Source organism: Parasteatoda tepidariorum, chromosome 3 (assembly GCF_982258835.1).
Source record: "Parasteatoda tepidariorum strain Cologne lab strain chromosome 3, Ptep-v5.0, whole genome shotgun sequence".
In the NCBI taxonomy this organism is placed as follows: Eukaryota; Metazoa; Arthropoda; class Arachnida; order Araneae; family Theridiidae; genus Parasteatoda; species Parasteatoda tepidariorum.
The window spans coordinates 93,025,002-93,313,359 of record NC_141757.1 but is presented as its reverse complement, the minus strand read 5'-3'; the positions used below and the strand labels follow the sequence as shown (position 1 = coordinate 93,313,359).

Genomic DNA, 288,358 nt, shown 5'->3' with positions numbered 1-288,358 from the left:
TAAAAAGTCCAAAATATTATTACTTTATTTAAACACAGAAAGAAACGGTTTTTCTCAAAAAAGCATTTTTTTACTTCAAATTTTCTTTATATTGTGATAAACCAAACTCGTGTAAACATTGCACTAATCAAATTCGAAAGCACAGCTGAATTTTAATTGGTGCAATTTTTACTCCAACGGCTTGAGCGAATACAACAAGAATGCACATTCGCAAAGTCTCTTATAAATGATTAGTGTCAACAAGAACTAGAAGCTTATTCTTAACAAAATATGTAAAGCTGTAGATGGAGGGATACAATCTTTAAAATAATTGAGCTAATCAGTGACTTTTCGCAAAAATCACTGATTTTAATTGTTTGTGGTCACCAAACTATTTTTATTTTCACATTGTTTTGCTGTTTTATATTTTGCTTTAATATTTAGATGCGTAAACTTTATCTTAGAAAAATATTCTATTGTCTGCTTTCAAAAATTTTTAGAATGTTTCTCTTGAATCATGCAGTTCAATAGATTCTTTTTATTGTTAGGACTACTCTTCAGAAATTTAATTTCAAAATATTTTGTTAGGGACCCGGAAAATTTCGTGGGCCTTGGGCCTGAATTTGTCGTGATCGGTACCTGTACATAATATAAGATTCTAACTATTCATTTTGGCTACCTCGCTTAAAAGAAAACTATTCTTTACTCACGAATCTTACCTAAGTTTCGAAACAGTGGACTCTTCAATGCAATCAGATTATTATTCAAACTATAATGCTTTACATATTTAAACTTTGTTAATTTTCAGTGCATGTAATTCAAACACACGAATCTTTTCGCAAGATCCGTTTTTAATCGTGAAAGCTAATTACATGCAAGATTTCGCGATACCTTTCTCCCTTTATCTTACCTGGTGGCCGCCCCATGAAAAGCGGACATCGAAAACAATGCTCGCGAAAAGCTTTTCTAACAATTTTCGCTTTTATTAACCCTCAAACAAACAACCACTTCCTTTGATGTTTGTCTTGATTGCTTCCGGTCAAAATCAGATCATCAACAGCAAAGTATCAGGGCTTCTTCAAGTGTATCTTTTATTGCTGGTTGAAGATAGATAAGAAGATTGAAACTAATTCTTAACACAGCCTAATTGCTTCTCTTTTTCTTTCCACTCAAAAAGAAAAAAGGATTAATCATTTGAATATGAAATTGAAGTTAAGATATAATTCTAGCTAAGCTATGACAATATAGTTTTTTGTAGTGAATATATGGAGAATGCTGGATATATATATATATTATATATATTATATTATTACTTTGCAATACCAGTATGATTGCCTTGTGAGACTTGGAGGTGTTTCTAATAATCACCCATCCAACTTCTGCTTCTTCCAGCAATCAAACAGATTTTGATGCTTTTGTTCCCGCATTCCTTATTAAATCCTAATTAATCCCAGGTTTAAAAGGCATTTTTGTTAGTTATTGATTTCATCTGCATTCTTGCTGAATTATCATTTGCGACCATAAAAGTGCATGTTTTTATTTTATTTTTGACATAAATTATAAGAAAATATATATTTAAGGCCGTCAAAACAGGACACTTTGAACATTGTTTTATTAAAAGTTTTTTGTTTTAAGCATTATTGTCCAAAGCATCTTTGCTTCTTCCAGTTAATGATTTAAGCCACATTTCGCCACTTTTTTTTACTTTATCAAGAAATTAAAAAACTTTGAAAACATGGCTCATCATTGAATAGTTCCAAAACAACATAAATTTTTCAATAAAAAAACTTCATTTGCTCAAAATTATTTTACTTCTTATTTTTAATGACAAGATTCAAAGACAGCTACAACAATAATTAGAAGAAAAAAAATAGAGAACAAACAGCTAGGAAAAAAACATCAAGATAAGCAACTGTAGAAATATAGTCTATGAATCCAAAAAAAAAAACCTGGCCTCCCAGTAACGGTTCACAAGAAAATGTTTGATGAAAGCTCCACTAAGGATGAGATGGACACCACCCATGACACGTCCCTAATTACAGAGACGGCAGTTAGTATTTAAAACTAAGCGAAAATGGTGAAAGTGTTACTGGAGAAAGTTATGGCCAGCAGCGAACACCACACACAGTCACCATTTTTTAAAGTCTGGGCAATTTTGAGAATTGAGATAACATTGCTGAAAAGTTATTCAATGTGGAAAAGTTGACATGTTTTGAGCATTCAAAAAAGGAACTCATTCTCAAGAGCATTGAAAGTCTGGTGAATCTTAAGAATGAGAGCGAAATCTGTGGATTTTTTCCATTTTATATAATTTTGAAACCAATGAATTTTTTCTATTGACAAATATAATCTAAAATATAAAAAATGCTTATAAGTACGAGGTTATGAAAAAATATTTTTTAGTCATTGGGATAAGCAGACCGCAAAGCAGTTAAATACTGTCCCATTATTCCATATTTTAAGTCAAATTTTGTTTTGTTTTAAGTCAAATTATATTTTGTTGAAAGTTAAATTTTATTTTCATCAAGTTAGATTTTGTTAGCGTTTAAATTATGCTTAATAATCTACGTACGGTACATTAATCTACGGAGATTTTACCGTACATTACTGTACATTACATACTGTACATTACTACTGTACATTATGTACGTACATTAATGTACGGTACATTAACCTACGGATACATTAATCGATGGCGACCGTTAGACAGCAGAGACTCTTAGTTAATCACTATTTCCCAACAACGATTTCATATTTATAAAAGTATTTTAACAGTATTCTTAACATTAAACTCTGGGTGATATTTATTTGACAAAAAATTAATTTGAAGGTAAAGTTCTAATCCGTTGTTTTAATGTACATACATTCTCAGTTCTGAATTACATTTTAGGAAATGACATCTAACATCGTCTTTTGTCATGTCTTTCAAACAATTATTTTTCACAATTACGACACCTGCTTCCTACTGCTTTAAACAATTGTTTTTGAATATGGTGATAAGCATTTTTCGAAATCATTGAAATATGAATGTGCCTAATCCCTAAAGCTAAACAGACACTTTAAATAGCACGTTCATGGACACAATCCTCATTTATTCATAAATGTTGTGCTTTTTGAAATTCATTTTGCTATTTATTTGGTATAAAAAAACGTTTTCTTCAAAAAATATTTTGTTACATGTTAGAAAACCTAAATAATATTTAAAATTTATAAGTACATTTATTGTCGATTTAAATTGCAGGAAATTAAAATATCATATATTTTTGATAGTATGTTAAGTAATACAGAGCTAAACAGCAATCCAACAGCATTATCGATATTGCACCCAAGATGTTGTAAATGGTACTTAAATATACATTATTTTAGCTAACTCCAAGAACTAAATATAGTTACAAGAGTATTTAATCTGACAACTGAATATGACATTTGTTAAAGATGAATTAGTTATTAAAAACGAACCACACTCGTTACGAAACTATGCAATTTAATAATCTTGCAATTGCAATCATAATTATGTCATAAACTTGAAAATGTTGTTTACTCTAAAATTAAGAAAATAATAAATAAACAAAATATACATTTAACTTTACGGTGTTTACTGTCAATAAATAGCAAAAATTTAAAACTGTTTCACCCCAAAAATGAGGTGGCTTTTTTTTTTTTTTTTTTTTTTTGTAACATTGAATTGTGATTGAATTTAGTATACTCCCAGTAAGCGTTCAAAGAAGATTCCACTTATTAATTATTTAATTGTGTGTGAACTATAAGCTAGAATTTGTCTCGTTTTATTTTAAAAGAAAACGATGTGGATTTCAATACACAAAAGTTGTGATTACATTTGTAATTCATATGACAAATAAATATGAAAGTACGATATCAGGAGCTACGACACGAACTACTATAAATGTTAGAATAGCTATAAAAGAATACAATAAACTAATCATTCTCTCTATTTTTAAAATTTAACATTTACCTTACTATTCTAAAAAAAGAACAAAGATATTTAACTCTTTGTTTGTTGCGATAAAGAAATAAAATATCAATCAACTGTAATTATTGAACTGTTTAAGATTTTATACAAAATTACATCGATCAACCATGTATTTTTGCTATTAATAGTTAATAGTAATTTTAACCAGTTCAAATAAATAAATAAACAGAAGGTATGAACCACGCCTACGCCGACGCATTTTACCTTTTTTACTAACTTAGCAGTACCAGGAAGATATCGGTGACATTTGAAACAATGACATAGGTTAAAGACAGTGATTGTTCGGTATTGCATGATTGGATGCAGATTTGACAACGTCATTTATATTTATGATGACATACATGATAATGAACTGAAACACGATATGACATCCACCTGTTTATTCTATTTTTACATCACAGTTGTTGTAAAACATAATCAATCGACCTTATGTCAACAGTTTTGACCCGTCTTATGTCTTTAAATATCCAATTCTTTTTTTATCGAGTTGATTTTATATCCTATTCTGAGTTATTTTATATATTTGAGTATTAACCGATTTATGATCGATATAAAAATATTTTAAACCATTTGCATTTACGATTTACCCGCCATTACTTATTTCAAATTTTATTGCCCTTTTGGTTCAATTTTCAGTCTTTTCAGCTATAACAGACATCGATAACTGACTTTTATACGGAAATGTGTTTGAAATATAAACTAAACTGATGATAAAATTCGAGATTAGATGATTTTTACCATTATTAAAACATTTTTTTTTAACAACTCTAGAATCAGCCAAGCTCTGGAGTTTATTATATCATCTTAATTATCTAGAACAGCAGTATATTTAACAAATTCATTATTGTGAAACAAGGCCGGTTCAAATGTGTTACAGGTTTTGACGTAACCTATGAAATTTAGTAATATACATACAGGCAGATGTCTAAAAAGCGCAAACCTAAGTTTGATATTTTTCCAGTATCCTTTATCTGAACCACTTATCACATTCTGTAATCTTTAATGTTCACAGATTGCTTTGGCATACAAGATATAAATTATTCCTTAAAATATATCTTAGGAAACTGGAGAATCCAGCTCTTTGCAAACTCTGTAACGTTACTCTGTAATGGGCCTACAGGGCTAACATCAATAAGCCTAACAAATGACGTTGGCAATTTGCAAAGAGTCGGATCTTCCAATTCTTCTACGACATATACACCATTTTTTAAGCTTAGATTATTTTATTAATTATGAAATTACATAGAAGTTATCTTAGTTATCTTTTGATACATTAAATTAAGTATTGCTGTAACGGATCGAATATAGACTTACACGTTGCCCGTAAGAGATATCACGCTTTTATTTCTCAATATTTGTGATCAATATTTTATTTTATTTTTCAATGTTTGCACTCGGTACACCTCATTAGGAGGCGTACGCTCTATTCCTTGAGCCACACTGGCTCTTTTATTTCCCGTTCGTACTGAAAGAACCAGTCAGAGATGATCAGGAAAAATTCTGTACTCTCTCTCTCAAATAAAAAACCTGGAAATCAACCATAGACAGGATCTACAGTTTTCCCTAAGCCGTTGGATAAAAATTAAGGCTTAAGGGTTCCTATAATAAAGCCCAACTAATTCGTATTCAACAACCAACAACTTTAAATTACAAACTTTCTCTTGCCATAATAACAACCATAGAGTCATCCTATGCTTCTAAAAAAAAAAATTCTTCCAAATCCAAATACAATGAATTTAATGATGGAATCTCATGGTTAATTCACATAACACTTTCATCAAAATCATTTGTAGTAGTAGTATTCTAAATGAAGAAGTGGCAAGTTGTGCATAGAATGTCTAATGGGTGTACGGTTCACCGAACATATCCGATTTCCGTCTTGTCTGAAGATTCATCCATGCGATCCAAAAGCAAGGTTATCTCCACAGAGAATCACTCTAGATTTAGAGAACTCTTTTTTAACACTCCTTTTGTTACTCATCTTTGGATTCATTAAAACCGTATTACAAATCTGAAATCTGCGGCACGGGTCATAAATTTGTTTTTAACTATATTTTGATCTACACATCAAACACGCCGTCCTGACCACTCAAGATTTTAGAATGGTTTTAATGGAGTGGTTATTCCGTGTGGATTGTTTGTTGTATTTACCTGTGAGAGTTTATATTTATATCTTTCGAGCAAGAGAAAGCTAAAAATCACTTTCCAATACCTTTCCTTATTAAGATTATATTTTATTCGAATTGCAAAACTATTACTATTTTCTTTTTTATACAAACACATTTCTTTATACAAACACATTTCTCATTTACCAAGTAATAACTGGTTGTGATTTTCCAACTTTACATTTTCTTTAATAGAGGGCGGTAAAATAATAAATCTCTCTATGTTTAACGAAAAGAAAAAAAACAAAAACAAAAAAATTTAACTCTGCCGCATTTGTAAAATAGAAATCTTAAATTTTTTCTTATCTTGATCATAATTACTTTTTGTTGTCCATAGAAAAATGTAATCGTAAAGAAAAAAAAAATTTTTTTTTTGTTTAAATAACAGGTTGAACTTATACTTTTTATCTTCACGAACTAAGGAGAAAAGAAGACACGAAGTTTATAAAAATTTCAATAACAAAACTAATTTCTTACAAAAAGAATTTTTTTTTACCTTATTAAAATATTGACTTTAACAAATGCAAGTATAATAAATAAAAACTGTACTTAACTTGCTTATATAAACTTATTAAAAACACGCATTTCAATTACTAATTTTTTGCAAACATTGTTGAATTGCAAAACTCTGGTGGCATATGTCAGTTTTAAAATTATATTTTCCTTGTTGAGAAACGTTCATACAAAGAAAAAGAAAGAAAAAAAATTAGCTACGCGTCAAAAAAATGTCAAAAATCAAAACGTCAAAATATTCTGCTTACGTTTGACTAGAAAATTTCTTTTGTGTTAGTAAATTAAATTACAATCAACGTACAAAGAACGCTCAGTTATCAGAATCTAAAAACAGCTAACCAGCAGTTAACAGGCTAGGTTTAGATTTTTATTATTATTATTATTATTGAGAACTAAATGTAAAAACGGAGATTAACTTTTTTGGAAATTTTAACAATAAAATTTATATTTAACAATAACGATGTTTACATTTTTAAAATATTGTGTTCAACGAATGCCAATATATGCAAGTAAAATACATGAAAATTGCATTTTTTTACTCATGTAGATTCTTTAAACAGTATACATTTCTATTTCTGATTTCTTGGAAATTTCGTTGAATTCAAAAATGTTGTTCACCTTTGACAACTATAAAATTCGGCAATGTTCTTGTGCAAAAAATTAATAAATACAATAAAAAATTAGCTGCACATGAATAAACATGAAGAAGGCTTCAACAGTTTTATAAAAGAACAATTTCTAAGGCTGATCGAATGATTCATTTCATAACTTATTTGAAAGACTAATTCCCAATAGAAAAATTCGATGCGATCAAAATATCCAATCAAAATAATTAATTTTGGTGCTCGTTTAGCAGTATGTATCAATCTTATTGTGATAAAAATCGGTTTCAGAAAAGCTTAATAATTAATTTTGGTGCTCGTTTAGCAGTATGTATCAATCTTATTGTGATAAAAATCGGTTTCAGAAAAGCTTAATAATTAATTTTGGTGCTCGTTTAGCAGTATGTATCAATCTTATTGTGATAAAAATTGGTTTCAGAAAAGCTTAATAATTAATTTTGGTGCTCGTTTAGCAGTATGTATCAATCTTATTGTGATAAAAATCGGTTTCAGAAAAACTTTTTTTTTAAAACTAACTGCAGATATTGGAACATTATCACAGTTACTTATGCAATTCAAGAAAGAAAAAATAAGAAAAATGAAATTAATTTTTAAAAAATATACTGAAGTTACAATGCTTGATTTTTTAGCATATAATGCTCGATAAGTAAATTTTTAATTTTACACGCGATACTTTAAAAAATATATAATATTTTATCTATTTTCTCCAAAATAATATTTAATTTCTAATGCCTATTATTTTCACAGCTCAAACTTAAATATTTTAAATTTATTTCTTTTAAAATTCACTTTCAATAATAGACTTTTATATCCACATTAAAATTTTTATAAATTGAGATATGACATATGTATTTATGATTGAATTATAAACCACGCAAACAAAATTCTAAGAAATCGTGTCATTATATGCATCATTGTTTTACTAATTGAAATTAAAAAGCAGTCAAAATGACTTCCTTGTGCAATCTAGTGCTAAAAATGCATAGTGCTAAAAATGCATTTTACAATGCATGCAAATGCATTGTTAATAATAATGGAGCTTGATAAAAAAAAAAATATGCCTAGTTTCAATTAGTTAACATTTCAAAAAAGCACTTCAATTGCAATCAATGTCAATAAGTACTAATTATCAATAAAGAGTAATTGGAAGAGGCTGCGTTAATTGTTTCCAACTGTTTAGAATTCCGAATGGCTTTTTCATTAACAATGTTTTTTTAAGTCCGCTTACATTATTCTTTACATCCTCAATCCAATTTTACATCCTTTTCTCTATCCCGTTTCGGAGAAGAATACTATATGAAGCTTTCTTGAAATTACTATTTGCAAAGAAAGTAAATTTACAATTTTAAATTCTACGCAAAGTATCAAAATCCGCATATCTTTTTTGTCGTATATTTTGTGTTACAACATTTATTATTACTTATATCTGTTTTACGTTATTTTTTAACCGACAATGGTGGCATTCTAAGAATGTCGGATGTCGGGGGTTTTTCGGCAAAATTTAGAATGTTATTTGTATTACACCTGAAAATAGCCATTCGCCCCGTGGCGAGTCAACTACAGAAAGTGGCGACTTAAATTAACTAAACAATTTGTCACTTTCCCCACTTTTCTATATATTTTTTTGAAAATCGTTTCATGATAAAAGTACATCAATGTAGAAAGACTCTTGTAAACAGAATTTTCATTAAAATGTCTAATGTCTCCACTCGAAATTTTGAGCTTTTAGAACTCATCAATTGATGTGGAAGATGAGTAACAATTCACATAGATCAAAGTTGTAATGTATACATTAAATTATTTTGCCTCCGCAAATATATTTAAATAGAGTTTTTTAAAGTCGGTATGATTAACTGAATTCTGTCATACATTTATATTATTTTTATTGTTGAATTACATTTTTGTAGCCGTAAATTATTTCTGATATGATTTTCTTTTTTTTAAATAATGTAATATAATTTAATCCAAGCAAAAAAAGGGTTTGCAAAAAGTGGCTACTAGAGGAAAATGATCTAGCGATGTCGTCGATATCGATAGATCCTTATCGATCCATACATATCGATCAATATCGACTCATAAAGTTTGGGGAAAAAGTGGCTAATAAGTTAAAGAGTCTACCGACCACTGGCTACCAACTGAAAATTTAAATTTTCAGGTCTAATGAGTATTATTATATACTTTGCCTATTCATTAAATAGAATCCCTAGGAATTATGTAAAATTCCTAAGAATTCTGTAGAATAACAAATGTTCTTTATAAAGTAAAGTATAGAATACTATGAAAATTATTACATACTCTGCATATTCATTCTATAGAATACCTAGGAATTCGCTCGAATAACAAATTTTCTCTATAAGGTAAAATATAAAATTCTATTAAAATTATTATATATTTTGCCTATTCCTTCTATAAAACGCGAAAAATTCTATCTGATAACAATTGCTCTTTAGGTAAGGTATGAAATACTGTGAGAATTATATACTTTGCCTTTTCATTCTATAGAATGCCTATGTATTCTAGTGAATAACAAATGTTCTTTAGGTAAAGTATGAGAGATTTGTAAAATAATTATATACTTGCCCATTCATTCTTTAGAATGCCTGAGAATTCAATTGAATAACAAATGCTCTTTAGCTAAAACATGAAATACTATGAGAATTATTATATACTGTGCCTATTCATTTTATAGAATTTCTAGGAATTCTATTGAGTAACAAATGCTCTTTAGGTAAAGTATGGAATATGAGAATTATTTAAGAAGTAGGGGAATATGGTTCAAATTATCAGTTGTGTAAAAGTTGCAGCAAATATGAATGATATCAAATCTTTTTAAATTTCTGACATAGTACGCTGAAATTCGTAACATTCATAGATTTCACTGGTCTCAGAAGATGAGAAACGTGTCTTCTCGATTTCCAATCTAATGAACAAACGAAATTAAGTGGCATAAAAGGGTCTTATCAACCCATTGTTTCTAGATTTTCATTACACCTTCAATTACATATGGTTTATTCTGCTGGGAGGTACTCTCTGATTTACAAATAATTCTTGACTTTCCACCTGAAAAGTCACCTGAAGTTTTCACAGTTCAGGGTGAAGAAGACGAAACGCTTGTCCAGGTAGCTTTCACTAGAACCTTTACCGCCCACCTTCTACCTGGAAATAAACAATCAATCGTTCAGGTGCTAAGCTTACCTGCTTCGCAGTAAATAAATCTGCAAATCAAATTTTGAAAAAGGAACAGCTGGACTCATGTGGTACTTTCAGATCCCCACAAAGGTTTTCTTCGAGATGAAAAGAAAAATAAGAAGGAAAAAAAAAGAACTTGCTTTTTCTTTCCCCCCCAACCCAACAAGTGCCCTTTAATCCGAGGGGTCGTGCAGGAAAGTTGCTTGTAAACAACCTGCCAATTTCAGGGCTACACTTGAGAAGATATGAGCGGTAAATAAGATTGAAGGGGATGAGAGATTTATTTTAAGGGAGAGGACTTTTTCTTGGAAACACGGTTACAGTTTTTGTAGAAAATGTTGAGAAGACAATAACTATTTTACTGTCATGCTTCAGACAGGAATTATCTGAGGAAATAAAGCCTATTTACGAGCGTGAAGCTTGGCTTGAAAGGTCTTTTATACCTTAATATCTTTAATGCTTGTAATTTCGTCTATCTTTAGTTTTATTATTTTTGTAGTATGATTGATTTCGCTGGAAATCGAGATATTATTTTTGTTTTTAGTCATCATTATCTTTTCACATGGTCGTATAAACAAGAGAAGACGGTATTAAATTTTGCTTTTAAAGTTATCTACTATTCTATAGTTCAGAACAGATGGAATTTGTCAAAGTCAGAAGGTTAGAAAATGTCGTTAGATGACCTACTCAATCTAATGCATGGTTACAAATTATAAGAACTAATCAATCTAATTTGAGCCACATTAGCTCAGTTATTAAGACACTGAGTTGTCATCGTGAAAGCCTGGGGTTCGATTCTCAGTGGCGGCGGGAAGCTCACTCAGCTTCAAATCGATGGGTACCGGCATATCTAGGAAATAGACAACCTGTGCACAATGTTGACCATTTTGTCACAATAACGCTTCTGGTCATGAAAGTGTGAAGTCTTACCACCATGGGGTACAACGGGCAGCACTCACGGAAATGCTCACGGTTTCGGCACCGCTTGGCGCGGTCGAGAATAAGCTCTCTGAAAACCGCAAAATTGAGAATATGGTAACCCAACCGATCTATGCGTCACATCTTGCTACAGCGTGCAACCCTATTACGTTGATTGAGTAGGAAAATGATGGTTCTATTCTAGTTAAAAATTTCTTTCTTATTCACTTCTATCTTCACACCGCTCTTGTATTTTTTATAAGCGGTTTTCGTCTTGAATGAAAAATTCATACTTAATTTAATGTTTATGTCTCAGAATTTTATTTAAAAATAGATTCTTGTAAATATTTTACTTTTCAACTCCTTTTTTTTTATTATTGTTCTTGAAAGTGTAAAATCTATTGTTTTTTTTGTTGTTTTTTTTAATTTTATTTTACTTGCTAAGACAGTTTACCATTCTTTACTATGCTATATATATATAAAGACTTGTGTGCTCACTATATACTAAGGCATATTGCATTCAGTTTCCAATTCAAATGTAAGAAAATTTTATATAAGGTATTTTTATTGCAGTACATTGCAAAAATTACCTTTATCGCTAAATTCAGCATTTCAGATGCGTAATTAGTAAAAAAAATTAATTCTTTTATTCCAAATGCATAATAAAAATTCTTCACAATGAAATACATATTGTTACACTAATAATGAACTACAATAGATTTGAGAAATGAGTTAAAGAAGAAATTTATACGGTTAAAAAAAAATTGCCTCACTTGTTTGCTTTATCAGATGGAGGAGATTTTATTAAATCGTTTTTCCTCAAATGAAACATTTAATCAGAAAAAGGTGATAATTTTCAATTGGAAATATATATAAGAAATTTTTCACAAAGGAATCGATACTTTTACGCAAATAATAAATTAAGATAGATCTGAAAAAATAGACCTGAGAAAGCAATTAATACATTTAAAGTGCTTTAATTTAACCTTATCATTTTAGTCATTTGTTTGCAGTTTCAAAAGTAATAAAAGTTTTAAAAAAAATGTTTATTTCATTATCATACGCAGCACTTTACTTTAACCTTATTATTTTATTCATTTTCAATAAGATGAAGATTTTAATGACACTACTTCAATATTTTGAAAGTTTCAAAAATTATAAAAATTCAGAAAAAAAAGTTTTATTTAATTTTAATCCGATCAAATTTACTTTAACATTATTTTATTCAAATGCAATTTCAAAAGTTATGAAATACAAGAACCAAGTTTTATTTTATAATTATACGACTAAAAATTTTGCCATTTCTTATACCATTGCTAGTGTCATTTCTTATAACATTACTAAATAAGATATTATATAATAGTATAAGAAAAAAAATTAATGGTAGATTCAAAATAAATAATAAGAAATACTTCACAGAAAAATCGATATTTTTACACAAATAATAATTAATTGGGGAATATCTTAGGAAATGGATCTACAAAAGCAAATTATACAATTAAAATAATTTATCCTTAGAATGCAACAGTGAACTATTTTGTTAATATGAAATATATTTCAGATTTTTTGTATATGGTTCTAAAAACTTAAATAAACATGTATAATAAAATTAGTTACAGTTCCTTGACATAAGAGTTTCTCTGTTTCTTCAGTTTGATTAGACCAATCTGAACTTAAGTATATATAAAAGTAAAATATAATTTATATTTTAGGGCTCTAAGAGAACTTTTGCTTTTATTTGTTCTTTAGCATTTATGCTATTTTTAACCTAATTGATTTGTTTTAACCACCGTGATTGCTTGCATCTTAAAAAATATCTATAGTTGATTTATAGAGAAAATTACATTGCCAACTTTCATCGTAATTAACAACACTTTAACTCGAAAAAAAGTTGTAAAGTAAAACACTGTTGAAAAAGTAAAACACTAGTTTCCATTGCGCGCATTTCAATTATAAATTTGGAGTTTAATTCAAAAAAAACTATAACTTTAAACGCGATAAAATGATTTTATTAAAATTTAAATAAAATCAGTAAAAATAATATTTCATTTATCTATTCAATTATTTTTTTTTTTTTTAACTAAGAAATTGAAAATAAAAAATACTTCTGAGAAAACTCCAAACAAGTCAATACAATCAATGTATCAGAATACGTCATCAGGTCAACACAATCATAAAATTTTAAAATTAAATTCCAGTTTAGAAGTTCAGATTAAAACTAAATTTGAAAGATTCAATTAAAATTATTACTAAATATTGCAAAGAGAATTTTGTGTTTTAATATTTCAGTTACATGATCTTATGAAAACACAAAAACAATGAAAAAAATTGTAATAAAATAGTGAAAACAATTCTATCCCTTGTTTATAAACGCTACGCAAAAGCAATTTGGCGACAAAGCAGGTTTGACTTAAAAGTTTCCGCCAAGAATGCCAAGCGGTGCCGAAACCGTGAGCATTTCCGTGAGTGCCAACGGGCAGTTGCCGAAATGCTTTACTTTAATCAATCTAATGTATGATAAATTCTATTATGATTTTTTTTAATGAAAAATTGCGTTCAATTTCCAGCTACTGTTGAATGGCTTATTATATAGTGAAGGCTTAACTCTGTTCTTGTTTCATATGCTGCCTCATTCGTAAAGAGCGTCCTTAATAACCAGTCAAATTAAAACCTGTTTGATTCCCGGTTGAAATTTGAGAATGTTTTTAATATTCCTTTTTGAAGTCTCCCTCCATGTTTTCTTCTGCAATCACGGTTTTTTAATGTTTTATACACCACCCACCTTTTTCAATATGATTTGTCAGATTTCGCTAGCGTTTTTCGTTTTTGTTCGCTTAAATAGTAATTAGTCAAGGATTATAAAAATATAAATCACGGGTGGTCCTTACGAAACACCCTCTATATCTTGCTGTGATCCACGTTAGTTGAGTCAAGATTTTAAAATGGCTTATTTTAGAAAATTGGACTACTTTTCTTAATTTAGTGAACTATTTTATTCATTATCCTCTGGTCTTTTAAATTTCTCTTTCCCCGGCGAATAACAACTGAAAATTACAGTTTTAAGAATATTAAAGAAAAGATAGTCAGTCATTAATAAAAATATTATAATTAATTAATCATTAATTAAAAATAACGAAAGCGCACTTATAAACCCGTTTGTCAATGAAATAAACTGAAAACTAATTAATTAATGTAGCTATATTTATTTTAATTCTTACTTAAGTACATGCTTTTCTAGAAAACGTAAACACGACAAAAACAAAAGAAAAGAGTGGATATTAATGTTATAATTAGTTTCTACTGCAATTATTGTATAATGCATGTTTTTATTTATTTTAATATTGCATTTTTATTTACGCTCTTTTTTTGTAAAATCACAATTTTCCATATAATCATTAAAATTCCACAACTTTAAAGTTACCAAATCATGCAATGAAATAGAAAATAAAGACAACCTGATTTCAATATGCAATATCCACATCCCACACTTTCAGTACGAGTCTTGTAAATGTCATCCCCCAATCGCAACTAATTCAACAAAGATTATTCCAAAGATGTTTTATTTATTTTTCCCCTTAAGTAAATGACCCCCGCAAAAATGTTGAACCCTGTAAAAAAAAAATGTCTAGCACATAAAAAGCAGTTTTATCAAAATACAATTATAAATTCAAAAATAGATCTATCAAGGTGATATTTGTTGATATTCATTTCTACGTTGTTTCTACATCATTCTGATGATAAATTATAACTCAACGACTCTATTTTTATGTCTTTAAAGTTCGTGTAATTTTTTTTTTCTTTTAAGAAACATTTAAGAGCCTTTGAAATAAAATATAAATTTGAAATTAGCACTCGAAATTCCGAGGATAATATTTTGTTTTATAGCCGACCGGCCTGTGTAGGGGTTAAGGAACTGCCCTTGTACCAGAAAGGTTCTGGGTTCGAATCCCTGGCAAGGCATGGATGTTCTGTCCTTACTGTGGGAGCAACGTTGGCCCACCTAATATGGTACCCCTGAAAGTGTGGCCAACAAATCTACCCTTAGATGCCCAGGTGGGTCATTCTAAAAGGTGGGCATTAGGAAAAAAATTATTTTGTTTCATTAAAAGATTTTTATGCCATTTCTAGGTGGCAATTAACGATACTTAAATGCACAATGTATATAAAAATCTTTTTCAAAATTCGCAAATAATCAGAATAATTCACTCAAATTTACTACACAGGGATTCTTTTTAGATCTTAGAAAATATTTTCTTTAACTTACGACTTTTGCAGATTCCACCTTTTAACCCAGAAAAAGAAGAAAAAAAACCTTTTATACGTGAAGGTTTTGATTGATCTAAGTCAACTAAACGAGTTAAAAATGACTACCTAGCTCTCTAACAGTGACATTTTCCATTCGCGAATGGTTTCAAAACCCATTTCATTCATTCACAAAAGTGATAAGAGTCAACAAATTCCACACTACACGTTAACCTCAAATCGAATACAATCATAACCGCTTTCAGTAGTAGGCAAATATTTACCGAATCAAAAGTTTACTGATTCCATTGACAAGTTTAAAATGAATCAAAATGCTTCCCCTTGACCTGTCTACAAAAATCAGGAAGAGTAACATGGTTTCTGGGTCTGCTTTGCCTTCGCGTTTGAATTAAATAATAAACAAAATAACAAAATGGCGCACACGCCCTACAGAACGAGATAAGTGTGCAATGAGGGTCAAGATATAGAATGAAATATAAGGCATTTTCCTACGCATGAAATCTGTTCTGATTACACTTGAAAAGGTGTTGACTGGGTATGCATTAAGCCAATGACAACATTCCATCGAATTGAAAAGATCTCGAAAGATGGAATAAAAGAATCATTGAGATGCAATCTAAATTTTGTTTCTAATGAAAACACATAAGATATCTTAGAATCTAAAGATAGCTATTTATGTACAAGTGAAGTGAAGCGACACTGAGACTGAACATCGGTTAATGTCACTGATGGAATCTTTTGACATTTCTTCTTTAGAATAACAGCTGCGCCCCTTTTGTGTTTATTTTTCGTTCGAATTTGAATATCGGATTATTATAGGGCGTGACGACATAACTGTTTCTTTCACTTAAAAAAAAAGTATCAAAAGGTGTATCAACTTGATTTAGGTAGGTCATTCTAAACGACGAAAAAATAAACATATTTAAAGATTTTTTTCCCTTTCTGAAAAGACAATCTGATACCTGCAAACTACGTCACTCGTGGGTAAATCATGGCAATTGTTTATGTCACGATTTAGAAGTTAATCAGGTTCAATACACAGGCTTGACTTCGCTTGCTGGTATCTAATTAAATCTGATCCGAAAATAGATTCAGTGTGATAATGAACAAAGCCTGGCGGTACCGTTAACACGCCATGCACAACTACGTGATTAAGAACAACCATGTTATTTCAGTGGTATTCTTCTCGAGTTGCAAGTAACCAATAATGAATTAATAAATATTCTAATATTGAATAAACAAATATTCTAAAAATAAAAAAATAAGGTCCCAGCTCAGCCTTTATACTATACTTCGAATATAAACTGTAAATGCAGCATTTTGTTAAACTTTTAAATTTTTTTAAATCATCGGCTTTTCTTAAACGATTATGACATGAGTGCTGGCGAAACCACTTCAAGCAACCTTCGATTAATAACTGCAACCATATTTGTTATTTTGAAAATGATGTTATTATTGTGAATGATATTATTGTGAAAAATGAGATTATTGTGTGTTGGAAATGATATTATTGTGAAAATGATGCTCCTCGTACAGCAAGAATAAGTAAATATGTTGATAAATTAGTTTAAAAATTATTTAGAAAAAAAAAGAAAGAAAAAAAAAACTCTAGTGTAAATATTTTACATTTTTAAATGTTTTTCAAAAGAGCCATTTTTTAAAAACTTTTTTAATGACAGTTTGTAATCAAGATATTTCGGGTCAACGTTTGCAACTTCAAGTTTATAAGAGTAGTTCCTAAATTTTTTTTCAGTGGAGCACAAGTTATTTTCGTTTTAATGCAGCCTAGCTCATTTGAACATGATTTAAATTACTTTACAAGAAAATTTGATTTATATAATTTCTCAAAAACATTAATCCAAAAGTTCATAAGCATAAAAGATATTTTTCTTTTTGTAACTTTTCTACCATTTTATTATCGCAATACTTATGTGTGTCATTATTATTAGTTTTATTGATTTTATTCATTAATTTTTTACCTGCATATTTATTATCATCATTTATTTTTATATACTTATTTGAAAATTATATTTTACTTCTTTATTGTAAACTGTTCAGTAATCTAATGTTGCTGAAACAATTTTGAGAATATTTGGCATACCATAATAATAATAAGAATTAATTTTTGAAAATAATGATAATATAATAATAATGATAATAATAAAATAATGATAATTCGTAAAATTACGAATTATCATTATTTTCTTTAATAAAACTTAGAAATAAAATTTTAGAAATAAAACTTCGCTAATAACAAATATACTGATAGAAATTTTTGATAAATATTTGTATTTGTATGATAAATAACACGGCGATTGTGTCATTAGTGCTCACGGTAGCTACTGTTCTAAAAACAAGCCATAAATTTATCGTCAAAGAAAAGAAAATTTTCAATTTTATTTTATTAATTTATTAATTCACTATTTATTTTTATTTTTTGCATTTTATTTGAGTGATTTCGCATAATAGCAAACAAAACCATCCGTGTTGAAATTCCCAGATTATTTATAAATTTATTAGTAGGTGTTTCGCGAATCTTTTAACTATAATTATAAGAAAAGCCTTTTTTCTTAGAATTCTAAATTATTTAATTTTATTTTTTACTTATTTATTTTCGTAACATTTTGCATTGAGTTCTAAAATTTTATGGATTTTTAACTCATTCAAATAAAGCGAAAAATTTTCCAGGGAGGAATTTATTTAAGGAATTTTCCAATTGATTTCACTATATTATACGAAACTATAACTATTATACGAAATGACTAAATATTATTGAAAAATTTCGTTTTAGGTATCAATCTGTTTTTCATTCCCAAAAACAACATGGTAATGCTAATTTTCGTTCAGAAAACGCTCAATTCGCGTTTTATCTAAGCATTTAATAGCTTAGATCTTAATAATCTTGTAACAACTTAAGACCAATTATCGGCCTATATAGTTTAAGTCCAAGTCCATGATTTATTTGCGCCTAAAACGCTTTAATTCTATTAACGAAATGAGAATTTCCTTTTTATAAAATTTCCTGAGAAGTTATAAAAGTTAAAATTAAGTTAATATTAAAATATTTAAAAATGATTTAGTTTCAAAAAATAAAACTTTTTATTTTCAAACATTATTATTATTATTTATCTTATTCTATATTCTATAAGTTATCAATTAGACGTTAAAGTTTTTTAAAAATCTATCCCCCCACGAAAAATAATTGCTTTTGATATCTATTTGCCATCTTACATGTTTATAAAATGTCCCACGTTGAAATTTTATATTATTTTAATTAGAAACTAAAAATAATAAAACATGTAATTAAAACTGAACTTGTTATCTTCTTCAACTAAATTGCGAACCTTTTGGCAAACATTAAAATTCCAACAATAGAAATCGATCTGCAATAAAAATATCGTAAAGAATTTATCGGGCTTAAATATAAGAATTTTAAGTGGGCAGTCAGCTATTCCATCTGCATTTACGTCAAGAAACACTTCATTATTTGAGAGTATATAAATAGATATAAATTATGCCCTTGATATGGAATCAGGCGACCACCGAATCTTGTAACGTTGCCAAATATATTGAAAATTGTTCTTTGGGAGCGATATTGATTGTTTTAGTTGGCAATTAAAGAGTCAAAGTAGATATAAAAAGTGCCAATCTTTAGATTAAATTCTTGATTACTTCAAATAATTCTTTTGACCTTTTAGCTGTTCTAGAAAATGGATAAAATTAACGATGAAAAAAACAATAGAAAATATTCATATGATAGATATAAATGAATTCATCTTGAAAAATTAGAATATGAATGAATTTATTTTGGAAATAAGATTAATTTAAACTTATAAGAGTTTTCATGGTTAAGTTAGTATATTAGAGAATTTATCATTGTATTTATATTATGTTAGATTACAGAAATGCCAAATAAAAAAGAATCAATGGTCCTCGCTCGGAGAACTATTGTTTTGCTCACATTTTTTTTCTTTTGTGTTCGATTCTATACTTCTTTTTAAATAATTTTTCGAACATATTTAATTACGAAATTATTGTCTGCCTAAAAATTTGTTAAGAAGTATGTTTTATAATTTCATCATTGAACACAAAACTAAATTTCTTTACGTGAATTTTCATATCGCTGTCAAAAAACAATTTCATTTTCCGGAATGAAACACATAGTTTTAGTATTATGTTTTTTTTTTTTTTTCTTCTTCTAAACTTTAAAAATGTAATTTGAAAAAGAAAACGCCGGAAATAAAATATGGTACGCATAAAAGTGATTCAACTTTTTGTTCCTGTAACTGGCTACAAGACTGCAGCAGACGATTATTTTGGTTGTTTTTTCGATTCGAAGCAGCTGCTTCTCGTTGTAGTTCACACTAGACTAGGGGATATCAAGAATATGAATAATATGGGGGTTGATACAGGAAGCTTTGAGGGGAAAGGGGGCTGAAGACAGGGGGCATAGTCAGAAGGTAAGGGGGGTAATCGTGGGAACTGGGTTTTCCAGAGCACAAGAACAGTGGTAAGCAACGACGAAAAGCGCCACTATATCGTTTGTCACTGTTAGATTTTTTTTTATTTATTTGATTTCTTGCGTGGGATTTGCTCTTACCCTCTGCCTGACGCTGGTAGATTTAAGGGGTGACCTTTTCTTTCTGGAAGTTTTGGATTCGATTTCACCTTCGTGGTTACGTCTTTAATGGTAATTGGTGCAGAATCATGAAATAAGAGATTGGGCTCAAATTTTGTTTTTTTTAGTAATTAGGGGCAGGAATTGCAACTAGAACCTTATGTACATGACATGCCGAAAATTAGCGGTAGGAATGCTTGAAATTTTGAACTTTGACATTAAATATGAATTTTGCCGGGGAATCATTACCTCAAAGCATATTACCTAGTAGCTATTTTACAGCATTTAAATGCTTTAAAAAATTTATTGGCTTAGCACTTTTACATTTTATTGTGCCATTTTATCCACTTTTAGTGGCGAAGTATTCCCATTTTCTGTTTATGCGATCGAGTACAAGGTTAATTAAAACCATCTTTGCAAATTTGACGTGCAATAACTAATGAAATAAATAATATAGCTAAATTATTCTGCTAATGCATGTTTCGTTAGCAAATAATATATATTTTGGAGCATTTTTATGTTATGTTAGGGTGTATAAAATATCCAAGCGATAAATGTTTCATTATCATGCATTTATTTTGCAAAGACTAGACAGTTTTGTCTATTTACAAAAAATTAAATAATATAAATACTCATACACATTAGAATTTAAAGTCAAAGTTCTGTTTTTTTTTCTTTTTAAGGAAAGCTAAAGTAGAATAGAAGGAAAACTTAGTGTAAGCATATCAGTACATTTGTTCGGTTAGGCCACTTTTTATGGCTAAACATTAATGGGTTAAGAGAATAAATAAACAGATAAATAAAAACTTGGAAAGGAACAATTTACTTTTAATTGCAATTAATACATTCATCTATAGCTAAACAGTCCTTGATGGACCCCTGCTTTCTCAAGATTGATTACATTAACTAACAATATATAATTGTAAAAGTGTTTTTTTTTTTTTTTTTTTTTTTTTTTTCCTTAATGCTGTCCTGCCTTTTTCACCTTTGGTTACTTCCCTGCGGGCCGTTATACCCAGATTTATTTTTCGGTTACTGATTCCATAATAATAATACAACATTTATTAACTTTACCAAAATGTTTTTTTTTTTTTTTTAATGCTTTCGCTTTTTCCTAATTTAAAGAAAAATGTGATGTAAATTTATAATAAAAAGGTGATTCTACAAAAACTTAACGATATCGTGTCCAAGTAAGAAATATTACAAGTTATTATTTCTTATACTTTTAAGATGCAATTTTTCTCATGTATTTCCTTGTTTAAAATTCTTACTCTAAAATTTTCATAATTAAAGAAGTATTAGTAAGCTATAAATAATTGAAGGTGTAAAATAATATTTTTTGAATCCGTTTATTTATTTATTCATCAGCTGAAAGCTTGTTCCAAGGTTTTAATGTCACTATCCTAGTCCAGGGAATCCTATTATTTCAGGATGAAACAGAGAATTTTCACTCTAGCTCCAGCAACACTGATTTTTTCCCCCTCACTTTTCTGTTGGATTGATTAAATGCCTTAAAGATCTGATTAATCTGATGTTCTTAACATAGCTTTGAAGAAAAAGATTTTTTTTTAAAAATAATCTATATGTCTAGCGTGGCACCATAAACGCATGTATTTTTGTCACTCTCCTAGCAGCACTATCTATAATATTATACGTTAAGTATTTATTTAAATTCATTTTGTTAGGTTGTCTGAAATAATAATTCAAATAGTGTTGTTGAATAATTAGTTATGTGTTTAGTATTTATTTAGATCTATTTTTGATCCTCTTCTAGAATGAATAAAGAAATTTTAAGCATAAGCGTTGCTATGCCGCATATTGTCATACCAGTCATTGGTGATGTATCCTGCCTTTTTCGAGCAATTTCATTACTCAAGTTAGGGTCGAGAGGTACGTAAGGAAGTAGTACAACACGTAATGGAACATTGGGATGAGCTTTCTATCTAATCTCACGGCAGAGATGGAAATAATTTTAATACTTCTGCTGATACTGAGAAATCCTGAACTCATACTTAGGGTGTGTGATTGATTTAATGGCTGCCAGACAAATTTTATATTATTAATCTTTAATACATAAAGAACTCTGACAATGTCGCGGACATCTCTTGAAAATATTTAAAATTGAAACCTTGGTACTTTTCGTGGGTAACAGCTAGACGGAGATAAAATTTGGATAATATATTGTTTAAAACTTATTAAGGTGTTAAAATTGGAGAAGGGATTGAAGAATTAGAATATTTAAATGCAGTTGTTCTGTGCATTCTTGGTTACCATTAAATTTTAAATGTTGCTCAAGGTAATTTTGAGAGGTGCCCAAGTGGGTCACCATAGGCTACTAGCAGATATTATAATGTATAATAATGGGATGATTCTAATAAAAGAGCTTTCATAAGCGTGCATTTTCCTTTAGAGTTTAGTAGCAATCCTTTGATAATTAAATTTAAAAAACTTATTTTTCTGGTACGCAAAAGTGTCACTCTCCTTGGTGAGTTCCCTTTATTTTTCTCTTTTAGTTTTTTTTAAAGCAGTTTTAGTTTGTAAGAATTTGTGATTTGAAAATTTTACATTTTTGGAGAATCACCCAAATACATTTATTTCATCGTACTATATCTGGAAGTCTTTGAAAATTTAGTGTTAATTTCCTCATCCTACCTCATCTGTACCTCATCATAAAACTATTTATTGTTTATTCATTAAAACTTTATTGAAGAAGAAAAAAATTTTGTATGACGCATTTTTTCTTATCTCTTTATTGACCATCAATTTCGCATTTTTGTCAGTCTATAACACGAAATGATAAAAACGCGTTGAAAGATGCTAGTTTTCTGTCATCTTTTGCAACCAATGTAAATTCCTATCTGATATTTCAGATAATATTTACTTTCAGTTTCATCCGTGAAATCTGAGTATTTTATTTGTCTATTAAGCCAATGAAGATAAGTTTTAAGGACATATAAAGTGAAATTTGTTTATAGAATAAATAGTTTTTAAATGCTGATATTGCGGTCGCTGCTGAAATCAAAATATTTATTCAACTTACGACGAACTTTGTTTATTTTGCCGTATTTCCCACTCAGTGTTTACAAAAAGCGATTAGTGATATATTCCGCGATACATTAATTTATAATAAAAATATTATATTTTTTTTATATCGATTGTATACATTCTGATTTTCTTTTTCTTGCATTAAAAATGTTAAAACAATAGTACTCGATAAAAAGTACATAATAGTTTAGTAAGTTCAATACCTAGAGAAAGAAGTATTAACAAGCGAAAGAGGACAGTACAAAAAAATCCTAACCCTGATTAAGAACAAATACGTAAAGCAGTGTATTAGTAACTCTGTTTTATCTATTAAAAACCTAATTAACACTAAAAAAAAAAATAAAGGGATAAAACAATGCGCTATTGTAAAATAGTAACTGAAATGAAGCATTTTTTTAATTAAAATTACTCATATTTTAAAATAACTAATATTTTAAATGTAAAAATTTAGTGCTTGAAAATCCTGGGCTTTAGGTTTTAAATAATATCTACTTTAATTTTAAAAAATGCTAACTTCTGTCTTAGTTTAATTTTATTTATTTATTTTGGAAATAGTGGAATTTTTCTTAAAGAAACTTCATGCTTAGTACAAGCAGATCGATCTAAACATAACTCCATAGAAGTAATTTGAGATTTTCACCTAAAACATCATGTTCAGATCAGATTAACTGTTTAATTAAAAATAAAATGTTTTTTCCTTTTCTCTTAAGTACCTTTTTTTAAAGTTTTTTATCAGGTATTTGGTCATATGCATCAATTAAAAAGAAGAAATTAAAGAAAATATTGGAAAACAAAGATAATTATTAAAATTATTACTTACAATACATAAAAGAAACCAATTTTAATCACATTTTTTTTAATGTATGCATTTCAAATTTCAATTATAGTTTAAAATATTAGTATTTAATTTCAAAGAAAGCCTTTTGTTCTTTCCTTTATTGTTTTTACCAAGTACCTACTGATTTTATCCGTACTTTTTTTTCCGAATACTGTTTCATTTTACTTTCTTTTTGAATTCTTCTTTCAAGCAGTACTACTTTTTCAGGTAATATTTTTCAAACACTTTTTCCAGGGATATTTTACATGGTGTTTTTTTCCCCCTCTTATGCCTTTTGAAATAATTCGAAAACTTCTGAAAGATTCGCAACGTTATTTAAAAAGTTAACATTCTACTATGCTCTAATATTCTTTATGCCACCTACATTTTTTTCCTCCTTTACTGTTCTTCCCGTGTAATGATTTTATCCGTACTGTTAATTTCGAATACTTTTTCATTCTACTTTCTTTTTCAATTCTCATTTCAAGTAGTACTTCGCTTTCAAGTACTGTTTTTCCGAACAAATTTTTTATTGTTTTTAATTGTTTTTTTTTTCTCTCTTTGTCATTTTAAATAATTTCTATGTTTTTAAACAATTTGCAACATTATTTAAAAGTTGACATTTCGCAATGTCCTGATATCCTAAATGTCACCTACATTATTTTTCCTCCTTTTCTGCTTTTTCTAAGTACATATTTTATCTGTACAATTCATTCCAAATATTACTTTCGAATCTTCTTTCAATTCTTTCTACTTTCTTTTTCAATTCATATTTAAAATAAGTTTTTTCAGGTACTCTTTTTTTTTTTTTCAAACACATTTTTCTGGGCCATTTTATATGATGTTTTTTCTCTATAAAATAATGATTAGATTTCGGAATGATTTGCAACATTATTTGAAAGTTTGTATTTTATAATGCACTAATGTTCTAAGTGTTACCCCAATTTTTTTTAATTTTTTATTTTTGGTCTAACCTCATTTTCCCAAGCCATTCACCTAACACTGAATTGCACTGAATAATTGCAATTTGCTTTCTCCTCGGAGATTCTCTCCTATTTTTAAGTTTAGTGAAGGGGAGAAGAGAGTTTCAGTGAGCTTTGTAAAACATTACACCAACAGTTGTAAGTGGTTTCGAATTACTTTTACCTTTCTGGTTATCTTTTGAAAATAGAATGTTTTTACTTGGAACACAGCAGTAAACACACCTGGCATGACAGTCTGGAAGACTCTTTTCTTAGACTACCCCTCTTGGGTTTTGGGTTTCTTCTCCATCCATGTACAGAGAGTAAACGCCGAGGGAAGTGTATGAAAACAAGCAAATTTTAATTTAAACATTTTGTTTTTATTTTGTTAAAGTTAGTGTAGCAGAATCGTTTGAAAATGAAACTTTTTTAGATTGCACAATCGCAAAGCTTCCCTCAACAAAAAAGATAATATTCACTATTTTTTACATTTAAAATTTATGAAAAATAGTTTAAAATCTGTAGTACAGTCAAACCCCGTTATAATGAACCTCGAATTTAGTGAACAGTTCGGCTATAGTGAACTTTTTCAGTGGCCCTTTCTGAACTTCCATCAGGGACCGATCAAGACAAATTCGGGCACAAGGCCCACCAAATTTTCCGGGCCCCTTACAAGATATTTTGAAATTAAATTACTGAAAAGTAGTCCTAACAATGAAAAAGAATCTATTGAACTGCATGATTCAAGACTAACATTCTAAGAAATTTTGAAAGCAGACAATTGAAGATTATTTTTCTAAGATAAAGTTTACGCATCTATAAATGAAAGCAAAATATAAAACAACAAAGCAATGTTATGAATATAGTTTGGTGGCCACAAACAATTGAAATCAGTGATTTTTGCTAAAAGTCACCGATTTTTATTTAATACTGTTTGTTGTAACAGTTTTTCATTTAATACTTAAACCAACACAAAGCTAGCCCACCTTTCGTTAGACTTTTTAATACTTTTTGAGGCCCCTCAAAAATTGTGGGCCCTTGGCTCATGCCTATTGGGCCTAGGCGATAATCAGGACCTGACTTCCATTTAACTTACGTTAATCGCTACGCTTATAGTGGTAGTTCATATATACTGAACTCTACCCTAGCAACAATTTCACCTTGGCTCCACAAAATTGGCTAAATATGGGTTATAAGAACATCCACATGTCTAGATTTTTTCAATATTGATCCTAGAACGGCTTTCAATATTGGAACAAGATTCATTTCTATCTAGGGCCAATATTAAAAGATACAGACACCCCAATATTGTAGATCTATAAGGGGCCTAGATAGAAATGAATAGTGATCCATTGTTAAAAGTCATTCTAGAACTAATCTAAAAAAATCTGGACCATCCAATATTTACCTAACATTAAAATTCTGTAAGGGAGCTAGATAGAAATTAATTGTGGTCCCCCCCCCTATTGAAAGCTTTTCAAGACCAATATTAATTAATTATAACGTCATTTCATCAATTTGTTTTTTTATTTCTTTAACTTAATTTTTGTAGGAGTTGAGGTTTCAAATGACGGCATTCCTTTACTTTGTGTCAAAAAATGTATCTTGATTTCGCACTTCGGTTATAAACTAGAATGGACAAGTTTTTTAGCAGTACATCTCTATTCTTACCATCTCCTTCTAAGTTGAAGAAGAAAAAACTTAGGTAACTTTCATCTCGGACGTGAAATCGGCATGAAATATATTTATATTTTTTTCCTTGCAGAAATTACTCTTCAGAAAACATTGGATTCTTTACTAATTTTTGATACGAAAATTGGTGATCTCTGCTTAAAATCGAAGCGTAATCAATCGAAAATCACTAATTTCTCCCATAGAATGTAAAATTAGCTAAATATTTTTTTTAAATATTTACTTTCGATTTAAGCAGTTAATAATTTATTAACAAACTATTTATATCTAACATATTTTTATCATTCTTAAAAAATAATTTCTCAAAGAAATTGGATATAGTGAACCGTTGTTTATAGCTGACATACTGCTGAACAGCTCACTATAACGGGGTTCGACTGTAGCAATGTAGTAACAAAATATTTTTTTATTGTGTTTGGTAGAGAAAAATATCTACTTAATTGCAGCTACTTACTTTCGATATTTATTATTGTATCTCTAAAATTTGGAAATTAAAAAAAATGAATTGTTCACTAAAAGCAAGCTATTTTTAATTTTATCTTTAATATGTAACTTACGTATTTTAATATTAAAAAAAAACTTTTCATTTAAATAAATTTAACTTATACTTTAGTGGTTTTTAGAAAAAAAACGAAGCAATTTGCATTTATGCATTTTTAAGCTATGCATTATTAATGCATTTTTAAGCTCGCAATAAAATCAAATTTAAAATTTCATTTTTTTTATGTCGCGATATTTTTTTTTTCTAATGTCTTAACGGTCTTAAGTAATATAATCAGTATTCCTCCTCTTGACTGGTTGGTTTTTCAGATCCCCATTAACACACAAAGTATCCATGGATCAAAATAATATCTAAATGACATAAATGAACTATCTCAATATCTGTCAGATATCATTAAGATATTGACCTGATATCTTTATGATATCTGACAGATTTAATGCACTTATGATTTGCACGATATGCTTTTTTTTTCCCTGTCAAATTAATAAATTTTTTTTACAAACAAGAAATAAAAAGATATGAAAAGATTATCTTTCGGAATTATTTATTCATTTATTTTCTAAAGTTGAAATAATGTATTCCTTTCTAAACTTTAATACGAACCTTACTGCTATTCTCGTGGCCAAGGCATAATATTATTAGAGAGTTTATAAACAATATATATATACCCTAAATTCGTGACAAATGTGCATCTTCGACTAGTTAAATTTCATAAATCAATTTTTAAGTAACTAAAAAATTTAAGAAATATGTTTAAAAGATACATTTCATAAAAAGAAATATATGCGATCCATTACATTAAAATAGAAAACTTTACAAAAAAAAGTGTATTTCTTCTCAGAAAAAAATATCTGAGCAGGGGAAACAGACGGGGGAGTTCTAGATTCTTTTAACTTTAAATGTTTGATACTGTTAATGGAAAATATCTGAAAGCTTTCAAGACACGAACGATTCTTTCGAGTAACGAACAAGATTTCTTGAAATTGGTTCCCCATATTTTACTTTATTTTAGAAGCAGTTTTGTCATACTTTTTAATAGTAGGAAACTCGTTCCACAGATGACGCCATAAAACTTACATGTAAGTTTTTTTTTCTGTTTATATTTATATAGAAGAGCGTGATAAAACAGGAAAATTTCTGTAAACTTAGAAACAAAAATTTATAGTCATCTATTTGGAAAAAAAAAAATCCCTTTAGTGTTCGTTTGATTTATTTCAAAATCTTCAGATTTCTTTTTAATAATAATAAAGTTTAAAAATTATGATATAGCAATTTTATAGAAAAATGGCGCCATCTCTTGATAGTTTTAAAAACTGGTTTGAATGCGAAGAAATGAGTATAATTAATCATCATACCTTGTTGTCAGGAATAAAATAATTACGTTAATATTTTCGTTAATTTACACTTAGCATAAAAACTTACGTTTTTGTATGAAAATTATATTAGAAATTTAATAAACATTAATATCGATGAGAAAATTAAAAAAATTGTTACATTCAATCAGGGTGGCCTAGCATTCAGTATGCGTAAAAAGTTGAGATGGTGGCGTCATCTATATAACGTAACATGATACCAAAGATTTCTATAACAATTGCATTTTTTTATTTCCTTTATAGACATATTTAATTTAAATTAGGAATTAAATTGTCTCTCGATATTAAAAAATGGAAAAGGATGCCAATGCAATTTTTGGTCTTCATCTTAACGTTACTTTTTGATTTCTTACGAAAAATTATAAGATTTAAAACCTTGAAATAACTAAGGTGCATAGAAAAATGTACAGAGATTACGATGGAATAAAGAAAAAATTGCATTCGATGATTGTTTGTTCAAAAGTTATTGCAATTTTAATTACTTTTTTTTGTGAATCCTTTTTTTTTTTTTAGGAGAGAGAGAGTTTATAAAATTTTTATTTTATGAACTCCAGAGCCGGATTATAGCTTTCGTAGGCCCTAGGCACAGCCGTTTATGGGCCCTTCCCTCCTTCGCCCACTCCTCCCCTCTTTTCAAAATATATGCTAAAATTTTCTTCGTATGGAAACGTATTACGCATTTTAGATGTATTCATTTCAGAAATGACTAAAAGGCATAAAGCTTACAGTGATTTGTACGATAATTTCGGTTTTCTTGTTCACAAAAATTTGTCAGAATCTGAGATTAAACTAAAAGCGCAAAATTTGATGAAAATTTACTCATCCGATTTAGAAGAAAACTTTGTAGATGAATTTTTACTATTTTCAAATTTGTATGAGCATAAATCTGCACAAGAAATGTTGAAGGCTCAAATTAAAGATAAACTTGTGAATACTTTTCCTAACGTTCACATTGCATTAAGAATATATTTGTCGATTCTTGGATCAAATGCAGAAGGAGAAAGATCTTTCTCCAGATTAAAATTGATAAAAAATTATTTGCTTTCAACAATGAATCAAGATTGTTTGGCATCGCTCGCACTTATGTCTATCCAATCAGACATTTTGCGTAGTTTGGAATTCGACAGCATAATACAAGATTTCGTTGAATCCAAAAATCGCAAAAAAGTAGTATATTATATCATAAGATTCTGCAAAATAATTTATTACCGTAAAATATTATATTTTTATTTGTATCTTCATAATTTTGTGCAAAATACACTTTTGTTTTTAAAGCTAAACTATTTTTGACAACAAATTTTTTTCTCCCAAGTTTTTCGTAGGCCCCTGAATTTCGTAGGCCCTAGGCACGTGCCTAGTGTGCCTACAGGTTAATCCGGCCCTGATGAACTCGCACAAGACTTGATGTCATAAGTTTCCAAAAATATGAAGAAATAAAAAATTCGGGAAAGATAGATTAGATGCTACTAGATATAAATCTTTATATTTATATGGAAATTTTTAAAAATACTAAGACTGGCAAATGATAAAAACTGTTTCCAATGTGAACTGTTATGTGATATGGTCAACTAAACAATAACAACCAAAATTACTTCGCATTTATTTTGTTACCCATTGTGTATTTCTTCAGCTTATTTACCTATTTTTTTGTTGTTTTTGAATTTCGTTGCTTTACAATTGATTATTTTTCAAATCCAGGTAATCATTCATTTCGATGAGTCGAACATATTAAAATGTGCTTACATAAAGTTATAATAATTACATATTTCTTATAAAAAATGATCTTTATTTCTCGACTCCTAAGAAGAAGAAAAAATGCTGAATGAGAAGCAGTCACGGGGTTGGTGAACGGAAACCTACCTAGCGGAACTACCTAATTAATTTTAATTTTTAATAATAAAATTTAAAATAATAAACTGTCTCAAGATTCGATATGCTAAACTTTCAATTTATTTATTATTTTTCTCTTACAAATTATTGATGAAAAGAGCTCTTATAGAATAACACTTATTTTGAAGCGTATAAAAGGGTCATATCTAACCAGAATGTAAGAAATTAAACACAGCATTTAATATGTTTCTAGAATAATTTTTACCCTTAATTTAAATAAAAATGTTGTTAATTCATCTTGTTTTCCATTTTTATTTATCTATTAAATGTAAATTTGGAAATCATTTGTTCTGTGATAGCAACTACGAGTACTGTTTTTTTGAGTAAGGACCGTTTGAAAATAAAAACCACACGAAAGAAAATTTTCATGAAGCAAATTTATTTTTTTGGTTCTACATAAGTTTTTTTTTATATAGTTGCCAAGTTACCAAGTTAAACACTTATCATTGGCGATCAAAATGGGCTGCAGGTGGCGTAGAGCAGAACTCTTTTCCTATGGCAACACTTCACATGCTTTCCCCATTAGCGTGGGGAAAGTCATAGAGGAAGGAAGTACGTTAGTTTCTCTCTTGATTTTCATATAGATTAAAATCTTTCAACTTGAAACACTATATGAAACTGAAAACTGCATTAAAGATAGTTCTAAAGAGAAGTATCACGGAAATTTTAAAAAATATTTTGATTAAATAAAAAGGAAAAATATTAAGAAAAGGGAAAATATCGTAGTACATTCCTATACAACTGAAAAAAGGAGGAGAGGGAAGGGAGAAGGGCTGAAGGCATGAAACCGGTCTCTCCCCAGATGGCGTATTCGAGTGTTGCGATCGCGAATACCTTACAACTAGATTTAGAATACACTTTCCATAGTAACTTGCCGCCTGCTCCGATAACCAAGAAGGCACTACTGTTTTTACGTCATCGTTGTACTGGTTGCCGCCAAAATGATGTTTGAAACATCGGAAAAGATGAAAATCACTTAGACAAACTTCCCAGCCAGAATAAAACCCGGGACTGAGCTGTGGAGAGAGTCAATGTCATAGAGTAGCCAATCCCATCAGTCAGCATAGCATGGAATTTCGCCACTTCACAAATCTGCCAGTGTATGTATGCAGCAGACAGGTTTTTTCTATTGCCGACTATAAACGTATCATAGTTCGTATCTCTTGCGTGGCGGACGATTTGTTAAATTTGAACATTTTAAAGACACAGAACTGATCGTATAGTTTGCCTACACGGCTGCAACTGAGCACAGTTATTCCCAAAGAATGCTGGGACACGACAAAAGCAATCGTTGCGATGCACGAGTCTCCTACTAGTGTACAAAGCAAAACGGCCCTCGTAGTTCAAATCTTAGGTTGTTGTTTTTTTAAATTTCAACACATGTAACTAGAGTATTTGTTCCAAAGAATTTTTTGAATATTTTTTTTATTTGGAAATTATTTGTACTGTGATATTACAGATCAAATAACTTAAATACTATCTTTGTTTTTTAATTTCAACACACATACAAACAGAGTATTTGTTCTAAAGTGCTTGTTGTTTTTATGGGTTAAATTACTTACTTATTCGAATAAATAGCAAACTTTAAGTAAGCCATGCTCGGAATAAAGATAGAATAAAGGTTTCTGTAAAATACATAATATTACAAGCTGATTATTCCACACTTTCTTGGATAAAGCAATTTCTAAATGTTTGTTACTTTCTTGACAGTTTAAGATAAACTCTTTTCTTGAGTTCTTTGGAATTAGAAATGAAGTCATACTTTGGACAGTATCAGGAATCTTAACAACGGTGAGAATAATAGCGACAGTTGATACCACATTAGTTAATATAATCTTGATCGATTCCCCCATAAAGAATGTCGTTCTTTGGCAAGAGAGCAAACTTGCAATCAAAACTAAGATATGTAAGAAGTTCATCAGCTCCAATATCTAGTAAAGCTGGTCTACTAAATGTTTCTTGGTTTAGTTCCATTATGTTTAAAATAGAAAATTTGTGATTAACGAACTGCTTGTGTGAATTATTAATTTCTTCAAAGAAAATAGCTAATTTATGAAAGAAACCCATTAACCGGAAAAGATTTCCTAAAGAGATTTTTTTTTTTTAATGAGACGACTGGGTTAAAATGCTTACTTATTAATTTGAATAATTAACAAACTATAAGTAAGTAATGCACCGAGTAGAGATAGAATAAAGGTTTTTCTAAAAACCACAATATTGCAAGCTGATAATTCCACAATTTCTTTAGATAAAGCGATTTCTAAGTATTTGTTGCTGTCTTGATAGTTTAGGATAAACTCTTCTAGCATTTTTTGGAAATGATGTCTGATAGTTTGAACACTTTCAGGAATCTTCGCAGCAGTGAGAATAATAGCGACAGTTGATACCACACTAGTTAAAATAATCGTGATCGATTCACCCAATGTAGCTGAAGAATATTGTTCTTTAGCAATGGAGAACAAACTTGCAATCAAAACAAACATGTGCAAAAAATTCATCAGAACCAATATAAATATCGGTGTAGAAAATGTATCCTGGTGTAGCTCTATTATGTTTAAAACAGAGAAATAGTGTTTAACCAATTCTTTATGTGAATTATTTACTTCTTCAAGAGAAATGTCAGTTAATTTACGAGATAAGCAAATCAAGAACTTGTTCAGGCGGTGACACAATGTGCAATAAATACACGTAACTAAGCCAGGAAAAACAGTCTGCAAAGAAGTATATAAACTCACGTTTACGAACATTAGAAATTTTCCATAGGGGTGTAGACAATCCAAACTATAGCCGTAAGTCCAGAAAACATCATCTTCAGATAGTTGAACGCAAATAAACGCAAAAAGTGTCGGCATAGCAGAATAAGTAATCAAAGCTGCAATAACAATTATTTTTTCAAAATGGCTGCCACTACACTCAGAGTCGTTTATTTCAAATTCTTGAATTGTTGAAATTAGAATAATAAGGCGACTCTTATTAACCCAGATAGAGTACCACACTGATATAGATAGGATATTGAAGGAGACACAAGCTAAGAAGACTTTAATATTCCTTGGATTATGGTACAAGTCTGTCATTAGCAAAGATAGACTCAGAATAAAAGAGACGTGGATTATAGAGGGAAACATGAATTTAAAAATAAACCTTTGGGTAACATTAGAATCTTTAAATACGGAGATTCCTGTAGCATTTAAATAAGTCCAAATAAACGTTTTTTCACTACCGCGATTAAGTGAGAGCTTATTCATTTTATATCTTATTTACACTGATATTTGCAATATTTATATGATTATTTTCCGCTCGAGTTTCTTTTTTTGCGATATTTTGTTGGTAAAATCACCATGCAACTTGATTTGAAAAATGTATTTTCCTTATGCTCTTACGAGGATACATTGGAAATAAATGTGTAGAATACAACTATAAAATTGCTGATTTCCGATAAAAAGCTATTGTAACGTTGCATTCTTTTTAGATAGCTTTGTTATTTCTTTCAATAACTTTCTGTCATCCCTAAAAAGAGAACGTTTTGTGTTAGAATTCAGATAAAAGCACCAAAATGTGTATAATATTGATTATATTTTATTTCCGTCATTATTTGATATCGTGAATAAAAGTAACACGTACCTAAGCTTTAATTATTTTTGGAATCTGGAAGTAAAACGTATCGATTTCCATTAAGTTTATTTTAATGTAGAAACAGGGTTTCTATCTTATTAAGCTTAGAAGCTTTTATTTTTCTTCTCAGCTTATAATTAGCAGCCTTTACTAGCTTTTATTTTTCTTCTCAGCCTATAATTACTTCAATAGAGGACATTTGGGCAAACCTTCCGTCAGAGGAATGTTTATGACGGAGAGTAACGCTTAATATGATTTTAGAAAATAACCTTCATTAAATTTTAACATGTAAACTAATAAGATACATATTTATTCTATTTTGTAACAGAAACATAAGATATCATCCGAAAGGGGTCTATAGGGGCCCAAACATAATTATAGTTTGCCAATATGCCAGAAGCTAATATAGTTTTTAAGACCCCGTAACTATTATTTATTTATCAGAAATTATAGATGGTTTGTTTATAGTTTAACAAAATCATTTCGTGTTATACAAGCAAAAATGCAAGTGCCTATCATTTTATACCATATAGGTTCCCAAACTTTTTTAGATCGTCGCCCATTTTCAAAAAACTTTCAATGCCCCCATACAGAAGTTTTTAAAGGAAAGTTTATTAAACAACTTATAGAAACTTTTTTTTAAAAATACTTCAACATTGTTGTTATGATTTACTTTTAATCAAAACGTTATTTCTTTGACAATCCTTGATGAGTGAATTTATGTTTCAACTTTTATTCAGCCAATTTTTATAGCTTTACATGTTAAATTAAAAAAGAAATGCATATAGGTTAAATGTTTTCCACGCTTGCGCAGTATCAAAGAACTACTTTAATGAATTTTCTTTTACGAACTATAAAATGATAATTTTGTTTTTAGTTAAAAATTGCTAAAAAAATTTTGCTTGATTTTATTGAATCCTTTTAACTGTAAAGCAGGAAAAAAAAATGTTAAGCCGAATTAGTGTTGTATAAAGATGTCCATATCTACATAAATGCTTAAGCTAGACTTACTAAATTTTATGCAAGTTTTTCATATAATAACTAAAGAAATCGATACGATAACTAAAGAAATCAAAGAAAGAAAATTTGCATTGCAAAGAAAATTTTCATTTTAAGTACTCACTTTAATTTCGACTTTTTACATTGCTTACTACTTTTTATTGTTTAAGCTTGAAAATTGTTCGGATACACATTAAATTTTTGTTCATCAGTTTTAATATCAAAATCTTAAGACTTTGTTTTATTATCAAATATTTGTAATTATAAATAATAAAAAAATATTGGATAAACATTTTCCTTTATATTTATAGTCAAAGAACAAGGAAAATGTCTCTCTAGCTTCACAGCTGACAAACTAAAAATAAATAAATATGAATAAACTTTTACTACAGAAACTTTACAGTTGTTAACAGGAGTGTCGCAGGTGTCCAATTTTTGAGGGGGACTAAATCAAATTAATACACGTCCAGCAGTGGACTAATCGTTAAGACATGGTTCCCAGCAGATCACCGAAGTCAAGTATCACTGGCTGCGGTCAGTGTGCGGGTGGGTGACCACTTGGATCAGTCTGCAAAGAGACCGAGGGCGTGCGGTATTAGTCCTCGTTAAACTGTTCTACCGTAAAGTTCTCGACATCACGTACAGGTCGTCGGGCTACCGAAGAAGAGGTGCTCTACAGAGGATCAAAATTGTGATGGCATGTCTTCGGATCATCTTCAGGAATGTTTCCCAGGTCGTTGCCAATAACCCATTGTACAGCTCTAGTACGACGTAAATGAACTACAACAAAATAAGACACAGTCGTAATAGTTCTTTAACTTTCTCACATATAAAAAAAAAATTCTTATATTTGATAAATATTTTAAATATATAAAAATTTCAAATATCTGCAGAAAGGTTAATTTTTTTAAATTTGTTTTTAAATTGATGGTAGATCATGAAAATTCTGTTTATTGGTGTGAAATAATGAGGAATTTAGAAATTGAGGGACCACCAGCCAACACGCCTGCCGCCGCAGATAACTATCAGTTTATATTAATCCAATAGTGAGTAACAATATCCAGCATGAAATTTCCCCACTATTTCTAACAGAATTAACACGATTAAAAAACGAAAAATCTGACAAAAAAATTCTTTTCATTTAATGATTGGAAATAAATATTAAAATAAATTTTGTATGACATTTGTGATTTTTCAATAATTAGTTTTATTGATGAATAAAGTTCAGTGCATCAACTATTAATATGTAATTGTATGGTTATAACTATTGATAAAGAATTATTAATAACTTAGCAGCTTAATTTTTCGTGATATTATTATTTATTTATTATTATAAAAAATATTTCTAACCCTTTATACCTTTGTGATTCAGCATAAAAGTTTTGATGCGTCCCACGGGATGCGTAAATTGTGTCCCCTGAGACGTTTAAAAAATATACCTCCTATAAGACGCTTATGAAGAAAAAAAAGAAGTTATGCACCCAGTAGGACACAGATTATGCATCCCCTAGGACACTTATAAGTTATGACGTATCCCACGGAACGAATAATTTTCATCCCTCGGGACGCTTATTAAAAAATAATTACGTGTCCCGTAGGACGCATATTATGCATCCTCCGTGATGCGTGATATAATGGACATTAAATTTTATTTTCAAAAATCTAGCAAATAAAAAAAAAATTTATATAAGTTAAAAGGAACACAATTTCTTTTTAAACAGAAACAGAAGATAAAATGAAAACAATTCTGAGCATTAAGTGGCATGTAGCATTGCAACGTTCCTTCTTTATTGTGACTAATTAAATTTAAAAAAGAAAAATGCTTGATATTCTTTCTTATGCAAACGAAAACAAAATGGTATCTCTTTTTATTAGAGAAGGAATATCCAAAACACATCGGAAAAATATTTGTACATTAACAGAAAAAAATATGCATATTCTTATAAGAGTTAAAACCTAATGCCCGAGAAATAGTTTTACTAAATTTAATGATATAACATGAAAGGCCCATTTAAACTTTACATTCTATAGTTTTAAGAATCATATTACTTCAAAAATTAAAATGAACAAAAAGTATACATAAGCCTCATAATTTTATGAAATTTAATTTTGTAAACAAAGTTTTTTGACAACAATTTTTATCAAAAAATTTCAAGTTTCAATAAAAATCATTATTTAGAAACTAAGAAACGTAAAATAAAGAATGCTGACGAAACAAAAACAAATGAACAATTCTTTTTTGTCGCCATTTTTAGTGCTACAAAAATTCGTCTTTGGGATTTGCCAAAAACAAAACAAGATGCAATTGTATTTTTTTAGGAGGGAAATATTTTACCGAAAAAACGAAAATGTACCAATTCCCACAACATAAAACTTTATCTTGGTAAACGTTCGTTTTAGAAATGTTATTTCATTTGGAATCCTATTTATCAGAGTTCATATGGCGATATGATTGTTTTGAATCTTTGCTAAACTCTATATCGGCTCATTTTCCACCGAAATCCGATTGACTATTTTGATTTTAAATAAAGTGTTTTATTTTATGAATTGTCGCAAAAATTTTAAGTGTAGATTAGCGGCACTTAAAAACCGCCAAATCAGTAGCGGCGGTGGCGTTAATAAGTAAGTACCGAATTTTTATTCCATACTTTTCTGAATCATATTACTTCAAACATTGGAATATACAAGAAGTATACATAAACACATAATGTTATACCATTTAATTTTTCAAAAAAAGTATTTTGAGAACAATTTTTATCAAAAAATTATAAACTAAAAAACGGAAAATAAAGAATTCTTAGGATAAAAAAACGATTTCAAGAATTCTTTACATTGAAATAAAAACTTTCATATTGTTTCTTTTTTTATTATTCTTATAGTTCTTAATCAGACGTAAAAAACCATTCTGTAGAGAACCATCATCAAATGAAAAAAAAATATTTACAGTCAAATTTTTTATTGTAAAAATCATTGCACTTACCTGATTTATAATTCCCGGAGAATTCCAAAATGATAAGTTCCTTGTTTGAAAACTTTATTCTCAAATAATAGATGCATAGTTTATCCCTTCATTACTTTTAGATAACATACTATACAGCAAAATTTTATAATAGATATGAAATTGAATATGTAGCTAAAAACAGAATAGCTGAATTCTAGTTGAACTTATTCTTTCAACACTAAAAAATACTTACCAAGAAAGCGATTAAAATTAATTAAGAATCAGCACAAATGGCACTATTTCAAGTAACTTGGATAATTTTTTATTGTTGTTTTCCGAATTATATGAATACAGAAATATATACTATTCTATAACGAAGAAGAATATGTTATAATATAACTATTACAATTCTGTATGTTCTGAATTCATATTTATTCACTGGAATGACGAAAGCAATGTTGACTTCACTTTAATTCGTAATGAATTGAAGACAGAAGAAATGCATTTTACCTTAATACACACATCTGTAACAGTATCCGAAATCGGAAGTCATCAGTTGCAAGTTTGTTGATAATAGAAATAAAAAATTATTGCGGAATTTTTCTTCAAATGTTTGGCGTGTTCTGTTCCTGAAAGATTTACTAATATTCTGGAGATTTTTTTCAAGTTCTTCGGCCTTTTCCTTAGGGAAATTTTGTTTCTTATTTGCTGCTAAAAAATGGCGTCTGATTCAGTCAATGATTTCGATGGAACTAAATGAAAACGTGATAAATTAATGTCCGATATTTACAGGCTCCCGCTAGACGGCGTACTCGAGCGTTGCGATCGCGAATAGTTATAAAAGCACATATAGAAATAGAGAATTTATCGTCTGTTTAATATCGCTGATAATTTTTTATTTATTCATTTTTTAATTTTGGAGATTTGTTCTGTCACATTTCTCAGCGTTTGATAAATTTTAAAACATCGTTTGAGGTGTTAATTGCGGTGCTTAGAATTTTGTAATTTTAAAGATTTTGTATACAATGCCGAAAATTACATGAGTGGCAGAGAACTCATTTCTCAAATTGCCAAGGCATTGCATACAAATGCCTAATGGCGATCCGGCAAAGAATGAAGTATTTAAATATTATGAGAGAGAAGTATATACTATGAATTTCTTACTTTTTCCAATTAGTATTGGTTGAAAGTAGTTTCATGGTAGAACAAGTATAAATTCATAAGTAATTTTATTTATTTTTTAAATACAAAATGCGTAAATGTTTGGCATCGTACATTTGTTATTAATAATACCCAGCTTAATCATAGTTTGTTAATAATAATAATTACAAGAAGTGTTGCTTCTCCTGATCGGATAATGAGCTAGTGAAAGCATAATTTGTGTTTATAAAAAAATTTACTAATTGAGTGAAGTAAATATCAATACTTTTCTTTGTCCAATATTTTATAAACTACTCAACCAAAAAAAAATTCGCGATCGCAACGCTCGAGTACGCCGTCTAGCGGGAGCCTGTAAATATCGGACATTAATTTATCACGTTTTCATTTAGTTCCATCAAAGTCATTGACTGAATCAGACGCCATTTTTTAGCAGCAAATAGGAAACAAAATTTCCCTAAGGAATAGGCCGAAGAACTTGAAAAAAATCTCCAGAATATTAGTAAATCTTTCAGGAACAGAACACGCCAAACATTTGAAGAAAAATTCTTCAATAATTTTTAATTTCTATTATCAACAAACTTGCAACTGATGACTTCCGATTTCGGATACTGTTACAGATGTGTGTATTAAGGTAAAATGCATTTCTTCTGTCTTCAATTCATTACGAATTAAAGTGAAGTCAACATTGCTTTCGTCATTCCAGTGAATAAATATGAATTCAGAACATACAGAATTGTAATAGTTATAGAATAGTATATATTTCTGTATCCATATAATTCGGAAAACAACAATAAAAAATTATCCAAGTTACTTGAAATAGTGCCATTTCTGCTGATTCTTAATTAATTTAAATCGTTTTCTTGGTAAGTTTTTTTCAATTTTGAAAGAATAAGTTTAACTAGAATTCAGCTATTCTGTTTTTAGCTACATATTCAAATTCATATCAATTATAAAATTTTGCTGTGTAGTATGTTATCTAAAAGTAATGAAGGTATAAACTATGTATCTATTATTTGAGAATAAAGTTTTCAAACAAGGAACTTATCATTTTGAAATTCTCCGGGAATCATAAATCAGGTAAGTGCAATGATTTTTACAATAAAAAATTTGCTTGTAAATATTTTTTTTTCATTTGATGATGGTTCTCTACACTACAGAATGGGTTTTTACGTCTGATTAAGAACTATAAGAATAATAAAAAAAGAAACAATATGAAAGTTTTTATTTCAATGTAAAGAATTCTTAAAATCGTTTTTTTATCCTAAGAATTCTTTATTTTCCGTTTTTTAGTTTATAATTTTTTGATAAAAATTGTTCTCAAAATACTTTTTTTGAAAAATTAAATGGTATAACATTATGTGTTTATGTATACTTCTTGTATATTCCAATGTTTGAAGTAATATGATTCAGAAAAGTATGGAATAAAAATTCGGTACTAACGTATTAACGCCACCGCCGCTACAGATTTGGCGGTTTTTAAGAGCCGCTAATCTACACTTAACATTTTTGCGACAATTCATAAAATAAAACACTTTATTTAAAATCAAAATAGTTAATCGGATTTCGGTGGAAAATGAGCCGATATAGAGTTTAGCATAGATTCAAAACAATCATATCGCCATATGAACTCTGATGAATAAGATTCCAAATGAAATAACATTTCCAAAACGTACGTTTACCAAGATAAAGTTTTATGTTGTGGGAATTGGTACATTTTCGTTTTTTCGGTAAAATATTTCCCTCATAAAATTGCATCTTGTTTTGTTTTTGGCAAATCCCAAAGACGAATATTCGTAGCACTAAAAATGGCGACAAAAAAGAATTGTCTTTTTTTTTTTTTTGTTTCGTCAGCATTCTTTATTTTACGTTTCTTAGTTTCTAAATAATGATTTTTATTGAAACTTGAAATTTTTTGATAAAAATTGTTGTCAAAAAACGTTGTTTACAAAATTAAATTTCATAAAATTATGAGGCTTATGTATACTTTTTGTTCATTTTAATTTTTGAACTAATATGATTCTTAAAACTATAGAATGTAAAGTTTAAATGGGCCTTTCATGTTATATCATTAAATTTAGTAATACTATTTCTCGGGCATTAGGTTTTAACTCTTATAAGAATATACATATTTTTTTCTGTTAATGTACAAATATTTTTCCGATGTGTTTTGGATGTTCCTTCTCTAATAAAAAGAGATACCATTTTGTTTTCGGTTATATAAGAAAGAAGATCAAGCATTTTTCTTTTTTAAATTTAATAAGCCACATTAAAGAAGGAACGTTGCAATGCTACACGCTACATTAACGACGTCTCCAGAGTAACTGAATGACGGTTCATATAGAAATCGCAGGTAAGCGTCTCATACAACAACGCCCCCTATAGTTCGTTGCGATCGCGAATTGTTTTGGGTGTTCAACCGAACATTACATTTTGTTTTGCTGCGTAAAAACATATCTTAGAAACTTACTAAGGTTGCGTAGAATGTACAGAGATTACGATGAAATAAAAAAATTTAAGATTCGAAAATTATTAACTGGTATATATATATAAATATCATACTGTAATATATATATCATACTGGCGGCAGGAATCAATTTACACAGTTGAAATCTGGCATGCTGATAAGGCCACTTTTGTGTTTTCACAATTGGGTATACTATAGCCTACGTCACAGGTTGTGTTATTCCTACTAAATTTAACCCATGAACGGCATTTTCTGCGAGCCTAACTTCAAGCCACAAATAAACAAACGAAGTGTTTGATCGTTTAAATAGCTGCTCGCCAGATTTAATTGCATTATAAAAAAAAGTAATTGATATTCGATTTTTGATTAATAATTGATTTATATGGACAGTGGCATTTATGTGGATAGTGGCATAGAATTTAGCATTGCGTCATGGTCAATGTTATTCCTACTAAGTGAAAGTAGTTGTGTTTTTTTTTATATTATACCCAATTTCTATTTAACTAAAAATTACTGATTTTTTTCACTTTTTTTTATAACTTTACGTTACATTTTGTTAGAATATGTCTAGTTAATGTTAAGCATTATCTAGACATATCTTAACATTCATAGTGACATTCTTGAAGAAGAAAAAACTTAATTACGATTAAGAAAAAAATATAACCGTTTCCAAGTTGAACTGTTACAAGTCTCATTTATTTCTTCTTATTAAATCTCACAAACTGTATTCCTTAGGTTAAATATTTTTCCAAGTACAGATGATTATTTTTTAAATCCAGGTTATTGCCTGTTTCGTTAAGATAACGAAATGTTCTAACATAAAGCTACAACAATTATGTACTTTGAAACCAAAATGTTGCGTTTTTGTGGAAAATAGTGACGTTTAAGATAAACAATAATGAATGAGAATCAATTGCAGGTGTTGGAGAGCGGAATCTACTAAGGAAATAAAAAATTTTAATCATTAAAAATTTGGCTCAAGAAAATTTTTTTATGAAGATTAAATTGTGATTTTCAAAAACATTTTTAATGAATTTTTGGATTGTAAAAATTTCAATTTTCTTTACATTTAGGAATTACATTGGAAATAATTACATTTACATTGGAAATAATGAATTTTTGACATAGAATAATATTTACTCACATTAACAAAATAATTTTAAAATTAAGGATTGAAATTTATATATACATACATATATATATCCTTGTCAAAACGTTTTCTTTTAATTGATTTACCTTTCTTTTTTATTCCCTCCATGAGGGCATCTAAGCGAGGAGAAAAGGACGCCACTGCTCTATTTAGATATCATTGTCAAGGTAATGAATGTTTTAATAATTGTCTAGGTTTTGAAACTTTTAATATTGCGAACTGGAAAAATCATGCTGACTGAAATGCTATTTTCTACTAAGAGATACAATAACAGCTTTTTTTATGGTCAACAATGGTTCAAAATTTTTTCTTTATTCCCTCCAGCGATCCACGGGCAAATAAGCGAGGATATAGGAACTCCACAGCTAATTTTAGATACTATGTTTAAAGTTAAGATTTCTTTAATAATTGTTTTGATTTTGAAACATTTAATATCGCGAATGAAATGCTGTTTTCTTCCAACACTTCACTTGTAATAGGTTTTTAAATGAAGGGCGATTCCACGAAAAGTGGTCCTGAGTGACTAAATTTTCAAAATTATCGTAAAATCAAAAATGACACAATTTCGGAATCTAGAAGATGTACATTTTTTAATAGTTAAGATAGTTTTTTGAATTACAAAAAATATTTATGTGAATTCTAACAAAAGGTGGAACACTATGAATTTTAACAGGAGTTCTCTTCTTTGTTATGTTATATTCCAATGGAGTTCTTAAAATATTAAAGAGCAATAAAATAGTTTTTAGTAATAAATATAACTATTTTACTCTTTTATCATTGTTTAATGTATTTTTTTAATTTGGCCTAAATTTTTTTGCTTGTTTGAAAGTCGATTAATCAAGATAGTCTAATTTCCCAGTAACACACGTAACATAATTTTGCATTTTTTTCCGTAAAAACGTTAGTAAAAAAGAAAATTTAAAAATTTTTTGTTTTATAAATTAAGAAGGCAAGATATGCAACGGAAAAAATTCTCGAATTAAAACTGCCAATAGTTAAAATTTTATAATTAATTTTATTCAAGGTAACACACGTAACGAAAAGTTACGCGCGTTACTGTTATGTGTGTTAGAGGTACTTATACACTTTAATTATTTATTTATTTTCAATAAAAGATTTAAATCATGTTCGGACATTTTTTATAACCGCCGCGCAACTTCAATGCCAAAAATACGGAATTGTAAGATTGTGGTTTTTTGTAAAATCAGGTCGGTATAAGCATTAATAAAAAAACAGCATAATAAGACGATAATTTTGAAACTTTTGGAAATTGTTTTCCCAAACTTCTATTTGTTATACGTTTATGTTTAAGTAGAATATTTCGACTGCATTTGCTAGATTATTATAAAATGGATAAGCTTAAAATAGTGTCCTTATCTGGATTTAAGAGAATAAGAAGATGAAGAAAAAAAGAAAAGAGCATAAGCTTCTGCACTTCAAAGGAAAGAAAATAAGGAAATAATGAAAGTTAGACTTGAACTTTCAAAACAGATTGATAATGATGTAAAAGGTTCACCAATAAGTATTTCAGATGAACTTAATTATTAATAAATGGATTTTCTTCAAAAGTTAGATTGTTTATACTATGCTTGTATTGAAACAAGAGCTGGTTCTCTGGATTATTACGGGGAAAAACGGGCAATAAAACGAAAAAACTATCTAACAATGTTTCTAAGAGAGGCTTATACTGATTTTTGTCAGTTGCATCCTAAACATTGTTTAATTTTCCATATTTAGTGCTTTATGACTAAAAAATTTATTGCTACTGTAAAACTTAGAATCGAAACAAATATCATGAAATTTTTATTCTTTAATTGGAAGGCTAAAATTAAGTTTATGACAATACATGGTGATGGTAGAAGTATTTATGTATATAAAGTAAAAGAAATTTTGGATCTAATTGTTGGAAGGGTGCTTCTGATACTGACAAAAATTTCTCATTGCTTGTTATAGGTTTCTAACCATCATTTATTGTAGTTTGGTAACGATGAGAAAAAGATGACAATAGCTCACAATAAAAAATATATAATGGCAAATGTGCAAGAAGAATGTTTTGAAATAACTCTTGAAAATTGGACTAACTTTCAATAATATATAAGAGTTAAAAGAATCCGAGGTGATACTTTCCAAACAAACATATCTAGCATTAAAACCAGGGAAATTCAAGTTGACTTTGCAGAGACATATTCTTTTGAATATCAAAATGAATTTCAATCAGCATTATGCTATCCAGCCACAGTTCCGTTATTCACAGCAGCTGTTTCCTTAGACGATACTCTCCTAAAGAGTTTAAAATAGAGTCCTTTACAATATTTTCCTAAGGCAAAGACAAAGGTGAAACAATGTCTACACTTTTATTTTAAGACTGTTTAAAAACGATTCTACTTCAGAAGATGAGCTAACAGAAACCTTCTATAGTAATAAGTCAAGTTAAGAATTTAAAAATAAATATATGGTTGAATTATTTCATATTTTGTCAATCAAAATATAAAAAAGGAAATTAATTTGGAAATATTTTACGATATCACATGCAGAAGTTCCTTCTATGGGATAGGTGAGTAGTACAAAATCTTGGAAGCGAAGCAAAAAGCAAAGTTATTTATATCATTGTGTTGTTATACAAAAAAATTTATTTGCTATCCAGTGTTGTTTGCAAAGCTAACCAATCAACTCATGCCTAATACAACAGTATTATATATTAGCCAAAAGGAAATGAAGATCTTAATTGATAAGATCAATACATGGCAACGGTAATACAAAGCATAAAATCTATGCATAAGTATCGTTAGATACTTGAATAAGATGCATAGATGCACATTGTGGCACACAAATAGTCAGTAAGTCAATTTCTGTTCCCTCCTGATCAGAAGTGCGCCTATAACTGAAATTAAAACGACATATGCTCTATCTCGGGAACATTATTGACGCAAATGCATATGCTTGTAAACTTAAAATGCAATATTTGCATAAAATAATTGGAAAATATGCATATTTTTGTTTCCAAACAGAAATGATTTTGAAGGAATAGATGTGCCTAAGATTTGCTGTGTTTTACTCTCTAAACCAGTATAAAGAAGGGCTACAACCATCTTTCCAGACCATTAACTATTTTATTTGCTAAAATAAATTGTTTTTCTTCTGCTAAATTAAAATAAATAAATGTTTTAGTGCAGCATTTATGACTTCTCAGTTGAAATATTCACAGAGGGTAACACACGTAACGTTCAGTTAACACACATAACGCACCAATTTCACCAAAATAAAGAAGTTTTTACTGTTGCAAGAAATTTTTAAAAATCACTAAACACAGCTTCGATATTGTATCTCTCTATAAAAGAAAATATCTTAATTTTTTGCCTTTATACTTCACAGAATTAAATGAATATATTCAAAGTTTCAAATATCTAGCATTATAAAGGGTAACACACGTAACAAAATTTCAGAAATTTTTTTTTTCAACATCAAATTAATTTGCGCCTTCAATCTTCGTTTTGTAAACTTACAACACATATAGATTTAACAACAAATTAAGAAAAACATAAAAAATATCTAACAAGTTTATTATAATAAGTGTTAAAGTTGAAATATGTCGTGTAAAAGTAACACACGTAACGAAAGAATCGCCCTGAACAGCAATGTTAAATTTACACTAAAATTGCTATTTTTGGAGCAAGTAAAGGACAATTTTGTGAAAAATTTGGCTAAATGTTCTAAAAAATGTTCTTATATAGCACAGCTAGGGAGGGATGAATTGGAGAATTATAGTTATTTATGAAGCGTAATTTCATAAAATGATCATTTTATTGAAGTCAAGGTAGATCAGAGCAGTAAAAAATAACATACAAAATATATGCCCTAATGACCACTTAATACGCATATTTTTAGAATTTCATCAAAAATGAAAATAAAAAATATGCACATAAAGCACAAATTAATATTTAACCCATGGCAAATACCGTTTTCCTTACTAAATCTGAAGAATTAGTAAGGAAAACAGTATTTGCCAGACAGACAGGAGTAATTCTAACAATCAACTTTTGTTTTCTCAAACAATCAATCTCATTTTCCTCAATAGGGATCCATAAAATAAAAACATTTTCTCCTCGCTTATATTAAATTGTGACCTTACTATGTTATCATTTTAAATTTAATTTTTATAAGTATAGGATGGGCAGTCATTATGGAACATTTAAAATAATACAATAAATAATAAAAATAGGCAAACAACAACATTAATTCAACAACAATTTTTATTTCTTTATGTAACTGCAACATCATCAAATGAAGAAAGCCAATTGATTACCAATAGAATTTTTTTTAAAAACAATTCAATAACTTTTTAGATGAAATTTTATGTACAAAAACGGGGGAATAAATTTATGCTACACCACTCAACTCATAACAAGCCAAATTTGTAATAAAAAGGACAAGAAAAAGAACCAAAAAAACTGAAATGTTTCGAACTTTTTGAGTAGGGATAGAATACATACTATTATAAGTACTTAATTAAATTAAAAGCCATTTAAGCAGGAAAGATTCACTCAGTTCACATATACAATCAACTGTTGCCATCATTGCATTGCTAATATCACTCAACCAGCAGATTTAAAACTGAAATACCATCTTCCCCATAACAACATAACATTGCCATGAATTACATTTTGCAGTGATTGTGAATGACCTCGTAATTCTGCCACAAGTTCAAAATCCTGATCGACTGCATAAATGCTTACTAAACGTTAAAAATGCTAGTCTGGCATGTATGCTTGCAACATCCGTATAAAACATTAATCTTTTGAACTTGCAACAGTATTTTAAATGGAATCAACGTTAAAAAAAGTTATAATACAATATACATATGCACATAAAAACATGTAAAAATCACATTTTGTGATGAAATGGACAAATAATGTTTATATTTACAAATACAATGTCGATGCGATGGACACTCGTGATTTTTTTTCTTCTTTATATGGATATTTTGTTCCGAATAAGCAAAGTGATTTTTCACATTAGACCTATTCTTTCAATTATGATAAAAATTAACATGATTGTGCTAAAAAATAATTTTTTTTATGGTAAACATGATTTCAAAATAAATTAATTTAATTTTTCCATGTTAGGTAAATCTATGTTACGTTATAATTTTTGCGAAAACTTATATTTGTTTGAAACATAAATATTAAGTATTATGGTATTAAGTATCGTTTTGAAAAAAAATTTTGATTTCAAATTCAGTAGAACCTTAATTACTTAAGCACCAAATATACGAACCAATGTCGATTCCTTCCAGCTATCTATTAAACTTTTTCAACAGATAGCGGCAAATACTTAACTCACTAACTAGTTACAAAATTGAAAATAAAAATGCAAAAATTAAAATTGCATGAATGTAAAAAAATACTTTTTATGAAATTTTAATTTTTTACACCTTTACTCAAAAAATATGTATCTTCATGTGCAAAGTCACATGGCTTTTTATATTTTATTAATTTCTTTAATCAGATAAACCAAGGATCACTTATGGCCTAAGTATTTGAAATAATTACGAATTTTTGAAGGATTTCTAAATATGATCTAAGTATTACAGTACCCAATATTCATTAAAATGACTTTGTTCGCAATGTAATTTTAAGGGGGGGGGGAAAGCCTGTTTCCCAAACTAAGAACTCAACATTTTAAGTCATCTAAAATTTAAATAAATATTGAATTTCTTTTACCCTAATTTAGTCCTTTTCAAAAAAAAAAAGAAGTCAAGTTTAAAATTAGATTCGTCTTAGGTTTTAAAAAGCGGCAATAAGTTTAAATCTCTGATTACTACAAATTTGTCAAAATAAACTTCAGACTTTAGTGAAGTCATAACTACCTTAATTCTTGAAACATCTTCGAAAATTGTAAGTTTATTACCTTAAATTTTATTACGTTTTAATGATCTAATTCGATATTTTATCTATATTAAAAAAAATTTACAAATATTTCGCCTTTAACTACATTAGTTTTATTTAAATAAAGAAAAGAGGGATTTTTTCTAAAACTAGTTTTAATATTGCAATAAGTAAAATTTTAATAAAATTAATGTTTTATCGATCTAATTAAAAAATTTCAATATTAATAAAAATTGACAAATATTTTGCCTTAAACTGCATTAGTTTTATTGAAATAAAGAAAACAGCAATTTTTTCAAACTAGTTTTAATATTGCAAGCAGATGATTTCATAATCCTGAGATTTTTTTACTAGTTTCGGCTACTGTAATACATAATTGTAGAAAATTTAAAATCATGTTTCACATAATACTTAATGAGAATTTGTGTGTAATCTAAGATATGTGACAGTTATAATTTGTAGGGAAAAATATATATATATATATATTTTTTTTTTTGCATTATTAGCCAAAAGAATTATTATGAGAAAAAATGAGAAGAAAAAAATCAGTTGAAACCAAAATTAATTAATATCACAAACAGGCACCATATTCATGTACCATAGACATTAAAAACCCAGAACAGTCTAATAATAGCATACATAGACAAAATAGCTTCATGCCAAACTAAATTATTCGCCTTGATATATACAAACCAGCACCTTCACTGTCGTTTCCCTTCAAAATGGCTTTTGCTATATATATAAAAATAGGGTTTCTACATGGCGAAATACATCCAAATTTTGTACATTTATAAGCAATATTTACACTGTACAAAATAATTCAGAATGCGTATGCACAGAACTACAATTAATATTTTTTTTCGTAAATTTTTTTTTTATGTTTTTTTTTCCAACTATAATATTTTCAAGATTTTTTTTTCTTATTTATTACCTACATAAGCTTTAAGCGTGCTGATAGATTTAATTTGAAAATCAACTACACGAGTACAAATGAAATACTTCATTTTTTTTAAATCATCAGTGGTTCTTTAATAGCTGACAAAATGAAGTTTTGCACATTTTATAGTTTCATTAAGATTGTTATGCAAGTGAAAAATTTTGAAAACATGGCTTGAAGTGATAATAAAGAAAAACAAATTTATAGGATGATAAAATATTATTTGAACACTGCATTTCATATTAGTACCTAAATGTTTGTTAGGAAATGAAAGAATTAAATGAAATGTTGAAAATATTTTTGAATGATAAATAAAAGGTTTTAAATGTTAAATCAATTTTATGCATTAATTATTTTCATTACATTAGAGAAAAGCATATATTTTCTTTAGATTCCAAAACCTTATTTCCTTTTTAAATTATAGCAATTTCATAAAATAAACTTTTTTTTCCAAATTTTAAAATAAGAAAATATTGAATACATGTTAAGAATTTTTAATTTATTGTAATAGTATTTAAATTTAATTTTATACATTTGAATTTCTCCATGAATGCTAAGGCATGAAGGACACATATAAAATAAATCTTAAATATAAGCGATCTGAAAACAACAATCAAAGTTATAATTGAACTAAACAAATAAGCGTTGGCTAAAAAACGAAGATTTGAACAACACATTGATTTTTAAATATTTTCTACGATAAACAACTCTTTTAGCAAAGATTTTTCTTATTTTTTATTTTAGTTTACATAAAAGTTTAACATTTATTCATCACAAATCAAATATTTGTATTAAAGTAGGTATTAAGTATTCTAATTGGCTTTTAATTTGGTGAACGCAGTACAGTTTCTACATATTGAAAACCATTATAGATTAGATGAGTATCTAAAAAAAATTCAACAGATAAAATAAAAATTTTGCAGCCGTTAATGATAAGTTATAAATGTTGTCCAAGTTGCTTTTTATCATCCTGTAAACTTGTCACAGTGAAGTAAAAGTTTGAAATCAGGTCAGCTCCATTGGATTACCTATGGAAATGACTTGTTTTCAATATCACCCATTTAATTATGACTCACTGTAATTTTTAGCCTGTTTATGTAAGCAAACATTTAAAATTTTCAATCGAACATCAATGAATTGCACATCATGAAGACAGCCACAAAAATTCTGAAGTGCAAAACGTTATTCAAATGCAATATCACAGAGAACCACTGATATACATAAACTGGGTAAAAACATCAAATGGAAAACGCCAAAACATAAAAGTCGAGACGATTTTAAAATATGACTAAATTTTTTTTTATAACAAATAAAAACAAGATTGTACAACAACAAATGAAACATTACTGCTGGCAAATAGTAATTAAGCAGGTACTATTTGTCACATAACAATTAAATACTGTGTACACACTACACAACTGCGGTAGAGTTCAACACAATGAGTTCACTAAATATGAGCACAATGTAACAATTGAATTTCATGGTGTACTTTCATCCCTGTATGTTAAAAGGTTTAAAGCACTTTGACTAACTACACATGCAGATTGCACAGATCGCCAAGGAAGTCAAGAGAGTAAAAAACAGACACTTATGGCACAAACTCTCTAAAATTCATACAAATTTTAGAGTCTAAAATTCGTTTTTTAAGTTACATTTTAAAATTTAGTCATTAACAGTTAAGTAGTGAAAGAGAACAATTTCCCGCAGTTATGATTATTGTGAGATATCTCTAGTATGGCACTTATGTTTTAGCGTGAAAAGCAAGTTTTTTTTTCTTCATTAACCACAATTAAAATATTTGGCAACAGGAAGAGCAACAGAAGTGAGAAAATGGCACATTTAACTGCACTAAGCTGAATTTTTGAAGAAGTGGGAAGAAAAATTCAAAGCAACTAAACAAAAATTACAAGGATTTTAGAACAGTAGGAACAACAATGTAATACCGTTAGTTTTAACATTAAGGAGGCAAAAGACTAGATTTCAAACTTCAAAAGCCAAATTTTTTGATACAAAAAAAAAAAAAAAAAAAAAGACCGCACTCAATAAAGTGCGAATAAACTAGTTTGCAAGAGGATAAAGTAAATCACAGCGAAAAAGAAATATCTGATTCAGTCAAGATAAAAAAATACATTCGTTTTTTGGACACACATGGATAAATTTATGTGCGCTCAATCGTTGGTCCACTTATCAGATAAAATAGGGTGACTCTCCTTGTTTACTTAGAAAATAAAACTGCACTTAGTAACACATGAACTACAAATGAAAAGGCTTTAGTGAAAAAGAAGTACACTTCATATTAACTATCTGATAAAATATCTCATAATATGACTGAATATAGCTTATCCGATAATACGACTAAATGTGTTTAATGAGATATGAGTAAATATCTAATATGATGATGATATACATATGTGATAGTACATTTTCTTAACGTTATACAATATATGATATGAATTTATCATAAGAAATGTGCATAGTTTTGTGGAAGGCTAAGACATTGACAGACAAAGTGGCTGCATTTGTTAACTTTATAGTAGAAACCCAACAAATTTTGTATTCAATGCCCGTCAATGCGATACAAGTTTGTTTACTGTTTACAACTAAGTCGTATTGAACAAGTAAAATATACGGCAATTCTTATTGTACTATGGGTATTTAATAGTTTAAATTTGCTCAGCCGACAAGATGATAGCAAATGTAAAAACATTAAAAATTTGCTAGACATTATCAAACAGGGATAAATGGTTCTATAAAACATGAAAAAGACCCTAAATGGATCCAACAGACACAGCAATCCCGAGAAAATGCTAATATTTATTGCTAATGGGGAAAAACTAAAAACAATGTAGGGATAAAAGTACACCATTCTTTTCTTAAACTGGAAAATGATGTTGACTTAAAATTAAATATAAAGCTACAGTGAAACAGCTCTATTAAAATTATTTAATTTTATAACAAGAAGAGTAGTAATATCCCACTTTTTCTTAGGTGACAAATATGTTGTTAAAATTGCATAAGCACTGATGCATAATAACTTTTATTAACAATAAATTTGCTACATTTTTCTGTCGTTAATTGTATAGGATACACACCAACTTAAAACAACACTCCTGAGGAAGATTACACATTGTACCAGAATACTGAGATAAATAAGTTGTCTTTTAAGAACTATTGAAGACAAATATCTACTAAAACCATTTATTTTCATTACAATATCGTTATTGTGAAAGCACAATGTGATTTGTTTTTAAAAATTTATATTAAGGTTCTTTTAATTATAATTTCAAACATTATGAGCGATATTTCATTCAGTATGCAGGCGAATTTTTTAATGTTCGTGTGCTGAATAATTTCTATATTTTGCATTTCTCAAACATAAAAGTATAAAGTAAGGCACTGCCTTTTTTCAAAGAGCTTTTAATATAAGTTCGAAAATAATCCAAATAGTATACAGGCTATAAAACAAATCTTTTAAAAATAAATTCTTTGTATCACTTTTATTTTTATATTTTCACTTGGAAAAACATTTTAAAGAGGAAAATCAATACTGATGGGACCCTTTACAGAACCACCAAGCATATTTGTCACCTTTCAAATGCTTTGCAAAATATGATACAAAATATTTCCCCCTTTTTAAAAAGAGTAGAGAGGGAAATATTTTTTTCTCACATATAACAGCATTAATTTATCAATGTGTAATATACAACGAGCAATCAAGTTAAGCACTCTATGAGTCAGATTTAATTTCAGATAAAGTAAAGCTGACTCAAACATTGTCGGTTTTGCGAAGGAGCAAAAAATTTTAAGGGGCTCCCCAAGAACGTAATCCAGCAGCAACAGCTATGAAATGAATTCTATTAAGAGTAAGCAGTGTCCACTTTGTACATATTGCTGCATCCACTTTGTGGCATATTGTTCTATGATACTGTTGTGCTACGTGCATATGCGGCTACGAAAAAGTATAAACTTTGATAACTCCAGTGCTGAAAATAAGGGAAGCAAAATCTCAGGTACTTTATAAAAGCAATATCTAATGCACTCTCAACTTCAGAGAATTGGGAAGCCCCATGTTCACAACAATAGCAATATAACTGCCAAATCAAAGTTGAAAGATAACAACAATAAAATAACTACTATCGTGCAGTGGAAATGTACAATGCATGTAAGACATTGCACAGGAGCAACAACTAACAAATGAAAAGTGATTAAAGCATAAGCGTTTAAAAAGTTCATCAGAGAAAGCTCACGGTTCCAGTGTCGTACCGGATGGTACACCGGGCTCAAGTAGTAGAGTTCCCAGGAATGGATCGTAGGTTCCAGCTAGGAAGTAAGTATCGTTGTTGTCAAATAACGAGTTTTCAGGATGCTTCTTGTCTTGATATTCACTCCACGAGAGAACTTCACATTTGTGCGATATTGTTTGGACATCATTTTCATCAAAATGAGGGGATTGGAACAGCGCTCCCTGTTAGAAATTTATAAATTATTAGTATCATTTAAGTTTAAAATTTAAATGCACTGCATGCAGTTTAACAGAAACATATAACTGAAAGACTTTTGTAAGTGTTTATTTAAAGATAAAACCCGCCATTCTTATTTCATACAGAAATTTATACATCTGATCAAAGCTAACAGCATAAATACAATACTGGGTGCAATTTTCAAAAGAACTTTAAAACTCTTACGCTGACTCGTAGGCTCCCCGCCTTCACATATTTGTACCTGTGTTTTGGAATGTTTGAAAACGTTTTTAGCACTAGATGGAATTTTATGTTCATAGAATTTTAGAAAAATGTAGATTTTAGCATAAACATTTATTTAAACAAGACACACACACAAACTTAAAATATATACAGCATATACTTTACTGTACATTTTTAGAGAATGTGTTCATATTTTAGTGATATCAAGGCTTAACAGCAAAAAATAATTCTCTTGCTTATTATATACAACAACAACATGCTGATTTTAAAGAATTGTCTAAAGCATGTGATATGGAAACATTTCTTCCCCTTCATGTTTATTAATCAAAAACTACATGTCAGTCATATAGTAGAAAGACAAATCTACATTTATCTTAAATCCTAAGGGAATACAATGCCACCTTGTGCCAAAAATTATAGTTTTTAAAACCTTCCACAACAGTGGTGCAAAAATGTGACGACCAGGAGGGAATCACTTTGTCAAGGAATCACTCTGACACGCTGGCATGTCAAATAAGTGATGAGAGCATTTCATGTTGGCAGAAAGGGTAAAAAAAGTTGTTAAATTAATAAATCTAGAAAAAACAGATACATTTGAGGAGTAGGTTAGTGGAAAACGGTGCAGCATATGGTGATAAATCCTATCGAATGAATTTGTTCCATACCTGACCGTAAGCGCTATTTTAGTAGCGTCCTCATGTGGCGAGTATTGTAAGAGTTCAGTGTTTCATTATAAAATGTGACGATTAGGACTGGGCTATAAATCGATATATCGCGACATATCGATTTAACGCCTATATCGGCAAACCGATACAGCAACTTTCATTTCAAGCGATGCATCAGAAATCTGATTTAAGCCGTCGAGTGAAGAAGACGATATAACGATATAGCGATACACGCAAGGACTTTCTCTTACGTTCCGATGCCAACTCGCGCTGTGGAAGACGATATTGTTTCGTTTTGTTGAGACGGCCTTGACTGATGAGCAGTAGAATCAGAATCACTTTTGAGACCTTATATCGTTATATCACATGTTCGTTTTCGCACCTTCGCGATTTGAAATCGTTTCTTGTAGATTATTTTCAATGGGATTAACTTCGTGATCGCCGTCGTAACCTTGTTCTGAACGCAATCTATTATTGAAAAGAATTTTTAAAGAAAAGTTTCTTCATTAATTAGGTAAGTTTCTTATTTATTTTCTGACAAAACTTTTTTTATATTTTTAAATGTGAAAATTATCGGAAATCTAATTTAAGGCACCCATAAGGAATTAAATTACAAAGTAAATAAATTTGTTAGGTTATTTTTTTACTTTCTTTTAATTTATTAAAAACCTTTCGGATAAAACTTCTAATAATTTAATGGGCTTCTATTACTGATTTTAAATTTATAAATCTTGAGTTGTTTTTATTTTTAGAAATAAAGTTAAAACAAAACTTATTTTTTGGACATAAGTCAATAAACTTTATTTGTTCAAAAGAATTTGAAAAGTTTGCGAATTTTATTCATTTCTTTTTTTTTTTTTTTTATCAATTACTACTTCGTTTTATTAGAGAGTAAAATCATTATTTTTTTTCAATTTTCGTTTTATATTATTAGTTAATTAGCTAAATATATTACCGAATATCACAATTCTTTTGTTTTTATTTTTAAGAATTTAATTAAGAAACTTTGCCTTACTTTGTTTTTCGTTCATAATTCGGTCATTATTTAATTTAATTATTTATATGAAATAATAATAAAAATAGTGTTTAAGAAGCATTTTTTTCTCAAATTTATTTAGCTCTTTGTTTTAAGCATACAAATAATTTTTTAACGAACTTATTTTTTAAATTTTGTTTCTATGTTGTTAGGTAAATATATTGATAAATTTCACTTTTATTTATTTTTTTATTTTTAAACTAAGAAATCTTTTGTTATTTTCGTGATCATTTTTAGAAAATATAACAAAACTTGTGTTACTTCTTCATTCAGAATTTGAACATTACGATCGAACTTAATAATTCTGTAATTATTTACGCATAATAGTGCAAGCAAATATTGATTTGTTAAAAAAAGTTTCTTTTTTTAAAAAAAAAAAAAATATTTTTAACACTTTGTTTTAAATGTATAATGAATTTCTTAACAAACTTTTTTTTTAATTTTTTAAATTTTCTTTCAATAATTTCAGCTAGATATCTTTATAAAATACCCTTTTTATTTTTAAACTGAGAAATCTTTCAGAGAACGAAAATTTTAAGAAATTATTACAAATCTTATGTTTACGTTTTAGTTTAAAATTCGAACATTTTTAATTTTAAACTTCGGCTTTTAGTCAATCTAACTTTTATTTTAATTAAAATATGTTTTGAAATTTTAAAATCAGCTTTTGTTTAATAACAATATTTTTTTTCATTAAGGGTGTTTTAGGGGTTAGCTTAAATTAAGACTGCTTATACCTTATAAACGATAAAGAAGTGCAAATATTTCATTCTGTATCTACACACATTTTTTTCAATAAATATTTTAAGTAAGATTTGTACATCTTAGTCAATTTATTTAATATCTTTCTTTAGCAAAACATATATATTTTCAAATTTATAAATTGATTTAAATCAATATGCGTATGAAGTCTTGATAGAAATCTGACTTTCTGTGCCTTAAAGTAAATGAAATTCGAAAATACTATATCGCGATACATCGCTATATCGCGATGCAAAACTGACGATATATCACGATATATAATTTCTAATATCGCCCAGTCCTAGTGACGATAGATCGCATTGTGTGAGAAGAGAATATTGAGTAAGCATGAGAATTAAAAATAAAAGTTAATACAGTCTGCTGATTTGTGTAAACTTCATTTATTGAGGAAGAACAGAATTAAAGTTAAATTTGAAATGAATAGATTGATTGACCTAGCAATTTTTTGAGTAAATAAATGCTATAAAATATTCTAAATACAATTATTATGAAAAATATTATGATTTTCCTTTGTAACATAACACAATTTTAAAAGTTTTTGAAGTTTAACTGTATTACGTAAAACCATGTGCTTTGCCTCCCCTCCCTTTACTGTGCTTACCATTTTTCAGTCTCTTATTCGTGACATAAGATTAAAACACAATGCCATTAGAATCTAAAATGTTTTAACTTATTTGCTAAATTTTCGCCTTTTTCAATAAAATAATTATGTGTGCAATAGCTGTCAATTTCAAGCAAAAATTCCCAGCTGTACTTTTTTCAAATGACTTACTTTAAGGTGACTTAATTTCTTCCCACTCTTTGTTTCTTCAGGATGATAGAACCATTTCACTTTCACATCCATTTTACCTCCCCATGATTCCCACATGGTTTCAATTCTGCCTATATATGGTAGATGTGGTCGGCCAGTAGATAAGAAAACAGCACAATCTCCCACCTAATAATAGGTTAAAAAATAAAATAAATATATGTCATTATAAAACATGCATCAACTAAAATTTGAATGTTAAATTTTTGGTCTTTACAGGATACACACTTTTTTAAGGAGTTTTTGTAAGGAATCGATCATTCCAGCGGAAAATATGCAACCTACCAAATTATGTAATTTACACAGTTGTACAATGTGAACAATTACCAAATATATAATTTAAAAGTAGCATATTTGTTAGTTATATGATATAGATTTTAGGTGAATAATATAAATTAATTACATCAAAATATTGTAAAATATGTTTAATAAATTGCTCTAGAATAGGAAATACTACTAAACATTAATAGTTAAAAAATTTCTAGAATAAGTAATATAGTTTCTAGCTATTTATGTAATATGTTTTAATATATAATTTTAAAAACAATTGGAAAATGCTATGGAATTAAGATGAATCCGTTGAGCTATTAGACTAAATTGGGTGGATAATGAAGACTATGTGAAAATAGAAATGATATTTGGTTACAAAAAAGGAGAATAGAATTAAGAAAATTTGATAAATCAAAAATCAGCTGCAGGAGTCTTAATACAGAACTAATTCTGCTCTAGTAGTTATATCTGTTGTTCATGGAAAACTCTTTTAGAGATAAAATTGAAGAACTTTTCAAAAATGTAACATTACTAAAGAAATAATGAAAGATTTATCTGCAATTTATTTTGTAAAAATAAATGGAAACAATAATTTTAAACACCAATAATTTTTTATGAATTAGTCATACAATTAATTTAAAGATATATCTTTACCTACATACTATATCATTTATAAAAACATTACATACAAAAACATTTAACTATAAGTAGATATTTCCAATAATACCATAATCATAAATTTAAGTTTGAGTATTTATAATTACAAAATTAACGTTATTAAATTTAACCATTTATTAGTTTAAAGATATACCTTCATAAATATAAAATACAACACAAAGATTTAATTAATAAGTTCCACAAACACCACTATAGTTAACAATAAAATTATTAAACTTAAAAAGAAAAATAATTTAATGAACCATTTACCCTTATAGTTTCTTTACCACGTTGTATAGCCTTATAAAATTCCTTTTTAGCTTTTCCTTTAGCCCCGGGACGCCGGAAGCTTTTTCCCGACCATCTCCACAGTTGACGAACGGGCAAAAAGGCTGAAGAAAAGGTTTCCATAATAAATAATAAAATCAATTTCAAGAACTTCGGAAAAATCCTAGTTTTTTTTAAATTTCTGGCAAACATTGAAACAATATTTAATTTATCTTCATCTTCCAGATATATTTGGCAGAAAAACAGAGCAAAACTATGCATGCGAAAAGGTGCAGAATAGAAAGAATTTGCCAGAGCATCTAGTAGAAGGCTTTGTTAGAATGTGAACAATTATTATAATTAAATTATTCAACTTTTAAAGAGTGCGAGACAAAGGCTATGCCATAGACAAAAGTACTTCTAGCTAGTAGAGCAGTTTGAAAAGGAAAATTGGTTATTTATTGTAGTATAATTAAAAGTTAGATATCTCTAATTTTCACTAAAATGTTCTACTATATAATAAAGCCCAACAAATCTTTGCATGGGCAATCAAAGTATACAATAGTGGTGTATATTTATATAAATATAAGAAATTTATAGTAAGCTCAGATATTAAGAATTGATATTTTTAGTTAACCCTTTGATGCAGATGGGACAATAGCATCCCTTTCATATATACTGGCGTTCTATTTACAAGCCAACATATATTTTGGTTTTTCTTAATTTTAAAAAATCTGTTAAGATTATCGGAATTATATTTCTACCAAAGTATAAATCCAAAAGAAGTAGTTAGAAATCTTTTTTTAATTCATATTTAAAAAAAATTATTAATAGTTTTATAATTAATGAAATTTCAATGATGAATAACTGTTTCTCGTATATCTAAATAAGTGCAAATTAGATAAATCGTTCAGAAGTGAGTCATGTTTGGAAGATTTTATTTTAAACGCAGAAAAAGACACCAGTGTTTCATTATGTAATTTTTAACAATAAATTATTAAAATGTTAAATATAATATTTTTGATTTATTTTGAACTAAGTTAATATGAAATAATGAAAAAGTATGAAAAATATGTTTTAATAAAAATTCTGCGTCAAAGGGTTATATAAGTAATAAATATATTACATATGCTACAATCAAATAATTCCATCAGTTTCACTAGAATATTATGGTTCTAGAGTTTAGCATAGCAATTCAAATTTACTTCTCATTTATTTTAAAACATACACATATATATATACAATAAAATCTCAAATTCACAAATTTTTTGATATCACAAAAATTAATTCCCTGAGCTTTTGCTATTCCCATAATATAAAAATACATTTTTCATTAACCTTTGATTTAATTAAGCAATTTTACTGATAAAGACATATTTATTTATATTTTTGATTATGCCTGGAAATTATAAAACTTCAATTTCATATTATCTCCAATAATTTAACTTTTATTTCATCACATTGACATTATTACAATAGCAATACTCTAGTGTTCTTGATGTTGTGTATTAAAAGTCAAGGAGTCCTATGCTACATACACGAGTGAAGGAGGTTCTTTGCAGAATAATGTCAATGAACAAAGCCTTAACTTTTCTTTGAGAAAACAAGAAAGAGGCAGTGTTGAAAAAGTCAGCAATAATTGCAGTGTAATAATTTATAGAGTCCTGTCAGTAAATATTTTAAAATTATGTTAAATCTAGATAACTATTTCAAATGTATATAAATTACTACCTAATAATAATTTAACATATTTTTCTATTTTTGTAGTAAATACATGATGAGTATGAAAAATGGATAGAGGTTTGAGTACCGATAGCATATTTGACTGCAAATAGCACATACAAAAGAACGCAACAGTAAAACTCACATTTCCCCCTTAATTGGGAATATGGAAGAGTGTAAACTGCTATGCTAAAAAACATTTAGTTAAGAATAATGATCAAAGAGTAGAATGTGAACTTTGAAAAGTAAATGTTGAAATCAAATCTCAGAAGCATTACATTGAAACAATGCATATAAGTAAACACAATTTTTTTTTTTTTTTTAACTACGATTACTATTATCAAACAATATGTATAAAAAAATTATTTACAAAAAGTTTCAATATATTTTCGAAATTTTATTTCAACTTCTGTCTTATTGTTAATAAATTTTTTATTGTAAGTCTCCAAAATCTGTTCCTAATATTAAAAAAATTAACTTAATTATCGATTAAAAAGTAATTATCATGTATTAACTCATTATCATGTAAAAGTATTAACTCATACATTATCATGAAAAACATTTTATTAAAAACTATGAAATAAGACTAAAAGGCAGTTACTTACCAGCTATTTTACTTTTTTCAACAGATGGAACACGCTCTTTCCTTTTAGCAGGTTTAGTAGGAGAAGTTTGAAGCTGAAACAAAGAGGGTTTATATGTTAACAAGCATTAAAAACATCTATTAAATTCAGGAATTAAAAAATATTGGTTCACCCACTATATTTGATAATTTTTTTACAAATTGTATTCGTATATAGTTTGTAACATGTAGACTTCCATTGATGTTTGAAAGCAGTCAGGTAGTGCAATTAAAAGATTGTCACTCATACTGCAGGTGAATAGGTAGGGTGATGAGCCTAGTAGCAAAACAGTGATCACTGCAGATTATTTTTCATCTTTTCCTTTCATTTTTAAAAAACAAGCAAGTAAACAGGGAAAAATTGCTGAGACAACCTTTTAAAGCATTTCTAAACTTGTTTGAAATGAAATTTCAAAGGAAATGTACAGGGATTTATTTCATCATTTTTCTAAAATCCTAACCCAATTTCATCAGGTAATAAACTGGATTTAATTTTCTTTTCAATTAAATCACTAGCTGGGAAAGTGGGAACTGATAACCTTTTTGATTGTTGGAAGAAACTGGAGTGATTATTAGAAACAGAACCAAATTTCATCAGGTTTATCCCAATATAAATATATGGCATGCTTATAAAATAACTAATGGCTTACCTTTGATTTCTTAAGTTTCTTTTTAGCAGGTTCCAAACTATCGTCATCAGAAGAACAAGACGACGATTTCGCCTTGTTAGCTATCGCTGAGTTCTCCTCCTGATTAGTGTGAGGAGATGGTGATTTCTTAATTTTCATAGTCAGTAATTCAGTCGTTGAGTTTTCCAAAATGAAAGTATTGTTCGAGTCATAATCTCTGGGAGATGAGTTACAAGAGTCATCACTGGTTGAGTTTGGTGATATCACAGTTCCATCTTGACCATGCTTATGCTTTTTGTGATGATGATGCTTATGATGATGTTTATGGTGGTGCTTATGGTGATCCTCCTTATGTTTTTTATGTTTCTTTGGTTTGTGATCTGGTGGTGTGGATTTGTCAACATTCTCTAGCTTTTCCTCAGAAGGCTTAGAGAGTGAATCAGTTTTATTCTTTTTAGAATCTTCACAGTCTTTTTTTGCCACACTCGTTTGGTTTTTGTTATCACTACGACTCGCACTTGAAGACTTAGAAGAACTCCTGGATCTTACAGCAGAAGGGGATTTGCTTTTAGTTTTCTCCTTATTCTTAATATCAGATGCTAGAGCGGAAGAAAAAAACATTTAATTCATTAAACAAGCAACTGATTTATATAATTATTATGCATTTGATAAAAAACAAAATTTTAACTTCACTATTCAAATTATAGAATTAAAATGCAGAAAATTGACTGTTATGTCTTGCCCTTAATATATAACTTGATTAAGTGGGTTTATAGGTAGGAAAGCAACCATGTTGTATCCAAATAAAATAGGATATACTTCATGCTACTTGTGAATAAATCACTAATAAAGGTTCAAAAATGGACATACTATAGCTTTAGTTCTCTAAACAAGAACCTTCCTCAGTATTGAAACACGACTTTTTCTCATTTTGTGTTTCGACACCAAGAAAGATTTCTGTTTATAACTGAAACAATAATACCTACTTCTGCATCTTTATTTGGGCCTTATTCAGGTTCTTTCGCTTTCTTCAACCAGTTTGCATCCAAGATCAAGTCCAAAGTTATGTTGATATTTAGATGCAAAAATGCATAGCAACAGTTTTTCTTAAATTACACACTTTTTTATACATTTAACATTGACGAAAACGAACTTGAATGAAATAAAAGTATACAAACTATCCTGAATTGAATTAGGAGTAGTCAACAGAGTATAAAAGAATTTAAGCATAAAAACTGATGTATTCTGACGTCTCCACCTGATACTGTTACTTTTATCATCTCAAAATTTAAGAAATCAATATTTAAAGTGATATTAGCAAACTATTAATCCACAAAATGAAAAACTAAATTTAAAAAACAATATACTTCCTAAGATTCTAATTACAGTAGGGAATGGATTATCCGGAACGATCGGGACCATCGCTATTCCGGATTACTGAATTTTCCGGTTTTCTGAATTGCTACAAAAAGCCGTTTTTTTATTGTTAAACCCAACTGAAAAAAAAAATTTGAAAATAATCTTAAAAAGAAGAAAAAAAGATGAAGTAATACCTTAATGATTATTTACAAAATGATGGTAAGGTAAACATCTTTCAAAAAAGAAAGAAAAATCCTAAAATCTTATGAGGGAAAAAAAATTTATTTTTTTGAAAATGGCGGGAAAATGTATAGAATTTTGTTCCGGTTTTTTGGTTTTCCGAATTCCGGATAACGCGTTCTGTACTGTATATTCCATTCATATAATATTATTTATAACTTAGTTTTATGCTATAATCATTATTAACCAGAAGGAAACACCAACTCTGACCGTGTCAAAAAAAAAAAAAAAAAAAAAATAATAAATAAATAAAAAAAATTTCACAGAAAAAACTTAATTTTCTTTCACGTCCAGTCACAGTATTATTGCACTTGAAATTTCAGATCCATTTTCATAATCATTAATATAAGGTCATTTAAAAAATAAACTTTATGGATGTATATTTAGAAGTATACGAACTTTCAGAAAGAATATCTCAATCTGGCAAAGAAAGAAGAGAAGGCTAAGAATACTTAATTCATTCAAGGAAAGCATTTAGGAAATGACCAAAAAATAATAATAATGGTAATTTTATTGTTTTTGTAACTTATCTGATTCATTTATTCAATTTTATTTTAACACATAGTTGCAAAAAATGAAAATCAATTTGATGTCTTAGAATATATCCAAAATGATGAAGTACCACTTACATTTTTTGTTCGATTTGTCACTGGTTTTCATCTTTTTATGCTCATTCTTTTCCTTATCATTGATTTGAGAACTGGAATCATTCCCATTCTTTCCATCATTAGGACCAGAACTATTTTGACTTTGGGCACGAGATCTGCGTTTTCCCAGAATCATGAATGGATTAGGTTCCATCGCTACAAAAAAAGGGAAATCATTAACACTTATAAAACAAAAGCTATTGAAAAAAAAGTTGGTTACTTGATATTTGATTGAAAAACAATGTTAAATAACGGTTATTCCTATCATACAATAATTATTTTAAGGATATGATTAGCATATAATTTAATACCAAATTAGTAGAATCCTGAGAGAAAACACGAGGACATTATTTGAATAGAGGTCCAACAACACTTTCACTACATTTCTACTTTATTTTAAAACTAGTACACTTTCAGAGAATTTCTGCTGTCAAACAAAGAGCAACAAATGGAAAATATTAAATAAGTTAAAATTTAAATTATGCAGACAGTAAAAGTGGTTGAATAAAATCTTTGAAAACAATTTTTGTTCATATTTCAATTTTGTCCAGGAATTAATTCTGCATTTTTTTTCAATTTTAAAATTAGCTCAAAAGAGATGCCAAATTTGCATTGTATTAGAATGTATAGAAAAAGCATTATTTACGAAATTGGCAAATTAAACTCCGAAATAATATGGGTAACAAGAATTACTGCAATACAGATTGTGGTGATCACTAAAAAATAAGATTGGCAATAACAATGAGCACAAACTTAACAAGACGCTCGTGCAATATTTCAGTTGGAATGGTTTGACAAGCAGAAGAAAATATGTTTTTTTTTACAGTCAGCAGCTCTATCTTTTGGCATACTTTGTAATTAATCATGAGGAAATTTTTTTTAAATTTCATTAGGCTGAAAGCAGTAAACCAAACTTTTGAACTTCTTTTTTTCGTTTTAAAATTGATGTTACAACTTATTAGTCATGTTTGGAACACCTAGTATTAATTAAATTAAAATGTTAGGCAATTCTATTGACCAAAATACTTACAGACGATTGGGAAGTCAGATGGAAGCATTCTAATATCATTTAAGGGAATACGACCTCTGTCACCATCATCAAACTCTACATATAACATATCTGGATCAGGCATAGGACTAGTTGCTAAAAGGGGATGAAAAAACAGATGAATATCAAAAATAACGTTTGAAAGATAAAACAATAGTACATTGGCAATAATACAATGCAAACCACCAAAAATAAAGAATTAGTTTACCTTTGGTTACAGTACCGGGATATAAACATCTATACTGCTGACTCCAGAAAGCACATATTCTAGACCCTTCTGGTAACTGCTGTTTATTAATGGGCTTTACTTCTAACACCTAGGCACATATAATATTACATTATCAAACAATATGCACATGGGGAGTTAAAGATAATTAGAATGAAAGAAATGTATATTTTTTATAGATATAGTCCAATTTTAAACTGAGTATGAAATTTTTTTTCAATTAATATCTTTAAAACATAGGTTTACTACTTTTTCTAGAATATAGTCATCATTTCATACTAAGCAATTTATTTATTCTAGTTGTATAACAATAATGTCTTTTAACAAAGAGATGTAAGGTAATGTACAGATGAATGCTGAACTTGTTAAAGAAAAGAACAATGTTAAAGAACAGAACAGTAAAATAAGCACTAAACATCCCAAGTTTTTTTTCCTACAGAAAATGTGGAATTGTACAAAAAATGTACTAATTGGTGATAAGAAATTGATGAATTCTGCTTAACTAAATTGTATATAATCAAATATCACTAATTTCTTCCAAAGAATGTAAAATTAAATTCGACTTTTAATTTAGTATTTTTCATTTTAATTTTTGATTTATTATCAATTTAATGAGTTAAAAATTCATAAACAAACTACGCAATAGCACAATCGCTATTTCCTAAACTGTCAATATGCTAAAAAATATTTTGTCAAGGCATTTGGATATAGTGAACCATTGTTTATACTGTATGGGTCTGTAGACAGTTCACGACAACACAGTTCAACTATACATTGAAAAGAGACTGGGATAAAAGCAAAGTTTTGAACTTAAGTTATTATATACTATAACAAAATGGAACTTACAGCAGCATTAAGAATTTCCTCTTTAGAGAACATATGAGGTCGTGCAGCTCTATCACCATCAATTAAAATTCCATACCTAAAAACATTTTTTTTAAATTATAACACAAATGACAAAATAATGCATTTTTTAGAAATTTTCAAGATGTAGGATAATGATTATTAATCTATCGATACTAATAACATAATTTAGAACATTAATTATATTTTTCTTTTTAATTCTCAAAGTTTATAAAGTAATTACAGTCGGACCCCGATTTAACGAATTTCGCGATTTAACGAATTTTTTTTCAACCCCAGCAAAAACAGAGTCAAAAACCCCTAATTAACGAATAATTAACCTCGAATTAACAAATTATTTCAGCATCCGGAAAAAATATTTTTCATTAATTTTGATCAGAAAAATATTGTATTTTTTTGTAATTGGCAGATTCTAAAGGGAAAAAAATCTTTTCTGGGAGGAATAAAATAGAAAAAGTGCATATTCGTCTCAAATAAAAGAAAAGCCCGCAACAGGGAAAAACAAAATTCGTCATGGGTAGGTGGGTAGAGTCAATAAGACATATTACACTTGCAAGGTCATTTTCCGGGGGTTTGTCGTGTGGACTATGAGTCACACAGGAAATTCCTTTCTTATCTTAGATAGTCGTTTATAACTAGTAATTTTTAATAATACATATGCACAAAAAACAATTTTTTTTAACCCCAATTTTACGAATGACCCCGATTTAACGAATAAAATTTCCGGTCCCGATGAATTCGTTAAATCGGGGTCCGACTGTATTATCAATAGGGCTTCATACGTATGAATTTAATTAAATGATTAAGGAAAATAAAATTTAAAAAAAACTTAATTAAATGATTAAGGAAAACAAAATTTAAAAAAAACTTTTCTCCCATTAAAATTCAGTCAAAAAAATATTTTGACGGGAAATATTATATTTGCTAATAAAAACAAATGTTTTTGAAAATGAAGTATTACTAGTCAGCAATTATTTTCTAAAAATTTAGGTTTTTCTCAGATGAAAAATAAAATTTTTTTTCAATCCTTGTTTTAAAAAAAATGAGACATTTTTTTACCATGGAGATCAACTTACATATCAGAATCTTCACTCTTAGTAACATGTCCAGCATAAAAGAGACCTTCATCCAAGACAAGCAGACGGACATTTTCTTGCAGCTCTTCTGGCGTTAGAATGCAAGATTTAAGTTCAGGAAGTTGATTTTTAGGTGAGATTAAATCACTTAATGGAATGTCTTCACTTTGACCAGAACTGAAATCACTGTATTCACTGTCTGTTGATAATCTCTTTGGTCTTTCAGCTGTTGCAGCTAAAAGTTGACAAAGTATAACAAATATAACAATATATTTTAATAAATAATACAAAGTGACAGTCTTTATTCTCTGTACTTTGAAATGATATTATTAATATCATATAAATATAAAAAGCAAAACTCAATATTACCTTTTACAGAAGATTGTTCAACAAATTTACTAAGAGGTACATTTTCGCTCATGCTTGATGCTCCATCACTGCAATCACTATCGGAAGAGGAATCCTCATCACTACTGCTAGTGGTGTCAACAAACTCACTTGATAAAGGTTTTTTGACCTATGAAAAATACATCATTAATATACATACATAAACTACATTCTCTTAACTAAAAGGAACCTAGTAGCAACTTCTAAAAATTCATTAACAAAAACTAGAAGTACAAAATTATAAACAAAATTCACGAAGCAATAAATCTATGGTGAATACGCACAAATCTTTTGAAAACTTTTCTGTCTTGTAACATTTGAAAAAAATTAGAACGAAATGAATCTGCGGTTATTTTAATAAAAGACTTTTAAAAAAACTAATAAATCTTTCAAAATCTTCTAAGCATAAAAGCAACTATCGCATTTAGCTTTAGTAATGTTTAATTTATCGAAATGTATTTGCCAAACTTAAGATTCTAACTGCTCAATTTCAAGAAAGTTAGTTGCTCTTATACAGCCCATTAAAACAGACAGCTTTAAAACAATTTTTATAAGAAATTACTGAGTCAATTTTTATAACAGAAAAACTAAAGAATTTATCGAAAATTGACTGCCATCATCAAAAATTCTACCACCAAAGATCTAAAATGATTTTATGTTGAAATTTGAACTATAACAGAGAAACAGTAAAAAAATTAAAAGTTTGTAAAGATCAGAGTGAAAAAGATTCAAGAAAAAGTTTTAACATCTTCTTACAGAAAATAAACTCATACTTACAGATCTGACAATAACTTTTGATTTCACTCTTTTACCATCATCATCATGAGATTTTGCAGTTTTTGAAGACTTTGTACCCTGCAAGAAAAAATAATAGTAATAAGAATAACTTAAAGTGTTCAAATGCATCAACTCTACAGTTATATATATATATATATATATATATATATATATATATATTCAATTTAATTTAGTTGTAGTCAGTTATTATGTACTAAAAAGATGGGCAAAATTTTAGGAAGTGATAGTACACACCCAAGCAAACAATTTTTATCAAAGAATGCATGGTCGAAAGCAAAACCTCTAGAGGGCGTTTAAGTTTATGTTCTTATATGAGGCAAAAACACCTAAAGAATGATGAAGTTAAGTTATAAAAGAAAATTTAATGGCAATAAGTGTTCAAAACAGTGGCCGGCAGCAGCTATGCACGCAGTACAACGGCGAAGAAAAGATAGACAAACATTCTGAAACAGACCAGGCATATCACGAGCTTTCCCTGCAGCGACCGAAAGCTTGGCGACCATGGAGCTAGGAGTAAGTCGCAACAGGAATGGAGCTTTCACCTTTGCATCAAACAACTTTCCAAATGCGCCAGCACCTTTGCGTTTTGTTTTCGACCATGCATTCTTTGAAAAAATTTTTTTGCTTGGGTGTATCACGTCCTAAAATTTTTCCCATATTTTTAGAATCACCCTGTATGTATATATATATATTCAATTGTAGTCTATTATGTTATTTTCATGTTGCTAACTAATTTAGTAAGTGATACTGTTACACAACTACTTGGTATATTAGTTTTTAATAGTTTAGTAAGCTTTTAATAATTAATCAATCTTCTAACCCATTATCTTATTAAACAATCAACACAATTTTACTGAAGTTTAAACAACTGAATAGTTCATAATAAAAATTAGAACCAACTTCGTAGCTGAAATGATGCTAAAACAAATCTTTTTTTTTTTTAAATATTCAGTGGAATGGAAAAAATTTACAAATGCTATTGGAAATACTGCCATGTTTAAATGTAATCTTTTGTAGTAATAAAATTTTCATAAATAATTACCTCTTTCTTTTCTTTTTGATTTTCAGTAGATAACCTATGAGAGGAATGTGTAATACTTTTTTTGCCACTTTTTTCGGTTGTAGGCTGATTGCTAGATTGTTGAGTTGCTGTTGATCGGGCGTCACTGAGAAATATACGCTCACTTCGGCGAACAAACCAAGCTTGTTCATCAAAAAATGGTGTTTTTGACTTGTCATTCTATGGAAATGAAAAAGAAATTTATACAATGGTTTAATGAATGTTTCTCTTAATATTGACACAAACAAAATATTTCAAAAATAGAAAATGTAGTATCTAGAGTTAAAAAATAATGGACGTTGAAAGGCAAGCAAATACATTGTGATCTAACCTTATCATAATCTTGATCCTGAGAAGTACTCTCATCCTTGCTAATGTTTCCTGAGCATTCAGAACTGTTTTCATCAGTATCTTTTTTGCCAATATTAGATCCACCTATGGAATTATAAATTTTATTTCATATAGCAGCATAATATAACCAAATATATCAAAATTATATATAATAGAAGTAAAATACATTTAAAGAACAAATACAATTTTTGACAATTTTAAAATATAATAGATCAAAAATCTTTTAACTGTTGAAAGTCAAGAACTCCCAATATTTGCATTGTAGTCATGTGAAAATGAGAATAGAATTTTCTTTGATAAAAGAAATTTAAATGTAAGTGGTGAAACAAGCATTAATTTGCAGTATTAAAAAGAAACAAAGTCACATTTTAGAAGCGACCTTAGATAAAATTTATGTAACTATTGTTGTTTGAATATTTAACTAGTTATAATTTTAGTTTTCAATTTTGTCACTGTTGTAACTCACTGGCGGTTCTGAACCATGTAGAGAGTTGTAATTTTTATTTGTATCTTCTCAAATGGTTGTGCACGCATGCGAAAAACCTCATTCCAATTTCTACCTACAAATGGTTCTATAGTAGGTATGAACAACCTGCGGCCCATGAGAGCTTCTAAACACATGGGGGGGGGGGGGGGGAATTGAAAAATACAAAATTTCGAATCGGACATTTGAGTAATCACTTTTCGATGCGCTCAATTTGTATAGTTTCAATTATAAGTTTAAGTTGTCTATCTATCATTTTTTCAACGGTTCTCGGTATAAAAGTTTGTATGATATTAATAATCCTAATATTTTAATACATTTCGATATGCAAATTTTGAATTTGAGTAATCACTTTCTGGCTTGCTTTATTTTTGCCTATTTTATCACAAATCCAAGGGATGATTTGAGAATTTTTTTTTTCATTTATAAACCCTATTTCCATGTGGTTTTAAAGATCCGGATGCATTTATTACGATTTGTAAATCGCACATTTAATTGATAATTTTTTAACAGGCTTTATTGGTGCCGATTTCATCGGAAATCTAAATTATTTTTTGGACTCGGGGTTAAAATACAACTTTTTACATGTGGAATCGTCTGTGGGTTAAATAAGATTATATTACATAAAAATAATAGTATTTTATATGAAATTGTAAAAGATCATCAAGTATGACAATTAATGATCATCATCGCCTGCATCTGATCTCAATTTTTAACAGTTGATAATGCTATTTTTGAATATTTTGAAAAATTAATAACCTCACAAAAATGACCTCTTCCCTAAAAATTGCAAGTACTAAACCTCAATCTTTTTCAAATGATAGACTTCATTTTTTTTCCTCTTATCTATAAATTTTGAAAAATGAAGGAAAAGAAACTCCTGTCATTGTAGTTACTTTTTTGGCATTCTTGAACACATATCAAAAAATTGACGAACCAAAAAAAGGTCTGGAATTCTATAAGAATTTCATGCTTGATAAATTGTAATGTTAAGCATAATAACAATAAATAGCTACGTAATTGAATAATTTAAGTATAAAAATATCACAACTAATTCCCAAAACTTTAAATTATATTTTAAAAGTTACGTTTTAAAAGTTTTAGTTTAATAACAGTTCACCCTTGGTAACATATTCAAACAATAATAGGTCTATAAAATAGTTATAAGATTTATAATTAATAAATGCAAATACAGAATGTTAGTTATTAATTTTTGATTATAGTTATTTTTAATGATTCTTAATGAATAAATTTAAATTATATTAGTATCATATTTTTAATACAATAGAAACATACTTGAATAGTCAGAATGTGAAGATCCATTTGATTCTCCAGATAATGATGAGAGTGAATCTTGATTTCCATTGCCGTTAGTTTCGCCATCTAAAATGAGTGATACAATCAAAATGAGAAATTCTACTCATAAAAACAAAAATTACAATCTTATAGTTATCTAAAGCAGTTTCAACACAAAAAATAATAATTCAGATGATTTATCTTTTTCATTTTCAAGTAAAAGCACGTAAAATACCCACTAGACATTAATAAATATTTAATAACAAAATATTTAAGAAATATTTTTAACCTTATTAAAAACCATTTTTCAAAAAAAAAAACTTTTAATATAAATTTATAATCTTAAATTTTGAGAATACTTTCATCAAATAAATTTTTTTAAAAGGAAATATATATGTTTTTGCAACAAATATCGCACATTATAGATGCAGATATTTCCAGAAGAGATATTTTCTAAGAAAAATAAATAATTTCTTCACTGATCGTTAAATAAAAATAAAAAGTACATTTAAAAATTATAACAATTTTTTCTGTTTCAGGAATAAAATAATTGTTTTTATCTTTAAATTATTTTCCCTTCAGAGACATCTGCAATTGCCATTGCACTTGATATTTTTTAGAAATTCTATGGAATTTTCCTCAAAACATTAAAGCAATAAAAATATGTGATTCGTGGTTTTGAACCAATAATTTAAAACTACAGATTTTTTTTAAAATTTAATTTTATAATAGTTTAAACTGATGAAAAGCAATTTGGATGATGCTAAAAAAATTTAAGATGAGAATTGCATAAAAATAAAGATATTTCTCAAAACTCTAAAAACAGACCAATGTATACATATTATTATTTAACTATCTTTCAGAAACTGCTGATTGCATAACTGTATTGAAAAATTTTTGTCAGAAAAAATTAAAAGAGTATCTAAAATACTACACTTTCTATCTCAAATTCTGATAGTGTATTTAATATGTATCGAAAGACACTGTTGAACATAGTAAAAATCCGACGTTTGTGAAAATTAAATAAAGAGGATTAAAAGCATATTTAGAATTTTCCCACCCCGTCTCTACCCCTAATTTTGACAATTGAGTTCAATTGAAAGGAGAAAACCTCTTAAAGTAAAGAATTAAAAAAAATTATCAATATGGTGTTTATAAAATTTTGACAACATATAACTCAAACAAAAATAACAGATTTCACAAATTGAATAAATTAATTTAAAAAAGATACGTACTTTCAATACAATTTCCTTTCACTTGACCCTATAATAATAATAAATTGTATTAAATAAAATTAAAATAATAATAAATAAAGATAAAAGAAGAAAAAAAACATTTAATTTTACATACCATACTGTGCCTTGATTCTGATTTCATATCAATTTTCAACTTCTTTGAAAGTGATTTACTCAACACTGTAGTGTCAGCTGACCTTTTATTTTTTTGCCAAGACTTAGTCGTATTGTTCTTAGAACCATGGTTATTCTCACCACACACAGATGCCTGTTTTGCACTGAAGTTAGGTTTCTTACCATTCATACTTTCAGTTGGCATTTTCTCACAGTCAGAGGAATTAACAGAGTAATCTAATTCATCATCACTACTTCTGAAATAGAAAGAAGGTGCTTAAAAATTTAAATCTGAATATGTTCAAGTCATAAAATTATTTTAAACCATAAATGAATTTTTTATTGATTTAGCATTGTGATCGTAATAAACTAAAAAAAGGAAGAAAAAAAAAAAGCAGACTTTTGTACAATTTATAAATCTTATTAAATTACCAAATAATTTTTGAGATTTGTCCAGATTTGAAACATTCATAGATATGAAACAAAGATTGCAAGTTCTTTAAATTTTATACTTTATGTTTATGCTCTAAATAAATTTAGAAAGCGAAGGAAGAATCAACAAGAGATTGTTCAGTTGTCATATACTTTGTATTTAAGAGAAATAGTAAAAAACTTTTACATTCATTTTCCATCACCTAAGTTGACTTTCAACGATTTGATAAACTATACATTTACAAGCATACTCTTAAATAACATGTAGCATCATGTAGCTTTTAACAAAAATATATTCAATTATACATTCAATAATGCAATGTACAATATATATTGACTTATGTACTTACTCTTTTTCTTTTTTATTCCTCAATATTTCTAATTCCTTTTGCTTCTGTCTATATTTCTTTTGCAATTCCGCAAGTCGCACTCTCATATCCATTTCAGTTGCTTCACTATGATCAGGTGATGAAGAACAAGAAGAAAATGGTGATGCATAAGAATTATTTTGGTCTTTGGTGAATGAATCTTCCATTTTACACTCTTTTTCTTCTTTAAATGCATAACAGTCCACTGTTTCTCTTACAGACCCACTGGATTTATTCTCGTCAAGATTTAACGCTTCCTCGAAAAACCTCTGCTCAGCCAGAGCACATAACAGACCCAATCCATCAGTACAAGTTGTATCAATCGTCTTGAAGTTGGATGAATAAGATTTTTCAGGAAGAATTGAATTCATTTCTTTTTTGGGAGCAACAGGAAGTATGCACTCAGAATGCTCAAGCACATTATTAGAGGAAGATATTCCATCTTTATGTGCATTTTGCTCTGCATCAGCATCGTTTTGACTTTGCTCCCTAGAAGCAAACTCTTCAATACTATCCACCAACAGATTGAGTCCGTGATGATCAATGAAATCCATAACAGGTTTACTTTCAACAGGAAGAGAAGGAGCTAGTTCAGTTTCTGATGTGACAATTTCCAGACTTGGGTCAATGTCATCCTTGACGTCAGCGTTTTTTGTTTCAAGAGATTCTTCAGTGGTGTCATGCACTGGAGTGATCCTCATGGCTTCAGATGGTTCACTTTTTGGAGAGTTAAGAGAAAGACTTGATTCCTGCTCAGCTTGTTCCATGGAAACATCTTCCAGTTCAGTAACTGATTTTGGACTTCCTGAGGGCACTGATTCAGTCTGATTAGCTGAATCAGACATTTCAACTCTTGTTTCCACTAGTTTCTCTAACTCAACCTTCTTTTCCTCATCTTCTTCTTCTTCTGAGTTTGTCTGACAATCCATGTCAACCTGAATTGCAGTTGTCACAGACTGGCTTTGGCAGGATGTTTGCAGTTCTGTTGATTCACAGCAAGCAACGCTATCACACTCATTATCACTTTCTTCATCTTCAGTGACTGAGGCCTGGACTGCACAGGTGTTAGGTGGAGGAGAAGGAGTTGCACAATGGAGTGGCGAAGTCCCTTGGGATCGACGTCCTGATTCAGTTTGAATCGAAGCAGCTGTTTGAGTATGGGCAAGATGCATCACAGTTGAAGATTGTAAAACATATGAGAAGCTAGAAGGATCACATTGAGTAGGAAAAGTGGCGAAAGCGTACGTCTGCCCAGTTGCCAGAGGTACACTTGGCACTTGCCCACTAATTTCTTCAACTTTGTCTTCTGTTTTTGTTTGTGTATTTACAGAAATATCGCAAGAGGTAATATTGCAACTGCTGTCAATTGCTTCACTAGTTTTCAGAGTTTCAGTCTGTAAAAAAATAGTAATAATAAAAATAAATGAAATTTATTTGGCTTAAAGCACAAGTTGCAAGTCAGCAATCTTTAACCCTATGAGTATCCGACTTAAAGCATTTTCATTGCGTAACAGATGTTTTTAGAAATGTGACAATTTTCAAGTTTTCAATCAATATGAACATAGAGTAAATATTTCTACCAATTTGTTTAAGTTATTTCATGCTCAGAGGGTTAAGAAGGAAAACTTATTTCATAAATTTACATAAAATTTATGAGGTAAATAAGACCTAGGAAATTAAAAATGACAATACATACATGGGGTAGCATCTGCTCAAACTGTGTATGTTGTTGTTGGGTTACAAGTTGCTGTATAGGAAGATTTCCGGCAGCAGTGTTAAATGTAGGCCAAACAGAAGGTCGATCCATCAACTCTGAAATAAAATAAAAGGGAAACTTTAAAAGATATATCTAGAAAAAGCGTAGCAATAATTCTAAACAACATTAAAATACATAAAATATAGAGAAATCTATTAACTTTATGTATTAATAATAATTACAAGTACCAATATTTGCAGTAGGTATTAGCAGCAAGTGACCAGTGATTGAATCACGAGCAAGTTGATAACCACCTGGTGGCAAAGAAATCGGTGAAGATTCAAGAGAGTTCATTGCAACACTTGGTACAGTATTAGAAGGTGGCGCTGCAGTATAAGCTCCTTGTCCAAGCCAAACAGCTGGTGCAACAATAGATCCATGGGCGACCCATGGAGAAGGTAATGCTGCTCGTGTTAAAGCTTCAGATTCCCATTGCCTTGAAACAATTGTTGGTCCTGAAACATAAGTGTAACAATTATTGGTAACAGAAAAAAGGAAACAATTGGCTGTTTAATTAAGTTATTAATAAGAATTTCTATCAACTTCTATTTATCTTCAGTCAACTTAAAATTTTTTAGTACTATATTATTTTCAAAATCAATAAACATATTCATAAATAAAAATAATAAATTTCTATTAATAAATTGAACGATATTTTTTAATAAGACGAAAATGAAAATTATTGTAAACCATATTTTACAATCAATAAATTCTTATCATGAGTACAATTCAAACAATTAATAAAGTAATCAAGATTAAATAACTGGTCAAATATAAACTAGTTTAAATATCTTAATAAACTAGTTAAACAGACAATTTAACTAGATAATTTTTTTTATGGTCCATCAATAAAAATATGTTTTTGCTGGCATGAAAATTTCTTTCGTTTTTTTTTTTTTTTTTTTTTTTTTTTTTGCAACCAATGAACCATGTAAGCCTCCAACATTTAGCTTCAAAGATATATTGGCACAGGTATCTCACAACACAGAAAATAATCGATTTGTTAACAGATAATTTCAAACATTTAGCTCTCACTTTAGATCACTTCAAGATATACTTCCTTCTGAAACCATAAGCATAGCGTTAGGGGGGCACACTTTCTGTTTTTAGGAAACTGTTCTATTATTTTTAAGTTTTATATAAGCATTTTTATACAAATATACATGCATACAAAAATAAATATGCATATATACATAGAACTTAAAATAAAGTTTTCTAAAAACAAAAATTTTTGCCCTCTCCCTTATGCTAGGTCCATGTTTTAATCTACCATATTTTTTGGTATTAATGAATATGCTAAAGCAGAACTATTATGAAGTTTTGCTATAGTCTTTACTACCATTTTTTAAATTTTTTTAAGGCCATATGATAGAGCTTATAGTTCGTGACCACTAACAAAAAAAAAGCTGTGCATTTCTGCCACTGATACTTAAAATGTTTACCTATTTTTTTCAATGGTAAAGGCAATTAATTCAGATAAATGTTCAAAATGTTAGTGACATTATACATTAAACTCAATAACAAAAAATGAAATTATGAAATAAGGTAGAACTCAAAATTATTTAAATTATCAAAGTACTTGATGGAGAAACACTATTAAATATTAGCAGAGATTTCATTAAAAAACATCATTGCACAAAATCATTTAATACGTTAATTAAAATTTATTTTAATGGGTAAAAATGAAATGCGTAAAATGAGTGTAAAAATAAAATGCAACTAAACAGAAAAGAAAAAGTGTTATTAGTAGTAAAAAAAATTTCTACCTTGAGTGACTAGTACATTGGTATCCATTGGTGTAGGATTATTGGAGCATGATAATTCTTGGCTTTTCTGATCCCTAAAGCAAAATTAAAAAAATTTAAAAATGGTAATTGTTAAGAAACACACTTTAAAAAAATACTTTCTTACAAGAACTTCAAAATATTTTTTTTACTGACAGTATACTTAAAATTTTAAATCATCAATATATATGGAATCCAGCATTTTTAAAGATGACTGAAAACAACCTGCAGAGTTTGGAAAGATTAATATTTCATACATTGCTTAGACATTCTATATAATAACTCGCCAAAAAAAAACATGTCATATTTTATACTTTGCCTAAAGTGCACAATGCATTCTATACAAAAAAAAAAAAAAAAAAAAAAAAATTATATAAATTTTCACACTGCTTAGGCACTCTTGAAGAATGCTGGCACTTTACTCATTGATGGTGAATATACTGCCGGGTGCAGAATGGAATTCGAACCCGATTCATCTCATTAGGAGACGAGCGCTCTATCCCCAAAGCCACCCTGGCACTGTCTAATTTTATTTTATTTATAACAGTCGTTAAACAGCTGACTCAATTTTGAATTTATGACTACTAATGTTTAACTCCATAGCCTTGTCATTTTGAACTCAATCCAGAAGACAAGGAAACTCCTGAATCAAATATTGGGAGAAATTCGCCTTTATGGAGGACTTTTTGATGGAACTAACCCGCATTTGCGTTAGATGGAGAGGAAAACCTCGAAAATCTCCTACGGTTAGCCTGATGGCAAGGAGACTCTAACCCATGTTTTATTTTACCCCACCCTACCACTAAGTATATTTTATGCCAGCATTGTGGTCAGTGTAAGCCAGGTGCAGAATTCGAATTGATCGGCCATAGCTAGGATTCAAACCCGGTCCACCACATTGGAAGGCGAACGCTCTACCCCCTGAGCCAATATGGCTCCTATCTGGTAAATTAGAAAATACAGGGGTCTTTTTCAATTAGACTGGCTCTTAGCAAATTGGTGGTTATGGCTTGCAAAGAGTCAGGTAACTCTTGGCAACATACATTTAAAGAAGAGAAGAAAAAAAAGTATAAACAATTTCATTGAAATTTAATTTCATCATACCCTAAAATCTCTTGGGCTTGTATATCTGCTGCAACTCTGTTATTCACCAGCTGTGAGTTTTGTGCCACAACATTTGGTGTGTTAGCAGGGATAGATGATTGAGGCTTACCTGTAATGTGCCATACAAAAAATAAATAACAATATTACACAAATCAAACATAAGCATAGTTAATATTTGCTAAAAAAAAAGGGTTGATTATTTATTTCTTTAGTTTCGATATCATATGCACGGGTCAAATAAATCAGTACTATAACAAAAAGATGGTTTTGCATAGTTGATCTTTAAAGAAATCATAACTATATGAAGTACCCTTAATATAGATTCAAACTTCTGAATTTGTACTTGGACATAGCAGAGAAATGTTGATTGAAACATCAAATTGAGTAGACAAGCAATTGAAGCTGAATATGAAAAACTTGTGCAAGAGATAATTACGAGGATAACAAGCTTATATATTGTTTTCGTTTCGAGTTGAACAGCTTGTAAAATCATAAATAATCACATATAACAACTTATTCGCTATCTTTCTGAAAATAAAATGTAAGTACCTTGATTCATAATTCAAATCACATGAAAAACTGATATTGACAGCAGGCATAAAAAGGAAATGAGAACGTTTTTCATGTTATATTAAAGAATCTTGTTTCTCATCATACAACTTGTATGATTTGCTGATTGAAAGATGTAATCATAGTGAAGAGAAGATAGTTGCTGCCTTTTAATATACTATGCTATTCTATAACAATAGGATGAAGATTAGAGAGGTTCCCATGCATGGTTTAGTGACTGAAGCATAATTTATTGGAAAAAAAGGCAGATTAAAATTACTTTGTAATCAAGAAGTTGATTAAAGCTAAGTCTTCACTATAGCTAAGAATATCAGGAAAGGTAATAAGTCTGAAAGTAGCTATCATATAGTTATTATACGACAGAAAAAAAAAAGAAATTAACAAAGATTAAAGGTTTCATTACAAGCATTTTAAAAATAAACCATTCTTAGAAATCTTGTTTCAATTAATATTCATGTTTAAGGGTGTTCTTTAAAGCTCTTTCGTCATGGAAAAGAATTGTTTAATAACCTAAATATTTATGAAATTATTCTACTTTAAAAAATGCCTAGTTGGCAAGATTTTTTACCTAGATAATGAATAATTCGAACACCAACGAATGAAGTTTTGCATAGTTTTATAAGCACAAACAATATGCAGTTGGAGTAACTGTTCGAATATTAATAAAAAATTTGAATAAAAAGAAGCACTTTATCATTTCACAAAATTCTGGCTTTCATTTATGATGCCATTTTCTATTATTTTCAGATTTGAAATAGAGAGCACTGACGAAAAATGGATAGAACGTAATGTTACATTTATGAATAACTGTTACAAAATCACAACAGTTATAAAAATAGCATATTGCTTGTTAGAAAGCATATTTTAGATAAGAGCCTTCAAAGAACAGCCTTAATTTAAATTGATAATAATTTAATCATTCAAATTTAAAAAATTTGAATAATTAATGTGAGGCACATTTGATGGTAATCTTTTATCAGAAATTATGTAAGTTTCTGTAAAAATTTAAGAAAAGGAAAGAAATTTAATAAAATATAAGAAAATATTACCAACAAGTTGGTATAAAAATGTTGCATTAAAATTCACAGCTACTATAATTTTTTCTCCATATTGCACCCACAGAACAACGTTAACACATTTCAAAATATTTTAATTCTTAGTCGAATACAAAATTAACACCAGAAAAGTGCTAAATGTAATATTTGTCACTAGATGTGCGAATGCATTATTAATAATTGGATGGTAAAAGACTATATCGCATGATCAGATTTTGTACATTAAATAATTTAATTAAAAAATTAAATAAAAAATTAAATAAAAAAATTAAATTAAAAATTTTAAGAATAAAACGAAGAGGAATTGAGTTGTGTTAATTCTGTGAAAGCAATATAGTGAATAAAATATTTCTGGAGCAATAAAAGTTAATAAACATTCAGACAATAATTACCTATATGGATATTGATAAAAAGTAATAATTAATACAAAATTATTGGGATCTTCAAAAGTTAGATAACTGATAAAAAAAACACTTCTTCAAGTAGAAATATCTGTATAGTAAATTTAACCCTTGAACACAATTTTTATATTTTTTTTTCTACTAAAGAAATCAAGTTTTACTTTCCTTACATTAAATTTGTTCACTTGGATTTATAAATATCAAGATCAAATATTATATCCATTTTTAAGACACTTTGTCTTGTCTTGTAAAAGAATACCAGCTATGAAATAAAAGCAGAATACATAAAACAATCTTGCCAATATTGCTATCATAAAATGAAAAGCTTTGTGTTCCAGAGTTAAATTAAAATTTCAATTCTTGATTTAAAGCTAAAATGTTAATCTTAATGCTAAAAATTTAAAGTATAAGCTTATATTAAAATTCAGTTTAGTTTTAAAATGTCACTTCTATTTATGCTACGAGTAATAATATTAAAATATAATAAATGTTAAAAACTATTAATTAGACTAACCACCTTTTCTCTAGTTTTCATTGTTGTTCAAGCTTATATTAAAATTTAGTTTAGTTTCAAAATGTCATTTCTATTTATACTACGAGTAATAATATTAAAATGTAATAAATATTAAAAACTATTAATTAGACTAACCACATTTTCTCTATTTTTCATTGATGTTCAAGCTTATATTAAAATTTAGTTTAGTTTTCAAAGGTCATTTCTATTTATGCTAAGAGTAATAATATTAAAATGTAATAAATATTAAAAACTATTAATTAGGCTAATCACCTTTTCTCTAGTTTTCATTGTTGTTTTCAACTATCTTATAAATATCTCAATAAAATATAACGTCAAAAGAACATTATATAATAGAAGTTTTATAAGACAAAATGTATGAAATATAAAATGGTGAACACAAATTTTTGAAAATAATCAAAAATTTAATGTATTGAACAACAAGAACTGAATATTTTATAGGTTATAGTAGAAGTTGTATACAGGGTAAAGCTTGCATTATTTATAGGGATAAGATACAATTTAGTATTAATAAGGATTACTAAGTTTGTCACTTATGAATTATTTAAAAGTTAATTAATGGGTGTTATTTAATGTATGGGAAGTATTTAATGGGTAACGCTAATTATATGCATGCGTAGTGTCAGGCAAAGACATAGTAACTGTCTGGAAAATTACTTGTACTGGATAAATTAAATAGATTTTCTTTAAATATTAATAACTGCAGATTAATTTTGGCTTATTTTATTAAATGCTAAGCAATTGTTCACTTTTGATGAAAAGAATTAGCCGATAAACAGGGAGCTAGTGATCATTTTAACAAATGATTCCAGATATTTTTTTAAACATTATCAATACCAACACAGATAGTTTTAAGCATTTTAAAAACAGTAATACCGAAACTGTTTCGTTATTTAATAATTTTGAAGCATGAAAAATATACTTAACTTTTCAGAGATATTAAAAAAAAAAAAAGCCTGATATAACTTCAAATAAATAACAGGCTGTAAAACCAAAATAAACCACAAACCTTTTATGCCGATGAAAATGTATAATTTTGAAACAAGATTTTGAACGTTATAATCTTAATGACCGAACCACCCCGAAGAATTTAGAAACCATGTTAAAAACGTATTATAAGAGGAGTGCACAGCTCCCGAGTCAGGTATCACGTATAGTTTTGAATTTAGGTTAGACGGAGGTATTCTAGGCTGAATACCATTGAATCCAAATCCCTGTAGTTTTACTGAAAAAGAAAGGAAAAAGTAAGAGCTAAAAATTGTTATTGTCCAAGTACAGATTAAAGAGTTCAATGAATATTAAAAAGATACATGCATCACCAAGTACAAAATGTCCGATTACGTTAAGAATCTGCTATACAACTTATGATTTAAAACTCAAGATCAATAAAAAAAGGTATTAACAGTGATATGAAAAGTGCTTTAAGATAAAATAAATATTTAAGGGGGTCAAATTAAAATACATTTTGCTAAATATACTAAACTCTAAAAAGAACATTATTGTTAGCAATTTTAGAAAATGCGAGATATTCTAATTTGAAAGAAAATTTTTGAAAAAATGGGGTATCTTAAAATTGCAGCTATAACATCACACAAAATTGAAGAATAAAAGTATTATGCTCGCATGAGCAAAATTTATGAAAACTTATCACAAGTAGCACAAAAAATTATCTTTTACTATTTGATTTGAAGAATTTTTAAATTAAAATATTAAATAGCTTCTTCACAAACAATTTTTATTTTTTTATTATTTTTATTAAAAATATAAATCATAAGATAGTAAAAAGTTAATCAATGTTATGCAAATGCTTCATTCTTATTTTAGATCCAAAGTCTGAATTTATAAAAAGAGTTAAGAAAAAAAGGTTCTAAGTGCCTTTTTTTTTTAATAAAAAAGAAAAAAAAGCAAATTAGGTTTATAGTGAAAAGATCTTAAATTTTATTTAACTTGACAACCTTGATTTATTTTGCGAAGTCCTTAAATTTCCCACAACTCACTGGATGAAAATATTATGTGATAATCCTTTCATGTTTTTCAAGTGGCCGCAACAGTGGGAACGCTATGATGCAAATAGTTTAAATTAATGTTAGGGTTTCTGAATTCACCAATTGGAAGCTTGCAGGAAAAAAAAGAGAAGGCAAACTCTTTACTTTTTACTGTTATCTTCTGGCTGTAAGCGAATAAACTTTGAAAACTAATTTACTAATAAATTATTTAGAACCTTTATTCCCAAAACTCTGCATGTGTATTACTGACATATAGGTCTAGCCAATAAAATTTTATTTCATTCACAAGTCTGATTTCCCTCAAAACTTTGATTATTATTTAAAAATTATTAACTAATTAATTTAGTTTTATTATTACATACTACATTTTCTTTGCTAATGACTAAGGACCCCCCCCCCCTAAAAAAAAGAGTCCATTTTATTAAGTGCTAAGCAATTGTTCAGTTTTGATGAAAAGAATTAGCCGATAAACAGGGAGCTAGTGAACATTTTAACAAATGATTCCAGATATTTTTTTTAAACATTATCAATACCAACACAGATAGTTTTGAGCATTTTAAAAACAGTAATACCAAAACTGTTTTGTTATTTAATAATTTTGAAGCATGAAAAATATATTTTTAAACCTTTAAATAAAATATACATAATGTGCGTGAAACAAGGCAATGCTTCAGATATTAAAAATTAATAGATTATAAAAGCTGCTTGATTAAATGAGGCAATCAACTCCATTAATAAATTCAAAAATTTATACTTAACAGTTCATACAAAATTACTTTATCTCTACAAAATCACACCATGTTAATACTTTATTTTCACCAATCAAGCTTTTAAATCTCAAAAGTTATTTAGCAAATTCATAACGTTTGTCAGTCATCCTGCATGTTTCATTATGAATATGTTTTATTTGCTTTACCAGCAAAGATGGGTAGAGATGGCATTATAACATTTTCTTCTTCTTCTTTTTTTTTTTTTTTTTTTTGAAGTATTTTTATCTACAGATAAAAGGGGGGGAAAAGCTCTTCTCTTATATTTTGCTATTGGCAGGCTAATTAAATTGCTTTTTAAGACAGTTTTTGATAAGTTTATATCTGCTTTTCTTCTGAGGAATAGATATCCACTTTTTGTGATGAAACTTATTACAATTACATTGTAACAATATTTTTTTGCACGAATGTCTGAATACATTATAATGTGTGAGAAACAATTATAAAAAACAAGAAAGAAAAAAAAAATGTGTGGCTGTTGCACGACAAATATGCAAATTTGTAAGGAATTATGAAGAAAAAGAAAAAAACATGTGGCTGTTGCGTGATAAATATGCATATTTGTAAGGGATTATGAAGGGGGAAAAAACATGTGGCTATTGCGCGATAAATATGCAAATTTGTAAGGAATTATGCACAAACAAAGATGTAATAGTGTTCAACAACACTGTAAAGACAGTTTTCGGCTTTTTCACTATCTCATGCCAAAAAACAAATAAAAGGAGAGAAATCGGAGAAAAAATTGAAGGATAAAAATAAGCAAGGATAAGGAGATGATAAAACAGGAAATGGTAAATTGAAGTAACAAAATGGAAAAGTCTATTTGAATGTAATATTCCACTAAATACGACAATTTATTAAATAAATGAATACTAAGTATGAAAATAGGTAACAATAAAGGAGATGATTTTTTTAAGGGAAAAACTGAAAAAGGACCACGAAGCTAACATGAAATGCATCCAGATTTCTACTAACTCCTAGAAAAGAAACTGTTATACATAAACTTAAATGATAAAATTGCACACATAAAATATCGTTATTAATTTAAATAATATTCAAAAAATTTAGCCAAACATTAAATAATCTAGTTTTAAATTACCCTTTGTGATTGGCATTAATAAAGAAAACTTATTTATGATTTTTTATACATATTTCAATATCTATATTCACAGATATTTCATATTATTTTTAACAACCATATTTCAATGTAGAATATATTTTATTTATAATTTTAAATACATATATTTCAAGATTAATTAAAAAAAATATTTTAATTTTAAATGTATCTAGGGCTAAATATTTTGTGCATTTCTTATATTTTTTCTAGATAAAATGCCCAAATCCCAAAGGGTTCGTAATATTAAAAAATTAACTACGAAATAAGAAACGAATGGTTACTCAAGTTATTTAATTGTAATACTAGCAAAAGTTACATTTAAATTTAATCTAAATGTTTATATACTAACATATCTGAAAAAATGCATACACTAAAGTAACTATTAACCTTATATTAAGTAAAAATAAAAATCTATTACTTATACTCATAGAACAATAATAAAATTCTATACAGCCTTACAATGCAATCTTAATTAATATGTATTTTCTACTTTACATATTAATCATACAAATGTAACAAAAATGATCTTAAGATTATGTGCTACTTTTTTAAAACTAATAATAAATCATGAATATACAATTTAAAAAAAATTAAAATAAAAAACTGTACCCATAGTAGCAGAAGCAGATGAATCTTGTCTTTGCTGAGCAATCGCTATTCCAACAGGAATACATGGATTTACTACATAAAAAAGGGAATTAAAAAAGTTTGTAAAAGAAAACTATTGCATGGAAATATATGTTTTATCATATTAAACATTTTTTTGATCTAGTAGAAGTAAAAAAGGTGAAAAACATACTACATTGATTAAACAATTCTTCTGTTACAAATAAGAATATCAACAAAATTACTACTCATTAAAATATAAATTTACGAAAAATGAGAAGAAGCCATTTTTTCAGCAAACAATCTTTTAAATGTTTGCCATTTTGGAAATACTTTAAACACTGCAAATTTTATACTTTTGTGTATGCCTCAATAGTTTTTAGAATTCTAGCCAAAGCTATTATGGAATTTTTTTTCGCTCTAAGTTTTCTCTAACAAATCTGCCTAAAAAAAGTCATTGTTGCACGTGAATGAGAACTTAGATAAAAAAAGAAAGAAAAAAAAGTGATAAGGGAGGAATAAATGCCTCGTTCACGAAGATTTTGCAAAACAAAAAATAAATTTTAGATTAGCTGAGCTCTGGAGAAAATTTGGTTGTAATATAAATTATTGATTCCCGGAATTCAGCGAATTAGCAGAAGAATCACATTCCTGCTTATGTTAAAAAGACTTCTTTAATTTTACAACTGAAAAATTCACGAAAGTATATGTGGAATTAAATTTTTTTTTCGTCACAAGATTCAAATATTATTATATGCTGCCATATACTTGATTGACAAAATTGATGCAACTTTCTTTACATGGATCGGTAAGAACATAAATGCTGTTCCTGCAATCAGTAGATGTTTCTAATGTTTTGCATTAAAGGTAAATATTTTGATTTGATGTTTACAAATATAATACTCAGGGGAAAGGCATTAATATTTTTCAATAATTTTGAACAAGATCTCAAGACACAGAAAATAAGATGACCTAGGCCATTATATAAGTCCAGAGGATTCAATTAACATTCATATTATGATATACAAATTTTAAATAATATGATCAATTCCATTTTTTTTTTTTTTTTTTTTTTTTTTTGTCAATAAAACCATTTTAAATAGAACTGTTTAGAATCAACTGTTTTTTCTATTGTATTAAAACTATTGATTAAATTTTTCTGAATTTAGAATTAAATTTTTCTGAATTTAGAATAAATTTTTTTCAACTTAGCTCAAAATCTCAGTGGTGCTACACTAAAGCACTGTGTGATTTCTGCTAATTTCTTTTATTTCCTTATTGTTGTTGTTGTTTTCGATTTATCTTTTATAAGTAATGAACTAAATTTTCAAAATAATTAACATAAAATGAATGAAATAACAAACACTTAACAGCAGAGAGGAATGATGTTAAGATTAAGTTTCTAAAACAAGGTAACATGAATACCTGTAGCAGGGAAAACTATTGATGTTGAAGACACTGATGAGGATGCTGACAGAGTATGAGATGTCTGAACATCCTTTCCAAAGCCAACAGTTTTTGACAACTTGGGAGCAAGTGTAGCTAATGTTGCTCTACCACCATGACCCAGCTTATCAACATCACTTAATTTTCCCCTTTTGCTCGTTAGTCGCTCAGCTTTTAAAGATCTATGAATGCTTGCATTTGCTGTAACATGAGATATAGTACTTTTCAATGGTACCGGAGGAGTTGCATTTCTGTTAACAATTGGAAAAGAGCTTTTCGAAGATCTATGCAAAATGTGCACTTCGGTTGCCTGTTCAGATGGTTGATTAACAACTGATATGGAAGAGAAATTGCTAATAGAACTTACAGCTGGAGTACCTTTCACTTTATTAATTGCCATAGGATTTGGATTAGGGTGGCATACACCAATTATGCCACTGGTTGTGATTGCACTTTCAGTAGAAGCTTTAAGAGGAGAATGGCTTAAATCCTGACTCAGTGATACAGAGGCATCACCAGGTTCAGGTTTCACAGGTTTTTTGCATACAGTTAAATTGATTGCTTGATCATCATGAGTATTACTGTTGTTCTGCCAATTAAAAGGCATTACAGTAGCTTTAGACCAACTAGCAGACTTTTGAGAAAATTCACAATCTAACCGTGTACTCAGTACCTCAGTTTTCATAATGGGTGTGCTTTCTTTCATTGGATTGGCTTTGCCATTATTTTCAGATGTCAAATAGTTAGTTCTATTAGATTTGCATGGACTTTTCATCGAGCAATTCAGTTCTGAGGCAACAGTCAAAGGAGAGGTATGACAAGAAGAATTTGGCAATACTTTGTTTAGTTTATTGTCAATAAACTTTTGTGGGCTCGGATCTATCAACTTCTCTCCAAGTAATGGTTTAGTTGGACATATATTTAGAGTGGTTTCTTTTACATTACAGACAGGGGATATTCTATTAACAGTTTTATCAGACAGATCATTATTCATCACAGAATTTGGCAATGGTTGTGATTGCACAGTTGTAGTAATTTCCGATTGAGATGGAAATCCCTCTAATTTGACATCTGGTGTACTTGAACAAACTTCTGCAGTTTTATTAACAATAGTCTCACCATATGCAGGTTTTGTATTTGAATTGTCCTGGATAGGGATCAAGCGATTCGTATCCAAATGTAAAGGTTTGCAAAGATTTTGTTTTGGTGCTGTTGGAATTACAGCGGCTGCTACATATTTTACAGGTGTAACAGGATTTGGTGCAGTTTTCATTATAGATTCTGAGATATCTTTTGAATGGGATGACTGGTCAGATGTTTTCAAGTTGGAATTAGCATTTATCACAGACGATGAAGAATCTGTACAACAGAAATCAAATATAGTTTTAAAATTGATGCATAGTCTGAAGTATTCACAAACTATTTTAAAACAAACATTTTCAAACTAATACATTCACTAAATATAATTTAATGGTTATTTGGCAATAGTTGGTTTTTAAATTAAATAACTAAGTATAATAAAAGACATTTCTCATTTTGCTGTTTTGTAATTCCAATATCTACATAACTTGGTAGTAAGGTTGGCAGTGCAATTCACTTGATTTAAATCATAATTCATTACGGATTTTTGCATTAAAAAAATCCCTGCGTCAGGTCAAAAAACAAACAAAAAATCGTTATGTAGGATAATTTTTGAATTTATTCTTTAAGATTGTGATTTTTTAAAGTCTGATCTCAAAGACATTGAGGATTTTATTCAGAGATATAATGAGAGAGTATTGTATATAAACTGCTGTTTGTAGAAAATGCAACACCATGAAAGAATCATCAGAATCAAATGAAATTTAATGCAGAAACGACTTGTACTGATACAAATAAATGATGAAATTTTCAAAACAAAAGAAACAAATTAAGCGTCCGAAATCAGTATTTGGTGCAGCCACCACGCGCTGCAATAAGTGCTGCTATACGACGTGGCATGGAGTCAAACAGATGTTGAATATCTGCTTGAGGAAGAGAATTCCATATCGCTTGTATGCGCAACCAAAGTTCGTCTTTGGAAACTGCAGGACGCGGATCACGAGTGAGACGCCGACCAACCATATCCCACACGTGCTCAATAGGCGACATATCCGGCGAATAAGCAGGCCAAGGAAGAAGTTGCATGCGTTGTGCTGAACAGAAGTCTCTAACAGTCCGCGCAACATGTGGGCGTGCATTATCCTGCTGAAAGATAGCTCCAGGGATGCCTTGAAGGAAAGGAACGACTTCGGGCTGTAGCACTTCACGGACGTATCTGTTGCTATTGAGATTACCCTCAATTCGTATCAAATTGGATCGTCCATGATACGAAATCGCACCCCAGACCATAACTCCGGGTGTTCGACCACTATGTCGTTCAATAATACACTCAGGAAGGCAGCGTTGACCGGCATAACGTCTAACACGAACACGGCCATCATGGGTCCACAAATTGAAGCGTGATTCATCTGAAAAGACAACTTGGTGCCAATCAGCTCGCCAGTCTCTGTGCTCAAGAGCCCACTGCCGACGCAGCCGTCGATGATCCGCCGTGAGGGGAATCCTGTATAATGGCACCCTTGCACGCAATCCACGGCGCAGCAGACGACGACGAATTGACGAAGCCGACAATTGTACACCTGTAGCAGTAGACCAATGTGCTGCCAGCTGCCTGGAGGAAGCTGTGCGATCATTCACCGCCATGCGGAGCAGGTGTCGATCATCGCGCTCTGACGTCACCTTCTGTCGTCCAGTGCCTGTTTTTCGAGTTGTTCGGTGCTCGTCGGTCCACTGCTTCCAAACTCGCATCACTGTGGAACTGTTCCGCTGCATACGAGCTGCTATTGCGCGATAGGAAAATCCTCCTTCTCGAAGGCCGATTATCCTCCCTCGCTCAAACTCCGTAAGTTGCTTGAATTTCTTATTCTTCCGTCGTGGAGGCATACTCAGGTCTCACTAAACGTTTGCCACTAACAAATAATCATAGACTATTTTCAACGTCCCGCTACAGCACTTTATTTATACGCTTTCAGCATCAATTCAGAGGGCGCTGCGCGCGCCACGCACGCGCGATGGCTCTGAAACTTTATTAATTTGCATAATATCCTATAATTGACATTTGCTGCGAATTTCATTTGATTCTGATGATTCCTTCATGGTGTTGCATTTTCTACAAACAGCAGTTTAAATATTATTTGATATTCAAAATAAATAAAAAATAATAATAAAACAAAATAATGACTAAATGTGGATTAAAGTGATGTGAAACTTTTATAACCCTCCATTTGCTGTATTTAAAACAATTTACTAATTAATAAACCTATTTCCACTATAAAAATTTAGTCCTTTATTTTACGTGTAATATTGAATTTATTCAGTGGATTTAACTTAACTTAAAAGTTGCATTTTAAAATTTTATGTATTATTAGTATGTGTTATGTATTTAAAATTTTATGTATTATGTATTGCAATTTATTTTATGTATGTGTGTGTGTTTATTCCATTGTTAATTGAAAAAATTTGAAGTGTGACGTAAATGAAGTATTACTACTTCTTGAAGAATTAAAATGAAGTATAATTTTAAAATTTTCCTTTTATAAAAACGTTTAAATATTTTTAAAAATGAAAATTTTGTTTGAAATTTGTTGATTTAGAGATAATAAATAAATTATTGAAATAGTTTCTTAAAATTTCAAAAATTAAAGAAACAAATTTGAAATATTTTGAGGAATGCTTTTTTCTCTGGTTAAATTGCCCCCCGCCTCACCTCCTCCTACAGATAAAATGTTTGCAGGCTAGACGAAATAAAATAAATTCATAAGTGCAAAAAAAAAAAAATTATAAGTACTTTCTTAATTTGTATTTCTTTTTTTTGGTTTATTTTTACTAATAACATGTATAAAAGTATGAATTGTTTGGAAAAAAATTTCATAATGGTTTGATCGTAGACAGAGGAAAGGAAATTGTATAAGATTTTGAATTAAAAGTTCTTAGTGAAATAATTTTAGGGAAATTTTTAATAATTTTCTCAAAAAATGTCTCCATTATTATTATTTTTTCACTTCTAAAATGCTTCATTTAATTTTTTTAGAACGGATGCAAATATTTTTATGCCCTTTTATTTCTTTATTTTAATTCCTAATGACTTTTTCCTCCACCCAACTACTTAAAAATAAACAGAATTATTTTTCAACTATAACATTTCTATTTCAATAAAGTAAAAAACAAAAGTACATATGTTTAAGATGAAGAAGTTAGAGCAAAATAAGTAGTTTAATAAAATGAAAAAATATTCATAAAAAGGAAGACCTGAGGAGGAATTCTAAAAAGGAAAACTGGGGAGTTTTATTGAGCCAAAATTCCGACATCATCAGTAGAGAGGGGAAAACTACTGCATTTAAGAAAGCATAGTTGATTGAGCAATTTTAAATATTAATTACAAAATAACTTGTAAACCAGCAGAACTGAAATTTGGTCCATCTTCATAAAATGGCATGAAGTTTAATTAAAAATAAAAAACACAGGTTCCTCATTGGTATTTTTCTTTTCAAATTCATAAGCTTGAGTATTGAGCTTTATTTTTCCCTAATCAGTTAGTAATAATGTGATAGTAATTAAGTTAAGTGATACTTAAGTTATAATATTGTTTTTAAATAATATTATTAATATATTTTATTCGAGCTTTGATTGGTATCAGAAAAAAATAATAAGAGTCTGATTTAAATGTAAAGAAAATCTTTTTTTTATTTAAAATAAATCACAATTATTATGAAGCAGTCGTTAATGCCATAGGTATAGGATATTGATTCTTTATGACAAAAATGAGACAATTTTTTTATAACACGAAATGATTTGATCATTGATGCAATTAGTAGGAAAATTTAGTTGAATTTTGAGTATTGTGACATAAGATTCAGAATTAGATATATTCTAGGTAAGATAAACAAAAAGGATGTAAGACAAATCAGCAGCAGCAAAAATAAATAAAATAAAATATTGGATCTCCTTGGGTATATGAGACCCGTTTTTGTATAAATAAGGTGAATATTATGAGGGGCTATTAGTGAGTGAGAGGGAGGGTAAACAGTAAAAAAAAAAAATTGGGATCTAGGAATTTAATACAGTGAAAAGGAAGCTGTGATAGTTTTGGATCTCCCATCTTAAATTGTATTGATTAAACCACAAAATTAATTGATAAACTATAAATTAAATCTGTAGTAATTACGAAATAATTCAAATAATAAACATCCTTCGTTCCTACATTAAAAAATTATATGCCATTCAAATTCTTTTTATTGGAACGTTATGTATAGGAAACAAATCTAAAATTTTCGAACATAAGATTCTGAGGGTTCAGGCTAAAATAAGACAATGATCTAAAATAAAAATAAAAAGTAAACATTTAAAAACAAAATAACTTACTCAATGAATTTTGAATATTTTGATGATATTCATGTGGTACACACATATTTTTTGCACTGATAGTATTGACAGGAGTGAAAGCAATATCACTTTTTGTTGATGTTACCTTTGCCACAGGAATTGATTGGGCAAATGTGTTTGAAGTAGTTACTGGCTCTGAAGACACAACATTAGAGATGTTCTCACTGGAATTTAATTTAACAGCATTATTGATGCTACCAGCACACTGACAACATCGATTTTCAGGACTCAATGAAGGAGAAGTTGATGAAGTAACTGGCTCTGGTGGAAAAGGCGAGACAGCTTTCTTTGCACTTCGGCAAGGTGAAGCCATCTCAGATTTGGGAGAGTCTATAGGTGGGGATAACAGGTCATGTTTCAATGTCGGTGAGTGACTCACTTCTATTTTACAAGGCTGTACTTTGTTATATAGTTGGTGACTATGGTTTTTTCCATCATGTTTGGAAGAGTTCCTGCTGTTGTCATGAGGTTTTTTAGTATCACGGGGAATGCAAGAAGGTGAGATTTTACAACAATCATCTGAAGCTTTCTCACAACAATTTTTAGAGTCATGTTTTGATTTCAACCGGTCTTGGCGAGATGAGGGAATGTCATGTTTCATCAAACAATCGATGTGGTTTTTTAGGAGTCTGGCATCGTCTGTATCAGGCTGAATATCTTCAAGCTCCTTGCTGCCCAAAGTCATGTGACCCATGAAACCTGGGTGTCGTTCTAAAGAAGGAATAAGATGAGGAAAGGGTGAAGGTGAGGTCACATGACTATTCGGGGTCAAAGGGGAACTTAAACCAATTCCATGAGAAAAGAAACTGTGTTCTGTAGAAGAAAAATAAAGACTTCTTTCATTTAAGGCCAATAATTTGTAAATAACTCCAAGAAATAAAATAAATAAACGTAAAAATATTAGCAAGAAATAGAAGAATTCAGATTGTAAGGATAAGCCTCACAATTTTTTTTTATTTATAAATTTAAAGCTTTTTTACAATATTCTTTTTCCTACAATTCAATAACAGATTAAATAATTATTTGTTTTTATATATTTAGATTAAAAATAATTAAAGGAAATATTTGCCATATTACAGAAATAATTTAAAACCAAAATATAATTAAAACAGGTTTATTAATTTTGAAAATATTTTATAAACTAATTCTAATGATTAAAATAATAAGGAAGGGGACAGCTGCTTTTAAATTTATAGTCGCTATTAAAACACGTTGCACATTTAAATTATTCATATTTGTGATTACTTTAAAGAATTGCAAATAAATTAAGTAGCTAATTTATTACATATAAAAGACGAGAATTAGACAAACTACATAGATTGAGTGCACAATTTTTTAATTAGCTTATTAATGAAAGATGATTTTAAGGTAAATTCAGATTTGCTTATTTTTTTTTTCTACTGTATCCTACCTGAATGTATTAACACTTATTTAAATTTTTCTTTTTAAGGACAGTAAAAACAAATATATTAAAGCTGCATTATTTTTTAGAATCATAAGACAAAATCTCTTACGAATATATATATATATATATATATACACACGCGCGTTTAGATTTGTTTTGATAGAAAAAAAAACTTTTTTTTTACAACACAGAACATATTATGATTTAAAACTTTTAAAATTTTTTAATGATTTCAGCATGATCACTAAGCTAATGAACTTATAAAATCACTGTAGCACTATTAATTTAGTTTTGAGACTATATTATTAATTATATTATTAATTTGATTATGTTTAAGTTCCGGTTATTCATCACTGAAGCAATACTGAATTCTTAAATTTCTTATTTAATCTTGGTGGTGAAACCAAAAATAAAATAAATAAAATTAAATTGAAGATTAGTTGCAATTCAACAGCTTCCCCTGTGACCATATACAAATTTCAATCAGAACAAACAAATATGTAGAGTAATAAAATGCAATAATTAAATGAGAGTACACAACTATACCTTTATGATCAATAACAGGTGATAAATGTGTTGTTGAACCCATGCGAGAGACTAGTCCTTGAGTTAGGAATGCTCCAGCATCCGGAGACTGAGATCCAAACAAGGGGAATAAACTGGTGTTCATGTTATAACGACCATATGCTGAAATAACAATAATAACAGCACATTTTAAAATATTAAGCAAATTGTTTTAAACAAAAATTAAAAAATTATATTTTTGAAGGTAGTTTTTACAAAAAAAAATCATTTTTACAGAACTCCACAAAAAAAAAAAATCATTTGGAAATGTTTCATTACATTTTCAGTCCAAAGGTGGCCTCATACTGAATGCGACGGCGACGAGAAACACGATTTCGCTTCCTTGTTGCAGTGTGTCTGTTGCAAGTGATTGCAAATACCTTCACACTGCATGTGACAACAAACTTGTTTCCTGGCCAATGTATGCACATAAGAGCATACACACTATTCTTCTGTACCTAGTTTTCGTTTCATAGCTCATTTTATTGTATTTATCTGTTTTTAAATATTTATATTAGTATTTTTTTATAATATTATTATTTGATTCGATTACACAATCCTTTGTAAATTGCTGAAATAAGCTTTGCGTCATATTTTTACAAAATATTGTATCAATAATTTATGAAAAATTTATTATTTATTTTATTCTATAAATTTCTCTATTCAGTTATAATACTTAATTATTAATTTTTTTTAGAAAGAAAATGCATTTTTTTACATATATTTTTTTCGGACATTACATGCATTTTTATTTTATTAAAATAATTTAATGAATGGAATATTAAATAATACAAATAAAAAAAGTTACTTTACATTTTGTATAGAAGTGGAAGTGATAAAAAGAATTTTATTTCCATACACGAATACCTCCATATAGTTTTTCTTCTTACATTTGAAAGTTGATAGGAATTTATGTGATAAATATTTCACACTACAGAAATTTCTGAGTACTACTGCACAACCTTCACTTTGAATTTTAAAATGAGTACCTTCTATTATTTTGTGATCCTTTAATCCATGACCATGAAATAATACTTTATGAGCGGCATAGGAATGTGTGGATGGTTTTCTTTTTTCATTTATGCCTTACTTTTGTCAAAAATTGCATAAAATTTATTTGTTTCTGTTCTTAAATCTGATCCATTAACTTAATATACGAAAAATTCCAAAAAGATTCCTCATCTTCCTTGCTTTTTTGAACTCCTGAAAGTTCCACAGTGTAGGTAAGTCATAATATTAATTTGTTGCTATAAAAAATATTTCAGAAGCAAAAAGGAATTTTTTTTACTCAATTCAATAAATAACCAGTTTTATTCGAACAGGATTTTTGCATACTTCTATAGAATAACAAATTTACACAAAAAAAAAAAAAATATTTTTTACATAAATTTTTTTTATCACTTTAAAAATTACTATTTTGTAATTTAACCCACTGGTGGTTTAGCGAATGGGCAAAATTGAAAGATTGTTTTGCCCAAATTCACTATTTCTCTATCCAATAATTTTGCTATGCAGAGGAAACTGCAAGTTAAAATTAGACTCTTTACGTGCAGAACCGTTAGTGAGTTAAGTTTGTGATCTGATATTATGGCGTTTTTTTTAAAAATAAATTAGTGTGATTTTAATTGTAATTTAAAAATTTACAAGCATAATCATTTCGAATTTACCTAAATGCAGAAAATTAATTTCATTTATTGTTATAATAATACGATAAATATTTCATGACATTAGAAAAATCTATTATAAGTTCCATATAGATATGAATAGATTTTAAAAAATTTTATTATTATTTTTTGTTCTAAAAAATTTAACGCCTCATAAGTAGTACATTGAATTGACACACACTAGAGCTTAAATAGTATGAAAATAATTGTTTATTCTCCAAAAACCTTTTTCTGAGGATTGAAGGTTTTCCAAAGGTATTTTTAAATACCTTGAGAATTCTAGGTTTTCCTGTTTCTTGAAAGAGTGTCTGCAACCAGTCCAGGCACAGTGCTTTTTGCAATAAAATAATACAAAAGAAGAAAAAAGCTTACTGTCAGGAGGAGGTGTTGGAGGCCAAAACCTCATATTATTCAGCTGAGATGTGCTTGGAGTTCGAAATGGACTCGTTGGAGGCGCAGCCAAACTGCCCGTGAACATGCCACCCAAAAATGGAAAGGGAGAACCTATAAACATACGAAATATATAAACATTTATTTGAACCGATATTCATATTTAATAAAACAGTATGATCCAAAATTATTTGCTTCATTTAATTTAATAAAGTAAATTGTAAAAAATGTCCTCAAAGTTCTCAATTTTTTCCAGCTATGAAACCATAAATGATTAATCATTTTTTAATAGAACATCGTGATTTCATAAATTTATAAATAAATTAAAATACTTCATAATTGAAATTTTATTAGGCATTTCAAAAATATTTAATGAATGAATAAAAATGAAATTTTTTCATCTTATCGTTTTATTAATACTATTATGTTAGACAAATAAATTTAAAGTCTGTAAATTCTAGTCTTTTAATTTCATTTTAGTGTCTAATGCAAATACTAACGCAATTTTTCATTAAAAAAAAAATTTTTAATTTTGATTTTTCTATCTTCACACAAGCATTTGAATTAAATAATTTCATAACATAGACGAAAATATTAAATAAAACAATTCGGATATATATTTAATGACAAGTTTCAAAAATCCCAACTGGTAAAAGTCAACTCTAGGAACCCTTGTGACCTTTCCACCGAACCTTAAGGTTCCGCTGCTCTAGACAAATAAAATAAGTAGTCACAAGGATTTTAAGTTAGATCTGATTAATCTCTCTTCCAAAAAGGGTATACTTATGCCTCACACTAAAAAAGGTCTGCTTCGCACTTCCATGAATAAACAAACTAAAATTATAAATTTTCAATTAAGTTATTAAATGTCAAAGCTCACTTCAAGAAAGTTATTTGTGAAGTAAGCGTATTTTAACACAATAGTAACTTATATCGTTAAGAGATGGCGCTAGTAGCTCATAAGATGCAACATTATACTCCAGAATAATCGCAAAGCATTTTTAACTGTCTCGTCGGATCAAATAAGCTGTCTTAAAAATATTTTGACAGATAAAATATAAAATAATATTAACTACATTTAGGTATCATGACAAGGTTATTATTCATGTTTGTGAAAGTCCTTTTTCTCTTTTAAATTATTTTTCAACATTTTTTTTTCTTCCAGTAGCATATATTTTTTAAACAAATCTTGCATTCTTTCGTATCTCTGATTTCAAATTTGCAGTCGATTTTTCTCTCCATGCTACAGTTTTTTTTCTTCTTTTTTTTTAAATGACATTTTCAGTCTTTATTTTTGTCGAAATGTACACTAGTTTAAAAACGTTATATATAAAACGAAGTCGTACAAATGTACTGACCAACTCCTAGAGAAGTTGAGACGCATCATCAGGATTAAAAATGCAAAGGAACCTATGCTCGAAAATGTTATTGTTCGCCGCTAAGGGAGCTTCCAAATTATAAAATAAACTCTTTTCGCGTGCTTCTGAGCAGCTCCAAATAGGGAAAGCGCCCCTAGCCTAATTTAATCCTGATAATGTGCCCAAGTTCCTTTAGATGTTTATCAGAAAATTTATATAACTCCCCGTTACATACAATGTTTTTAAACTTGTACATTTCGACAAAAAATAGACTAAAAAGTCATTTAAAAATAAAATATTCATTCATAAAAATCATAGTCATTTAAAAATAAAAAAAACCTGCAGATTTAGGCCCAAAACAGATTCCAGATTTGAAATCCCCACAAGATCAACTATTCGTACAAATGCTTAAAAAAAAAAAAATGTTCCTTAGTGCAATATGAGGTGCAATCGTGCTGCCCATGTCTTAAAAAATTATTTTTCAAATTCTAAGAGATTCAAAATGTGTAAATGACGATTTACATTTAAGTTATTCTTCAAATAACATTTCAAACGGCGTAAAAAAAAAATTTTTTTTTTCTTCTTCTTTTAAACGTTCTGCCTTCACAATAACTATTGAACAGACACTAACAAGCTATATTTATATTAAAAGTACAGTACATATAACAGCCTGGATAACATCAAAATTTGGTCATATAAATACGAAAGTACTTTATTGTGTTCAATATAAAAAGGAAGAAAAAACCGTTGACTAAGTAATAGTCTCTAGAAGATTCAATAATTTCTTTCAAGAGTAAAGATAGATAAAATAAAGGAGTACGGCAGAAAGGGTAAAAACGCCTCACAAACACGGAGTCTCAAAGCACTTAATTCAATTAAGATCCACCATAAAAAAAGACCCTCCGCAAAGTGTGATACACGATCGCAAAGACTGCCACTTCATTTAGGCATGCCCTCCAGAAGTGAGAGCAAGTCAAACGAGATTGCTCAATTTTACGACACAAATCGTTAATAAAACACTATAAAAAGGGTCAAGTGAATGATTCTGTTGGCAGAACAATGGAACACGCCTTCCGTATGTCTCCTCCCCGAAACTGACCCACCTCAACGCTGGATTTAATTGACCGAGGAGAAAAATCGAAGCGTTTTCTTTGAACAGAACACATTAAATCACATGAAGATAACGCTTTGTTTCGTGGTTTCACTTTTTATTTTTCTTAACCATTAGGTTTTTATTCGATTAGCTAAATGGAATAATGCTTTAAACAGAACAGCATTTTACTTATTTAATAAATAAATGCGACAATACATTCATTATTTTCTTTTGACAATACATTTCACATTTAAAAAATTTTTTTAACTGTTAAGACGTGTTAAGAAAAATAATAATTTCTATAGCAGTAGTCTGAAATACCCATTTTCGTCTTTATTTTTTACAAAAAATATTTAATTAATATTTTATTTTATTTTTTTCGTTTTAAGAGACAGACATATATGTCACGCAACACACCGTCAATAAGCCATGCAATTAAGTATTTAAAAAAAAAAAGTGGAGAGGACGAAACGGGTAATTTATGAATTCACAGTCTGAGTTTTTAAAAACCGGTTTCAAAGAAAATTATCAGCTTAAAAAATAAAAATACTTTCTAAAACTACTAATGATATGGGAGAAGATTAGACGCGCTGATTGCATAACCAATTAATAAATTCAGTTTTATGCCAAGTTTTACATATTTCCCTTTCATCGGTATTCTCGATTTCATCTGAGAAATTAACTTATTTTCATTATTTTAATTCAAATGTTAAGATGAAAGACCCTTACAACAGTTCGAGGTGATTAGAGAACACCTTGTTTCAACTAAATTTAAATGACTTAACATTTGGGTGTGTTGATGATCACTAAAATCAGATCAATAAAATGTTCTTTATAAATTAAAGAGAAATAGAAGTTTTAATCCAACGTAATTTATGTGTTTAAGGCATTGAGCTGTCATTGTTATACATTGTGGTCCTACTACGAGTGGTGACTTTAAGCCCACCCAGCTGCTTACCAATGAGTGCGTACCAGCTTCTCTAAGTTATAACAGTCGGTGCGCAATGCTGAACACATTCTCTCCAACTCCACAACTTTTTGCCTTCGTCCATGAAATTGTGGTGCTTAAATCTACAAGACCCCCTAGAACACAACAGACTATTCCCCGAATATTGGCTGATACTTTTTTAAAGCTTGCTTTCACCAGCTTAATATGACGAAATTCCACTATTACAGAGAATTGTCGCGAATTGGAGAAGCTTGCTAACTCCTGGCAGAAGAGCATCATTGACCATAAAGCCTACCTTAAAATTCAATCGAACAGTCTCAATCGCTGAAAAGTAATCGATACAGTCCAAACATGATGTGCAAAGAATAATACATATATAATAAGATGTGCAAATTTGCTTCAACATAAAAAGTTCTATTAAATGGAACTACCATTCAAGATGAACCATAGTATTGAGTAACAAAGCTAAAGAAGAACAATAATATGGTTCAACTTAAAACCATCTTAAGGTTGCAGCAAATTTGAATTTTATTATAGTTAAATCCTTTAACGCATATTGAACACTGGTGTCCCTTTTATATATTTTTTCCGAATCTCTAATAACAAGCAGAAATATATTTTGGATTTTTTAGTTGTTAAAAAAAAAAAAAAAAAAAAAAAAAAGTCTAAAGTTGCAAATTATATTTTGTGCTAAAATATAAAATTCAAAAAAAGTAGCTTGAAAAAAAAATTTTTTTTTTTCCTTTCATATTGTGGCGTAACTACCTGGCATTTGTAAACATCAATTCACTAGTATATAAGACATGCTAACTTGATTCAATCTTGATGTACCTTTTGATAGATGAAGGTTGGCATTGTCTAATGGTCTTTCCCCACAATATTCAAAAATTTATCAATAATAGTTGATTCAGTAAATTAAAGAAATTTTAATAATGAATAAATAACTGTTTTTTTTTAGATCTAAATTACAGCAAATGTGAAAAAATTATTGTTTGGAAATGAGCCGTTCAAAAGATTTCACCTTAAAAGCAACAAAAAAAAAAAAAAAAACCGATGTTTCATACTGTATTTTATACCATAAATTATTAAAATGTTAGATATAATATTTCGACATTAAATTAATACAAAAATAAAGGAAAAAGTATGAAAAAAATTTTTAATAAAAATTCTGCGTTAAAGACTCGCTACAAAATTTCTAACCACGCACAAGCACATCACCAAAATGATGTGTTGGTTTCAGCTCAACCCAAACATCAGTATTTAAAAAAAGCAATTTTATAAAAATGGAGAAGAGAAAAATCTTTAGTTGGAAAAAATATATATATACACAAAGAAACATTTAAAGTATCCAGCACTTCTTTTGTTAGTATAAAAGGTGGGTGGGCGGAAACGAGACAGTAACTTTTAAAGCTTTTCTTCATTTAAATGAGCTAGCAGAAGAACACTGACCGAAAAGATAGTGCATATGTTTTTTGAACTTGGACCCATTATCCCTTCTGTAGCATCGCCTTTTGTTAACTCTTAAGTACAAAAGCTGCCATTGTAACAAATCTGTTTCTTTGTGGCGCACTGAACTCACAGTGATAGACAGACAATTTGTTCAGGAACGTGGGTTTCACTAATTAACAGTATCCCTTTTAGACATTCTATAGGCTGCAGATATTCCGGCGGAAGTTTTTTTTTTTTTTTTTTCCTCTCAAAATGGATTTTACGAATGATGACGCTTTTTTTCTCTTTTTTTTGGCATCGTTACCAGATGATGATACGGATTACACTTAAGTTTATCTTTCAAGAAATTCTTATATGTAGAAAAATGGTCAACGATTATTACAAAACGGGAGTTCCTGGAATAGACACTAACCTGGGTCCGAAAGTCTTGAAATGTGGAACACCAAAATTTTTGAATAATAAAAACTTGAACATTAATTATTTTTTCTAATAATTAACCTTATTTATATAAAACTGAAGTAAAAAAAATGTAGCTTTAAGCTAATATATAGACCATATATAATATTATTTACTTGGTTTTACTTAACCCCTTATTCTGTCGGATTTTTTTTCCTTCGAATTTCCGATCCAAAAAAAGCGTTTTTATATTGCTGAAAATTAATATATGTTCTATCCTAAATTAATATGTGTTCCATCCTATTTTCGTCAGCAAGCAGTTTTTTACTTGACCTATAGGTGGTGAAATATGTGATGCCCGTTCACTGATTTCCAGTTTTTCGTGAAACGCACTAAGTTTTATCTTAAAAAAAAAAACACTGCGATAACATATTTATTAACTCCATTGCTTAAAGGTGTTAAAGATAAATATCTGTATGAAATAATTAATACTAATAATTAATTAATGAAAATTAATTTCAATACAATGAATAGTTTCATATTTCTACTTCAAAACAAATCTTTAAGTCAGGAAGTCTATCTAGCTATAGATTTTGGGTACCAGTAAAATAAAGTTGGAGATTCTTGTTCAGGCGATTCACCTTTCATTGTACAAAAGTTGATAAAGTCATTTAATTATTTAGTTATTTAATTTACTCAGTCATTTCCATTTCTTTTCCGAAAAACTGTCTTTTATTTCTCCAATAATTGAATTTTTGAGAAACAAAGAAAACAATAATAATAATAATTTAACGTTTTTAAAATTGTTAGTAGAAAAAGGATATCAAAATTTTCCCGTATTTAATCAGTTGCGAGATAAAAACGTAAACACAAATGCCACTCAATCAGTATTTAATGTTTGAAATTTCACTGACATAAATTTTTAAAACTTAAGTTCAGAAGAAAACAAAATATTTCTACTGTACTTTCAGGTATTAATTATCTTATACACTTTCCACTACATTTTTCTTTTTTCAAATTTTTTTTCTTCCGCCTTATTTTTACTTTAAAAATTAATTTGCTTAAGGAAGGGGTATATTCGAAGTATATGTAACAGCAGTATGCATTAAAATGGACGTTTTAACCTAAAATAAAAAGTTGTTACCGATTTAGTATTGGTTTCTGAATGTTAAAATACATAATAACTAGCTGTATGCTTTACGCTACAATAGCTGCCAACATTTTAAAATAAAAATTAGGGAGATTCTTAAGTTAAAAAAAATATTTAAAATAATATGGGAATATTTTTTTTCTTCAAAACACATTTTAGTAAGTTGTCTGTTTATATCTGTAAGGTTTTTCGCATCAATCCCTTTTAATGTAAAAAAAAATATTTTCCAAAACATACTTTATTTTTAAAGTTAATGCGTACATATAATTCTCTGACTGATACACCTTTCAAACATAAATTAGGATTAATAATTAAAGTAACATTTCAGTAAGTTTAAGAAGATAAACTTTAGAATATCAATCATATTGTTTGTTAGATTGCACTTCCTAACATGCTTTAAACTCGAAAATTTAAGTGCTTTCAAAATGACACAAAGGAAATAGTCTTCATATACACATTTGAACTATCATTTGGCAAATTTTGAACATTAAAAGATTACAATTTAATCACATCGCCTTAATCCTTTTTAACGAATCAAATTCATGCAATATTTATTTCATTCAATATGCATTTCATTTATTCATAAAATATTTTTTTACTACTATATTTATTTCATTTCATTTTCATTAATAATTTTTAACATGCAATGGTGACAAAAGCGTGTCTATATTATTTTTATATTTTCATTGGTTACTTTTAAAAATATTCTCTCTGCTTTTCGTAAAAATTAAATTAAGTTCAAAACATGAATTAAAATTTTAGTTTAAATTATCCTAACTTGTACTTTCCATCCATTTTGAACAGGTTTTGAACACATAGACAAATTAGGTAGTTCAAAATCAACGGAGAATGATATCCGTATTTGGACAAAACTGACGTTATCACAATAGTAATAAATCCAGTTGAATTGAAATCTCTCAAAAAACGCAATAAATGAAAGAGATAGGAAAGAAAATTTAAATCATTTTAATTATTTTAACCTCTTGCACTAATGTCTATTTTGAACAGTGTCTTTGCAAACAGTTAGTTACACATTAGGTAGTTCAAGATTAATGGAAAATGATATCCATATTTTTACAAAACTGTCGTCGCAATACTTGTAATAAATCCGGTTAATTTGAAATCTATCAAAACATATAATAAATGAAAGAGAGCGTGAAGAAAATTTAAATCATTTTAATAATTTTAACCCATTGCATTTTACGTCTATTATGAACTTTCTTTGCATACATAGATACATTAGGTTGTTCAGAATCAGTGGGAAATGATAACCGTATTTTTCGTTGTCGTAATATTTGTAATAAATCCAGTTGAATTGAAATCTCTGTCAAAACATACAATAAATGAAGAAGAATGGGTGAAAAAACTGCACCCAACCGGACTTTCACCAGACAAACAAAATATGAAAGCACTCCCCGGCACAATAAAGCAACACCATGAGAGCCTCTCTCTCTTGTTCAAAAAGGCTCGTTTTTCGTGTTCAACCATGAAAGACTAGAAATATTGCGATCAATACACCCACACGTGCCTGCAAGTTCCGCAAAAAGATATAGAGGGGAGATGATGATGAGGGTAAAATGGGGAGGCTATTTAGAGAAAGAGGAGAGTGATTACCAATAAAATTGGATGTGGAGCTGCTTCATCATTAGAAAGGTTCGTAAAGTCACTTCGAGACGGTTTGTTACTGAAGTATGCGGGTATAAAAGGTTGGGAATGTTAAACCTGTAGTGATCATCAAAGCAATCGCGTTTCCCAGCAGGCACGTTTAACTATCAATTAGGCGGTCGAAGGGTTGTTTTCCAACTCGGCTTTATTAAAATCGAGATAACTTCGCTTCGTGAAATAAAGGGAGGCTTGATTTCTATCTTTTATTTAAAAATGAGAAAATTCTGTACAACTTTTTAAATTATTTTTTATTTTATAACTTTCTTTGGTAAGTTGCAAATGGTGCTCGGCGTTATCGGAATTTTAAGATTGCGGTATATCGTCAGGAATTATCAATATTATATGATATATTGCAAAAAATTTCACCGAACTATAATTTTAAAATTTGTCAATACCTCAATTTTCCAAATGAAGTTGTTTATCATTTAGATAACGAAATTATATATTAAATTAATGTAAAGATATCCATAGATGTTTTTTGAAACATCAATTCATGGCAACAATCACAACCATGTCGTTTTCAATAATTATGGCTATTGATGATACCTGCGACATAACAATATTCGGTATTAATAGTGGTTGATAACAACACCAAACCTATGAAAGAAATGCATGTAACGTTTTACTATTAATTAAAATCGTAACAAATCCTCTATTGCTATATACAACTGACTAATGTCCATAACTACGTGTACTTAGGATACAAAATTTAAAATATATGTTTTATACATTGCACGAATATTATTACAAAGTAATTCACGTGATTAATCCTCATAAATTAATTTATCCTATGTTATGTTATAAATGTTTTTCAATTAAATGAAAAACACAAAAAAAATTCGTAAATTTAAGTACAGAATGTGAACAGTTTGATTAAAAACAATACAGTAAATTCTTTATAATTGTTTGTTGTTAATAAGTCGACTAAATAACTTAAATGTATGTAACATTTTACTATTAATTATAATTGGAAAAATCGTTACAAATCCTCTATTGCTATAAACAGCTGACTAATGTCTACAACTCCGTTTATTTAGGATACAAAGTAAAAATAACGTTTTAAGTATTGTATGAACATTATTACAATGTAACTCACGCGATGAATTCGATTAATTCACACAAAAGAAATAAATCAAACATTTCACTAGCCATTAAAATTGGAAAAATTATAATAAATCTTCTATAGGACAGATGTCCAAAACGCCGCTAACTTTGAAGACAAAGCAGGGATCTGTTTAGAAGAAATTTGGGTCCGTTAACGGACCCTTCACAAAATATCTTTTTATAAAAACGGACCCTTCACAAAATATTTTCAATTAAAAAACGGACCCTTCACAAAATGATTTTTCTTTTAATTGGACCCTTCACAAATTTGTTTACCTTCATTATTATTTTGTTAATCGAATAAACCCTTTCCAGAGCAGAAAATAAGAAAGATGGATGTAAACGAATTAAATTTTGTCTTCGGCAGACGATTCTTCCATTATTCGTCCGAAATTAATATTCTGCGTTCAGCAATATAGGTTAAATACCAAATATTTGTATGTTACATCTCCAATTAAGAAGGAGCAATTGTTGGTTATTTTTTAAAATTTAATTTTTTTAATTTTAATTTTACAGTATTGAGCATAATCTTGTATGTCTTTACAATTTAAAAACTCCTTGAAAAAGTTTTTCTTTTTGCAATAACGGACCCTATTTGCACAAATTCATAAAAGCGGACCCTGTTTGAAAGAATGTGAGTAATTTTTTCACAATTTCACGAAATACGGACCCTTCACAAAATGTCTGGACAGACCCCTGGCTATATAAAACAGATGTCCAAAACGCCGCTAACTTTGAAGACAAAGTAAAAACATGTGTCTTATAGATTGCATAAACATTACTACAACGTAACTCACGCGATGAATTTTTTACTGCAACTAACTTATTTACGACATACATGGCTGAAATAGTTACACGAGGCACCGTATGAAACATTAATGATTAAGAGGGGATTTTTAATGAGGAATGAGTTCATGGAACTTTTTTGTAGCAACAATAGGAAGAGTGATAATATGGAGTCTCATCACTTCTAGTTGTTATGAAGGCGGAAACAACGTTCATAAAATAGTGAAGATGCATATTAGATTCTTGTCTTTATATAAGCTGCCAGACAAGCAGACAGAAAGGCAGTGGAAATTCATTTCTACTTAAATTGGGCGTCGACTTGCCCCACTAAAGAAACATCTATGAGCGGTCATTGACTGTGAGCTTTTTAACCTCGTTGAAAGAGAGAAGAGTGCCTCAGCTGTTTGTAATAATTTAAGAACAATTGAATAATATTTTAATTTTTGTTTTTTATTTATAAGAGGTTAAAGAAGTTAATCGTGAGAGTGTAATAAAGTTCGCGGAAGGAATAATACGTTTTACGATTATTAATATTTCGCTTTATGAGGATTTTAAGTTTCAGAGAAGCGTATCATAAAATTTAATTTGACATAATTAACAAAGAAGCATATTATAAAAATTAATCCGGCGTAAAAATCACATTTTCCTGTAGCTCACCCTAAAAAAAAGTTACACCTCTAAATAAATGAGGCAAAAAAAAAAAAGATCATCATAAAAAAAAAATTACATTTACATTTAAAAAAACTTTTTGATTAGCACTTTTAAATATGTATCCAGTCGTCAGCATTTACAGATACTGCATAGGCTATTCAGATATTAAACGAGTCAAATTTGATAACCTAACAGCTTTAAATCTAATCCAAATAACAGGAAGCTAACAAGCTAAACAATAAGTTTAACTCAAATAAAAATTTAAAAAAAAGACTCAAGATCCGCACAATAGCAAGATGCTTCTTTTCAACTTAGAACTTAACCAACGAAGGACGAGTTTTTTAAATCACTTATATTAAATTTTCAGAAATAAACTGACAATTACAATTTTCTTTACTCAGTTCGTACAGAAACTTCTCAGCTTCTTTACTCAGTTCGAACATTTCAATTTGTATATTTTTGAAGCGAATAAAGTTTTTAATCAAGTAAAAACTTACCGCTTCAATTTCTAGGGATTATTTATTTACAATATGATATTATTTAAACTCTTCACTCAGCTATTTACAAATGTACTTCATTAAAACAATTATGAATAACACATTAACAGAGTATGCTCATCATAGCACATATAACGTTCACGCTAACGAAATGGACAATTCAAAACCTTAACTATAAACAGACATAGCAAGATATTAACAATTGTAATTTATTCAAACAATTATGGATATCATACTAAAAAAGAATTCATAGATTATATGAACGGAATAAATTATAATAAAAGCATTAACTACAATAAAAGCTAAGCACTTTCTAATGCTAATACTCTAAACATTGTTAGGCTATTAACAATTGTATTGAATTCAAAATAATTATTAATACTATTCAAAAAGAACACATTAATAAAGTTAATTGAATAAAAGATAAGGACTGGTAATTATTATCAAAGTTAAATATCATCTTATGATAAAACTATTTTCGACTATCCTTAAAATAGCAACTCATTATTCTAAACATCAAATAAATCATCATTTTACATTGTTCATTTCACGTAAGTTTAGCAATTGCATTACAGACTTAGTTTAGCAAAGCCCTAAGTTCTAAAAAGAAAATAGCTCATAAATTAAACTAATTTCAGCAAATTAACCAACATATATTTTCAAATTTAAGTGTTACAAATGAATCTTATAGTTATAAGAAATAATTTAATTTGTTAACGCAATATTAATGCACGATTATGTTGAATCAATTACTGCCTCAAGATTAATTAATTCATTCTTTATGTATTCGCGGCATGTAATTTGAATTATGAAGACTTCAACGCTTTTTATTATATTTTAAACAAACATTAATAAACGATAATAAAAACAGTTATATTTCTGAGATAAAAGAAAATAATGCTCATTTCATTTATTTATTTAAAAAAAAGTAGAGGCATTGATTTTTGCAACTTCAAACAGTGCACATTCTTTATCCTAAAAAGTCTTTTTACACTTAAAATTTTATTGTTCTTATTTTGACGAAATTTAAAATAGTACGTTTTGTCAAGCTGAGAAGGAAGAAAAATCAGCTTAAAATTTAAACTGTTACACACAAAATTGTATGCTTCCAAATTCCAAATCATTGAAAAATTAAAAAAAATTAGGTCTTAATTGTAATTCTCATAATTTCTGGTGAGATTCTGTGTATACCATCTCATAATGAAAAGTCATAAAAATGTATGTATATTTGAATTTTGCAGAATTTTGAAAAATTAAACTATGTTTCCGCCATTTTACTGTAAAAACCCGAAGTCTGGTAAATCCTAAGTTTTACCAAAGTAGCTTGGTCCGAAGCACACTTTGATATGTTTCTATTTCGAACATTTAATTTACCGAGCCTTTGCGGTAAAACCTAGGAGTTACCAGCACCTTCCGGTAAAAGCTCGAAACGAGGGATTACTCAGGATAGGATTTTCCATTCGCAGATATATTATATTGAGTACTGTTTCGTTAAAGGGGACTACAAAAAGATAGCCAAATCAAGGTGAATGAATTCGTGACCACAATGGCAAACCTTCACTTCAACGGTCAGTATTAGGAATACCGGGAGCAATGGCACCTAACATTAAAAAAATGAGTGTTGAGCTGTTGGGTATACTGGACAGTGGCACTTAACTTTACCTGCCAGTGGCACTTAACTTTAAAAAAAATTAAAATTTTAAAAAAGGCAGGCAAATGTACACCGGGTAGTGGCATTCAACCTTTAAAAGGAAGAAGGAAAAAAAACATTAGTGTAGGGCAGTGTTTCCCAAAGTGTGGTAAGCGTACCCCCAGTGGTACGGGAACAGTTTAGCTGGGGTACACGTTCTTATTCGAAATATCTTGCAACTAACGAAAATTTCGAAAATTTTTATTTAAAAACTAAGCTAGCCATGAAAATTTACGATAACGTATTTTTCTATTAGCTATTTTTTGCAGAGTTAACAGTTAATAATTAGTGGTGTCAAAAGCCAGTTATGACTTTTAACTTTAGTGCAATTTTTTTATAGTAAAAAATACATTAATTTTTTTATTAGTGGCACACAGCGTTATGATAAATTTAGAAAGGGTACACAAAAGTCATAAGTTTGAGAAACACTGGTGTAGAGTATGGGGTATTCGGGCAGAAACACTTAATTTTAAAAAAGTATCAGTATAGAGTATACTGGGCTGTGGTACTTAATCTTATAAAAAACATGAGCGTAGGGTATACCGGGCAGTAAAACTTAACTGTAAGAAAACATTAGAGTAGGATAAACCGGGCAACGACACTCACATCCTTTGATTAATCAGATTATACGAAATAATAAACCGCGATTATAATATTTTGATGATTATGTTAGGTGTTTGATTTGGCGAAAAAATTTAATCGCGGCTTACTGTCCCCCAGAAGAGTACCATTTATTGTATACAGTTTGTTTTAAAAAGGTTAAAACAAAATTTAATTTTTTTAATTGAAAATATAAATAGTAGATGTGGTCAAAATAAGGTAAGGCCTCGTTTCGGGATTTTAACGGAATGCGTTGATAACTCTTATAGGTTTTAACGCAAATGCTTGGTATTTAGTCCGAAATGTAATCATATTAAAGCATACTTCTGACTTTTATTAAGCCACTTCGGTAAATCTCAAGTTTCACCGGCAAAAGCAAGATTTACCAGACTTAAGACTTTTACAGCAACATATCCAAGGATATGTGAATCCGAAGTCTCACAGAGAGGGACTTGTTCTTAGGATAATTTGTAGTTATTATTCGCAGGGCAAACAATAGCATGATTGACAAGGCAGAAACCATGATTTTTTTAAACAGGATTTTTATATAATTAAATCAAATTTTCTTTTTATTTAAATTAGATGTTTGATGTTTACATAAACTTATCAAAGCTGAGATAAAATATATTAATAATGCTTAATACTATTTAAAAACAAAATTGTAACTAAAGTAATTCATGTTTCTAAATGTAAAGCACTCCATGTTTAAAATAATTTCTCACAGGCGTTGATCAAAATAATGGAAACACGTCTATACTAACTTAACGTAAACAATTTTTCTTTAATCACCAAATGTTTTTAAAGATTTAATCATGGCAAAACTGTTGATCATGGCAAAGTGTAATTATTTTTCTTTTGTATTTTTTAATTTAAGTGTCATTTGCTAAAAAAATAACTAATTATAACAAAAGTGTAACACATAAGTAGTTAACACTTTCTCACTGTGTTGAAAATACAGGGGTCTGTTTAGAAGTCACGAAATATATTTTCATAAAAACGGACCCTTCACAAAATATTTTTACTTAAAAACGGACCCTTCACAAAATGATTTTTCTTTAAATCGGACCCTTCACAAATTTGTTTATCTTCATTATAGTTTTGTTAATTGAATAAACCCTTTATAGGGCAGAAAATAAGAAAGATGGATATAAACGAATAAGGTTTTGTCTTCGGCAGACGATTCTTCCATTATTCGTCCGAAATGAATATTTTGCGTATAGGCTAAATACCAAATATTTGTATGCTGCATCTCTAAATTAGAAGCAGCAATTGCTGTTTATTTCTGAAAATTTAATTTTTTTTAATTATAATTTTACAGTGCTGAGCATAATCTTGTATCTATTTCCAATTTAAAAACTCCTTGAAAAAGTTTTTTGCAATAACCGGACCCTATTTGCACAAATTCATAAAAGCAGGGCCCAGTAATGTGAGTAATTTTTTCACAATTTCACAAAAACCGGACCTTTCACAAAATGCCTGGACAGACCCCTGAAACAGAGTTCTCAAAGAATAATACACATAAGTTAAATAAATATTCGAAATTTTCTTATTTTGGGATTTTTTTAATTTCCTTTTACTTATTTTTTTATGTAGTAATCTTTGACATTGTCTAAAGGCTATTATACTTTGACATTGTCTGCATGATAGTTTTATAGATATTTTTTTCAATAAGAATTAATAAAATAAAAAATCTGGGACCTTCATTTGAATTTAATACAGAAAATTGAATCTCTAGTTCTAATGTATGAAAATCGCATACTATGTAACATTAATAAGCCAAAGCTTTCGCAACACCTCGTAACTTTTCTAAACAACAACAAAAAAAAGTAATAACACAGGAGAGCAATTGAATAAACAAACGATTAATAAGAAAAACTTTCTAGCGCAGGCGAACGATTAATCGTTAGAATGCATGATTGGCGTGAAGCATGCATAAATTCAAAATCTCTGACATGCTGCAATCGAGGAGAGTAGTTCCTCGGGGCATCCTTACCTTCCCACGCCGTTATCCACTTTCGACTGACCTAATTCATGGATTTTATTTCTTTCGTTATTTGGTGTTTATTTTCCTTATGGTCTCACTATGAAATGCCCCTCCCCCAACCGCAGGAAATAATACTCGTTTCAATTCCCCCCCTCCCTAATACAACACTTGTCCCGCCCAGTTAACACAGTCTAGGGGCCCATAAAGGTAGCATCCGTATTGTGTAATTGTGAGTGTGTGAATGGAACAAGAAGAAGAAAAAAAAGCATAAGTAGTACTACTGAAATAATTATGGACGGTTGAGATAATGGTTTTTCGGGTTGCAATGAAATAAAGAAAAAGTATATAAATAAGTAAAGGTGTTATTAGTAACCCTTTTATTTCAAGCGAAAACCTTGAAAAAGTCAGGGAATCTTTGACTTTTTTTTTCTTTATTAAACCGACGACAATGGGTCTCGAAACGCGATTTATCCAACACAATCGTTCTAAAAACAAGTACTGGCTTACTAAAATAATAATAAAAATAATTAAATAAAAACTAAGAATAAAATATCTGAGTTGAACGCCCTCCACGCGCCACGCGTGTTCCAATTCCTCACCTGAAATCTGAACTATCAGTTTACAGGGTAGTAGAAACCAACCAGCACGGCAGCGTGCGCTGCAGATTATCACAGTATTTTCAGATTAATTTCGACGCTCGGAATGATAACTTCAATATTACTATCATCAATCAATTATTTCATTCATATTTATCTATTATTATTTGAACATTATCATCTACAAGCTCAGCAAATTTAGGTTTTTGTTTTACGAAGAAAGCTGCAGATTGATTGGGTAAATCCAAGCAGCTTGGGAACAGTTTGATATCCAACCCACACCTAAATTATAGGGTGAAAATGTACATTCATAAATCTAAAAAATAAAGAGAAGACTCTTAAAAGAACTCCTGTCTTAAACAATAAACTATCGAAGAATAACTCGTAAAATATTTTATTTAAGCAAAAAAATAGGGTTGAATAACTTTAAATACCGTATATCTCGGTGTATAAGTCGTTTCGTTTTTATAAATCGACCCCCTATATTTGAAATCGAGATGAAGCCGATTTTCTCAGCATATCCATTGCAGAGTGGGATCCGTATGACAATGCTGCTATAACGTTAATGAATCCGGCTAAAATGATCTGAACACGTTAAATTTGTATCTTTATGGTACGTTTTAAAAAATTTTCATTGTGTTACAGTTTTTAAAATACTCTAGAATAAATTATCATAATTTTTTTTAAATCTTAATTTTTTTCCTTAATGTAATTTAAATTATTGTTTCTAAAATAAATACTTTTTTGTAAAAGAATTATGAGAGAAAATGCAAAATTGCATAAAACATAATAAAAATATTTTTTGGAAAGGGTAATTTGTAAAGGTAAATTGATACATAGTCTCTCATTGCCATATCTATCTCATAGTTTTATGATAACATCGATATTTCACGATCAACGAATGTCCGACTTTATTACCGATATATTAATCGACCCGCTGTGTTTCGTAAAATTTTGGGGGTTTGAACAGTCAACTTATACACCGGTATATACTGTAATTCATTTTCTATTAAAGAATTTCTATCAATTAGAACAAAATATCAAATCGTGGGAATGGCTCAGCAAATGAAATAAACAAGGTGACATATTTAAAACACTCTAATATCTCCTCACAATACTGACTTCAACTTTCAGTTTAATCCTTTCCAATATTTATCAGCGTTTTTGATAAAAGTACAAGGACCGAAAAAGATAAGCACTGTCGTGAATATGATAATTTTGACACGAAGCTATCGAAAAGAGAAATTTTTTTTTAACTTACCTGCTGATAGAGGCATCGAAGCTAAATACCGACTGTGATAAGCAGCTGATAATGTTGAAGCATCCGATCCAGGAGGTCGGCATATATCACCATAAGGTGGCCTCAGTTGTTGAGAATTCGGATGACCAGAGGCCGAGCCATCCAGGGAAGCATAACCACTGGAGAGTAATCTTGCGTGGTCTACCGACAGATCATGCCTGCCGTCCATTCTTCCAACTGGATAAAAAGTTTTGTAGAAAACCAGTAAAAGGTTTACAATTTGCAGGTGGTTATATCCTGTTGGTAAAGTGGAAGCTTGGCGGACCTAGATTTAGGGACCCATCACCATCTTAGGGTGGGCCCTCGCCCTGAGTAAATGCGTCTGGGTGAAATGGAATCATTCTTGGTATTTCATATATGAGTTATTGCAATAGGTCCGTAGTCAATATGTGAGAGGATCAGTTGTTGAGTTTTTCACATTAAAATCTATTTTAACCGATTCTTCGAACAGGTTTTAATATTCTGGATTCCACAATCGTTCAGGCAATCATAACAGGATGACTCTGCAAAGGAAGAAAAATATATTTGTAAAAATTAAAAAAAATCCACGGAAAATACAGCAGTGAACTTAAAACCAGAGATAAAGCTTGTTAATTGAGACGAATTTATAACACATATAATACTCTTATAACATATTAACTACGCACATTTAACACACTAGAATTAATGATTGAATATTAAAACAAAAAAAAAACCACAATTATACAACTTAATACCTCATTTTCATTTTTCTGCGCAATTTTTAAATTTGATAGGTTTCAACAATCATTTATTAATAAACTAAATTAAATTTAATTTTTTATACATTTTTTTTTTCTTTCACGATTTTAGAACGAGGGAAGAACGCGAGCTATCGATTTTCAAAGCGATTATCTTTAATAACGAGTATAACAAAAATTTACGAAAAATACCCCTCGTAACTACAGAGTACCCACTGTTGGCTTAGTAGTTAAGAGGACGCATCATGGCGGGAGAAAATTTTGGCCGCAAATTCAGTATCCACTGTTGGCTTAGTGGTTAAAAGGACGCATCACCGCGGGAGAAAATTTCGGCCGCAAATTCTCTTTCACCTCCATAACTAATTTAAAATTTAAAGTAAAGAAAAAGTGAGTTCAAACAAACGTAGAGTAATCCATGAAGTTTCAATTGCTGATAACAAAAATATCAAAAGGCGAACACATAATTGGAAGAGAACTTCTCCATTGTGTAATCCTAAGTTATCTTCTCATATTTTATTATCATTTCGATATTTTAAAAATTTCTTTTCAGTAATTGAAACTTCATGGATTACTCTACGTTTGTCTGAACTCACTTTTTCTACACTTTAAATTAGTTATGGAGGTGAAAGAGAATTGCGACAAAACGTTTCTCCCGTGGTATAGCGTCCTCTTAAGGCACTGAACTGCCAGAACGAAGAGCTGGGGTTCTATCAGCAGTGGCCATTGCATCATATCGATGGGTACCAGTTTACATGAGAAATAACGGCTGCTCACAATCATGCTGTTGGCGAGCAATTGTAGAGCCTTAACCTCCCGGGCCTAAAACGGGCTGCATAGCTTGAATACTTTACTTTTTTATTATTTTTACTCTCAGTAAAATTTTAAGGAGCGAAACTCAAATCCGATGAGCCAAATGCTAGTCTAGATACGTATTGGCTAATTCTGCGTGGGATAATAATATTACACAGAATAACTTACGATTTTAGAATATTACTAACGATCATCATTCGTTCGTAATCTTTAGCTTCAGTCTCGAATCACAAACATAGTTGTGTAATATTCGACTGGCGCTTAGTTATAATAGTCAGCACAGAGAAGTTGTTAACCTATACATATGTTACCGGCAAAGTATGAAACGCCGGTATTCTATATAATGCTTTGGCATTGTTTAAAATGCCAGACGTTTTTTAGGCAAAGTATGAAATATGAGAATTATTGCATACTTTCCTTAGGCACTGTATTTAATATCTAGACATCCTATAGAATGGCAAATACTATTTTGGCAAAGATAGAAAAAAGGTCCTGATGAGGTCAAATATGTCCAAATATGTGACACTGATGTCCAAATATCTGACACCTCAGAACGAATTGCTAAGTGCAACGGACAATTTCTGAACCTAAGGCGCAAATGTAAGACACGATATTCGATAAAAATCGTAAATGTATTTCATACTTTGTCGGTATCTCATTTGGCATTCTATAGAATGCGTAAGAAATGTGTCAAATAAGATTAGTTTCATACATTGCCGACTAGTTTTAGGCTTAATGTACAATGTTGGTAGCATATATAGAACTTTGCTGGTAGCATATATAGAAAGCACATATATCTTTGATTAAAGTAATGGGTAGGTATTTAATATGCTTCATAAAAAATATAATTATCTAAACTAGATTTAAGAATTTAATAAAATTAATGAGCTAAGCCCGTTAAAGTTCCAAATAACATTCCGAAAAAGCGTCAATTTGCAGGTTTAAAACATGTACATCTTCAATCTTCTTTCTGCCAGGTCGTTAAATAAGACAATTTATAATCGGAAAATGCGTTTCGGAAATAGCTTGCGGTAGCTATGTTTTCTAAAGTTGACGGTAATAAATTAAATATCATTCATAAACCTCCTTCAAATATGCCCGAAAATATTTTTTTTTTAGTTACAAGAAGAAGAAAAATTAACTTGCAAGCAATTAGATTTAAATTCCAACTTTCGAATTCGAAATAAAAGCAGCAAATGACTTAGCAAATTTTCCGGATAAATGAAAGATATGCGTTTTATAACAACAGATGATGTAATTTTAAAAATTGTACAGTCACCGTTCCCTCCGGCTTTGTAATAAAGCAAATTTTATCAGCCAATGATAAATGTACGTGACTCAATTTCTAAGGGACCTGCCAACGTCTTTTAATGTATCACGCAATAAAAAGCCCATCACGGACGATCTGATATTAAACAAGATGTTTTGCGTGTATCATTGAGTAGGTCATCTATTCAAAGGGAAAGAGCGACAAAAAAATTTAATTAGTTGATTAAAAACTTTTGATTTCATAAAAAAATTACTAAAGTACGTTTATTGCATGGTTAAATAAAAAATAAAAGGAATAAATCCATGTTCAAGACATTTCAGAATAAATTGAAAATCAAGTCTTTTTTAGAATCAAGGCATTTTCGGAATGATTAGGCAAAATATCATTTTCATCGAAAGAAATAGTAATGAAAAAAATGATTAAAATAGAAGTGCTTTTAAAACGTCTCCTGATATTTAAGTAGATTAGTCCTCTAAGTTAGCGTACTCTACAAACTAATGACATTTCAAGCAACTGGTGCCATAAGCAGCGGAGTTATGGAATCAATTTTAAACTTTTAAAAGAATAAGAAATTCAACAAATATTTAGTGTAACGCAGTATTTTAAAATAGTTCAAAAGCTGTGCATAACTTAGCTATCTAACTTTAATCGAAAATATTAATGCAGAATTTTCTTTTATTTTAAAAACGAGCAAATGTCTATTAAAATGTCCATGTCCGAGCAAATGTCCATTTTTTTTTAAAAAATCAATTACTAATTTTAAACTTAAATTTTTTTTTAAACTACCAACTTACATACATTTTTCTAGTGGCAAATTATCCTATTATAGCTCTTAAGGCTACAGTGGAGTCCAAAAATTGTTTTCTGTAATTATTAACCGATTGTAATGAAATTTTAAACTTAGGTAACTTACTTAATTATAATGCGTTTTACAAATTTTCATTATAATATCTTAATAAATTTTCAAGTTATTTAATTTTTAAATTTTAAAATTTCATAAATTTTAAAATGTTCCAGGCGCTTCAATTTTTGAAATTTTTTGCTGAATTTTTTTTAAATTTACACATTGTAAATACAAAAAAACTTGTATGACTTAAAAATTCATTGTTTTTAGTTTCTTGAGAAGTAGTAAAATAATTTTCATCATAATAGCATTTTTTTAAAAAAAAATTTTACTTTTTTTTTCTAAAATCACCCTAACTTATTTAATTTACCACAAAGATGCTAAAACTGATCATAGAATTATTAAATATGCTATTATTAAAAGTTTGGTGAAGTTTTAGCACTCTACCTAAAAATCATATTCGCCTGGAACATTTTGAATTTACAGAAACGTGAAAAAAATCAATTTTGAGAAAACAGCAATTTTTGTCAAGAACTCATAATATTTGAAAATTTATAGTATAAATCATCCCAATACTCTGAGAGTAAGATACATAACTATATTGAGATAAAAATATGGAGATAAAATATAGTTTTCTGTTCACATAATGTAAAGAATGTGATATAATTACAGAATTCAAAATACGAAAAAGTCTGTTTAATATGGTTAAAGGCTTGCTACTGTAATATGAATAAGTTTACTCAATTTATAAACAAAGTTGATGTCTATTTCATTAGTATGATGTTAATTGTAGTTATTTTTATTGATATAAAATATTTTAATTTACCTTTTTAAATTTTGAAATGTATAAAAAAATTATCTAAACAGTGATAGCCAATGAAAATTCAAGACAAGAGTTAAAATATTATATTTCATACCAACAATCAAAATATTATTATGAATTTTGGAAAATGACACTAATAATCTGAGAATTACAAAATTCTGACAAGCATTCTAATAAACATAACAAATGCAATGAAAAATAAAAACATATTTTTAAATAATGAAAGTATTTTCGAAAATGTTTTTGTCATAAGGTACAAAAAAAAAATAAACAAAATCTAAAAAGCACCAGCAGCATATGCTGCTTTATCATTCTTTGCTGCTCGTTTTTTTGGGATACAGCGATTTTTTTGAGCTTTCCTTCTGCGATCTTTTCGCTGAGCGATCGTTAAAGAAAAACTGTTTTCGAGTAGTGCTGCTTCATCTGTCGAAATTTGTAATGATCTTACATGGCCTAAATTATATTCTTCTACTGCCTCAAACACAGCAATTTCAAGTCTTTTTTTTGAGACAAATACCTCTTTAGGGCACTTCCTCCATATACAGCTATGGAGGCTTTCGTTACGGTTCTGGGTCTTGCCAGCAACACAACGTTTTAAAATTTCCTCAGATGCCAGCCGTTGATACACTGGCATTATTTTTTCTACCACTGCTTGCGAGAGAAACATTTTCATTTGAGAATGCTTAGCAATGGGTCTCCCTTCAGCAATGGCTCTCTGAAAAAAACACCAGGATGAAGCACCTTCAGGGCAATGGCTGTGGCTCGGCTTTGCGTCGGTTGATGAACAGTGTTTCAAACTTGCATAAATTGCGCTTTTCATTTTTGAAATATCAGGTACATTCTGTCTTATTGCTTTGCGATAATAATTCTGAAGTTTCAGAATGTTTGCCTCCGTCAAATTTCCTTTTTTTCTGCCGCCTAAGGTAACTTTTTTAATTCGCCATTCTTTCACCTTGTTGCGAAGCGCTGTTCCAAGTCGCTTCGCAACATGGTTCAAGCATTCCTCCTTTGATACTGTAATATCACCATAAACTTTGTTCTCCAATAAAAACTGATAAGTTTTTGAGTCGCCGTCACTCAGAATAGAAGTATAACGCATGCCACACTCCTTTACGGAACGGCTCCACATTACATATGCTGCATGCATTTCCATAGAGCCCGAACTTCCTTCAAAATTTTTTTCACACTCATCCTGATGAGCACTTTGCCAGATACTGAATTCAGCACTGGCTGCGCCAAGATCACTTGCTGTGACAGTGCAATCCTGACAGTACTTGGAAAGGATTTCATAGTCTAATACAAGACCTGTCAGGACATCAATTATTATTCCCATTCCAAGATTAGATGTGTGGCCTCTTTTTTGCCACGTGCCATCATAAGATACACTTATGTCTAGAATGTCTGTAGTGTTTACAGAATCTACACTCATGTGAGATTCTCTCACAATTTGGCGAGATATTTCGAGCATTTTCACTTTTAGTTCTTTGTTTTTCACCGATAAATTATGCAGACATTTGGAGAAGGTTTTTTTATCCATAGAGGGCATGTTTAATACAGCGGAAAAAGTCTCTAATGCAGCATGTCCTCTACCAATGGCCAAAAATGCGCTGACTAACTTATTATTTATCTCAAAAGACGAGTTTGTGTCTTCTCGACAACTCGAGAAAGTTGTGCCAAAAGACTCTCCGCATGAGCCACAGAGAAGTTCCAATTTTAAAGAATAGCCGAGAGAATGGTGTTGCACCAATTGCAAACCACACTGACTACAAAATTTGCAAGGCACTTGCAACAGTAAATCTCTCCACATCTCTGTGCCCATAAGTATATAACTTGCTTCAGGAGTAGCATAATTGTGGCTGAATGAACAACTCGGACCTTCAGTTGCAGATATTGCAGAACAACTTGCCTGAATATCAGAGGAAGATGCTTCTGCAATTGAATCATTCCCTTTCTGAGAATGATATCTTCTTGAAATTTCAGCAAGCATCCTACGTCTTTTAGTCTGACGACCTTTCGGTTTTCGATATCTGGATGACAATAAATCCATATTCGACGTTCACCCAAATGAAATCAGTAAAGTTTAAAAAACTCAATTTTGAAAAAATAAAGTTAAAAAATGCTCAAAAATATGTAAAAAGTATAATAAAACAAAAACAAATTAGCTTTGGAAATAAAATTAATAAAATATAAAATTTTCAGTTAGGAAAAAGTATAAGCAAAACATGTAAAAAAAAAAAACAACTTTAAATTTACTTACGAAAAAAAAACTATTTAGAAAAATAAGCAATAAGGATTTAAGGGCTAAAATATGTAAGAAAAATAAAATAAAAGTGAAATTTAGTTCTGAAAAGAACTGTTTTGTTTAGTAAAAAGACAAATTAAATCGATACAACAAAGATCAAAACAAAGATGTGCAAACAATCAATCAATCTGGCTTCTGTTGCCAGATTTTTGAAAACAAGACATAATAATAATCAAAAAAAGAGGCACTACTAGTAGAATATATTATAATAAAAGTTACTTTCGAACTGAAATAATAAGTTCTAACACTGCAAAAGAGGAACCATTTGAGAGGTCGGGGGCGTGGCACAATGTAAACAAAGGGGCGTGGCACATCCAAAAATGCTTATAACTCGAAGAAAAATCATCAAATTTGAAAAATTCTTTTTGCATATAATAAAGTACCTCCAAAAGTATCAAAAACAGTTAAAAACGAAAAATCGATTTTTTCACAGCTTTTCATTGATTTTGGTATCCACTGTAGCCTTAATATGCGAAACTTAAAAATTAATTTTATCGTAATTCATATTGAAAATATAAATGCAATGTTCAGCTTTACTTATAATAATAATAACAGCCTTAGGCACTCGGAGCTTTTTTTTCTATCAACAAGAAAGTTAGTTAACAAGTCTTACTGGGTAACATTGATGTCTTTCTATTTAAAATAAATAAATAAAACCTTCACAGTAAAACAATAACATATGGGATCAAAGTTTTCATTTGTCGCTTTTGGTATGAAGATATTTGCTGTAAAACGTTACTTCCTTTTGATTAAAAACTTATTTTTTTCATTATGGCAAATAACTTATCACAAAATTTATTAGAATATAATCAATAAATTGGCGAAACTTTAGTGTTAAATTTAAAGTAATGCTTAAGTGAAAACATACGATTCTTTAACTAGAACGAAATAAAAAAAAAAATAATAATTACAACATTGTAAACAATTTTCATGAATCAAATTTCATCGTAGTTCACAAATGATATTTGCGTTACCTCGTCAGATTCAAATTTATTATATTTGTGATTTATAATTACCAAAAAAATTATAAATCACGAAACAAAATAAATTCGAACAAAAAGACTTCGATTTCGCAATTTTTCAACTTTTGATATTAAGATCAAAAAGAGTAAGTTTAAGCTATTAAATGTTTAAACAATCACTTTCCTAAAATTTAGACTTTTTAATTAAGTTGAACTAATTAATAAATGTCATAAATGTTATTTTAAATAACTCATATTAACACTTTGTTTAATTATCACCAATATAGCAAATGCTATTTATGCGAGAATATTGTGTTAGGGAAATGCCTTTCATTTTCAAAACTAGAATTTTGATTACTTTTATAATATTAATTATTACCTTATTAATCACTTTTAAATTCACCATAACTCATTAAAAAAAAATAAAGACAAAACTTAAAATCTTGCATGCATACAAAAACTATGGCTGTTTTACAACTTTTGACAGATAAAACATTTGATTACCTTTCAGTCATCAAATTATATTTAGAACAACATGGTTAACATATGTGCACAGTTAAATCAAAGCAGACGTTACACATTATCTGGGACTGTTGACCGAAGTGGCAACGACCTATTCAACGCTTTTATTCGTGAATTTACACAAAAAAGTATAACGATAAAAGTTGTTGCAATATTTCTAACGGAACAAAAGATGTTATTGCTCAAATAACAACGGTTTCTAAAATAAACAGAAGGTATTTTAGAGAATTATAGGTTGTGGTGGCAATCACGGAAGTAAATGAAATGAATGAAAACTAAACAATGCACTAATGCGAAACAATATATGTTGTTTTGATAAATAGGCATGCTGATGTGAGCTTACAAATAACCCCCGTGGCAGAATTTTTTCGGGCTTTCAGCGACATACCTCTCTTAATACTAATAACAAATATGCAAACTTCAAAATATATATAACTAAAACTTCAAAAAAAAAATTACATTAAATAAAAAAAAAAGAATTTGGATCAAATAAAATAATTTTTTTAAATTGAATGTGATTTTTTTTCCCTAATATTATGGGCGATATTCTCGCATTTTGTAGAAAGATAACACAGTAATTATTTCTTTTTTTGCATTTTATAATTCATCATCACATTAAAAAAATAAAATCGTAAAATCTGTAGCAACAACTGCCAAATAAAAGATAGACGACGAAATCATGCGAATCGGACTCTTCAAAAAGGAGTTACTAAATGAGTGTTTCCATTTTGAGATTTAGTTGCTGTGATAAATAATATCGGATTGTAAAAGCTATGTGGAAATCAGTAGTAATAACTGCATGAAAAATTAGAATGAAAATTTCCACAGAAAAGGAAACCAACTTTTTTACTTCATTATTCTTTATTTTTCATTATTCTCCAATGAGAATAGAACAATTATAAGCATTTCTTTTTTCCCACTCCGATGCGCGAAAGGCATCCTTTGAATATAATTATAAAGAAAAGATGAAATCTTTCGAAAATTTCTGTAGAAAAGAAAAGCAAAAAAAAAAATTTTTCCAAAAAGAAAAAATCCATCTGCAAGAAAGTAACGTTCAGCAACAATGTCGCCGCGTCGCCATGGAGCAAATTACAAAAACGATAAACGTAAGACCAAGTACTGTAGCAAATTAAAATATAAATTGGACCTTTCACAAATTATTTCATCAGAAAAACTTTTGAAAAATGGATTCAATGGATCTTTAATTCAGAATTTTAAAACTAAACTCTTTAAATGACAAGATTTTTTTTTCTCAACAACAAGATTTTTAGTGCGGGAATGAATATTTAAAAAAAAATTAATAGATTTTTCAAAATTTCCCAAAAAGTCTGAACAGAACCATTCTATTTTCACAAAATTTTGATTCACAATAACCGAATCTTCTACAGAAAATCTGGAATAACCCCTGAATATATAACCATAGCAATTAAAGTTTAACTGAAGATCAAAATCTAAATCTAACTCTAACTAATGGCTAAAATCTAATCACACAATCAGAAAAATCAAGATATAATCAGAACATACCTGGCTCACAAATGATAACCAAGATATTAAAATATAATTAGAAGTTAAAACCATTGTATTCAACACAGGGATAATCAGTAAACAACACATAAGTAAGCAAACGGTGCATAATTTGAGTTAGAAATTAAGATATGATCATATTCAAAATATAACTGGTGATTAAATCTAACCACGCGATTTGAATACGATGGGGGGGGGGACTATATAGCTTATTATTATTATTTATAATAATGTAATACAGACTCTTAAAGAAAGTTATAAGTCTACAGGGTAATATTCTATATTTTATATAAAAATAACGCGGAAATCGATCAAAATATGAATAGCAGAGATAATAATTAAATTTAATAAAAATAAACACCAAACTTTGGGACATTATTTATTTTCGATTCTTTTCACCGATTCTGAGAGTTAAAAGGTTTTATTCTGTGACAATGAAGTTTAAAATTATCATTTAGAACACTGATTTCAAGTTGACTATAAACAAGTAAGAGTCAAAGTTAATAAAATAGAAAGCCAAAATATGTATCATTAATTTCCAAAATTAAAATCTTCAAATGAAGACCAATATACTTTTTCATAAAAAAAGGTACATTTTTAAGCAAGTAACTAAGCAATAATTTAAATAATGTAAGCCCTGTAAATGAATTTTGAGATAACACAAATAGATTGTCAATTATTAGTAAAGTTTTAATTTACAATAAAAAAAACTAATCTTTCTTTAAAAAAATAAAGGTGACATAAGATGACTTTTCAAATAAAAGTAAAAATGGGGCGAATAACAAAACTTATCGGAGAAATACATTATCAATAAATAATTGATTTTTTTCGCGATTAATTAAGTTTTCATTAATTATTTTTTCACCGGTTTCGAAGTTTTATTCCGTGGGAGCAAGGGTTGAAAACGCAATTTAGAGCACTGACTACAATTAGACTTTCCGAATATAAGTGAAAGTGGACCAAATAAAGAAACAAAATATCTATCATTAACTTCCAAAATTAAATGCTACAAATTTAATGCCAAGGATCGTTCCTATAAATCGGTGAGTTAGTAAGTTAACCATAATTTTAACAATACACAATAGATTTTCATAAATTGTAATTCAGTTATTTTGTTAAACAAATTTCAATTAACAGTATAAGTAATTGTCTGTTTCAATACACAATCAAACTGAAGAAATTAGTAAATCGAAGGTAAAAATTGATCGAATACAAAATCACACTAGCTTAATACACGTAAAATCGATTGCTACATAACTAATAGTTAAGGTCAAGGTGACTCAGGAGATAGAGCGTTCGCCTTACAATGAGGTGAAACAGGTTCGAATCCCGGCGAAGGATGGTTGGTACGAATTCAGCTTCCGACTCGTGATATTTTAAGTGATAGAATATCTTCAGTATCGGAAGTTTTTCGTGGTTTTTCTCTCCATTTAACACAAACGAGGGTTAGTTCAATCAAAAAATTCTCCACGAAGGCTAGTTTGTCCCAATGCTTGATCCAGAAGTTTCCTTGTCTTCTGGGTTTAGGTTTAAAATTACAAGGCCACGGGGGTGAATTTTAAAAGTTGTCAACTCAGAATTGAGTTGGCTGTTCAACGCCGGTTATAATATATAAAAAATCCTCCACGAAGGTTAATTTGACCCAATGCTTGATATAGAAGTTTGCTTGTCTTCTGGGTTTAGGTTTAAAATTATAAGGCCACGGAGGTGAATTTAAAAAGTCGTAAACTCAGAATTGGGTTTGCCGTTCAACGCCAGTTATAATATGCATAATATTTTTTTAAAAAAAAGTATATCTACTATTTTAAACCGTTCACAATTAAAAATCGCTTAATTTCGAAGCTAATATATTTTCATTAACTTTAAAATTACACGCAATAAAACAATAAGTGATATCACGGATTTTTTTTTAATTGAATTTCAATTAAATTTTTTTTTTAAATTGAATTTCAATTGAAAGTGAAAACGATAATTTCCCTATAAATACAACCTAACTGTTGGTGGAGGGGGGTAATTATTAAGTGCCAAAATGGCACAGAACTTTTTGACTACGCTTGTGTGAGCAGGAACAAAAACGAAGTTAATGGATATCACCCAGGATAGCTTCCTGTGCGGAAAAAAAAATCAAGGTAAACTACAATTTCGGAGGTCAATTCAATGCAGAACAAAATAGCGGCAGGTAATAATCCCAGCCAAACAAAGGATCCGACAACTTCATTTTCTCTCTTTCATGAGTATCGACGTGATTTCATGTCGGCAGCGGAAACTTCAGCTAAAGTAAAGATTATATGTGTAACCAAGAGCCAAAACGGAAAAGACTATAATTAGGTAAACGTAATTTTTGTAGGAACGAAATAAATGTGAAATTCATCAGTTTTGGAAATTAAATACAAAATATAGTTATTTCGATGAAAGGGATGAGGTATATAACTAAACGGTTGCTTTTATCATGCTTTATCACTAATCCCATTCCTAGACCATGGTCTGTTTAGAAGAAATTTGGGTCCGTTAACGGACCCTTCACAAAATATCTTTTCATAAAAACGGACCCTTCACAAAATATCTTTTCATAAAAACGGACCCTTCACAAAATATTTTAACTTAAAAACGGACCCTTCACTAAATGATTTTTCTTTTAATCGAACCCTTCACAAATTTGTTTATCTTCATTATTATTTTGTTAATCGAATAAACCCTTTCAAGGGCAGAAAACAAGAAAAATGGATGTAAACGAATTAAGTTTTGTCTTCGGCAGACGATTTTTCCATTATTCGTCCGAAATGAATATTCTGCGTTCAGCAGTATAGGCTAAATACCAAATATTTGTATGTTGCATCTCTAATTTAGAAGCAGCAATTGTTGTTTATTTTTTAAAATTTAATTTTTTTAATTATAATTTTACAGTGTTGAGCGTAATCTTGTATGTCTTTACAATTTAAAAAATCCATGAAAAAGTTTTTTTTTTTTGCAATAACGGACCCTATTTGCACAAATTCATAAAAGCGGACCCTGGTTGAAGGAATGTGAGTAATTTTTTTCACAATTTCACGAAAAACGGACCTTTCACAAAATGTCTGGACAGACCCCTGTAGACTGATTTGAAACCAGACTTTTTTTATTTATTTGAATGATGGGATGTATTATAACGACAGCTTTTATCATCCGTTATTACTAGTAAAAATTCTCGGCTAATTTAAAGGCAGAATTTTATGTACTGATACACTTTTTCTTTTTTTACCCCGTAATTTCGTCTACATCGACTGCGGTGGCTCAGGGCCCAGGTTCGAATCCCAGCGAATTCTGCTCCCAGCTCGCACCGAAAAGTGTTGATTATGCCCTCCGTGGTAGAAGGATCATCCCCTTTCTGTTGGGCTAACCGTAGGTGGTTTTCCTCTCCATGTAACGCAAATACTGTTTAGTTCCATCAAAAGGTCCTCCCCGAAAGTCAGTTTGTCGCAATGTTTAACCCAGGTGTTTGTTCTCTTTTTTTAATAATGAATTTGCTCTTTGAATAATAAATTTGCGACTTGTTTTATTTTGATGACTTGTAACTGTTTTAATGTTACTTTAAAAAATTTCATAGCTTAAACGACAGTTTTTTTTTAATATCTTACAACAACACCGACATTATTTTAGAATTTTCAAACTTTTTGAAACGCATCATTATTGTTTCAGACGATACGTCACTAGTTCTTGGTCTTTCGACAATATAACTTCCAAACAGGTTGGTTACAGAGCAGCATAGGTACACTCTTCTTTCCAAAAATAAGAGTTCTTTTTAAAGAAAATACTTTTTTTAAAAAAAGATAAAAATGACACTATCATTAAAAAGATTAGTCACTTTAGTTCTAGATCCAGAAGAACTCAAAAGTATAGATATTCTAAATCTATGACTTAAATGAAATAAATCAAAGTTAAAAAAAAAAAAAACTTCGTATAATTATAAAATCAGATAATAGGTGCTCTTACATATCACCTGTTTTTTTCCCCTCATTCTGCTTATAACTTTTATTTAATGTATTTTTATAATGAAATATGTATTATACATCTACACTTAAAGGTTTAGTGAATGAAGTAGACTTTAGACACATGTTAATTTAAGTTTCAAGACTTATTTTTTAATGATAGTTGGTAAATAATTAAAAGTTCTAGTTGAAATGATTTCTCGTTAAATGTATAACACAAAGCATTAAAAAAATTTTAAAAAATAATAGAATAAACTGAAAATGTTTGGACGTTATAGTCAAGCAAAGACAAAAAACTTAATATGAAATTAAAAATTTTATATATTGATTGGGTCACTAGTTCACAAAAACGGATAAACTTTTCAAACTATTTCTTTCTCTTTTTACCTACAAAATCATACACTTCTTTGACACATTGTCACAGAATACATTTTTAAAAAAAATCTTCTTTTAAGTTAAGTTTAGTTTAGCAAAAGCAAAGTCGACAAAACAATAGAAATTAATACAATGAAAAAAATACCAATAATAATAAATTAGTTTCTTACAAAAGCAAATTTACAGAATTATGATAGATTTTTGCATGTTAAAAATAAAACAACACTCTAAATCTAATTCCAAGCTATCTGTTCAAATGGCAAAGAAAAAGCAACATAACTATTCGAATAAAAACTAAATAATAAATCATCTAACTAGTAAAATCATTTTTTTTAAAGCTGCCAGGACTGGTATTTTAGTTAGTCCGCAACAGTTAAGTGATTTGCTTCTTTTTGATAAAATTTCATTAAATAATTCATTATAATATTGTGTTGTACCCTTAATTTCTTTAAACATTATTTATACAAATAAATTTTACCTTAAAAACAATAAAAAATTCAAGAGTACATCAAAGAAATTTAATGTTTGGAATTACGCATTTCAAAACTGAAAGTATTTTAACACTGAAGACTCGGTCATTTTTATCATACAAAATTGAAGCAAATCCTGTTTTAAAAAAATTTGGACAACCAATTAAAACTTACAATAAAAAAAGCAACTCAAATGGTTACTTCAAATCTGATGATTGGTTTATCAATTTTAGAAAAAAAGATTATCGGAAAAGATTAACAGGTCGAGAAATGCTGTCATTGCGATTTGATAACACACGATCATCATTCGATAATCAATTAAGTGAAACAGTTTTAAACATAAATATCACACTTTGATTACAAAAAATAATAAAACTAATACAAACTTCGAGGGAAAAAGAAATAATGAATCGATTGATTTTTAAAATTAAAGACTTAGTCCACAAAACTCTTCCAACATTTAAATTTAAAATACATGTTACTACAGTAATAAGTTTACAAATATGAGAGATTACCTGCAGTTGAGTTTCAAAAATAGATAGAAATTATTTTCTGTTTTGCTGTAGTTACCTATAAATTTGTTCTTTATTACGCACCGAGAGAAAAAAATATCGTCTAAACTACCGAATATGGTAAAATTTACCGTGCTTTTGGGTCTACGAGAACATCAAAAAGCTGCATAATTTTTACCGAAGTGCTTTGGTAATGATCTTGGTAAAATTAACAATAAAATATGGTTGTATAATATGTGATAAAATTTTTTGAGAATTAGTAATTTTAAGATGTAACGAATAGTGATTTTTTTCCAATAGCCGAATACCGAATATTCAGCCAAAAAAATCAGTCGAATAGCAGCATTTATTAAATATATATATATATATATATAAACTGGAAGTTGTTAAGTTGTGAAAAGGGAAAAAATAGAAGTCCTCTTAATTCTTAAAACAAAACTTAAATGCTAAAAATTATATTTTTAGGAAAAAAAAGTAACAATAAAAAAGTTGAAAGAAATAGTCTATAGAAACACCGCGCTATCATAGAAACAAAAGAGTAAATACAAAAGCGAAACAGAAAAAGAAAAATCAATCTTCATCCTCGAAAGAAAATTTTAAAACTGAACATCTCAGAGCTCTAATTACTGCATTTTTAAGAAAAAATGAAGAAAAAGAATTAAGTCTAATAGAAACTTGCCGCATTATAATAAAAACGTCGGTGAAAACAAGTTTTTTAAAAAAGAAAAAAACTAGGTAGAAACGAAAACTAAAATCGATCTTTACTTTCACATAGCGGTATTTTAAGAAAAAGTTACGATAAAAGAATAACATTCATTAGAAATGCTTCTAACGCTCATTAAAAAATGTGTCATAATAAAAACGCAGATAAAAAGTTAATAAAAAAAAGCAAAAGAGAAACAGAAAATGTTTTTGCTTTTTTTTCTTTTCGTAGTTTTTAAAATCTATCTTTGAATCGTTGTATAATAATATATAGTTGTATAATAATAATCATAATATATCGTTGAATATCACAGTTTTCTATGTTATCAGCCTTGTTATACAGGAAAAAAGTGATAATAAAAGAATTAATTTATCAGTAACGTTCCGTTAAAATGCCGTGTTATAATAAAAACAGCAAAAACAAACTTAAAACAAAAAGTGTTGGAGAAAAAACGACGAAATTGACTTGCTTGAATATAATTAAAAAAACTGAGAAGTACAAAACTCGAGGTTCAGTATCAACTAATATAGAGTAAATTCTTTAAATTTCACTTTTCCATTTGTCTTCCAGAATATAAATTTGCAAGTCGTGTGCAAGTTTCAGAACTTAAATATGGGTAAAAACAAATTCTAATAAATGGTATAGTAAAAAATACGATTTTCGATTATTCTTTATTAAATTTATTCAATTCCCAAACAAAACTTAATCAAAAAATATTTTTCCAAAAAGATACTTTGTCGAAAATTTGGTCAAACATTCGACCAACCGAATATTCGGTAAAAGGGCCGAATACCGACCCCGAATATTCGTGATATCTTAGAACTTGGTACAAAAACCATTTATTCTTAAACTTTTTTACTAAATGTGTGATAATAACTATATTTTTGAAAACCATAATTTACGATAAGCCATAGGAAAGGAAAATTAACAAATGAATGATTTAAATACTATACAATACTGTAATTATTAAATAAAATTAACAGAATTTTTTTTCTCCGTGTGTAAGATTTGTTATTCTTATTTGCATGGATTATAATTTTTCTAAAAGAATATATACAAAAGTATATATTCAAAACAAAGGAAAATTACAAAAGAATATGTACAATCTCTAAAAGAATATATACAATAATTGCGTGAGAAAACGGTAATTTATAGAGCAATGAATTTTACTCAGCACTATAATTATAAACAGAGTCCTACAAAAATGCATTTTCTTTAAACTACTAGTAATTTAAATATAATAGTAATAGAAAATAATCGTTTGCTCTATTAACTAATACACGCAAATGTTGCGGTCCAAAAAAAGAAAGTATATATTTTAGTTACAATAACTTAAAAAAACAAACAAAAAAAAACACGCATCTAAATATCCCAAAAACTCAATGTCTAAATGCAAATCGTATAGTATAGATACAAATAATGGCGAAAAATAAATAAATATAAACACTATTCAACAAAAAAAGATAAATATCGTGACAAAAACTCATAATCTTGACTTGATTTGCGTGCCAAAACATTCGAATGAAGTGCAGAATTGTCAATTGTTTATACGACGATTTTACTGGAATGTCAAATTGATGTTTAAATCACAATTTTTTTTTCTCAACTTTTGATTGAATTTATAAAAGCAGAAAAATTCCAACAAATAAAACGAAACAAATATTTTATCTAAATCATGCAGAAATTTGAAAATGGGGTATTTTAAATACTTAGTTCTTCTTTTACAATTGAAATTTCGCAGGAAATACATTTACAGGGAAATAATTCTCAGAATGAAACTGAGTCCCAATGCATGAAAAGCTTAGTATCGGTATTCTATGTGTATAATGTTTAATAAAGTAAAAAATCACGTTAAGGGGTTATTCCAGACTTTTAGGTTTTTGTGAAAAATCTACTCGGTAAGTTTTTGAATTTGTGAAAATGCGGTTCGTTTTCTCATAATTTTAAGGATGAGCAAAAATAAGGTCCTGTTTCTCAAGGGGGGAAAAATACCATAACCATGTCTTTTAAGTTGTTTTAGTTTTAAAACTATGAACAAAAGTCGGCTCTATTTTTCAAAAAAAAGTTATGAAGTCTTTTCTTACTATACTACAATTTGTGAAGGGATCAGTTTAATGATAAAAAGTTTTGTGAAAGATTCGTTAACGAACCCAATTTTTCTCAACTCATTTTTAAAATAAAACCAACGCGTGGTGTTAGTTTATTAAATCGAAGTTAAAAAGCAAGGCTTGACAAAAAATAAATCGTTTTTATTTGTTAATTTATGGTAAAGTGTTACACTAAAGTATCTCGAAATAATACTCAATTTTAAGTCCAATAATGAATAGGGCGTTCATATATTTAGTAATTATATTTTTAATGATTTTGAAGTAGTTCGCATGTCAGTGGTCGGTGAACCATGGCTTGCGAGTCAAATGAGGCTATTTGACTCTTTTAGACATTTCTAATTTCAAATTAAAAATTTATAAAAACTAAAAACCCTGATATTTTGACACGAAATTTCATTTTTACGTTATTTGGTGTTATGAAGTTAAAATTGACATTGTACTGATTCTCGTAAGATTTTTACTGATGCATTGAAAAATGTGCGATTATACCAATTTCAGTACAATTGTACCGACAAGAATAACACTGACCTATAATTCAGTGAATAACAATATACCTACCAATACAACTTAAGTTCATTTATTTCCTCCCACACATCCTCAGATAAAAAGAATATAATGTCTAACCAGGGGTCTGTTTAGAAGAAATTTGGGTCCGTTAACGGACCCTTCACAAAGCATCTTTTCATAAAAACGAACCCTTCACAAAATATTTTAACTTAAAAACGGATCCTTCACAAAATGATTTTTCTTTTAATCAGACCCTTCACAAATTTGTTTATTTTCATTATTGTTTTGTTAATCGAATAAACCCTTCCCAGAGCAGATAACAAGAAAGATGAATGTAAACGAATTAAGTTTTGTCTTCGGCAGACGATTCTTCCATTATTCGTCCGAAATGAATATTCTGCGTTCAGCAGTATAGGCTAAATACCAAATATTTGCATGTTGCATCTCTAATTGCTGTTAATTTTATTTTAATTATAATTTTACAGTACTGAGCATAATCTTGTATCTATTTACAGTTTAAAAACTCCTTGAAAAAGTTTTTTGCAATAACCGGACCCTATTTGCATAAATTCATAAAAGCAGGACCCTGGTTGAAAGAATATGAGTAATTTCTTCACAATTTCACAAAAACCGGACCTTTCACAAAATATCTGGACAGATCCCTGCTAACAGAAACACAGGTCACAACTCATCTTTTCCTAATGTCAATGAAATATGACTTCCTCAATTTGATATTAAAAATTGAATTCCCTAAAGACATGTTACAGGCTGGCCTTTAAAAACAAAAACCAATCAGAAACTTCAATGAACTACGAATCAAAGTCTTTCCACACAATTACAATAGGAACTGAACTTGATCAGACTCAAGAATTTATAAAAATAAATAATTCAATATCATAACATTTAAAAATACAAACTGGCCACAGCTATGTGAATGAAAGATTAATAGCGTGTCTTCTGGAGTGCGACAAGAAAAAAAAATTTGGGATGATGGAAAAGTAAACAAATAAAATATTCTATGAGTGGAAATATTTCCGGCTGAAAGAATAAATGGCGGTAACAGTTTCTTGATCAAGCGTAACAAAGGGCAACATATTTCACTTTCAAGGTCAATAGGAAAAGTATTTTAGGAATCATCATTTCTCTCTGCTATATAGACCATAAAAATTCCTTCACCTGATTATGTGCCAGCATTATTAACATCCTTCTGTTCTAGCCGGAAGATGAATCTCTTCCATAGACACACATCCTAATGATTCTTTTCAATTATGCTGTTTGCAAATCATTCACCAGCCTTCATTAATGCTTCAAGCATGATAAAATGAGAGTGTTTATGGCTTGAAGAAATGATTTCGGGAGCAAGAGAAATCACTGCTCAACTTTTGTGCTGCACAAAATTAAGGAAAGCATAAGAAATTAAAAGACTCAGATTTTAGCAAGACATGTTTTTAGCAAGTACTAATTAACTCAGACGCTGTATCAAGAATCATAATTTATCATTAGGTAAAATAAATAAATAGAAAAACAGTTGCCATAGTAAATTAAAATATTAAAAATATGGTGAAAACTGAATGTATATGTTACAAAATAAAACGAACATTAATACGGTAACAGAGCTACTTCCTTTTTTTTTCTTTGATAAAAAAATGTGCTTGAATAATAATAATATTCTTGATAAGCGACTGATGCAATCGATATCTTGATTGACGACTTATGCTTGCGATGAAAAATAATATTTTCCGTGAGAAAAGAAGGATTTTTTTCTTCTATATGAGTAGAGATTTAAATTAGTCAGTGCTGAAAATAAAATTATTAAGAACAAAATAAATTAGCATAAGAAAAAAATCTGACAAAAAAATTACCCCGATTTTTCTACAGTTTTTGTAAAAGGCTCAGTCTTGTGTGAGTGTAAAAAATCTACTCATAATTTTGTATTTTGCGAATTTGTGAAAACAGTATCGTGATTTTGTGAGAAATCACAAAAGCCAATGGTCTATTCAGATATTAGCGTGAAAGATCAGTCTTGTGAAATGGTGAAAAATCTGCGCGTTATCTTGTGAATGTGGGAAAATAAGATTCTGTTTTCGTGGGGTGAAAAGCACGAAAACCATGTCTTACAAAGAGTTTTTTTTTTCATAATTTATTAAAGACGTTATCAGGCTCGTAGAGGGTAAAAGAAAAAAAATCAGGACATTTTTCATAAAAGTCAGTTCAAAATCATGGCAATTTTCGTAACAGAGGTGTTACTATTATACACCAGAGGTGTTACCATTTATAAAAAAGGTTCACTACAAACTTAAAGAAAAAAAAATGCTCTACTTAATTGTAATAAGGGCGAATTTAACCTCAGAAGAAAACTCAAAAATACTAAATTCTATCATATGTATTACTACTATAGTGTTGGTTGGAATCAATTTTTTTTTAAATCACAAGAAAGAGACGTATCAGTAATTATGAAACTACCAAATTCCATCCAACAATATTTTTTTACTGCATTTGCTAAAAATAAACAATCACCCCTAAATTCATCGTCATACATTTTGATTACGTAAAATTGTTAATCGAGTTTTCAATGAATGACTAAGGTTGAAACAATAAATCCTGTGGGTAAGGGCTATATGCCTGAACTATGTATATAATGACAATGAGTAGACGGTCCTTAAGTTGAAAGTATTGAATTTTGCAAAATTATTAATTAAAATAAAAAGATGTTGGATTAAAATTCCAATTCTTTCGATTCTTCAAATAAATTATTTATAAATCTGCATTTGTAATCTTAGAAACTAGGATATTCTAAACACTCACAAATATCAGGACAATAAGTTAAAAACCAGGACAAATAAGGACAAAGTAAGTTTTATCAGGAAAATCGGGACAACTACGAACTCGTCAATGACTCGACTTTTTAAAGGAAGAAAAAGTTTTGTAAAGGATCCGTTTTATACGATAAAATATTTTGTGAAGGGTTCGTTTTAACGATAATGAACTATTTTGTGAGGGACTGTTTAACATAAATAAAACTCCCAATTTTAACAATTAAGCAATCTTAGACCTATATTTCGTCAATTTTGTGAATCATTTCGTCAATAAATCGCGTGATCTGTGACGAAAAGCAAACTCTCAAATATATGACCAAAATGCTTTCTCAACTCGAAACCTCATCACAGTGCAGAGATAGTTAAATGACAAACCTCGAATGAAGACTTAAAAGATCGAAAATAAAGTGACGAAGTAAACTGACTGGCTGGTCAAAGATAGGGTGGTGTATGTGATCTCGTGCCAGGAAGATCCCGGGATAGAATCCTGCTTCGGGTATTGAGTGTAATTTATTTCTCTGCTCTATCCGTCCTTTTTATGCTGTTAGGGCAACATTAATCCACCAATATGGTTCTCACGACAAAATGAATAATTAGAAAAATTAGATACTTAGGCACTACAAGTTGTTTTTCTTTTAACAATTCGTTTCCTCGAAGAAGTGAAGATGGTTAATTCGTTTCTATGAAAAAAATTTCTTGGAGCATGTACCGAGAAACGGTTTCGTCAAAAACGGAGAAAGCCAGGTGATATTTAAGTATCCATTTTTTACAGTAGCCAGGGGTCTGTCCAGACATTTTGTGAAAGGTCCGTTTTTGTAAAAATGTGAAAAAATTACTCGTAATTTGTGAATATAAAATAAACACACATTCTTTCAACCAGGGTCCGGCTTTGGTGAATTTGTGCAAATAGGGTCCGTTACTGCAAAAAAAAAACTTTTTCAAGGAGTTTTTAAATTGAACGACATACAAGATTACGCTCAACATTGTAAAATTATAAACAAAAAAATAAAATTTTAAAAAATAAACAGGAATTGCAGCTACTAAATTAGCGATGCAACATATAAATATTTGGTATTTAGCCTATACTGCTGAACGCAAAATATTCATTTCGGACGAATAAAGGAAGAAGCGTCTGCCGAAGACAAAATTTAGTTCGTTAACATCTGTCACCCCCCCCCCCTGGGGAGGGTTTATTCGATTAACAAAACAATAATTATGATAAACAAATTTGTAAAGGGTCCGATCAAAAGATAAATTATTTTGTGAAGGGTCCGTTTTTAAGTTATAATATTTTGTGAAGGGACCGTTTTTATGAAAAAATATTTTGCAAAGGGTCCGTTAACGGATCCAAATTTCTTCTAAACAGACCCCTGGTAGCGATAAGAAAATCTTGCGAACTACTAAAATGACTCCTGCAATAGAATACATTAATAAAAAATAAAAAAAATAGGAAAAAAAAGAGGTGCGATCTAAAAAGGTTCTTGCCCAGCACATAAACAACATTGAAGAACCTCATTTGTTGTGGTCAAACATTACCGACTTTCGCTTTCAATGTGAAACTTATCATTTTCTTTTAATGGTTTTTCATACATGCATCGCTGATGCGCTTTTCAGAATATTAAATGGGCAAGATAACTAAAGAAAGCATCGACTCGTTAGAAAGTCTTCCATAAGCGTTATTCGTGGGATTAGAATACGCACAACATGATAATATCAAAAGGGAGAAGAAAACACTGTCGGCGTGTACGTAATTTGCATGTCCTTGGAAATGCCCTCTACAGCATGGGGTCCATTTTTTTTTTAGATCCTTTCCAAACCGTCAGCTTTTGTAGTTCAGTGGTCTGAAAAGTGATAGTCGGCGTGTGCGTGTAGCCGTAAAAAATGAAGTGTTTGAATTCGAAACGCGCTATAGGATCGTGTGCAATATATGGGGGTGGTGTACTTGAGAGTGCAGTAAAGGTTTTGGAATGAAATGATCCTTGAAACGAAACTCATACGTATATTCTCAGCACGGATGTTAATGTCTCATTTGAATAGGTAAACATAGATTTACTTGTTCACAGAGATATTAAGCATTCATTAATTTTGAGCAGTTTAAGTTGGTTGAACTGGGTGTCGGAGAAAGGTGGAATTGATTGAATAAGTCTTGAAGAGCAGTATAGCGATATGTCATGTTTTTTTACAATAAGTGACACATTTATTAACTGTTCCTTAGTTATTAGTTAGTTCCATATAGGTACTCGACGAATTTCAAAAATAACAGCAAAATAAAAAAAAATTCTTCTTAAAACGCCCTGCTAGACAATTAGAAACTATGAGTTATCATTATATTTGTCCCAAATACATTCAATTATTAAGTGATTTTTTTTTTTAATACTTTTTATTTTTTACCAATGATGCAAAATTTGATAATAGAGTAACATAGCAAAAAATAACTAAATAAATAAATAGCACTATATTTTACAAAAGGTGCATAAAAACAAGGAGTTCAACTGAATTAAAGTAAGAGGCAAATATTTAGATTTAAACCAAATTTTTCTTTAAAAATTTAAAACAACATATAGATGAGCAGTAACATTGCTCTTTAGTTTATGCCTTCCAAAAAAAATTTTAATTCTAAAATTTGCAAAGAATCTTGAACATCCTCACCCTTTTCTTTGTAAAACAAAGGAAAGAAAAATTAGAATTTTTGAAAACAATTTCGGGTAAGAGAAATTCCCACATATCAGACACTTTAATCAATTTACGGAAAAGCAAATTGCAATAGGAACTTACAACTTCAGATTAACTTTTCATATGAAAATTTTTTGTTTTTCTAAATATTGCATATAACGACACTAGCTATAAAAATATGAATAAAAGCACAATGGTGAACAATTACATTGGTATTTTCTCTAACAAACTGGAGACAATATTCTTGTACGTCATAATTTTCGTTACGTTACAGCGACTTTCGTTACAGCGAGCATTCGATTCGGGTACATAACACTTTTTGAGGGCTTGATGTGCCATTTTTAGGGTAAATAATTAAGTCCTCTTTGAATAACTACATAATATGAAATGCAATAATAAGTATGCAATTATTTAAATTATTAATTAAAATACAATGATCAGTAACAGGAAGTTTATGTTTTAGATACATAGTTTTATCATGTACAACTAAACTATTTCTAAAACCATTATTACTATTTCCAACCAGTTTTAATGCTGAATTTTAAAGAAAACCAAAATACAATACAAGAATTTAAGTTCAGTAAAAGTAAAAATAAATTTGAAATTTAAATTTTTTATTGTTAAAACATTTATACTAGTTGATGGATGAAAAAATACAGAGAGCTTTCAATTAATTGATAGAAAAGGCGATAAGATCTTTTCTACTTTGTTCTATCTTGTATGATTTTAAATCATGTAAGAATAAAACCTTTAAAAATACCGAATGAACATAGCATGATGTGCAAGAATGGCCACGTTTTTAAAAGCGTTAAATACTGACTGTTCGGACTTTCTTAAATTGCAAAAATTTGAAGAAAAAAATATAAAAGAATTATAAAAAGTAAGGAGAAGTTCGCAGAAGAATAATTTTCCCCCTCCTATTTAGGACACGTGAGAACCGAAGCATTCACGTGTCCTAGTGGCACATGTGTTATTGCACATGACATAAAATTTCACATAATTTAAAAACTGTAGTCAAGTAAAACTGCATTGCAACTGTAGACATTTTTGAGTTTGATTACTTGCTATAATGTCCATTTTAATTTGTTTTAAGAAAATTAATAAAAAAATATATAGAAAAAAAGCCCATGTAAGCATGAAATACTTAAACAGTTTAAAGTTGCTCGTAGGATTTTCTTTAATCTATTTATAGGTTCTGTTAAACCTTTACTTTACAGTAAATTGTCTTTTAGCTTACACTAGAGTGCCTAGTTTCAATACAGGCACTCTAGCTTACACTACATACATTTTTTAAAGAAAACATAAAAGAAATTGAAGTTATCGAGCGTGAGAACATGAAAAACAGAATTTAAAGAGCAATCTATATTTTTGAAAATACAATATACACGGTATTTTTCTCTTTTATATTCATTATTTTGTTGCAGAAAACAAATAGCGCCATCTAATTATTAAAATGAAAATCGTCAATAAAAAAAAATTATCCTTAAACTATTACGCATAATTATATTAAAAATTTCACATCAAAACAAAAGTAATTTCGGGATTATCAAAATTAACTAATTAATTTAATTTCGTGAACTATTAAAATTTTTTTCATAACATTACTAAAATTCTGAACTAACATAAGAATTACTTTTAAAAAATGAAGTTGAAAAAAAAGTGCGTCACCTATAAAAAAAATTACAGGTAACTTACACTTCAAAATATTTTGCACAAAGACTAACTAAATTAGCAACATTTTGGGTTTTGATATTCTTAGTAAAAATACGTTGCTATGGTCTCCATTCAAATTAATTACAAATATTTTTGAAATTCATATAATAGCAACTAAATTCATAGTTGCTTATATAAATTTAATAAATGTTAAAATTATATCAGTATAATTATAACAGTATAAATTACAAAATTATAATTGTAAAATTATAATTATAAATTATTATTATAAAATTATAATTATAAATTATAAAATTGTAATTAAAAAATTATAATAAAAGCAACAAAACTTCATAACAAATTAAATCCGCTTTAAATCAAAAATGAGTAAACAAAGTGAACGTCATCCTCAATACAAAAGGGAAAAAAAAATATCAATAACCATAGCAACACGTTCATTCTCAAATTTGTATTCAATAAAAAAATTTAAAATAAAACTACAATGAAAAAGAAAATAAACGTAAACCCTTTGATCACAACGTTCAATCTCCTTTTTAGAGAAAGGCGGTGTGACTGACTTTAATACAAAATAGCATTTGTGTTACCCGCCGTCGTTAAGAAAATTGACGTCACACGAAACCTGGCAACGACCGGCTGACATATAAATAACCTTGACCATCAAATTACAGCAAACACTGCAGGGATGGTTGCCTTCTTTGGCTCGTTATCATTTTAAAAATTTGAAAAAGTTTTTTTCTTATAAATATGAATAGGTCTTCTCAGTAAAGATTTCGTGATTATTAATTTGTGAACTGTGACATATTAATTGTACAATTAGAGGGCTATCAAGGATTATCGCTTAATATTGGAAGATTTCTTCTCTCAAAAATAAAAGGAGGAATTAAAAAAAAATCCAAAAATAAACACATAAAAAAAGTCCTTTCCAAACGTGCAGAAAGAATAGAGCTAATATAGTACGTTTGAGTATATATAAATGTGAATCAATTTAGTGTGTTTCTACGCAGTGAAATTCAAATGAAATAAAACTTTTGACGTTAATATATTTCTAACATATTTTACTATTTCCTATTAAGTTACAGAAAATTATAAGATAAAAATTATATTTTTCTTTACCTATGCATTATCACGGATTCCTTAAAATTATAATTGAAGTTATGTTATAATATCCTGTTAAAAAACATAAGAATTTTTTTTAAAAAAAATCCTGTAGAAACTCATAGAAATAACTACGGAAATCTTTGATTTACAATGAAATCGGTGCAAAATTAAACGAACGTGATCGAAAATCGAAAGGGAATTTAATTACATTTATGCGCGATTTGAGATTTACGAGTCGTTATAGTTTAGTTTTAAAATTAAATTACAGGGATTTTAAAAATTACTTAGAAATCCATGAGTGCAACAGCTGAAAAAGTTCTTAAAAACTTACGTGCGTAAAATCAATTTAACTGACACAAATAAAACTTTTGACTAAATTTCATATTGTATGTAGGAATTATAAAATTCTATTACATTTCTATATACAGATGATCTTGTTATAAAATGACAGAGTTAAATTCTTAAAACATGCACAAGAACTCTTTAAATATATTTCATTAATTTAACAAAAATTTACGAAATTAATGAAAAAAGATATCGTATTATAATAATTTACCTAGTAGCATAGGATCACAAGGATTATTCGTCTTATTGTAATAGGTTCTGTTTTTGTGAAATTATGAAAAATCTACTCATATTTTTGTGCATTCGTGAAATTAGTCAAGCTTAGAGGATTTTGTGAAAAAAAGTGTTAATATAGAGAGCAGAGGTCTGTTTAGAAGACATTTGGGTCCGTTAACGGACCCTTCACAAAATATCTTTTCATAAAAACGGACCCTTCACAAAATATTTTAACTTAAAAACGGACCCTTCACAAAATGATTTTTCTTTTAATCGGACCCTTCACAAATTTGTTTATCTTCATTATTATTTTGTTAATCGAATAAACCCTTTCCAGGGCAGAAAAGAAGAAAGATGGATGTAAACGAATTAAGTTTTGTTTTCGGCAGACGATTCTTCCTATATTCGTCCGAAATTAATATTCTGCGTTCAGCAGTATAGGCTAAATACCAAATATTTGTATGTCACATCTCTAATTTAGAAGCAGCAATTGTTGTTTATTTTTTAAAATTTAATTTTTTTAATTATAATTTTACAGTGTTGAGCATAATCTTGTATATCTTTACAATTTAAAAACTCCTTGAAAAAGTTTTATTTTTGCAATAACGGACCGTATTTGCACAAATTCATAAAAGCGGACCCTGATTGAAAGAATGTGAATAGTTTTTTCACAATTTCACGAAAAACAGACCTTTCACAAAATGTCTGGACAGACCCCTGGAGAGGATGTATCAGGATTGTGTTTTTTGGAATTACATAAAAATAAGGTCTTTTTTTCAAAGAAATTTTTTTTTTAATAATGTCTTTCTTGTGATGTATTTATTTTTAAAATGGAAAATATTAACAAGGGATCGTTTTTAAAATAAAATATTTTGTGAAGTATATATTTGTTTTCAGGGAAAACTATTTTTTTCTAAATAGTCCCTTTTTTGCGATAAAATAAAATTGCAAAAGAAAAAAAAATTAAGAGGTCCATTAATTGACCAAGATTTGTCGTACAATTATCCAGGAATCGCGTCCATAAAACTTGTGCAGGAATAAAGACTATCGTAAAAACAAAATTACATTTTTAACAATCTCCGAATTATGTATAAATAGGAGGACAATTTTAATTAAAAGACCATGATGATATCGTGATGTCAAATATTGTCTTTGAAATGGATAGTTCGAAGTAGTTCTTAGGACTAGTCAATTCAATTCCCGTAGTGAATCTCGATGATTATCTCAGCTTTGATTGGCAGCTTGCGTGAGAAGAGAGACCAATTTCTCTCTAAAGAAACTCTTCGAGTATGCAACGTTCGTTTGTACAACGTAACAAGCTAAAAACTAAGTATATAATGATTTATCGACGTTAGACGTGAGGGTAGCGAAAGAATATAACTTTTGAAAAGGTCGAGTCACCAAATTCAAAAACTGAAGAACTTATAACGTCATTTAAGATTAGTCATTATTATCTCTTCATAAAAAAATGTATCCTTTAAATCACTACCTCATTTATTTATTTCATCAAAAATGTACCCTAGATCGAGGATATTTTTGAAACATATTGCTACTTCGCGTTGAACAAACTTGTTAAAATATGCTATTACAGGGTGACACTCACCACAATTGCTATGCAGTAATTTTAGACGATACAATCAGATTGTTGCATCTCCACATTTTTTATCGTACTAACGCAGTTATAGTTACCAGGGGTCTGTCCAGACATTTTGTGAAAGGTCCGTTTTTCGTGAAATTGTGAAAAAATTACTCACATTCTTTCAACCAGGGTCCGCTTTTATGAATTTGGGCAAATAGGGTCCAGTTTTCAAGGAGTTTTTAAATTGTAAATAGATACAAGATTATGCTTATAACTGGCATTAACACCCCCCCTTCCTGGAAAGGTTTTATTCGATTAACAAAACAATAATTAAGATAAACAAATTTGTGAAGGGTCCGATTAAAAGATAAATTATTTTGTGAAGGGTCCGTTTTTAAGTTAAAATATTTTGTGAAGGGTCCGTTTTTATGAAAGGATATTCTGTGAAGGGTCCGTTAACGGACCCAAATTTCTTCTAAACAGACCCCTGGTTGCAGAGTTATAGGTTTTGCCGTTTTATTTTTGATCATTAGTGACCATTACTGAAGAAATCTCTTTTTACTAGAATAAAGTGCTTTTTTTTTCATATTTTCTTCATATTCTAAATTCAACAGCGCTTAGCGACAAAACCTAACGTAGGAAATAAATTTGTAATCAATTTGCTTTCTAAAAGAGTCATACCATATTTTGTTTATTTCTTTTAAAAAATTATCTATTCTTGGACAAGTCTTAACTCATTCCGTAGTCAAACTTCATCATGGTATGATTTGAGTTAGATATTTCTTTTAAAAAAAAAATTCTTATATGCGCTTATATAAACTAAATGTTTTAAGTGGAAAGTATAGATAATTAAAATAAAAAATATATAAAATGAAATTAAGATTAAGTTTTGAAATGAAATAGAAAGTTTTGGATTTAAATGATTATCGTCAATAAGAAAGTCTTAAAATAAAATATCGTCAGTAAAAAATGTCTGAAATAAAAATAGAGGTTATCGTCTTTGAAAAGAAATAATAAAGAAAGATAATAATCGTCAATAAGAAAGTTTTAAAATGATATATCTTCAACAGGGATTACAGTCAATATGGAAACTTTTATCTAAAATATTTAAGATTATAGTCAATAAGAATGTTTCCAAGTGAAATAAAATATTGTCAAACTTTTTTGTAACGAACACAAGAAGTCGAACTCAAATTTATCTATAGTAATTTTTAAATTTAAACTTAAATGTCAAATTGCATTGTCTAGGAATTTGACTATTTTAGTACTTTAATGGCAACAATAATTTACCTCTTCTCTTTGAAGCGCAAAGTAGTAATACATCATGAAATGAAGACTACGAAGCGTTTCTAGGAACTGTTAAATGTTCACTTCTTAAAAGATTTTCACCGAAATTCAATTAGTATCGCATGATGTTCCATTTTTTCCCCTGGCAAAATTTCAATTCTAAACACGGAAGTTTAAAAACTCGTTTTGAAAATATGAATGACATCGGGAACAATTGATATCTAACAAGAAACAGCTGGATATTTTCAACTGAAAATAAAAGCTAGAGTTAATTTCATACTAAAAGTAATGATACAGGAAGACGAGAAAAACAAAATACCAATAGCGCTCACTCATTTTGAAAGAAATGTTAAAGTTCGGATATTTTGCGGTTTATTAAGCAAATATACTTGTCATTATGGAATAAGAGCATCTATTTGTTTATTCTTGTATCATAAAATAGGATTTTATTCGAAACGAGCTCGTTTTAACTATATATACGTTATATGTGGGATTTATATGTGTTATAGGTGGGCGTTTAATAAATGATTCTTTACCAAATATAATGTAATTTTTCGTAAAATGGTGAGTTACGAGAAACCATGCTCGCGAAAAAAATGTTAATTCGCATCCGGCGATTCGTCTACGGATTACGATGTTATAGTCCGCATTATTATTGGAATAAAATACACGAATCATTATAAAAATTTAAACATTCAAATTTTAGCTTATGAGAAAACCATAATAGGTTAAATTCAACTTCTTTACAAGGTGAAGATTCCCTACCTCTATATTAGTCCCTGCCCATAACTAACGTTCTGTATTGTAATTGCACAAAAGCCATTGTTTTAAGTCAGTGTTTCCCAAACTTATGACGTTTGTGTACCATTTCTAAATTTTTCGTAACGCTGTGTACCACTAATAAAAAAATGAAAGCATTTTTTACTATAGAAAAATTGCACAAAAGTTAAAAATCACAACTGGTTGTTGACATCACTAATTATTAACTGTTAACTCTGCAAAAAATAGCCAGTAGAAAAATACGTAATCGTAAACTTTCATAGCTAGGTTAGTTTTTAAATTTTTATTTTTTTTTTTTTTTTTATTTTTTGTTGAAATTTTCGTTTGTTGCAAGATATTTCGCATAAGAAGGCGTACCCCCGCTAAACTGTTCCCGTACCCCTGGAGGTACGCGTACCACTCTTTGGGAAACACTGTTTTAAGTCAACGCTATGAACATGAATTACTTTGTTTCAAAAAATTTACACAATTGTGTCTAAAACAACATTACTACTTCAACAGTGAATCAATTTAACTGCAATTAAGCATATAAATAAAGGTCAAAGTGCCATACAATTTAAAAGCTAGCATTTCCTTCATAAGTTCAAACAATCGATAGAAATTTCTGATCAATCAATTTTAACTAGAAAACACAATCAGCATATATGAAGAAAAAAAATGAGCTGAAAGAAATTAACCGATCAATCAATCAAAAGTTTTAACCACTATAAAGAATCGGCTGAATTCAGTATACGAAAGCCAATATTATGGCACTCGTTTTTACGAAACAAACTTAGGATAAATAATAAATGTTAATTTTTAAGTCACGATACATTAACGCCTAGATTTCTGCCCGAACAGGTCAGTAGTCCAAGGCAATGATTTAGCATAAAGGTGATAAATGCATAAATGTGTTTAATTATATTTATTTTCGCTGATTTAATTAATTTAAAAGTGCAAGTTTTCGTCTCTTTCAACGTAACAGACGAACAATTAAAGATAAAAATAGCATTACTTAGTTAAAAATACATTAAAAAAGGTAATTAATATGTAATGTAAGATGGACAAATACCTAGTAAAGGCAAAATCTTCTATGATGATGCAGCAAGAATATTCAATGCTTTAAAAAATAGAAGACGTTAAAAATGTATTATAATGAAAGAAATTTTTTTTCCAAGTCTATTTGTATTTTTTCAGTTTTTAGAAATCTCACTTAACTTTCTGAAATCTCACCCTGTTTTTGAGAAAGGGTGAGAAATTCGCACCCATTTTTTTTCTATGATGAAAACACGGAACACTGAAAATTCGTTTTTAACGAAACTGCTTCTTGGGGAATTCACAACATTTTTTATTAAATTATTATTGGTCGATTAGCGGCCTCCCAAGTCCTTTAACCACTTCTATATCTAACCATCTTGTTCTAGGCCTTCCTCTTTTTCTTTTTCCCTCTGATGTTGGAAAGGTTGGGTTTATTTTTAAAGGATTTTCATCGCTATATCGAAATACATGCCCTAGCCACCTTATTTGAGAAACCTTGATCATTTCTACTATGTTAGGTTCTTAATATTTTTCTCTCGAAAATCATCATTAGGAAAAACAATGTAAAAAAATAATAAGGAGTTTCCCCGAATGTGTTTTTTTTTTTTTAAATCAATCATCACTAGGAATCAAATCCGTATAAGAGTACTCAAAATCAAAGGGTTTTAACCATCAAACAAAAAATTTTGGAAAACCTCTAGAATACATTACGATCAAAGATAATACAAAAAAAAAAGACGTAAAAAAAAGAGCGTCAAGTGATTTCGTGACGAAGTGATTATGAAAATTTATTAAAATTAAGATTATTTAAAACTCACTATTGTTGAATTGTCAAAAATTAGTTTTACTTCTGATAATATACGTGATTAATACACATATAAAATTTAATTTTTCGACAATCACACAGATCTTCTGAAGTTAATGCTGGTTTTTATAAAATGAATTCCATACTAATATATTCTAATTAAAACAAAAATTTCCATCTTTAAGCTAAACAGAGAGAAGTTTTCCATTAAAATTTCGTTTCGTAATACCAGAATATTAAGAGGTACTTAATGTTCTTACATAATATTTATGAAATAGAACCCAGAGCAAAAGAATAGAACATTTTCATTCTACCTACACAATAAAAATGAAGGCACCCAGGTGTTTAAAGAGCATCACAGTAAGGATTAACAATTTACATGTCTAATTTATATGCTCCTCACACAGTTCACAAAAGAAGAGAATTTTAAAAAGGTAACACGCAATCAAATTGTGTCACGATAGGTAAAATCACTTAAACGCGACGATGAGGCGTTGGGTGACGTCAGTTCTCAGAATAGGAAGGAAATAATAGAGCACGTGATTTAGCTGGTTGTTTAAAAAAATTAAAAAATTGGAACGAGGAAAGTTATGAGAAAGAAATGAGACGTGCCAAGGGAGTTTTAACACTATCTCATGAATTGGACAAAACAATTATCATTAAATGAATGAAGAACAAAATTATGCGAGGAACATGTCAAATATTTAGAAGCCATTTTTATTTTATTTTGGCAAAATTCGAAGCAGTAATTGCTACACTTATGAAGTTATTTGAAGTGGCAGTTTTAAAGAGTCAAACCTGACTATGGCGAGTCGATTTAAGGTGAATGTTAAGCTGCAATTTCTCTTGTTATTTGAGGTGAGGAAGTCTCGAGAGAAGGGAGCCAGCTCAGACACAATCTACGTCATCTGATTGGGATTAAAATTATGTTAGCATTTACGCCATTGTTGCTAAAAGATGAAGTTCTGAAATGCGGGGCTAAGTGCTTAGAAATAATTGATTGATACACCGAAAAGCCATTACATTATGACCACCCTCCATCTATAACAATGGGCTCGCCCAGGTTTTCATGGTTTCTCGCCCAGGAACAATGTTTTCATGGGGCACATAAGGACCCATAATCCTCATAGAACAAATCCCTGACGTCTGTAAACTACTTGAAAATAGTTGCAGACCACGTTCACCTATTCATGTCAACAGTTTTTCATGCGGGGGATGGTGTTTAGTAACAGGATAATGCACCATGTCATAAGGGTCGAATCGTCATGGATTGGTTCGAGGAACATTCCAGTGACTTTCAAGTTATGTCTTGGCCCCCAAATTCACCTGACCTTAATCCAATAGAGCATTTGCGGTCCTACTTGGAAAACCAAATTCGTGTTGCCACGCTACCCCCTCGCAATGTGAGGGAATTGCAGGACCAGTTGGTGAGCGCTTGGTATCAGAAACCTCAGACTACCTATCAGCACCTTGTGGAATCAATGCCAAGGCGGGTGCTAGCAGTTTTGAGGGCTAAAGGTGGTTACATGTTATTAGCAGGGTGGTCATAATGTAATGGCTCTTCGGTGTACATCTGACCAATTAATATATTGCTCCTAACTAACATAAAGCTAAGTGCTGATGTAAAATATCCTCAGTGGCAGACGAATAAGTTAGAATTCTTTTGTCATCCGACTAATCGAGTGAGGTTTTAATGATTTTCCCTGCGTTAAGCGCAATTACTGTTAGTTCCACCATACAGTCCTCCACGAAAGCAAATTTGTCCCAATGCTGAATCCAGGAACTGAATTTTGAGCTGGGTTGAAAATTAAAAGACAACCAGTAGAACATTGATAGGTGGAAATCAGACCTGAATAGGCTGTTCCAATTAAATTAATATCAGAAGTTTTGTCACAACAAACGTTTTGATATTTTTCTCAGTCAATAGATGTATCAATTTTAAATTTAATGAAGATCCCGTGGTCTGATATCTGTTGCGGCAATCGAATCTTTTAACTTAAGAAACCTTTAAAGAATAACAACATAATGAAATCAACATCGAATGCAAGATAAGACTTATTACCTTTTCTTCCCATGAATTTCATGACCAAATATCTTGAAAAATATAACGTTCATAAGGGGAGAAAAATCCATTATCCTTTTTATACAGGACCACGCAAACCAGTTCTTAAAATCAGCACTTAACTTTGGAGGGTAAAGTTTTCATAGCTGTAATTTTTCACCTATTTCCATTTTATTTAGTTTATTTTGAAATAATTAATATAAATGATTTTTCTAATTAAGTCAATTAGTTATTGAATTAATTCAAGATACAGTTTCGTTTTAAATTCAACACTATTTAATTTATAGAACATAATAAATTAAAGCAATATAGTAAATATTGTATCACAGCAGTTTGATAAGGAATTGGTACAGAAATTTGCTTTCATGGGATCTCAATGCTAGGTAATCAGAATCACAACAATTTATTTTCGAAATTTTTTAAAAAATATAATTAAAATAGTTAACATTGGATCTTACATCTAGTCACAGATATTTGCCACAAAAATAAATAACTAAATCTCAGAAGAAAAATAAATAAATATAAATGTAATAACAAAAAAAAATTAAATCAACTCGATGACACCGAAATTCATCTCCATTATTTTTGTATATTTGTGAATGATCCCCAGACTAACAGTCTAATTTCGAAAAGAAGAAGAAAAAAAAAAGAGTAAACTAGAGAAGGGAGAACTTAGAGAGATCGAACACCATGAGAATAGAAGGAAGAAACAAGGGAAAGTTTCAAATGCAGTGGAAGAAAAAGAAGAAAAAAAAGAAGTAAAGAAACTTATAAGAAGTCGCTAGTCTCAAAATCTTGTCAAACGAGTTTTCCTTCAAGTTCTTTCTCAGATACTTAGGCGAATGTGTTTCGAACTAAGAAAAAACAAAATGAATTTAAAGAAATTTCATGATTCGATGCCAACTGGTAACTAAAATTTAATTAAATCATTTACGAAACCGTTATTTCATTAACGAAAAATGAGAATATTGAATGAATCATCACATATACGTATTGAAGGAACTAAAAATTATAGTTTAATTATTGCTTATTATTGACAACACAATCATAAAGGACACTAAATAAGGGAAATTAAATACGAACAATATATGAATATAGTATTTCTAAGGATACAATTTAGAATCTTAATTAACAGAAAGATGTTACTTAAAAAGTACAAATTTTAATCATGAAATTGCAACGAGATTTCAGCTTTATCAATTGCACATAGCAAAAACAACACAACAAAATATGATAGTTTTTCTTTTTTCTAATAAAAAAAAATTCTATTTTTTACAAATGTCTTTTTGATTCTATTAACGGTTAAAAATTGCTTAAATCGGCTTTTTAAACAGGCTAAATCAACCAGTTTAAGTTGGTTTTCATTTATTTATTTATTCATTCTTGAAAATTTTTTTTTTTTTTTTATTTTTTTTTTAAATTGACGTATGAAACATATTGCGTAATATTTCTTCTATTTGTAAAATTGTACCTGCATTTTTTTTTTTAAATGTGTAACAAATTAACATAAAAACATTGATTAGAAGCTTTTAAGAGGAATAGGACGAAAACAAATCAATCATCCATAGATAATTTATCTGTCGCTTAGTAGTTATTATGCAGCATGGCTTTACTTGCGATTCAGCTTCCCTGCTAGCATGTCAAATAATTCAACAATTCGCTTAAAGATAAAAAATAAAGAAAAATAATAAAAAAAATTAGATAGCCAGCGGATTTAAATAGAAAAAACTAAACCAAACTTTAAAAAGTAAAATACAATTTCTGCTACTAAAAAAAAATAATAAACAAAAATGATGAACACAAGAGAGAGAACATATGAGGATTCTGTTTTCACTGAAGAATAAATATTAAAACAAAGAAGTTTAATAAGTCACCGAAAAATATAAAAAGCAGATTTATATTATTTTAAATAGGCTTTTAGTAAAAAAGGACACGGAAATTTCAATGTATATATATGCATACAATTATAAAAAAACAGTTTAATAGTTATGTAACTAAAAAAGAAAAAGAATCTGTTAGATAATCGGAATTATATTTGTAAAAAAATATAAAATCCACAAAAAGTAGTTCGTAAAAAAATTTTTTTACATTTATATTTTATGATGAATTAAAAACCTTTAGTTCTCAAACCTTAGCGGAATCATTGCTTATGTAGTTATTTAATAATTTTAAAAAAAAGATGGGGGGGGGGATCAAAAGCGAATTTGAATTGCTGAACTTACATTGCTGCCAACTTGTACATAAAATGTAAGAGGAAATTTTTCTTATTGATAGCAACAAATATGTTTTAATTATTGGATAAATTTCGATTTTTAAAATTGAAAAAAAAAATTACATACCATGACAACAGTCGAAGTTAGTATGTTTATTAGTTATGTATAAGATATGTTTATGAGATATGTTTATAAGTACATGTTTATAAGATCTATTTGTGAGGCAGTTTTAAAACGTTAGCGTCATAAATTAATTTTTAAACAATTTTTACTACCACATGGTAAAATCTTGCCTAACGGAGTACAAGTTGGCAGCTAAGGATTTATTTGATAACAGTTTTTATAGAATTCATATGGGCAGTGATAAAAATGTAAATAATTAATAAAATATTCTTCAATGAAAAAATTACCGATACCTTACATTTACGAATGATAACAATAACGTAGCGCTTTCTTAAAACTGGAATATTACCTCACACTCAAAGAATAAAAGCAAGGTTGAAAATAAATATTAAAAAAATGAAAGAATGAAACTTAAAACATACTCACTGTTTGTATAAAAAAAAAATATTATATCATTCACTGCAAGTTCATTCAGTCTTTTAAAGTTATCAAATGGAACTTACCTAAAAAGAAAAATATACAGATAAAGCTACAGGTAAATAATTACATAATAATACATAGAAAAAAATACGTTAAGTAGTAATAAACAAAATTACGGTTGAAAGTAAAAATATTTAGGATTACATTAGAAAACAAATGATAAATAAACAAAATAAATATATAAAACAATCAACGGAATAAACGCTACATTAAATACAAAATTATTTTAAATGAATCAACCAACTTAGTTTTGTTGTATATATAATTATAAATTTGATTTATAAATTTTCAACTTTCTTAATCGAATTTAAATTTGTTGAAATTATTCTGGAAAATGAACTTAAATAAATTATCAACGATTGTAAAAAGCAGAAAATGAGTTAGTCTTACATTAAAATAAAAATGTTAAAAGGTTGATATTAATATAATGGCAATTTTTTTTAATTCTATTTATTCGTTTTTTTTATTTAATTTAATTTTTAGGTTATAATTTAATTTATTTAATTTTTAGGAAAGTTGAAAAATTGATACATTTAATCAGTAGTTTAAAATTCTCAAATTTGCAAGAAGTTAAGACAAATATATTGCTGTCATGAGATTAGTAATGTTAAACTAAGCTAAGAGTAGAAGATAATTAAAATTCCGGTATTGTAAAAAATTTTAAAAAAACGCACGTCCTTTATACCAAACCATAAATTTATGTTCGTTACAATTTCAGATTTATAACAGCATGCATATTAATTGAATCAAGATTAAATGTATCAATTTTTCAACTTAAGGAAGAGCAGGAATCCGGAGCTGGAGCCCGGAGCTGTGTTTTAACTGAAGCTTGCGTTCGAAATTTTACAATGCTCCAGAGGGCTCCAGCAATTTAATCTTGAAGATATTCAAGAGGATTACTGCATTGTAAAGACCTTGCCCGTTAATTGCGTTTAAAAGAAAAAGAAAACTGTTCTCGGCATTAATATAAATTTATAATGATTTAAGAGCAAATATGAAGGAGGATTTATTAGATTCAATTATTTTCTTAAGAATGAATAAGTAACTCAACTCTAAAGTAAAGTAAATTTATATTTTCTGCCTTAACTGATGATTATGTGATTTTTGTTTCTTTTTGTAATAAAAATTTAAAATTAAAATCTGAAACTTAAAAGCGCGCATAAAATTAATTATTAAAATTGCCGGAGCCAGTGTCTTAACGGAGCTGGAGTCAAAGCAGCTTTTCGGCTCCGGGTTTCTGAAGAAAATAAAATTTTTCAGGGTGTTTTATACGATTATTATTCATTCTTACAGAAATAATGATGAATTTCACAAGAAAATAAAACCGAAAGATTGCGGCTAGAGTCATCCAAAGATGGAATTTTTCAACAAGATTTGGCTCCTTGCCACAATAGCAAAAATTGAAGGAATGATTGGCCAAATAACAAAATGGCTGTTTCAGAGAGACCAGGAAACTCTCCGGATCTTAATTCAACAGTCAATCTATGGGCAAACTGCAAGTAAAGACTTTCAAAAAAACAAAATAATAATAAATAACAGAACCAAAAAATTAGTCTCATTTGTATTATGAAGAATCTATGCGAAAACGAGTGAATTCTGAAGTCGAATGAAGAAAATAATTATTAATTAAAAGCAAAATGTATGGATGTTAACTGTACCAAATTTAAATCAAAATTAATTTTAGAAGCTTATTTTTTTCAACAGATTTATTTAAAATTGGTCTCCATTAAAGAAAATTCTTCTCATTAAAATAGTAAGCAAAATGTCGTTTATAACAAAGATAACAAATGGGAAAAAATTGAATCGAACTATGTTTTTATCTAACCCATTCACAAAATAATTTATCTTCAAAATCACCAAAAGGTTAATCATTTCAATCTTATCTCTAACATCGTTTCCTACTTTTCTTTCTTTACAGCATTCATGCAAACAGAAGAAAAATAAAAATAAAAAGGGTTAGACAACTTAAAATTTGTTCGCTGACGATAATACTAAGCTGTTTACAAACGTGACAATATTCTTTAACTAGTTATTCATTGCCTTCTGTTGACCCGATTCCAGATTTTATAAGCACCAGCCGTAAAAAGATACAAGTTCGCTTTTTTAAGTAAAATTATTAAGCAACATTAAAGGAAATAAATTTATGAAATAATGCACGCGTTTAGAAAAAAATATATAAGTGAGTGTTAATTTATCGAATGCCGAAGCATTCAGAAAAACATAACAAATAAGTGTAAGGTAATTTTTTTAAAAAATGCAACAGCATTTAGGGGCAACTTTATTTAAAAAGAAAAGCAGTAATGTTTAGTAACCAGGGGTCTGTCCAGACATTTTGTGAAAGGTCCGTTTTTGTAAAATTGTGAAAAAATTACTCGTAATTTGTGAATATAAAATAAAGGTTGAGTCACAACTCTTTCAACCAGGGTCCTGCTTTTGTGAATTTGTGCAAATAGGGTCCAGTTATTGCAAAAAACTTTTTCAAGGAAATTTTAACTTGTAAAGAGATACAAGATTATGCTCAACACTGTAAAATTATAATTTTAAAAAATAAACAGCAATTGCTGTAACATTTGTTTTTTTTTTCCCGTTCGATTGAGGGTTTATTCGATTGAACAATAATGAAGATAAACAAATTTGTAAAGGGGCCGATTAAAAGATAAATTATTTTGTGAAGGGTCCGATTTTATGAAAAGATATTTTGTGAAGGGTCCGTTAACGGACCCAAATTTCTTCTAAAAAGACCCCTGGCAACAAAATTATTTAACTTCTTAAATAAGCGCAATTTTATAAAACAATGCAGGAGTGTTTAGAAGAAAAATTATAAAGCCACTAAAATTTGTGTACAATTAAGAAATAATGCAGGAGCGTTTCGAAGCACAGTTAAAATGAATAAATTTATCACATGATGTAATAGCGTTCAAATGCAAAACTTTAAAAATGCTTAAATAAACATACATTTATCAAATTATTCGTTTAACGAAACAAATTTTACAATATGATTAGGTACAATAAGAAGGTACAATATAAATTAAATTATAAGAGGTATAATAAGGCAAAATATAAGAAGGTTACAATATAAATTAATCATATAAATTTATGACATAATACACACAGACCAGAGTAAGTTGACTTTACTTAGAGATTAACTTAGAAGGTAAATTTGTTTTGGTATTATTTCGTGCATCATGCGCTAATTTTTATTAGCAACAAAAACGTTAATATGTACTTTTTTCGTAAGCTATGGATTTTTAATTTTATGAAGAGTTTAAATCCAGAATTTTATATTTATTTTTTATCTAATAAAAATTTTGGTACATGTCTTACCAAGGTACTATCCAAATTTTCATAATATCATAACCCATATTAAAAACTTTTTCCCAAATAAAAGATGTAAAAATTAATGACCGTGTAGAAGTTAATAGAAAATATCAATGCTACTATTTTCACTGATATGAAAATACATGTCCAGAATTTTAATTATGTGTTTGTTTTTTATTATTAATTTAAAAACGAAGATATTGGAATTTCTTGCTAAAAAACACCTGGAATATGAGAATATTCCATCACAATACCGAAGCATAAGGTTAGCGGCGAAAAGGATTAAATATACATGCACGAAACAGGAAGCTGCAACCTGGTTCCCACTTTTCCCGCCAATGCTGGGTCAAAGGTTAGTAGGGTGAAAAAAATGATTCAGGGTTGATAGCAGACGCGATGAATCAATTAAAGTAAAAAAAAAGAACAGGGGATCACAGAGCGAAAGAAAGGGGTTAGTTACAAAGAAGATAACACTAATAGCTTGCATTTAAAAAAATTACCCCTTACCTTCGTGAAAACTGGTAATGAATGGGAACTTTTCATGTCATGGATGAAAATAGAAACATAAAAAATCTATTTTAGAAGACACATAAATATTAGTATCATCCAAAATAATGAGTCCAATTTCAACAACAGATACAGACCAGCTTGCATGTTGAAACTATGTTTAATAATATAGATTCGCTAACCTTTAACCCTTTAACTTGTTTCTCTGCTTTGTGGCAATATCTTTGAATTTGACTGCTCTGCTACAACTTATCTTATATCTACAAGACAAATAATCTCAAGATAAAGCATTGCAGAACAACCAGTTCCTTAATCAGTTTTAAGATCTATTTGACTTTAAAAGTCATTCTTTATACCTTTTTACAATTCTGGTTTTTGGCCATTAAATTTTTAATTTTCATTTCAAAAATTTAATAAAACATAATAGTAATAATTTTAAGAGCCATCAATATCATAGAAAAGCATGTGCAAGTGTACAATCGAAAATAAGGATCGATAAATTTACAACCTGGCCAGAGTTATGACTATTTTATTTCTGTTTAGAATAATTGAGCTTAATTTTTATTTATTTATTTATTTTTTAATTGCAAGAAAGTGAATGAAACGGGAAATACGATACGAGTAACACTAACACAACACCATACCATACGAGGAAAAAGAAACACTCATACATGGAGTGTTATATATAAAATATATATGTATATAAGGAAAAAGAATGGACAGAAAAAACGTTATTTATTACGATGGTGCGTTAATAAAAAGAATTTGATTGAATCTAAATATATGTTGTTTATTTTGCATTTAAAAAAGACATATCGGTGTTAACTAATTAAAGAAAAATTTATTAATTAAAAAAATTAATTCCTGAAAAATTGCTTTCTCAATTACTGTGAGATAAAAAAAAACGGATAAAAATACATTTTTCACATAAAGGCGAATATATTAAGAAAAAAAATACATAACGAAGGAAAAAAATATATTAAGAAGAGAAAAAAATATTAAGGGGAAAAAATATTAAGAAGAAAAAAACTAAAATTTCTTTCCCTCATTAGCGTAATTTTTGTCTTTTCTTATTAATTAATAACTGAAAAATAACTATATATTATATTATGCATTCAAGTTTAAAATTTATTTTCTTAAATGCCTGCATTTTATTAAAATAATTCTTAAATATAATTCCAATTATGTTTTCATATATGCAAATGAAACCTTGATTTTTACGAAGATAATCCTTTACATCGAATTAATTCATTTTGATATTTATTCTATTTTCCATACCATTTTTCTATTTAATACTATTTTGAGCATTAAAAATTGACAATAAAAAACAAAAAAAATTTAAATGAATGCTTATTGAAAACCATATTGCGGAAACTTTAGTGGACATAAAATCCTAATTAAATACTAATCTTTAAGATTCATATTTTATTCAATACTTATATCGCCATAACTAATTAAAATAACAAATTTTAATTCTTGAGATATTATCTCATTCAAAACGCACAATGTCGTATTGAGTTCATAAATAGATAAATGGCTTTACCAGAGACCTTGAAAAGCAACTTTTTTAAACTTTACAAAAAAGTAGAAAACTGTTAGACCTTATAACATGGGGGAAAAGAATCTCAACGCAAAGCACGATCTGGCATTCAAGTTCTTCAGAACCTGATAGCGAAAGGCACGGTTGAATTGAAAGTAAAATCTTTCTAAAACAAGTCATTTTTTTATTTTATTATGCAATAGGTTTTCGGAGAACGGAAACGGGTATTATGCAATTAAAAGAATGTACTGGATGGTGTGCTTAGAATAATATATATTGCAAACGACCAATTTTAGAACGAAGAAAAAGAATCTTAAGTTCACATGATGCGTAATTCCAAAAAAAGAAGTTTTTGCAAAAATATTTATTTTACAGTTATAACTCACAGTTATATATTTATTACTTACAGTTCATATTTATTTTACAGTTTATATTATATATAGATAAAATCACCATTTTATAAACTTTAAATTACTAATATCGGTAAAATATAATTTGCAATGAAGCCTTTCTCCCGCGATATAGCGTCCTATTAAGGTAGCAGTAATTTTGATGGACGATATTATGATTCAATACGGTCCGAAATTTCCAAAAATATGCAAATAAGCATTATATTTAAAGTTACAATAAATTTAAGAACAAGAAAAATAGAAAGATGTTAAAATATTTAAATCAAATCACAATTTACTTCAAGTACAGAGAAAAAAATTTGCCCTTCTTCTTCAATGCTGGATATCAATTAAAAAAAGCATTGCAACATTTTATAGAACTAAAACAAATTAAACACTAAATAACTACTGCCAATTGGGTATAATATAAAAAAAACACAACTACTTCCACTTAGTAGGAATAACATTTACCATGACGCAATGCTAAATTCTATGCCACTATCCACATAAATGCCACTATCCACATAAATCAATTATTAATCAAAAATCGAATATCAATTACTTTTCTTTATAATGCAATAAAATCTGGCGAGCAGCTATTTAAACGATCAAACACTTCGTTTGTTTATTTGTGGCTTGAGGTTAGGCTCGCAGAAAATGCCGTTCATGGGTTAAATTTAGTAGGAATAACACAACCTGTGACGTAGGCTATAGTATACCCAATTACATTACTTCAAATGAAAGTAATGAATGAAAACGATAAATTCATCATCCAAGGAATAGTTCAGCTGACCAAGTTAGAAGACTAAGTATGAGTTTGAAGAAAATCGTTGCCTTTTTCCTGTATAGCTTTCAAGAAACTAAAGTGTTAATATTAATTTTCATATATTTTATAACTTCCAAACTTGTTCTTAAATACTTTGCTGCACAAAAGACGATTTACTTTATTAAAATATAGTTCGAAATAAGCAATTTTATTAAGCAAACGATTATAAAAAATAAAAAAAATTTCTGAATCGTTTTCTAATTCATAATATATAACTTTTCCTTCACCAAATAAAATAGGATGGATGCCCTAGAGAACTTTTCGGGCTAGGAATTCTTTAACACCAATATTTTACAAGCTAAGTAAAATTTGAACGTCAATTTTAACATTTTTCAAATAACGTTTTCCTTCGCTCACAAGTAACATTCTTTAAAGAGTGTTAGGTTGAATCGTCAATTCCAGAGGTAAAATGTAGGAGACAGGAAAAATAAATAAGTAGGGGAAAAAATGGCAAACGGTGCTACGTAAACATCCTGAAGGTAAGTTTTCGTTTTTCAGAGAGATGGGAAGGGGAGATAAAAAGTAAGGAAAACTACGGTTATTTAGTGGCACAATTAAGGCGGGACTGACTCTTTTTAAGTAGTATATTATCAGCTTTCAATTTATACTAGAAGATACTTCTACAGGTGTGTTTTGAACTGTCTACATTCTCAGTAAAGTGGAAATTTGTACAAAAGGTGGACAAAATAAGCAGAATAACTTAACTTATAATTTGCAAGTACTTTCTACATTTGTTACCACGATCAAAGAACCCTAAATCATAATAAGTGTTCTTAGACATGAAAATTGGATCAACATGAAGCAATAAACCATCGAATCATTTCAATACTATTTAAACTATAAGACCTTGCGAGTTAGTTGCAAACTGAAGTCGATATAAAGTTGAGTCATGCAACTGAGTAATCAAGTTTAAGGAGGACTAATTTGCAGGATGATATGGTTAAACTAAGAACAGTATTAAAGCAGGGGTCTGTTTAGAAGAAATTTGGGTCCGTTAACGGACCCTTCACAAAATATATTTTCATAAAAACGGACCCTTCACAAAATATTTTAACTTAAAAACGGACCCTTCACAAAATGATTTTTCTTTTAATCGGACCCTTCACAAATTTGTTTATCTTCAGTATTATTTTATTAATCGAATAAACCCTTTCCAGGGCAGAAAACAAGAAAGATGGATGTAAACGAATTAAGTTTTGTCTTCGGCAGACGATTCTTCCATTATTCGTGCGAAATTAATATTCTGCGTTCAGCAGCATAGGCTAAATACCAAATATTTGTATGTTGCATCTCTAATTTAGAAGCAGCAATTGTTGCTTATTTTTCAAAATTTAATTTTTTTAATTATAATTTTACAGTGTTGAGCATAATCTTGTATGTCTTTACAATTTAAAAACTCCTTGAAAAAGTTTTTTTCTGCAATAACGGACCCTATTTGCACAAATTCATAAAAGCGGACCCTGGTTGAAAGAATGTGAGTAATTTTTTCACAATTTCACGAAAAACGGAGCTTTCACAAAATGTCTGGCAAGACCCCTGTAAAGTTCCAGCAAATTTGTGAGATGTCAACACTATCTTAAATTAACTACTAATATATATATATATATATAATGTAATAAAAATTTCCGATCTAGAAAATTGAATACATAAATTAAGATAATTCAAATTTATAATACGTTCTATTGCCATACTGTTAGAAATTTTAGTTCAAGTTGAACAATATTGTTCAAATTTGCTACAACCTTAATAAGGTGCAAAGTTTATTCTTATTATCATGCAATTAAATCTTCTTTTATCTTGATTACACAATAATATGGCTTAACCAGAATATAGAAATAGTTTTATTTAACACTTTCTTTACAAGACACAGACTTTGCAAAGTATTAGGGTTCCGTTCAACTCTTAACACATCTGAGCTTCATTGCGCAAGCGCGAATACGGATCGCAGTATCGCTACAAGGGGTAGAAAGTAAGGTTAGCGTTAAGGTTAACATGGTAAGGTTAACATGGCTATGTCAGCTGGGCACGAAAGTACAAATACATCATTGAAGTACAACAAATTTAATTTCTAAGAATAAGAAAGCAACAGACATTAGGCAGATTTCAAATGGCAGCTATCTGAATCAGGCACCAAAGTACTACAAAATATTTAATTTCGCTGATTCAGAAAACAATACGCAAAAGGTAAATTTCAAATGGCAGGTACAACCAGGCACGAAAGTACTAATACAACATATTTAATTTCGTTGATTGAGAGTACAATACGCTTATGGTAAATTTAAAACGGCAGCTATGTCAATCAGGCACCAAAGTACCAGCACAATACATTGAATTTCGCTGATTTAGAGAACAATACGCATAAGGTAAATAGTAAATGGCAGCTACGTCAGCAACTCCGAAGAGGGAAGGGGGGATTTCTGCAGTGAGAATGATTGAAATGGAGAGACACTTCATAGTATGATTCTCTCGCGAAATCACAAGAGCTTTTAGGAGTGATAACACTCCCCCACATAAGTTGCGGTTAAAGCTATAATTGCAAGGAAGAGGAGGAACTTTTTGTTTCCCCCCAACTCAGGATTGATAGCGTGGAGGAGGGAACAGGACATATGCGGAAAACGTTATTATAAGTTAATAGCAATAAAAAGTTTAAATCATGTCAGCCTTAATATAAAACAAGCTAGATTATGCTCCGCTTTATACGCCTTAAGTTGACACGTTATGTATTCGAATATGTATGCTACATCATGTATAAATAAAAGTCATTTTATGAAGTCTTGGCTAACTTTAAATACGACGATCTGCATGTCAGAGGTAAAACTTAAAGGCATCTGCATTTCAACGCATAAAATGTCTCGGTCTTTTGAATTTAAATTATAATATATTGCTTGCGCACGTAAAAATGCACTTTAAACTTGAAGCATATTATGTTTTCTACCAGTAGACTCGCAAGAAACACTTGAAAAACATTAAGTTTTTAAAATAAAGTGAAAACCTTGAAGCAATACGTGAAAAACTTTAAGGTTCAGTGAAACATTGGAGGGAAAAATACAAAACTTACAAAACAAATAACATACATAATCAATTAAATAATGTGAATAATCGGATATCTTATAACAACGCAGATGGAAAAAAAAGTCATAAAACAACAGCAAAAGCATGAAGCAAAATTTGAAATGAAACAAGGAGAAACGGCAAATAAATAAAACTTCAAAGGCTGTTACGTTATTTGTACGTGAATAGATGCATCTTCATGACCTAATAGTGCACAAAATAAAAATGTAACTAGAGAAAAAGTAAGGAATAAAGAGAAGTGATGCAGTACGAGCATATTACAATGTAACTTTAAGAAAGCACTAACACATCAAACTAAGATGTAAAGTTGAAATATTTTTCTCTTCTTTTTTTCGTAAAAACATCTTAGTAATATTTAACCAGTGAAATACCCCTCTGAGCTATGTGAAATAAAATACTTTATTAAGTTTGTTTGCATCATATTAATATTTTTCAGATGTCATTGTGTGCCAATACTCCTCCATTTTAGTATAATAAGCCCTCCTCGTCATTTTTTTAAAAATGACAAACGTAATCCAATTAGCATCTTAGGCACAACAAAAACAACTTAAATCAGACATACTTAAGATTCTACCGAACGATTTTCAGTCGCGTAGGATTTCTGGAAAAGGCTGATAAAGAGAACATGATTTCAGCACTTACACTAAATCTCTTAGAATAAAGGACATAACTATTAAAACTGACACGAAATTCAATTTTGTTATCTTACACATTTACCACCATGTGTACCACCATTCTAGAAACTTCGGCGGGAGCTCAGCTAAATGGATTAGTAAGATGTAAGCAATGTAACGCAACGGTTTCCATGTCCTTGTAAGGTTTCTTCATCCTTGTTTATCCTTAGTTCGATTCGCTGACTACTAATAATGAAACAGTTGGAAGGTTTATTTAATTCTTAGAAAGATCGCAAAATCAAAACAGTTCAGAATAAATGGAAAGTGTGCAAGTATAACTAGTCATAACAGAACTTTATCTCGCATGATACAATTAGAATTTGAAACGCAAAAACCGTTAGCATAACGTCAAGCATCAGAAAAAACATTTAATGCAAATAATATAACTAAAATAATCGTTGACTAATAATAATGAAACAGTTGGAATTAAGTCTAAGAAAGCTCGAAAATATGTAGTAGTATAACCAGTCGAAGATAAATAGTAGTACAACCAAGGAAGGAACCAGCTTAGAAGAAATTTGGGTCCGTTAACGGACCCCAAACAAAATATCTTTTCATATAAACGGACCATTCACAAAATATTTTAACTTAAAAACGGACCCTTCACAAAAAAATTTATCTTTTAATCGGACCCTTCACCAATTTGTTTATCTTCATTATTGTTTTGTTACTCGAATAAACCCTTCTCAGGAAGGGGGGGGGAGAAAGACAGATGTAAACGAACTAAATTTTGTCTTCGGCAGACGCTTCTTATTATTCGTCCGAAATGAATATTCTGCGTTCAGCAGTATAGGCTAAATACCAAATATTTATATGTTGCATCGTTAATTTAGTAGCTGCAATTGCTGTTTATTTTTTAAAATTTAATTTTTTTTAATTATGATTTTGTAGTGTTGAGCATAATTTTGTATATCTTTAAAATTTAAAAACTCCTTGAAAAAGTTTTTTTTGCAATAAAGGATTCTATTTGCACAAATTCACAAAAGCAGACCCTGGTTGAAAGAATGTGACTTAACGTTTATTTTATATTCGCAAATTACAAGTAATTTTTTTCACAATTTTAGAAAAACGGACCTTTCACAAAATGTCTGGACAGACCCCTGGTACAACTCAAAGTAAAACCAGTCATAACATAAATTTATCGTACATGATAGTTACAATATGAAATGCAGAAAACATTAAATACAAATAACATATATGTAATTATATAATATGACGAATGAAATAAATATACAAATATAGTATGAAGTTATCTGTTAAAATATTTGGAAAATTAAAAACGTTTATAGCTGTATATTTTAGTAGGGTATAACTACTTTCCTTCTAAACAAATTTATTCATATTTTACAAATAAATATTGACAACGTCGGCATTCCAATCTCAATAAATTAATACGTCGAAATAAAATACGTAACGTTTTAACCAACATTAGATTTATAATCTAAAATCAATAATTGACAATGCAAAGGTGGAAAGATATTTCTATAGCAGATATTCATTTATATATTTTAATATACCGGTATTACCCATATTGCTAAAAATATAGAGAAATTAAGTTTATGATAATCTTTTTTTAATCGAAAATACAAAAGATTTCATAAAACGGTTTTAAGAACAGGAATTTTTATTTGAATTTTAACATAAAAATTTATTCAAACTCGCTGTTCCTTCAATAGATTTCTTGACGGAAGGAAAAAAATACTCAAATTAAAAGTAAAAATCTTCGAAGTTTTGTGTAATTTAATTTAAATTTGTATCTTTTTAACAGCTATCTCCCAAAGTTCTTTGTTCTTTTTATAAATTGACAATTTGTATGTTTATGTTATATGCTATGTTTATGAAATAACGAAGCATTTCATTATAATCTAATTCATTATAAGCATTTCATTCACGAAGCATTTCATTATAATAATTCAAATAACGAAGCATTTCATTATTTCATAATTTAATTTACCCGAGCCGGTATTTGAGATAAACTAATTTAATTATTAAGGAACGATACAAAACAGCGTCAGAGAGAATAAAAGAGCTTGATGAATACATAAAAAAAAAATGAAATAAATCAACAAAATAGATATGCGAAATTTAAACAAATTACTTAAGCTTGTTTATGCAGAATCTTATAATAATACAATTTCCCTTCACATTGATTTAAATAAGTTTAAATTCAAAAGAAGTTTATTAAAAATTTTAATGTTTGAAGATTAAAATTTCAAAGAATTTTTCAGCAATGAATATTTTCTTTAAAAGAATAAGTATTGACATTTTAACAGCAATAAAATATTATGAAATAAATGCTTTGTTTGACCTATAATTTGTTGTAGTTTTAATGAAAAACAATATGTTGTATTGATATAAAAACTAACACATTGTAAAAAATATTAAATTCAGAGAACTATGAAAATTCAAAATTTGTAGGAATTGCGACTAATTTTGTGGATTCCAGTCCGAAAATATGTCATTTAATTTTATAAGCGGTGTTGAACAGTTGACCCAATTCTGAGTTTACGACTATCAATGTTCAAAAGAAATTCAACTCCGCAGCTATGTAATTTTGAACGCAACCCAGAAGATAAGAGAGCTCCTGGATCAAGCCTCCGTGGCGAGCTTTTTGATGGAACTAACTCGCATTGGCGTTACATGGAGTGCAAAAATAAGAAAAACCACCTATGGTTAGTCCGACGGAAAGAATATTCTAAGCCAGTGGTTCTTAACCTTTTTAAGCCGCGACCCAAATTTGAGAAATATGTTCATGTCGCGACCCAAAAAAAAGTCAAAATTAGGCTGAGTGAGCCACAATGACTTCTTCTAGGAGGTGTTGGTATTACTTAATATTTGGTGTATTACTAACTTTTTTGGTTCGACTCAGCGCGACCCAAGAAATATGCTTCGCGACCCAATTTTGGGTCGCGACCCATAGGTTAAGAACCGCTGTTCTAAGCCATGACCCACCTACCACATAGGATATTTTACGCCAGCACTGTGGTCGGTTGCGGGCCGGGGAAAAAGTGACAGCCACCGCTGGTATTCGAACCTGCATCACCTCATCGGGAGGCAAACGCTCAATCCCCTCAGCCACCGTGGCTTTGAAAATATTCAATTTTTCAGACTCTTTCCTTTTTTAAAAAAATAAAAATAATAATAATTGTAACTCAGTTGTTAGGCCTCTACTGCAATTTGTAAAGCGTTGGCGACCAGGAGCCTAAAAATTACTATATAATTCATTATTTTTATTACCCAATAATAATTGTTTAGTTGTTAATTTAATGATTACTTTATAACAAATCATTAATAATTTTAATAATTGCTTTTAATTTTATTAATTTTTAATTTAATCACTTTATTAGTTTTAAAAAATTTAAATTTTTAACGCGATTGAAAATATAACAAGTAGTAAAATCAAGCAGGAGATAACAAAATGCACCACAGAGTCTGAAAAACACCTCAACATTGTGATGCTATTTAATAACGCTATCAAACAACGAAAGGAAAAGCAGATAACAAAACAAGAACTACCATTCATATTCCAGTGACGTCACTCCAAAATGCAATCTGGAAAGCGTGATTAAAATCAAGATAAAAGAAGTTTCGTAAACAACAACAGATGTTTTATACGCCCAACTGCACGAACACATTTTACAGAAGAGCAAACCGATGATCAAAATTCATAAACACAAAAAAAGGATCCTGCTGGATCAGGCCGAGGTTTTTGTTGGCCTGCCTACACCCCCAACTGGATTTCACAATAAGCAGGCCGAGAGGTCTCGCGTGCGACCCAGGCAGGCGCCTGCGTGTGCCTCCCTATATGCAGGTGGTTGAGTTAAATTACAGCAGTTCATCGGGATTAATGGTTTTAGTATGAAAGAATTTTAAATTTATTAAAGCTTAACAAAAATGGCATCTTAATTTTTTTTTTTTCTTCATGATTTAAAGATCATCAATTGAGGGTGTTGTCTTCAAACGTTAAAGCATGGAAAATCTCTGCATTCACATTTTATTTGAATTTTAAATTAACTTTCAAATTTTGAGCAACTTTCAATTTAATCCTGTGGAATAATTTGTAACATGAAGTGTCTTAATATGCCTTATTTCAAAGTTATTTTTTTATCACAGGTTGTTAAAACGATTTAAATGATAAAATTGGGAATTCAAATAGCAATTTTAATCAATAACCGCTGCATTTACGTTTCTTTAGTGAAATATTTCAAATTTAAAATGCTGCATAACTTACAATCTGATGTTGTAGAATAATTCAGAACACAAAATGAATGTATAAGACAGCAGTTCCGAAACAAATGGTGTTCCGCGGAACCCTAGGATTCCATGGAAGAGTTAAAGGTTCCGCGATTTAGTACTTTTTATGATAAGTTATGATTTTTGAAACCTCTGATTATACATACTCAGATCCAATCTATAATACATAATTTATTTAATCTTTCTCTTGCCTTAAAGAAATAATTTCATGCAAAATGCCAAAAGATAGTAATGGATTTATTTAAATGAAAATATGATGTTTCTAATAAGCATTTATAAAAATTGCAAATAACAAGGATCAAATGTTTAATCTATTGAAAACACTAGCATAAATAATAATTATTCATTTAAAAAAAAAACTTTCAATTAACATTGTTGGACAAAATGAAAAATATTAATGAAGAAAGCTGGTGAAGAATTATTAACATCTGATTCAGAAAATGAAATTCCCCATAAATATATGCACTTCTTTAATTTTATACAAAATATTCATTGACTATATGGTTCTTCGAAATTTCTTCCAATAACTGTTTCTGAACTTCCTTTTGAAGTAGTACTACTATTTCGCAATTATTAATGAACCAATTCGTCTCTATCTAGATCATGATTCCTAGCATGGGCCATAACCATCTAGAAAATTCTAGGATTGTTATGCATGGGTGCTATCAACCACCCCCAGCAGATAAAGGGACTTTTTAGAGAATATGTAAAAACTTACACGGAGAAGAAATTATATTTAATATATAGCACATTTTATAATTTATAATTTTATTTTGTATCAAAAAACCATTAATTATTTGACTCTGCATAAATTACATGTTATTAAAACTGTTATTAATTCAGAAATTTATTGAGAGAAAAAATATACATTACTTAACAATTTCATAGGTAAACTAACATTTTGCTGTAAATACAATTTTTGTTCTAATACTAGGAAATTTGAGGTTACGTTTTTTTTCTTTTTTTTCCGCTTTTCAAAACTCAAACTTTTTTTAATTTTAAACAAATTATTCTGATTTTTTAAATTCATTTGTAACATAATGTTTCAACAGTTTGGAAATTTTAAAATAATTTGATCAAAAGTTTTTTACGCTCTACTTATAACTTTGCAGCGAATAATATTTTTTTTTAATTTTTTTTTTTTACATAAGGGTTACTTTATTCAAAAAATCACTCTAAAGTAAGATCAATTATTAAATCGTTGGTCAGTGGGAATTTTTAATGCTATATATAAATAAAGGAACGTTAGAAAAAGTTTGTCTTGCAAAGTGGCGCAGAAAGCACAAAATATTCTGTCACAGGGATATTAAAGCTCGACATAAGCGCATCATCATAAGAGACAAGAAATGGATTATTTACAACATCGTTCCGGTCTCAAATAAGTTTATTAGGCGGTAAAACTTCAAATAATGAGATTAAAAATATACTGAATGAGTTTCTTTCTTTCTTTTTTTTCTTTTTTTTTTTTTTTTTTTTTTTTTTTTTGCCAGAAAACAAAAGTTTTATGCACGGGGAATCATGCTACAGCCAGAAAAATGGCTAAAGGTTTTAGGCCAGAATGGACAATATATGATTCAATAAAATATTTAGTCACTAGGGGTCTGTCCAGACATTTTGTGAAAGGTCCGGTTTTCGTGAAATTGTGAGAAAATTACTCACATTCTTTCAACCAGGGTCCGCTTTTATGAATTTGTGCAAATAGGGTCCGGTTATTGAAAAACACTTTTTCGAGGAGTTTTTAAATTGTAAATAGATACAAGATTATGCTTAGCACTGCAAAATTATAATGAAAGAAATTAAATTTTCAAAAATAAACAGCAATTGCTGCTTCTAAAATAGAGATGCAACATACAAATCTTTGGTATGTAGCCTATACTGCTGAACGCAGAATATTCATTTCGGACGAATAATGGAAGAATCGTCTGCTGAAGACAAAACTTAATTCGTTTACATCCATCTTTCTTGTTTTCTGTCTTGGGAAGGGTTTATTCAATTAACAAAACAATAATGCAGATAAACAAATTTGTGAAGGGTCCGATTAAAGGAAAAATAATTTTGTGAAGGGTCCGTTTATAAGGTAAAATATTTTGCGAAGGGTCCGTTTTAATGAAAAGATATTTTGTGAAGGGTCCGTTAACGGATCCAAATTTCTTCTAAACAGACCCCTGGTCACTATAAGTAAATCTCCTTTCATTTTCTTAACAAAATTACTTTCAAAAGAATCTAATAGTTTAATCTAAAAAACGGCTATAATTATGACAACACATATTGTACTTTAAAAAGTTTATCTCTGATAGATAGGTAGGGGGGCTAAGAAACAGTGCATGGCTCAAGTAAAGAGAGAAAAACAAAATCGCAGACAGTGGACTATTTATAGAGAACTACGCATCTAGAGCGCCGAGTCATCCATGCGCGAAGACGATTTCCGCACTTAACGGAAGTCTGCAAGTCCTTCTAAGCACAAAATAATACTTATAATAACCGAAAAACATAAAAGAAAAATTAAGACCCCTCCTGCGTACCGAGAATAAAAGTTTCAGCAAAAGTAATTTTCAGCTTCAGCCATCAATTTAAATTGGAGTATCATACAGGTGAGATAAATAGATAACAGCTACAATCAAATAAATGTTATCCTATAAAAATACTAAATATTCAACATGGGTTCAGATTTCAATCCGTTATTTACGTCTAAATATGAATAGAATAATATAATATGAAAAATTCCCAAATTTCTTGGAAAATGTAATGAGAGGAAATGGAAAGAAAAATCATTAGTCATTATAATTTTAGAAGAATGTGTTGTTAATAAAAGCTCTGTACTACGAACTCAATTACCGCATACGCAAAATAAATAAACAACATTAAAAATGGAATACAATTAAAATCGAAAAATTGAGATTTAATTAAATATTTAGTCACGTGAGCGTAATGAATAACTGAACAGAATTTATATCATTATTACAGTTCGGGGATTTATCAAGGCACGAATAGTTAGCATCCTTGCAGTACTAACCAGTTCCTTCACTGAAAGAAACATTTAAGATTAAAATAAAGTGTTACAGGTGATCGTTTTTATCAGGGGTATTTCAGACTTTTTTTTTTTTTTTGAAAGACTCAGTTTTTGCTCAATTATAAAAAATCTATTCAAAATTTTGTAGTTATGGGAAAATGAAGTCCCGTTTTTATGGAGGAAGTTTAAGAAGAATCTTTACGTATCAAGTGAGATTCCATTTCATTTGTAACGCAGAAATCCTTGGAAAAGCAAATTAGAAACCAACTGAACTGGAAATTAAAAAATTTAAAAGGTAATTAGTTGGTCATGTTCTATGTAAACTTGAAAAATTTAGAGTAAAATAAGTTTTTGTTCGGAACCCTCATGGCAATAGAAAAAGAGGAAGACCTAAAAATACTTAGCACAGACGATTACGAGAAGAGAGGCAAAATATCTGGCCACAAATAGAGTTAGATGGAGAGCTATCCTAGAAGTCCTATGCTCTGATCCCGAACGAAGAGGAATATAATTATTTATATTATATATTTTGTGGAAGAGAACACACAAAAATTATAATTTCTAAATTATGAATTAAAGACTTAATTTAGTCCGTTTTACAAAAGAAAAATTTTGAGAAAGGTTCATTTCCTCGATAAAGATATTTAGAAAAAAGTCTGTTTAAACAATATACTATTTTCTAAAGGGTCTATTTACGGACGCAAACTGACCTCTGTTTAGATGTTAATTAATTTTTAATAATTTTATTTATTTAATTATTAAGTCATACAAAATAGTAAATAGCGATCGTGCATAGTTTTTAACAAAATACATTATATATACATATAAGCAATGAATATAATGTTGACGCATAATAAATCAGTCGTAAATAACCATTCCAAGTAGCCCAAAAGAAACTTTTTTGGAAGTATTGAGGATTAGTATAAAATTGGTAAAATATGAACGTAAAATAAATAAAATAGAAGTCTACGTTGCGCTGTCAATTAAACAATAAACCAGCTATGACATAAACATGAGATTAAGAAAAATACAGCATGTTTTAATCACGATCTAAATGTCGAATATTAAAGAGCACGAGAACATAGCTGATGTAAGTTATCGAGTCATTGTTGATATGAAAATTTATCAAGATTTGATGCATCAGAATGAAGGTCAGTAGTATTAATTCACAAGCCGCGTATCACCTCATTCATGCACATTCTAAATCTACAAACGATTCTGAATGAAAGTACCCATCGAAGCTTTTCAAGATTTATAAATCACCGTTCCATTTCAGCGACTGGGAAATTAAATAAGTTTTTTTTTTTTTTTTAATACTTTTTCAATGACTTAGAATACGCAGGGTTTTAAAATGTGCTATTTTTGGTGTGTTCAATTGAAGTTACTTTTGTTTAATATTTGGAGGGAAAAATAATCATACAAATAATGACAAGTTTGGCTAAGGGTGTATAAGTTTTTTGGAAGAAGGCCAGTTCTGTTTTTGAGTGTTGCTATGAATTAAAAATTTATATCAATCAATATTAACTTATCGATTAATAATAACTTCCTTGGTTTAATAAGAACGATATCAATTTAGCTTAAAAGCAATGTATAAAATTTTTGAATTAAAAAATTATGAAGATTTACTCATTTGGTCTTTTTACATAAAATTAAATTACTACAGGTTTTTTAAATTTTTCTCCGTGTAAAGAAAAATTAATCGTATTATTTTTTTTTATTGTAGATAAATTATAGTATCATCAACTGTGATTTTTTAAATTGATCCATGAATTACATTTATTTTGAACACGTCTTTATTCTCTTGTTATAAAGAAAGAAAAAAATGTAATCTTTAAAGAAAGGTTATCTTTTTAATGTTCTGACTCATCGAATGTAAATAAATCTTACCTCTTTGAGTACCGTTGCTAATCAATAATCAAAAGGAATTTTAATGTTAGACTTTCGGTGTTTTTATGCTAGTTAAATAGTTCAGTCCAACTACTTTTTAGTTAGTGGAAGAGGCCTCATAATGACTATTCAAGAGCCACATTTAGCCCTTGGGTCATAGGTTGTGCATCCCTACTTTGACAAAAAATTTCATTTAATCTGTTCATAAAATGATTTTGTAAAAACAATTAAACCATAGTATTGTATAATCAAATTTAAGAAGCACGATCATGTAATTCGACTTCATAATTAAGGTGACAGTAAATCTGAACATTATTTTAGTACAATACGCACTAAAGTTTCGTGCAATGAAGTGTTCATTAATTTATGCAGTGAAGTTTAAACAAAAGGATGTAAAAATTAATTTATTTCTTATAAAATTAGAAGTAATAGTCGCTAAAATTTTCAGCCAAACAAATTATAAAAAAATTAATAAAATAAAAAAAAAATACTTATTCAAACATTTTTTAAAGCGTTTCAATTTTTTGTAACCTTATAAGACGTCTAATTGAACTAATATTGTAGTGAAAACGAATCCATATTGAACTTAATAAATCTTGAATAAAAATTGAACTAATTTGAATAAAAATTGAATAAAAATTGAACCAATTTCGCTTTAAGTATGACCACGTTTCGAAAATCATATTTCATGTATCTCATTACTGTAGCTGAAGAAATATATTTTTGCGCCCCAATTAAGATATTCATTTTATCTTTTTCTCCCTTCTTAAACAAGTATAACAACATCGCATAAAACTAAAGACCCATTAAGCACCAATATCAAAAGCAAATAAATTTTCCGCTTAAGCTATTAAATGCAAAACACAAAAAAAGGTAGAGTGATATATATTTTTTTTTTTTGGAAAAAGAGCAGCGATTTTGTTGCCAAGCGACCAGCAACATGTTATGTTGGGTAATATCAAAATAGCGACTGAAGGTCACATTAGTAAGAAAACCGTTAAACTAACGTCTCGTCTCAGTATTTTCAGTCATGAACAATTTATTAAATGTATCGCCCTTGAAAAAAAAAACGACGTTCGTTCCTATATGAAAGGTTATATCAATAGCTTTCAAGTTTTTCATTAATTAATTAACTTTTTAAATATTTGCAAAGACACAAAATGTGAGAGTTAAAAAAATAATTTGTGTGAGTTAATGAGGATAATTAAATTTCAAGATTTGGGTGACTCACTACTTTTAAAAGACTAACTCAAAGTGAAAATATTGAAGTATTTTTGAAGCTCGTTTTTAGACAGCCTTTCGCATTAAACTAAAGTTAATTGACTAAAATAACTCATTAAACTAAAATAACTCATTAAACTAAAACAGCCTTTCACACTTCACTGCATTCACCTTAAAAACTTAAAAAGCGTTTTTCTAAATTACGTTTATAAGTCACCCAAACTCAAACAAATCTTTACCATTTGACTTTATTTAACTTTACCATTTGAGTTTACCATAATTTAAGCTGTAGGTTTAAAATTATGTCATTTACAGGAATATGCAGGCTTACTTCATTGAGGTGCATGTAATTGCACTTTAGTTGGAATAGAATGATGCTTGCAAAGTGAAACTATTCAAATAGTTTGCAATATAAATTTGATACTTCATAACTGGTGGATTGCTAAGAATGATTTCAATGCTTTTTAACTTAATTTGATATGAAGAAACTATCTCTTAGGAGATTATGTTAGATAAAAATGATTGGGGCTCAATTTAACAAAGTTAAAGTGAAAAAGTTCTTTGCAATATAAATTCGACAGTTTACATTACGTGGTTCGCAAACTTCAATTTATATAATTAGGAGCATGAACTCCAAATTAATGAACTCTGTTTTAAGTTCTGGATGAAAATACATTTTTCATGAAAAATTTAATATGAATAAGCTATCTCTTAAAATTTCATAATGAGAAATAGCTTGTGATTTAATTCTGAAAGAAATTTTTTTTTAACACAAATGCAAAAATTTGTAATCGATTGCAAACCTCGATTAATATACTTAGTTCAATTTATAATTAGTTCATAAATTCCATATCTATAATCACCTTTACGTTCAGGATCAAAATAAATAAAAATTGTCATTAGTTTTATTATTCTGAATGCAAAAAGATACATGGAACTATAATTCGAATTATTCGAAATGTAAACCTAATATAAACTAATTATTTTCGCGGATATATGTAATAACGTTAAATAATAAACAACATTGATACTTGTTTTAATATTCTGAAAATATTTTTTAAAAAGAAAATCACAAAAACGTCCGAAATTAATTTTTTTTTCTTTCCAAATAATTAAATCTAATGTAAAAGGATTGCACATTTATTATTATAAATATTATACTGTATCTATCAAAAGCTATAAAGAAAGATTAAAAAATGCTTCTTTTTTTAAATTAATGCTTAATTTTAACATAAAATGTTACATTTTTAATAAGAAAATAGAAACTTAAAGAGAAACGGCCGAAATTAATAAATTTCATATTCCAGATAATATGGCCAAATACATAATGCAAATGTAATACATACATATCAGGGGTCTGTTTAGAAGAAATTTGGGTCCGTTAACGGACCCTTCACAAAATATCTTTTCATAAAAACGGACCCTTCACAAAATATTTTAACTTAAAAACGGACCCTTCACAAAATATTTTAACTTAAAAACGGACCCTTCACAAAATGATTTTTCTTTTAATCGGACCCTTCATAAATTTGTTTATCTTCATTATTATTTTGTTAATCGAATAAACCCTTTCCAGGGCAGAAAACAAGAAAGATGGATGTAAACGAATTAAGTTTTGTCTTCGGCAAACGATTCTTCCATTATTCGTCCGAAATAAATATTCTGCGTTCAGCAATATAGGTTAAATACCAAATATTTGTATGATGCATCTTTAATTAAGAAGCAGCAATTGTTGGTTATTTTTTAAAATTTAATTTTTTTAATTATAATTTTACAGTGTTGAGCATAATCTTGTATGTCTTTACAATTTAAAAACTCCTTGAATTTTTTTTTTTTTTTTGCAATTACGGACCCTATTTGCACAAATTCATAAAAGCGGACCCTGGTTGAAAGAATGTGAGTAATTTTTTCACAATTTCACGAAAAACGGACCTTTCACAAAATGTCTGGACAGACCCCTGCATATATATTTTTATCAATATTTAACAGTATACATCTATCAAATGTTATACAGAAAGGATTGTGATAAAGGAGGAAGAAAACGTAATTCCCGTGATGGCGCATTCATAAATTATCGCCTCACGCGACTAATCTAATCAGTAGAAAATATGTTTTCGAATTGAAAATCAGCCCATACATTAATACGATAACACTACCGAAATTATGGGACTATGTCTTGATATTTATTCTCCCTCCTCAAGAAATAAAAGATTAAGTGACTAATAAAACAAAAAGTGCTTTATAACTATACGAACGAGAGAAAAAACTGCGCAGTATGTTCAGTTTTAGTAGCGCCCCTTTACGAACGAAACCTGTGCATGGATATGACCTTGGCCGTGACACAGAGTAAGAGAAATTACCACTTTGCTCCGACAGAAGAAAAAGCGTTCGTATAGTTTCTGCAGGTGTGTTATGAATAATTGTTTCGCCTAACGAAGAGGTTCGTTAAAAATAACCATAATGGTTAGAATTTTTATTATTGTTATTTTAAATCCTTGCTCGGCTGGAACACGAATTTAAATCAAAGCATATTAAAGAGGCGGCGTGTTTGCTTACGTTCAAAACTGGTTTAGGTTTGCTTTTTTATGTAAAAAAATTAAATTTTCATGTGAACATTGGTGCCATAGAAACCAAGATATAAACAAATAGATAAAATTGTTTTTCAGTCTTCTTCAGCCGATACATGCAATAGGAAAGGAAAATACTTTTTTAGAGAAAAAACTAAAAGCTTTATATAGCTTAGAAAAAGCTTTATACGGGAAAAAAAAGCTTTATACGTAAGTTATAAGCAAATATGAAATAATAAATCAAAAGAAATAATAACCATTAGAAATTAGTGATGTAAAAATGATTTTGATTTAGTTATCAATAGTCAGATTTTAAAAAATTGCAGTTTTCTAAAGAATATGCCCTCCCTTCAATGATGCCCTCCCAGCAAGATCAACAGGGGTCTGTTTAGAAGAAATTTGGGTCCGTTAACGGAAACCTCACAAAATATTTTAATTTAAAAAACGGATCCTTCACAAAATAATTTATCTTTTAATCCGACACTTCAAAAATTTGTTTTTTTTCATTATTGTTTTGTTAATCGAATAAACCCTTCCCAAGGGGGTGGGGGGAAAGAATGACAGATGTAAACGAACTAAGTGTTGTCTTCGGCAGACGATTCTTCCATTATTCGTCCGAAATTAATATTCTGCTTTCTGCAGTATAGGCTAAATACCAAATATTTGTCTGTTGCATCTCTAATTTAGAAGCAGGAATCGCTGTTTATTTTTGAAAATTAAAATTTTTTTATTATAATTTTACAGTGCTGAGCATTGTATCGATTTACAATTTAACAACTCCTTGAAAAAGTTTTTTGCAATAACCGGACCCTATTTGCACAAATTCATAAAAGCAGGACCCTGGTTGAAAGAATGTGAGTAATTTTTTCACAATTTCACAAAAATCGGACCTTTCACAAAATGTCTGGACAGACCCCCGATCAGTTAAATGTTGAAGTATAATATTGATATCATGAACCAAAATATCCTACAAATTTACTACAACCTTAATAAGGTGTTAAATTGAACTAAACATCCTTTCAACTTGAATCCTAATATCATTTAATTAAATTTAAGAAGGTTTAAAACGTACAGTAATATGGTTGGACTCGGCACCATATTAAGGGTGCAGAAAACGTGCGCGTTACTACCGTTCAAAGTGATCCAAAATTTCAAATAGAGATTTAGTATATGTGCCATTTTGCTTAAGTATTGACAAAAAGTGCTGTGTATGAACATTAACACCAGAACTATTAAACCCATTTCGTTGTAATTTTCGATTTCAACAACATTTAAAATTGCATAGTTTTTAGAAAAGTGTTTCCATTATAGTTTCATATATAAAAATAATTATTAAATTAATGCGTTCCTCTCTTGTAAGACCGTATAAAAGTTTGTAAGAATAACCGTATTTGGTGAATAAGATAAGAATTAAAAAATTACTTATCATCTAGATCAATAAAGCACATTATTTCTAAAATATCATCACACACTCTTACGACACTTTTGTTGAACAACAACAAACTACTACACAATTTATCTGTCGGAGATCTCATTCAATTAAATGTTCTATATCTTTGTTTATTAAAAGAATGTCATCGGACGAATTTTATTAATTTAATAGTTGAATTCAGAAATCTTTTTAGAAATAGAATTTAACTTTTTAAGCACATGAATTTAACTTTTCAAGATAATTTATTAAACTGATAGAAAGAGTCTAAGTGAAAGGACTAAGAGATTTTGATATGTTTATTTACGAACACAAAATGAAGCCAAGGTCTTTAAGTATTTCAGTGGTTATTTTAGAAGAGTGTGGTTTAAAATTATCATTCTTATAGGATGACTACTATTACCAAAGTAATAAGACTGATAAAAAATAGTTCTTATTTCTTTTGGACTTAAATAAATAGCTATTGAACTTTAAATTTTGCTTATTAAAATATAATAATGCATTTTTTTGCAGGTCAAAATAAAATCTAAGTTGCCTCTTTTTCGGTACGAACTTTAACGATAAATAGGTTCAGTATACAGTCAACAAGTATATTGAGTGACCTATTATAAATAATAAACAATGTTTCATTTCAAATACTTAAAAGAATATTTATATAGGGAAGGACGAAGTCAATAGTTGGACTCAATAGCAAAAGATTCGAAAAATGGAATTCATAAAAACCGTATCACGTGGTATAACCGCAAATATATTCATTAAAAGCGATGGAGAAAAAAAAAGAAAGAAAGAAAGAAAACTCTGAAAATGAAAATTTACATTAAGTAGGATAAGGTCAGCTATTTAAACGACCAATTTAACTGTATAAATAAGCTATTACAATCTTCAAATTAAAGTGCAGAAATTTTTAAGCCAAGAAAAACAGTTACTTTAAATTATAGGAGCAGGCTAATCAAAATGTTTAAATTTTTGATTTCAGACTAACCAAATTTATGCCTAGATCAACGTTAATTTTGTTTATCAAATTCACCATATTTATTTCCAGATCAATATGTTTCCCAATATCAGATTGACTAGATTTATACCTAGTTCAGGCAAACCCTATAAGGTTAACATTTCACATCAACCCAGCATACCTATTCAACATTGTCAGTTCATTTAACAAAAATTTTGTTAAATAAAATGGTGGCAAACAGAATGATGATTATCATACAGAAAATGTGCTTTCTTTTACTTCCTAAAAAGCTATAAGCTTCATCTCAAGTGTCATGACACTTTTATTTAACTAAAAATTTAAATGGTTCTCTACTTTTTTTAATGATATATTTAAACGTATACGAACATTTTTCAACTTTTTTAGTCTCTAATCGATTACATAGTTGGGCTAGAACTAATCTAAAATAAAAAATATATATTTTTTTTAGCAAAACAGTCAAAAGTGAATTGCGTTACTTAATATTATGTTTTAACTTTTTTCTAATATTCTAACTTATAATATCTAGCAAATATTTTAACATTCGAAAATTATACTTTTAAAGATAATTTTTATAGATGGTCGGGTATGAAAGATAAAACCGGTGCAATTCTTGATAGAAATATTAAGATGAACTGTGGACAATTTGAACGAATATTTTAACTATTTATCTGCTAACTTTTTTTTCTAAAAATATTGAAAATACATTGATATTTTAAAATAAATGTCGGATATATATCATGATATCAGTCTATATGTATCAATAAGCCCTGGTTAAACATTTGCTTAAATTATAAGGGAATGCAAAAACAAAGCTCAAATTACTTTAAAAATCTTTGAATTCTTGAAAAATAAATGAATAAATCAATTAAGTTGCCATGAAACTTTGAAAAAAATTTCTTAAATACTTGGACGTAGAAATTGTAGGTTTGAAAAAGGGTAACAGAGCGACTAATACTCATTTTTCAATGAATAACAATAATAATGGATGAAATTATTATTAATGAACCTGTATAAGTAGTATAATTAAAACATAATATAACCTTTCAGCTTTTTTATAATCCACGCTAGAAGAGAATTTTGATTCAGAAATTTGTAAATATGTGCGTTTACATTTTCATACTTATGATACCCTTCGCTAGATATATCAATTCTTTGTTGCAACGCGAAATAGACGTGAGGACTTACGTAGCCGTCGGGTAAGATAATATTTCTAGATTAACATTTAAAAAAAAATTGAAATATTTTTCATGTAAAAAAAATTTTTTTCAATGCGTAATAATCATTTAAGTTATAAATAAGCATGTTTACTTGATATTATTCCTCCTTTTTTTTTAGACATCTATATTTTTAACAGTACATGAAAATTAATTACCAGTACATATAGAACTTAGATAGATGAATTCCGAAAATGGAGGAAATGCAACATACATTTAGCAAAGCAGAAAGCGGAAAGGGTGGGGCTGAAACTAGTCCCCAAATTTTTGCTCTACAAAATTTTCCTTGGTTAGCAGCTGTGGTCAAGGACGATTCTTCTTTGCCATCTGCTCTCGACCAACACAAGACATTTTCTTGAATGGAAACAGAAGACATCAAAAATCAGATACTAATTGAACAACTTTCAATTTAGATTTGATTTATAAAGAATACAACTTGTTGCACAAAAAAGATGTCAAGCACTTCAGGCGAATTTACCAGTTTTTTAAAGCTGGCTAATTACATAGCTACAAATTAAGTGCTTTAAAAAAATGATTGCAGAGTACTTAACCTTGATTATACATGAACCTCTTTGTTACGAAAAACCCTAATATAATCTAAGCAGATTAACGAGTTTTATAACTCAGTTATCCTCTGTTGTTCCGTTCACAAAATATTACTACCGATTTGCAAGATACTGCACCCCAGATTGTAACATAAGAACAAATCTTTTTGTCATAAGAAATTTTACATTGCTGGACTGGCATTAAAGAACCATCAATAACCTTTACTGCATATACTCTCGACCGACACAAGACATTTTCTTAAATGGATCATCAAAAGTCAGATACTAATTGAGCCATTTCCAATTTAGGTTTAATGTAAAATGAGTACATAGTTTATTTGTCACACAAAAAAGATGCCAATCACATTTACTAATTTTTTAAGCCGGCTCATTACATAGCTACACCTTAAATGCCTTAAAAAATTACAGAATTCATAACCTCGATTATATGAACAAAAACAACTATTAATATAAAATCCGATTAACGAGTTTTATAACTAGACTCCTCTTTTGTTCCCTATTTAGAAAATACCAAGATTGTAACATAAGTACAACTCTGTTTGTTTAAGAGACATTTTTGCTGCTTCATTACTGAATTGGCATTAAAAATACCATCTATATCTTTTCTCTGACGCTTATTATAATCAGAAGCAGCAAATAAGAAGTTTTTGTTTAAATCTATGACACTTACTAATTAGCTAATAAGTGCAGATAATAGGTTCCACTAGTTGCGTACAAAATATTCATAGACAAATGACTGCAAAAATAGGTTAGAGTGGCTCGAGCATCAAGCTAATCTCACTAAACTATTTGTACACTCTCTAAGTTCAAAGAAGCCCAATTTCGCGTAGTCCCACCAACTGCGTACAAAATATACTCAAACAAACGACTGCAAAAATATGTTAGTGCGGCTTTCGAGTATCAAGCAAATCTCACTCAGCTATAGATTCAACATTGAGCGGTCGTCTAACAACGGTTTAATTAGAATCAAAACGAACCACATTTCCTTGAACCGTAATCAGGGGTCTGATTAGAAGAAATTTGGGTCCGTTAACGGATCCTTCACAAAATATCTTTTCATGAAAACGGACCCTTCACAAAATATTTTAACTTAAAAACGGACCCCTCACAAAATGAATTTTTTTTAATCGGACCCTTCACAAATTTGTTTATCTTCATTATTGTTTTGTTAATTGAATAAACCCTTCCCAGGGCAGAAAACAAGAAAGATGGATGTAAACGAATTAAGTTTTGTCTTCGGCAGACGATTCTTCCATTCATTATTCGTCCGAAATGAATATTCTGTGTTCAGCAGTATCGGCTAAATACCAAATATTTGTATGTTGCATCTCTTAATTTAGAAGCAGCAATTGCTGCTTATCTTTGAAAATTATTTTTTTTTAATTATAATTTTACAGTGCTGAGCATTGTATCTATTTACAATTTAAAAACTCCTTGAAAAAGTTTTTTGCAATAACCGGACCCTATTTCCGCAAATTCATAAAAGCAGGACCCTGGTTGAAAGAATGTGAGTAATTTTTTCATAATTTCACGAAAACCGGACCTTTCACAAAATGTCTGGACAGACCCCTGGTAATTGTAATCAAGCTTGAGAAAGAGAATGATATGGCTCAACCTATCACTATATTAAGGTTGCAAACAATTTGAATGATATTAAAACTCCAACATGGTTTAAAATTTCCAAGAGAAGCTTTATTTATTTATTTTGTAAAAATTTACCTAATTTCTGATACTTCGAAAGTTGATCACTACCATTTCGAAAAGTCAAGATTCTACCATTGATGTATTTCCATCCTACAAGAAAGGGTGGAGTAAGCACCATACCCCTAAATTTCATATCCTTACAACTACCTGAGCAACATTCTTCCAAGAAAAAAAATATTCCAAAACAGGTGCGAGAGGAAGAAACTTTCCCCCCTTTCAAAAGAAAATACATTTAAAAGAAAAATGTCAGGTAGGTAAGTAAAGGGAAAGGAACTCACCGGCAACTTCACTAGAGCCCTACCCGGAAGCTTATTGGCCCTTTTTTCTAGTACCCAACCGTGCGGTACTAGGACCATACATAAGAACCGGAAGTTAAGTTATTACAACTTCGCAGCTGTACTGAAATGGGGTGGCAAGTCATTTGAATCCCCTATTTAAATACCCCCACTTCATATTTGAAAGGGTGGTTTTCTCAGAACTCAGACGATGACAAGCCCTTTTGACGTGCTTTAGTATCCTCTTTAAAGGCCTCTTTAGAAAGTTAGTAAGAGCGTGAATTGTTACATCACACGGATTTTTGAAAGGAGTTTGAGTTAGTCGGAATTTCTAACTCATAGTTTTACGATAAATATGTTTTTGAAAAGTATTTCATTTTGGTTCTTCATGAATATGAGTTTGAAAACATATCATTAGTAAAAACGTGAGTCGTTTTCTCACACCGTATTTTCTAAAGGAATTCGAATTAGGATAAATGTTTCAGAATTCACAAGTTATACAATTCACAGTTCTACACCTAATAAGTTTAATGATAAATATTTCGTATGGGCTCAACATAAATATCAGGGGTCTGTCCAGACATTTTGTGAAAGGTCCGTTTTTGTAAAATTGTGAAAAAATGACTCGTAATTTGTGAATATAAAATAAACGTTAAGTCACATTCTTTCAACCAAGGTCCTGCTTTTATGAATTTGTGCAAAAAACTTTTTCAATGAGTTTTTTAATTGTAAATAGATACAAGATTATACTCAACACTGTAAAATTATAATTTAAAAAAAATTAAATTTTGAAAAATAACCAGCAATTGCTGCTACTAAATTAGAGATGCAACATACAAATATTTGGTATTTAGCCTATACTGCTGAACGCAGAATATTCATTTCGGACGAATAATGGAAGAATCGTCTGCCGAATACAAAACTTAATTCGTTTACATCCATCTTTCTTGTTTTCGTTCCTGAGAAGGGTTTATTCAATTAGCAAAACAATAATGAAGATAAACAAATTTGTGAACGGTCCGATTACATGATAAATTATTTTTTGAAGGGTCCGTTTTTAAGTAAAAACGTTTTGTTAAGGGTCCGTTTTTATGAAAAGATATTTTGTGAAGGGTCCGTTTAAGCGGACCCCTGAATATGAATTGGAAAAAAATCATATGATTAGTAGGAACATGATTTGTTATATAATACGGATTTTTTTTAAAAGGAAACGAGGAAAACAGCTCGTAGTTTTACACCAAATTAGTTTTATGAAAAATATTTCGTATGGGTTCCAAATGAATATGAATTGGAAAAAGCCAGATCATCGGTTAGAACGTGAGTTGTTACATTACACAGATTTTAGAAAAATTTCTTAATCCAAGTTCCCTTTCGTATCCAGAATCCGTGCTGCAACAGTTGCCATCGATTCTTAAAAAGAACTATTTAAACTACAATAAAATAAATTGAAATTTTAAAATACTTCTTTTCAAATATGGAGTCTCAAAACGTTTAGGATAAATATTTCGGAATTTTTTAAAATCGCCTGAATACGTATCTCAATATTAGATTTTAAAATCGTGAAAATAAGAAACGCGATATTAAATCGCGTTAATATTACTCGTGATGTGAATGTAGTTTTAAATCGTGTTTGCATTGGTAGGAAAAAGAGCAAAAATGAATCTTTTTAATTTTTGGTAATAATAAAAATAAAATAATAATCACGAGCGACGTTCGTGCTTTGGTGTATATTATAAGATATAAAGGACAAAAAAATATAATTCTGAAGATAAAAAAATTCTCATAGACTCTAAAAGATAATTTTCTTAAATTCACAAACACGTTCTTCCAATCTTAAATTTATGAAGAAGAGTGCTTGAAGGTGAACGTTTAAACAGAATGACGGTTATAAGAAGATGAGAGATTATCACCGGTTTCTACAACAAACACAAGCCAACGCCTTTTATGTACCATAGGAGAGGAATGTCTTAGGTAAATTTGCACAGCTTATCATGCGCAGGCAATAATTGAAGGTAGTAAGACGTGAATGCAAATTACTGAAGACTTTGGAGGACGAAAAATATCCAGCCTCCAACAATGTTGAATCTTATTATATGCATCATGAACCATAGTATAGTATAAATTTGCTGGAATTGTAACAGGACTCTAAATTGAAACACATTCCCATTCGGAAATTAATTACCACGTCATCAAATTTAAGATAGTATAAGATTCTACGTTCAAGTTTGAACGGCGTTAAAGCTGCAGCATGTTTGCAAAATATCATAATTTTTGAAATTTCTGAGCAGTGATAAGAAAGCTGTTGTGTTTACAGGGGTCTGTTTAGAAGAAATTTGGGTCCGTTAACGGACCCTTCACAAAATATATTTTCATAAAAACGGACCCTTCACAAAATATTTTAACTTAAAAACGGACCCTTCACAAAATATTTTAACTTAAAAACGGACCCTTCACAAAATTATTTTTCTTTTAATCGGACCCTTCACAAATTTGTTTATCTTCATTATTGTTTTGTTAATTGAATAAACCCTTCCCAGGGCAGAAAAGAAGAAAGATGGATGTAAACGAATTAAGTTTTGTCTGCGGCAGACGATTCTTCCATTATTCGTCCGAAATGAATATTCTGCATTCAGCAGTATAGGCTAAAAACCAAATATTTGTATGTTGCATCTCTAATTTAGAAACAGCAATTGTTGTTTATTTTTAAAATTTAATTTTTTTAATTATAATTTTACAGTGTTTAGCATAATCTTGTATGTCTTTACAATTTAAAAACTCCTTGAAAAAGTTTTTTTTTTTGCAATAACGGACCCTATTTGAACAAATTCATAAAAGCGGACCCTGGTTGAAAGAATGTGAGTAATTTTTTCACAATTTCACGAAAAACGGACCTTTCACAAAATGTCTGGACAGACCCCTGGTTTAATTAACTGAGCAACATTATAATTCCAAAGAGTGGATGCTTTGTATTTTGAGAGCATTACGGAGCATTATTTTAACACATTTGGAGCAGTTGGGAGTGATTGTCTCACACAATCAAACGTTGCAATAACTGTAATAAGCTTGACACAAACAATCTAACTAGAAATTCATCATTTTCTTTTACTTTAAAAATAAATAAATAAGTAATTCGAGCAGTTCAATTCGGAGCACTGAGAAATCTGAATAGGGTTAGTCTTAAGAAGAAAAAAATTTTTTGAAAAGGGTCCAACTTTGAACCTGGCGGGGAAAAATTTAAAATTAACCATGTTACTGTACCTATATTACGGAGTAATCAAGTTCAAGATGGATTAATTTTCACGATACACTGTATCAAAGTTGCAGCGAATTCCGCGATATCGTGATCTAACGTGGTTTAAAATGTTTCAACAGTATAAAATTCATAAGTATAAAATTCATAACTGTTCGACAATAGCAAAAATTGGCACCGGAAAATCGTCAGTGGAGATCGACAAACTGCGTCGAACATTTTATTCGTTTAACCATCTCTTGTAATTGTTATTATACAGATTTTTTTTCTTTTTCAAAAATACATACATCATACATAAAAAATACATATTCAAAGCACTCCGAGATGTAAAACATGACTTCCACAAAAATAAAAAATTTAATTAATTTTATATCAAAAGTCATCAAGAAGAAATCTTTGATAAAATCAATGAAAACAATCATTAAAAGTTAACTTAATGTCTTGATAAAAGAATATATATTATGCATTCGAATATATCTTAATCTGAGGAAATAATATCCCATGACTAAGACCTAAGAAGTGACAGTAGGATTAGAATAATTACACGGAAGTTGATCAGAATATCCGATAAGAAAGTGAATTACATAACGTTTTGGAAATACGACAAATTTAGTTTCAAAATACGTTTCTGCAATGCTAACTAAACTTATAATAATAATAATAGAAGCAAAAAAAATCATTGAAAGTACACTGTAAGATTATATTACGATATCAAGTAGTACCAGCACTTTTAGTGCATCATCCGTAAAATCCATTGCAAAATATTATACGGTAATTTTTTTGATATTTATTTAATAAGAGTGATTCAGTGATTTTACGTAAATTACTACTGTAAAAATTACGGTACATCAGATTTTTTTGTTTCGGCAAAAATGGATTTTACGGTAAAAAGTACCGGCATCCTAAGTATCCTACTGGTATTTTTTTCCGGAATTTGATATGGAATTTTTTATGGTGCAGTAAGGATAGTATCGGTAAGTTGTATTAGATAATTAGCGAACAGAACATACATAGATTTTTATGAATAAAATATGAAAAAAAGGCAAATAAAATTTTAGAAAATGAAGTTAAAATTATTAACAAAAAATAGTAAATGTTTTTGAATTCATTATTAAATGAGAAATGAGTCCATTTTAGGAATAAAATGCAGTATGGGGCATATAAAACATTATTAAGGCAGAACTATTAAAATATTAAAGCAAATAAATAGTTCCTAATTAAAATTTAAATTAAAAGTAAAGTTAAGTTAATGCTAATTTAAAAGTATTTTAAATTAAAAAATTCTTAAATTTAAATTAAAAGTAAAGAATTCGTAGGAAAAAATAACTTGCAAAAATTTTGATCGTTGCAAATAGTTCGTTAAAGAAATCTGTAAAAGGAAAATGGTTTTAAAAATCACAGATATCATATATAACTTATCAATTTTACCTATTTAAGATAATCAAAATAATGAATTTAACAGCAGAATGAGTTGTAAATTATAATTATAAATAGATCTAAATGACAATTTAGCTATCATTTGCAAGGGTTATAAATAGCAGGCGTTATTTTAGGAGAAATTTGTGACCTTTAATGGTCCCCTCACTATTTCTTTTTTAATCGTTAAAGCAAATCTCTTAGAAATTATAATTGGTACACTATAATTGGTTTTTATATATCTTTCACACAACATTTCATCAAGAAAACGAACCCTTCACAATATTATTCAATGTAAAAATGTTAACTTAACAAAATTCTTTTGAAAAATAGAAATGAGGGCATATTTAATTCGTAATTTTAATTTTAGAATTTTTTTTGAAGACATGAATCTTATTGACTATGATGGTTTTAATGTGTTTTTCTTTTTTTTTCCTCTCAAAAACAGAATCTTTTTCTCACATATTAGTAAAAAAGAAGGCTTTGGCAGAAAGAAAACAGATTCTTATAATAATGTGTGTTAATTTTCGAATGAAGAGCAGATTTTTCCCAAATTTGTAATACGTTTGAACAAACTACTGATTTTTGTGAGTTTTTAAAAAAAATCTTAAAAGCAACATGAACCTATTTTCACATAATGAATCGATTTATTACAATTTCACAAAAACGGACCTTCAGTTGGAAAAAAAACCCTGAAAAAGTATTATATTTATAGTATTACAATTATGTAATTCTTGAGGTTTTTAACATGATAGTTAAAACTATTGTAAGAACCATCTTAAAATGTCATGTGTAAAAAATCGTTCAACCTTAATAAAGATTTTTAAACATGAAATATGAGAAATGCGGAGCAACTAAGGCCAAAAAATTGGGCACAAATCTCAGACTGGATTGAGAAATAATAGTTTCAAATTTGATGAAATATTTTGACTTTAATTTCAATACAAATGCGAGATAATCAAGACAAACTAATTTTTTTTATTATTATTAATATTTATTTTTTAAGCGGATAAAATTTAAGCACTTTAAAGAAATGCGGACGAAATTAAATTATCATTGAATATTTTAGTCTAACTGAGGAATTTTTTAAAAATGGAGATTCACATATGTCACAGAATAATGATAACCCCAATTTTCTGTGAACCTCAAATTCTGTTTTTAATAACTCAATTAGGAAAAAAACATGTATTTAAAAATGAGGTAAGAAAATATTTCAACTCTATACGAATTTCGAATAATCCAGACAAACCTGGTTTCATATTATATTTAAAGATGCTAACTTCTCATTTTATTTTTTGGCCTTACAAGCTGAAAAACCAGTTCTTGTTAATTGTTAGTTACCGATTCCACTTTATTTCATTTTAAAACAACTTAAATGGATGCAAACAAATTCCATTGTCCATCAAAAGTTTACAATCTCTGTTAAGAGAATTCATCATATGAATTTAAGAAATAAATCAGGAATAAAGAAATAACATTGACTCAGATTCGAATTCCAAGAATTAATTTGAAGCAAGGGATTTGATTAAATAATCCAATTCGACTGACTCAAATAGAAAGAATGGATTCAATCAATAGTTTGTATGCAAGCTTTTTTGCAGCTATTTCTCAATTAGTTTCACGACATTTATTATTAATATTGCCGACCGGCAGGTGAAGTGGTCAGGAAGCTGACCTCACTTCAAAAAGGTCCTGGGTTCGAATCTCGAACAAGGCATGCATGTTCCTTCATTGTCTGTACACAGGGGTCTGTTTAGAAGAAATTTGGGTCCGTTAACGGACCCTTCACGAAATATCTTTTCATAAAAACGGACCCTTCACAAAATATTTTATCTTAAAAACGGACCCTTCACAAAATGATTTTTCTTTTAATCGGACCCTTCACAAATTTGTTTATCTTCATTATTGTTTTGTTAATCGAATAAACCCTTCCCAGGGCAGAAAACAAGAAAGATGGGTGTAAACGAATTAAGTTTTGTCTTCGGCAGACGATTCTTTCATTATTCGTCCGAAATGAATATTCTGCGTTCAGCAGTATAGGCTAAATACCAAATATTTGTATGTTGCATCTCTAGTTTAGAAGCAGCAATCGCTGTTTATTTTTGAAAATTTCCTTTTTTTAATTATAATTTTACATTGCCGAGCATAATCTTGTATCTATTTACAATTTAAAAACTCATTGAAAAAGTGTTTTGCAATAACCGGACCCTATTTGCACAATTCATAAAAGTGGACCCTGGTTGAAAGAATGTGAGTAATTTTTTCACAATTTCACGAAAAACGGACCTTTCAGAAAATGTCTGGACAGACCCCTGGTACAATCTGTCCCTAGTGTGGAAGCAACGTTGACCCACCTAATATGGTGACGCTGAAAGGGTGGCCAACAAATCTGTTCTACTATTACCTAAATAATGAGTGTCAACATGGTGGGTATTGTAAAATAAAATATTAATATAATAAATATTGAAAAAAATTACAGAATAATTATGAGTTAAACAACAATGGGTTAAAGCAGTGCTTATGTATAATTAAAAAAACTCATTGTAAGTCTTTGTAATTTTTAATAAAAACTATTATTCGGTGTTCATTGTAGTCGGAATTATTCAAATTTATTACAAAATCTGATTTTTAATCAGGTATTTATAACCATTTATCCTAAAAATCGGTTATATAAATTACCAACATATTTCTAAAAACTGATATAACAATTACTAAATATGATGTTTGAAATTAAGTATCGTACTAAATACTAAAGAAGAAAAAAAATTCGGATAATTAAATCATCTACAGCAATTGTTTGTAAATTGAGCGAAATTTAGCAGTCAGTTTTATCTTGCAAATTCTTACAGATTTAAGTTCGCAAACAACTTAAGGAAGATTTGTGAACGATTAATCTAAGCGACTAATTCGTAATAAAAAATGTCATCAATATCTATAATCATATTCTTTACAATAGTGTATATTTTTTTAAATTTAAATATCTTATTACATTTATCGGAAATCCTTCACTTTTTCTCGTTCCACTTTTTTTTTGAAACAGCAAATTATATAACTAAAAGAAACGTTTTAATTAATGGCGTTTTTTCTAATCACTTGATTAAAGACATGCTTTTAATGGGTGTTAAACACCACTTAACGCACACTATACGTTGTTTCAAGATCACGTGTCATAGGGTTGATGGCTTTTTCCCTCAAGGTTTCTTTTTTCATTAGCTCCAAGGTTTTCATTCTGCATATTTTTTTCCCTTTCCTTTCTCACTTTGCCGCCTTAAAGACAAATATATAGTTGACAGTTCAGCGTATCTTACCTTTGTCAGGTTCTTTAAAAGCATTTTATGATCGAAACAGTTTCAATTTAAAACTGACCTTGTGAAATGATTGAGCATAGTACATCCGTCTTAATTTAAACATGTTAGATAGTTTTAGTGTCTGTAATTTTTGATCAATATCCAGGTAATTTGTATAATCGATTTTTTTTATATCGAGCATAAAACACAAATTTAAATTTTAACATATTGTTTGGTAGTTCTTGTATATTGATAATAGAAGTTTTTTCAGAACCATTTTTCACTTTCTATTATTAAAATGCTTTCAACTTTTAATTTTAAACTATAAATTTCGTGAGTATGAGTAATTATTGTACAACTTTTATTTGTTCGTTGATTTATCCAGAATTACTTGAAAATACTTTGACGATTGGAAACTTAAAAACTTATTTACCTTCAAACTTAAAAGCCTCAAATATCTAAGTTTGCAAGCATTTTTATTTATTTATTTTTTTTCAATTAAGAAATGAAAAAAAAACTAATAAAATAATCATTTTGAAGAGGGAAACAAATCAAAACGTTTTCAAAATTAAAAACTTAATGTATTGAAATTCTCAGTGAAATTATTGTAAATATAATTGATAGATCTTGTATTGAACTACAAAGCAATGCTAACAAAGCATTATTTTTTGAGTAAACACTTTTATAATAGACGCATTCCCACAATCAATTTAAACCTAATAAAATTCAAAGAAAGAAATAAAGAAAATCTCAAATATCAAAGTTCTCAAGGAAATTATTTTACTGACAAGTTCTAACTCATTAATAGTCGAGTCTAACCGTGAAAGATTATTTTAAATCCTTTGAATCGATAAGATTTCTTTAAGTCTCAGGCCACAGAGATCTAAAAAATTTTTATATGAAAGTTACAGTCCAAAATTTACAAAAATTTCAAGTCAAAATTTGCAAAGAGAAAAATTAAACAAGAAAAATTGAGATTACACTGTAAACATTCCGGGTAAAATTACAGTATGAAGTACCGGCCCTCAGGATGCATCATACATAGAATACATTTTTACCGTAAATTTTATGGTATTATTTATTATAAGTAAAAATAACGATATACCAGACTTTTTATTCCGAAACATTTTCCGGTAAAAACGGATTTTACCTTTAAAATGTCAATACTTTCACCATAATTTGATCATATAAATACTAACTGAATCAAACTAATATTTTTAATTTCGTTTAATTCGAAAGTAGTAAGAAATAACATGAACATAAAGACTTCTTTTTATCTAATGAGGTTCAGCATGTCTAACGGTAATGGCTTTCAGTTAATCATTTTTATGCGTTAAAGATAAACAAATGTTTTTTTCTTCTTGTATCTAAAAGAGTTACGGTTAGAAAAACATGCATTTAAGCTTACAAATAAATGTACATATTATGAACTTATGTATTATTAACTCTAAGAGGAGTCTGTGTGGTATATATCAATAACGCTTAAACTGACTCTTTCGATGTATTTTTCTAAGAAACTACTTATATCGTTTTCAAATATCTTGGGGATATTTGAGATTACATCAATTGTATACTGTGATAATGTTTTAGCCTTAACAGGAACACTTTTTGAGTTATGAAAGATTTTTGCTAAAAAATGATGAAACTTTTTATAAAATTATAAGTTTTTAGTTAATAATTTCGTTAAAAAAAATTCTGCCAAAGATAAGTATTAACAGTTAACATAAGAGTATATATGTATATGTAAATATTCTGTGAAGAAAAAAACTGAAGCAATATCTCGTTTAGATGCTGAGAAAAGGTACATCGAAAAAGGTCAGTTTTAGCAATATTGGTGGTATATGCCCTACCGACAGCCCTGTAGTTCAATAAAAATTTTATGAACTGAAATTGTGGTTAATGGTTTACATTACGAACTGGAATTTTAAACTAACCTCCATCGATTTATCAGCTGTTAACGTCCATAAAATTTCCTCCAATTGAACAAAACTACGTTTGAATGTTGTAAAACGGCAGATATTTTATCGCCATATCGATTGAAAAATGTTACAGAAACAAATGCTAACGTCTATAAAGTATACCATCACAGAATTTTATGTAACAAAACTAGTCGACTAAGTTTCTAATAAAATCAACTCTAGGTAGGTAACTGTATTCAATGCAGTGATACTAGGAAGAATTTCTAGAACAGAACACAAATTGTCGTCATATCAACGACCTACCTACAAGCTTGTTTGGATACAAACAAAATAATGCCTTGATCTATTTTTATTAAGTATAATATTACATTAGATATCGATTGACTATCATTCTAGTCATTTAACACCGGATTCTTAAGTCTTTTCATAATAAAACTTTACACGACCCCATATTACTGGACTATAGTATGTTTAAGTAGACAAAGATATATAGTTAAGCATTTTGCAAAACAGTTTATAATTACAAAACTTCTTTGTTTTTCCTTTTTTTTTATGAAATCAATTGATACATCATCTTCTCTCGGACACTTACCTTTTAGCTTGAGGCACTTCGTTTATTTGTCGTGGAGAAAATTATTTAAATTACTTACTTCGTTAGCAGCATTTTCTTCATTAGTGTTTGCTTCATAAAGTTTAAAGAAAAAAATTTTTTAGTTAAACTAGCTAAAAGAAATTTAGTAATTTTGCTTTCAAACGTTATAAAATATGAAAATTAAAGTATAAGGTACTTATCTTCATTAAATACAGAAAAAAACTATACTACAGAAAAACACAGAACTACAACTACTAAAATTACAGAAAAACACAAAGGATATAGTCGTCTATGTTTAAATAAGTAATAATGGATAAAGACCATCAAGACTTATTTCGCCCAAATATAACCAGGGGTCTGTATAGACATTTTGTGAAAGGTCCGTTTTTGTAAAATTGGAAAAAAAAATTTCTTGTAATTTGAGAATATAAAATAAACGTTAAGTCACATTCTTTCAATCAGGGTCCGCTTTTGTGAATTTGAGCAAATAGGGTCCGTTATTGCAAAAAAAAAAAAAAATTTCAACTAGTTTTTAAATTGTCAAGACATACAAGATTATGCTCAACACTGTAAAATAAATAATTAAAAAAATTAAATTTTAGAAAATGAACAGCATTTGCAGCTACTAAATTACCGATGCAACATACAAATATTTGGTATTTAGCTTACACAGCTGAAAACCGAATATTCATTTCGGACGAATAAAGGAAGAAGCGTCTGAGAAAGACAAAACTTAATTCATTAACATTTGTTTTTCCCTTCCTTAACATTTGTCATAGACCCTTCACAAAATATTTTAACTTTAAAATGGACCCTTCACAAAATAATTTATCTTTTAATCGGATCCTTCACAAATTTGTTTATCTTCATTATTGTTTTGTTAATTGAATAAACCTTTCCCAGGGCAGAAAATAAGAAAGATGGATGTAAACGAATTAAGTTTTGTCTTCGGCAGACGATTCTTCCATTATTCGTCCGAAATGAATATTCTGCGTTCAGCAGTATAGGTTAAATACCAAATATTTGTATGTTGCATCTCTAATTTATAAGCAGCAATTGCTGTTTATTTTTGAAAATTCAATTTTTTTTATTATAATTTTACAGTGCTGAGCATAATCTTTGTATATATTAACAATTTAAAAATTCCTTGAAAAAGGTTTTTGCAACAACCGGACCCTATTTGCACAAATTCATAACACAGGACCCTGGTTGAAAGAAAGTGAGTAATTTTTTCACAATTTGACAAAAAACGGAACTTTCACAAAATGTCTGGACAGACCCCAGGTTATGTTATAAAATATGAAAAGGAAATTGATGCGTAAAACAAAATAATCGCTCCATTCAATGCACAAAAAAAAAAAAAAATTGAAGAAAGAAATCGTCGTCTATCGTCGATGTTTTATAAAGAAACAATGTACAAGACAAACCAATTACATTAGACAACTTGAATTGCCAGAGGGATGGGCTATTATTTCAAAAGGGGGTTAAAAGAGAGAAAGGGTAAAGATTTTCGTCCATGAAAAAGACACATTGCTCCTTGTATATTCAGTAAGGAAGCACTTAAAAATATTTGTGAAAAAAAAAATTCGGCTTTTATTTTTAAAAAAACATAAATTTATAGTCAGCTTCCCCTCAGTAAAAATCATCACTAATATTCTGAAAAAGAACATTTAAAACGACCTAACAGTACTAACTACTTTGTAATAGCTACGAAAAATATGCAGTTTACAGTAGTTGAGGACAAATTTGAATTATTTGCAATTGTAATTTCTAGACTAAGCTATCATTACTTTTGTTAGAAATAGTCAAACGTGGGTATCATCCTTGGACAAAAAAAAAAAAAAAAAAAAAAAAAAAAAATGCAGACATGTAATAAGTTTAATTATAGAATATTAAGGCAATTGAAATATTTTTATCGTGATTAAAATACTCAATAATCAATTACTTCTTTGTCATTTATCTAGAACTATTAATTTTTCCTTAATTAAATTTGTTTTCCTTTCATTTTCATTTTAATTAATAAGAAAGAAAAAGAAAAATCCTTTTCCTCAATTAAAGTTCTTCTACTTTCACTTTCGTTTTGAGATAACAAACCTCTTCTGGAAAAATATCCAATTATGCCCATGGAAAAGTGATAATTTTCAGATACATTAAGTTTGGTCATCTTTAAGTATAGAGTGACTATTTGCATATATTAATAAAACTAATTTAGAAGTCGTTACGTAAGTCTAATTTAAAAAAGAAAAACATATTTTGTTAGCAATTTCTTTCACTTTAAAATTTTAAAAATAATCTTACTGAATTAAATTTTAACAATAAATTTAACCTTTCAATTGAAAAACTCCACTGCATAATTTTTTATTTCTTTTTTGTCTTGCGTTTTTTAAGTAGGGAGGTTAGAAAAACTTGGACATTTTAATCGATTTCAGAAAATCAGCTTCAAAATCGATAAAAACATCGAGGAATCTGTCTAAAAAGCATTTCTATCCCTTGAAAACAGCCTTTTTTTGTTATTAAGAACATTAATGTACTGTTCAATACTTAAACTAGATCATCGCATGTTATTAAATTTAGAAATCTAAATGACGAAATACCAATTCAATACAAATGACAATTGCAGAAAATTCTTCAACTTAGAAAAAAGTAATTGTGGTAGAGAAATGTGGATGATGATGAAGATAAATACATTTGCTACCGCCATAATGTTATTTTGTTAAGAATTATATCTGCATGACAAGTTTGTCTTATCAGACCTGAAAACATAAAAATGTTAACTGAATATAGAAAATTCTTGCCAACATTAACGTTAATTTACAACCAATGTTGCATTTTTCCAAACCAAATGGGAACCCTGGTTTAAGGAGAAAAAAACTCTCAGCACCACTTTCGTTTTATCAATGCTCCCCGTTTTGTAAAATCACTAGGTAGAGGAATCAATCGTTACATAATTCTGCTATAGAAAACAACGGGTCCTTAAAACATACGACTTCCATATTTCTAAATCCCTTTTTACTAAAAGCGGTTCCCTATTTAAAATATGATTCATCTATATTTTTAACCATTTATTAATATTTACACTCATGATTGCAATATCAATTGATAGGCAAAACAAAGAATTGCATAACATTAAATTCTGCTAAAATTTTGTCTACATATGTCTGCAAGTTTTCTTCTTTTTTTTTTAACTCGCCGAAGAATAACGCGTCTAAGAGGACGCATCTTACTTATGCGTCCCTACGATTTTCGGCTTATTTAACACGTCATAGAGTGTAAGCGAAATCACTGAGTTGCTTAGTATCATCAAATAGATTCTCAAGAACCGAATTATTTATATAAGATAATAGAATTTCTCCAGTAATCAGACTTAGACCGTCGGATATCTTTATCAATACTACTTGGTCATTCACCAAAATTTGCTAAAAATGAGATACAGTCTTTAAGTCGGAGAGGGTCTTAGAAAGGAACAGAGACTAAAGTTTTCTATTTTATTTTAGAACAGACGTTGAAAAACCCACGCAATTCTGAGTTTACGAGTACGACTACCCATTTTCTTATAATTTTGGACTTTTGGCACTATGGGAAGTCTAGTCTTCCTAAGGGACTTTTATGCTGCTAGTAACCGGCATTAACGTTCCAAGGAGAGAAAAATCACGAAAACCTCCTACGGTTAGCCCACCGGCAAAGGGATTCTAAACCACTATCCCTTTACCGCTGAGAATATTTTACATTAGCACTGCGGTCAGTGCGAACAGGGGATCAGAATTCACATCGATTGGTGAGATTTGAACCTGAGTCGCCTTATTGAGGGGCGAGCGCTCTATCCCCTGAGCCACAGCGGTTCACTGAGAATCATTTGTATATGTCGCATTTCTTATGGGGAGAGAATATTCGTAAACTAAATCGTTTATTAGAATCGAAAGTCGTCAAACTAAGTAACTAATCGATCTCATAAAATTTAAAACAAAGCAAAAAATTTTAACCAAGAAATTTTTAATTATACCAAGGGATATTAATAAATACAAGTTTTTCGGATTTATTCGTCAAAATAAGGGTTTTTTATTTGACTTCTACAAATGCATCTTGGCTTTATTGGACTGCTAGTACTTATAAAACTCAATGAGATAAATTTTTGCCAGGTATTTTTTAGTTATGTCAATGAATACTGATTAATATGACGTCCAGTTAGTTAATTTCGTCCAAGTGGTTTTATATTTGACTTTCAGAACCCTGTTAAAGATTTATCAGATTATATAAAATATTTTATACTTTAATTAAATAATTCCAAGAAACTGAGACAGTAAGATAATGCTTGATTAAAAACTTGATTCGCTTCAAAAATACATTAACTCGAAATAACAGTCGGCATGTTTCAAGCCCCCAAAAACAGGCGCCCACTTACAAGGATTGTCAGACGTGAATGTCACGTCCTAACTTGATCCCGACAACATAGCACTCATCAATTTCCTTCCGACGGGGGTCACGAAAATCAGTTGAATAGAGAACATGATTAATATTTTTTCGGTACTTTTACAGAAAAAGGAAAACTTTAATATAGTTTAACATAGAAAAATTTCCAAATTTTTAATATGTATATGTATGTGTGAATAAATAGCTGCAGCTGCTGAGATTTTGTAATCAGGATGTTTAAATTATGGGGACACAAAATTAATTTTCCTTTCAGATCATTTACATTTTATTAAATAATTACATCAGTGTTGATTCAATTAACAAATATACAATCATTATGATTCTTATCAATAAAATAATTTCATTTCCAACTAGTTTATAACTAAGAAAAATTAAATTATATCGGGCCTCAAAAAAGTCATTTTTCAGTTTGATATAAATGAACAAATCTAAATTTGAAAGATGAAAAAAAATTCCTTGATTTACATAACCTACTTCTTAAAAGATGTCAATTAACAAAATCATAAATAAAATTAAATATCATGAATGCAAATATGTGCGTCGTAGGTTTTAACACCATATGGATAATGCCTATTTTAAAATTGTACATACAAAACTTAACAACGAAGTAAAAATTAAATCCTATGGATATTGTTATTTAAAAACAAAAAATATAAAGCAAAGTTAGGTTTGAAACAATCCTTCACAAAAAAAAAATCTAAATACATGACAGTCATATAAAAATAATAAAAACTATCTACCAATTACGAAAAAGTATATATGTGCCGTATTCGTGAATAATTTAATAGTAACAAATGTGATGTTATTAATAAAGCGACTTCACATGGATATGCGCTGGAAAAAGAGTAGAGGTAATGCCGCATAGACACGACAAATTCTACCGCTACCATCGTAATTTAGAACTACGCCAACCCGGTGATCGAAGATGTAACTTTAATTAAGGTACATGCAAAGAAAATCGTACTGACAACCTTGTGTACTCACCTTACTAAGAAGAACAGTTGATTTTCAATGAATTGGAAGGTAATCCTATTTCAAAACAGATCATTTTTTGATACAGAACATATCAACACAACTCATTCTAAACACTTCATAGTGACGCACTGGGCGAAACGAAGCAGCTCTCTCCAAACGTTCCGACTACAGGGTTGCTGTAATATGGAGGAGGGAGGAAAATGTACACCGCGGATAGTTTTGGCGCGATTTTCGGGATCCTTTTGTTGTAGCTCCTACTTTTGTTAACCCCTTTCGAAGCAGCATCTCGGCCGGTGCTGGGAATTTTGCAGGAAAGTTCTAGAACAGGGGCAAATTATTCTTTTTTTCCTTGCATTTGGGGGTAGTGTGGGAAAGAGAAATCAGAAGTAAGAAGGGGGAGAAAGATTTCGGAAAAGTTGTAGGGATGATTTATTTACATACACTAGTTTTTGACAAAGGAGAAAAAGGAAAACAGTTTATCAATTTATTGTCACCACCTCACAAATAATAGATATTGATGTAGAAGCGATAAAAAAGATTATTTTACTTGTTAATTCAAGATTCAATGCATAATAAAAGATATTTCAATAATACTCATGTATTTTCCTTACTTTCTTCTGTCATTGTATGCCTGTATAGGGTTTTCAAAAGTTCTTCTATGGAATGCCTAGGCAATGTGTGAAGCATTTATCAATTCACATTTGACCTTCTATTTTAGACATCCCATACAATGACAATGTATCTATAGAATAAAGGATTTCATACAATGGCAGTAGCATGTATAAACTAATATTTTTTATAAATGAACTTTAATTTTATTTCCATACGATTGCTTCTAAACTATGAAAATTGTCAAAATGTCTCTTGAATTTTCTATATTATCTAACATACGTCCTCTTAGAATCTATTAAAAAATAAATAATGACTGCAGCCTTAAAATTCCAAAAGTTATTAGACTTCTTAGGATATTCATTAAACTCAACTAACTTTTAAGGTGAAAAAAATATTAAAAATAATTGGAATTTTCGTAAAAATTATCTCAATTCTTCTGTTAAAAACATTCGGAAAGTCGCTTATCAATCTTAGAAAGTTTTTTTAAGTGAAGATATTTACTTTAAAATCACATTTAAATATTACCAAATAAACATAGTTTTGAAGTGCAGTATTTGCCAAGACAAAGAAGCAACAAATGGGATTTTTCAAAATGGGTGATTTTGGAAACTTAACATAAAGGGTTTGGCCAAATTTTTGATTGAAGAATTTTTTAAGTTATAGACGGACCCTTCACAAAATATGTTATCGAAAGAAGGTTCCTTAAAAACTCCTCTTAGAAAGTTAAAAAGTTCTCAAAAACAAGTACGTAGTATATATTTAGGATGACTTCTTTTCATGCCCCTCATTCGTATTCCATTTTTATAAATTATTCATATGTTTGATCGAACTTACGATAAAAATTTGAAATAAATTATTATTATATTTAAAATGAATTTTTTACTTGCTTATGCTTTAATATAATGCTTTAATTTTTAAAGCAACACAATAAAAATATTTTAAAAAATAAACAAGTTAAACTAAATCAGCATTAATATTCTTTCAACCACAAAGAGTTCAGTTGATTTTTTAATAATCTGGAATTTGAATTTGAAACATTGATTCACAAACATGAGTTCGTGTGAAAAATTTATTGCAACAAAGAAATATTAGCAACATACAAATAGAATATAATTTTCTTAAAAAAAACTGCATATGGAACAACAAAAAAAACTATTTATATATTCTAAATGCAAAGTCTGCGAATGCCATCTTAGAGTCTTGACAAGGTCGAAACTAACTAAGATAAAGGTCATATTTAAGCAGATAAGCTCGCTTATAACTAAATCTTATTACGAAGGCAATTCTGTTACAGGATTCTTCTATTTCAAATGATGTAACCCATCCTGCTTTAACTAGTTTTAGGAATCTAACATAATTCCATTCTTGAACAAAACGTCTCATTCACCTATTCGTGTAATTTACAAATGACCTTGTTTTCTAACTTTAACCAACCATTAAAGGAAGTAATTAACATGAGAGAATGACGCCAGAGGAATATAAACCAATTAATATGTGAGTCTGGTTAAATAGAGAAAGATATAGGCATAACAAAACCATGGTGGATTACAATGAAGAGTAACGTTACCAAAGTAGACAGCATTCTTATGTTACCAGACAAAATAATCGTTTTCAATTTATTCAAAAGAAGATGAATCTGGAATTTGATCTTTCTAAGCTGGACGATCATATGGAACAATGCGATTTTTAACAGCATTAATAGTCAATATTAATCAACATAAATATTTTATTGACAGCAAAAAACTCCGTGAAAACTATTCCAGAATGCAAATGGAATGATTACAAATATAGAATTGGAATAGAATATAAATTATTAGTGATGTAATAAATCCTAAAATTTCGCTAGGTCCGGGTACACGGCAAAAATTTCTTTTGTTACCCGGTCGATTCCGGCAATCCGATAAAATTTGGAATTATTGGAGGAACTAAATTGTGGTAAAATTACCATACGGTATAGTAATAACATTTATGAAAGAAAAAAATAACATAATTCTGGTTAATAAAACCAAAATATACGATATTCAATCCATTCATTGGCAATTATCCCTCGCATATGGTAATAGCTTACAGAAAATTTTGATTTTAAAAATTATAATTTGCTGAAAACAAATTTAGTATGAAAGTAATACACATGAATTATGTATATTTTTTAGTTATCTTTCAACTTTATTCATTATGATTATATTAACTTGAAACAAAAATCAATGTAATTCCCTATTTCTAATTTTGTTTTTATTTAACTCTTATATTAATTTAGTTCAAATAGTTTTCAGTATTAGATTTCTGAATTTGAGCTATAGCGGACACCTCTCTTTAGCAAACATCTTACACTTTATCAAGGTTTATTGGACTGAAAATTCACACAAGAAGAACTGATGGAATACATGAATTTCGGAAACAGCAACTATTTCTCGCGAATAGTTTTAAAGTTAATGTAAATTTGAATACTATTGTACCGCACATAAATGAGTGTAAACCAAGTGCTGGATACCCCATTCCGGGTACATTGGCCGGTTACAGGAACCCAGTACTGGGTCATGAGACAAAAAAAAAAATGGGTCTGGGTACTCGGTACGGCTGGTAAAATTCTTTTGCCGAGTGAATCCGCAAACGCCAGGTTCTGCGGATAAATTCCGGGGGGTCCTCGATACAACCCCATAAATTTCACATAAGATACAAATGGAACAGAAAGAAAAAAAGAACAATTTATTTATTCCACGTCTCAAGTCAAGTCTCAACTCTTCAACGGCCATTATATAATTCTGCAATCTTGACGAGGTCGACTAAAATAGAGCTAAATAATAGGTAAAATAGGTAAACTAAAATAGAGATCATATTTAAGTAAAAAAAAACTAACATCGTACTAAAACTTTTTACTAAGTGTTTTAGGTTCTATTATTTTAGAAAACTGAATCCCATTTTTCGAACAAAACATCTCATTCACCTATACGAGCTATTTACTAATGACCTTGTTTTCCAACTTAACCAACCATTAAAGGAAGTAATTAACATGAGAGAATGAAGCCAGGGAAATATAGACCGATTAATATATGCGTCCGGTTAAGAAGAGAGGGATAAAGGCGTAACAAAACCATGGTGGATACGGCAAAAGTGAAGTTACCAAGGTAGACCGCGTTCTCGCGTTACCAGACAAAAATAATCGTTTTCACTTTCCCAACAGAAGATGAGCCTGATGGAAGTTGATCTTCCACGGATTGATGAACAAGTGGGACAACGCGACTTTTAAATCGCTGATTTGATTTCCTTGGGTGGAGCTGTGGATCAGGTAGATAATGGGAACTTTATCTTTGCGGTCGAAGGTGAAAAGTAGGCGATAATGAGCCCTTTTTGCGGTTTGGCGAAAGTCGCTTTCCAATGTTCTTCGGCTCTGAGGAGTTGATAAAATGGCACATGTTTTGTGAGTTTATCTTCAGGAGTGGTTAAAGATGGTAATGGAGTAGGAGTGGTTTAAATATAAATATATTGTTCTTTTATCAAGGCAAATTTAAGAAGCTTTTTGCGGTTTAATTACGAGTTGTATTCTATCCAGGGGTCTGTTTATAAGAAATTTGGGTCCGTTAACGGACCCTTCACAAAATATCTTTTCATAAAAACGGACCCTTCACAAAATATTATAACTTAAAATCACAAATTCACAAAATAATTTATCTTTTAATCGGACCCTTTACAAATTTGTTTATCATCATTATTGTTTTGTTAATCGAATAAACCCTGCCCAGGGGTGGGGGGGGGACAGATGTTAACGAACTAAATTTTGTCTTCGGCAGACGATTCTTCCATTATTCGTCCGAAATGAATATTCTGCGCACAGCAGTATAGGCTAAATACCAAATATTTATATATTGCATCGCTAATTTAGTAGCTGCAATTGCTGTTTATTTTTTAAAATTTTTTTTTTTTAATTATAATTTTACAGTGTTGAGCATAATCTTGTATGTCTTTACAATTTAAAAACTCCTTGAAAAAGTATTTTTGCAATAACGGACCCTATTTGCACAAATTCACAAAAGCGGACCGTGGTTGAAAGAATGCGACTTAACGTTTATTTTGTATTCACAAATTACGAGTAATTTTTTCACAATTTTACAAAAACGGACCTTTTACAAAATGTCTGGACAGACCCCTGCTAACTGATACAAAATTTTTCCATTTTACAAACTGCATGAGCTATATCAAATTGTTTGTTAAGTGATACAAAATTTTACCCATTTACTATTAAATTATTTGCAAATCAAAATAATTGTAATGAAATAAATCTACTCATTTGAATAGGGATGCATCGTGTATGATATTTTATGAAAGTTTTGGCATGTGTTAGTTTATTATAATTGTTTAAAACAGTATGTAACACTTGTTTTCTCGCGAGGACCAAATTAGTTTTTGCCAAAAAGCAAATAGAAAAAAAATAATCACATTAAATATTGTTAACAAAAAGTAAATTTATTAATAAAACCTTGCCATTACTAAATGTATGGAAATTTTTTGTTACAATTTAATTTGTTTTTAGTTTATTGGGCTTCATTGAACCTTTGAATGTTGTAATTTCTGCTGATTCTATTGAATGCAATGTAGCAAAAAGTTCTGGTCTATGACACAAAAGACTATGTCATCTAAATACATAATATGTGCGTCTCAAATGCAAAATATTATGGATAGAAATGTTAAAGATTTTGAAATGTCTAATTTTTAATCAAGTGATATAAATAAACTAACTCGTATAAATCATCCTAAAATAAATGTAGATTAAAGTAATTCTATTTTAGAATTGGTTCATATTGATTTAGCTAGGCCAAGTAATACTGATTCTTTGAGTAATTCTAAATATTTTTCAAGTATTTGTAATAACAATTCTGGAATATCTTTTTTCATTTTATGAAGCATAAATATTAAGTGTTTGCATATCAAAATATATAAACTAATTTTGAAGAAGGGTATGAAAATTTCATGAATAAGAAAAGCAAACGATTCAAAATAGGTAATTGATAAGAATTTGTGAAGAATCATTTGGATAAATTCCTAGAAGAATCTGGTGTAATTCATGAAAAACTTTACCTTATAATCCTGAAAACAACTGGAAAGTCGAAAGTGCTATGAGAATTCTTGAGGAAGGAACTAGAATATCATTATACCAGAGCGAATCACCATTAAAATTTTAAACCATAAACTGTAGTACTCACATTTCTAATCTTACATGAAGCAGGAACAAACAGAAACTTCCCGATTGAATAAGTCAGAGAGAGAACCAAAAGTAAGTTACTTAATTTTCGGATGTGTAGTTTATTTCCAGATTCCTAAACAATTGCGATTTTAAAAAATTTTAGTTCCTGGTAAACCAGGAATTTTAGTCGGTTATTCTAGAGCAGCGGTTCCCAAATTTTTTCTTTTCGGAACCGTAAATAATCAGCCTTCTTTCTGCGGAACCCTGAATTTGCAAATAAAGTTTTTTAAGATAATTGTGAACGTTAAAACCTTTAAAAAAAACTATTTTTAGAGTATTTAATTGGAGGAATAAAGATTTTTCCTCGTTTTATCATTGATAATCTTAAATTAAGTTTCACTTACGACATTTAAACTTGCAGTCCTTGTTCTATATCTCATCTAGTTATAAATTTGTTTTCGGTGTATGTACATACATTAATGAATTAAATATGCCGAATTATGATTTACTTCCAGAAAAAAACTGCTGTTGAAAATAGTAATTAGGGAAACATATTTCTTTATTAAAGAATTATTTTATTTTGTTTTAAAAAGTGCGATAGTCAAATACTAATGTAATATTTTATTTTATATGTTTATTCTTTTTATAATTTGTTCAATAATATTTTATTAGAAATATATTTTCTTCTAAAAAATGCAATTTCTATTTCAATGGCATTTTACTTGAAATAATTCCGTAAAGAAAACTGAAAATTAAATATATTCGGAAGTTTCAAAACTCCTCACTGGTTATAAAAAGTATTAATTAGCGGAACCCTTTTCACTGGTCCTCGGAACCCTAGGGTTCCATGGAACACCATTGGGGAACCGTGATCTAGAGACAGACCCCCATAGAGGATTTATGATATCACTAAAAATATGATAATTGAGGAGAGAGCAATTAAATTTGGTAAATCGACTAAAGGAAGCAAATTTTTGAAGAAGAAAACCGAATATTATGATTGGGTTAGTGAGGATTTAACCTAGCTTAACGAATCGCAACCGCTAATCGAAACTGAAACCATTTTTCCGTTCGCAATCGGATAAATTATCACCAGAAACAGCTGACTTGCAAAATGAACGAAGTTTCGTTTTGTGACAGACATTCAAAAAGGATTAAACACAAACTACTAACTGCAAATTTAGCCTTGAAAGGCTCAACCATTCCAATAAATTATAATCAAGCAATTAATAACGATAAATGTCAGGAACGGAAAAACGTTATGAGAAACGAACTTCTTGAACTTGTGCTTTCCAGTAAATTGACAAAATAAAGAAAAAATTAAATGAGAAAGAAATTTTTAAAGCACGCTTAGTTACAGCAGGAAATAATCAAAATAAAAATGTAGATTATTCAGAATCATATTCACCTGTAGTAAAAATTGAATCATTTAGGTCATTATCTGCAAAGCTAGATTTATGTGCAAAAAAAAACAAAATTATATGTAAAAAAAATTTATTAGTTTTTTATATTAAAACTGCTTATTTATATAGAGATATTGAAAAATCTTCTTACAGAGAAATTACAATCGGTTATGAAGAAAAGTATGGTAAGAACAAAGTTCGTAAATTAAATCTTAGCAAATATGGTTTACCGCAGTCTGGTAGAAATTGGCATGTTTAATTAAAAAACGAGCTGAAAAGGATTGGCCTCATCCAACTTACGTCTGATAATTGTGTATTTACTACAATTGACAAAACCGATCTTTTGGTTATACATTGATGAGTTAGCAATATTTTCTAGCAATTCTAAATTATGTAAGGATATAATCTTAAAACTTGGGCAATCATTTAAATTAAATGAAACTACTGAAAATTCTAAATTTTTGTGTATAGAAGTTTTGAAACATGAAAATGGAATTAATTTATCACAAATTCAGTATATTAAATAATTAATTAACAAATTTGATTTTGAAAAATGTAAGAAAACTGATCTTCCTATAACTGAAAGTGATGTTAGATGTTTATCCAACAGATGATTTAATCAATCAGATAGATTATCAGGAAATTGTCGGGGAATTTTTATATTTGATAAACAGAACACGTCCGGATGTTTCATTTGTAACTAGTTATTTGTCCCAATTTAAAAAATTTCTGAAAAAACGTTAAAAATATATTGAGTAAAAAGGTTTTGAAATGTACTTATTCTAGGGATAGATTCTAGGGATAAAAGGATTCAAGGGGTAAAAGGATTATAGGGATAAAAGGATTCTAAGTTTTGTTTTATGAAAAAGAATTTGGATTTTGAAACTGTAGTACGGATGCAAGCTGTTGGATCGGTGAAGCAGGTAAATTCTTTTCAGGGTGTGTAATTATGTTAGGTAATTCTCGAATCTTGTGGAAAAGCGAAAAAAAAAATTGCTGAGTCCTCAACATGTGAAGCAGAACTATTTGCTATTGCTGAAACAACAAGTAAATTAAGATGGATTAAAGTTTTGTTAATGAAATCGACTGCAAATTTTTTATGAATGTTCCAACTGAAATTATTTCTAATAGTCAAGCAGTCATTGAGTGTTTAAATGATGGTTTAGTTAATGATAAAAAAAGCGTCTTTTTAGAATAGTTTCTTGAGCTTTTTCAACACTTTTTTTATCGTTTGAAAATCGAAGTATAAACCTAACATTACCTTGAAAATTCATTACGAATTATATTAACATTAAATGAATTGCACTTACCTTGAAAAATTTAAATGCATGGTTAGTTTTTCATTAACGGTAACGAAAACCTACATTTTAGACATACGTAATACACTTTTAAAATAGTTTTAAATCGCATAAAAACTTTTGAGGAACTTATGAGGAAATCACTACTGTGCACGAATCTAAATTTTAAAACATCCAATTATTCTCCCATCAATCCCACTCACCATTAAAATTCATCAGAGTTCGTGTATTTCTAACTTCTATCACCAAAACTTATCAGTACAGCGCTCTCTAACACAATGGCAAAAAAACTCCGATTATTTATCAGTTTGAGAGAAAGATGAAACTTTTTTCTGTGTATATATAAAAAAAAGGTCAAAAGTCTATTGACACAAGACCAGCCCATGCTTGATGTTTATCTTGGCTGTAAAGACTGGGCTAAAAAAGAAAAACTGCAATTACTCTCCTATTTTTACTCCAACCCTTCTAATTATTCTCGCTGTTTCCATTCCATCACAGCACTACTGTTGTTTCGGCCAGAAACAGATGGTAATGGATCTAAGCTCATAGCGTACGTTTAACTGAGAGAGTGTATATTGCATGAAACGTCAAAATGATTAAATTCCGTAATTATTCTATTGTGATGTCTTTTGGAGCTGAAAGAATTCCAATTAGGGCCTTGCAGATTTTAAATTGAACTAAGAATAATGCCTGAAGCAAAACGATGATAAATCATTACGTTTTGATGAATTTCGTATACAATCCTTAAACTGATTCGTTAAAATAATAATAATAATAAAAATTATTTATGCTTGAAAAAGAAAACACGAATTTCTTCTTCAACCACAATATGAAATCAGAAATAATAGTAGAATAACAAAATGGGTATCATTTCGAAAATACTCTATTATCGTTGGTTATTTATTGAGGTTTTGAATATGTTATGGTTAGCTGAAAGTAACGTTAATATGATTAAATTCTTTAATTATTCTATAGTGATGTGTTCTGATATTGAAGGGATTCCAAGTAGGGGTACGCGGTGGAGGTTTAAACTGAACTTATAATAATATCTGGAACAAAACGACGATTAATCTTAACACGTCTTCTGGAAGCTTTCATATTAAGATTTGATATTTTTTATAGTTTAACACATTCTAAAGTTTCTTACAATGTAGTGATGTACTTCAGTAAAAATTTTAATAATTTCTGATTAGTCATATTTAAAGACAAGGCACCCACCAACAGTCTTTCACAGAAAATACATTGTGACAATTTCAGACTTCAGTAACTTTATAATCTTAAATTCATTTACTGTATATAAACCTATCTCGTTAAACCATCGATTCGTCTATGTTAAAACTTAGTCAACTTATTAATAACGAATGCAAATGCATAAGTTATTTATATTAGCAACTAAATAATGAATTGAAATAAATTTATGAGATCTTTTTGAAATTCTTAGAATATAATTTTGGGGACTATGACTTCCTAACCTAAACAGTTGAGGAGACTTGTCTAATTAAACATGAGACAATTGTCATTAATATAATTACCAGTTTTCGGTAGAGCTAATATTTACTACTGTTTAGTTTATTTTATTTACTTCATAATATGTCTGTATTTACCAAATTATTTTTTTTAATTCAGAACAGTTTGAAATAACAATGGCACTTTACGCATTCGTAATATATTTAAAAAAATCGTTTGCGAAGTGAAATCACAAAATTTTTTAACTGTTGCCAAAGCAAACTATGTAATTTTGTAGCTTCTAAAACATGAATATGTAATGGAACGTTTTGCGCAAAGATATAATTATTCTAAGCATAAAATTATCTAGTTCAAGAATACAATGTAAGGTTTATACCTAATAAATAATTACGAGTCTGTGACTTATAGAATTATCGATTCTAATCTATTTTCAATCCCCATTCATTCCATTTCAATTAAAGAATTCTATTCACTAAATATCTACTCTCGGAATCTAACAAATGATGATATATATTTAACTTGGGCTTAACTGTAATTCGATGAACCATGCGATCACTAAAAACACTGCAGCGCCATCTGTGCTAAGAAACAATTAAGCCAAATTGGAATTTATCTTATTCAGTTCTAATCAATTACTTCATTCTTCAACTACCATTATCATCATAAAGTCATCATTATCCTCAAAGGGTAAATGTTAAAATTCTTAAACAATGAAATAAAAGACGCATAAACTTTCTTGAAATGGGAAAGCCGATCTCTACAAGATAAAATCATATACAAATGTAATTCGTAAAATATTTTAAACACAGAATAATTAAATAAAAAAATAAATATTATCGCATTATAATAATCTCGTAAAAATAATTACTATTTATTTTAAAATGTAACCAATAACATGGCTGTGATGAAAGAAAAAAAAACGATTTAAAATTAACATATTCATCATATGAAAGAGCACATATTACTAATTAGTATTTTTACTACGTAAGATATTATTACATAGTGGGTTTAGTGAACTTTTTAGCTAATTCAGCAACTTGCGACTAGCTACCTGAAATCTCTCTTAATATGTTTCATCTTGAACAATTACAAAAATTTAAATAAAAAATTTAAAAACGATTATAAAAAGGAGCTATTTATAGTATTACTTCATAAAAAAGCTTTATTCTTTCTTATAGCTGGAAAATATTAAATTAACAAAATATTAAATTAACAAAAGCTATAAAGGCAAGAATGTCAATTTTTCATACGACATTAATAATACATTACATTAGTCAGTAACGGCTTTACTGACTAATGTAAAACATTGAAATGACATTAAATCAGTAAATCAATTTAAATTTAAAATAATTTAATTGGGTACTTGCACTTTAAGTAGAAGATCACGTATACCCAGACGTGTGACCTATGACGCCAGGGCCAGCTGATCGTTAATAAGCAAAATGGCGTGTTAAAGTTGAGCTAAGTTTCTCCACATAAGTTAGAATATTAATTAAAGTGACGTTAATTAAATACAGTGCTGTATCGAACATCGAAATTGCTAAAATATAATTCTTTCTCGTCTGCGTCTTTTATTTAACTTAAATTTATCATTTGTTTATTTATTTTATTGAAACCGCGATAGATTTTTTTTTCTGTATACCTGGCAACTTCGATGCCTAATTAGTTTGTTTATGTTCTACGTGGCTTCGTACCTGTCTTTGTGTTAAGTAATTTATATATATATATATATATAAACATTTCTTCAACTCTACGATTCTGTGGTAACTAAAAATTATTTCATCTAATTGTTATCCAAACATTATCTAAATGTGTTACGCATTATTCTACAAGAAAAATTTAAATTTCAAAAATCTATGGCTATTACGAAAACCACCGTTTGTATAAATATTTTCTCTGAAGTTCAATGCTGTTTCCTTCTGAAAACTTGTAAAATATTAATGACGTTTTCAGTAATCAACCTTACACTGTTAGAAATTTTACAGAAAAAAAAATGGTTAAATAACAATTTATTTAATTGTTATTTTACCATACTCCAACAAAACAGTCAAATAACTATTCATAAGATGGTATTCGAACTTTTAACAGTGAGAGACCGTTTATTAACTGCTTTATCTAATACGGTTAAGCAACCAGAATTTTATCGGACTAATTAGGCCCACCTAATGAAACCACTTAGTTCTGTGCAACGAGGCACGGAACTAAGTATTATGAGTACTAAGTATTATACTCAGTACTAAGTATTAGTACTGAGTATTATAGCCAAGAGAGCTAATCTGTCAATCTCATGACCGAAAAAACGGGGGTTCGTGTTCCACCGTTGACACCACGATATTTCCTCCATTCAATACATGAAGAATTTCCAGTGCCCCGCACTCCCAGTTTCAGACCTTGGACTATTAGAATACGACACTCTCATTCACTCATAGATGTCAACACCATAAGGCTGCTTATCATAAAAAAAAGTCTTATTTTTGTGCTAGTTGTTAATAGTTAAAAAACCCCATATGGTTTGGTATTCATGGTTTTTTAACCATACTAGTTGTAAATGGTTTCAAAACCGTAAAGATAAAAAAAAGGTTCTTTACCGTAAACTTTACGGTTAATTGGATGGACAGACTGTTGCTGGTTATTTTATCGTAATTTTAGAATGACAATTCTAACAATGTAGCATAACAACGTAACATAAAATGTTTTAAGGGAACATAAAATTTCTTAAAATAAATATGGAAATTTCATCCTATAAAACAAGATTACACTGTTAATATTTTCCCTCTATTAAATTTTGTTCAGTTATGAATGAATAAGTAAACTTTCGATTGAACTTTAAAATTTTTCAGAAGCTACGATTCACTTGTACACCACATTATTTTTCACCAGATTTATTTTTTATCCGAATACTATCTTAATATGTTATGAAACATGCTATTTAACAAGAAAACTTCAAAACAAAAATTATAAAAATTTTTCTAAAAGCTGCGGTTCAGAAATGTTTTCTCTAAAGTTTAGGGATAATTTATTATAATAACTTGTTAGTAATGTTCTTAGTAACGAACATTGAGATTTTCAGACTAAAAATAAAAAGAATGAAAATAAACTAAATATGTTCATTAAATAAAATAAGATTATATTGCTAGTACTTTTTCTCTACTAAATGTTGTTACTTTATGAGTAAAAATTTTACTTTATACTACATTTTTCTAACGTTCAGTCCATAAAAACAATAAATAAAATAAAATAAAATAAAGCGAAGAAGGAAAACAACTTTAATTTACTAAGTACTTTTATACAAACTGGCACCAAAACACATTAAATTAATGACAGGTTTCAGAATTAGGAATAGTTACTTTCCCTAAGTAGCATCTTAATGAGCTATTTGAGTTTTTAAAAAAATTTTAATGTAAAATGCAAGTAAGAAAATATTTAAAAAAAAACATAGATTCATTTTTAAAAGAGCACTTTAATTTAAGTATCGTTATCTTAAAAAATTATTTTTCGAACTATCAAATAATTCGTTTTGTTTTGTTTCATTCTTAACTACAGTTAATATAATCAGTATATTTTGATTTAAGCATTAAAAAATACAATATTATTTATTATAGCAGTATTAGAGACATAACAACTTTTCTGTTAAACTATTCTTGTTTACTGGAATCTAACAAATTAATAGCAGCCTTATTAAAGAGTGAAACATTTAGCATTACAAGTCAAACCAAACAATATCATTATTCAAAAGTGAGCCATCACCTTGAATAGCAATTGTTAGTGTTACAAATTACGATTCAAATTGTAATATCATATTAGTATTCAATTTAAATAATTATAATTACAAATTGGTTTTACTTAAAAAAATATTATAATACCTTGCAGGTTAAACAACCATATTAAAATTCTAAAATCGTAATTGTAAGTCGAACCATCTTATAACAATTCAAGTTAGACAATATTCCATTCAAGCGAGGCAATCATATTACGATTTAAGTTAGATCATCATATTAAATGCACTATTACCACACAATTCAAGTTAAGCAATCATATTACGATCCAAGTTATAGCATCACATTATGTAAAGATTGAAATTTTAACATCACATTACAATTTTAGTTAAGCCATGTTTCATCCGAGTTAAGCTATCCTATTATGATCCAAGTTAAATCATCATATTATATAAAGATTAAATTAACATCACATTACGATTCAAGTAAAACTGTATTCCATCCAAATTTAGCCATCATATTACGATCTAAGTTAAGTCACCTTATTATGACCCAAGTTAAATCATCATATTATCTAAACATTAAAATTTTAACATCACATTACAATTCAAGTTAAACTATATTCTGAGTTGATCCATCATATTATGATCCAAGTTATCAGGAAGGGTTATAAAGTTATTTTATCAGGTTACAATTCAATTAAATTAGAACTACATTTCTTTCAAGTTTAATATTCATTTTACGACCCAAGTTAAATTATTATATTACGATATAAGTTAAATTATCTCATTACAATCCAAGTTAAATCATTACATTACAAATAAAGATTAAGGTCCCGTGGTAGGTTTTCCCATATTTAAGACATTTTGAAACGTGTGGCATCATCATAAGGTTGAAATTAATAGCAACCTTGTTATGATTTAAACATTATTATCGTAATTCGCAAACTTGATTATTATGGTTCAACTTGAATAGAATCAATTTAATACCTTCTGAAGATAGATATCTTGCAAAATTACACCTTATAATTATGTTTCAAAGTAACGATGTTATGAGTCTATGTTTGAGAATGCAATATTTCTTATCCAGGTAGAGCAGAATAGCATTATTCAAAAATAATTACACGAAAGCAAAATAGTATCAATGCTTGGACACAGGAGTTTCTTAGTGTTCTGGGTTGGGTTCAAAAATTCAAGGCTACAAAGTAAAACATTGATAGCCGCAAATTAGGTATAGATTGGCTGCTCATATCCGTTTTTTTTTTTTTTTTAATAAAACTAAAAACATTTATGCTACCACTGAACTCTTAAGCAGGCCACACACTGAGGAAGAAAGCGGTAAGAAAGAGGCATAGAGATTTTTTTTTTTTTTTTTTTTTTTTTTTTTTTACGTGGCTTCTTCGATCGCCTTGCAGTGAAACTACAATTTCTCAAGATTGAGAAGAATTAAGGCTAAGTTTAGTGGGATCATAACTTAAAATCACCCAATTAAATAATTTTCTCCGGGTTTGCGTGGCCGTTTGGATGGCTAGACAGGCAGAAAGAGGCATCGTTTACCTGAGACAGTACGCTGTGAAAAGAATTATTCCAACTCTGATCATCTCGATGTAAGGAAGAGAAATATTTTCATATCGAAATTTTTCCGTTTCGTGCCCAAGGTGTAAAACCTACTCTGAAACATAGAATGTCTAAAGAAAAATTTTTGGGGGACATTTTAGCCCTTGTCATTTTTTAAAAAATAGTTTAATGGAATTGAAGTAAATACCTGCCATGCGATATTTATCTGATGAAGAAACGCAATGTTATGGAAATGGACATTTCTGTTTTGCTATCTTTTGTTGTGAATCAAAGGGATAATTCAACCTCCATCTTTGCACTGATCAGATTCTTTCTGATCGCCCTCTCTCAAAATATCAACATTATAATTGTTTTTTGTTTTTTTTTTTTTGTTTTTTTATTATGATAGAAAAAAAGGAATTGTCTTTTCCTATTTGTTGATGCAAGTCGAATCATAATGTACTTTGGATCGATCAGTATACCAGAACTTTTACTTTTCTGCCGCATCGTGGATGTTTACTACAATAATCAAGTTGTATTTTTTTACTTTTTGTAAGCTCCTCCATGTCTTGAAAACTCATTATTTATGGTTTCATTTATGAAATAAAAATTAAAATTTAAAAAAAAGCACACTTTTAGATTGCGTGCCATTTTTCACAAATAGTTCATTCATTATTAACAAAAGTTATTTAATTTTGACTCGGGATTATACAGTTTTAATTCATAAAATAACGTTAAATTATTTTAATGTATTTTTTAAGCTTCAGTTTAAATTGTTTACTCACTGCAGTAAAAATGATGATAGTTTTTGGCTAAGTAAGAATCTTATATTTGATTATCCGGGAATTTATAATTTTAATAATGGCACACTCTTTAAACTTTAAATATTAAATTACCAACGGAGGTGAAACAGAATTTGCCATGCAATGTTTCTCCTGCGAAATTACGTCTTCATAATCAATTACCTTAGATCAACGATACCGACCAAATGGTGAATAACGCCAAAAACATTAAGAGTTACGTCGCATGTTAGAGCTAAATTTCAAAACAAAGCATACACTGTTAGAAAGTTTGGAGAGTGTTCAATCATCATATCGTTTAAAATTACTGCAACTTTGATATGGTGTTAAATTTAATTACATAACTTCACTTCTTAAACACGATTACATGATACTATAGATCAACTTGAACAAAAACACTTTAACTCCTTATTAAGGAGGTCACTTTAACCCCTTATTAAGGATGCAGTAAATGCACACCGTATTATGGTCCACTATAATATCACTTAAAATTCTCGGCAACCTAGATATGGTGCAAAGTTGCCCTATATTACCTTACTTCGTAAACGCGATTACATAACATTATTGTTAAACTGGAACGAAAACATTTAACTCTATATTAAAGTTGCAACTAATACGCACTATATTATGGTCCACCATAATATCATTCATATTTGCTGCCACCTAGATATGGTGCAAAGTTGAACTACATTACCTTACTTCGTGAACATGACTACATGATATTATAGTTCAACTTGAACGAAAACATGGTTCATTTTAACTACTTATTAAGGTTGCAGCGAAATGCGATATAAATGTTATTATGGTCCACCGTAATATGATTCATATTTGCTGCAACCTAGGTATGATGCTAAGTTGGACTGTATTGCCTTTCTTCTAAAAGGTGATTACAGAACGGTATGGTTCAACTTGAACGAAAACATGGTTCTATTTAACTCCTTATTAAGGTTGCAGCGAAATGCGATATAAATGATATTATGGTCCACCGTAATATGATTCATATTTGCTGCAACCTAGATATGATGCTAAGTTGGACTGTATTGCCTTTCTTCAAAAAGGTGATTACAGAACGGTATGGTTCAACTTGAACGAAAACATGATTCTATTTAACTCCTTATTAAGGTTGCAGCAACGGATCGTATCGCGTCGTATGGTTCAAAACTGAACTAATTTCTGTTAGAGTGTAGAACAAGCTCTGCTGGAAATGAGAGGAGTATATGGGTGGTGTCGGAATGTTCTCTTTTGACAGTTGAAAGCACGTTCTGTCTTCTAGAAAGAAAAAAAATTACAGAAGGAGGTTTAAATTTAGCCTACTTAAAAGGAAGGTGCTTTTAAGAGGAGGGAGATACTGAAGAGAAAGCGGTCGTCTCACACTTCGGTGAGCAATAACTTGCCAAGCGCAAAATTCTACTTTCAGATAACTGTAAGAACTGATAAAAGTAGAAAACAAATTTCTTTGTGCTTGTTTTCTCGTGTTTACAGAGCTAAAAGCTGTCCAAGTTTCTTTTCGTCTGACAATTTTAGTGTCTCAATAAGTTCTAAATAAACAATGTTAAGAGTTCACTCAATGATTTAGTGGAGCCGTATATCTTCAATGATTAAAACATTTCTCATTTGAATAATCAGGTTAAAATTTATAATACTTTAAGTTGATAAATAACAAGTTGATAGACACATAATTACAAATGTAGTTCGTAAGAGTTCTTAGTCAGCAGATTATTTTATTTTAACCGTAGAATCAGGTTTTTTACCTCAGGGTCTTGTTTCTGTGAATTTGTAGACGTGTTTTTGTAAGAGGAAAGAAAGAAAAAATAACTATCCCTTTTAAGGAGTTGCATAATTTCAACATTATGAATTAACGACGTCATCAACTCCGTTTTGCATTCGAAAAATTTTGAGAAGGGTCCATTTTTAAAATGAAAAATTTTGTGAAGATTCTGTTAAGTTAAAATATTTTTTGAAGGATCTGGTTTAAAGACAAAATAATTTCTGAGGAGTCTGTTTTTAAAATATATTTCCTGAAGAGTCCACTTTACAAAAAAAAATTTGTGAAAGGATTTGTTAACGGATTCAAATTCCTATTGAAATGACCCTAGAAGAGTATGCTGTTATGATATTATATTTTGTGAAGAGTCTGTTTCAAAGAAAAAAATATTTCTGAAGGGGTCGTTTTCAAGGAGGTAAAATATTTTGTGAAGGGTTCGTTTTAACTATAAAATAATTTTTTTAAGAATCCTTTTTCGTGATAAAATATTTTGTGAAGAGTCCGTTTTAATGATAAAAACGTTTGTGAAGAATATGTTAACGAACTGAAATTTCTCCTAAAATGAACCCTCAACTCTCGATAATATATTTCGTGAAGAGTCCATTTAACGATAAAATAACTTCTGAAGGGTCGGATTTTGCGATAATATTTTGTGAAGAGTCCGTTTCAATGATAAGAAATTTTGTGAAGGATTAGTTAATCGGACCCAAATTTCTCCTAAAGTTTCCCCTGATGAAAGGGGAATTTTAATTCGAAATGATTTTTCAATATTAATTTTAATTTTCAGCATTAGTCTAGAAATTTTTTTAAAAAATTTTTTAATTTTGAAGTAAAGTTAGTTTTGAAGTTAACTATATCGTTATCTTAATAGCATAAATATTAATATTTCTCAACATTTTCCCGTCACTATTTAAATCATTAACCCTATAACCTTCACTATTTTTAAAGCACTTGAATTTTAAAGACAAACATGTTATGGTTGTCTGTAAGTAAAGAATATTCATTTTATAACGTAAATTTCTTAACAAGTCGATTTTCAACTATTTTAAGGTGGTTATCTAATAGCAAATAAAATAATTTATTTTCACTCAGTGTTGCCGACGAGCTGCGCAACATATCAATATATCGTAAAATATCGATATTTTTCAATCATTGCAATAACAATATTGAAATTTTTTTTCTCATCCATCGATGTATCGTGAATACCCTATCTTACAATAAAAATCAAACATATGATAATTATAGAAAACAATAATATCATGATGATCATCAGAAACGATAAGATATCGAAAAAAATGATAATATTGCGAGTAATATAGACAACAATACAGAATACGATAGTTTTGTGGCTATTGGAAACAACTATAAATCTCGAGTACGATAACAAAATGTCGGGCATTGTCAGATATTCATCGCAATTTTTTTTCTTCCTGAAAAGTTTGATATTTCCAAAGAATATATCACAATATTTAAATTCAATAATCAACGAAATATTACTCTTCGAATAATGATCAACCTTAAGATGATTTTTTGTCTTATTGACTATTTAAATAAAACCACAACCAATTAAAACACAATTAAAAGCGAATTAATCGATCTTAAATTCCACAACATAGTCGACATATGGACACAAATAATAATAATCAATCACCTTAAAAACGCAATCAATTCATTGTAGTCTTTGGAAACGAAATAATACATTACAGGTCTCAATTTCACTAGTTCCTACGGATGAATTAGCGAATAATCAACCGATCGAAATAATTGATGTAGATCGGTTAGAAAATAAATTGAATACTCACGTAAAGTTCGCTGACTTAACCGGTCGTTGGGCGGTCTTTTCGCGGCAAGTCAAAACGTTCTCCCTACATTCAATGATACAACAAGAAGTACGGAACAAATAGTTGGTCCTTAGCCGTGCGTCAGCGTTCAGGCGCAACGCCTACGGATTCATCGGTGACGTCAGCGGTTGGATGGTTTGACGCGATCCCTACAAAATATTGAATGAAATGCGGCAAGAAAGTCTTTGTTTGAAAATGTTGAACATGATGACTGTGTAAACATTAAAATTGAGTAATGATGTTTTATGGTTTGATGAAGTAAAAATAAAGTCACGTGACAAGAAAGCAGATCTTCTGTTGAAATGTCCAAGAATAAAAAGATGCTTGTTCGACAGCAAGTTACAACTTAAGGTTGTTGCCTCTAATCTTTAATGCGTAGCATATTAAGTATAAAAACACATTTTCTTTTATAATGCTTTAGCTAAAAAATATTGAAAAAAAAATTATTAATTTTATTTGGTAATTTAGAAGTTTTTAGCTGCTGATGTAAAATTTATTTCAATATTTTTCATCAGTTAGTGTGAAACTCTCTTAATACTTTTCATACGTTGAAGTAAAAATGTTTTTTAAACCATGAAATGAATTAGCTTATTGAGATTTTCTTTTAGCAAATTATTATAATATTTGATTAAATCTTTAAAAAAACACAAAAATCGGTTTAAAAAAATTGGTAAAGTTATAAAAAACATTATCAGAAAGCTTTTGCCTGATGAAGTTGTAAAGTGATCATCTGTGATTGTTTTGAGTAGAAAAAAAGTTCCTAATGCATTTGGCAATAAGCAGTCAATGCAACCTTGGAGAACCTGTTGCCTTACAATTTAAATTTAATCTATTCATTACACGCATATATGTCTGAAATAGATAAGATAGCTAAGTTCTGTTGCTTGTACTTGTTTCAAAAGCACGTTTTACTCAATTTTTCTTTCCATCCGCAACGCTTTTTTTCTTCTTCTTCGAATTAAAGGAAATAAGAGAATCAGTAAAAAAATTTAACCTAAAAATGTTATTCTCAAATCGATTTGAACTTTAATGCACGAAATGACTTTAAGCTAAAAACTCATATGTAATATAATTCACGATTTCACTTTAATCCTGAAAACATAACTTTTTGATAATGTAAAATTACAAGATTTCAGGAAAAAATTTATGGAATGAGAGTTCATGCGTTTTCTTTAAACGTAAGATTAAATATAAAATTTTTTTTAAAAAAATCAAACAAATCACAACAAATTTAAAGTCAAAATTCAAAAACCGATCACGACTAGTATCGCTTATTATATAGATTTGTATAAAGAATTAATCCACATCCTCTAAAAATAAATAAATAAATAGAATAAAAATTAGAATAATTTTTTCCTGAAATGTGTTTTGTAAAGATTCAAATTTTATAAATTGCATGTAATTTGAAGTTTAATTTTATCATATTTCTTATCAAGAACACTCGTATGACATACATGTTCAAGTTGGAGACACCTTTTAGAACCCAGTTCAAAATTGGCTGTTAGTTAGGCGAGAAAATGGTATTTTTATATAATTTATAGCATTTTCGAAATAGACTGAAATTCATCGACATAGACAATTAGCTTTAAAATCTGCCTTATTAGTAAATAAAATCTCAGTTTGTTTGACGAATGACCCTTTTGTTGATTTGATTGACTTATCCTTGTGATAGATAGATTATTTCTTTTAGTTGTTATGGCGCAATAAAATTCTAACTTTTGTTATTCTCATTAAATTTGTATGATATCTATAAATCTATTATGAATTATTATACAACTCATTTCCTCAATACAATATATCTAGAGAGAGCCGGTGGTGGCACAGAGGATAGAGCGTTCGCTCTCCCAGGTTCGAATCCCAGTTCCGCTGACGTAAAATATCCTCACCGGTATTTTATTCTAGAGGATTCGGATCATGGCTTCGAATTCTCCAGCAGTAGGGCTAACCGTGATAAGTTTTCGTGGTTTTCCTTTCATATAACTCAGATGCGGGTTAGTTCCATCAAATAGTCCTCCACGAAGACTAGTTTGGCTTGATCCAAGAGTTCCCCTTTCTTCTGGGTTTGGTTCAAAATTGCAAAGCTACGGAGTTGCATTATAAGATATCTATTGATAGTTGTAAACTTAGGATTGGATCGGCTGCTCAACGCCGGTAATAAAATAAAATAAAATAAAAATTTAAAAAAACAATATGTAATAATATTGCATTATTCCTGAATACAATATAAAATAACATTATATTATGCAGTAATTATCATAATGTGTAGCTTAGAAACTATATAATGAGTCAGCTTTATAGTTAGTCGAAATTTCGACCCCGGTCGCTGATGAAAAAATGAATCAGTGGCGAATTTTTTATCTTATTAAATAACATAATTAAATTTTTTTTCTTTCCAAAACGTAAATTTGAAAGCTAGATGATGTACGTGGCTTTAAATCTGAACTATCTTAAATCAAGTACCGGGTAGTAAATCAAAAGAATAAAAAATGAGCAGATTACATATTTTTGGGGAAACGTCTTTCTCTTATTTTAAGACAGAAATTGCTTTTTTAATGTGTCAAAATTTTTTCGTTTTAGTTCATTTCGTAACGTTTTATTTAAACATAATGTAACTGTGATGCAATTTTATAAATGTGGCTTATGGAATGAGAAAGAAATACGCAGTTGCGGTTAGGAAATAAATTTCCCCATTCAAACATCATCAGTTAAATATTTTAAGAAGAAACTAAATGTCCTTGCTTCGTTGCAAATTAACAGCAAGTTATGTTATTTCATCCCTAGAAAATGCTATCGTTTTAAATATAATTTTCCAAAAACACTTTATTTAAAAAAAACTGAACAATTATGTTAATTAAATATTTTTATTTCAAATTTTCTAGATAGATCATATAGGATTGTTTCAACTGGATCGATCTAATAATTGATAAATAACACGAAAAACTGCGACATCAAACTCTCCTAATGCTCTCAATGCACAACAGACTGCGTATAACTGATTTTCGACTTCTCATGAGAGCATTTAAGGTGAAGACTAAATCGAGCTAAGAAGGATGAGTCCGGAACAGTAATGTTTTTAAACCAATATGAATGAAAGGAAACATCATGCACTTTGGTCTGAAAAAGAATCGGTCAAACAAACTGAATTATTAGGCAAACAGATATCTGTTCAAAAAGAACAAAAATTGTTCGATGTATGTGCATTATTGGAAGAAATGATTACAAAAAAAAGTTATATACCTGTAGACTTTTCTAAATTTTAATATTACAACATAAAAAGCTTTCTCACAAACAACACGTTACAGAGCAGGAGGGGGGAGGGGTTATGGAGGTTAAAGGTCTACTATTTCGTACCCACAGGTACGATTGTGGTCATGTCATCAGCATTGCGCACATGCCGTCTTTATTTCCTAGATAAGCTGGTATCTATCGATCTAAAAGCTAAGTGCGTTTCAAACCACGATTGGGGATGTAACTCCAGCTCTTCACAATCACTATTCAGTGCCCTAACCACTGAAGAGCACTCAATATACTTGAGCTTTAATTGTGCTGAATAAAACTATATTGATATAATTTACGAAAGGGATGCTATTACTCCAATCTATAGCATGCCGACACATGTCTGAACAAGACGTTATACCTCGAGAGAATTGCTGGATGGCAAATTTTGTTTTATCTACATTAGAAATTTAAAGTATAGAAAGGTGAGATAAGTAAACCAGGAGTAAGCCATAAAGTTTAAAATGCTGATTTTTTTTTTTTCAAAACGTCAACTTGATGAAAAGAAAGACCGAAATAAAGCAGTAGGGAAGTAATTCTATCAAAACTTGCTTGCATTTTAATATTTTGAAGGAAAAAAAAAATCTGCATTTAATATGATTTCATGTTTTATTTTTGATTTATTTGAACGCACATTTTTCTATATTTTAAATTACGGATAGAGGTGAAACAGAAGGTATCCTGAAAAGTTTTTCCACGTTATAGCATCCTGTTAACACCCAAGTTGAAAATATATTAGAATTCACAGAAGATAGTCGTTCAAAGATATTCATTCATATTCGAATTCAGCATTAAGCAGTAGGGAAGTAATCGTGCCGTAACTTGCTTACATTTTGATACTTTGAGAAAGAAAATCGGCATTTGGTTTATTCTCAATTTATCTGAATTCAAATTTTTCTACATTTTAAATTATCATTTTAGAAAAAATAGAATTTTGTCATAAAACGTTTTCCCGCAGTTGTGAACACCAAAGTTGAAAAGATATGCGAATTCACAAAAGATATTCATTCAAAAGATATTCATAGATATTCGCTGAAGTATTCATTCATATACGAATTCAATATTAAGCAGTAGGGAAGTAATCCTGCCATAAAGTAGAAAAGATATTCGAATTTACCCTGTGTAATAAGAAGAAACAGAATAATAACCATCGAATTTGAAATCGAACAAAAGCTGAACGTCAAAATATTATAGTTTTATCGTGAGATTAAAGTTGTTTGTTTAGAAACGCGTGCATCATCATAACTATGATTTCATCATCACAGCTAAAAATAGGTCGTTGAAATCCGTTCGCTTGATCTTAACAGATAAAAATATTATCGACGACAGATGAAAAAAGTGCTATATCTACAGCGATTCACTTTTCTGCAGTAACGGTCACTTATTTTCTTTACTAAAAAACATGCAACTAATATACATTCCATAGGTTATACTATTCTTAAAATACGAGATATTTGATTGTATAAAGAATAACAATTTAGAGCTTAAAAAGTTTATCGAAATTTTCTCGTCGAATTTAGTTCTTGAACAAATAATCTAGTTTGTCTCTAGTTGATTGAATTTGGAGGGGGGGGGGATGAGAAATAAGACATTATTTACGTAGTGGTGAAAAAAAATATGAATACCTGAAAATAAAAGGCCATTAAAAGAAATAGAGGAAAGAAATTTTGTCAGAAATTAATTTTAAAGAAATTTCGTAACTCTGCACAATTAAAGCAAAAATCTGTAGGAACTACAGGAAATTCATAGCAGCTGGCATCCCTTATATGTTATATTATGTTGGTCTTAAAGTAATTCCATTTTAGTAGAAATAAAGTACTTTTCAGGTTTAGAAAGATAAAGTCATTATTGTTCAATTGAAAAAAGACCCTATTAAAATCATTATTATTAAATATTAATTATTATTATTGTTATTATTATTATTATTAAATATTAATTATTATCATTAAATATTAATTATTATTATTAAATATTAATTATTATCATTAAATATTAATTATTATTATTTAATTATTATTAATATTGTTAAAAAATCTTTTCATAACATATTTTATTTCTTATTTCATTATTTTAAAATTGTTTTAAACACAATGCTTCAAACGCAGGAATCCTGACATTATGCATTAAATCTGTTGTTGGATGCTGTATTGTTATTATCTCTAAATATGTAAAAAAAAAAATTCTTTTTGCTTAAACACATTTTTATAATCAACAAGTTTTTATTTTTATTTATTTCTTTATTTTCTATTGCTTTGAATTTAAATAAAACAGGTCTGTTAACTAAAATACGACAGCCTGACATTATTCGTTAACAACCTAATAATACAACAATAATCTTTTTGTTTTTATGAGGAAAAAACCCTCCAAACAGAATTGTCTATTAAAAAATTTTAATTCTCAAACTTTTAAATTTTGTTTAAGTTCTAAATTATTTTTTTATAAGCAAACCTGTTAATCAAATACTTTTTTAAAAAAAAGTAATTTATGAAGACGAATAAAAAAAAAATTATATTAGGATTCTGAAAATGATGATTTACTTAGAAAAAGAAAAAAAACTAAAAATTTTTAAATAAAATTTTTATATTACAATTTTATAGTTATAATTTTACTTTTATAACGTTCAATTTCAAACTTTTCAAGCTATTTTGAAAGACAATACAAAACACTTTGATACTTATAATACCATTACTTTTTTTTACATTATAAAAAATTATGAGCAATATTTTGTAAGTAGTTAAAAACTTTTTGCTTACAGGAAATATGAATCAGATGTTTCCAAATACTTTAATATTATAAAACAAGATCTTAATATAAATCTCTAGCCATTTTTAAATCTTAAATGATAAGCATAATATTAACTTCAAACGCAGAACCGAAACAAGTTAAAATGCTTCTTTTCCTTCAATTGTTTTCTCTAAACTTGTAAACTACACAACAAAGCCTCCATGACAACAAAAACTAAGACATTACTTATTAACGTTTGTTATTTACAATCTGTTTCTAACAATAACTAAATCTATCTAGAATAAAACTCATTAATCATGCTACAGAAGAAAGATTAACAAAGCATCTCATAAACAAGTGTTCAGAAAAACCCGTCACCTAAGCCAACAGCCGCACTTAATTGTTCATATAACTAATTGAAAATAAAGATTAACCTAATTCAGCAATGATTACGATTTGTTCGTTTGTTTTATCGTAAAATTATGGTCTGTGATAGTAATGATTACCAGTAAACATGTCAAGGTTAAGCTAAGATCGATTTGATGTAGACGAATTGTTCTTTTTTTGTGTGTAGCGGTAATTCAACTCGTGCACTGTAAAAAATTACGGATTACGGTATAAAGTATTGAAATGGATTAATGGATTTTATGGTAAAATCCATTTTTACCAACACATGTTACGGAACAAAATTTCAGATACACAGTAATTTTTACAGTAATAATTATAGTAAAAATCATTGAATAATTCTAATTAAATAAATATTACAGAAAAAATTACGGTATAAAATTTTACGGATGATGCACCCGAAAATCCGGCACTTAATACATAATTTGATCTGGAATTCTTTACCGTGAGATACATTTTTTGTTCGTTGTAGGAAAGTGTAATTTAGTTGCAAAATTACTCAATGATTAAAAAAAATACTGTATTACATTTTCTAGGAAAAAATGTAAATTCTTTTTGTTGCTTTCATCGCATTTCTGCATGAAAAAAACTCTGGTAAAATTACCGCACAGTATGGTAATTACATTTCTAATTTTAAAAAGAAGAAGAAAAAAAACTATTCTGGTAATGAAAATTAAAATGGGCGATATCTAAACCCGAATTTTTCCGCTCATATGGTAACGATTACCGGAAATTTCCATTTTCCAAATTATAGTTCTTATTACCCCACTTGGGTGAAAAATAGAAAGCTGAAAATTTAATTTTACCGTATTAATAGTTTGCATTCCTCGCTCTAAGGTATCATTATAAAATTACTAAATGTTACCAAATTTTATCACACATCATAAAATTATATTTTTTACCAAAATCATGACCAAAGCGCTTCAGTAAGAATTATCGATCTTTCCGGTGGCCCTATAGAGCCTTAACCATATTCTGGCAGTTTTGACCATGTTTTTTTGTTTCTCGGTATGGATTTACAAAATTTTATTCTTAAAATAAATGTAACTTTTATTCTTAAAATAATGTAATAAATATTAATTTGTTTAAATAGCTTTAAAATGATAAAATTTTTAAAAATGAAAATAAGTGAAACATAGGGGTCTTTATGAAAATCGATCATTTATAAATATTAATTCATTTATAAAATTTAATAATCAATCATTAAACTTATAAAAGTTTAGCAATCAACCAATAATTTTAAAAATTTTAATAATCAATCAATCATTAATAAAATTTTAAATATAAATCATTTCTAAACTTTAAAAATAAGTCATTTATAAAATTACAGAAATCAATCATTAATAAAAATTTAATTATCCAATCAATTACCAAAAACTGGACTCAAATGTCCAAGCAACTAAATTGCAAAGAAAGATTAGCCTCATTCAACAATAATTACTGTTTGTTTTGTTTCCTTTTATCCCAAAATTATGGTCTTTGATAAAGATTACCAGATTATTAAAAGTGTCAAGGTTAAGCGAAGATCGATTTGATGTAACTGAATCATTCTTTTTCTTTTTTATCACACGTGTAGCATCTATTCAATTCATGTTTGTTATTTCTAGTCCCTGTAAGAAACCGAAATTTAACTATAAAATTACTCCTTGATTGTAACAGAAAATAATAGATTCTGTAGAAAAAAACATACTCATTACAGAAAAAAAACTGTTTAAAAAGAAATGCAGCTTTTTCTTCTGTTTTTAATTGTTACCCACAAGCTGCAAAAAAAAGAAAGAAAAAAATTTAAAGACTTTCCCCATATATTTGACGATATCTGAAATAAAAAAAAAAGTAGTAGCATTTACCTGCTTAAAAACAGTATCTGCTTAAAACAGTAATTTTTAAAAAGCAGTATTTTTCAGAGAAATAAACGGTTTTATTCTGTCATACTAGCTGACAGTTTTTTTTCTTTAAATTAACAGATTTTTTTTTTACCATGTCAAAATATAAAATCATTTAAATATATTCGTGTTCTTAATTTTATCGCATTTTTGTGTTTTACGTAATTTTTTTCTTAAAATGCATTTAATATTAATTTGTTTAATTGACTTTTAGGTCAGTAATGACACTTTTAAATTAATAAATAAAAAACTTAAACAGCTTTGAAAACGATAACAGCTTTGAAAGTGGGGGTAAGAAAACGGATTCTTTAAGAAAATCAGTTACAAGTATTAAACCATTTATAAAATTTCATCATTAAAAATCATTCATTTGTAACATTTCAATGTTTAATCGATAATTAATACAATTTTAACTATCAATTATTCATAAATTCTTATAATTATTATAATATACAATACATAAATTTCCTTTTTTAAAATTTCTGCAATCAATCATTTATAAAGGTTCAGCAATCAATCATTCATAAGATTTTAAAAATCAATGCATAATTAATTAAAATTATAATTAAAAAACATTTACAAATTTGTAGTAAAAATCAATCATAAAATTTTATCAATCAATAATTTATAAAATTTTAGAAATCAATAATTATTTTATCTTTCTAGCATACTCGAATTAAAACGCGTTACAAGAAATTTGGGTTAATAGCTCAATTGAAATCAACTAATTTAAAATCAAAATTTACGTCCAGTTTGTCCAAAAATTTCAAACCCAATGGAGCATACGATCGAGTAAACCATAACTTGACCAGAGTTACGATTCAATTTTTTATGTCTTAAGCTGCATATTCATTAAAGTGAATATTTTTTTATTGAATATAAATCTTTTTTTCTTCTAATTTTTTTAATAAATTATAAGGATTTGTTGGAGGGAAGTTTTTGTAATTTAATTAAAGCCTTCATCTTTTAGCTTTTAAATGCAATAAACTTACAGTAAAATTAGCATTCGTATATGCATTAAAAATAACGTTTCAATTCGAATACAACTCATCTCTGCTCTGTTTTGTTATTAATAAAAAAAGCTATTTTAACGTAAAATCCATTTTTACTGTAAAATATTACACCGTAATTTTTGCAGTAATATTTATCGTAAAATCACTGAAACATTCTAATTATAAATAAACATAAAAGTAAGAATTACAATATATCAGATTTTTCTATGTGGTAAAAATGGATTTTACGGTACCGGCACCCTGTAAAGTAAAATAAAAGCACTTAACTACCGGCACCCTGTGTGTCAGTACTTTGTACCGTATTTTTTTACAGTGTAATATACATAAAATTAGAGTCTTATAATTTTTTTTTCATGCAAAAGTATTCTGAAGAGGCAAAATATATCTATTTAGAATAAATATAGCCCAAACTTAAGTGCAAATAATTACCACCGTTCTATAAATAATGATTCACCTGACTATCATTTTTTTTCTTCTTTTTTGTCCTTTAATAATAAAGTTTTGCAACACAACCACTTAAACCTAAAAGACAAAGGCAACGCACGCTTTTCAAGAATCTACTTCTTAAGTTTAATCATTATTCACAATGATGAATGGAAATGATAAAAAAGAAACTTCTCTCAGAAATTTTTTTTCTTCTTGCGTATAACTGATAAAACATAAAAAAACGTGTAAGAAAACTGCGTTTGGGGACATGGTGGAACAGAAAACAATATGATTAATTTGGGTTTCTGGAATAACAACAACCAGGAGAAGCTGCTTCGTTCTCAACATTTTTCATTAATTTAGAATAAACATGATAAATTGCTACTCATCCGCATGTTTTGTTTGAAATGAATCGAATTACAAATTTCAAATGTTTTTAAAATGTGGGAAAAAAAGGAAAAATGGTTTTTCAACTGAAATCGATATTTCTTGGTCATGGTGGGAATTCAAATGAAGGTTAATGTACTCAAATGGTCACTAAGCTTTCATCAACTCCATATGTTATTATTTATTCAAGCCGGAGTTTAAGATTTAATAAATCTGCTTTTAGAAACAGCTGACGTTATTTTGCAATGTATCAGACTAATTGGAAAAAAAGTCTGAAGTTTTAATCAGCTGATATATTTCATGCTTATATAAAGTAGGATCACACAACGTTAGGCTAATTATAAAATGCATAATACCAGATTTATTCTTGCAATTTAAAAATAAACCCAGAGTAGTGAAGGTTTATTTTAAACAGCCTTAAAGTTTAGAGCAATAAGCCTCGGTGAATTAGTCAGATATTCTTCTTCCATTTCCTAACTACCCTGAAGGCATTAGGCTCATTATAATAAGTTTAAAAATATCAGACAGGTTAGGAAATACTGAAGACTGTCTCAATTAGTTTAGGGTGTTTTATTTTATTTTTTATTTCATAACCGGTATCAAACAACCGATCCATTTTTGAGTGAATGGCTATCAATAATTCAACAATACCTCGTAATTTTGAACAGAACCAAAAAGGCAAGCGAACTCCTGGATCAAGCATTGGGGCAAACGAGCCTACGTTGAGAACTTTTTGAAGGAACTAACCCTCATTCGCGTTACATGGAGAGGAAAACCACGAACATTGATTATGGTTAGCTCAACGGCAATGAGATTCATTCGAAAGCGAGAGCTCTATCTCCGGAGTCACCTAGCATCGAAATATATTGGCGACAATGACAAAAAGCGGAGTTTTTAATTCCGAGTGGGATTTTCTGAGATGGTTAAAGGGTTAAATAGCTCGCTTCCCAATGAGGTGATCCAGTTTCGAGTCCCAGAGATGTCATGTCGATACAAATTTAGCTCCCAGCACGCACCGACTGCAATGCTTACGCAAAATATCCTCAGTTGCAGTTGAATTTCGCAATGGAATCTCCTTGCCGTTGAGCTAACAGTGAAAGGTTTTCGTGGTTCTCCTCTCCAGGGTAAGCAAATGTGGGTAAGTTCCATTAGAAAGTCCTCCACAGAGGCTAGTTTGATCCGCAAGTTCCCTTGTCTTCTGGATTGGATTTAAAATTACAAGGCCACGGAGTTGAACATTAAAAGTCATAAATCCAAAAATGGGTCGACTGTTCAACATTAGTTATAAAATAAACTAAAATTAGTCTACTACATACGCACTCAAAATAATATTTGTAAACATGATTTAATAAAATTTAACAGCTACAATATTAAATTTGTTATTAAGTTTTTACCCTTAATAGATTATTAAGATTAAGGCATAGAAATGTTTACAATATATTTAAATAACAAATATAATTTGATTGAAATACAATTTTTGGAAGCCTAAATAATTATCTCATAAAATTTTACAAATTAATTTATTGTTAAATTTAATGATTCAATTCTTTAATTGTAATTTACTGCAATTTTTTTCTTCTTTATTATTATTTTTTATTATTATTATATTTTATTATTATATTTTATTATTATATTTTATTATTTATATTTTATTATTATTATTATAATTTTTTAAGATTTGTGAATTAAAATGTATACATTGCATTCAAATATTATAAAGAAGAGAACATCATTTTTGGAAGCTAGCATAATTTATCTTTCTTAAAGTCTTTCTTTTTAAGTCTGTTATTAACTTAACTTTTATTGCATCTAAAAGAATCAGAGATTATCTTATAAGATGTTTCAAAATTTAGAAATGGAAATTCAATTCAAAACTGAAAATACTTTTAGTTTTCAATTACGTAGCTTACTAGTAGTTTTCTTTGTGTTTTCATGAATCATGAATTTTTCAGAGATTTATAGATTTACTGTCATAATATATTTAACAGAAAATATAAATTAATTGAATGGCACTTTGACTAATTTTTTATTGTTAAATTATCTTACTTAATCTTCATTTGTTAAAAGAATGATACACTTCATTTGTAGATTAGCATGAAAAGTTGAATAAAAATATTTTTTTAAACTAAGTAATAATATGTTATTAAAGTTAAACAACTTCAATGGTAATTAATTTTATAATCTGTAACTCTCTTGGTATTTTTTAATATAATTTGACATTAAAATATACATATAAACTATTTAAGTTAATTTCTTAAATTAATTTATTTAAGGTTCAAATTTCAGTAAGTAAATTATATTATATTAATTAGATTACTTTAAATATTGAACACACTTCCTAAAATACATTAGAAAGATTAAGTAAAAAGTAATTTTAAAAAAAAATTTAAAATATAGCTTTGCAACAAAACACTTGAAATATAGTTTAAAAAAAATTGATTCAATATCATTAAATATGAGTAAATACAAGCTTAACATAATAAATTTTTAGCTTCATATTAACATTTCAAAACGAAAATGTTTTAATTACTAATTAAACAAGTACAAGTTTTATTTAAACAAGCAAAAATAAATAAATAAATAAAAATAAATATTAGTGACATCTACAAAAAGTTGTAATGTCATTTTTGTACATTCACAATGTTTAATTAAATGGAAAACGCGTATCTCAATTTTATATTTCGTTTATTTAGTTGAAATTGAAGTTAATATTTTGAAAAGAAAGAAAAAATAAACTGACTACATAAAGGGATGAAAAAATGAAAAAAAAAAATTATTAAATATAAACTTACTAATGAGTTTTATTAATTCATGAATTATTTTCTCAAAGGTATTAATTATTATTATTGTCATTGATTATTATTATTATTAAACGTGATACATTTCAACCTTTTTAATATTTATAATTTAGAAAGAAAGTGATTTTTTTCCTTTATAATGATGTCCCATGATATTTTTGTTAAATATTTTGTCATTTTGTCATTGAATTCCAAAATAGGGACCTTGAATTAAAGGGCAGAAGATCGTAAATATTTTTAAAATATAATTTATTAACGCTGAAATACAAGTGAAATATTTCCCAAGAGTAAAAAAATTTTATAACTGGCAAAGAAACATTTTAAATTTAAATAATTTCTTTCCTTTTTTATATTATATTTTAGAATATCAAACTAAGAAATTTGAGTTTTTTTGGAAATTAAGCTTAATGTTTTCCTTGTATGAAGTATTTCAAATATACAAAATATTATTAATTACGCATTCGTCGTAGTGCCTAAGAACTACTAAAGGAAAATCAAATAGATTAACTGTATCAACATTTCAAACATTTGTAACATGCAAATCTAATAACAAATTAATTTTTATTAAGTTAAACACTGAAGGAAAGCAATCCAGTGGGTTTCAGGTAATAACCGTTTCTATCTAAAACCTTGTAGTTTTGGACTCAAGTCAGGCAAGGAACTTTTTAGACAATAGAACAACTAACTTTTATGGTGGAACTTTTGAGTCTGAAACCCTGCCCACAAATCTACAAGATCAATCTATAACGACAATCTTATTGCTAATTACTAGGGAACCATTCACCACAATGGATAATTTGACCAGGAATCAGTTTACCAATAGGGATAGTTTGGCCCTAATTCCGTATGCCACGAATGAGTTTGATGCAGAATCCGTACAACTGTAAGAAATTCCGGTAAAAAGTAGTGGCACCTTGAGTGCATCATCCGTAAATTTTATACAGTCATTTTCACAGTAATATTATTTAAATTACAGTGATACACTAAATATTAGTTTAAAAAATTACGGTATATTAGTAAAAATGGATTTTTCGGTAAAAAGTACTTTTTACCATAATTTGATTCGGAATTTTTGCAGTTTTTACCACTAGAGATAATTAGATCCGGAATCCATATACCATTAGGAATAGTTTGACCCAGAATCCATATATAACTAGTTATGGTTTGATCCCAAATCCATAGATCACTAACGGATAGTTAGATCCAGAATCCGTACACAAGGGAAGGTTTGACACTGAATCAGTTTACCATTAGAGTTAGAGAGACTTTGGCCCAAATTCCGTGTACCACAGGGGATAGTTTGATCCAACATTGATTGATTTTAATTGATAATGCTAGTCGATAGTTCAAATTTGAAGACCATCCAATAATCGTATGTATAGTTTAGAAAAATAGTTTTACTCGCAGAATTCATTTTTTCCGACTTTTTGGAAATTCAGTCATTTTCCCTAATGGTATACTGATTTGATCCAGAATCCGTATACCACTAGGGAAATTTTGATCCAGAATCTGTATACCACTAGAGATAGTTTTATTTAGAATCCGTATACCACTAGGGATAGTTTGATCCAGAATCCGTATACAACTAGCGATAGTTAGATGTAGTATTCCTATACCTCTAGGGATAGTTTGATTTAGAATCCGTATACCACTAGAGATAGTTTTATTCAGAATCCATTTACTACTAAGGAGTTTGATCCAGAATCCGAAAAGTTTCACCGGTTTACGGAGCGAACCCTTTATTTCATGCGTGTGTCATCTTATTTTTTTATAAGCCTATTCGCATAAGTGTATTTCAGATTCTTACTTTTCTTTAGCGTCATTTTGTAATTTTTAAAGGAAAATTGACTTTTGTGTGAATTATCGATTTATCAAATTTCGTATCGTGACGTGATTTTTATAGTAAAACCAGTCAACTGGCAATTGCATTTCAATCACATAGCCAACTCGATGACATTGAAGTTTGAAATCATAATACTTGACGATATTTTAGATCAGCATTGCGAACAGTGCCGGTCTTATGTGGAACAATAATAATACAGAGTTAATCAGGTAATAATATGGTATGTAAGTTTAATACACAGTTTGGTCATACAATGTGTTAAGTAAAAAAAAACTTTAACTTCAGCTTGTTGTTGGCCAAAATGGTCAATTAGGTTAAGGTTACACAATTTGAGATTAACAACATGATGGTAGTAATGTGGTCAATATTGCGCACCGTCCACCTTTACTTCCCAGACAAGTTAGTACCTATCGATCTGAGGTTGGGTAAGCTTAAAGCCTCCGCTGAGAATAGAACTCAGATACTTCAGCCTTAGTTAAGAACAGATCAGTCTTTAACCACTGCGCACAATTGCGGCTTCACGCATTGAGTATATTCTACAAATTAAATGCACTACACAGCCGATGTCAGAAATCGGAGCTATCCATTATTGCAATACTTAGTATCATGAGTGTTAGAATCCCCTTGTCATAAGGCTAAGCGCTGGAGGTTTTCGTGGTTTTCCTCCCCACGTAATGCAAATGCGAGTAGGTTGCATTAAAAAGTCCATCCCGAAAGCTAGTATATAGCCAGTGCTTGATCCAGAAGTTTATTTGTCTTCTGAGTTGGGCTAAAAATTACAAGGCTACTGAGTTGCAAATTGATATTCATTACCAAATAAGGGATCGGTTGTTCAACGTCAGTTATAAAATTAAATATTTTGTATCAACTTTCCATAATTTTAAAATGCTTGGCAAAAATATTCTTATAGAAATTAAGGCAAAGCAAAAAAAAAAATTTGCCGAAAATGGAAGAAAAAAAAAGCATTAACTCCGAAACAAAACTCTTTTTAAGTAACAAATAAATATAACGAATTGGGGGAAAAAATACAATGTATAAAACATAGACAATTACTTAACTTCAACTGTATACTTTGTATACAAAAAAAAAAAACAAGTAAGATAATGTGTTGTATTTTAAATGTCTGTCTTTTGTTGTTGTAGCCAGAGAAATCATCGATGTCTGAAAAATCATGGCGTGTTTGAAGGAATGCCAGAATGTGTCTGTCTGTAGTCGGAGACGTTCTTTTCGTCCTAAATCCCCCCTTTCACTTGTCGTTCACGTCATTGGGAGCAACTCCTTGACAAAAATGATGAAAACGATTCTTGAATACGAAATAAGTGCAATTCAAAAGATTTAGCCCGACGAAAAAAAAACCTCAAAAGAATTAGGAGGAAATAAGTAAAATTGCTTCTGCAAAACAAATGATCAGTTTCGTTTTTTTTGTTGTCTAGCTTTGGGGATAATTGGTGAAATTACTTTGAGAACAAACAGTTTCGAAAGTTATTTTTTGGGTGAATTCCCTTTCAGAAATTGAAAAAATTTAGTAGTGTATTGTTTAAATAAATGCGAATTCTTTTGAGGTTTCTTTTTTGTATTTACGTAGGAATAAATTTCCAATAATATATTAAAATAGCTAGTAATTAAACAGAAATGCATTTTTTTTTTTGCTTCTCAGCCAATTGTTTTGTATTAATTTATTAATATTTTATAGATATATGTTAACGACAATGTATGTAACTCTAGTATTCTATAAAATATAAATGCCCAGCAGTCAAAGGTCAGACAAGAATTTTTAGGCCCCGTTGCCTCTGATAATTTTATTTTATTCATTTATTTATAATTTTAATTTTAAGAAAATGAGTTGAAACCTTGAAACATCAAACATTTGATTTATTTGACAGCAATTGCTTAGAACAAGGCTAATTTTAAAATGTGCCTAAAGATTCCATTTTAAACCTATTTTGATCGGCTTATTAAAAGGAGTTATGAATGTAAACAAAAAATAACGAAAATTTGTGATAAATTATTTAAAATTTGAAAAAGAATAAAAATGGAAGTTAAAAGGGAAGTTTGCATTGCTTTAAAAAATATTCGTGAGCAATTATTTATTTATTTAGTTTTTATTATAAAGCATCTAGTCAAATACAAATAATCGTTATGATTTTGAAAATATCAAAAAAATAAGATAGTGAGGTGTTTTAAATTTAAATATTTAATTGGGTACTTGCACTTCAAAAGAAGAAGATCTCCCATACCCTCACATGTGACCTATGACGTCAGTGCAAGCTAATCTTTATCAACAAAATGGCGTATTAAAGTTGAGCTAAGTTTCTCTACATAAGTTAGAATGTTAATTAAAGATCACTTAATTAAATACAGTATCGCACATCGATTTAATTTAAATATAATTCTTTCACGTCTACTTCTTTTGTTTAACTTAGATTTATCATTTGTTTATGTATTTTGTTGTAACCGTGATATATTTTTGCTTTGTGTACCTGGCAACTTCGACGCATAATTAGTTTGCTTATGTTCCTCATGTCTTAATGCCTGTTTTTGCGCTAAGTCTCTGTGTAAATATATAGTGAAAGAATTGAAATCTTTGGGAAAGAATCTTTGTGAAAGAATTTAGAATGTGTCACTGAAGAGAATTGATATTTGACGGGATTAGCTTACTCGAAATAGAATGGAAATAACAGTTGCTAACGTGAACAAATGCCACGCTTAAACAACCAATCAGGATCGAGATACCCACACTACGTCACTTGCAGGTATCCCATTAAAGTTTTACCAATATATATCATAAAATTTAAAAAAAAAAAAAAAAAAGAAGGAAAAAAATTCAACCATATATTGCAAAATAAGTGAAAGGATTTGTATTTTTTCGCATTATCTTCCAGAGCTTTAAACTTTTAATTTTTTTAATGAATTTTACCATATCTAATAAACAGGAAAATCGTTTGATGATGTCATTTTATCGTTTTGTGCTCTGTAATGGATAGAAAAATCACGTGATACGGTCGTTAAAAAAAAGTGAAGATTCAGATATATCTGGCTGTCATCAGCATAAAATTAATTAAAGTATTATTATATTTAGTAGCAAATTATTTGCTTATAATTCGCAGCTACATATAATAATAATCATATATAGAGCTGCAAACATAAAATTAATTAACGGATTTTACCTGCATCATGCGTTTCTTTTATTTTCCTTCTTATCCTTTTTATTTTATCATGCCTTCTTAAAAAAAATCTCTCTTTCATTACGCTTTCGAGCTTCATTGTTATTTAAAGTTATTTTGATTAAGTTTCATAAACTTTTTAAAAATAAATGTTTCTAAAAAATTAAAATATTTGCGCAGTTAAAATAATAACGTGCGCATAATAAAATAATTAACGTGCGCAGTTGAAATACTAAATACAAAATAACTATTTTAAATTCCAAAATAATATTAAGAATTAACTTTTCGTATTATTGGTGAATAATCAATTAAGCAAAAAACATGTTAAAAAAATATTCTATAAAAATAGTTAGTAATTATTTAAGAATTTCAAAAATATTTTGTAGAAGAAAATGCATTGGTAAACGACTAAAATTATTAGGCCAAATTTCATTTCTATAGAATCGGAAAGTAAGTCTGTGGTACTAACTGTATATTAATACAATGAAAAATTTTAAGTGAATAATATTTAATTTGAGGTAACAATCTGCTTATAAACAAAACAAAAAAAAAAAGGGATCAGGTGCAGAGGATTGGAGATCGAAGCGAATAGTGTACAAAACTCCCTTGTTTTTCACAATATCACAAGATTGTATAACTTTTTTTCAATAATAATTGTCTTCTGTTATTTTTTTTTTATTTTTTCTTTTAGTAACGATTAATATTTTTTTTTACCGTTACACAATCGCATAAGAAAGGAAATTATGTTGATATTATTTATTATTATGCCTCTATTTTTAATTCATATTATGACATTTTTTAAAAATGATTTAACTTCGGTTACAATAAAAAGAGAAGATGTCAAAAAAATGATAGAGCACGCCAATAAAATAAGAATTTATCAGAAATCATTCTTCGTCCTGAGTTTACAGGACCAGTGACATTTTAACTTTTATGTCCCGGGCTGTGAGTGTGGCATAAACAGATTGGTATGACGTCATTGTTTCATATCCCGAATTCTATCACGGAAAAAGTGAGCTAAAACTTCGATCGCAACATCCGAAGACAAGAGGTGCATCTAGTAAAGAAAGGAAAAAAAAAGCACCAATAAACTTTCGATCAATCAATAACAGGCCAAGACAGGTAAAAGTATTGATCGTTTTCAAAGGGTGCGTCAACTGGAAATCTCGCCAAATTTGGCAAACAGGTCAGGGGGAGACAAAATGCTGCCAAATGTGGAATAGAACAAGGTTGAGATAGCTTGTGCCGCAGTGTCTCAAGCTAGAATGGCTCCGCCCTCGCTGGCAGGAAACAAACTCTTCGTGCCTTGTATTTTGGCACATTGCCAAAGACTGCCCTCCCTGCTGTTGGCGATTTATTTTTTAAACTTCGCTGAAGACATTCATTAAACCACATTTGGCTTCAAATTGGCTATTTTGGCACACACAGTGTAGCATGGAAAACTTCGAGCGTTGAACAAAATAAAAATTCTTTCTTTGTGAAGAGAAATTTTATATTTTTGTAAAGTCAAAATTAATAAGAAATCTAAAAATTGATAGTCATTAAATATAAAAAAAATTTATAGTTTTTATTAAATTATTTTTATCAACTATTTCAAAGAGACAAATTTCTATCTCCGAAGTCATCTACATAGCAGAATTACGAAACAGAATTTGATAAATGGTATCAACTTAAAGGCTCTACAAACTAAAAAAATAAGCTTTAATACTGAAATACTATGATAAACATAAATATTAATAGCTATTTTTTTTTAACATGCCCTGTTATATGGAGATTCATAATTAGTATTACTATGTCCTATTATATCAAACTTCCTCATAACATAACAGCGCTGAGCCATAGTTTATCAGCTTTTCATAGAGAGTTTAACAAGTTGACAATGAAAGAAGTAAAAACTATATAAAGTATAATTGTTATTCTATAACAGCCTCCGTGATTTTTAACTGACTTGAGGTTAGTATATTAACTATGAACTAATAATAGGTATTATGAGCTATACAAATAAAATATTAGCTTTGGCTATGAAAATACTAAATAATAAAATTATAATTAAACTAGGGGGCTGAGCCATAACCACCTCATCGAGTCCCCTGATTAAAATAGCCTTTTTTTTTGTCCGTAAAATTATACTATGTAACAATTAAAAAAAAATTCGAATCTTACAATTTTATGGGCATAACCATTTCGAAGTTCGTTCAAAACGGGGCATCATATCTTTAGATGGAATACGTGGATGCAAAAATGTACTTAAAACTTTATTTGCAAAACATTTAAATGATTCAAAAGCCAATCGATGCATATAAAAATAACATTTTATATCAAAATGTTCTTTAAATGTACATGAAATTTCAAATTTTTATTAACGAATAATTTTTGCGTTATGAGAGTAAGAAGCGGAGAAATTTTTTGAAATTGCTGTTACTGCTACAACTATTTTTCTTCATCACAGAAATAATTTTTACGCTTACAATATATGGTAAATTGCACCATACAGTACAAAATACATCGATAACAGAAAAAAAAAAAAGATTTAAATTTACATTAAAAGGAATCTGGACATTATGGTATCAATGTTAGTGATTTTAGATTCTTAGAAACACACTTGAAAAAAATGATGTGAGAAAAAAATGTAAAGTATAAAATTAGTTTTAAATGAAATATTTCGAATTAATTTGCTTGAGCCCCCCTGTCGGGGGAGACTTGACCCCTTGTCGGGCAGAGTCTGGCGCTCCCCTTGCCACCTAGAGTAGAGTACCGTTAAGATGCTGTTCATCATTTTCCGCTACACCAGCTGACTATTTATCTTTTGTCTTCTTATATTTAAATCTAATTTCGTCTCATAAGATTTATATCTTAGCGCATAATGTAAGTAGAAAGAAAATTATTTCAATTTAGCTAGCCCGAGAACTCAAACCAGCTGAAGATGAAGGAGAATTAATGCACCTTGTTGAAGTGAGCGTATTCTCTGATCTTGGAAGGTATGTGCTATTTAAAATACACTCATGTCCATAAATTAAGGATAATTCAGAATCACACGAAATCAAATCTAAAATTAAAATTTCCCCCGTAGAATTATCATACACATCCTGAAGAAGAATATGCAAATTACAGGAAACCACTAGATGACGCTTGTAGTAAGTCACAATGACGAGAGTGTAAGAGAGGGGTATATAAGGAATGGTGGCGAAGAAGTAAAATTGTTCACAAGCGCTTTAAAAGTCTTTCAGTGCAATAACCGCATAGTTATGACACAAAGTAAGCATTTGGATGATTTTTTACGTGGCAGAATCATCGGACGACTGGAATGTGGACGTACCCAGCTGGAAGTATCCGAGGAACTTGGAATCACCCAGAGTGTCATCTCCAGGCTTTGGCAACGATTCCAAGATGATGGTAATGTGAGTAGACGTTACAGCACAGGTCGCCCCCGAGTTACAACGCCGAATGAAGACCGGTATTTGGCAGTTACTGCCAAAAGAAACAGACGTGGCACAGCATCAGACCTGTCTCGTCAGCTCTCTTCAGCTACCAGTACGACAGTTTCAAGGCAGACCGTGTACAGACGCTTAGGACACATTGGTCTATATGCTCGTAGGCCTGTCAGATGTGTTCCACTTACCGCAACTCACTGTCGCCTGCCATTAGCCTGGAGTAGAGAGCATGCATTGTGGACACCGCAACAGTGGTCTTGTGTGATGTTTTCCGACGAGTCCAGGTTTAGTTTGCAGTCTGATTCTCGCCAGACTTTCATATGGAGAGCGCCAAGTACCCGTTACTACCAAGACAACACCATTGAACGACGCCGTTACGGTGGTGCAGGATGGCTCGTTTGGGGAGGAATTATTCTTGGTTCCAGAACTGACCTGCATGTTCAGAGTGTAACGATGACAGGCCACATCTATAGGGATGTCATTCTGGAACAACATGTACGTTTGTTTCGGGGCGCCATGGGTGCTGAATTTCTGTTTACGGACGACAACGCCCGTCCTCACCGTGCAAACATTGTAGACGAATGCCTTCAATCGGAGGATATCACCTGTATGTATTGGCCAGCATACTCACCGGACTTGAATCCAATGGAGCATGTGTGGGATATGCTTGGCCGACGAATTACAGCCCGTCAACCCCCTCCCACCTGTCTACCTGACTTTCGGAGGACATTGCTTGATGAGTGGTGTAATATTCCCCAAGATCAGATTGATAATTTGATACTCAGCATGCCTAGGCGTTGTACGGCCTGTATTGCATCGTCCGGGAGACATACTCCGTCTTAACCATCATACTAACCATGTTATACTGTTTTTTGTAAATTGGTTCTTTTTTGAAATTTGCTCCTGGGAGTAAAAATCGCAATTTTTATTAATTATGTCAAACATATAGCATCTTTTTTGCTCTTTACCTTTTGTTTAATACATAGACTTTACAAATAAGTCAAATTTGTTTGGCTTCTGTCTCTTTCTGTGTCTGAACTTCATTATCCTTAATTTATGGACATGAGAGTATATATGAATTATATATTGCAAGAATTACATTGATTTCCTCCTTTTTCATGTCCAGGCTGCTTAACTATTTAATTATATCACATTATTCAATTCTCATATTCACAGACAGTGGCGTAATTTTATAGTATGTTTGGAGGTGTTAAGCCTTCTGACATGCTTATGTTTATATTTTTTCACACCTGCCAACTTGTACGTTCGATCAAAAATATTTTTTAATACTTGAACTAATTAAAAATTTAAGAGCTAAGTGAGCTAACATAGGGATCATATTTGCATATTTATTAATTTGTCATAGTAGATTGAAATGTTTTTTTTTTTTTTTGAAATTTTAAATTGAAGATTTAGTGTGTCTACTAGATGGATTTAATATGTCTACTGAAGATTTAATAAGATATCTAATGTTGTTGCTAGTAAGAACTTTTTTTCTCAACCGTACAAATTTTCAGTTAAAAAAAAAAAAAAAAAAAAAAAAAAAAAATATATATATATATATATATATATATATATATATATATATATATATATATATATATATATATATATATATATATATATATATATATATATATATATATATATATATATATATATATATATATATATATATATATATATATATATATATATATACATATATATATATATATATATATATATATATATATATATATATATATATATATATATATATAAGCGCTCGCTCTCAACCTCAATGATTGCTTTGAAACAATTGTTGTTTCTTGGCAGAAAACAATTTTTCTACTAAAGTTAAAATTATTTACTTAACATCTATGTACTAAAATGAATTCTGTTAGCTTACGCTTGTGCCTCCACTTCCCCCGTTCATATATTATTATCTATTAGTATTATAAATATCTAGATCTATTGGTGAACAGATGTGATTTTTTTAAGTAATCATTTTTCTAAATAGCATTTATATTGTTATAACATTAGATTATTCAAACAATTTTGATGAGTTCACAAGCATTATATAATTTAATATTTTCGCTTTCCAAACGGGCGGATATATTAAATACTGTTTTTGCTTGCATCTCATATTGTGCATGAAGCTGGTCGTTAAGTTCTAAATCATTTAACAGATCTCTTTAACTGTAATTTATAACAGTACATTAATGTTATTTGCCCAAAAATAATAATTGTAAAACGGTTAAAAAAAATTTGACCACTTTTCTTAATAACTTTATCTTAAAGTGCAGCGCAGAATTACATTGTAATAATAATTAAATAAAACTACAATTCTCTTAGTTTTAAACTCTTGAATTAAAAGTATAATAACAGCAGTACTGGAAAATTACTTTGGATTAGGGATATAAAAATATTTATAGAGAAACAATACCTTTATGACTTGTATTAATTTTATGCTGATGACGACCAAAACAATATGGAAAGGAATGGGAAAAAGCTGGATCCTACCACGTGATTTTACGGCCAATAAAAATGCACGGACAACAATGGAAAACTGCGATATCATCATTAAAATTTTTATATATAGTAAGAAATGTATAATAATGATATTAAGGTTATTATTATTAATATTATAATACTTTAGTTGAATAATCATAACACAAATCAGTATTATCATTCATTATTATAATATAATACAGGGATAATAATCAGAATAACAGTCATATTGAGACTGATCAATAAAATAACAATGAGGGCAGTTAAATAATAATAATCAATGAATTATTTTTGGTTGATTATTTATTTTGCATAAAATCATTTTAGAAAACGTAGCCAATTCTTCGAGAGAAAATATTTTTAAATCATTTATTTATTTAATTATTATTGTTTTTTTAAGTGGAGCTTTTTTTTTAATTTGAGAAACCTACTTTTCCAAGTCCTAAGTTAATGTCTATAACAATTTTATAATTTAATTCGCTACTTTGCGTAGCTGTGATTTGAGTACACATTTTGATATAACACTTGAAATACACGCCTAAGTGAAACACACACAAAGAAAAAAAAAATCTGATTTTTCGTTTATTTAATCTTTTACCTTAATGCTTCGTCAAATGAAGGCAACGTTTTCAGTCCCTATACATATTAGTAATTTCCAACACCTTATGTCTAGATTTTCAATGTCGAATGTCTAGCTAATCTACATTTAAGATCTATGTCTAATATCCAAAATAAACACCGAAGAGCCATTGCATTATGACCACCCTGCTAATAACATGTAGGACCACCACCTGAATGGCCCTCAAAACTGCTAGCACCCGCCTTGGCATTGATTCCACAAGGTGCTGATAGGTAGTCTGAGGTATCTGGTACCAAACGCTCACCAACTGGTCCTGCAATTCCCTCGCATTGCGAGGGGGTAGCGAGGCAGGACGAATTTGGTTTTCCAAGAAGGACCACAAATGCTTTATTGGATTAAGGTCAGGTGAATTTGGGGTCCAAGACATGACTTGAAAGTCACTGGAATGTTCCATGACGATTCGACCCTTATGACATGGTGCATTATCCTGTTGGTAAACACCATCCCCCGCAGGAAAAACTGCTGCCATGAATGGGTGAACCTGGTCTACAACTATGTTCAAGTAGCTTACAGACGCCAGTGATTGTTCCATGAGGAATATGGGTCCTAATGTGCCCTATGAAAACATTGTTCCTTGGCGAGCCCATTGTTATAGATGGAGGGTGGTCATAATGTGATGGCTCTTCTGTGTATATTAAGAATGGTGATTACGGAACACTATCTTTATAAATCTAAGGGGTTATATTATTTTTGATGAAATTCTGATAAATACACATAAGTAAAACTGGACAATTCAACTTAAACCTACCTAATGCGCCAAAAAAAATAATAATAAGAAAACAATTTCATATTTAAATAATCGGATTACTCTCAAGTTATCAGAGAGCAATCTTCGATTGGTAAAAAAAAAAAAAAAAAAGAAAAAAAAAATTCTTTTTCTTGTAGAGTTATCAGGCAAATAGAGTATTTTGTGGCGGTTTCTTTTCTGCGATCCATAAAACGAAACAGAGAGATAATGGAAAAAGACGTACTTTCCGCCTGAATGGAACAAAAGACGATAAGACAAAAGAAAGCGCCATTTTTATGTCCACTAACACAGTTTGACAACTGTTAGTTCACCTTACCATCTTTCATTTCCTTTTTGTGCACAGAAAATCCACACAAAAATGGCACAAGGTAGAATTGGATCCAGATCTCCACTATTTACAATTTATTACATTATATTAAAAGAATATTTGTGATGTAGATAGAATACAATTTAAATGTGTGAAAAAGTTATTCTAATTTTATTCAAAAAATTTTAGTTCCATACTCTTTTGGAACTTAGGATTTTTCGATGCAAGCGGAATAACATAAGAACTATTAAGCAATTAATCTATTTTATTGATTGCGCAAAAAGTCGTTAAAAGATAAATTCCCTGAAGATAGTAGATAGGGACAAGTTTGTAGAGACAAGTAGTAGATAGAGACTATTTTTAGTATTTAATCATGTTATCGTTTCAAATAACAAGACGAGAAAACTGCTAAGATTTGGTTTCTTCTTCCAAACAGACTAAAAGATGATACAGGAATGGTTGTCAAAAGGAATTTTTAAATCATGTAATCGTTTCGATTCATAACCAGGCCCAAAAGTGATCGATTTTCCTAAAAAGTTTACAGGAGGAGACAGATGAAGTGCTGTTAAAAAAGAAATTGTTTTTAAACACGTTATCAATTAAATCGACAATCAGACAAAAAAATGGCAAATATTGGTAACAAAATAGCTAATGGGTGATATAGGAATGGAAAAAAATTTTAAATCATGTAATCTTTTCGATTTATTTCCAGGCCAAAAAATGATCAATTTTCCTAAGGAGTCAACTGAAGGAAATTTGATGGGTTGTTAAAAAAGAAATTGATTTTAAACACATTATCTTTCAAAGCTGCAAAGTTTGGTACCAAAGTAGCTAATGGATAATATAGCAATGGCTGTTAAAAAGGATTTATTTTAATGTATTCCTTTACAATGAAATCAGGCTGGGAAAAGAATGATCTTTTCACCCTAAGTGGCAAAATATGAAAATGGTTGTTATTTTTAAACCATTTTGTCTTTCCAATTCATAATCAGGAAGAAAAACTGAGAACGAACTGCATTTTATTTAGAAATACCTACCGATAAACTGCAATAACAGGAATAGGATTCCTCTGTAGTTCTACGATTCGTTGCATTATTAATTTTTAACCATAAGTGACTTATTTTGGAGGCAAAAAAGATCGGGACAAATATCCGACGACTTAAGAATTCTCAAATACCACTTCGTTATTTATTTTGAAACTTTTTACTATTTATCTTTTAATAATCGAAACAGAGATTCAATTTAGAGACGTACTTATTTTAATATATTTTAATTATCTTATTGCGAAAACAGTTTTTAATATTAATCATCATGATTCATCTTCATATCCTATGCTATGCGTGCCCGGAGAAATTTTTTGCGCCCCATTTCCAAAGATTATAAGCTACTATGTGCTCTCGTTAGGTTCTGATAAATAAAATTCACTCACTTTCACTTCACAGTCTTACAAACAATATCCAAGTAATTTACTTGATTCAAAGAAGCTAACTAAACTGACAAATAGACAAGACATTTGCAAATATACCCTCTGACAATGAATCGCTGCGTAAGACGAGGCGCCAGCGTTATTGGCAGCGTTACAAAGTGCATAGGAAACAGCATGATTTGCCCACAGAAATATTCCAAATCCTTAATGTTACAATCTAATGAATTTTTATTTTTAAAAGAAATCAGCAATAGGCTACTTTAAAAAAAATATAATACAAAAGCTAAAATATTCTTTTGCACTAAATAAAAATTAAAAAAACTTTTTTAGGGAAGAAACTGGAACGACGCTCGTTTAATTATATATATTTTATTACAACGGTTCCCAGTTTTTTCCGCCAATGGAACCCTAAATGATCAGCCTTATTTCACCGGAACCCCTACTTCAAAAATAAAGTAAATAAGGATAACTGGCAAACGCATTATTAAAAAAAAAAAGACTTAATTTTAAAAAACACTTAATAATAGACACTTAGAATGAAGAGCCGCGATGGCTCACGGGATAGAGCGTTCGCCTTCCAATGAGGCGAACTGGGTTCGAATCCCAGTCGATACGAATTCCACAACCGGCGTGCACCGACCACAGTGCTGACTTGAAATATCCTCAGTGGTAGACGGATCATGGGTTAGAGTCCCCTTGCCGTCAGGCTAACCGTGGAAAATTCTCGTGGTCTTCCTCTCCATGTAACGCAAATGCGGGTTAGCTCCATCAAAAAGTCCTCCACAAAGGCAAATATCTCCCAATACTCGATCCAGGTGTTCCCTTGTCTTCTGGATTGGGTTCAAAATTACAGGGCAACGGAGTTGAACATTAGTAGTCGTAAACCCATAAAAATTGGGTCGGCTGTTCAACGACGATTATAAAATATAAAATAAGAAGAATAAGGAATAATCGTAAGTCAGTTTTTATGCCAAACTATTAATGTATTTTTATGTCACTGAACTATATCTAGTCAAGTTATAAAGTTGCTTTTGATGAACTGAAAATGAATGAAACTAGTAGAAATATGGTTTTCCTTGAAACGAGCTGCTACAAACGTTGGAAATTGATAGAACAGAAGTATATTTCATTGCTAACAAATTTGGTAATATTATTTTAATTTGAGAAGTGTGCTGGGAAATAATAATGAAAGTTTTACAAATGCATGATATTTTCAAAATTTATAAAATATATTGTTATCAGAAAAATTATATTTATTAAAAAAATATCTATTTCTTTTTCAATCGCATTGAAGTAACTAACGTTTGTAAATGTTTTTAAAAAAATTAAAATAGTAATAATTTTTTAACAAAATATAAATAACAAATAATAAACAAATTTATAAAGAAGGAATCGCATAATTACAACGTAAAACAAAAGAAAAAAGTTATAAAGGAAAAAATTAATGAACAAAAGAATAAAGAAAAAAGCATAAAAACATTTATTCGGCAAATACGTAATAAAATATTTAAAATCTCTTCCTTTATCGTTGGCAACAACAAATAACGCATTAAGATTTTAATTCCAAATAATATTTAATTTAAATTGAGTTATTTCTTTCGTCAAAGTGAATTAAATTATCGTCATTAAATTCGTAAAATTTAGAATTGAAAAAGGCTAGAAAAACTACTTATAAATTAAATTTAAAATTATTAATATGCGAGTAGCTTTTCTGCTGAATTTGTGTATTATAACCTCGAGGGATAGTTTAAATCTATTAACTAAGTTACTCTTTTATTACTCGATGTTTTCTCATAAATTAAATTATATTTTTCATTAAATGTCTCTTTTTATAGCGCATACTATAATTAGATAATTTAAATAACTTGAGGTCTTTTTAATTTAAAAGATTTAAGCACAATAAAAATGGCTTACCATTGAAAATTTTAATCTTAATGTTGGGATTTTCTGCAATGAAAAGTTTTTATTTTTTGTGAATTTTTAATATGCATTCGAGCGTGAAATCGGTATTCTCAAAATACATATTAACTGAAAATTTTCAAAAAAGAATTCATAAACGTTAAATTACCCGAATGATTAATTATATATAGAATATACTTTATGTTTGTTTTATTTATTCTTTAAAATTTCAATGAATAAATTAGACGAAAATTTATGAAGTTTTATTGCCTGGATTTATTCACACAAAAAATAAACAAAGAAGCTGTTCAGCTGCTAGTAGTCTCATATCATTATATTTTTAACTTAATACAATGAACACTTATTTGTAAATAAATGTAAGCAAACGATTTAAGAATTACGGTTGTTAGGGCAATTACAACGGTTAAAATTTTTCAACACTTTTAATTTTTATTTTTATGAACTTTTAATGTGTATTTGAGCTTGTAAATGAATAAAAATTATCAAAATACATTTAAATTGAAATTATCCGAAAAAGAATTCAGAATATTAAATTAAGAAAATGATTAATTATGTATTTAAATTTAAATAATACTTCTTTTATTTTGTCTTTAAAATTGCGATGAATAAAATTCAAAGCGAAGTAATAATCTTTTATTGACTCGCTTTATTTACCCATCTGAAAAAGTAAACAATAAAGATGTTTAGTTATTTGTTGGCTCGTATTGTTTTTCCGACTTAAGTAAGTTACTTGAGAGTTAGCTATTTAGTTCACTTAAAAATAAATGAAGAATTTCTTTTTGAGTCTAAACTATATAGAATATTTATCTCAATATATAAATTATCTGTAGAAATATATCAATAAGAGTTGTCATTTATACATTAATATATAAAAGCTATTTAGTTCATTACATATCGATATGTGTTATCTTTATTTACCTATGCACGTTCAGAAATAAAATTGTCTCTTTTGAAGATTCGTCAATCCTTGAGCTGTATTTCGCTAATTTTGAGAATCATTTCGTCACAAAGTCACGTGATTTGTGACGGAACGTGAACTCTCAAATGTTCTATGAAAATGTTTCCTCAACTTGAAATCTCATCGTGGTGCATTGTGGGAGATATTAAATTAAAATGACGAAACTAGAATGAAGACTAGACGATCGAAAATAAAGTAAGCCGACTGGACGTATTAAAAAGTTGGCCTCGAACAGGAAGATTCCGGGATCGAATCCCGCTTCGGGAATGGATGTACTGAATCTGTCCGTCTTGTGCTGTTAAGGTGACATTGATCCACTTATTTGGTGCCCACGATAAATTGATTAGTTGAGAAATTAGATTTAGGCACTACGAGTTTTTTTTTTTTTTTTTTTTTAATAAAATGTAGAATGACGAAATATTTCTTCATTTTTGATGAAATTTGTTTCCCAGAAGAAGTGACGTTTGTTATTTCGTCACTTTGACTAAAAAGTCACTCTAAACACATACCAAGAAACGGTTTCGTCAAAAATGAAGAAAGTTTTGTGATATTTGAGTCTCAACTTTTTACAGGGTGTTATATAAAAAAGATTTAATATGATCAATAAACTTCACTTTATTTTATCAAAAGTATTTAATCGTAAATGTTAAAATATTTAGAGTGATTTTGTTTTTTTTCTGCATCGACTTGAACTGTTTAATCATTCATAGTTTTTTCTAGCTTAAGTTTTGAAATAAAATTCACTCCTCTGACAAACAAATAAAAGAAATTCCTTTCAAAACTGAGCTATGTAAACGATAATACTTATAAATATTTGGGAAGAAACTTCTTCAGGCTAAACAAAAATATTTTTTCTCAGTGACGCAATTTAAAATTTAGCTATTTCTTCGTAAACAACGCCATTTCCTTCCCATCGAAATGTAGACATTTTTATAAATAATTCCAACACTTTTAAACTTTGTGTAATGAAATTTTACGATGACTAGTTTCATTTCTGTACTTTCTTCTTCTCTTTTTCTTTTTTGACTTTTCGTAAATATTTAAAAACACTTTGAGATAAATGAAAGGAATGCTTTATTCTCCTTTTTCTGTCAACTAAAGTAAGAGCTGAAATGACATTTTTAAGTTAGTTAAAAAGTTAGTAAAAAATGCAAAAACAATAATTTACTAGGAAAACTTATTTTAATAATAATCAACGTGGATTTCAAAATGTTTATTAGTGAAGTATATTTATAGTATAGTTAATAACAATAATATATTACTCCGGATTTTATAGGAAATAAATGATAAAAGAACAAGAGAATAGTGGAAATTTAAAACAAAATTTTCCGTTAAAATGTCTGTTGAAAGTTTATTTTTGACTACGGTTTATTTTGGAAAACTAATTTCATCACCAACATTGACCTTTATCATAGGAATGTCTTTTTTTGCCGACATTAAGGGGCTGTTTATTCATTTATTTGAATTATTCATAGTTTTATTTAGAGTGGGAAGTGTAAAAAATACGGTTTTTATGTGAACTCCCTTAATGGGAACACCAAAAAGCTCGATAATTCTTACCGAAGCTCTTTAGTAATTATTTGGTGAGAATTAGCAATAAAGTATGGTTTTATAATAAAGAGATAAAAATTTGATAACTTTATCATGATATCTTAAAAAATAGCTTAAACATTTTTTATTCGGTTAAATTTGCTTTTCAGTTTTGTATTCTTAACTAAATGTTAAAAACCAGAATTCCCGATAAACCATTACAATACTGAACTGAAAATTACCAAGTAAATGGTCCAAATACCGTTTATTTTGGTTTTTATTACCAGAATTATGTTTTTTCCTTTTTTTTAAACTATACAGTACGGTAATTTTACAAGAATAATTCTCCGTGTGAATAATTACGTTTTTCAATAAAGTTTCCAGTTTTTAGAAAAAAATATCCAAATTTCGATTAAATAATAAGACTTATCATAAAAAATTAGACTGACTTACTAGACTAAATCTCAAATATATAAATAAACACAGCAAATTTTCTTTTATAGTTCATGATGATTACTCGTTGCTAGATATAAAGAAGAAAGGTTCATAAAAAGCGATAAAAACCGCTCCTTATTTGAATTATTTTAAGTCACTTCAACGAGTAAAATTTTTTCGCATTTATTTCCTTTCATTGAGTCGCATAATTTGTATTCCATGGGTTAATTTTTTTTCCAAGTTCAGATGACTATTTTCCAAATCTAGATAGTCGTCTTTTTTCGTTCACAAAATATTCTTACTTAAAACGACAATAATTGTATATTTTAAAACCAAAATGCTCAGTGTTTTTGTGAGAAACATTTTACGTTTAAGACGAAATAAACAATGTTGAATGAAAAGCAATTAAAGGGTGGTTGGCGAGCGAAACAAGCAAAGGGCGGAGGCTTCAGATATTATTATTATTTTATTTATTTATTGAAAAAAAAACATGATTTAATTCAATTTTAATGAAAGGTAGTTGACCGGCGTCAGTTTCAGTTTTTTCCAGATTACTTGAAAAACATTAAAAATGACTGTTTATAGAATAGTATTTAAATCTGTTAGTCAAGTTTCGTAAAGTACACTTAATTACTACCCTTAACTACTCAGTACCTTGAAGCAAAATACGATGTAGATTTGCTGCAACATTAAGGCTGTTTTTCAAAGCTACCGTAGTCATATGAACTGATGCGTTTTTGCAAATAATATGCCATTTTCATAACTGCTGTGAGTTTGCAACAGTAACTCCATGATTGTTAGCTCAAGTTTAGCATATCTAAAGTCATCGCCCTCTATGATCATTATGAAAACTGCGAAAACGTCAATATAGAGAAAAGCTACAGTTTTGTGAAAGTGAAAATCCTTTGTAGTCTAATTTTTTAATATTTAAAAACTTACTCCAAAACTGCATTATCTGGGTTCATAAAAAATTTTAAAAATTGAGAATAAGGCAATGATTTTGTTAATTTTCAGCTAGTTGGAACAATGTTGCTAAATTGGCGATTTTTAAAAACGTTTAATAACTTTGAAAATATTTATGGTATTTCTAAGTTCTTAAGCCCAGATAATTGTTCATGATAAGATGGTGTATGTGTATACAATTTAATATTACAGCTTTGCTTCAAGCGTAAGACTTAATCTGGGGCTTTTTTATTTTCCTTGGCGACTCAATATTAAAACTTACTACAAGGTTAAAAGATCAATCTTTTTTCAAAATTTATTCAGATTTCTGGTAAAAATATTTTCTTTCGTTATAGCTATTAATATGCAAAAGAAAATGAGTTATGCTTTACTTTTTCTCTTCAAAAATTAAACGCATTAAAAAAAGAATATAAAAGGTTATAATTTTTTTTCTCTCCTGCTTTTAAGTTTTGGCTAAAACTCACTGTATTAACCTCTTTTCTAATCTTTATAACAACTATTTTATTACGTAAACTTAGTTGACGTTTTTTTTCTTAAGAAGCTATTATTTTAAGAGGTTTTCTTTAAGAAAAAGACTACTGGATTCTTTTATTTTTTCCATGAAATACATAAAAGAAAGAATTTAGGATTAATTTTGCGCGTACAATTTTTTCAACGATCAAAAATAAATGACGGTTTAGGAAAATTAAGGCTTTATTTTCCTTTTTAAATTTTAACGATATTTCTAGCTCAAAATATTAAACAAATTTCTAAATTGGATCGTTAGGGACACATTACTGTTTCTGCCGGTTAGTGGCTACGAAATATTTCTTTCTTTTTTCCCCCTTAAAGACGTAAAAAGAAATTCACTTATCATTAAAAATGGTTTCTACTCGCATAACGAAGAAAAAAACATAAATTCTATTTTTTTTTAAGATTATTTTACTGTTATTTAAATTATATTTAAAACAGTTAATAGAATGTAAAAAATTTATATTAAGTCATTCTACGGTGAAATTCCGTTTGAATTTTTAGTATTTCTTTCTTTTTTCCCCCTTAAAGGTGTAAAAAGAAATTCACTTATCATTAAAAATGGTTTCTACTCGCATAACGAAGAAAAAAACATAAATTCTATTTTTTTTGAGATTATTTTACAGTTATTTAAATTATATTTAAAATAGTTAATAGAATGTAAAAACTTATATTAAGTCTTTCCACGGGGAAATTCCGTTTGAATTTTTAGTATTTCTTTCTTTTTTCCCCCTGAAAGTTGTAAAAAGAAATTCACTTATCATTAAAAATGATTTCTAGTCGCATAACGAAAAAAAAAACATAAATGCTATTTTTTTAAGATTATTTTACTGTTATTTAAATTATATTTAAAATAGGTAATAGAATGTAAAAAATGTAAAAATTTATATTAAGCCATTCCACGGTGAAATTTCGCTCGAATTTTTAGTATATATCGGTAATGAAATCAATAGCTCGAATCACTTACGTGAATTGATTACGTGCATTTAAACGATATCAAATTATGAAGAATTAAAAACCCAATTACTATTTTATAGACCAGGGGTTTCCAGCTTAAATGAGGCATGGGGGCCGCAATTAAAAACACCAGTCAAATGGCGGGTCGTAACTTTATTATAAAAATTTTATGTAGGACTCTTTTATGTTTGAAGTCTTTTATGTTATTACAGTCAGATTTTTATCAAGCTGTACAAACAAAAGTATTGAATTACAAATTGAAATAAGTAGATTTTTACCTGAGAAATCTTTTTTTTTTTTTTTTTGCACCGTTGGTTTGTTAAATTTCACAAAAACCAAAAAAAAAGTATTTTAAACCCATATAGATTTTTTACGAAAATTGTGAGCAAAAAAATGATAACTAATATATTTTAGTTCGCTGGCCACAAAAAAAGGCTTCGCGGGCCGCCAGTTGGTAACCACCGTTATACACTAACAGTGCGGCGTAAATGATGGTTTCATAATGAATTTATTGGCTAATTTTTGTTTAAGATATATTTTAAACAAATAAGACCAAATAAATTTCTGAATTTAAAAAAATTTGAAAAATTTTCTTTTTGTAATTTTTTATCAGTTTTAATTATTTCTAATTAATTTCTGACAAAATTAAAACAATCTCTGAGTTTGTTAAGGCAGCAGATTTTTATAAGTTTTCATCGCTCTAAAATTTTTGCTTTAAAATTGAAAATACCCTATTTAAAATCATCTCTTACATTTATGAAGTATTGCAACAAATTCCAAAGTATTGCACTCAAGATTGAAACCCTTTCCTTTATTTATTTATTTTCCTTCTGTTAAGAAGATAAAATCCGCAGCTGCTGATTTTAGGGCTTGCTCCCATCCCCACTGAAAACTGACCCCTCACGTACACTCCCTATGATCGGTATTTAGGATGTAAAAGCTATTATTTCCTCGCTTGCTAAAAAGGGTGAAATGTTGCATAGAAGGGGGGGGGGGGGAATAGTAGCAATGAAATAATCTTAAATCGAATTTTTGAACGGAAAAAACAGGAAATTATTAGAAATTTCATGAACTGAAAACTAAATTGAAATCTTTCACTTTGAAATGTTTTTGTTTACAAATTGTTCTTGTTGGTTTGAAATAATAGAGAGAAAAAAAATTAAGAGTTCTAGCATTGCAAATAAAAAAATTCGTTGTTTACCATTATTCATTAATTTTAATCAACACGTTAAATGAAAACTCATTAGCATAAGCTAAAACCCGACTTTAAAGGAAGCATGATTTACATGATGTCAAGTTGCCAAAGAATAAAATAATCTAAATAAAATAGAAATTTTCAATTTCTTTTATTTTTATTTAAAATTTGATTTCAAAATTTAAATTTAATATTTATTTATAATTTAATTAGATTTTTCAAAAGATATTCATTTTCTTAAAAAGTTCTACCATTTTCTGCACTATGTAACTTGGGAAATTGTTTCAACTAAAAATTAAATTCATTTTTATATAAATGAATAAATAAATAAATGTGAAAGGAATTGAGTTTCAATATTGGCAATTATTGAATTACATTTATTTTTGCTAAAACTGAATTTTTCCCCTCAAAAAAATACAAATGCTTAAAAAAGTTAACTAGATCTTTTTTTTTTTTTTTTTTTTTTTTTTTTTTTTTGCAAAAATTTAAAATTTAAATTAGAACGATACTCTTTACAATTTAAATTTCACTTGCCTTACACTAACCCCCTACTAATCCATAATTAATTTAATTTTTAGGCCAAATATCCGGTAAAAAAAAGAAGGAAAAGATGAGAAGGCGTATAACGGTTAATGGCGTGACTGTGAATCACACAGTTCGTTTCCGTTTTTGAGAAAACCGGATGCAGCAGCCCGAAGGATGACTTTTCTATTGCTCATTAGAATGCACACATCCCTCCCTACACCCCCCAGACGATACGTGAGGGGGAGAAAAATAAGCACCCAAATTAATCATTTATGTGACAGAAATGCTAAACTGAGAGGGAATGTTACAGTTTGGACGTAATTGAAGAATTATCAGGTACATAGTTGCAAATGAACTTTGTTGCCTGGTGGGTTGGGCTGTGTTAGAATGTTCCATAAGGGAATATTAATTAATTAATTAATATTCCCCTTAATATTCTCACTTTGATTATAAAAGATATCGTTCATTTAATAACTTGTTTTTAATCTAAGGTAATTTACAAATCATGAAGCAGTTGATGTTATTATTGAAGTTTAAAAACTGAACTTACTCTATACTTATTCAATCGCTAATTAGTAAATAAGTTAATTATTTAATTAATGCTGGAAAACTGGGCTAATGGCAGATACGACGAAAGGGCGAATGACAGAGTGGATACATTCTAAAAAAGCTGAGTTAATTACTTAATCATTCAAAATGTATGAAACAAAACAAAAAATATTTATGTGTAACAGAAATTACTATAGTATTAATATACACTATTTACCAATCAGTATTGGACAATCGTGATTGAAAAGAAAAACAATGTTTATTCAAATTCATTAGTTGCTAGTCTCTAAGAGCCAACCCTGTAGGCTTTCCTCAAGTCTTTGAATGGTAAACAGTCCAAAAGGTTCTAGCTCTACACCATTCATTGGTTTTAATGAATAAATTTTTTGTATTATACCAATCCATGATGCAACATGTCAACTAACATTGTTGGTCTCCAGGAGTTTCCAACTTACATGAGGCCGGGGGCCACAATTAAAAACACAAATCAAATGGCGGGCCTCAACTTTATCAAAATTTTATGTAGGACTCTTTTATGTTTGAAAGAGCATTAAATATTACTGTTACAGTTTTACCAAGTTGTACAAAACAAAAGTATTGAATTACAAATTAAAATAAGAAGTAGATTTTTAAAAATATTTAATTGTTAATAATAACATTTTTAAAAATATTAAATAAATAATAAAAATTCGGGCTACAATAACTTTAATGTGCACCTATGTATTAAACAATTAATGTGCTACTAATTGTCTAATTGTTAAGGTATTAAAACTTACATGGTAGCACACAAAATATTCCATGAGAAAATTGAGGTTTGTCTGCTGCAATCACCGGAGAATAGATATTTACATTTCAAATTTAAAATTTACAAATTTGCGTGTAAATATTTTCGTCAAAAGTGAGTGAGTGGTTTCAAAAAGTTAAATCGGAGAATTTCTTCGAGAAATTTTCTGATGCACAAATGCTAATTATAATCGCAAAATACAAAAAAAAAAAAAAAATAAATAAATAAAAATAAAAATTAAAAAAAAGAGCAAACATACACGATTATTTTTGTATTTGAATAAATATTTTCTTGGATGCAAAACCTGAAAAATTATTTTCTTTGCACCGTTGGTATGTTAAATTTCACAGAAACGAAGAAATTAAGCTTTTATTAACGAGAAAAGTATTTTAAACCTATGTAGATTTTTTACGAAAATTGTCCGCAAAAAAATGACAACTAATATATTTTAGTTCGCGGGCCACAAAAAAAAGGCTTTGCGGGCCGGATGCGGCCCCCGGGCCGCCAGTTGGAAACCCCTGGTCTAGAAGTAACATCGGTCTGACCCATGAAACTGCCACAACGTAGAAAGCACACTGCTATCCAAAATAGAGCAGTAGGTGTTAGAGTTCAGCTAACTTCTAACTATGAACTTGGATCAATGGTCCCTGATCATTGCAGAAAATTACGTATTGAAAATACTTATCAGTTTATAGTGTTCATGATGTAAGTCAAATCGGTCGAAAATTGAGGAAGTTATTCTGTATGTTAAAGAAGAAGACTTTGCACTCACATTATTTTATTCCCACGCACTTCAACGCTAAGAAAGAGCTCTATTGTTTATGTTTATATGAGTTTCAATCGATGCTTTCAGAACAATTTTTTCAATCATGAATACTATCAATTACATATATAATAAACTCATTTTAATTGATTTTTTAGTCCAATTGTGTGCTCCCTTTAAACATTTTATTTTATTTTATAACCCATATTGAATAGCCGACCCAATTTTGAGTTCACGACTATCAGCACAACCAACATAAATGAAAAAATACTGTTCATTTTGTAGTGATATGCATGATAGAATAAGCATTTTATGGCAATGAGCCTAAAAAAGATGGCTAATTTTATTTTACTTGATATCCAGAGTTAAACAGCCGACCCAGTTCCAAGTTTACGACTATCAATGTTCAACTCCGAAGCCTTGTAACTTTGAACCAAACCCAGAAAACAAAGGAATTCCTGGATCAAACATTGGGATTACATATCCTTAGGGGTGAACCTTTTTATGTAACTAATCCATATTTGCATTATATGGCGATGAAATCAACGAAAACCTCCCACTGGTTAGCCCACCGACAAGGGGATTCTAATCCGTCGACAAGATTATGATCCGTTTACCATTGAGAATATTTTAAGTCAACACTGTGGTGGAACCGTGAGTAGAATTCCCATCAACCAGCCACTGCTAGGATTCGAATCTGGGTCACATCCTTAGCAGCAAAATAACTTGGATCCTCATTGGGCCAATATTCATGAATCTTGGCTCAATAAGGGTTCAAGGGTTCCTCATTTTTCCAATATTGGCCCTATATAGAATTGTCTGATTCACCCGATATTTTACAGCACTTTGCAACCAATATCGGCCCTACATAGAATTGTCAGATTTACCCTATATTTTATATCCATTATTTAGCCAATATAGGTTCTAAATTGACCAACGTAGGCCCTATATAGGCTATTCTAGGACCAATGTTAAAAAAATCTAGCATCCCAATATTGGTCTCTCGGTGCATGTTCTTATAGGACTCATAGTGAGCCAATTTTGAACCCAACTGGGGCCAAGGTAAAATTGTTGCTAAGGATCAATGGGCGGCGGATGCTTTAAACCCTGAGCCACCGCGGCTCAAAGTGTAACCCTGCAATTGCAATTTCGGAAAAAAGTGCTTTTTTATCACTTATAATTTTTCATTAAGCATTTTTTCAAAAATAAAACGCTGCAACTTCGAAACTTCCGATGTCAGGCAATAATTTTGACAAAGTGTTGCGTTTTCGTACGATTAATAGAGGACGCTTTTTTCCCCACGGAAAATGGGTTTTTGAGATGCCCTTTAAATGGCGGAGCACGTTAATTTTTAATCTTTCTTCCCAATCGATAGATTTTTAATCTATTCTTAGAACAGAAAGTTTGATTTACAAATCTTCGCTTTGCTCTTTTAATCTTCCTTATTCTTCAAAAAAAAATTTCGCTAGCGATTCCGTGCTATGTTCACAACCTTATTCACGCGCCCTCTTCATAACCATCTACCATTTAAGATTCACTGTTCGAATTCATATTCCAGTTGAATGGCACGCAATAGTGAATTAATTCAAAACCAATTTTAGTCTTCTTGGATGTGTGCCATTTAATGCGACACTTGTCTGTTAAAAAAAATCGTTTCTACTCATAATAAGGAATCTAAAATCATTTTACGAGTGCAAAATTGCTATTTTCAATTCAGGATTGCATTGATGTTTTGCAAGAACGAAATAATTTTTTTTTTTTGGTAGAGTAGTCTAACAATATTGTAAGGATTTACATAACTTATTTATGAAAGTCTTATTCTAATCTTTATTTTACTTGGATTTTTGCCTTGAATTAATTCACCTTTAATTTGCTTAGGAAAATCTATTGCTTTTATAAAGAATCTGATTTCTTATCTAAATCAAAGATTGCTATTTTTATTTCTACTGCTATGCAGTTTAAGTTTTTAAAGAAAAAATATATTACTTCTTTGACAGAGCTGTGTTATTTAAAAAATGTTGAAAAGTTTAATAGAATTTATATAAGGAATCTAATCTAACAAAATTTTAACCTAATTATTTTACGATTATGAACTTATAAGTACATGTTTATTAGATTAAGATTTAATCACTTATGATATTGTAATAGTTCGACGTAAATCTTTATTCAAACAAAAGTAATTTAATTTAAGTTAAAGCAAACTTCTAATTAGATAATCATTAATATCGAAATGCTGTTTTTTAATATGCCTAGACTTCAAATGTCCAAGTTGGATACCTGCAAGTGACGTTATCGTAGGTAAATCGTGGCATTTGTCGATTCAAAAGCCAATTAGGTTCGACACACACTAGTGACGTCACTTACACGTATGCAATTAAATCTGATTTAAATCACTTGGTTGGGCATAATCACTTAATTGCAAGTATCTGAATGAACACATTTATTAAATCACGTGTCTCACTCATTAATAAATACCAGAAAGTGCTTCAGTCTAATAGCTGTTACTTAAATGTCGACATACACACTAAATTCGGTATTTGATACAGACAGGGAACGAAGAAATAAGTTGATACTAAAATCACTTTACCTCAGTTAACAGTTATTACAGTTCAACAAACACATATTATCTCATTAAAAATATAAAAGGATATATATAAAGAAATATATAATAATAAAATAATATATATAATGAAAATGTTTGTTATATTTAATAAATATAAATCACTGAGTCATAGAAATTTGTTTACTTGTAGCAAAATGAATTAGATATACTATTACATGCAAAAATAAAAATAAAAGTGTAAAAAAAAAAGAACATTTATCAGTTATCGAAAATGATATCATTTAAAGGTAGTTATCAAATATTATGGCAGTCATCAAATCAGTCGTCCCGACTTCCTCTAAGTAAATAATACTTTTTTAAAAGATTTTAGAGAAGGTTTATCAAAATAGATGTAATTAAGTAGGAAAGATTAATAGTGATCACGCTACAAGCAAGCTAAAAATAATAATAAATAGAATAGCGAAAAGAATAGCAAAAAAAGTCGGTACCCGTACTATTACATTAAAATGTAACAAATTTTCAAAATGAATACGAAACATAATATTATTTTTCTATAAAGGAAATTAGGAAAAAATATTCTTTTAATTTCTTATGTTTTTCAAATAATTTCACTACTATAAAAAATTTCGGATCAAATTACGGTAAAAAGTACTGGCACCCTGAGTGCAGCATCTCAAATATTTTTACCACAAAAGTTTAAGGCGTAGTTTTTACAGTAATATTAATTTAATTACATGGATTCAGAGTTTTTACAATAAATATAACTGCAAATATAACGGTATATAAAATTTTTGTTCCTTAATATTTAACGATAAAAATGGATTTTATAGCGAAAAGTACCAGCATTCAGAGTGCCAGTACTTTTTACCATAATTTTATCCGGAAATTTTTTTAACAATGAAGTGATTGCTTCAGATTTAGATAATTTCGTAGTTCTGTGCATTCATATACTATAATGAAATTATACTAGCATAAAAAATATTTTGCTAGCATTCGACACGAACTTACTACAACAGAGGAAAAAACTCTCTCAATTACAGTGGAGAAAAAAAAATTTGGTGTTTCTCATAGTGGAAAAAAAGTATTTGTATTGGTGTAATTCAGAAGACTTAAAATTTTTATCAGAAGGATTTCATCTTTATTTAAACAATTAATATTCTTACTTATATACAATATATACTCTTGAAATTATTTCTTTTCAAATAGCAGAACATTTTTTGCTCAGTTATGCGCTTAGTCTTCATAAGTTTATGCAATACCTTGATCAAATAATATTGTTTGCTTAATAAATTTGAGCTAATACAGCATAAAATTAATTCTTAATGTAAATATCGAACGTTGAAAATATAATTGATTTAAGTCGAACAGTAATGCCCCTCAAATTTGTTAGACATCTAATTAGAAATTGTTTGATGTGAAGTATCACATTCTTCTAATTTTGGTTGGTAATGTAGTTCCAATTTATCTAGTAACTTAGTTAAACATCTTGTTTGGGTTTCGTTAATTTTTTGGCAAATATAGGGGAGAGGAGGGTTAGTGTGGACATCTTGAATAACTTCTTTATTTATTAGTCAATTTTCATTTGGGAGGTATGGTAGATTAATAAAATTGATTTGCACTTCAGTTGCATAATCGGACTGTGAATACTTTATTAAAAATTTGTAAAAGAGGGTTTTTAAAGTACATAAGATAACTATTAAAATTTTCTAGTTACTTTTTTTGACAAATCTTATTTCTAAAATTTTAACAAGAGATGAAAATATGTTATAAATTATACGTTTTTGTTGTTGTTTTTCTAATATTAACTTTTGCTCTGTATATTTTCAATGAACCAGCATTAGGTTTAAACAAACACATATCTTTGTATGGTGGTTTAGCTAGTGTAGGCGTATTCACACTGACCCCATTCAATTTACATACTATGAAAAAATATGAATTGGCTACAAATATGACACGTTTGATGATATTTATTTATGATTTGTAGATTGATACCTTTACAATTAGTTCAAAGTTTTAATGTTAAGTAAAAAGCCGTGATGGCTCAGGGGATAGAGCTCTCACCTTCCAATGAGGTGATAAGGGTTCGATTCCTAGCAATGGCTTTACGAAACGAATTCCGCGACTACAATGTGAAATATCCTCAGTGGTTGACGGATCATAGGTTAGAGTCCACTTGCCGTCAGGCTAACCAAGGGAGATTTTCTTCTCTATGCAACACAAACGTGGGCTAGTTCCATCAAAAAGTTCTCCCAATACTTGATTCAGAAGTTCCCTTGTATTCTGTATCGGGTTCAAAATTACAAGGCTACGGAGTTGAACATTTGTAGTCTGTTCAACGACGGTTATAAAATAAAATATTAAGTAAAAAAATTAGCACGAAATTTTAAAATATTAATTCAGTCTTTAAAGGTTAAGTAAGTCAAAGATGCTTTATCAAATTTGTTAAAAGAATATAATTCGAATTATATATGGATTAAAGAAGAATTTTCTCCATACATGAAACAAAAACAAAATATCAGCGAAAGGTACCTCCTTTTCCTTTACTTGTTGTTTTCCTTGGTGTTTGAAATATCGCTAAGACGCGCACTTCGTTTGTTGTCCATTCAGACCATTTCATCATTAAGTTAAAAGAATGGTTATTAAAATTGATTAAACTTAAAACTCTTTCCGGGATTTCAAATAAATCAAATTGAATAATGATTTTCAAATGCATTAATTTCCGTTCAAAATATCTTTCCTGTTACTGTGACATGCTCTGTTACAAATTAGTATTTTAATTATAACATGTCAATATTGATTATCCAACAAAACTCAGATAGAAATTAGTTTAATTTCGCCTATAGATTTACCTTTCTGTGTTGTAATAATGACTACATAATAGGTTATTACTTTTGTCCTCACTAGCTCCATAGCTTGTCCACATTAGCTGTAGTGGGGCTAAGTGGACAAAAGCATCCTTTTTTTTATATTGGAAAAACTAAAAAACTATGTAATTCCAGATATAAACCAGGATGCAAGGCAATCTCTCAAATTATTGTTAAAAGCAATTTTTTATAAATGAAAAATTACCTTAAATTCGGTTTTTTGACAAATTTGTAAAAAATGTCCGTACTAATTCCCTCTCCCTTAGAGTTCAATGTACAATAAGTTTTAAATTGTTCAACACATTTAAGTAATAATAAATAGCTCAGTTGAATCTTAATAATCTCTCGAATATGCATTAATATTTGTCTGACATCGAATTTGAATCACGTTATGATAGACTTAAAAGCAGTATTCTTTTAATTTCTTAAATGATAATGTAGTTCAGTTTTACCAAATTTCTTAATTCAGCATCGATTTTGAATTTTTTTTTTCTGTCATCATTGGACGATTTTCCAGTTCGGTACATCGGGACTGACTTCAAACCAATCAACATCATCAGTTCAAGTTGAACCTTACATCCTCATGTTTGCTTTAATTTTTGTTAGATTTAAATCGAATTGTTCCTCTTGTATCGACGTGTTCTTAAACTTTTGTGGATGATAATGTGGTTCAATTCAAGCAACTTAGCTTGACATCTTATTATGCTTGCGCTAAGTTTTGGCCATTGTTTAGTTTAATATGCTTAATTTTTCTACGTTGTCAACTGTGGATAAAACTGGTTAACAAACCTTATACTTGATCTTCAGACGCAGTGGCTCAGGAATCGTGGATGAGGTGAACCAAGTTTGAATCCTGAAGCTGGCTGGTTGATGCGAATTTTGCTCTTGGCTCTCACTAACAAAAGTGCTGAGGAAAAATGTCCTCAGTGGTAGATTGATCATGGATTAGAATCCCCTTGCCGTCAGGCTAACCGTAGGAGGTTTTCGAGAATTTCCTCTCCATGTAACGCAAATGCCGGTTAGATCCCTAAATCCTTCACTAAGGCTAGTTTGTTCCAATGCTTGATCAAGGATTTCCCTTGTCTTCTGGGTTGGGTTCAAAATTACAAAGGCACGGAATTTATTATCGATAGTCGTAAACTTAGAATTGGGTCAGCTATTCAACGCGTGTTATAAGATATAAAATACTTGATCATACCTACTTCAGGGGTGAGCATTTCAAATCTGAAATTAGTTTTGCTTCTAAAGCTACAGTTTTTTTTAAGAGGCATTTTTAGTCTATTTTTAGTCGAATTATACAAGCTTGGATCCGTTATAAACGCGCGGCTTGCCCTTTTATAACATGTCCAGAAGCACGCCATGAAGTTTGTCATAACATTTATGCTACCCCCTGTTACATACATCGTTTTTAAACTTGTACAGTTCGATAAATAGATTAAAAATGCCATTTAAGTAGATTTTAACTTGGAGGGAAAAAGCTGTTTGCAGACTTAAAAATGAGCGACGTTTTGAGATGTCAATGTTGTTCAATTTTATCAAGTGACTTAGTTCACCATATTTTATTAATTTTTGGCAATCTTGTGGTTTAATGGAACAACTATTAGTTATACGTATTTATGTCCAACGCTATCGAATTTTTATTTTCGACTGCGTAACAAAACTTTCAGTAAAAATAAAAAAAATCTTAATTAGCATTTTATTCTTTGCAATTATCTACAGTAACAAAATATCAAATTAAATTAAAGTAAATTACTTCAGCCTTGCTCCAGCCTTATGAGATTTAACAGCGATACGAAGCGACTTAAACACCAAGAAATTCTAACTCCTTCAGCAAATAATTAGAAATAAAAAATAAAATACGAAAATCCCATCGTCCAAGTTCATCTCCGAACAGTCTGTAAAAAGGTGAGTGAAAATCTTGATGGCTTCTAGTATAACAATGTAATACGAAGCACCTTCTTTTAAAAGGTGATCACTAATCAGATTTTCATACATTTTTTTTTCTTTCTTTTTTAATCTCGTTGAGATCTCAACGAGTTCTCTCAGAGGCATAGGTGAAATCTTGTATTCCTTCTGAGTGAATGAACTAGTCATTTCCCTCCCTACCTTTTTTTTATTTTATCAGATCTGTAATCTCAGTCACGATTTCAAGCGTCTTTAAACTGCCCGAACGTGCCTAAATAGATGAGATGAACTTTGGGTGTTGGGGAGCGGGGAGTGGTGTCCCCTATGTATGGGGATAAAGTTGGAAAATAAGTAAGGTCGTGTATGAAATTAGACTCTCGACTATCCGTCATTATACACATTCGGTTATCCGATACTTTCTCGTATCTAACGTAAAAGTAGTAAGAAATATGCTTTCGGTAACAACAAAAATGCGTAAATTTTTTTACTTTTTATATTATTATTATACGCTTTAATTAATTCGTTTGAAATTTTGCGTGTGAAAAGTCATTCAAATATTTCGTAAGCATGCGTTTTATTTTATAACCGGCATTGACGACCCAATTCTGAGTTTACGACTATCAATGCTCAACTTCGAATCCTTGTAATTTTGGACCCAATCCAGAAGACAAGGAAACTTCTGGATCAAGCATTGGGACAGACTAGTCCTCGGAAGGAATTTTTTTATGATGGAACTAACCCGCCTTTGCGTTATGGGCAGGAAAACCACGAAAACCTTCCACGTTTAGCCTGACAGCAAGTGGATTCTAACCCATGAAGATATTTTCCGTCACCACTGTGGTCGGTGCGAGCTGGGAGCAGAATTTGTTTCAACCAGTCACCGCTGCGATTCGAACCTGGGACACTTCATTGGAAGACGAATGCTCTATACTCTGAGCCCTCACAGCTCGTCAACATGTGTTTAGTAATTTTAGACTATCAACCCCCTCTGACAAAAAAATAACCATCTTTCTTGCTTACGTTAGAAAGTTGCAAGAACTCCTCTCTTCTGTGTTTTGCTTCAATTTTGGTTTTACTATATTTATCTAGTTTTAAGAATTTCAGTATTAAATTTAAATAAAACATATGACTTAGCATAGAAAAAAATTTATGTTTGAATTCATTTTGAAAAATTATGAAACTCCTTGAATGATCCTTGATGAAACTTCTTTCCATTTTCTTCTCCCAAATTTAATATTTATTTTAAATTTAAAGTTTTCTAAATGTAATTTTTTTAAATTTTAAACTTCTTTGTTATATGTCCGCTCCTCTCTCTTTGTCAGAAGATTAAGCAAATGCCCAAACTCCTCACCCCTTTAAGTGTTTATAATAAATTAAGCTTTAAGTGTTGAAATTTTGACCACTTTCCGGCAAGCTAGAGAGATCAAATCTCATCTAAAGCTCTGTCCTTGATGATAATACATGTTGCAATTGCTTTAAATGTTGCAAGCAAAATTTATTATTTTATTAATCGAAATGAAGATTATTTTCGACATGAATAAACTAACAAACAGGAGTTAAAAAAAAAATTCAAGAACTGAAAAGTGCTTTCAAATGGACTAAAAAGTTAATCAGCATGATAATAGTAGGGGAGAGTGGGGTCAATTGTAACAGGGTACGATTGTAACAGAGCAAAAATTTCGAGTGTCGGGTTCTAGATTTGGTTCCTAGGTGGCGCACAAGGTGTATTTAATAAATCTACATGTACACCCCTGATGGCAACCATTTTTATGTACTTTTGAAAGAGTTACATCACAAAAGATATTTTCACGCCACGCAAGTATTTTTTTGGTATTAGAATATTATATTGTAACAAAGTAGTTTTGTTTAAACAAATAAAAATTAGTAACCGAGTATGTAAGTGGACACCTTAATTAACATTTCAATAAAAAAAAATATTAGTTTTGCCAAGTAACTAGCATTGTTTTTAACAAATGAAGCTGAAATGGCGTCTTGGGGACAATTGTAACAATAAGTAAAGGGACGATTGTAACAGCTGAAAATAAATAATCTTATGTTTACAAATTAATACTTAACCCTTTAAGAACCACCAATAGTTTCCTATATCATTTATATTACGTTGCATGTGCATTATTTTATTTGTCACTTTTCACAGCATGAATTAAAATTTTTAACCCCTTAAAGTTAAAAGTTTAACCCTTTAGGTCTCTACTCATTATTATTTTTATTCCTAAAATATCACTACTATTTTGATCAATATAAAAATATATCACAACTATGATAATATGTATAATTAACTATGTTTTAGTTGAATTTATGAACTGTTACAATTGACCCCGTAAGTGGGGACAATTGTAACAAGTGCACGACTGTCAAAAATTGTTAATAACTAATATAATAACATTTAAAATCAGGTATTTGTTTTTTTTTCTAGTAGAGGATAGTCTACTTTACTCGTCTGTCAATTAATACTAATAATATATTGGATATTTTGTTAGTTAAAAATAGTTAAGTAAAAAATGTTACAATTGACCCCACTCTCCCCTACTCATAAGAACATAAAAACAGACAAAATAATGCATGAAATAAGAAATAATTGCGGTTATCTACTAAAAATATAAAATTATTTTTAAGAACTATTATATTTGAAAATAATTATATTTTCATCACCTATAAAACGAAAAACTTACGTGATAAAATACTGCACTCCCTTTGTTTATCGTTTTAGATTTGACGAAAGAGAAAAAATTTTTAAAATCTACTTGGAAAACGTAGTTTTATTTTGTTTTATTACTCAATTTATTTGAATATGCAAAATATTCGTTGTTTAGTAGATGATTGCCCTAAGATGTTTGATTTCTGACATCTACCTGCGATATTTCAAACACTTGGCACCTTTGTAGTTATTCCTTATGATCGTCAACAAGGCGATCATGTTTGTTTCATTACTGTTTTGAGATTCCTCAATCCCATGAATATGTTGAGACTCATAAATCGATTGAATATAAATCGAGTATGAGTGAAGCATATAAACGTGAATGCGAATCGTGATTTCAAAATCATGTGAACGCGTCGCGATTCGTTAATTACTTTGAATACGAATAAAATGCCGAAATGTCCTTTTTGCTGCAATGGTATACTTGCAAGTGATGTAGCGTGGGTATCTCGATCCTGATTGGTTGTTGAAACGTGGCATTTGTTTACGTTAGCAACTGTTTTTTCCATTCTCTTTCAAGTAAGCCAAGCCCGTCCAGTATCAATTCTCTTAAGTGACATAAGCTATATTCTATCACAGAGATTTTTTCGCAAAGATTTCAATTCTTTCACCATATATTTCTAACTTAACTTAAAATAAAGAAAGGCATGAAGTCATGTAGAATATAAACAAATTAATTATGCATCGAAGTTGCCAGGTACGCAAAATAAAAATATATCACGGTTACTATAAAATACACAAATAAATAATAAATCTGAGTTAAGTAAAAGAGGTAGAAGAGAAAAAATTATACGAGTATTCGTATTTCAACCCATTCGATGTGCAATACGACGCTGTATTAAACTAACTTTACTTTAATTATCATTTTAACTTATGTGGAAAAACTTAGTTCAACTTCAACACGCCATTTTGTTTGCAAACGATCAGCTGAAGGCCGGGATAGCCTGGTTGGTAGGGTAATGGGCCTATGTCCAAGAGGTCATAGGTTCGATCCCTGCCAGCCGAAGACTCCCAGTGTAGTAAATAGTGACTGATGCACGTTAAATCTGTCGAGTTGCAAAGTCCTCCATGTTCCCATAACAAATCAATATCTCTGGGAGTACTGATCCAGGAGTTTCCTTGTCTTTTGGATTGGTTCAAAATTACAAGGCTACGGAGTTGAACATTAGTAGTCGCAAACCTAAAATTGGATCGGCTGTTCAACGACGGATATAAAACGATCAGCTGGGAGGCCGGGATAGCCTGGTTGGTAGGGCACTGGGTCCCATGTCCAACAGTTCGTGGGTTCGATCCCCGCAGGCTGAAGACTCCTCGTGTAGTAAATGGTGACTGATGCACGTTAAAACTGTCGAGTCGCAAAGTCCTCCATGTTCCCATAACAAATTATACCTCTGGGGGTACTGATCTAGGAGTTTCCTTGTCTTCTGGATTGGTTTAAATTTACAAGGCTACGGAGTTGAACAATAGTAGTCGTAAACCCATAAAGTTGGGTCGGCTGTTCAACGACGGATATAAAATAAAATAAAATAAAATAAAACAAAACAATCAGTTGGCGCTGACGTCATAAGTCGCAAGTGTGGGTATTTGTGATCTTCTTCTTCTTGAAGTGCAATTAACAAATTTCTATGGTGATTACATGTTTTAAATCGTAAACAAAGTAAAATTGCTTTCAAATAGTTAAAGCTAGTGTACTGGTTAAAGTTAAGTATAAAATAAATTTAGCGAATTTATGTATATTTTACTATTTAGACGTCAGTAGTATTTTAAACATTACTTGAATGTTTCTAGAGAGATTTATTTTAATTCTAAGAGTTGAGAAACTTGCTTTTCAGAGTAGTAAGCGTAAGGCTATGACGTAGATGGGCCACCAGCGTCCCTTTAATATGTACTTTTTTTCTGTTGCTCTAAACTATTTTGTTATATTTTAAAATGTATTTTGGTATTTTTTAATTATAAAAAATAGTTTGATAGTTGCTACGAAAATCTGTTAGATTATCAGAATAATATTTTTTACTAAAATATAAAATTAAGAAGAAAAAAAAGTAGTTTAAAATTTTTTTCTCTTCTAATTCGAAAATTTATCAACAATTAATTTTTGTGAATTAAAGAAATTTCATAGATGAATAACTGTTGTTCTTAGATCTAAATAACTGAAAATAAGTACAAATTTGAAAAATTATTGTTTAGTTGTTTAGAAGTGAGCTTGATTTTACCTTTAAAGCAGAAAAAGACACAGATATTTCCTGCTGTATATCATAACTACAAATTATTAAACTGCTAAATATAATTGTTTTTTACTTATTTTGATTTAAATCAATACAAAATAATGAGAAAAAAATATGTTTAATAAAATTTCTGCGTCAAACGCTCAGTAATGTTTAAAAAAACATTAATAAGTAAAAATGCTTTTAAAAATTGTTTTTATGTAATATGAGTAAATTTTTCTTTACTTTTTCTATTGATTAATTTTTTTAGATTATTATTAGGTATGTAAAAAATGTTCCAAATCACAATGTATTACAATAAATATGTTGGAAAAAACCTACTTCCTAAAATAAAATCGTTGAAATTAAAAAATAGCATTTCAAACATAAAAATTTTAAACATCCGAAAATGCTGTCAGTCAGTCAGTCTCGATGATGATCTCTTGGAACTTCCTAAGAATTAAACTGAGACACAGATAAGAGGTGATTAACTCTGATCTATAAACAGAGTAGAAAATATATTTTTTAAAAATATCCTAGACGCATGGAATACGTGTTCTAATTCGGTTCTACAATGAAGACGTCTTCGTGAATATAACGCTAGAAACCTGTAATTTTAGGATATCATTCTAACATTTCCGCTTGATAAATATTTCCTGCTTGGAAATTCTTTTGGATCGGCCTATACTCTGGTTAGAAAAGGAAGAAAAAAATTGCGTCATTGTTTTCACAGCTGTTCATCTTAATTAAGAATAAAGGGAATAAATTTTTTTTAATAATTAAGAGAGGTTGAAGAGAGATAATCAAGAGAGGTTGTGAGAGATTGAAGATTCTTAATACATTTTAATGAATTTGCGTAATTTAGATTGAAATTTTATGCGCTCATGATCGAAAATAAAGATTGCACCTAACATTCTAATTTTTTTTCTCCAAAAAATTTACTTAGAATCATGAACCAAGCTCTTTAATAGAAGAGAGTCTAAAACATAAAAATTCAATGATTTTTTAATTAAAATTTTTCCTTTCCTCCAGTTTTATTTATTCCTTTATTTTAATAAAACTATAAGTTGTCTTACTGATTTATTAGGAAACTCTTATTTTTTTAATCGAGTGTTGTCCTATCTTTTTATATGAAAGTTCTATTCTTTTTTTCATGTGTTGTCTGTAACAAAAAATTCTACTCTTTTATTTCATGATTTGTCTTATTGTTTTACAAGAAAATTATTTTATTCGCGATTTAAAAAGCACGGCAATGGTACAGCACTGATTGTAATAGTATACGAAAGCTCCACAAATATTCTAAAAAACATCTATATTCTTTCTTTTGTTGCTAACTTTTACCATTAGAAACATGAGTTTACATTTTGCATATTAGATGCAATTGTAGACTTTTTTAAATTAAACGAATCTGCTTAGATCGCTTAAAAGTAATACCAAAGCTCAAAATGTGATATATATATATATATTATTTTAGTAAGCTATAATATGTTTAATTTAAAAAAAGTTCAAAGTCTAAAACTCTAAATACACTTATTTCAATCGATCGAAAAAAGGAGTTAGTTTTCGATAGGCCATTTCTATATACGGATAAAAAAAAAAAAAATTCTGGAACAAAAATTTGCATCTTTTACTTTTTAACTTTTTGAAAACATTTTAAATAGAAATCAGATAATAGAAATAGGTATTTCATGGAAACTAAATCGAAAAATTTTGTATTGAAAGTAAAAGAACTTAATTTATATCAAAAGTTGAAAAGTATAATTTTTTTTAATTTCATAATTATGCTTGTCTTAAGAACTGAATTATTAAGATGTTTCATGAAGTTTTGTCTTAATAATTTAATTAAGAAATAAAAAATTGCCCGTAAAAGCTTATATTGAAGAAAAAAAACAAACTTAAAAATTAAAACTACCAGAATATGGTAAAATGCTTTTCTGGCTCTATGGAAACACCAAAAAGCTCGGTAATAATAACATTTTTACCAAAAAGCTTTGGTAAATATTTTGTTAAAATTAAAAAAATGTGAAAAAATTTGGTAAATGTGGTAAAATTTGGTAATTTCAAGATGATACCTTACAGCATGGTGTAAAAACCATTTATTCGGTTAATTTTACTTTCCAGATTTCTATTTTCTATTAAATGTGCTGTAATAAGAGCTACAATTTTGTAAACCAGAATTTCCAGCAAACTGTTACCACATAAACGGAAAAGTTACCAAATGAATAGTTTGAATACCCTATATTTTTGTTTTATTAAAAAATTATGTTGTGATAATTATGTTAAGTAATGTTAAGTAAAAGTTCTCGAATATAGTGTTATTTTAATAAAAATAATAAACACCGTAGGTTTATTTTTTATGTTTAATTATTTGTTTATTTAATTTGCGAAATGAGAGGTAAACTGTTTAAAAAATATAAACACTCCTCAACAGCTGAATTAAAAAAAAAAAAAAAAAAAAAAAACTCTTTCTCACACAATTTTACGTAGTATATTTTAACAACACTCCATTTATTTGCTTATATGTATTGCCATAAAAATGACTGAAAATTCGTTTTATTTAAATCTTTAGGATATCTCACTGTTCGAGCATCACTTTCAGGCTTTTATTTAGTTTTATGTATTCAAAACAATCATAAATAACTAAACTAGCCAATATTATACCCAGATTATACAGTAAATTTTATTTTAGTATAATTGCTGCATTATCGGTGAATATCATTAAGCTAAAAAAAAGAGGAGAGAAAAAAAATGTAGTGTGCTCATTAAAAGAATATTCATCCAAAAATAAAAGCACTCACTTAAATCTTAAAGGGAAAGACAGGGATCTTCGAGCATCTTCATCTTCCGCATCTCGAACATTCGGAATCTTCCCGCTCCGTTTCCTCTTCGATTTCGGAGAAATCTACCACTGGCGAGAGTTTCTCGCTAGAAAGTGAACACCATTTTTCGCCAAGGAAGCCAAACAAAGAACACCATTTTTCCGTGTTGATTTCTTTCCCCCCACCCGAAATTTGCGTGGTAAAACACCTTCCTCCCCCTTTTAACCCTGTTCTGGAGAAAGGGAGCTACTATTTATTGCAATCCACATTTCAAAAGAGGAATATACGGTTGCGAAGGGGGGAAAAGAATAATTTTGGATCGATGGCGAGAAATCTTTTGTTTTAAATAAATACTTCTCTCTAGTTTTGAGGATGACGTCCGCCATCTTGAAAATTCGGGTCATAAGGTGAGTTGGCATGCCTCCAATCGATACATAGTAATTCTTGAATAAAAATAAATTAAAATTATTTTTTTGTGTTTGCGTTCTTTGCGTTTTTCAGAGCGAGAGCAATTAGGAAAATAGGGGTTTTCAATTTGCGTAAGCGCATAGTTCGTGAGGACAACGAAAACAATTTCAACGAATGCAGTTTTAAGGCTTCCTTTTTTGTTGCAAAACGAATTATTACTTGAGAAAAAATTACGCAATTTTTTTACTTCTTTTTTTATCCTATAATCGTATTATTAAAAATATAAAAAAGAAAGAATGAATCTGTGAAAAAAACTAATTTTAATTCATAGTTAAAAACTCACGTTTTTTTAAATTTTTTTTTTTTATTAATATAATGCGTATATGGAAGTGATCATTTAAAATTAAAAAAATAATAGCTGACTTCAAAATTATAAATATCGATTTTCGCAGTGTTTTAATTAAAGTTTTAATTTTTTGCCGTTCTGTTCTAAATAATTAATAAAAGTTTTTATTTTTTATTTCAGAAGTAATCATTTAGAAGAATAAGGTGACTCTAAAATTTTGAATTTCGAGTTTCGCTGTGTTTTAATTAAAATTATTGATCTTTCGCACTTTTGATCAAAATATTAATGATCAAAACCATTTTTTTATTTATTTTTGGAAACAACCATTTAAAAGTGAAAAATTAATAGCTGAATGTGAAATATTGAATGTTTATGTCCGTACGGCATTTTATTTAGAATTTTTGGCTGTTGGCACTTTTGTCCAAATTAGTGGCCGGAAAAGTTTTTTATTTTTATAACTACATATTAATTTTTCCACTCATATGTTTTTCACAAAAAAAGTCGATAAAAACTTATCAAATTTACGTGACTTGCATACTGTTAATGAACATCTCAGGAACATTTTTATATAAATGATTTTTTCATTTTTAAAATAGTTTATTTTTATATGAGAAAGTGTAAATTAAAACTTATAGAAACGATAAAAAATGAAGCAATTAGTGCATAGACGCAAAATGCGGTACGGTTTTCAAAAGGTACAGTTATTCAAAATTTTAACTGTAAAATATTTATTTGTTTTAGGGGTCTTCGCACAGTGGACAGAACTTGGAAAAAGCTGGCTAAAACCCATTCTTCAATTATATTTTCTAAATATTATCTATATAAGGGTTTTTGAGGATGCTTTACCGCAGATCGGTGCCCTTTATATATATTTATATATATATTTTTTTTTTCTGACGCTGTAATTCCAAAAATAATATATTTTGGCATTTTTTAATTATAAAAAAAATCTAATAGTTACTAAAATATATTAGATTATCGGAATTATAATTGTACTAAGATGTAAAATCCAAAAACAAAAAGCAGTTGGAATTTTTTTTAATGATACTCAAAAATTTATCAATAATTGATTTTGTAAATTAATGAAATTTCAATGATGGATAACCTTTTTTTTTAAATCGAAATAATTGTAAATAACTGTAAATTTAAAAAATTATCGTTTGAAATTGAACCGTGTTTGGATGATTTCACCTTTAACGCAGAAAGACATGGGTGTTTCATCCTGCATTTCATAGTTAACTTATTTTGAACTAAATTAATACAAAATAATGGAAAAAGTATGAAAAATATGTTTAAGAAAAATTTTACGACGAAGGATTAAAATTCCAAAAATGGCCTTAATAATCATAAATATTAATTCCAAAAAGTTATTTTTCGTTGTTACTCTGTACATTTCATGTTGATATGTAACTCTCATATCGATATTATAAAAAACTCATTATGGCATTAGGGCGAGCAACAGAAAAAAGAGAAAAACTAAAAAAATAAATAATAAATAAAATCTGCATTTTTATGAACTAGTTTTGAAAAAAAAAAATACTTTAGCAACTCGTTGAAATTTTTTATGTGATTGTTGCCTTCATGCAAAATCCGTATAAAAAAAAAAAATAGAAAGAATTTAAATAAACTATAAGTTCGAATGATTTTAAATGTTTTCTATAACCCAGAGATTTTTTTACCTTGTTTGGAGTTTTTTTTAACACTTTTTTTATAAGTATTAAGAAATAGGCAGATCACTACTGAGTAATAATCGCTTGAACAAATCTTCAATGTTGTATAATTTAGAATCTTTTTTCACAGCGATTTTCTCGATAATGTCTTATGTTTTCGTAATGTGCTTCAAGATCTTCTTCAGTTAGCTCACCAATCGGAATTTAAAAGTTTTTACGAATGTACTATCTACGAATTAACAGTTTGTATCATAAACACTAGATTGCATATAATACCATGAATATAGTTTAACCTACAGTTTTGCAGCATTGTTACCTTACATCTGAAACCTGTCCTTAAATTTTCTTTTCAAGAATTAATCAAATTTTAACATATTTTACTTATTGCACAAAACCACACACATTACACTTGCTACCACTGATCGCCTATCATTTGATCTTTTTAATTCAAACAGCTAATACTAAGGGAGGGTCTATAATTTAAAGTCTAAGGGGGGAAAATAGCAATTTATTATATTTACTTCATATCTTTAGACTCCCGGGGGCAGAGTGGTAGCTCTTTGTGCTTCCGTGCCACAGGTCCTGGGTTCGATTCTCGGGCCGGGAAAGGATGACTCAGCCTTTCATCCCTTCAGTGGGTCGATGAATGAGTACCAAGCATGCTTGCTAAACTTCCCTGCTTGGGAACTAAACACTGGGGGTATCGTTTTCGGCTGACCACCTAACCGGAACATCTGCTCCTGCACCTCAGAGCCCAAGGTCTAGAAAACTGAGATGGGCACAGTAGGCATTGGCCCTCTATGAGCTGTCGCGCCACTGAGTTTAGTTTCATATCTTTATATTTTCAATAAAAATAATAATAAAAAATTGATATTTTAATTTTTAATAAGTGAGCCAAAAAAAAAAATAATTTACTTTTTTTACGATTTCATCAATAAAATCAATGGAGGCAACATTGGACAGTTATTTTTATATTCTTCCTAGTCCTGCATGGATCATTCTTTAGTTTCCTTACAGTAAACGAGGAGATGGGGAACTCATTTTTATAAATAATAATGAATCTGTAAAATTAAATGTGTGTAATATTCCATTTCGCAGAAAGGCTTTAAACTATTCTAGTATACTAATTATTGACAGGGTCTAGAAAAATGATTTTCAAGTTTCTGAAAGTATGAAGAATTAACAATAATAATGAAAGAATAATTATGTCAGAAGAAACACGATAAAAAATATGTAACAAGAAGTCACGTTGCAGATGCGAAAACTTTGGACACTGTAAAAAATTCTGAATCAAATTACGGGAGAAAAAGAGTAGGCTTAGAGTGGCGGTACTTTTTATCGTAAAACCCATTCTATCAGAGCATGTTACAGAACAGATAACTGATATACTGTAGTTTTTACAATAATAATTACCAAAAAATCACTAAATCACTATTATTAAAAATTATAGTATAAAATTTTACGGATGATGCACCCAAAATGCCAGTATTTTATATGGTAATTTGATCCGGAATTTTTTAATAGTGTAACCACTCTGTATAGATAAAATAATAATGATTAAAATACTGTTTTATCGAATTATTTTTCATTGTTTTTTATACTTTCACTAACTAAAAAACATAAATTTTTAGTATATATGAACGTTTTAATTTTTGAGGTATTGGCCAGCTTTTCTTGAATTCCGACCGCTATGCTCTGCCCGTAACTCGTCTTTCGTTTTTTTGGTTCGGTGTGACAAAAATAAAATTAATTTCTCCTTTTTAAGGAACTAGAAAAACTTAATTATTAAAATTTTATTTTTTATTAATTTTCTCTTTTTAGTGCCTGTTAAAATGTGGGGTAGGAAGTGTTCTAAATTTGGATTGGCCTTTAAATTTTACCTGCACCATTTAGTGAACAATTGTATTTTGCAATCACATCAGATACAGAGCTCCAAATAAAGTTTGAGCACTCTAGTTAGTTGGATAGTATTTGAAATTTTGGTAAACGATAAATTCTATTTAGTGATAAAATGGCATTATAAATTCTGCTGGTTAGTGGTCACAGGAAACAATTGAAACTTGCATGTCATCAAGCAGAGAGCTTTAGTAGAGATTTAAAGTCCGTATCTAGTCATCAATTGGACAAAATTTCGTCAGACAAGGAAACGATTTAAAAAAATAATAATAATGAGTAAATAAACTGTAAGTCGCAAGAAGACGTTTGAAAAATCACATAACATTAGACCTCCCCCCTCCTTTTTAAAGAAAACGAAGCAAATCGGTAACACCTTCACAGTAATTGAAAATCAGCGACTAATTTGTATTTTCAATATTACTTACATTTATACCTTACACATAGTAAAAAAAAATTATTTACAACATTTTGATTTAAGAAACTTGTAAATATAGTTTAGTGTATTTTGAATTCCTTGAGAACATATGAAAAATTATATGTTTTCTTATGGATATAAAAACAATCATCACAAGATTTCCACGTATTGGCAAGTATTTATTTCTTTATTTTTACATTTTTCATAGGAAACTCAACAAATTTAATGTTGTTTAGTCTACAGTTTCACATAATGGTTTTGGAATCTATATCAATTGAGGCTAATAAGAACTTTTCAACTATATTTTTACATTTTTTTTCTTGAATAGAATGAATGTAACACCGATTTTGAAGAACATATAAAGTGACTTTTAACCCATAAACCAAATCTCTATGTTATTCCCTTACAGCTGAAAAATCACGGCTCAGTGATAATTACAGTTATCAACAGATTTGTATCTTGTTATCTTTTATACGATGAAATACATATTTGTTGAAAATGAGCAGCTCGGGTTGTAGCTTATTGCGATAATTTTCTACGTGACTCAAATACTGTTACAATGAGTAATATAGAGGAAAGTAACTGTTATTAAAAAGCTAATCATGTAACGTATCACGAATACGCAAAAAAAAAGACCTGTTTCCGTTAATGAGATATTTATATTCTATTTATAAGCTAGTTATCTGAGGGTATTCTATACTTAGTTAATTATGTGATTGATCACGAATACGCAAAGATGATCCTTTACCGTTGATAGGATATTTATATTTAAATCTTAGGCTAATTGTGTGGCTAATCCCGAATACCAAAAATGTACTTTTATCGTTGATGAGAGTTTTATTTTCTAATTACAAGCTAATTACTTTTCACGAATACGCAAAAAGGGTCTATTTTCATTAATGAGATATTTGTATTCTATTTATAAGCTAGTTATCTGAGGGTATTCTATACTTAGTTAATTATGTGATTGATCACGAATACGCAAAGATGATCCTTTACCGTTGATAGGATATTTATATTTAAATCTTAGGCTAATTGTGTGGCTAATCCCGAATACCAAAAATGTACTTTTATCGTTGATGAGAGTTTTATTTTCTAATTACAAGCTAATTACTTTTCACGAATACGCAAAAAGGGTCTATTTTCATTAATGAGATATTTGTATTCTATTTATAAGCTAGTTATCTGAGGGTATTCTATACTTAGTTAATTATGTGATTGATCACGAATACGCAAAGATGATCCTTTACCGTTGATAGGATATTTATATTTAAATCTTAGGCTAATTGTGTGGCTAATCCCGAATACCAAAAATGTACTTTTATCGTTGATGAGAGTTTTATTTTCTAATTACAAGCTAATTACTTTTCACGAATACGCAAAAAGGGTCTATTTTCATTAATGAGATATTTGTATTCTATTTATAAGCTAGTTATCTGAGGGTATTCTATACTTAGTTAATTATGTGATTGATCACGAATACGCAAAGATGATCCTTTACCGTTGATAGGATATTTATATTTAAATCTTAGGCTAATTGTGTGGCTAATCCCGAATACCAAAAATGTACTTTTATCGTTGATGAGAGTTTTATTTTCTAATTACAAGCTAATTACTTTTCACGAATACGCAAAAAGGGTCTATTTTCATTAATGAGATATTTGTATTCTATTTATAAGCTAGTTATCTGAGGGTATTCTATACTTAGTTAATTATGTGATTGATCACGAATACGCAAAGATGATCCTTTACCGTTGATAGGATATTTATATTTAAATCTTAGGCTAATTGTGTGGCTAATCCCGAATACCAAAAATGTACTTTTATCGTTGATGAGAGTTTTATTTTCTAATTACAAGCTAATTACTTTTCACGAATACGCAAAAAGGGTCTATTTTCATTAATGAGATATTTGTATTCTATTTATAAGCTAGTTATCTGAGGGTATTCTATACTTAGTTAATTATGTGATTGATCACGAATACGCAAAGATGATCCTTTACCGTTGATAGGATATTTATATTTAAATCTTAGGCTAATTGTGTGGCTAATCCCGAATACCAAAAATGTACTTTCATCGTTGATGGGAGTTTTATTTTCTAATTACAAGCTAATTACTTTTCACGAATACGCAAAAAGGGTCTATTTTCATTAATGAGATATTTGTATTCTATTTATAAGCTAGTTATCTGAGGGTATTCTATACTTAGTTAATTATGTGATTGATCACGAATACGCAAAGATGATCCTTTACCGTTGATAGGATATTTATATTTAAATTTTAGGCTAATTGTGTGGCTAATCCCGAATACCAAAAATGTACCTTTATCGTTGATGGGAGTTTTATTTTCTAATTACAAGCTAATTACTTTTCACGAATACGCAAAAAGGGTCTATTTTCGTCAATGAGATATTCATATTCTATTTATAAGCTAGTTATCTGAAGGTATTCTATACTTAGTTACTTATGTGATTAATCACAAATACCCAAAGATGATCCTTTACCATTGATAGGATATTTATATTTAAATTGTAGGCTAATTGTGTGGCTAATCCCGAATACCAAAAATGTACTTTTATCGTTGATGGGAGTTTTATTTTCTAATTACAAGCTAATTACTTTTCACGAATACGCAAAAAGGGTCTATTTTCGTCAATGAGATATTCATATTCTATTTATAAGCTAGTTATCTGAAGGTATTCTATACTTAGTTACTTATGTGATTAATCACAAATACCCAAAGATGATCCTTTACCATTGATAGGATATTTATATTTAAATTGTAGGCTAATTGTGTGGCTAATCCCGAATACCAAAAATGTACTTTTATCGTTGATGGGAGTTTTATTTTCTAATTACAAGCTAATTACTTTTCACGAATACGCAAAAAGGGTCTATTTTCGTTAATGTGATATTTATATTCACATTACAAGCTAGTTACGTGGGATATTCTATTGTTAGTTAATTACGTGACTGATCACGGAATACGCAAGAATGATCCTTTACCAGGAATAGGATATTTATATTTTAATTATATGATAATTATGTGGGGTATTCTATTGCTAGTTAATTGTGTGGCTAATTCCGAATACCAAAAATTCTCCTTTACCGTTGGTAGGATTTTTATTTTCTAATTATAAGCTAATTATGTGAAGTATTCTATTCTCAATTAATTAATGTGACTTATCACAGAAAAGATCAAAATCCTTTAATAGGATATTTACATTCTAATTATAAGCTAATTATGTGAGGTATTCTATTGTTGTTAATTGAATAGGACTAATTATTCTAAGAATCACTAATCAACTAATTTAGTTAATTCTGTGACCTACTACAAGTACGCAGAAATGGTGCTTTGCCGTTGATGATAGGACATTTTATATTCCAAATCTAAACTAATTACGTGAAGTATTCTATAGTTGGTTAATTACGTGATTTATCACAAATACTCAAAAACGATCCTTAATTCTAGATAGGATATCATTATTCTAATTATAAGCTATTTATATGACGTATTCTATTTTGGTTAATTGTGTGAAGTATTAGGATTATTAAAAACGAACCAATTTTGTTAATATTTTAAATTTTATTTATTGTTTTGGCGGTGATTATTTTTTTTCATTCTAGAATTTCAATTTTTATTATTTTATTTTAAAATGAATTACATAAACGTACAGACGGAAATACACTGTAAAAAATTACAGATCGAATTAAGAGTTACAAATTACTTTTTACCGGAACAAGTTACGAAACAAAAAATCTGAAATACCGTACTTTTTACAGTAATAATAACTGTACGATCATTAAAATACTTTAAACTAAATAAATATTACCGTAAAAATTACAGTATAATATTTTGAGGTGAAAATGTATTTTGCGATTGATCCGCTCAAAGTGCCGGCACTTTAAACTGTAATTCGATTCGAAATTTTTTACAGTGTAGCTTAAATTTCTTAGCTAATTGATTACATGGCGTATCATAAATACACAATAACGGTATTCACAATAATTATATTGGATATTATGAATGCACAATATCAAAATCTCTCCAAGCAAAATAACGCGGCTAAATTTTAAAATTACTTAATTCCTGGACTTTACTGGATTTTTTTAGGACTTATGCAAAACCTCCGGGGTACTGAGAGAGTTAATTTTGACATATAATTTGGCCTATCTCTCAATAGGAAAGGTTTTGTTTTATGGCTTCCGAGGCCGGTACCCCTTGAAGACGTCGGCTTCGGTAGTCATTTTTTTTTTTATTTCCTTGGTTTTCTTTATTGCTATATTTATTCTTTCTTTTGAAAATACTGCTGCTTTTAAGCGCGTTTCTTTCAAAGATGGTTTTGTCAATTTAGATTTTAATATTTTTTATTCTTTTACTATTAAAATTACTTAACTTATATTTTAAAGATACTAAATTTTAAAATAACTTAAATAAACTTAAAATGGTTATACATCGAATGAATAATTCCAAAAATTTAGCTTTACTATTTGAACAAGAGGTAAATCCAAATATGCCAAAACAAACTAACGGGCATCACATTTTTATGAGACTATTGCTTTTACCCAATCAAAACACATTTAATTTATTTTTGTCTCGATCTATAAAACACAAAATCGGCCGCATTTATAAAACAGCAATTTAATCTAATCATTTTGTCGAAACCGCCTAACATAAAATAGAATCTTAAGAGAAAATGAAAATAAATTAAATTTAATTTACCACTCTGAGTCACGGACATCTAATATGTTGCCTTTCATGTCTTGCAACTAATTCATGGACATAATGTAATAAGCGCTGAAACAAAATGACAACTAGAACTAATTACATGCTAAATTTTTTTAAGACTAATGTAAGTAAAGGCAATCTATTTTAAACAAAATAACCCTCTTGATTTTTTTTTTCGTTAAATGTTCATGAAAAGAAAACTTAATAATGTGACGCAGGCTTTTAAGATAACTTTTAAGTGACTTTTATGAATCTTGCCGCGTATCTCTTTAGAGGTTTGTCACACCATTACTTTTTTTATAAGGCTTGTAATTGTTTTGTTATTATTTCACTTTCAGTTATGAACGTTAAAACTGATGCTTTTAATAATTGAATTTACTCATGATAGTACTAATATTTTTGAGAGCACTATTGATTTAAAAATTGATAAAATGTTTCAGTTATAAATAGTTAACTTCAATTTATTTCAATTAATTAGCAATACATTACTTCATAGGACCTTGAAATACACGAGCGCTTACTTTTACAAATCAATAGTATGCATTATGAAGTAATGCGAACGAACAAATATTCATTATAATTACATAGAACCAATATGTAAAGTATAGTTGTTATGTCCAATACTAAAGCATTGTTGGAACCGTTAGCATTGTTGAAACTGGAGTGTACCGTGGAAATTGCTTCACCCATTTGATATATGGATTGCAACATTTCAAAATTTTAAGTAATTTTTCTGCTGTTAATTAAATACTTAAACTATCTAAATCCCATTTTTCAAATTTTTCTCTATTCAAATACATTGGATTAAAAAAGAAACCAATTTATTTGTTTTTAAAGCTGAAATTTAATATATATACTGTATATATACGGCATGAAGGTAGCATTGCGATCAGCATTGCGCACCGACCGCATTTACTTCCCAAACGAGCTGTATCCATCGAGCTAGAGCTGGGTTGACTTTGAGCCTACTCCAAGAATAGAACCCTTATTCTTTTTAGTCTCTTAAACACTGTACCATCGTAGCTTAAAACTAGAATTATACTTAATTTCAAAAAATTCATTACGAAAATCTAATACTAAATCTACCCTCTCTAATTTTGAAAGAATAAAAAATAAGTAGACAGATAAAAAAAATAAGAAGAAAAAAAAAAGCTTTTTGAAAAAATAAAAAGTAAAGATTAATAATACTTTTTTAAGAAAGTATTTCGATTTGAAATTTCATTCGAAGGAATAAATATTAATTTATTTTAAACTTTATTCTTAGGAAACTAACAGTAGTAAAAGATATTTTCCATAATTGGATTCGACATTTTCAAAGCAAAATATAACGATTAAAATAAAAAATATATATATTTACGAATTTAAAGCATAAATAATTATTTTTCATTTCTAAGAGCGGAGTAATTACGAAAATTGAAATGTATTCTATTTTGCATTTAATAATTATTTTGAAATATATTTTGCTATATTAAGTCAGATGGGAAAAAATGATGCTTTTTGGAAAGAAAACTAATGCAAAATTTCTGAATGTGCATTCAATTTTTTTTATTTGTTCTTTACAATCCGTAAGACTTCATTTTATTATAAAAGTCCGAAATATTTATTCAAATACGTTTCCCTCAAGACCGAGATAACTGTAAAATCCTTTTTATTTATTATTTATTCATAGTCAGATCAGCATTTTAAAAAAGACAGTATTGATTTAAAACATTTATATTTACTTAAATATTCAATGAATGCAATAACAGTCCACTCTGATTCTGCGATACATGATTAAATTTTCTTTTGCTAAAACATCTTTATAATATATATATTATTTTTATTTTCCTGAGACATTTTTTATTTATTTATTTATTTCTATCCTTTGAAATGGCATTTATATTTCTATTATTATTTTATGTTTATGATAACAATAAACTAATTTTGAATTAAATACTATACTGATATTATACTGTTTTACTTTTTTAGATAAAATTATATGATCAAAATGCAAACTTTACTGTTGCAAAATGCAATTTTACTGTTAATAAATAAATAATAATTTTAATCACGTTTTTAATATTTTTCTCTATGCGAATACATTGAATCAAAAAAGAAGTTTAAAATGATAAATATAAGTTTAAAAATTGTTTTCTTCCGATTATAATAACGTTTTTATTTCCTAATTTATTTTGCGACTCTTTATATGTGTCTTTTTTTACACTTCATTTTGACGAAATAATTATACTTCATACAAGTAGCTGTATTATATGAGGTATCAAAAGCTAAGGAGGCAATATTTTAAATTAACTATAAATTTAATAAATTCCTCGAAGAAATATAGTTGTAACATGTATTATGTCAGAGTTTTAAGTTGATAGGGAAGATTAATAACTAATCAATTTATAATCACTTTGTAAACTGTTACAAAACTTATGAAATTATAAATAAACAATTTGCTTGAACTAAAATTAATATGATAAAATGAATCTCAAGAAATTATTAGAATGTCTAAAATTAATTTTTGAAGTTTTACCTGCACAAGTAAAATTGTTTGCGTTAAACGTTCATTAAAATAACTTTTTTCGTATTATTTCTCAGTCAATTCGAATAAGTAATCTTTTCTTCATTTATCTTGATTTATTGAACAAAATTTAAGTGCAAGTTTTTTGGTTTTACATATTAGTACTGAAAGCTTAAGTTAGGAAATACTCTCTCGTTAGATATAATATTTTTTTGTTTTTAAATTTCTTTCACTGTTTGTCGTCATGGAACAAATTGGTAATTAGTAAAAGCATTAGTATTTGATGCATGTTCTCTAAAAATATTATTAAAGAGAAAAAAATATTTCGTATAGGAACAAAAACTAAATTTTGATTTTGAGAAATTTTGAAAATTTTTTGAAAGCTCTAGATCTATATCCTGTTTTACACCTTTATTACTTCATCATCTTCTGATCGCTACCGCTCTTCAACCACCAATAATTCTTAAAATTCGAAGTTTGACCCCAAAACAAAAGAATGTCGATTCCAATGGCCCTTAACGTCATTTCACAAATTTTTATGAACCACTTTCCATTTTTTCCCTAAAATAAAATTTAAAAAAAACAGCTTTTTTATTTATTTTTTAAAGCTGAAAAATATGATATTTAATATTGTGTAGAAAAATTGAGGTTAGAAAATCTTGAAATATTTTGGCTAAAAATCACTTTTATTGAACAAAAACAAAAAACAGCCTTTTCGTTTTATTATTATTTTGAAAAATATAACATTACAGAAATAAATGGGTAAATGTACGAAGAAAAATATTTTAATACAAATTTTTAAATTTATATATATATAATATATATTTCCAGTATTTTAATAATTTTTATATCATAGTTCTCACATTTTTTTTTCCAATGACACTAAAATTAAGAAAATTGGTTTAAAAATTAAAAAAAAGTCGTCTGAACATATAGACGTTTGAACATATGAGCCATTTTTTTTCTAGTTACGCAATTTTTTTAAATTGAGTAAAATTTTAAAATGGCCCTCTCATCTTATAGTTTTGGTCCAAAAAGTTTGTAAAAATTATAAATTTCCCAAAATTTTGTCGCATGTCGGCAACTAGATTTTTTTAAAAATTTACTTCCCTTTTTTTATTTTGAAGAGAAATGCATCTTCTTTTGAAAGAAATGCATCTTCTGTCTAACCTAAATTTATGTAACAGTTCTTGAATAAATTCACTGTGTATTCAATAAGGATTCTCTTTTTTACTCTTTCTGTTAATTCCCTGCATGATATCCACTTAGTTAATTCTTGCGACTTTAATCGACTTTTATTCTTTCTGTTAATTTTATGCATGATGTTGTTATCAATTTGCTAATTCTTTCAACTCAAACTCATTTTTATTCCATCTGCAAAATTTCCTGCATAATGTTAACTATTTTGTTAATTCCTGTAAATCCAACCGTTTTTTATTCTTTCTATTACTTTCATGCATGACGTTTTTATCCATATTGTTGATTCTTGCCAATTCAACTGATTTTTATTCTTTTTGTAAATTTCATTCATGATATTGTTACGCATTTTGTTAATTACTTCCTATTTGTGGAATAAGTATATAACTTATGTTTTCTGAAAGTTCATTGTACGCTTTACCGGAATTGTAAATACTAATTGATCGTTGCTCATTACCAAGTTCGTTATCAGGTTTGTCTTATATAATTACTAGAGCCCGGATTTTGATGACCTAAAAAATCTCAATTAATGCCCTTAAAAAGTGCGAAAAATGGCCTTAAAAAGTGCGAAAAATGCCCTTAAAAATGCGAAAATTGCGCTAAAAATGCCTTATGACATGACTTAAATAAAGTAAAAATATTGAACTTAAACAATATTTCACTCTTTAAAATTATTATGAGTCATTTAAAAAAATATAAAGCAATGCAATATTTGTTCGACGTTCATTAAAGTTTGAAAAATATGTTTTATATCCTAAAATAACAAAAAAAGGAAAATATATTGACACCAAAGTATTTTTATTTTGTATAGAAACTTTAATGGATATAACAACTTCCATCTCATAATATTACTAAATATCAGAATTACATTGGATTATGAAATTTTTTCTCATAATTTGAAATGTAAACGAGCGTCTCTTGCCTGAAAGTAAATTTTCATTCCTGCAGAAGCTTCTTTCAACGTCTACTGATGTCATAGGTGTGTACTTGAAAAAGACGGTCTCACTTACTGACAATTCTTCTTCAATTTGAAAAGATTTTGCTTCACCTGTTAATATCCTATAGATTTTCTTCATTGTTTGAAAGCCAGTGTAATAATAAAAAATAATTAAAAAAAATAATAAAAATTGGAAGAAATTAATAAAAAATTTAAAAAATGCTTTAAAATGCAAAATACGCCAAAAAATTTAAAGAAAAATGCACTATAAATCTAAAAAAATGCTCTAAAGAACGAAAAATGTCCAAAACTGCAAATGTCATCAAAATCCGGGCCTTAATAATTAGAATATCATCAGCAAAGCAAGAGTGGATTTTGATATTTACTATTTATCTGAATGCTTTTCTTTTTCTCATTTATGAATCCCTTTTTTTATTCGCATTATCAATTTATAAAAAATAGTTAACAAGAATATCATAGTTAAAAATATGTTTTCAACCATTTCTCTGATTTAATAATGTTATCTTTTCTTTGATATCTAAAAAAAGTTTAAAGAAGATTAAAGTTTAATTAGAAACTAGGTTGAATATTGCGAAATATATCTTTAACAAACAAATTCCTTTCTCAAACATAAAAAAAAAAAAAAAATTTTGTTGCTGTCGTTGTTATTCTTTTAAAAAATTTAATCTCCTGCAACGAAGTTATTTCAAATCTGAAGAGAGTTTAGTTGAAGAGGCGAAACTGTATCGCATTACTCATTCTAGCTCAGATATTAAAATAAAATAAAGACTGAATGTCGCCTTGAAACTTATCTTCGGTTACCTTAGCAACGGAGTGAATGTTTAAGAGGATGGAGGATGGTTTTTCTTTTTTATCTGGAAAATAAACGGCTTTTTGTAAGGTTTTAATTTTGTAAATTTTAAGCTGAAATTTAGAGCTTTTACTTTTAGTTCTGTTTAAAAATGTCGGCAAAAATAGTTCAATTGATTTAAATTGTAACTTGTGATCTGAAATATACGACATTTTTGACATTAATACATTATAGGCAATATAATATCAGTAATTTTATACTACCTATTATATTATTCTTATATGATTATAAAGGCTAATTCGTGATTTATAAAAAGCATAAAGTTTACCAATAGTTTAAGGGTAAATTAAAACATTGTATGATTTATTGAAATATGTATAATGTAATAAAATATTGATATGTGTTTACCAAAATGTTGTCTGAACTTAAACAGGGTGCTAAATAGAACCAAATTATTATTCATTTTAAAATTCATTAAATGATACTATGGTTCAACTTGAACGAAAACATGCTTTAATTTATAGCATTTTTAAGATTGCAACAAGTTTGCACCGTTTTATTGATCAAGGTTCTAATAGTATGATTTAACTTGAACGCAAACATGGTTCAATTTATTATTTTTTTTAAGATTACGACAAATTTGCACCGTTTTATTGATCAAGGTTCTAACATTATGATTCAACTTGAACGCAGACATATTTCAATTTGTTACCTTTATAAAACTGCAACAAGTTTGCACCGTTTTTTTTGATCAAGGTTCTAACATTATGATTCAACTTGAACGCAGACATATTTAAATTTGTTACTTTTATAAAACTGCAACAAATTTGCAAGGCTTAATTGATCAAGGTTCTAATATTATGATTCAACTTGAACGTAAACATTGTTCAATTAATTACCTTTTTAAGATTGCATAAAGTTTTCACCGTATTTTTTTTCAAGATGCTAATATTATTTTCAACTCTTAACCGATCTTACTGAGTGTGTAGATAAATTGTCTTATTTATTTTAACCCATTAACGTCCGACAACAAACTTTATAATAAAGTAATTTTACAATAAAAGTGGTAGATAATTTTAAATTGAGTGATCAATTTCTTCTGTTACTAACTGCTCTAACATAGAAAAGGCACTGCGCTTTAATTTCAGACCCAAATAATAAATATTTTGTTTTAAAAGTATTATGATAATCAGAACCATCCAGTTTTGTTAAAGTAAATGTTAACACCAACACTTTTCTCAATTTTTTTGAAAGAAAAAATGAAACCGTTCTTTCTAAAGGATGGCAGGCACAGATAGATTAAAAAGCAAAGTAATAATAATGTTAATAAAGTAAGACACTATACTGTATCAGTCTTCCAAGGTAAAGAGTAGTCTTTTTGATATAATTATTATTATTTTGTATTTTGCTCATAGTCTATAAACTAATACTGCGTATTTATTTCTGGTCAGCAGTTCTAGTCACGATACGTCAAAGGTTATAACATATAAGGTTTAAGTGTATTTATTTTTATTTACGGAAGGTAAAATCAAGCGAAAATCATTAAAAAAAATTAATTACAAAAAGTTTCTTCTTTTTTAATTAATTGTAATTATCTAGTATTTACAGAGATTTGTTTATTTTTTTAAACATTCTTTTTTATTTTTAAACATTCTTACTGTCCTTTTGTCTGTGAGAGGGGATTTCCCCCTTGTGTCAAAATCCGAAGAATGGTTAAAAGAAATAAGGGACCTTAAATGGTAAAGTTTAAAGTGAAATTTTCACCGGTAGGCTTAAGCACCTTTGAATCTTGGAAATTATCCAATCATTTAAAGAACGCTTCACTAAACAACTGGTTAGGTAATCATTTCTTTTCCTTGATTCCAGTGACCTGCAAGATGATTCTAAAGCGAAAATAAATGTTCTGGAAGCTCTGAATTTGATTTCTACAGCGTTGGACAGACTCGACTAAAATGCCCTACTAATGTGGTTAACAAAGCTTCTCGTGATTAATTGCCTTTCGGAACATTGATCCTTCGGAATAAAATTGTATGTCTGAAGTTCTTTCGAAGTCGATGACGCGTATATCGCCTGCTGTAACAAACATCCCATTACTTTATTAATTCCTTCAATATCTTTTTTAATGCCTGCTCTCGATGATAGTGATGAAACCGATGAAGATGAGCGAGGAATATACCCACAACTGATTTTGAAAGCATAAAAACTCTGAAACATTTGTGACTCATAAAGCAAAAGATAGCTCATTTTTTCTAGTAGTTGATCTCGTGAGTGTCAATTTTTTTAAATATATTTCTTTTTACCCCGATTTTAACGTTATCCCACTTTCGAGCCTTTTTTAATGCTAGTCCGACGTAAATATAGGTTTTTCCTATCGGTTTTTTGTTAAACAATTAAATTCGCAGGCCTGGAGTGGCATCTAGATTGGTCCTTAGTTTGTTTTTGATGTATGCATAAACTGAGAACGAATAAAATATCCTGAATAACATTTTTCGTAAAAGATCTGTTGAGAGAAACATAATTCTAGGATTTGATCATTTTATATTGAATTGAAATGTTTGATGAGAAATAATAATGCAATTTTACACAAATGCCTAACCTTTATTTATTCAATGCATTGTTATTGGAGTAAATATTTTACAAAATGATTTTTCTAATATTTTATTGTTATTTTACTTAAGTAATTTAATAAAACTAACCAAAATATCAAATAAATGATGATTTGTTGTCCGGATATTAATATAATAATAGATTTCAGAAAGTTATTAACCGCTTAAAAAATTTAAATTTTCGAAACGCCGGAGTTCCGCTGAATACCATTTGGGAACCGCTGCCCTAGGGTATTACCAAATTCTATCCCATATTATAAAACCATATTTTATTGTTAATTTTGCCAAAATCATATCCAAGCTCTTCGGTAAAAAATTACCGAGATTTTTGGTGCCATAGACAAAAACACGATAAATATTACAATGAAAAAACGAAAATTTTGAATTCTTTACTTAATACGATAAATGTTATCATATTCTGATAGTTTTGACCATAAATTTATCTCGGTGTGTATTTTTAATCCTTCCAATGGTAAATTCTAAAATAATTAGGAAGGATTCGATTAAAAATACAAGAACGTTAAATTAAATTACGTTTTATGATAGCGGACTAATGCATTTTTGATGCAATAATCTAAAATGTTAAAACAAAGAAGAAGAAAAAACAAATTTTATATTATTGGCAAAGTTCTTTCGTTTCTGTCACATCCAAAAAATACCACACCCCATTTAGATTTAAATTTTTAGTAAGCTTTAGCACATAACTTCGTCGCCAAGCGGCACGCTATTTCGGGTTTGAAGGGTATAGCGAACGTTTTATTGCGTTTACATATGACGTAATAATGAATGTCAAATAGACATTTTATAACCTTGAAAGTTACAATGACTTTGAAAGAAGTAAATTTCATGATCTAATACGTGCTCTTTATTGACTCTCGGTTATGTAATAAAATTATGATTTTTTTTATGACATTGAATTCACTTTTTTAAACAATATATTTTCAACGTCACTTTGATAAGAAAGTTGATTTTAATCTTGTGTATGGATAATTTAAAAACTTATTTAGTAGTCATATTGTTATTAATGTTTTATAACTGTTTTAAATATTTCTTTTATTTTTTTTAAGTGGATCTGTTTAAGATTTTTTTTCATTACATTTAATGAATCAATCTGAAATACATTTAATGAATGACATGCGATTACATTTAATGACTCAATGAGTTAGTGTATGTTACTTCATTAACAGCCATCGCTATCTTGAATTTTTTGATAAATTTTTGTTTTGTCTTTTTGTTCTTAACAACTTTTGATGTTAGAGATGATTCCATAGTACAATTTTTTTTTTAACTTTTAAGTGCGAAATAAAGGCCCTGCTTGAATAGATTAGCAAAAAAAAAAAAAAAAAAAAAAAAAAAACATTTGGCAACTTTTAGAACTTGTAAGGATTTTTTTTCTCAAAAACTTATAAGCAATTAAGCTATGTGTTAAGTTTTTTTTTGTATAAATAAACTAATACTGTAAAATGGTCCGCTTTTAGATTTTTA

At 29.0% G+C, this 288,358-nt stretch overlaps 2 protein-coding genes across 11 annotated transcripts; both read right to left on the bottom strand.

The window, feature by feature from the left end:
* Positions 1–49,617: 49,617 nt before the first annotated feature.
* LOC107444455 (uncharacterized) lies at positions 49,618–269,445 on the bottom strand. 10 transcript variants are annotated; one of them, XM_087159802.1, is made up of 30 exons: positions 216,192–216,329; positions 151,247–151,323; positions 113,678–114,219; positions 96,431–96,562; positions 94,377–94,517; positions 92,405–93,136; positions 86,942–88,321; positions 85,520–85,591; positions 78,460–78,568; positions 77,338–77,411; positions 75,760–76,026; positions 75,512–75,627; positions 73,798–75,209; positions 73,017–73,272; positions 72,902–72,929; positions 71,667–71,753; positions 69,867–69,970; positions 69,518–69,715; positions 68,455–68,532; positions 67,660–67,807; positions 67,291–67,525; positions 66,197–66,272; positions 65,333–65,441; positions 65,107–65,220; positions 64,059–64,232; positions 61,852–62,429; positions 61,185–61,257; positions 58,861–58,982; positions 57,628–57,792; positions 49,618–54,154 (listed from the first exon to the last, which is right to left on the bottom strand). In XM_087159802.1, exons 3-30 carry the CDS (start codon positions 113,883–113,885, stop codon positions 53,933–53,935), a joined length of 7,410 nt encoding a protein of 2,469 aa, XP_087015928.1. In that variant the 5' UTR covers positions 113,886–114,219; positions 151,247–151,323; positions 216,192–216,329; the 3' UTR covers positions 49,618–53,932. The 10 variants fall into 10 exon arrangements, with proteins under 10 accessions (XP_087015928.1, XP_042895020.2, XP_042895021.2 ...); XM_043039086.3 differs by having other exon boundaries at positions 92,405–93,238; positions 216,192–216,302; XM_043039087.3 differs by lacking the exon at positions 216,192–216,329 and adding an exon at positions 196,603–196,760 and having other exon boundaries at positions 92,405–93,238.
* LOC147813955 (uncharacterized) lies at positions 118,460–120,229 on the bottom strand. The gene has a single exon (XM_087160172.1). The coding sequence runs from the start codon at positions 120,227–120,229 to the stop codon at positions 118,460–118,462; it is 1,770 nt and encodes a 589-aa protein (XP_087016298.1).
* Positions 269,446–288,358: the final 18,913 nt, after the last annotated feature.

What these genes read in the sequence shown, in the direction of transcription:
- LOC107444455 (XM_087159799.1), bottom strand. Translation starts at nt 113,885, where the DNA reads ATGGACGGCAGGCATGATCTGTCGGTAGACCACGCAAGATTACTCTCC. An exon ending in TTGAGCAGATGCTACCCCAT is followed by an intron (nt 75,210 to 75,511) that starts GTATGTATTGTC and finishes ATTTTTTTACAG; the next exon opens with ACTGAAACTCTGAAAACTAG. An exon ending in ATCTGACTTCCCAATCGTCT is followed by an intron (nt 64,233 to 65,106) that starts GTAAGTATTTTG and finishes CTTTTTTTGTAG; the next exon opens with CGATGGAACCTAATCCATTC.
- LOC147813955 (XM_087160172.1), bottom strand. Translation starts at nt 120,229, where the DNA reads ATGGATTTATTGTCATCCAGATATCGAAAACCGAAAGGTCGTCAGACT.